This window comes from Maylandia zebra, linkage group LG7, assembly GCF_041146795.1.
Source record: "Maylandia zebra isolate NMK-2024a linkage group LG7, Mzebra_GT3a, whole genome shotgun sequence".
In the NCBI taxonomy this organism is placed as follows: Eukaryota; Metazoa; Chordata; class Actinopteri; order Cichliformes; family Cichlidae; genus Maylandia; species Maylandia zebra.
In genome coordinates, this window is record NC_135173.1 from 58,812,114 (window position 1) to 59,057,659 (window position 245,546).

At 39.3% G+C, this 245,546-nt stretch overlaps 6 protein-coding genes and 1 long non-coding RNA gene across 10 annotated transcripts; 3 read left to right on the forward strand and 4 right to left on the reverse strand.

Annotated features, from left to right (window-relative positions):
* Positions 1-490: 490 nt before the first annotated feature.
* crb2a (crumbs cell polarity complex component 2a) lies at positions 491-48,922 on the reverse strand. Its single transcript, XM_004564645.3, has 13 exons — positions 48,718-48,922; positions 28,377-29,069; positions 26,185-26,380; positions 23,361-23,500; positions 22,888-23,058; positions 22,581-22,694; positions 20,985-21,938; positions 13,724-14,286; positions 8,108-8,273; positions 3,462-4,332; positions 2,595-2,711; positions 2,271-2,397; positions 491-2,017 (listed from the first exon to the last, which is right to left on the reverse strand). The coding sequence occupies exons 1-13, from the start codon at positions 48,782-48,784 to the stop codon at positions 1,796-1,798; spliced, it is 4,401 nt and encodes a 1,466-aa protein (XP_004564702.2). The 5' UTR covers positions 48,785-48,922; the 3' UTR covers positions 491-1,795.
* A 13,249-nt stretch (positions 48,923-62,171) lies between these two features.
* fbxw2 (F-box and WD repeat domain containing 2) lies at positions 62,172-79,673 on the reverse strand. Its single transcript, XM_004564644.6, has 8 exons — positions 79,371-79,673; positions 78,366-78,658; positions 77,095-77,317; positions 74,248-74,442; positions 69,396-69,529; positions 69,163-69,249; positions 68,877-69,046; positions 62,172-64,270 (listed from the first exon to the last, which is right to left on the reverse strand). The coding sequence occupies exons 2-8, from the start codon at positions 78,630-78,632 to the stop codon at positions 63,982-63,984; spliced, it is 1,365 nt and encodes a 454-aa protein (XP_004564701.1). The 5' UTR covers positions 78,633-78,658; positions 79,371-79,673; the 3' UTR covers positions 62,172-63,981.
* Positions 79,674-99,294: 19,621 nt separating this feature from the next.
* Positions 99,295-190,406, reverse strand: LOC101469782 (ras-specific guanine nucleotide-releasing factor RalGPS1). Of its 2 annotated transcripts, XM_024803287.2 has the most exons (20): positions 190,083-190,406; positions 179,357-179,496; positions 171,204-171,308; positions 162,265-162,315; positions 157,640-157,723; positions 153,882-153,971; positions 150,189-150,281; positions 146,235-146,361; positions 124,655-124,792; positions 121,922-122,015; positions 116,081-116,148; positions 110,621-110,747; positions 109,081-109,232; positions 108,939-108,987; positions 108,376-108,456; positions 107,845-107,950; positions 107,026-107,118; positions 104,099-104,204; positions 103,898-103,989; positions 99,295-101,614 (listed from the first exon to the last, which is right to left on the reverse strand). In XM_024803287.2, the coding sequence occupies exons 2-20, from the start codon at positions 179,411-179,413 to the stop codon at positions 101,585-101,587; spliced, it is 1,743 nt and encodes a 580-aa protein (XP_024659055.1). In that variant the 5' UTR covers positions 179,414-179,496; positions 190,083-190,406; the 3' UTR covers positions 99,295-101,584. The 2 variants fall into 2 exon arrangements, with proteins under 2 accessions (XP_024659055.1, XP_076742917.1); XM_076886802.1 differs by lacking the exons at positions 99,295-101,614; positions 103,898-103,989; positions 104,099-104,204; ... (4 more) ...; positions 109,081-109,232; positions 110,621-110,747 and adding an exon at positions 113,880-114,103.
* On the forward strand, positions 128,626-145,819 carry LOC101469328 (angiopoietin-related protein 2). Of its 2 annotated transcripts, none has more exons than XM_004564640.6 (5): positions 128,626-129,147; positions 132,505-133,422; positions 138,229-138,422; positions 141,364-141,634; positions 145,371-145,819. In XM_004564640.6, the coding sequence occupies exons 2-5, from the start codon at positions 132,540-132,542 to the stop codon at positions 145,568-145,570; spliced, it is 1,548 nt and encodes a 515-aa protein (XP_004564697.3). In that variant the 5' UTR covers positions 128,626-129,147; positions 132,505-132,539; the 3' UTR covers positions 145,571-145,819. The 2 variants fall into 2 exon arrangements, with proteins under 2 accessions (XP_004564697.3, XP_004564698.3); XM_004564641.6 differs by having other exon boundaries at positions 128,627-129,030.
* On the forward strand, positions 184,560-187,919 carry LOC143419556 (uncharacterized). The gene is made up of 4 exons (XR_013099560.1): positions 184,560-184,835; positions 185,212-185,364; positions 185,726-185,815; positions 186,390-187,919. It is a non-coding gene; the product is annotated as an uncharacterized LOC143419556 (long non-coding RNA).
* A 3,418-nt stretch (positions 190,407-193,824) lies between the features above and the next one.
* On the forward strand, positions 193,825-206,211 carry LOC101468334 (G protein-coupled receptor kinase 5). The gene is made up of 16 exons (XM_004564636.5): positions 193,825-194,044; positions 194,649-194,729; positions 194,824-194,936; positions 196,046-196,123; positions 196,268-196,365; positions 197,133-197,225; positions 197,374-197,437; positions 197,788-197,928; positions 200,358-200,548; positions 200,626-200,663; positions 201,157-201,246; positions 203,276-203,484; positions 203,767-203,904; positions 204,238-204,375; positions 204,455-204,586; positions 204,669-206,211. Exons 1-16 carry the CDS (start codon positions 193,990-193,992, stop codon positions 204,822-204,824), a joined length of 1,815 nt encoding a protein of 604 aa, XP_004564693.1. The 5' UTR covers positions 193,825-193,989; the 3' UTR covers positions 204,825-206,211.
* Positions 206,212-206,594: 383 nt separating this feature from the next.
* On the reverse strand, positions 206,595-226,506 carry ash2l (ash2 like, histone lysine methyltransferase complex subunit). 2 transcript variants are annotated; one of them, XM_004564637.5, is made up of 17 exons: positions 226,375-226,506; positions 225,345-225,402; positions 225,118-225,263; positions 224,934-225,022; positions 224,734-224,828; positions 223,895-223,990; positions 222,850-222,945; positions 222,683-222,758; positions 220,679-220,696; positions 216,004-216,103; positions 214,104-214,321; positions 213,171-213,338; positions 209,333-209,526; positions 207,640-207,732; positions 207,448-207,546; positions 207,301-207,360; positions 206,595-207,215 (listed from the first exon to the last, which is right to left on the reverse strand). In XM_004564637.5, the coding sequence occupies exons 1-17, from the start codon at positions 226,431-226,433 to the stop codon at positions 207,108-207,110; spliced, it is 1,773 nt and encodes a 590-aa protein (XP_004564694.1). In that variant the 5' UTR covers positions 226,434-226,506; the 3' UTR covers positions 206,595-207,107. The 2 variants fall into 2 exon arrangements, with proteins under 2 accessions (XP_004564694.1, XP_004564696.1); XM_004564639.5 differs by lacking the exon at positions 220,679-220,696.
* Between the last annotated feature and the right edge of the window lie 19,040 nt (positions 226,507-245,546).

Here is a 245,546-nt window from a genome sequence, read left to right on the forward strand (position 1 = left end):
TCAGGCTGGACTACTGTAATTCATTTTTATCAGGATGTCCTAAAAATTCCCAGAAAAGCCTTCAGTTAATCCAAAATGCTGCAGCAAGAGTACTGACAGGGACTAGAAAGAGAGAGCATATTTCTCCTGTTTTGGCTTCCCTTCATTGGCTTCCTGTTAAATCCAGAATTGAATTCAAAATCCTGCTCCTCACATACAAGGTCTTAAATAATCAGGCCCCATCATACCTTAATGACCTTGTAGTACCATATCACCCTATTAGAGCACTTCACTCTCGCTCTGCAGGCCTACTTGTTGATCCTAGAGTATTTAAAATAGAATGGGAGGGAGAGCCTTCAGTTTTCAGGCCCTCCCATATGGAAAAGAAATAGAAAAAACTTATAAAAGACTTGCATAAGATGTGGCCTGCTTCATATAGTGAATCATATAACATCATATACTTTCTCATTACTTTCATATATTGTTTTAGTAAGTATCCAAAACATACAAGTTTCATTTATATAATTTTTTATGGGATCTTATATCTGTTTTTATTCTTGTATGCTTTTTATACAAGTTTCACATAAGACAGATACAAACTTTATAAGATTTATATATATCTTTTCCATATGGGCTTCTTCTATGGAACCAGCTTCTATCTTGGATTCGGAAGACAGACACTATCTTTACTTTTAAGATTAGGCTTAAAACTTTCCCTTTTTGCTAAAGCATACAGTTAGGGCTGGACCAGCTGATCCTGAATCCTGACTTAGTTATGATGCAATAGGTGTAGGCTGCTGGGGGATTCCCATGATGCATTGAGTATTTCTTCTTCACTCACCTTCCTCACTCACTATGAGTTAATAGACCATAGCTTCATGAAATACTTTTTAAGATATACCAAATGATCACATTTTCTCAAATTTGTATGCAAATCAGAGACAGTTTAGCAGAACCCTTGGTTGATTTGAGACCGAATGACCCTAATATCAAAAATGGGATGTTGTTTTTGTTTGTTTGTTTGCTTTTTTGAAAAAAACAAACAAAAAAAAGAAGAAAAAAACCTTGACAGAAAGAAAATCTGAGCACAAGAGACAATGAAAATCTAGACTAGAATTAAAAATAACAGCAAACAATTTAACTTTATCTCTACTGTCTAAATTCTTTATAACAAGCATTCTTCCTGGCCAAGCAGTAAAAACCTCTAATTGGCCTTTATTACATTTATAGATTTAATTAATGTGCATACAAGTGGACACAAATGTAAATAAATGTAATCTTTTACAAGAAAAAGCATTTCTAAAAATTGCTACAAAGTCCCATATTACCAGGAAAACTGAAAAATAAGTCATGTTGCCAAACATGTCTATCAGAAAAGAAAGAACAGTAAAGAGTTTTCTCAGAGCCATACTGTCTCCACTGGAGCAAAGTTTCCGGCAGCAGCACCACTGGTGTGCCATGAACCTGTTGGACATTTTCCAAAGGTGACCATGTAGTGGAGAGCTTATTTGTCCTCTGTTTAGCAGTTTTGAGCATAAAAAACTGGCATGATTTCTGATAAGAGGGGGTCATCAGAGGATAAATTGATGGCTATGAGTTCCTGAAGTTCATAGGGCTTATTTCCTCAGATGATGAAATATGCACAATTTACATTGTCAATATATTTTTGTAGCACAGGTCTATAAGGAGGGGGCTATAACATCAGATGAGCCTGGACATTCAGAGGATCTAACAGTTTGACAGTGACAGCCCTGTGCACCTCCCCACAGCATCGGATCACCTCTAGCTCCCTTTATCGATTTGTGTTCCTGTCAGATCAGATAAGCCTCTCCTCCGGTGGTACTTTGAGCATGCTGTCCATCTCTAGCCGGGCTCCAGCTAGTTCCTGAGCACTGGGGCTATAAGCGCCCTCTGACTGGCGCTTCTTCCTTGCTGTGAGCACTACAAAGGTCAAGCCAATAATCATTAGGAGAATGCACAGGCAGAGCAACGGGATCACAATTAGCAGCCAGGGGATTCCCTGTATACGGGCTTCTTTCTGCAGAGACAAAAAGTGTAGAGGTTTGGTCTTACTGATGGATGTTTCCATTACATAGTTTGATTTTCAGTCATTTCAAAATTAGAAAGATGTGAATCTAAATCAAGTTTATACTGCTGTTGTGAAACTTCATGTAAAATATGAAAAATAATTTAGTTTGGGAAACACATATAATATATCATTCGTTAAATGTTGCAACTAAGTTATTGATCTCGTCTATCTAGCTCTGAAGAAGAAATTGAAGCGAACATACGTTACTGTCACAGACTGGACCACTGTAACCGGGCGGGCATTCACATACAAACATGTTAAAGCGATCCAAACAGGAACCTCCATTTCTACAGGGGTTAGACCCACACTCATTGATCTCCATTTCACATCTGCAAGACAAAAATTACCTGAATTACCAGAAATTACCTGAAGTCAACATTAACTGTTACATTAACAACTCTGAAGCTAAGTCATATTTATGGTTATATATTTATATATATCCCCTCTACCATGATATACATACACACATGTGGTATTACTTAAATTTAGTAACAGTTAGAGTAAAATGACTCAGATGTGAGCTTACCTGGTGCCTGTGAAACCTGGCATGCATGTACAGTTAGCCCCCCACAGTCCATCATTGCAGACACCATCGTTTGCACACATAACATCTTTACCACACTGTATAGGAGGATAGACCCACCTGGAAGAAATAGTGTTTATCTTGGCAAGATGTGCAGGAATTCTTAAGTGCATGTGTAGTGTGTGCTAAATCTACAATGTTATTGTCTTTTCAAACTAATAAACAAAAAATTGTAAACAAAGACAGAAAAACAATAACGCTTCCTTGCATTTTTTTTTCAATTGTTAAGACAAATATGGTTTAAAATAGGGCAGATTAGTTGTGCTCTTAACTCACTCAGCACAAGCTGCTGGCAGCATGCATATCTTACATACACCATAGGAACAAAAGTATTGGGCAAAACATTTGAATCTTTCAATTTGAATGTTTTCAGTATCATGGCCACATGTATAATATCAAGCACCTAGTCATACAATCTGCCTTTACAAATATTCGTGAAAGAATGGGTCATTCTAAAGAGCTCACTGAATTTGAGCATAGTATTGTAATAGGATGCCAGTGCTGCAACAACTCATTTCAGGAAATTTCTTCAAGATCAGTGATCCATAATCACTCATAACTACTAATATTGCAAAGTGGTTTTAATTCAGCCATAAAGTGGATGACCATATAAAACAGAGTAGGATTGGCATTAACATCAGCAAAAAACATCAGTCTGCAGGGAGTTTTATGGAATGAATTTCTATGGCCGAGCAATTCCTCTAGGGGTAATGCACAGGTGGCCCAATACTTTTGTGTAGTTTGGCTTCACTACAGCAGTTCACCTTTAACTACAGGGAATAAACAAATGATCAATTAGTGAGAACTCACTGGCAGTGTGGGCCCCTGTACTCCTTAGGGCATATGCAGGTGTACATGTTGGGTCCATCCTGACAGGTTCCTCCATGTTCACAATTATGATGCTCACACTCATCAATATCTTCATCACAGAGAGTGCCAGCATATCCCAGGTGGCAATTGCACTGAAAACCAGCCAAGTAGTCCTTACAGCTTCCATGAACACAGGGCTGAGATGCACAGTCATCAGTGTCCATCTCACACTGGTCTCCCTCCCAACCAGAGTTGCAGATACATCCAAATTTATTAAAGAGGTCTTCACACGTGCCTCCGTTTAGACATGGATCTGAATCACAAACAGGGGTACCAGTGCAGCCCAAATAAATCTTTGGTTTTCCAATTAAATGAAACTGAGAAGGTTGTGGGGCCTTATAATCATCCACAAAAGGAAGGTAAACTCCTCCGAGCCTCACTGCACCCATGCAACCATTGAAGCTCTCTGCAAGGGCTAGTAACGCCCCCTTCTGATTGAGAAAGCGAATACTACCTGTGCGCTCTGGCACACTGTTAGCATCTGTGATTCCATCCACAGTGATGATCCAGGGGGAGGCTTTGCGGTCCTTTTCAGTCATGGAAATGTTCACGCGGTGCCAGCTCCCGTCTGCAACCTGACGGACGCCTGTAAAGGTCAGAGGCTCAAAGCTGTTGCTTAGCTGGATCTCCACCTGGACTGATGAGTCCAACAGACCCACCATTAGGAGATCAGAGCCCCAGGAGGCCCTCAGGAGCACAGCATTTTCTGACCGGGTCCTCAACTCCATGTATATGTTAGTGACAGGCTCAACCAGGGAGCCTCCAGAACTGTACTGCACAGCGTTGTTCTCAAATGTGGCATTATAAACACCTAGGAGTCAAAATGAACAAAATGAACAATTTTTCCTTATTATTTCAAAATATGGATGTCATGTAGAAGATATTTAATGGGAAACTCCAAATTGCCTGTAGATTTGAAAGTGAGAGTGAATGGTTGTCTGTGTCTATGTGTTTGCCCTGCGACAGACTGGTGACCTGTCCAGGGTGAACCCTCCCTCTCGCCCTAAGACAGCTGGGATAGGCTACGGCCCCCCCACCCCCACCCCAATATATTGAAAAAAAAAACAGTTTAGGAGTGATTTTTTGGATGTGCCACTGCTCTCTGTTGAGTGTGGGAGAAACGTGCTTGCACATAGACACATGGACTGAGATGGACCTTATATGTTTACCTCCCTAACTCACCTCCAGTAACATTACAGGTTGTGTGAACACTGTGCAAACTACCCAGAGAGTGTTCTTCCTGTATCTGAGCTAGTTACCCTGGACACTGATCTTCTTTTGCCCAGGCTTACTGCTGAAGATCTTCTCCCTGTGGCTGAATCAGTTACCCCTGAGTCTGGTGATATACTGACCTCTGCAACACTTGATTCAGAGGGTAAGCTCCTCCTAAACCATTCCTCTTAGCTTTATTTTTTTAGCCAGTACCATTGATCCATATGTGCATTTGCTAATAGTAAATCATCTTTAATTCTTAATCAAAAAATATAATCAAAGTATAAGTCTAATCGATATGTTGAATTACAAATGTAGTTTGAGTAATGACAATGATTCTAATGTCTGAATTTTGTGTGTGTGGACATGATCCAGCTTTCATCGTGGCAGATTAATGCCTTTGTGTGTCTGAGACTGGCTGCAGGAATGTGAAAGATAGGAAATGTGTGTCTGACACATCATTATACATAATTCTGAACATAGAGTCATAATTAAATGTAATATTGCTGATAGTTAATCATACTTAACTACTTAATACTGATCAGAATATAATCAGGTATAAGATTAAGCAGTAAAATGAATACAAAAATATAATCTATGAAATTAATAACAGGCCTCTCACTTAGGTTTTGTGTAGAGTGGCCTTTTTATTCCGTCATAGCCTTCGAGGCTGCATGTGTATGTGTGCACAAGAAGGATTGGGAGACTTTAACATATATGATTTAAAAAATAAATTATGCTGAGCATATTGTAAATCACAAACACAAGTGTTTTCAAGATAAAAAGTGTGATTGAGCTAATGAAAAATCTAGTTGAAGTTAAATAGCATAAACTAAATGAAACATGAGGGAAAGTATATTGACATGTGATGGAATTAATGATAAATCTTGTTAAAATACAACACAGAAAATAAAAAAAAATGTAATGAAGGGATTTCAATTGTGTTTTAAATCATTTTGAAGTAAGAAAGAGAGAAGGAAAAAGGATGATAAGGTGTGGCAATAAATTGGCAACAACAGTGATAGGATGTCACAATGTGTGAAGCAAGAGGTAATCTCAGAAGACATGATATCCAAAAAAGATTTTTTCTTAGATGATTATATTTTCATAGGCAAGTATTAGTTAGCTTTTTATTCGCACTTTGAGAACTATAGTCATATAGGAAAACATATTGCAGTATTTGTGACTTATATGGCTTTTTCATATAAGTACTGAAAGTAATAGACAATTTTTATTGTCTTCTCACTGAAAGTGTTTCATAATCAGAAAACCTTGATTTTTATAACTGGGGAAAAAGTAATTGTGAAGAACTGTTTTTGTTTTACTGTTGTATTTTATCAAATGACTTCAGTTTAACGAGTTATTACACAAAGAAGACCTACAGGCAAGATCATTTTATTAAATCCACTTTGAAGCACTTTGGGCTGTTCCTTAACCGATTCAGTGTTAAGTGTGAAATGTCAAAAAATAATGAAATACAATGTATTGCCAAAAGTATCCACTCGCCGATCTAAATAATTGGAAAGTAAAGTGTCGGACACACACCACTACACAGTGTAGAACCACTCTACTCTGGAGTCTATCTGGCAATCCAATGGGCGAGGCTGGGTATGGTGGTTGCCAAGAGAACAGTACTTGTCTGACTGCACAGGGCTGAGTGTAAAGTTTGGTGGAGAGGGATTATGGTGTGGGGTTGTTTTTCAGGAGTTAGGCTCAGCCCCTTAGTATCAATGAAAAAACTCTTAATGATTCATGATACCAGGATATTTTGGACAATTTCATGCTCCCAACTTTGTGGGAACAGTTTGGGAACAGTCTGTTCCTGTTCCAACATGGCCGCACACCAATGCACAAAGCAAGGTCCATAAAGACATGAAGACCTTGACTGGCCTACACAGAGTACTGACCACAACTCGACAGAACCCCTTGGGATTAATTAGAGCAGAGACTACAAAGCCGGGCCTTCTCGTCCAACATGAGTGTCTGACCTCACAAATGTGCTTCTCAAAGAATGGTCAAAAATTCCTATAAACACACTCCTAGACATTAAGGAAAGCCTTCCCAAAAGAGTTGAAGCTGTTGTAACTGCAACAGGTGGGATAGCATTATATTTAATGTCACTTGAGATGTCACTCAAATTTCATATAGGTAGATAAACAAATACTTTTGGTAATATAGTGTATCTAAGAATCTGGTTTCGGATTTTGTGCTAAAACAGTTACTATTATTACTATTTATTATTTTGCAATAATATTTTATCTTTTTTGTTAATTATCTGTTGGACAAATAAACTAATTATATTTATTCTTTACTTTCAGCCCTTGGTTTTTGTGTGCCTAGGGAAACAAGAGAATCTGCCTGGGTGGTAGGCAGTGTTGGTCAAGTTACTTGAAAAAAGTAATCAGTAACTAATTACTGATTACTTCCCCCCAAAAGTAATCCCGTTACTTTACTGATTACTTATTTTCAAAAGTAATTAATTACTTAGTTACTTAGTTACTTTTTAAAAACACGATTTACAACCTGAATAGGTGATAAAGCGATAGATCTTTCAGCCCAATTCTACTTTTTCTGCATAATCCATCATACAAAATGTAATCAAATGGAAAAGTCTCTTTTTTTTAACTTGTTTTATCAGTTTTAATCTTTTAACTCTATGCATCAAGCAAAAATTTAATTATATGAAACATTCTCTGACTTGAATAAATTAGTTTAACATTTAAACCTATTTTCTACACATTCCAGCACATAAAATAAAATATTTTTTGTGTTTACACTCACTCTTTCAAATAGATGCAAGTAAAATGCAGCAGAAAAAAAATAAAGTCAAAGACTCAGCGGTCTTGTTGCTCTATTTTCACCTGTAAAGCAGGACTAGGGGTAGTCAGTTGTGCATTACGTCGTTGCGCACTCGGTGCTTGCTTGGAAGTTTAGGGGTTTTTTTCGCTGTAAAAAGAAGTTTTCTTCCCACGCACGATGGACGCTAATGTTTTTGTCACTTTTTATGGAATCAAACTCAAAGTAAGGTCAGTACTTCCACGCTTTAAATGCTGCACGCTCATACTCTCTCCCACAATCGATATGTGATCCATTGTTGATCTGCACACAGCTGTTGTCACTGTCGTGAGACATTCTCGCAAAGAAATCACGGTTTTAGTAACGCAGTAACGCAGCGTTCCTACGGGAAGTAACGGTAATCTAATTACCGTTTTTGCAATAGTAATCCCTTACTTTACTCGTTACTTGAAAAAAGTAATCAGATTACAGTAACGCGTTACAAGTAACGCGTTACTGCCCATCTCTGGTGGTAGGCGAACAGAAATATATATTTTTTGCTCCATGGCATAATAGGAGTTGAAGTTTTATAAACTTACATTCATATCCATCAGGTAGATCCACACAATGGCCACCATTGACACATGGGTGGCTGACACACCACACACGTTCTTTGCAGGTCTTCCCAGTGTATTCCTCAGAACAAGAACATGTAAAATCGTTGAATGTGATGGTACACCATCCTCCATTTTGGCAAGGCTTCATCTATAAAAGGAAGCATGCAGATTACATTTTTGTAGAACAATGAACTGATATGGAAATAATCAATTACATTTTATTATTTGATTAAAATAATTTTATTTATATAGTGCAAAATCACACCAACATTTGGTTTGATTAATTACGGCCCTACAATAATACAGAGAAAAGACAGAAAATTTAAACAATAAGATGACCTCCTATAAACAAGGGCCTTGGTGACAGTGGGAAAGAAAAACTCCCTTTTAGCAGGAAAAACCTCTGGCAGAACCAGGCTTAGGGAGGGGCAGTGATCTGCTGTGACTGGTTGGGAGTAAAGGGAAGAAAACAGGACAAAGGCAGTGGAAGAGAGACAGAGATTAATAATAACTAATAATTAAATGCAGAGTTGTGTAAAAACACAAGGGGTGAGAGAAGGAGAAACACTTCAGCCCCAGCTAGGCCTATTGCAATGTAACTAAGGGAGGATTTGGGGTTACCTGATCCAGCCCTAACTATATGTTTTATCAAAAAAAAAAAAAGCCGAATTTTAAAAGCAGAGAGGGTATCTGTCTCCTGAATCCAAACTGGAAGCTGCCTCCACAGAAGAGTGGCCTGAAAGCTGGAGATCTGCCTCCCTCTACTTTTACATACCTCAGGAACCACAAGAAAACCAGCAGTCTAAGAGTGAAGTGGTCTTTTTGGGTGATATGTTACTTGGATGTCTTTAAGATAGGATATTTTATTATTATTATTATCTGATTATTCAAGACCTTGTAAGTGAGCAGAGTGTCACAGGCTGGGTGAGCTGTGGAAAAATTCCACTGGGTTCCTGATTCACCTGTGTCCACATTACTTAAGAACTGCGTTGACGTCTCTTCACCATCAGTTTGTCAACTAATCCATGTTGGTAACAGGCTCTCACACTCTCTCACTGCTATTGTTTCTAGTCCTTGCACTTCCCTTGTTATCTTGTGCTGCAGTTTTCTCACATCTCAGCTCCGTTCTTCAGCTTCGCTCACTCCTCGGATTCCCAGTCATACTCATTGTTACTGGGAAAACTTCCTGCTCAACACCCGCCTGCCCTCCTGCCACCATTGCTCACAGGATTTCTTGGAACCCAGGGTAGTCATTTCTCTCTGTTCAGCTCACCTGGAATTTCACCTCCTCCTCTTAAAGTACCTCTGACTCCACCTGCAGCACAAGCTATTCCCTCTTTTAAGATCCACATTCACCTGGAGAAGTTCTCATTCACTCATTCATTCACTCTAACCTCCTTTTCCCTTTCCGTTCAGTGCAATAACTTGTATTACCTGCCACGACTCAGTCCTCCTCACTAGTCCTCCCAGGCCCAAACCCCTCATCCATCAAAGTTAAATGTTGTGTTCACTTTAAGTTTGCTACTTTTCTATGCCAAGTTATTATTCTGTTTGTTGCAAAGATAATAAAGTCTATTAAAACTACTTCAGCTGACTCCGCACTTGGTTCTGCACTTCGGTCCAGCTTCATGTTGCGGGAATTGCCGTCTTGTGTGTGACTGGGTGCAGTAAGGAGTGTATGTGATGTGTGTGTGAGCATGCGCATGAAGGAAACGCGGGGGAGCGAAAGAGAGAAAAATGGAGAGAGTGTGTCATGGGTAGAGAGGGCGACCGGGAGCAGCGTTCTAACGGGCTACAGGCTATGCAGTGTGTTTTCGAAGTGTGCAGTACTGTTATTAAAGCCTCATCTCTTCAGTACTCTCCGGGCCCTCGGCTGATTTCTGTCTGCCTCACTACTCCACAAAAGTGAAGGGAGTTAACCCCGAAGGAGGACAAACTTCGGCCCTGGAGGAAGCATCTCCCCTCGTGTCTCCCGACCACGGTCAGGGGACTGACGGCGAGGAATGGTTAACATTCAGTACAGGCCTTTGGCCCCCTTTGACACAGAGGGATTTAAAATTTGATTCTGGATTTAACAGGGAGCCAATGATGTGAAGCCAGTATGTGTGAAATATGCTCTTTCTTTCTAGTCCCTGTCAGTACTTTTGCTGCAGCAATTTTGGTTCAAATGGAGGCTTTTCATGGAGTTTTGGGGAAATCCTGAAAATAATGAATTACAGTAGTCCAGAAGTAATAAAGTAATATTACTAGTAGTAATAAATGCATGGAAAAGCTTTTCAACATCACTCGGAGAAATTTTAGGTCAATTTTAAGACTTTCCTGCAGTTTAAACTAATTGGTGTGTGTTATCTGTCTTCATGGTTAGATAAAGTTGGGTGTCATCGACATAGCAATGGAAACGTATGCTATCCCTTCTAATGATACTGCCGAAGGGAAGCATGTATAATGTAAGAACAACTGGTCCTAGCACAGAACCCTGTGGAACTCCATAATTGACCTTAGTGTGTGAAGAAGACTCTCTAAGCCTCTAAAAGGATTTACAAATGAACAAATTTGTCACGGTTCTGGGTCCGTCGGACCCAGTAGTTTGAGTTTTATTATGTTTTGGTTTTAGTTTGCATCAGGGATTGTTTTCTTGTTCTCTTGTAGTGTTGATTATGATGATGTTTATTATTTGAGTTTCATGTTTCTGTGGTGTTTAGGATTTGTTCTTCAGTTGTGTCTGCTTAGTATTTGTCTAGCTCCATGTGCCATTTTCTGTCTGTCTCTCTATGTCGAGTTTGTGTCTTAGTGTGATGGTTGCTTGTTCCTGTTTTATTGTGATGGTCTGCGTCTCATGTGAGTGTGTTCAGTTTTACCTTTGTCTCGTCTTGTTGATTATTCCCAGCTGTGTCCACCACCTGTGTGTAATTCCCCTGTGATTCTCTGTGTATTTAAGTCATGTCTGCCGTCATTGTAGTTGCTGGTCCGTCTGTGTATTCCACCCTGCGTCATCTGTGTGTTTCCCTGCTGTCAACCGCTAAGTGTTTCTGCTCATGTTCAGGTTCGTGTTCTGTAGTTAGTTTGTTCCCAGTCTAGTTAGTCATAGCTCCCTTTGCCGTTTGTATTTACTTTCATGCTCAATAAACCACCTTCACACCTTCACGACTGCCTGCGTTTGGATCCTCCTTCATTGCCTCCACACGGCTCACCTCACTCGCCGTGACAAAATTGGAATCTATTACATAGACATGATTCAAATCACTGCAGTGCAGTGCTTTAATACCTACAGCATGCTCTTATTGCTGTAATAAAATATTTTGGTCAACAGTATGGAACGCTGAGGTCTTGCAGGACAAGCACGGAGAAGGTTAAAAATGATCCTAGAAGGATCATTTTTAACCTTCACTAGCACTATTTCAGGACAGTGATGAGCTCTAAAACATGACTAAAACGCTTTAAATAAAACATTTCTCTGTAGCTGTTTTGTAATTCTTTCATGAATTTTAGAGATAAAAAGAAGTTAGATTGGCTTGCAGATATCCAGTTTATACATGTAAATGGATAGTCCTCTTCACACAGCTACTTTCTTCAGTCACTTTTTTTTCAATCTCTGTGTTTATACACCTCTCTGCATTTAATTATTAGTTATTATTCATTTCTCCCTCTCTTCCACAGTGTCAGTGTCCTGTCTTCCTCCCCTAACCCAGCTAGACGTTGCAAATTGCTGCCCCCCTCTGAGCATGGTTCTGCTCGAGGTTTCTTCCTGTTAAAAAGGAGTTTTTCCTTCCCAATGCAAAGTGCTTGCTCCAAGGGGGTCATATCATTGTTGTAATTTTCTGTTTTCTCTATATTATTGTAGTTTTTTTTTTTTTAAACTAAAGTGTAAAGTACCTTGAAACTTGTGATTTGGCGAAATATAAACAATTTAATTAAATTGAATGCTAAGCTTATTTATGGAGTTCCACAGAATTAGGCGCTATGACATTATACATGCTTCCGTTAGCAGTGTCATTAGAAGGCATAGCATGTATTTTCAATACTATGCGAATGATACCGAAGATTATCTATCCATGAAGCCAGATAACATACCATACAGTTTAACAAGTAGTTAAACTGCAGGAATGTCTTAAAGGTTTAAAGACCTAAATTCAGATAAAAATAACCTCAAATTTTCTGGTTCTAAACTCAGGTTATTGTATTCACCCCTAGAAATCTTAGGAATATGATGTCTAACTAGTTGTCTACTCTGTATGGCATTACCTTGACATCCAGTAACCCTGTGAAGAATCCTGAAGTCATTTTTGGCCAGGATATGTCCAATGCGTATATTAAACAAATATGCAGGACTGCTTTCCTTTTATTTGTGCAATATCTTGAAAATGAGAAACATCAACCAAGGCAGCCCTACAACATCCAGTGCCTTTGGGAACTCAGGGCGAACCTCATGCATCCCAGCCTGAAGGCCTGGCAGAGAGAGCCTTGTTCAGCTTGCAGGTCCTTCTTCTGGGAACCAGCTTCCAGCTTGGATTGGGGAGACAGACACCCTCTCTACTTTTAAGATTAGGCTTAAAACTTTCCTTTTTAATAAAGCAAATATTTAGGGCTGGATTAGATGACCCTGAATTTTCCCTTAGTTACACTGCAATTGGTCAAGGCTGCAGGAAGCTGTTTTCATGCCATATGTCAGAACAAAATCCAGTGTGATTAAAATAATGTGTGGTTTCTTTTACATTTTGAGAGAAGCCAGTTGAGTCTAATAATTGATAATTGACTTAATGCTGTGTTGAGTCTGTCATTTTCAATATCTACACAGATCTTAAAATCAATAATTACATAACATAATAACAATAATTATTTCATATCACATGAGCACTAAATCAGGGGTGTTGATTCATATAAACTAACGTAATCATCTTACTGTAACCAGTTTTCTGTAAGGCAGAATAAATCAAAGAAAGGTTTGTTGGTCGATTAATAATTGATGTACTAAGAGAGACCTAATCTTTAATAATAATGGGGTTTCGGGGGGATAACAGGAAGTGATGAGCTACAGAGAGAATTGCAAGACTGCAACTCTGCTTTCTCGTCCTGATTCTGCATAGACACGTTTTTGAGGGTTTAATAAATTTGGCCAGATTTCTAGAAATGAAAGCTGCTCCATCCAAAGTGGAATAGTGGGATGGATGCTGTCTCTTCTAACAAGACCAGGTTTTCCCCAGACGTTTCCCAATCATCTACCAACATGAAGTGAGAGCCGCCCAGAACTGTTGGCTTCGGACTAGTATCAAAATGGTCTGTGTTTCATTTATAACACTTTCCCCTTTGGGTCATATTTTAACAAAGTGGGTACCATTTTGGCCTAAATATCACCTCATTAGTTTAGAGAATGGTTTAAGGAAAAGTGTAACCTGTCTTTTTATAATAGCAGTTTACTGATGTCCATTAAATACATCATAAGCAGACAGTTAAGTTACTTTTTCAAAAAGACAATAGTTACACACTCACTGAGAACTACACATCCAAACAACATGAAGGTGAACAACATACCTAAAGGTATTTTTCACAAGAACACAAAGACACAAAAGAATATAAAAAGATTTAGGAGGTTTGTCCTACCTTGCAGGTATTGTCACTGACACATCCCTTCTTTACATTCTCAGAATAGGTTAATGAATAAATGTCCACTTTATTCAAGGTGTTCCAACCATCCACATCCAAATGCACGGAGTCTAAACGAAGATCCTGAAGGCAACCTTTGAAACGTCCCCCCCAGGTATCAGAGGGCCATTCCTTTGGAAGTCCTCCCACATAGGCCTGATCTCCACTGTTAACACTAACTTCAGGGATCTCTCCCATTCTGTAGCGAATTCCCGCATGCTCAAAGATGACCTGTCTGTGTTGCACTTCCACCTGCAGAAGCTGCTTCTCACCATTAGTCACAAATATTGGAGCTGTAAGTGGAGCACTACTTGGCAGAGAGCTAACAAAAACCCTCCCCATGCCCAGGTAAACTGAGAAGTAGGCCTCCTCTGTGGGCCTCCTCAGCTGGAAAAGCAACCCATCTGGCTTTAAAGAGCGCAGGATGAAAGACACACTGAAGCTGCTCCCGTGGCTTTTAACAATATCATATCCACTGGAACTCACTGTGTCTTCATGGTTGTAGGTCCACCAAGAAAATTCTGTCAGGGAACAATAATTGAACTACATTAAAAACATCATGTAAACCTCTGCAACAATGCCCCAGGGTGTTCCATTAATAACGTCCAGTTATATTTTATGTTTAGCACACATCTAAGTTAAAATGTTCTGTAAAAAACATGTACACCTGGATGTCTGTAGTAAAAGTAGTAAAGTCTACATTAGGTGATAGCAAGGTAACTGGACATGTATTTGTGTTGTAATTTCTGTTTTTCTGACCACTCAAAGCACTTTTACACTAAAAACCATATTCACTCATTCATACAGATAGTTTATACATAGCTTTCAATTTCACTGTAGTATTATTGGTAAAAAAAAAACCTGGACCCCAAAACACGAACAGACAATCCCCTATGAGCACGCACTTAGCAACAACTGGAAGGAAGAAATCCCTTGCAACATGAAAAGCCCTTCAGCAGAACAAGGCTCAGTGAGTGAAACTGTAAGCTTTACCAAAAAGGAGTCTTAAGCCTAATCTTAAAATTAGGCAGGGAATCTGGTAACTGGTTCCACAGGTGAGGGATCTGATAGCTGAATGTTCAGCCTTCTATTCTGCTTTTTGAAATGGCAAGTAACCCTGCACTCTGAAAGCAAAGTCCTCTATTGGCATAATATGCTACTAAGAGGTCTTTAGGATAGGGTCTGATTGTTTACTTTGTATGTGAAGAGAAGGAATTTAAATTCAATTGTTTATTTAAGAGGAAGCCAATGAATAGCAGCCACTCCAGCGGGTGGTGAAAGAAGCTGGCAGAATTATTGGAACAAGTCTGCCAGAGATCAGTAATATCTTCCCCACTCGCTGTCTGAGGAGGGTGCACAGTATCCTGCGGGACCAACATCACCCTGCGCGCCACCTTTTCCATCTGCTGCCCTCAGGGAGAAGGTACAGGTCTATACAGGCCAGAACATCCAGACTGGCCAACAGCCTGTATCCACAGGCTGTGAGGCTCCTGAACTCTCTGCCCCCCTCTCACGGACAATAACCATATCCAACTTCTTAATAGCAATGAACTGGTCTGCATTGGTGCATCATATCTTTATTCTCTTCCCCCTCCTGCCCCCCCCCCCCTTTCTTAAATAGATAACTATCATATCTGATATCATATCTCACAGTACAATAATATTGAATGGGTTGCATTGTTGTATTTTGTCATGTTTCTCAGGTCTTTTTCTCAGGTCTTTGTCTGAATTTCTACGAACATTATTGCTAAGGATTGTCTTATTGCATTGGAGTCACACTGGGTTAAATATGTACACTTGGGTTTTAAGGGGTATTTATTATTTTCTTATTTTTTTTGGGTTGTATGGAAGCCCCAAACGCAATTTCATTGTTCTTGACAATGACAATAAATAAATAAATACTAAAAAAAAAAAAAAAAAAAAAAAATAGTATAGGAGAAATAGGACATCTTTCTAGTCCTTGTATTCTTATGGTGACATTTCAGGGAGAGTTGAGCTAAACCTAAACCTCCAAGTTGTTTGTTGGACTTCTGTACTAATCACAGTTTGTCCATAACAAACACCATGGGGAGCATGGTGGATAGGTCTGGTGTAACCAAACATAGAGTGAGGGTACATTGAGAGTGTCTGACAGAAGCCCCATGAGATTTTTGAATCACACCACCAACACAACTTTATGATGGAGAATAGAGAGATTGAGCCTGAATGGCTTGTGTTAAATGCCGAGACAGCAGTACAAAGCTGTGGCCTGTCGTGGCAGTAATCCCCTGAACAAATGATGGACACCAGAGGTGGGAGGGACCTATCAAGCGGAAGTAGGAATCAAGTGTGGTGAGTTTGTGGGTCTCCAGAGTTGGAGGCGAGTTCTGCAGATGATCAGATAACATTTACTCTTTCAAAAAATGTTGAGATAAAAGGAAGATTGGAGATTGGCCTATAATTAGCTGAGACAACTGGGTTAAGCAATGGCTTTTTAAGTAATGGTTTAATTACCTCCACTCGAAGGCTATAGTATGTTGCCCATTTATAAACAGATTAATCATGGCAAACATTTAATAGACACATTGATGACTTTGAAGAAGATATTACTGAAGTTAGCTCAGAAAGTTTAAACGGAAAGAAAAAGTCTAAATAAACATCAGTAGTATTGAAAGTAAATGTACGTAATGATACATCTAATTCAATTCAATCCAATTTTATTTATAGGGCACCAAATCACAACAACAGTCGCCTCAAGCCACTTTATATTCTAGAATAAAACATACAGAGAGAAACCTAACAATCATATGACCCCCTATTAGCAACCACTTTGGCGACAGTGGGAAGGAAAAACTCCCTTTTAACAGGAAGAAACCTCTAGCAGAACCAGACTCAGGGAGGGGCGGCCATCTGCTGCGACCGGTTGGGGTGAGAGAAGGAAGAAAAGACAAAATACATGCTGTGGAAGAGTGCCAGAGATTAATAACAAGTATAGTTCAATGCAGAGAGGTCTATTAACACATAGTGAGCGAAAAAGGTGACTGAAGAAGAAATACTCAATGCATCGTGGGAATCCCCGGCAGCCTATGCACATAACTAAGGGACGATTCAGGGTCATCTGATCCAGACCTAAGTATATGCTATAGCAAAAAGAAAAGTTTTAAGCCTAATCGTAAAAGTAGAGATAGTGTCTGTCTCCCGAATCCAAAGTGGAAGCTGGTTCCACAGAAGAGGGGCCTGAAAACTGAAGTCTCTCCCTCCCGTTCTACTTTTAAATATTCTAGGATCAACAAGTAAGCCCGCAGTTTGAGAGTGAAGTGCTCTAATGGGGTGATATAGTACTACAAGGTCATTAAGATAAGATGGGGCCTGATTATTTAAGACCTTGTATGTGAGGAGCAGGATTTTGACTTCAATTCTGGATTTAACAGGAAGCCAATGAAGGGAAGCCAAAACAGGAGAAATATGCTCTCTCTTTCTTAGAGTTCATTTAAAAATTCTCATGTTTGTGTTTAAATGTTTAAATGGTCTTGCCCCAACTTACCTCTCTGAGCTTCTGCATCCTTACTCACCCCCCAGGTCTCTCAGGTCAGCTGACAAGCTGCTCCTGGAGGTACCCAGGTCCAAGAGAAAGCTCAGAGGGGACAGGGCCTTCTCTATTGCTGCTCCTAATCTGTGGAACAATCTTTCCCAGCACATTAGAGAGGCCCCTTCACTGTCCACTTTTAAAACACGTCTTAAAACCCATTTTTACTCTTTGGCTTATGACACAGTCTGACCCTGATTTTATTGTTTTAATCTAATGTGCTGATTTTATTGTTTTAAATGTGTTGTTTTTTATATATATATGTTTTACTTATCTTATATTATTATTACTATTTTTCTCATTTTTTTAACATGCTCAATGTATCATGTTTGGCATGTCAAGTGTACAGCACTTTGTGTTCAGCTGGTGGCTGATCTGAAAGCACTATATAAATAAATTGCTTGCTTGCTTGCTTGCTCTTTCTAGTCCCTATCAGTACTCTTGCTGCAGCATTTTGGATTACTTGAAAGCTTTTCATGGAGTTTTTAGGACATCCTGAATGAAATGAATTACAGTAGTCCAGCCTAGAAGTAATAAATGCATTAACTAGTTTTTTTAGTGTCACTCAGAGACAGGATGTTTCTAATTTTAGAGATATTGTGCAAATGGAAAAAAGCAGTCCTACATATTTGTTTAATTGAAGGACATATCTTGGTCAATAAAATGACTCCAAGGTTCCCCAAAGTGTTACTGGAGGCCAAGCTAATGCCATCCAGAGTAAGCATCTGGTTAGATACCATATTTCTGAGATTTTTAGCGCCGAATACAATAACCTCAGTTTTATTTGAATTAAGAGGCAGGAAATTAAAGCCTGTAGTTTAACTGATTGGTGTGTATTATCTGGCTCCATGGATCGATGTTGGGTATTATCTGCATAGCGGTGAAAATGTATGTTATGCGTAATAAATGGCCCTAGCACAGAACCCTGTGGAATTCCATAATTAACCTTAGTGTGTGAAGAGGACTCAATTTACATGAACAAATTGGAGCCTATTAGAAAGATATGATACAAACCAAAGACCTTATAATTTCTGATGAATTCATCTCGCTGTTTTGGGATTACCCCCTCCTGAGCAGCTCCCCAGCTTGGTCCTCCATCCCTGCTAGTCTTGATTCATTGCCAGGCAGCCTCCACAATTTTTTGGGATTCTAGTGCCCTTTTTTCTTTTGGGTGGTTCATGTTTTGGGGGTTTAATAAATTTGGCCAGATTTCTTGAAACAAGAAGGTGGGATATATGCCATCTTTTCTAACAAGACCAGTTTTTCCCCAGAAGGTTTCCCAATTATCAGTAAAGCCCACATCATATTTTGGACACCACTCCGAGAGCCAGGAATTCGATGAGAATGTCACTACTGGTCCGATTGGGGAGGGGACCAGAAAAGAAGAGTCTGACAATATATTGTATTATTTAATTTAGTTCAGTTAATTACTGTTCTTACTGTCTTGGAGCAACTGTAACCACGTAATTTCCTCAGGGATGAATAAAGTCTGATTCTAAATGTTTTGGCAAAGTTACACAACAAATAAAGATTCATTTTAAATGTCTCTGATTGATTTAACAGGATTTCATTATTATGGGAATTACTGTTTCATGAAATTTCCGTTTATCCTTAGCTAACAGTTTCAGCGTTTTTTCAGTGCCCCCTGCTCTGGCCCCTGGACAACAATTAGCAATGGTTGCTGGTGTCTCTAGTCTCTAGTACTTTCTTAAAACTGAATTGCCAATAACCAAAATTTTTTCCTTGGTGGGTGTGCACGAGTTCTGTTTAGGGCTGCAGCTCCAGAGAAAGAGAAATGCTGTCTATGACCCACAGAACAACATCCACAGTCAAGCACAGAGTTACATTATGCTTCAGGGCTATTTTTCTGGTAAGGGTAAGGATCTGATGAGGATGATTTTACCACAGTGAGAGGACAATAGTTGGGGCCATGTATCATGAAATCTTGCATAAGAAACTCCTTTCCTCAGCCAGAACACGGAATGGATTGTGAATTGGTCTTCCAGCATGATAATGATCACTTACCATTAAGGCAATAATGCAGTGGCTAAATAAGAAGCATATTAACCTCTTAAGCCCCAACGCCCCCTGATACGGGGGCAAAAGGCAGGAGATCAGTTAGGTTTGGGGCTTAAGAGGTTAAGGAATGGAGTGACCTAGAAATTCTTTAAACCTTAAACCTATAGAAAATCTGTGATGGGAGCAAAAGCTTCAAGTTGCCTTCAAGTAGAGTTTCTGTAAAGGGGAGTAGACCAAAAAGGTTTTCTCCACCAAGTACTTGGTCATGCTTTGCTTGTGATTCAAATACGTATTTCACTCAATAATGTCTGCTGAATGTGTTTTTTCTTGATATTTTCTTTCTTGATATTGGTTGATATTTTGACTCTCTCCGTGAAAATAAAAGGCCCATAAAAATTTGAGACTGTTCTTTATAAGTGAGGAAACTTAAAAATTCAGTAGGGAATCAAATAATTATTATTCATTAACATTTTGATGGACGCCAATTGGAATGTTATTATTATTTAAATGTAATATAGAAATAAAGTGCCCAACAATAATTATTTTGTCTATTTTGGTCAAAAGATGATAAGTGTCTATACATGTCGCCACTGGTTACATTTCAGCATTACATTTATAGATCTGTCATTGATTCGACTGGATATCACTTGAATATCACTCCAGTAATTCTTCCCCAGCTGTTTTAAATTGGTTTCAACATCTCCTGCTGGAGCCCATGCAGCTGGAAGAGCTAGAGTGTACTTTAGCTTCGTATTTTTGAGTATGGCGTACATAGATATGCTTAAATTAAGTATTTTAAGGAGAAATGACACAGGGAAAAAGTATTGAACACACAAAGAAAGTTGGGTACAAAAAGGCATGGAAAGTCATGACATCAGCTGAAATCTATTGCTATTAAATCTATTACTAATCTAATTACTATCAGTAAGTAGAACCTCTCACCAACAAAAGCTTTTGTACCAAGTGTTTCAGTAATTTTAAAAATTTCAGTTAGCATGTTTAATATTTTTCCCTGTGTTGTTTCTCTCACATACACTATGTATATATACCTTTTACATTCATATCTCTTTGAAACTGAAATCAAATGTGAATCTCAGGCCAGCAAAATTAGCATTTAACAAATAAAATGGAGACTGATACTTTTCAAAGGAAAACCATATAATCAATATAAAGTGATGTCTGTCTGTGTGTGGTTTACAAAGAGCTGGTCTACTTGTCAGCTGGTCTAATTTCCTTTGAATTCACATTCCTTCTTCAGTAATATGAATTTGAGTTCCTTTAAACTGACTTTTATTTGCTTATTATTTTAGCTGGACTATCTCAGGTTTTAGTTTTAGTTTTAATCATTATTGTCTGTGAAGGTTCTCAGTCATCCAGATCATCGTAGTCTAAGGAAATTTAATCATTATTCTTTACATAATCATTATTATTCTTTATAAAATCAATGAATTTGATTTCTTTTTTTTTTTAGAAGGTAAAGCAAAGTAATAGGTAAGAGGAATGTATAAATCCCTTCAATTACCCCCCCAGTGGTTCCCCATATATATTATTACAGGCTTTAGTTTCTGGGAAATTGGGATTACAACATATAACAAGCTTGACAAGGAAAGATTTGCCTGTGGTAAACATTTTTACCTTCAGAACAGTTTTCACCGTGGAAGGGACGGTAGCAGTCACACTGGTAACTGGTCCACAGGTCCACACACCGTCCATGGCCATTGCAGGGTTCAGTATTACACCATTCAGTCTTAGTACATCCCAGTTCATGGCCTTGGTCCTCTGGAAGTGTTTGTGGTAGAATAGGCTTAGAGTCAATCATCAGGTCTTCCATACACCCAATGAATCCTGCACCACTTTTAGAGTACTCTAAAAGGTCCTCTGGTGCTCCGCCTATATAAATATGAGTAAAGGCTTCAGAGAGCTCGAAAGGTGGTTCACCTGCACCACTATCTATAACTGTGCATCCATCATTGTCACAGTCAGGACCTTTCAGATTTAAGACTAGACCTTCCTGAGCCATAAACACGTGAGCGTCCCTCCATTTTCCATCACTAACCAAGCCAGGAAATATTACATCCAACTCCGATTCCTCAGAAGAGGCTTTTGCATGAAGACTACCATTCACAATCTCTAGAAAGAGGTGGTTGTCCACATCCCCTCTGAAGAAGACCAACATATTAGATATAGTTGTCCGGAAGCGAAGCTGTATCCCGAGACCTTTGTGAACATGGTGGTCAACTTCCCGGCGAATTCTTTCTTCTACAACAACTTGAATGTGAATAAATCCAGGAGTGGAGAAGGAGAAAGTTGTTCTGGTGGAGCATTTCTCATCTAGGAATCCATGAGGGCACAAGCATGTGTGACCATGTTCTCCATCCTCTAGCCATGGATGGCAGGTGGCTCCATTCTGACATTTATGGTCAACGCAACCAAGGAGTTTCAAATTACAGTGACGACCTCCCCAAGGAAGGTCACCTGCAGCTGCCTCAGGACAGTGACAGGTGTAGGTGGCCCTGCCATCTTCACACCAGCCACCGTTCTGGCAGGGCTGGCTCTCACATTCATCAATGTTCACTTCACACAACTCACCTGGAAGGAGAAAATTGGTGGTTAGATATGGTGGAGGTAGATGACCACCTGATACTGTGCTGTATTAGAAAAAACAGAGATGGTAAATGGACTGGTATATAGCGCTTTTCTGTTTTATCTGAAGACCCAAAACGCATTACACAACTTGTACATTCACCCATTCACACCAGCACTTTCTTTCTAAGTGCTTCCTATCTAACATTCACACACATTCATACATGCATTGGAGAGCAGCATGGGTTCAGTATCTTGACCAAGGGTACTTCTGGTAACCCACAAAGTGACCTAGATGAGTAGTTTTGCTGTCCAGACTTATATAAACAGGTTTAAAAAAATGAATAATAAAGATTAATTGTAAAAATAGAAAGTTGTGTAAAGGTCACACACAGGAGTATATTCCTCATCTTCAAGGTGAAAATCCCAGGAGACAAAGACTTTTTTTCATTTGTTTGTTTTTAACAGAATTGAAATCCAATGTTGCTTAATTGTGTGCATGTGTTACTAATTTATTTTTATAAGAGAGAATGGTCACCTTTTGTTTAATTCACTATAAACTAGGAAACACAGACACACTAATACAGAATTTAAATTTTGAGTGTGACAGGGAATTCTGTCTCTGTATTACAAGATTATAAGACCCACCTAAAAATCCAGCAGGACATGTGCAGGTATATCCATTGATCTTGTCTTTACAAATGCCTCCATTTTGACAGGGTTCAGATTCACACTCATCAATGTTGACAGAGCAGTTCTCTCCTGTTATACCAAACAAAATATAACATTATCAGTAGTTTTAATATCTATCTATCTATCTATCTATCTATCTATCTATCTATCTATCTATCTATCTATCTATCTATCTATCTATCTATCTATCTATCTATCTATCTATCTATCTATACGATAGATAGATAATTCTTTGTTCACTGATTCCTTTACTTTTATTGACCTGCAAATCCCGACTGACACTGGCAAATATATCCAGCTGCATCTGCAAAGCTCAGCTCCCAGTCTAGCTCCCAGTGAGATGCATCAGAGCGTTCAAAACACTCCCCATTGTTCTCACAGGGCTGATCAGCACACTCATCTATATCAGCTTCACAGTTTGGTCCTTCATAACCTAGAGAGAAAAAAAGGTGTGCGTCACACACTGAAAATATTTAAAAAACAAACACACACAAAAAAAACATGACTCTGATTTAGTGAAGTGCAACTCTGATTTCTTCTGTAGGCAATTCCAGTATCTCATTGTGGTTTGGTTAAAAAACACACAAAAACAACAACAACAACAACAACAACAACAACAACAACAACAACAGATGGGGGTGTTATTAGAGAGAATCGTGAACATCAGAGGCATTCACAGTTTGTACTCTTGTGTCTGGGACAGAAATGTTTGGATTGGAGCTTGTAGATCAGTACCTTGCCAGCAAAGACAGGTGTATTCTTTGACTCCTTCTTGACAAGTACCACCATGCTGGCAGGGATCAGACATACATTCAGGAATATCTATCTCACAGTGATTGCCCTCATATCCTGTATCAGAGCAGTCACATGCATAGCTGTAAAAGACACAAGGATATCAACATTTAGAGAGCGTGGAACAAAGAAACAAAAAAAAAAGTTGTTATGTATAAACACATATTTGATAGTGAATTATATAGGCAGATTGACGGCATTTTTGTCTTAAGAGAATAACAATATTATTGAGCTTATAGAGCTAAGTGGAAGTTAATGACATAAAAAAGTAATTTGAGGTCATGGAAATTCATTATCTGATCTGAAGCAACTTAAGCAGAAATTATTAAAGTTTTAATTGTGTTACATTTAAGATGCATTACATTTAGTTACATCACATAAGTATTGTAATGTTTATAGCTAACTTGCAATAGATGAATGCTGAATATCTTTGACAGCTATAATGTAACAATTTCTATCGTGAGGTAGCCCAGCATTTAAAATAAATATATAAAATAAGCATATGAGCATGGTGAATGTGGTTAAAAGGGTATTCTATACATTAGTGCAGTAGCTATGATAATAGAAACAATGATAATGACATTACTAACATGACAAAATTAAATGAGCCTTACAAGGACTAAAATGATAAATACTGCACATTGGAAGCCCAGAGTTTTACATCATTTTATAATGTAAGCCCGCAATCTGAGGCAAAGTGCTCTCATGGGGTGATACGGTAGTATAAACTCATAAAGATAAGAGGGGTCTGATTATTGAAGACCTTATATTTGAGGATCAGGATTGTAAGTTTGATTCTGGATTTGACAGGGAGCCAATGAAGAGTAGCCAATATAGGAGGAATATACTCTCTCTTTCTAGTCCCTGATATACACACTGAAGGACATATCCTGGTCAAAAACAACTCCAAGATTCCTCACAGTGTTACTGGAGGCCAAGCAAATATCATCCACAGTAAGCATCTGGTTAGATACCATATTCTAAGATTTTAGCGCTGAATACAATAACCTCAATTTTATTTGAATTAAGAGGCAGGAAATTAGAGCCTGTAGTTTAACTGATTGGTGTGTATTATCTGGCTTCATGGATCGATAAAGTTGGGTATTATCTGCATAGCAGTGAAAATGTATGTTATGCATTTTAAATGATACTGCCTAAGGGAAGCATGTATAAATGGTCCACAGAACCCTGTGGAATTCCATAATTAACCTTAGTGTGTAAAGAGGACTCTCCATTTACATGAACAAATTGGAGTCTATTAGAGAGATATGATTCAAACCACTGCAGCACAGCAGCTTACAAGACCTACTGTATACTCAAATAGCTGCCATAAAATATTACAGCCAACAGTATCGAACTGAGCACTGACGCTTAGCAGGAGAAGCCTGAGATTCAATTCAATTCAATTTTATTTTATTTTATTTTATTTTATTCATATAGCACCAAATTAGAACAACAGCTGTCTCAAGGCGCTTTATATTGTAAGGTAGACCCTACAATAATACATACAGGGAAAACCCCAACAATCATATGACCCCCTATGAGCAAGCACTTTGGTGACAGTGGGAAGGAAAAACTCCCTTTTAACAGGAAGAAACCTCTGGCAGAACCAGGCTCAGGGAGGGGCGGCCATCTGCTGCGACCGGTTAGGGTGAGAGAAGGAAGACAGGATAAAAGACATGCTGTGGAAGAGAGTCACACAGATGAGTCCACTGTCAGAGGCAACTAGTACTGTTTCTGTACTGTGATGAGCTCTGAAACCTGAATGAAACTCTTCAGCTCTTCTTAGATGTGTTCACTATGTTCATTATCCATTTTGGATAATCCATAACACTGGATAGAGATCATACAAAGCCAGGCTGCATCAGGCTATCCACAGACCACCCATTCCCAGTTTACTCCTCATTAGTTTGTGTGGCTTTCACCACACAAACCTGAAGTCTGTTTTACCAAAACAAAAAACAACACAAAAACATCCACATGGGAACATGGAATGGAAAAACACTGGACCAGGTCTACACTGAAGTCTACCCAGCCCCCATCTCAGAGAGTCATGGACTAGGTTTTTTTTTTGATTCCCTCCCCTCTAGCAGGCTCGGGGTCAATAAAGCACACACAGAAAGACTGAAAAAGAGCTTCTTTCCAAGGGCTGTGAAAGCTCTGATTGAAGATTGAGCTGGACTGGCAAATTGCACCTTACACCCAACACGCCAAATTCATTGGACATTCACATGAGCCATAATTTGTCTGATATTTATTATTATTTTTCTTTTCATAATTGCACTATTGAACTCAAACTACTTAGTAATAGTCAATTTAGTACCTCCTATTTCTTGTTTTCTTTTTATATCATTTATTCTATATGCTGCTTTGAAAAAGACTGCCATCAAAGAGTTTTGCTGAACAAAATTGCACAATGGCAATAAAGAGCCTATCTAAAATAAGGTACAAGGATTTTTTTTAAATATGTTAAGTTATTATGATTATTATGTCTATTTTTCATGTTCAAAAAAGCACACATTATAGTATATGATATTACTGCTTTCCACATGTTTAAACTGTATGTTGTGTATTAACAGCCTCCTGCACAAATCAAACTCTTGCACAAATCATTAGTGTTGACTGAGAGAATTAGTGTGACTACTCGACTACTGCCTTTAGTGGGTGTGATCAGCTCCTTAAAACAGTAACCTGGTAGCTTTCTAGTATCTGTCTTTAGTATTTCATGGTCTATGCTATTGTGACAGCTACAGATGGACTGGCCTACCTGTTAATCATATCATGACAGACTGCACTGTTCTGACAGGGCATACTGGCACACTCATCAACATCAACTTCACAGTGGATGCCACCAAATCCAGGTAGACACTCACAAGAGTACATTCCTATGAGGTCATGACAATCGGCTCCGTTGCGACAGGGATTTGACTCACATTCATCTATTTCAGTCTCACAGTTGACTCCTGGAAGAGAAGGGGGGAGTCAAGCAAAGGAGATAAATCAAAGCGATGAAAGAATAATAAGTTGTCATGTCAAGAAAACAAAGCACAATCAACTACCCATTGAGATCAGCGACCATCAACATTAGTGTGCCTATTCTCGTCTTCAGATACCCTTGATGATTAAAAGCTTCTGGTAAAATCCTTAAACAAACTAATTGAATGAGAGATGAATCTAACCTAAATGCTTAAAATACTCTCTGTGCGGCTGTGCCCAGTTTATCAACGACAAACAAAACAATAGAATTAGCAGAAGCAGAAATGCTTCTATGATGTGAGCGAGCACCGGTCTTCCTACTGATGCATTCTTAGTGAAAATGAGTGTGTGATATGAAACAAAAATTTATGTGTGGACTAAGCAAATAATCAAATCAACCAGTTTCTGTTCAGACCAAAATTAGTGGTAACATATACTGTTGAAATACATATTTTGGAAGTTTATTTGTCAGCGCATTAACAATGTGGAGGTTCTTTCATTTTTCCACTTTTTCACAATACATTTTGTAATTAAAAAGGTAATCCCCGTGGTCCATTGATTTAAGGTAGCACCTTGCTGCAGTTATGTACAAAACATAAAGACTCTTTAGCTTCTGCACAACTGAAGAGTTAATATATTTATAAAGACCCTGAAAACTTTCTGTGAAATTGGGAGCAAATATACAATGAACCAGTGCAAAAATCTCAGAAGAAATTTGGAAAGCAGGTTAACTTCCTACTTCTAAATTCAAATAACCCTGAGATTTTTGTACTCAGTCCTAAAAATCTTGGTTAAACATACCGGTAGTATTTAACCAGATACTTACTCTGGATGGCATTACCTTGGCCTCCAGTAACACTCTTGGAGTTGTATTGGACCAGGATATGTCTTTTAATGCACATATTAAACAAATATGTAGGACTGCTTTCTTCCACTTGCACAATATCTCTAAAATTAGAAATGTTATGTCTCAGAGTGATACTGAAAAAGTAGTTCATGCATTTATCACTTCATGTCTGGAATGAAGCCTTGAGTTGCCTTGAGTTGATTAGACTCGATGGAGAGCATATTCCTCCCAAACTGGCTTTGCTTCATTGGATCCCAGTTAAATCCAGAATCAAATTCAAAATCCTCCTCATCACATACAAGGTCTTAAATAATCAGGCCCCATCATCTCAGACTGCTGGCTGTTGGCTTTTTACTTCCACCTGTCACCAACTGCTTGTTCATCTGTTTTTTGTTTGTTTGTTTTTATTTATTTATTTTTTACTGTTGTTGCTTTCTCTGTATTATTACTACTATGGAAGTCTTGCCTATGTGAGACTTTGGTTCACATTGCCTAAAAGTGGTAGGAATACAAAGTAAATGACATCCCTACCTGTAGCTGGAAGCACATAATACATTTCAGTTTGATGAATAATTTCTAAAAATGAACATCTGTTTTATGTGAGAGAGCACTCCTTGGGAACTCCTACCGTAGATGTTGCCTCTGCCTATACTTGGATTAACTTTGGTTAAGGTGGGCTCATGAATTTAAGTCTGTTTGGTGATTATATTTTAACAATTCCATATCTCAGTTTGCTGAGTGCGTTTTCAGATATTCTGGTCATATTCTTTGTTACAAATTGCCTGCTCATTTGAGAGCCATTACAACTCTGTGTACGTTCAAAAACATGCTCAAAACCTTTCATGCATACACTTAATTGCTACTGTTTTGTTTTGTGGTGCTTTGTTGTTTTGCTGTTTTCATTGCATCAAGGCACTGTAAACCTTTGCAGGTTCTTATGTCTTTATTTTCTCTGTTAACCACATTGAGTTTTCATATCATGAAATGAAAATAAATTGCCATTTAAATAAATTGTAATTGGCCTTAGCCACTTTAGTATTAGTATAGTTTTAGGCCTTTTTAGAAATATATGCCTATAACGTAATATGGACACAGTTTTCCTCTTTGATGTGTGTGTATGCAACTTTTGAATGTACCTTTAAAGCCCATCAGGCACTCACACTTATAGTGGTCCTTCTCATTAATGCAAGTGGCGTTGTTCTCACAGGGTCTTGAAGCACACTCATTGATATCAATTTCACAGTTATAGCCCTGAAAACCTGGGACACAGAAGCAGTGAAATTCTCCCACTCCATCTATACAGATGGCACCATTCTGACAGGGCTCTGATGAACACTCATTTATATCTTCCTCACAGGTCTTTCCCTCAAACCCAGGTGCACAATGGCATTCGAACCCTTCAGGTTGTAATAAACACGTTCCATTGTTCTTGCAGGGTTCATCAATGCAGTCGGTTACAGGTGTCCTGCAGTCTCGTCCTCCATACCCAGATGGACACCTGCAGAAGTAGCCATTCAGTTGGTCTACACACAGAGAACGAGGCTCGAAACAAGGATTGCTCTGACACTCATCCACCTCCTCTGTGCAGTTATCTCCTGTCAGTCCATCTGGACAGATGCAGTGGTACTCTGTGGTGCCAGGAACACTACTGCAGTCCTCGCACGGAGCAAAAGAGCAGGCGTCATAGAGTTCATCACAGTTTTTGCCCATGTACCTCACCCCATCTCTGGCACAAATACAGGCATAATCATCCATTGTGTCCACACAGGTAGCACCATTTTGGCAGGGTGCAGACAAGCATCTGTCTGCTGTGGCTGTGCAGAATGTTCCTGTGAGAAAAAAAGGAAATACATTGAGTTAATGTCTCTGTTTAAACATTTAATATGTCTTCTATGTTCTATTGCAGCGGTCCCCAACCTTTTTTGCGCCACGGACCAGTTTATGCCCGACAATATTTTCATGGACCGGCCTTTAAGGTGTCGCGGATAAATACAACAAAATAAAACTAGTACCGGTACCGAAAAAAAGAAAATTTATTCATAACACACGTGAAAAGACCAAGGAAAACCGAGTAAACGATAAAAACGATAACAAAATAACGCTGAAAACTGATAAAAACCCTGAAAACTATACATTTCACACCTGAGCCTCAACTCTCGCAGCCCGGTACCAAACGACTCACGGACCGGTACCGGTCCGAGGCCCGGGGGTTGGGGACCGCTGTTCTATTGGGTATAAAACATGGATTTATGAGATTTGAAAGTCATTGTATTCTCTTTTACATTTTACATAGCTTCCCAACTTCATTGGGATTGGGTTTATTTCCAGGCTGGCTGTGTAGAGCAGATCATTTTCTAGGTTTCTGTGTTAAAGGTTGGTGGGTCGATCCCTCGCTGCTCCAGTCTACATGTGAAAGGACTCTTGAACAAAATACTGAACCCCAAGTTGCTCCGGATGTGTTCATTGGAGCATGAATATTAGTAAAGAAGAAGTGAGTGAAAAAGAAGAGGAAGAATATGCTGTATCTAATTGCTAAAAAGACTCTCAATATCTTTTACTTCATTCCAGGCTAATATATCCGATTTTATTATCCTATTAGAATACTGATGCATTAGTATTTAGTATTTTAGTACTTATTTGTGTTTTTTCATCCATCATAATAGATAGAAACTTGGACAGCCTTTATAAAATCTGTCAGATTGTCTCTTTTCAGTTTAAACCTTTCCGAGCATACATATAGCTCCGTGGTCAAATCACTCCCTTACCTAGTCCCTTTCATTCAGCATATTACTGCCACCTCCTCTGTATTCTCAAAGTCTTGTTACAAAGATGACCTATACAAAGATGAGTAACTGGAGTGTGTGGCAGACATGACAGCTCTCGATCAGAGCGTAGGAGAAAAACTATATGTTTGTCCACTGTACAGATTTCCTGCAATGTACAGTGTTACGTTTTGTTAAGTCTTGGTTTTTTTGATAAACTCCTCATAATTTACAGTTTTTTTTGTTTTTGTTTTTTTGTTTTTTTGTTTAAATTTTATGATGACAAAGTTGTTCTTGAGCTGGTCTTTAAATGTGTAAATCTTGATTAAAATTCCTTTTTGCTTTTAAGTTCAAATACCCCCTACCACTCCACATCAGTCAAGACCTTGTGTTTCTCTGCATGTTTAGTCTCAAAATGGCAATTTTAATTGTAATCTAGACAGACTTGACAATTTTTACAAAGTCACAAGCAAAGGAAGATCAAAAAATGGCCCATGTCTAAACAAGGATGGTTTATTCATCAAAATTATTAAATTAAATAACTTTTTTTGTTTTTTTTGTAAAAAAAAAACATGTTCACAGGAGCAGAACGGTAGCCCAATATCACAAAGAATCGTCACATGATATCAAACAGAAGCTGTCAAATCAGTTCTCTTGAGCAGGCAATCATGATGAAGCAGTTCGTTTTGATTCAGGCTGGTCTTAATATTTCTGGCCACCAGATGCCACCAAAGAGGGCTGTGTTGAAAAGCTTCAAGTAGCACCTCTACTAGTAGATCCTTCTTCAATACAATCTTCAGTAAGTTTCATTTGGCCATTGACCATAACTAATGGGAACTAAAACCTACACTGGAAAAACACTGTAACTGCCAATTTAAGGCAGATATGCAGTATCTAAATATCAGTCCATATTTCACATTTGTGGGTATCTAGGGAAAATGGCTGGGCAAGTACAGTGAATTCTTTCAATACATATTAATGTGTGCCCTCATCAGCCAGTGCTACTAGGTCTCAGTAGAATCAGTTCACATTCCTTTTAAATAGGCCACTCTCAACACACTATCCAAAATACCCCAGTCTACCTCCCGGTCCCCAGTTCTTTGATCAGTGTTATGGCTCCAAATTCTCACTGGAGTGGAAGATATTAAAAGTGACTGAGTTGCAGAGGAGAGGAATGTGGGAGCAGAGTGACAGTGTAAAAGAAAAGAGAGATAAATAATAAAAGAAACATGGTTATGATTACAAATTGTCTGCATTTTTTCTGTTACAAAATTCTGTTACAAAATAGAAAGCAATCAAGCCAAAAGATTATACGTGTTATTCTTTCTTTTTGCTCTTATATGCAGTTTATGTTCCCAGTTTTCATCATAGTGAAAAGTGGCATACACAAGTTGCAATTGCGTATAAATTTATTAGACCACCACCCAATGTAATGTTTATGCCACAGGTACCCTAAGCTAACAATACTGGTAATTAACGAAATCATTTTTGGTTATTCAACATTAATTTGTGATTTATCAAACATTTAAAATTTGTTTTATGTCTAAAACATGGAAGTGTGACAAATGTGCAAAAATATAAGAAATAAGGATCAATGACTGTAAATATACTATGCCACAAATCTTAACTTCCATCATTATAAAATCATAGACCACAAAACCTCAACCTGGGATTACATCACCTACAGTGCTGTTTTGTTTTCTTCTTTACACCAAGTCAAATCATACTGTGAACTTTTTAGAACTAGAGCATTTAGTCTGCACATCTTTATTTTTTAAAAGCCTACTGAGTTCTCTATTCTATATCTGTGTCTGACTTCTTGTCTTCCATAACTGCTCTGTGCAAAGCTTGAGATTTAGAATCTCAAATGCTGTTATCTTCAGTGACAGCAGGTGTAGCAAAGTTAGAAAGTGATGCAGTCAGATCAGGTAAATTTTTAAAGTCCAAGGAACAGATTAAACATGTACAAAGGAGAATTGTAGATTTATACAAGTTGGAGAGGTCTCTTGGAGGCATTCCTGAACAACCACAAATTCCAAGTTCAAACATCACATAAATCAGTTCAAATAGTTTTTCTGGATGTATGACTTTGAGATAGGTCTGGGGAAGGATGAGGAGAAAATGGTTTGGAAATTCAAGAATAACCTAGGAACCACCAAGCTCAAGCCTACCGTGAATTGGAAACCGCCAGAACACCAGTATCACTGACACTGTGCCCAGTGAAGCAAGTTTTACATCACTGTGGACTAACTGAAATCATAGTAGAACAGTGATATCAAATGATTGCTCACAGCCAGAGACACTACCTTTAAATAAGAAGACATCTCAGCTTATGGGACTACCAGAGCAGACTTGAGAAAAGCTAAAAGAAATTAAATAAAAATAAAAATAACTACATGCTAGGATTGGAGAGGACTTTTGTAGTACTGGCAGCAGACAGCAGATGTGGCAGGGCACTCAGTCCATCACAGATCATACCAATAAAATGTAACATGTACAAACCAACAACTTTGTCAGCATCCTAGATTACCTTAACTTACCTTAATTGTACAATTTGATAGCTGCAATAGCCCAATATTTCGGGTCCTCTTTTCTATTGACTCATCAGGAATGATGGTTTCTCCATTGAATCAACAGAAGGAGTAGCTTCTCCTAATGGTGTACATGGATACCCACTACAGTCCTGTGCTGACCAACTGGCAGAGGTACTCACACATCTTTATCTGGAAATCTTGAGAGATGAAGACAAAACTGCCCACCATTCCTCGTCTCGTGTATGTAAAAAAAACAACAACCCCCCCCCCCAAAAAAGTTCTTACCCCAACCTTTTCAAAATGCTTTAAATGACTGATACCCACTCTCATCAAGGAATCCATCCCAGCTGATCTAGATCAAAACCAGATTGTCTACTGAGCAAAAAGATCAACTAAAGAGTCTGTGTGGCTCTTACACACAGCCCTTACTCATAGAGACAAACACAACATTTAAGTCAAACTTAAGACAAACTTCTCAAACTAGTGCCCCCTCAATATGTAACTGTATATTATATTTTCTCATCAACCACCCTCAAAATGTTAAGATAGGGACAAGCACACCATCTTCACTTTGAGCACTGAAGTTCCCCAAAGCTGTGTGCTGAGCCCCTTCCTGTATTGTCTGTATGCACATGACTGTATAACCATCTGTGTATGTTGTTACGTTTCGGTGTTGTCAGTGTTTTGTTTTTTGCGTGACTGTCATGTATTTCCTGCTTTACTTTGAAAGTCTGTGTCATCTTAGTGTGTTCAGTTTACGTTTCCTTGTCTCGTCAGGTCTAATTTGCCCCAGCTGTGTTTCCCTCCTGTGGTCCATTCCCTGATTGCTCCTTCTATGTATTTAAGCCTTGTGTTTCAGTATGTCATGGTCGCGATCTCCCCCCGTGTTGTAAATAAATAGTTTGTTGTAAATAGCTGTAAATGGGTTTTGTCAATACTTTCGTTTTGAGACACTTCCGTTTTGGGAATTTGGTGGAGAGCCTTAGTGGGGTTTTTTTTTGTCGTGTGTTTTTTCCTTATTTTTATTTTCCTGCGTTGCACGCCGGTTGCCTAGGCTGGGGTGTAACAATGTGTGCCAATCTAAAGACAGTTTTAACATGCAATATCCTTATATCTGATCTTATTGTTTATGTATGTATATACAGTGGGGTAAAAAAGTATTTAGTCAGCCACCGATTGTGCAAGTTCCCCCACTTAAAATGATGACAGAGGTCAGTAATTTGCACCAGAGGTACACTTCAACTGTGAGAGACAGAATGTGAAAAAAAATCCATGAATTCACATGGTAGGATTTGTAAAGAATTTATTCGTAAATTAGGGTGGAAAATAAGTATTTGGTCACCTCAAGCAAGGAAAATCTCTGGCTCTCACAGACCTGTAACGTCTTCTGTAAGAAGCTTTTCTGTCCCCCACTCGTTACCTGTATGAATGGCACCTGTTTGAACTCATCATCTGTATAAAAGACACCTGTCCACAGCCTCAAACAGTCAGACTCCAAACTCCGCCATGGCCAAGACCAAAGAGCTTTCGAAGGACACCAGGAAAAGTATTGTAGACCTGCACCAGACTGGGAAGAGTGAATCTACAATAGGCAAGCAGCTTGGTGTGAAAAAATCAACTGTGGGAGCAATCATCAGAAAATGGAAGACATACAAGACCACTGATAATCTCCCTCGATCTGGGGCTCCACGCAAGATCTCATCCCGTGGGGTCAAAATGATCATGAGAACGGTGAGCAAAGATCCCAGAACCACACGGGGGGACCTGGTGAATGACCTGCAGAGAGCTGGGACCAAAGTAACAAAGGTCACCATCAGTAACACACTACAACGGCAGGGAATCAAATCCCGCAGTGCCAGACGTGTTCCGCTGCTGAAGCCAGTGCATGTCCAGGCCCGTCTGAAGTTTGCCAGAGAGCACATGGATGATACAGCAGAGGATTGGGAGAATGTCATGTGGTCAGATGAAACCAAAGTAGAACTTTTTGGTATAAACTCAACTCGTCGTGTTTGGAGGAAGACGAATACTGAGTTGCATCCCAAGAACACCATACCTACTGTGAAGCATGGGGGTGGAAACATCATGCTATGGGGCTGTTTTTCTGCCAAGGGGACAGGACGACTGATCCGTGTTAAGGACAGAATGAATGGGGCCATGTATCGTGAGATTTTGAGCCAAAACCTCCTTCCATCAGTGAGAACTTTGAAGATGAAACGAGGCTGGGTCTTCCAACATGACAATGATCCAAAACACACCGCCCGGGCAATAAAGGAGTGGCTCCGTAAGAAGCATTTGAAAGTACTGGAGTGGCCTAGCCAGTCTCCAGACCTCAACCCTATAGAAAATCTGTGGCGGGAGTTGAAAGTCCGTGTTGCTCGGCGACAGCCCCAAAACATCACTGCTCTCGAGAAGATCTGCATGGAGGAATGGGCCAAAATACCAGCTACTGTGTGTGCAAACCTGGTAAAGACCTATGGTAAACGTTTGACCTCTGTTATTGCCAACAAAGGTTATGTTACAAAGTATTGAGTTGTATTTTTGTTATTGACCAAATACTTATTTTCCACCCTAATTTACGAATAAATTCTTTACAAATCCTACCATGTGGATTCATGGATTTTTTTTTCACATTCTGTCTCTCACAGTTGAAGTGTACCTCTGGTGCAAATTACTGACCTCTGTCATCATTTTAGGTGGGGGAACTTGCGCAATCGGTGGCTGACTAAATACTTTTTTGCCCAACTGTATAGATGGGCCAGATATTAATAATAACTAATGATTAAGATATAATAACTTCCATCATTAGCTGAAGGCTCTGCCTCCCATTCTACGTTTTAAATACTCTATGAGATTGCTTATTTAGCTAACTTCATCTTATTAGCAAATGTTCTCCAGGCTATGTTGATGATACTCTTTAGCTTTAATCTGTATGCTATTGTTGATTTCAGAATTATGTTGTTTATATTTTGTAAGTTCAGTTAATTGATGGCCTAACAGAGATTTAGAAGAGAGACACCTAATGTTTAAAAATCCACATTTCACTGTTTGACTCTTTGGTGCAGTTTTAGATACTACATTGTTCTTTTTTAAAATTGGTTTTGCTGAATTTCGAATGTTTTTTTGGTGGTCTGGGGGCAGACAGTCTCTTACAGGATGGAGTTTTGGGGAGATAAGGGGAGGAAAGGAGCTGCAAAGGGGTGTGTAAGATTAAAACTCTTACACTCAGCCAGCCAGCAATGTATAGAGTCTGACATTGTTTTGGAAAAGTTATACAGCAGTAATTTTAGTGTCCTCCAATTCATGTTACCTGTTGTCAGTACTGTTGACATGAATTACAGTTTTAAGGTATTTACATTAATCCTTAGCCAGCAGTTTCAGGTTTCACTCAATGTTGGACAGTTCACTAGACAAATAATGGACACTATGGTTGCTGTTGTTTTACATGTCTCAAAAAAGTTTATCCAATAACTGCAGCATGTTCCTTGGCAGGTGTGTCGCTGAGTGGGGAAAAACAATTATAGACATGAATGGGTTGGTGGTCCCAAGAAATTTCTAGAAATAGTAGATCAAATGGAAGATTAAAGTAACTAAATATATTAATAATATCTTAATTAAGTATAACACAATTCGTGACACCGTTAAGACAAAAATCAGATGCTTTGGCACTCAAATCGACATTAAAGTGAACATACTACCACAACTGCTCTATCTTTTTCAGTCTATTCACCATACAATCTCTGACACACAATTTAAATTCTGCAATAAAGGTATTTTGAGATTTTTATGTGCAAAAGACAGAGGGTCCATTATATCCAGGCAGAAGGGAGGATTAGGCTTTCCTAATTCAACGTGGTATATTTATGCAATATTAAAATATTGACATAGCCCTTGATCATAATTCAAACCAAGATCTAATGATAGTGGATTCAGATAGTAGTGGGACAAGGGCATTACAGCAGTCTGCACGTTAAGTCATAGAGGATACTTTTAAAGGTTTGCAGAGCTACAGGAATGTGGACTGGAGTACAAGGTTTTCTTCAGATACTTACAAATGAGTAAATACTATGCTAAAAAGATCAAACTACCGATATCCAGGCAGGTTAATGTATTAACTGACATTTTGACTTACAAGAAGAAGGTTATAAAAATAATATTTATCAGAATTTGAGGAAACAAGATGGAGCCATGTTGGAGGTAGTGTGGAAGTTTGGACACCAATCACTCGCACATATTTTCGTCATGCCCCCCCAAAAATCTAATATCAATCTGATACTGTGGAAAAAAACTGCAATACGAGCTCCCCAATACTATTGAGGTCTTTTATTTGTGTCTTGAGAATGGACTTTAGACACATCCATCCATCCATTCAGCCATATCATGGGGATGATGATCTAAGAAGAGAGATCGTAACTCCCAAACCCAGACAGAGCTAAAAAATTCATATTTTTAAATTGATTTTTTAGAATTAAATTATAATTTTAATAATTAAAATGATTTTGAACTCTGACTAATTATTCCTATTATTTAATGCATTATTACCCTTCTTCTACAATTAATTAGTATGTTGTAATTTGTCTTATTTACAGAATAACCATGCAAAAAAAGTAACTCCTCAAGTGTGGCCTCAAGGCTGGCATTATCCACAGTCACTCTGTTAAAGTAGAAGGGTGTTACCATTTCCAGTTCTGGTTAAGGTGCCTTCTGCCCTCAATCCAAACATTAGACACTAACTGCGTTTGATCTTTCCAGATTACAGTGACTCCAGAGGAGTGTTAGCCACCTGTAGGCTGGATGTGCTCCAGAATGCTGTAAGGATTCAAGATTAGCTTCAAGTCTTCTTGATGTAAGATGGAGTATAGGATAAACATAGTAATTAAGTGACATAGACATGTTGCAATAAATCTTATCAAATTACACATCGTAGGGGGACATCGCCCTTTCACTGACTCCCCCAACCCACTTGCACACAAACTCTTGCCCACAAACACTCGGATTGTGTTGGACATTGCTGTTTATATAAGATTGTATTGTGTTGTATATAAGACTTTTATTTTATTTTTATCTTTTTATCTTTATGTTGTTTAGTGTACCCTGCGGGTCGTGGGACCATTGCACTTTCAAATTCCTGTGTATGATCTGTAAATATGGTTTTTAATAATAAAGCTGACTTTGACTTTGACATGAACAGTAAGTATTTTAAAAAATGTATTGCATTATCTTTTCTCTGTACCACTACATCAAGGAGAGGTGAAATAGCCAATAATACTAAATGTCTGTCTTTTTTTAAAATTTGTATCTCATACAGTGCATATGTATTTTGGTATATTTGAATATAATATAGCAACGCTTCTATATCCTTTTGTTTCTTATGCAGAAAAATTGCTGTGATGTAGTCCCTACTAACAAATAAAGAAGCAGTTGGATAAATATAGAAATAAATAAGTAGCTACATTAAAAGCTACTTTTAGCTGCTCCTATCACAGATTGTCACAGCTGGTAGCTCTACTTATTTGATTTGGGAGATTTATTACGCCTGGATATCCATTCTGAAAGAAAGTCCAAAGGATTTGCATCTCTTCCCAGGCTCATGGCTATATTAAGCAGCATAGCTATTTGACGCTTAATATAAGGACTTTGCTAAGTCCTTAGTTAACGGGTAATAAAATTTATAAATATTTACAATATGGTTTATTTTTAAATAAGTGAACAGAGAGTGTTGAATTTTAGAATTAGAAACAGATTTAGAATTCATTTGTAGGATATTCTTGAAGGGAAACTTCTAATTTAACAATATTAATAAGTTCAACTAATTTACTTAGTATTTCATTATTAAACATTTACTTATCCATTGTGTGTTGCTTTATAGGATAACATATAAACACACAAAACATTTAACATATGTTTATTTTTTCAGTTCTTATTAACATATTAATTTTTATTAAGCACCTTATAAAGACTTAAAAGGGCTTTTTAATTTAACACGTATTATAGTGTTATTATATGTTGCGCCTGAAAAGGTTGAACAATTGGAAGGTTGGTCATTTGAATCTTTGGCTATTCCATAACTAAAATAACCTTGGGGAAGACTGAAAACAGAGTAATCAAAGTCTGAATGTGTGTGTGTGACCATTAGATAGAAAGCACTTAGATACGCGAAGCTTGTATGAATTTATGTGTGAATGGGACATGTTGTACAAAGTACTTTGAGTGCTTAAGTACAGTAGAAAAATTACTGTATAAGAAAGCACCCATTTACCTTTCCCTGGCCTTTTCAGTTTATTTTTTATTCGTTTTTATTAGTTGACTCTGTGTTGTTTTATGTTGTTTTTTAATATGGGGCTGTTTTAATTGTCATTTTATGTATTATGTGTTTTATTTTTTGCTGTTTTGTTTTATTCTATTGTTCTTAACTAATTTACTGTACAGCACTCTGATCCTGTGCTGGCTATTTTAAAGTGCTTTATAAATAAAGTTGGATTGGATTACTAACCTTTTCATATTTTACACATTTTCTCACTCATTTGATGTATACCTGAGATTAATTAGACAGCGTTACTGTCCCTCTCTTTCACCAGAAGGCCTCCAGAGCCTTTCCATGTTGTAATCCCTCTGGCCTCTTTGGGTCAATCCCCTTGCTCTTGTAATCTCCAGGTGGCGAAGAGCTTATAGCTTACAGCTTCAACCTCTAGCTTGTTTCCACTCAAGTAACCTACCAAAGTTGAGATTTGCCACCATAGGTTGTGTTACAATTGCAGTAAAACAAAGAAACGATCCATAATGTTTCATACTAATTTAGAAAACCAGTAGCACTTTACAATACAGCTCATTAGTAATATGGTAATAGTTGGAGCGGACCTTTCTACTCTCCCAGAGTACTCAAAGCACTCTATACAACATTCACTTTCCTCTAAACTAAACTGAGTGCTTCCTAGCTACATTCACGCTGAAATGGATGTATTGGAGAGCAACTTGGGGTCAGTATCTTGCCCAAGGATACTTGGCATACTGACTGGAGGAGCCAGGGATCGAACACCAACCTTTTGATCAGTAGGTGACCTGCTCTACCTGCTGAGCTAGTCACCCTTTTGGTCTGACGTGTCACAGATGCATGAGTGCGGGCTTAGTGGTTGCTAGGAGAACGACACGTCTGACTGCATTGTGCCAAGAGAAGTTTTGGTTTTTTTTTTTCTAACCGGTTCTGTTCGGCAGTTTTAGTCAGCAGAATCATGGTCTGAATGCTTTTTTGCCCCAAACAGATTTTCTTTTGCCAAGATGAGCTCTGTAGAGGCTCCTCTTGTCACTCTTTTTATTTTATTTTATTATCTGAGTGGAGCCGCTGCTGAAAAGAGGTGAGGGCCATTTTGATGAAAGAGAAGAGATAATAACATAAAGATAAAAGGACGTGGAACAGAAAAAGAAAATGAGACAGAAAGAGAGAAAAAGGGCGTGGAGAAGTGAAAAGTTGCTGCATCTTTAACAAAACAGAGGTGGTTACACAAACAGACATACATATGTGTATGTGTGTGTGAGTGTGTGTGTGAGTGAGAGAAAAAGAATATGAGTGTCTCTGTATGAGCGCTTGTCATAAAAAGTACTTGATAATGAGAGTGAGAGACTCCAACAATGCCCCCCAGGAGCCAGAGGTGGACAGAGAAATACCAAGGAGACCCAGGCTGTCGCAGCACGGTGGCACGGTGGTTAGCACTGTTGCCACACAGCAAGAAGGTCCTGAGTTCAATTCCAACATCACGCTGGGGTCTTTCTGTGTGGAGTTTGCATGTTCTCCCCGTGTTTGCATGGGTTCTCTCCAGGTACTCTGGCTTCCTCCCACCGTCCAAAGACATGCAACTTGTGGGGATAGGTTAATTGGATAATCCAAATTGTCACTAGGTGTGAATGGTTGTCTGTCCCTATGTGTTGGCTCTGCGACAGACTGGCAACCTGTCCAGGGTGTACCCTGCCTTTCGCCCTATGACAGCTGGGATAGGCTCCAGCGACCCTGAAAAGGATAAGCGAATGGATGGATGGATGGACCCAGGCTGTCCACAATGACCAGTGGCGAGCAGCAGGGAGAAGAACACACCAAAACTAGCAATGACCTTGATACGCAGTGAGCCTAGCACCAAACCACTAGCCAACTGAGGCCCCAGATATAGTACAGGAAATGGGTGCAGGAAGTCTTGCCTCCTCCCCATCTGGCTTGTCAGTAGAGATAGGAATTGCAATTTGGATTCCATTACTGATATTTGATTCCTTATCAATTCTCCCATTGGTTCTTATTGAATTCCCATTGGCTCCGCTTTGAAAGTCACCACCATGGGCAAGCAGCATATCAAGGATATCACATTAATTGCATTAAAGCAAATTAATTGTATAGTGTGTGGTCAAATGTTTATGTATATTGTCATCAATGTTGAGGTTGTTACTCAAACAAAGCATTGTATTACACATATTACACAGAAAACGTTTTCTAAAAGTAATGCAGGGGATTGCACTCCTTGCTGTCACCACTGGTCGCCACTGCCCCTCTCCTCCCTTGGGATTTGACAGGGCATTTTGGCATGGTTGCTGGCCTGCACCCTTAGGGTTTGTATTTTGAAGTGCCTTGGGATTCTTCGTTGTTTGGTGGGGACTCCACGAGGTTCTGGGGTCTGTGGCCATGTCCTCGACTTTTGCTTGGGGAGCTGGCCTCAACTGCATGCTGCCTCTGATCCCAGCTTTTGGAGCTGTGTCCAGTGCCCATTTCTCTGCTTTCTTCTTATCTTTCACGAATCTGGCCTTTAAGTGCTCTAGCATGTTATCCACTAGACATATGAATAATAAAATAATGTAAATAAATAAAACAAAAACATTAGCAAAAGGAACTTAGAGAGAGGTCCTTCTCTTGGCAAAGCAAATATGTCTGTCACTAGAAAGCATTCAGATCCTAATTCTGCTTGTTACAACTGCTGGACACATTTTAAAAAAAGAAAAAGTAATGCAGTGCGTTACTTAATTATTCCCAGGCGAAGGTCATTCGTTACAGTGCTTACTACAAACGTTTCTCTGTAAAATGGACTGTCTCATAATTACCATTTAACTACATAAACCTATAGGCCACAGTCCCACACACCAGCACAATCCCTATTCTAATATGATCACACCTATGATCTTTCTCTTTGATTTATGTATCAACACAAAGCTGATAGCAAAAACCAAAGTCTGTCCTGGACACAGTTTAATCTTTACCATTGTCCTGTGAAGGTTCTCAGTCATCCAGGTCATCGTAGTCTAAGGAGCTTGGAAAGAAAAGCGTCTGGACTTCTTACTTAAAGAAGTCCAGACGCTTTTCTTTCCAAGCTCCTTGGTCTTTACCATTGTTCTCTTGTCCTTTCGTACAATAAAAATAAAAGTAATGTCCATGCTGTGGATGCTACTATTTTTCTCTTTACGGACATGCACTATAATCAACTGACTGTAGCACAAAGCGGAATTAATAAGCAGAATTGGCAGCCAAGCAGGCTAATAATTCCAAGGAATTGAACCAGTTTTCTACTAAATTTCCATCCCTACTTGTCAGACTTAAAGGTGACCCTTTGGGTGCATACAAGACATTTTGGAAAATTTCATATTTCCAGTTTTTTGGGAATAGCTTGACACATCCTATTCAAACAGGACTGTGCACCAGCGTGCAAAGTAAGGTCCATAAGGACATGGATGAGCGAGTTTGGTGTGAAAGCACTTGGCTGGCCTGGACAGAGTCTTGATCTCAACCGATAGAACATGTTTGGGATGAATTCGAGCGGAGGCTTTTATCCAGTATTGGTGTCTGACCTCTTAATTGTGTTTTTGGAATAATGGTTGAAAATTCCAATTAATAAACTCCTAAATTTATGGAAAGCCTTTCCAAAAGAGTTGACGCAATAATAGCTGCAAATGCATTCAGACAGACAAGTGAATACTGACTCTTTAACATGTCCACTTTTTATGATAACCCACAGAACACACACACACACACACACACACACACACACACACACACACACACACACACACACACACACACACACACACACAAGGTTGATGCTTATTGTGCAGATAGCTGGACCTGTCGGACGTGATGCAGAGGAAAAGGTCAAAAATTCAACAAAGCTGAAAATGCCCAGTGTACATTAAAGAAAAGTTGCTGGGTCGCTCCTCCTTTGCATACAGAGCTCTTTAGCTGTCAAACTCCCTATGGCACAAATATAAGCAATCACAAACAATTTTCTCTTCCTGGACACACACACTATTTTGTCTCCATTTTCTGTGAGACAACTCTGATTATTAATTAACTACTAATGACAAAATAAAAATGACAACTTAACCTACAGCAACTTTAGTAACTGCTCATATTTATTTAGACTTCCTCTCTCCTATTGAGTTCTCTGAGCTAGCTTCTATATTTGTTTAGTTAAAAACATCAATATGTCAGTTTTATCCAATCTTGACTAAAGGCATTTGACTACATTTCTGCCTGATGACGCGAGAGCAAACAGGTTAATATATAGGTCCAAATCACAACAACAGTTGCCTTGAGGTACTTTAAATTGTAAGGTAAAGACCCTACAATAATACAAAGAAACAGAGAAAAACCCAACAATCATATGATCCCATATGAGCAACAGTGGGATAGGAAAAATCCTCTGTTCACAAGAAGAAACCTCCAGCATAACCAGGTTTAGGGAGGGGCAACCACCTGCACCAACTGACTGGGGTTAGGGGAGTAACACAGGACAAGACTTGCTGTGCTAGAGGGCCAGAGATGAATAATAATTAATAACTGAATGCATCGTTACTATGGTAGGATTTAAGGTCACCTGATCCAGCCCTAACTTTAAGCTTGATTATAACAGAAAGTTTTAAGCCTAATTTTTTAAAAGTAGAGAGGGTGTTTGTCTGGAAGCTGGTTCCACAGAAGAGGGGTCTGAAGGCTAAAGGCTCTGCCTCCCACTCTTATTTTGTCTGAGAGCAATGTGTTCTTATGGAGTGATATGGGTCTCATGGGTCTCATTATTGAAGACCTTTTATGTGAGAAGCAGGATTTTAAGTGATTTTAAGTGATACTGGATTTGACAGGGAACCAATGAAGGCAAGGCAATATAGGAGAAATATGTTCTCTCTTTTTTAGTTCCTATCAATACTCTTGCTGCAGTATTTTAGGTCAACTGAATGCTTTTCATGGAGTTTTTAGGACAATAACGGAAAATAACGAATTACAGAAGTCCAGGATAGAGGTAATACACACATGAACCAGTTTTTCAGCATCATGCTGACAAAGTGTGTTTCAGTTTGTCACAGTGTTACTGCATGCCAAAGTAATGCCATTCAGAGTCAGCATCTGGTTAGATACCATATTTCTTAGATTTTAAGGAGTACAGTAACCTCAGTTTTATATGAGTCACTTGCCTGTCCTGGTTTCATGGATAGGCAAAGTTGCGTGTCATCTGCATAGCAGTGAAAATGTATGCAATGCCTTCAAATGCTACTGCTTAAGGGAAGCATGTGTGGAAGTATGAGGAACTCAATAATTAATCTGGCAGTAGCTCAGGTGGTACAGCGGGTCACCTACTCACTGGAAGGTTGGTGGTTTGATCCCAGGCTCCTCCAGTCTACACGCCAAATATCCTTGGGCAAGATACTAACCCCATGTTGCCCTCCGATGCATCCATCGGAGTGTGAATGCGAGTGAATGTTAGATAGAAGCACTAAAAACCTTAGATAATGCAGATGAATGCACGAGTTGTATAAGGACTTTGAGTGCTCAGTGAGAGTAGAAAAGCTCTACATAACAACCAGTCCATTTACCATTTAATCTTAGTGTGTGAAAAGGATTCTCCATTTAATTGGAGTATATTAGATAGATATAATTCAAACCACTGGAAGCAGTACCTTTAATACACTAAAAAAAGAGCATGTTGGATTTATTTAATTCAACAGTGGACATTGGTTGCACACAATTGTTTTGCTTTGGCAGAAACTTAAATCTGTAATCAACACAACTTATTCATATGCAATAAACCTTTTTTGTTTTGATAAAACGTGATTGAAACATGTTTAGATGAAGTATGTTGAGCTCTTGGAATATTTTAATCCTTCACATTTTTTTTCATTTTATTCCAATACTATTCTATAACTTTTACCTCAGTACTACTTGGTCACTTAAATACTACTTGTTGTCTTCATATTACATAATGTTCAACAAAGTCTAGAGTCTGGTTAACATAAAAATTGAATGGATTTACAATGACCACCATCCTCCTATCTTTATCCGGGTTGCAGAGGGGCTGGGGCATAACCCCAAAATGATAGGTTAAGAGGCAGGGTTTACCCTGGACAGCTCACCAGTCTATCACATAGAGACAAACAACCATTTGCATTCATGGGTAATTTAGAATCACCAATTAACTTAACTGTAATTGCATGACTTTTAACTGTGGGAGGAAACCAGAATAACCAGAAAGAACCCACTGCAAACTAGCCAAGTTGTGGATTTGAAAACTAGGACCTAGGACCACCTTTCCAGAAAGCAACAGCACTATCCACCATGCCACCAATCTAAATAGCGATAGCGTACATGTAGTGTGTGTGTAGTTGTCTGCCTCTTATGACTCCAGTGATTTTCCTGCAGTTTGAAATCTCATGTGATCTTGTGAATTTCATGAATCCCGCAACTAACCACTCTTACTAGATTGTATCATGTCAAATCAACAAGAACAAATTAAGTTGTTGAATTTCTTACAGATCCTACATGATTTAATTACATTCACCATAGAAACATGAAATTATTTTTTTTTCAAATTACAAGTTAGAATTTTGTAAATGTAACAACCACCTAATGTCCTTTTCTCGGTATACTGAAAAAAGTAAAGGTGGCTTCTCGACTTGACTGAGATTGAAGCCTTCCTCAAACCACGATCCAAAGTGCGCAATGAAATCATGTGCAGTGTAGCAAGATTTAACATTGCTATATTACTGACTTACTTCACTCAAACATGATATGAACAATTTAATATACCCTCTCTGCATATCATGTAGTTTCTGCACTATATAATTACACTTAACTTTAAAGCATGAGGCAATTGTGTTGAATACACGCAAGATGCTTACATAAATCCAAGAGATGACCAATCCCTTTTTTTCAGTGTACATACAGCATGCTTTAATCGCTGTAATAAATTATAATGGGCAATAGTATCAAACTGAGCACTGAAGTCTAGCAGGACAAGCAAAGAAAGGAGTCCACTACCAGAGCTACTGCCATCTTGAAGGCCTGTGGTACATAGCCAATTAATAGACATAGGTTGATCATATTTGAGACCGAAACAAATATGATTAATGGTAGGACTTCTTTGAGCAGTCTTGTAGGAATGGAGTCCAAAAAAAACATTGATGGTTTGGAGGAAGTAATTATTGAAGATCAATTTGAGAAAAAATAGTGATTTGCATGTGCATAATGATATATCTGTGAGGTGGTTCTGAGTAATTTTTCTCTAATGGTTAAATTTTTATTTGCGAAGATGTTCATGAAGCCATTACTAGTTAACGTTAAATATTTGCTTTGCTCTGACTTTTTGTCAGCCTGGCTGCAGTGCTGAAGAGAAACCTAGGGTTGCTTTTAATTCCTTCAATCAGTGATAGTCAGATGTTCTAGCTTTATGGAGGAATTTTTACAGAGTAATAAAACTGCTTTTCCAGGCTAAATGATGAGCTTCTAAATTAGTGAGATACCATTTCCTCTCCAACTTACAAGTTATCTGCTTTAAGGTGCATATTTGAGAGTTATATCAGGGAGTCAGGTACTTCTTATTGGAAGCTTTCTTTTTCCGTACAGTATCCAGAGTCGTACAGAGTAAAAATGTAAAATTATTAACAAAATAATCAACCTCTATGGGAGTACCAATCAGGTATCTGCTCTGCACTGTGTTGGCACAAGACAATGAAGATGACAGTGGATGAATTATATCGTTCAATTCAGTTGCAGCACTTTCAGAAAGACATACTGTGATGAAATGTAATCCATTATTGTAAATTTAAATGTTAGGTTTTTGTTCTTTCTTTTTTTTTTGGGGGGGGGGGGGGGGGGGGGGGGTTGTTCGTTTGTTTGTTTTCTTTTAGCAAATACTGTTAAATGTTCAGTTTCTATGTCAGAACATATCTAGAGTGTGATTAAAGTAGTTTCATTCACATTTTGAAAGAAGCCAACTGAGTCTAGTAACAGATTAAATGCCATGTCGAGGCTGTAATTTTTAGCATATACATGGATGTTAAAATCACCCACTATACTTATTTTTGTCTGAGCTGAGCATTTAAACAGATAAACTGACCAAGACCCAGGTGGATGGTAAATGACAACAAATAAAACTCTTTTTTGAGTTTTCCAGCTGGGGAGGACAAGGCTAAGTGTCAGGCTTTCAAAGTAATAAAAATTATACCTGTGTCTGTGGTTGATTAACAAGTTGGAATCAAAGCTTGTTACCACACCTGCTCCTCAGGTTGTGCTTCGAGGATTGTGACAATTTGTACAACTCAGGTGTGTTGATTCATTTAAACTAACAAAATAATCGGGTTTCTGTGAGGCAGAGTAAATTGATTGGTGATCAATTATTAATTCATGTAATATAAGGGCTTAGAAATGACAGACACCTAATGTCTAAAAATCCACATTTTCTCTTTTGTGCAGTTGTGGATACTACTAATACTGTTTTCTTTGCGATTATTGCAATATAGGGAGAACATGCGGCTGAAGACGTCACTCCTGGTGCGATTGGAGAGGAGACCAGAGAAAACTAGAGAGTCCGACATTGTTTTGGCAACGTTAGATACTAATTTAGTGACCTCTGATTTCATATTTCCCTCAAATTTCCTTCTGGTCCTTGCTGGTGTTTCCAGCTTCACATCTCAAAACAGAATCTTTAATTATCAGAGTTTGTTTCCCAGCAGGTGTTTTGCCGAGTGGGGAAAAACAATTAGACACATGAATGAGTTGATGCAGTGTACTGGGGGGCTTCTGTTTAGGACTACACTCTGGACAATCTGCTAACTGGCTACAGGGGTTTTTCGAGGGTGCAAAGCTGGGACTCTAATTTAGAGATCTGGACCTCCAGAGCTGCAAACAGGCTACGTTTATTACAAGTATCATTACTAAAGAAGGCCAAGGAGGAGCTAAACACCTGATACAATGAGCATGAGCAGTGTGAAGTGGATGGGATACTTTACAACAGCAAAGGCTATATGTGGAAACAATGGCTGGAAGATGTCATGGATGGGTGGAAGAATGCCCTGTTTAAGATTTTATAGCATTGCACTTCTGTGGTTTGCCATTCCTGAATCCCATAGTAATATATCTGTTCAGGATACTCTCTAGAGTTTTCCTATTTTCTGTGAAATTGGTGACGATCGGTAGTGGGACTCTGGCTCTCTTCGGTGTTCAGGAAGTGCCTGCATTTGCTGGGCCTTTGTTTTTGTTAAAAGGGAGATTTTAAAAAGCTGAAAACATGGTTTGTGCTTTAAATCTTTGTGACCAAGATGTGACCTTGTTTTTGCCCTCCTTTCATGCACATATAGGTGTGAATGAGCTTCTCTCCAGTCAACTGGTTGCACTGATTAGGAATGCATGACTAAGGAGCACAATCTCTCATTCAGATCCAATCATGTGTAAAATCTGACAGATAGAGCTTACAAAAACTAGAAGCAAATGAGGAATTCTGTCTCTAACAAATCAACTTCTCTATTGAATGATCTAGCCACATATTAACTACTAATATTTAAAAATCTGCTAAATATATTTGTCTGACAACAGCCTAGTAATTAAAGTAATGGTTATGGACATGTCTATGTTTTCTCAATATTCTCACTTATTGTTTTCAGTCCTGTCACTGTTGAGAACACAATATAGCACCTCCCTGAAACTTCTTTTCACTCATGGCATTTCTAGGACCTGCTCCTCTTATTGGTTTGTAAAAGTGAGAATCCTCAGGACTCCTCAGGACCATCAAATAAATAAACAAATAAATGTTGAGAAAAAGAAATATCTTAAAGAATATTTTAAATATATGTATTTTTAAAATAGTTCTCCATTTTTTTTATATCCCTGTGATTACTCTTGCAATGTAATCTGTTACCTTCTCTAAAACAAAAGTGTTAAGTGTGTTTGTACTCACCCCATTTGAACATCATCATTGTCAGCAGCACCGTCTTTAAATTCACATGAACTTTCCCCAACTCCATAGCACAATCACAGACCGGGGTATGTAAAACCACAAGGAAATATCAATTTGTTTTTCAGTAGAAAAAAAAAAAACAAGTGAAGAAGTCCTACAGTAATGGCATGTTGCTGTGCAATGTAAAGGCTCCTCGCTGTGTTGCGGTTGCCCCAATACTCATGCTTGGATACAGACCGAAAGCCCTCCCTGCTTTAGACTGGAGCATAATCAGCCACGTGAAAGAAAACAGGAAAACATGAACTGGATTAGCACCTGCTAATACTGTTTTTCATTCAGAGGCCCTCAAACCGTTTAACTGTCCCACCTAGAAACAGAAAAAAGTAAGAAAATATTATCATCTGTAAATAATTTTTCCTTCAACAAAAGCAAATGGTAAATGGAATGGTTCTTAGAAGCGCTTTAGGGCAAATCTTTGAATTCTGCAACTTTTTGTGAAAAATGTGTAAAACCTGTTCAATTCACTTCAGATAAAGATAAAGAACTTCAAATACTAAAGTGGAAAAGCCAACCATTCCCATTCAGCAGAACTTGGAAACAGTTTGAAGAAAAATAAGGAAGGCTGGCCATCAGCTTCAACCATTTGAGGTGAGGTGACAGTCCACCCAACTGACAGACAGAAGAAATATATGAGAGAAATCCACCACAGCAAAGATAATTCGGAAAGTTCTTAAACATTTATCTATTTTTCTTAAATTTTGTAGTCCCATTTGACTAATGATTCTAGTTTATGCAGCTTTTATCCTTGGTGACTATTGAAATAAAAGTCAAACTCTTCAAAAATAACAGCACAAATAGGAGTCTACAGTTATTTCAAGATGGCTGCCAAGTGGAAAAGCATTCTTGTGCAAGGTCTATGACAAGTTCAATAACATAACAAATAAGGTAAAATTATTACTCTGAAATCAGCAAAAACTGAATGTAGAAGCTTCAAAAACAGAGTTTCGGTATTGTTTTGTAATAGTACATCTCTCAAAGGTACATCTCTTTGAATGTAGCCCTTTTTCTGCATGAGACACCACAATACCCGGGGTTTTTTCAATACATTTGTATCTACACTCAACTCTAAACTAAAGGCAAAAATGCACCCACAATAAATAAAAAAGAGATATATATATACTTGTTTGGTTTTGACAGTGGGTGCATTATATGGATGGATTTTCTAATTTACATCAGTTCCAACATCTACCAGTTACATTTACACCTTAAAGAAATAAACTAACTGTGTATTATGTAAAACTTGTAAAAATAAATAAATAAATGTGGGGGGTTTTTTTTCAAAAAAACAAAACAAAAGAAATAAACCACTGCCTGAGCCTTGGTTGCAAAAACACATTGACAAATTAGCACTCAATGACTTTCAGGCGAGGTCATGTTGGTCTGTATGTGTAGCCTGAATGATGTAAACCATTCAGCCTGCTGCATTGTGTTAACTTGTACAGTCCAGTGAATCCAGGCCAGGGTTTAGTCCCTGGTCGATTAATGTCGTTATCAGCTTTAGTGGCTCCTTTGTAGTGTGGAGCTTAGCAGTCAGACATCCACCAATTAGCCAGTTAGAGACTTGTCACTTCACTTGTTACAGCCTTAATGCCACACTCCACCTTAAACATTGGCTGCCCCCAATACCTTACCCTCTAATGGACAGATTTGGATCAGTGAACTTTATGTCACTAGCACGTGATCTAGATATTGTGTACTGTAACAATGAGTGCACTGGAGGAATGAATAAGATCAGGATTTAAACAACAGACTTGCCTGAAAACAAAACTTTGTTTAAAAAAAAATAATTAAAAATTCAAGCGTGTGCGTTGTTTACATGCACTGCTGAGAAGATTCGTACAGATTTTTAAAGCAATATTTGTAATACTGTAAATGAAGACTCCTTGGTTTCAAGGATACTCAGCAGACTTCATGTTTTTGTTGTAATACCTATTAGGGCTGTTCGATATAACGATATATATCGGATGACGATATAAAAACGTCTATCGTTTCATTTTACGCTATCGTTTGTTTCGTGCTGTCGCAAAATAAACTGTTTACGGCAATATTTTTTCATCGTTTTGATGGTCACTTTAGTGGCTATATCAATTTCTTAAAGTTCTCTCTTTCTCTTATATTTTATATAACCACACTACAGACGGACAAGCGCCTGTTTTTATGCGTTGTGGTTAGCAACAACGACGGTAACAGCATCGCGTGTCCGCTTGTTTATGTTCCACATAAACCTTTCACAATAAAGCTCAAGATCCTGTTGAGACTTTTCAAAATCAAATATGGTGTGGCAGCATCATGCTCTGGGGGTGCTTCTCTTCAGCAGGGACAGGGAAGCTGGTCAGAGTTGATGGGAAGATGGATGGAGCCAAATACAGGGCAATCTTGGAAGAAAACCTCTTGGAGTCTGCAAAAGACTTGAGACTGGGGTGGAGGTTCACCTTCCAGCAGGACAACGACCCTAAACATAAAGCCAGGGCAACAATGGAATGGTTTAAAACAAAACATATCCATGTGTTAGAATGGCCCAGTCAAAGTCCAGAACTAAATCCAATCGAGAATCTGTGGCAAGATCTGAAAACTGCTGTTCACAAACGCTGTCCATCTAATCTGACTGAGCTGGAGCTGTTTTGCAAAGAAGAATGGGCAAAGATTTCAGTCTCTAGATGTGCAAAGTTGGTAGAGACATACCCTAAAAGACTGGCAGCTGTAATTGCAGCAAAAGGTGGTTCTACAAAGTATTGACTGAGGGGTCTGAATAATTACGGACACCCCACTTTTCAGTTATTTATTTGTAAAAAATGTTTGGAATCATGTATGATTTTCGTTCCACTTCTCACGTGTACACCACTTTGTGTTGGTCTTTCACATGGAATTCCAATTAAAATTGATTCATGTTTGTGGCTGTAATGTGGAAATGTGGAAAAGTTAAAGGGGGCCAAATACTTTTGCAAGCCACTGTATAAAAGCTGAATGGTAATCTTTCTACAATAGAAATCAAATATTCTCCAGAAAGTTCTTCCCATATCTGTTGCAGAAGTTCCTATAAATGTGTGGTACTTGCAGGTTGCTTTGCTTTCACTCTTCTGTCTAGTTCATCCCAAACCAGCTCAATGGGGTTTAGAGACTGTGCTGGCCACTGTTTTCAAGCTTTTTTCCTGAGGTAGTTCTGGTATAGCTTTGACTTGTGTTTTGGGTCATAATCTTGCTGTAGGATGAACCATTGACCAACTAGGGACATGTCAGAGGGTATTGCATGGTGCTGCAGAATGCTGCGGTAGCCGTTCAGGGGACCTCTCAACTCTGTACAAGTCACCGACCCTGGATCCAGCAAAACAGCCCTAGACCATCACAATTCCCCCACCAGTAAGGAATATACTTTTTTCTCACATGTCCATCACTCCTACTCTCGTCTGGATTATTTTTTGGTCAGCAGCTCACTGCTGAATGACATTTCAGACACTGAGATTCACCCTATAGCTGTCAGCGATCATGGTCCTGTATCTTTAACACTAATGCACAAGAATAATACTACGCCAAGAAAAAACTGGAGATTTAATATATCACTACTTAAAGATGAAGACTTTATTAAATATTTTAAAAAAGAGTGGACTTCATATTTGGACTATAATGACACTCCCGAAACATCAGCTTCTGTTCTATGGGAAGCAGGGAAAGCTGTGATGAGAGGTAAAATAATTTCTTTCTCATCACATAAAAAGAAAAAAGAAAACAAAAATATTCAGGAATTAGAAAAAAACATCAAATCACTAGAAGAAGCCTACGCGTCCCACCAAGATCAGGAAACATTGAACAAAATACGCAAAACAAAACTAGAATTAAATGAGATAATTGATAAAAAAAAACAAAATTCTTAGTACAAAGACTACGCCTACAAAATTACGAACATGGTAATAAATCTGGTCAATTTCTAGCAAACCAGCTAAAAATAAATAAAGAAAAAACAACTATATGTGCTGTTCAAGATTCATCTGGGAACACATTATATGAACCGATACAAATAAACAACATTTTCAGGGATTTCTATAAAACGTTGTATTCACCACAAATAAACCCATCTAAAAAAGAAATTGATCAGTTTTTGGACAATATAACTCTTCCAAAATTATTGGACACTCAAGCAATGGCACTGGATTCACCACTGACACCAGGTGAACTCCAGGAAGCCCTGATAAGTATGCACAATAATAAGGCTCCAGGTCCAGATGGCTTTCCTGCAGAATTCTACAAAGAATTCTGGTCGATTCTAGCACCAGTTTTCTACAGAACGTTGTTGGAAATTAAAGAAAAGGGCAGACTTCCATCAAATATGAATTCTGCAAACATTAATCTCCTGCTAAAACCAGGCAAAGACCCTGTATATCCCTCAAGCTATCGTCCAATATCCCTTATAAATGTAGACCTTAAAATAATCTGCAAAGCTCTCTCAAAGAGACTGGAGAAAATAACCCCCCTCTTAATTCATCCTGACCAAACTGGTTTCATAAAAGGTAGGCACTCATCAACAAATACACGTAGATTACTTAATTTGATAGACTACTCATACAGTAAAAACCTAGAAACTACAATATTCTCTTTAGACGCAGAAAAAGCATTTGACAGAGTTAACTGGAAATTTCTATTTGCAACTTTACACAAATTTGGTTTTGGATCCTCTTTCATAAACTGGTTAAAAATATTATATAATTCCCCAACAGCTTGTGTTAGAACAAATGACCAGACATCCTCCAGCTTCTGTCTCTTGAGGGGCACCAGGCAGGGATGCCCACTCTCCCCTTCACTATTTGCAATTTTTATTGAACCACTAGCAGCAGCAATTAGACAGAATTCAGTAATTAAGGGCATAAAATGCAAGAACATGGAACATAAAATCAGCCTTTATGCGGATGATGTGTTACTCTTTCTCCAAAATTCACAAACCAATATCTCTGGGGTGATTGAATTGATAAACTCTTTTGCAAGAATATCAGATTACTCAATTAACTGGTCAAAATCTACAGTTCTACCGATTAATTGCTCCTTCCATAATTCCTCTTCTACACCACTGCAATCGGGAAATATAAAATATTTAGGTATTAATGTTTCTCCCAAGCTTGCAGATCTAACTAAATTAAACCATATCCCACTTTTAAAGAAGGTAGAAGATGATCTGGCTAGATGGAAATGTCTACCCATATCACTCATGGGAAGGGTTGCCGCTATAAAAATGATGGTCTTACCAAAAATAAATTATTTATTCTCAATGATCCCAACTAAACCGCCACAAGATTGGTTCAGATCTCTAGATTCATGTATGTCCAAATTCCTTTGGAAAAATAAACCCCCACGTATAAGCTTAAAAACACTACAAAAGACCAAGGATAAAGGAGGACTAGAACTGCCTAACTTTCAGCACTACTTCTTAGCCAACAGGCTTCAGTTTATCTCAGGATGGCTAAAACACACCCTCTTAGATGAACCTTGGCTAGATGTAGAACAAGCACTCTGCAATAATCTAGAGATCTCAGACCTACCATTTATCAGCTCAAACATCCAACGACATGAATGCTTTAAAAGCATCAACATCAGCTCTTCTCTGACAGCATGGTGGGAGTTTCTAAAATTGACGGTGTCTTCATTAATCCCATGCAAACGTACACCTATCTGGAACAACCCTGACATATTACAAAACAATAATATGATAAACTTTTCAGATTGGAGTGATAAAGGAATCAAATATTTAGAACATATACTAGAAGGAACAGAATTTATTTCATTTGACGGACTAGTTACACAATATGGGATCAACAAGAAAAGATTTTTAGAATATCAACAAATTAAATCCATAGTAAAAAAGAAATTTAAACCGGGTCAAGTTGAACTACAAACACCACCAAGTGTGGTTCAATTTCTTACTCTTAAACCCCCCAAATTACTATCCAAAATAAACAGAATGCTTTCTAAAACAGATGAATCAATATCACTTCCTATTGCAAAATGGGAAGCGGATTTATCAGTTAACTTAGACCTAAACTTCTGGTCTCAGGTTTGCTTAAAAACCTTTCATCTAATTAGAAATCCCAGTCTTCAATTAATTCAATACAAAATATTACATAGAGTGCACTATACAGGTCATCGGATGTTCAAGATGGGCTTTACGTCTACCAACAACTGCTCACACTGCCAAACCAATTCACCGGACAATTATATCCACGCTCTTTGGTTCTGTCCACCAGTTCAGAAGTTTTGGCGCGAGATATGTGAAGACTTATCGAAGTGTCTGAAATGTAACATTCCAACTTCCCCCTTAGTGTGTTTGTTGGGCAGCTTAGATAATGTCACTTCAGAAAAGAATATAGCCCATATGGTTTTCACTGCCCTATGCATAGCCAAGAAAACAGTCCTCATGAACTGGAAAAATAAAAATAATCTTAATTCTAACCAATATAGAAATTATCTATTAGACTACATTAGTCTTGATACAGCCTCTGCCACCACATCAGATCAATTGCTCTGGGCTCCTTTGATCAGCTCCATCACCTAGTGGGGGTGGGGGGTCATAGTTTGGTCCCGCCTTCACTGTTGTGATTGGTGTGGGGGTAGGGACAGGCTTAGGGCGTCGGGGGGTTCCCCGGAGGCATCTTCCTTGGGGGGCTCAACCCGGGGTAGCGGTCATGTCCGGTTAGGGGCTCTGTTGGCTCTCAGGTGACTGTTTCCTCGCGGCTGCGTGCAGCGGGGCTAGGGGAGGGTCTGTGCTGACGGACGTGGGTTACTGACCTGGTAGCCTGGCTGCCCCTGGGTGGGTCCGGGATGGGCGTGAGGTTCTGGGGGCGCTCCGTCTCTGGGCTGGGACCCGGACCGGGCCTCGGGGGCTTGGGTCCTGGTTGGTGTGTTGCCGGGGTTGTGGGCGGGTGGGTGCATGGGGGCCCGGCCCTGGAGCAGGGTGCCGCCGGTGCATCGAGCCACCTGGGGGGCTCTTCAACTGGTGGGGGAGATTGTCACATCTTGCAGGAGCTTTCCTCTCCTCAGGAGCTCCCTCTGCAGGAGGGGGAGATACAGGAGAGGTGGAGGAAGATCTCAGCCTGGGTGTTTATTGTCTTATGTAGTCTGGAAGATGAGTGGATGGTGGGGTGGGTGCAGTTTTCTCTGTGGTGGGGTTGGGTGGACTGTCCCGGGCTCTGTGGGGCCGGGCGGCGCTGCTGCACTGGGCCCCGGTCTGGATGGGCCTGGGCCCCCTTTCCCTGGCGGGTCGCGGAGTGTGGGGCTGCCTACTGGGGTCAGCGGGGGAGCTGGCCCCAGGGAGGGGTCACTTGCCCCTCCCTTCCTTCCCTCCCCATCTCCAGCTGCCTCCCTCTTCCCGCTCCACCACAACCACCCACACATGCAGGGCCTTGGAGTAGGGGTATGTCACCAGGGTGCAGAGGAGGCTACCCCCCCCTCTGTCCCCTTCTGGCTGCCTCTGCCTCAATTTTATCCCACAACTTAGACATTCACATTACTCACACTCTCATTACACATACATATAGGATCTTGGGGGTGGGCACGATACACGGAGTCCAAAGTACCATCAGGGTGTACACCCCACCCCTGGCATCGTTGCCCACCTCTCAATTTTAAATACACATAGACATTGAGGGCTAGCAGGAGGGACCATGCGCTTACCTGCTGCTCTCTGGCAGGTAGCTCCAAGCCCTCCTGGGTTTTAAATGCACCTTAAAACACACATGCATCAACACTACAATGAGCGGGTGGAGGGAGGTTTGGAGTCTTCTCTCACCCCCATTCTCTGCGACCTGCTGGAGCAGGGGGGCTAGGAGGAGGAGTTGGCCGTCCGACTGCGGTCTGGAGTGTGGAGCCTTCCTGCTGCTGTGGAGTCGGGGCGGTCTGCCTCCCCCCACCGCAGGGAAAAGGGAAACACCACCTGGGTCTGGGTGCAGTTCCCCCCTCCAGGGGCGGGGGCACCTAGACCCGGTTTGTAGAGTACGCTTGGGGAGTGTGATCGTGTGTACAACGTCTTTTTATGTCTGTCTCCACGTTGGTTGAGTGTGGAGTAAGTGCATATGAGAGCATGAAGGTGGGAATGGATGTTTGCATCTGTGTGTGCCTGTATGTCTGTGTCTATATGTGAGGTTGGGTGTCAGGCGCCACCTCTCTGGGGACATCTCAGGCCCTCCAAGGTTTGGAGGCCTATCTCCCCCTACCACCACTTCCCCTGCCAGTGGCGGACTCCCTCAGACATCGGTGCGTTGGTGGTTCTTTGTGTCCAGGGGTGGGCGTCCAGGTACACACCGGCTCACTCCTTGGCGGCCGCTTATCGGGGCCTGGAGCCTGGGGCTCGCTCGGGCCACTTCGGAGGTGGGGTGCCCCCGGCCTCTCGGCCTGGGGCTCGGTCACTCAGGTGCAGCTGGCTGCCGGCGGAGCTCACGGGCGCGTCACTGCAACTCCCCCTGGCTTCTGCTCCGCGGCTGCTGAGTGAGCCCTCATCTGGGACTCTCCTCAGCTCTTTCCGGGACAGTGGCGCAGCTGCCCCTCTGTTGGTCTTCCTTGGTCTCTTGTGTTCTGGGGGCCTCTGGATGTCTGGAGTTTTGATCTCCTCCACACCTGCTTCATGCCCTGGAGGACGGGGCTGTGGCCCCCCCACACCCTCTAGCAGATTATTACATGAAGGAACCTTTTAAAAAACAAAAAACAAGCGCGTCCATGCTCACAGGTGTACACACGGGTGATCACACCCACAAACTACACCCTTTTTGGCTCCTACCTCAAAGCACACTGTGTTCTGTTGATCTTATGTGCTGCACAATAATGTTTAACATTTAGTATTTACTGTCATATTCCCATATATCATTGTGATGTTGTTTATTCTATTACTCTTGTTCTCTTCTGCTTGCTTTCTTTTTTCTTTCTCAGCAGGTGACCCAGGTGATTGATATATGCATTTTTTTTCTCTGCCCGTTCTGTTGGTTTTTGTCTTTTGCCCTTCTCCCCCGTCCCTCTTCTCAGCTGTTTCTCTTTCCCTCTTTCTTTCTCCCCTTCTTTCCCCCAGTCAAGTCTGTCCCGTATTCAGTAAGTGAAAATAAAATAAACAATAAAAGGTGAATTAAATGGACCATTACGGCAAGGCTGGGATGGTCAGTTTGGTAAAGTAAATCCGTTGGGCATCTTTCTTTGCCTTTAGACAACAATTCTGAGGGCAAAAGAGCCAAACGGGACAGGCCAAAAAAAAAAAAAAAAAAAAAAAAAAAGACCATCACAATTCCTCCTCCATGTTTGGCAGTTGATGCCACACAGTGTGGAACCATCCTTTCGTCTACTTGACGGCATACAAAGATCCTATGTGATGAACCGAAGATCTGAAATTTTGATTCATCAGTCCATAATACCTTCTTCAAGTCTTCAGTAGTCCAATTGTGGTTTTACATGGCCCAGGCAAGCCTCTTTGTCTTATTCAGACATCTGACTTTCTTGCTGCAACTCGTCCTGTCAAACCTGCAGCTCGAAGTCTTCTCTTCATAGTTGAAACTCAGACTTGCTTACTACAACCACTATTAAGCTGTGCTTGAAGCTGTTGTTCTGTGAGCTGCCTATCACACAAGCTGATAACTTTCAGAAACTTGTCTTCTGATTCAGTTGTGGCTTTGGGTCTTCCAGACCTCTTCCTGAGTTTGCTCCAGTTTCTGAGTGCCTTTTGATGGTGAAGGAAACTGTACTCGCTGACACCTTGACTTTCTTTCCAATTTTTCTGTAGGAAAGACCTACACTTTCAAGTGTTATGATGATCTGTCTCTTCCATTTTTAATTGCCTTTTTCTTGCCATTTTTGTAGCAACAAACTACTTTCTGCAGTACAATACTGTTCAACTGATGCTCATGAGGGTATGGTACTAGCAGTGTGTTCCAGTACTGCTTTTATGCACACAGAGGGGGTTGTAAGTAATCCAGAAAAGTTAGAACACCTGTAGGGATTAGTAGCACCAGCTTTTAGGACTCGACCAACCTCCATTGCTGCAGAATAGCTTTAAATTGTTAACCTATTTTGTGTTGCTGTCATGGTCCTGGGTCTGGTAACCCAGTGCTTATGTTTTGATTAATGATATTCTGTGATTTAGTGGTTTTTCTAGTGGTTTATTCTTTTGTATTTCTAGCTCCCTTAGTTATTCTTTCGTATTTTGTGATTTCTAGTCTTTAGGTTTTGTTACTACCTCCCCTGTGTTCCTTCGTCATTCCTTACTCTATGTTCCTGTAGTTCCTGTTTTACTTTGACAGTCCCGTGTCCTGTGTTAGAGTATTCTGTTTTGCTTCGTCCCTGTCTCATGTGCATGATTAGTCCCAGCTGTTTCCCTCCTGGTCCTCATTCCCTCGTTATCCTTTTGTGTATTTAGTAGGGGTGCAATGATACACAAAATTCATGGTTCGGTTCAATACTTTGGTGTCACGGTTCGATATTTTTTCGATACAAAAAAATGTTCATGCCTTTTTAATTTGTCATTTATTAAAATTATAAATATATATTTTAACTCAGAAGTACAGTTTTTAAATTTAATGTTGCTGAAACAACAAAATAATGGAAAAAAAAATCTGATTGAGAAATCACTCATCTTTGGAGAAGAGAGTTTATTACAGAGAAATGGCTCTTTCCAAAATAAAAGCTATACTATACGCTTCTTCTGGGGTATACTCTCAGCAGCATATTAAACATATCAGGTCCCCATAAGGAGAATCATGTGCTAACGGCTGTCTAAATGACTCGGGTAAAGTTTGTAGCATGCATGCTTGTTGTTTTTGTCTGCTTCCACTTGTCTTTGCACTAGGGTGATGTCGGCGTAAATGTGCAGTCATATTCATTTTGTTCCCACTAGTGCTGTCAGCGTTAATCTCGTTGAAATGACGTTAACGCCACAACACGGCAAATCTCCGTTAACGAATGACTGCGGATCGCTCCGTGCGTGGGGCTGGACGGCGTCAACACGTTAACAAGCTAACTGCGCTAACGCACTAGTTCCCACCAATTGAGCATTACGTGGCACATCCGACCAGTGTTGGGGAGTAACGGAATACATGTACCGCCGTTACGTATTTAAAATACAAAATATGAGTAACTGTATTCCGTTACAGTTACCGTTTAAAAAGGTGGTATTTAGAATACAGTTACTTTGTTGAAATAAATGGATTACAATTTTGTATTGTTCGATACATATGCATACCGAACCGAAAGCACTGTATCGAACGGTTCAATATTGATATGAGTATTGTTGCACCCCAGTATTTAGTCCTCTGTTCTCCACTGTCTATTGTTAGTTTGTCTGCTTTTCTGCCCTGTGTTTCCAGGTATTATGTAATATTTTATGTTTAGCTTCCCTAGTTTAGGTTTTTTTAATTCCCTTGCTGCCTATTGTTTGTAGTTTCTTCAGCCAAAATAAAGGCTAGCTTTACTCTGTCTCTGTCATCTGCATTTGGGTCCATGCTAGCAGACCTAATATTTCCTTGAAAAAGTCCTTTTTGTACAATTCTGAAATGTACATTATTTTTCCGTTTTTGGCTAACCCTACCTTTTTTTCACCTCTGGCAGTTCAGCACTTAACGCAACTGTAGCATTTCAAGCTATTCATTGGGCTTGAATGACTTGAATTGCAGTAAATAACTGAAAAAAATTGGGTCGTACTAAAGCTTTTGACTGGTAGTGTAAGTGAGGATGATGCATCATGTCTATGAGGAGAGCTAAACAGTAGTGAGGTGTGCAGTTGAAGAGACAGATGGGTACAAAGTGGGGCTAGGATTACATCATTGATTGGTGCCAAGCCCGATCATGTTTGACATGGTGATAGATAGTTTGACAGATGAGATCAGGAAGGTGTCCATGTTAACAGACATTGTGATCTGTTATGAGTGTAAGGAGCAAGTGCAAAGACAGAATCGAGAGTCTGTAGAAGCAAGATGGAATACACATTTGTGAATGAGAAAGAGGCAGGTAAAACAGTGAATTTGCAAGGAACAGCAGTAGAGAAGGTAGACAAGTTTAAACAGATGGGGTCAATAATACAAAGCAATGGACAGTGCACAAGAGAGGTGAAGAAGAGAGTACGGACAGGGTCAAGCAGGCAGAGATGAGTTTCAGGAGTGATTTGTGACAGGTGGATAGCAGCAAGAGTGAAAGGAAGACATTAAGACCTGCTATGATGCATAATTTGGAGGTGGGGACATCAGCAAAATGACAGGAGGTGGAGCTGGAGATACCAGAGCTGAGAGCCAGATATTAATAATAACTAATGATTAAATACAGTGGTATATAAATACAATGAGTAAAAAAGGCGAGTGAAGACTCAAAGGAAGTCTCCAACAGCCTAAGCGAGGATTCAGGGTCAACTTATCCAGCCCCAACGATATGTTTTTTTCTTTATTTTTTAGTTTTAAAACTAATATTAAAAGTAGAGAGGGTTTCTGTCACCCAAATTAAAACTGGGAGCTGGTTCCACAGAAGAAATCTGAAGGCTCTGCCTCCCATTCTATGTTTAAATACCCTAGGAACCACAAACCTGCAATCTGAGAGCTTAGTGCTCTATTGGGGTAATACCGTACTATGAGGTCTTTGAGGTAAGATAAGGGCCTGGATATTCAGGACCTCATATTTAATGAGAAGGCTTTAAAATTCAGTTCTGGATTTAACAAGGAGCCAACGAAGAAAAGCCAGTATATGAGAAATATGTTTTTTCTTTCTAGTTCTAGAAAGCAGGTTTAGCAACCATGATGATGATGTTGATTGAACCAACTTGCATCTGCCTTTTTGGGACAGAAAACCTGAAAAAAAAAAAAAACTTCACAATGTTATGTTGATGTCAGTAAAGCTAATTTAACATTTAAACTGGCAAACAGTGAAAAAACAAATTTATCTAAAAGTTGGAACTGAATCTAAATGTTGCAGTTTGCAATCAGTTTTATTTTAATATTTCCAGGGAACCCTTTCGCCCAGTGTTAGGAAGATGTAACCTATAGATTTTATAGATCTCCTGTGCCTTTAAAAAAAAATCCATGTCCACTGAGTGATGTCAGCCTTTCAATTCAATAACTAATTATAAATTACCTCATGGTAAACACATAACGCAACTCTAATATCTAAATAGGACTACAAGTTTACAAAGTTGTAAACTTTGGCAAATTAATTGTAAACCGCCATTTCCTTTGATATCTGTATGAACGCAAAAGTTAAACCCAGAGTCAATTAGTTCAGGTGCAGAAGAAGGGGAGGAGTCAGAGCTTGCTGAAGAAAACTTGCCTGCAAGCAGGTTAGATGTGCAGAATTAGTGAGTCAAATACAGGTTAGGTTAGCGCTCTTTCTGGGTTAACAAACTCAGCTTTCAGGAAAAAAGCCTGGATACACCATTTTTGGCATGATAAAACACAAACAGATGCATCTGCTACATTATTTATTTGAAGGACTGCAGAACTGAAGCAGATTATAGATAGGTGCAAGTAACCAAAGAATGATTACAGATGAGCAAAATAATTTGTGATCTAAGTGCTTAAATGCAATGAAACCAACTCTGAAAGGTACATGAACATAGAAATTTTCTTATTTCACATTTTTCACTTTATTTACAAGTCATGTTACTGGGTTTTAAATGTGTTGTAACGGTCAAGACAACAGTCAGAATACAGTATAGCGGTATTGTTTTAATTGGACTGGAAGTGTTAATCTAAAAGCAGTCTGTAAGTGTGCTGTGTACATTCATCCATGTGAGGATACAAGAAAAAGATCATTAATAATGAATTAAATCTCATAAATCAAGTCTGGTGAATGCACTCTGATCCATGGTCATATAAGGCCTGCCAGTGCCAAAAAAAGACAATGAAAAGTGGGGGATAATAAAAAGGTGACATAGAATGAGGCACGTTTAACAGAATTTACATTATGGAAAAACTGGTCAAAACTCCTTTTGAAATTTAAAATAGTCAGTTTGGCAGAAGTCACTATCTCAGCTGTGTGAAATATTGAGACCTTTCACAAAAATAAAATTGATGTTGAATAGTCAATTTCTCATTTGTTCCCCAAGAAATTTATGCCAGGCAGTAGCAATAAAAATCCAGACATCTGAGACTGAGAGTATATCAAGTACAAAAATATCAAAAGAAAAGAACAATGTAACAACACTGCAATGTGCCAAAGTTACCAGGACTTCTAGTTTTTAACATCAAATGAACTGAAAAGGCACCCCAACTCACTCAAGCTGACACTGAAACCTCTTATCATATAATCTTCAGTGGAATTTAGTGAAAACGCCTAATATTGTACATTGTATACATATACACCAATTCAGCAAAAATGTCACTTAAACACGCAGTTAAGTGGTGTTAATCTTTATATTCCCATCTTATTTCAAAACAGTTGCTGTGTTTACTGCAGTGGCTCTCGTAATTCGAGGTGTGGACAACCAGCGGAAAATATGGTGTCAAACCAAGTTAAATGACAAAATTTATGCAAAGAAAATAAACTAAAGTCTGACACATATATACATATATATACACATATATACATATATATATATATATATATGTGTGTCAGACTTTAGTTTATTTTCTTGCAGGGTGAGACAGACTTGAGTGTCAACTTTCTGCAAATTCTGAAAGGAGGAATACCAGAGGAAGTTCAAAAACCACTGGTTTAAGGCAACCCTGCTTTTCCTGATGGAGACCAATATTTAAGCAGGTCAGTGTGGAGACTGGCTTGACAATGGATGTGCTCTTGGTGCATGCAACATGACCTAATAGTGTTTATAAAAGTTCACCCAGAAATAACACCCAATCACACACTGCAAAACTGCCTAACACATTTCCTCTTTCACAGCTGAGGCCATCACAGGAGAATTTCTATGATGGTATTTATTCTGGGGGCCAACTATTAGCAATTACTGGTCTTCACACTAAGTCTGTTTTTCTTCTTTGTCCAAGATAAGAAAACCAGTGAAAGGTTTTCAGGCTTCTTTAGAAATCAGGAACGATTGTACAAGGTCAGAAAAATGATTTCTTCATCTTCCATTTCCAACTGTGAGTGCTCATGTGGGTTTCTAGAGGATGACTGTATGCTGAAGAAAAAATGGCTAAAAAGAAAATGCTTTGGTCCATGTATGATCTATCTTGGCAGTTAGGGTTGATATATTCCAGAGCATGCATGACGCAGCTCATATTCTAGCAGTCTCAGGTACACTGACCCTGTCTGTGTTTATCCGTTCTCCTTCCACAGTACTAAGTGAATGCTATGGTCTGGCATGCTGGTGGCAAACACCAGTCCAGAGTCATTGCCCCCATCCAAACCGTTAAGCCAAGAGGTCACGCCGGCCAGAAAGCTGGATCCTCGCTTGGATTTTCTATACGCTGGTAGAGGCCAACGGCCTGAGATAGCCTCTGTCCTCAGGTCCATCACATACAAGAAGTGGTTGTCAAAAAGAAGCGCAAACACTTCACCAAAGCTGAGCAGGGACAGGTTGGCTGGATCTTGCATTTTTATCACCCTGGGAAAATAAAGATAAGCTGCATTTAAAGTTGCCAAAATATAATCGGTTACTCATGAGTTTGCTCTGATTGTACATGCAAAGAGTTTAAAAAACAACAACAACAACAACTAAATGGCTAGATGCTCTATAGCATAATGGTCTACACATTTGTTTTAAGTATAATCATAAAATTAGAGAGGCCGTCTGTCACCCAAATCCAAATTGGAACTGAATCCACAGAAAAGGGGCCTGAAAGCTAAAGGCTCTACCTCCCATGCTACTTTTAAATACTCTTGGAACTACAACTAAGTCAGGAATCTAAGATTAAAGGGGTGGTGATATGAGGTGTTTAAGATGGGACCTTATTACTGTACATTTGTGAGTCACACCAGGGAGTCGAGCACTTCTGATTTAAGGCTTTTTCAGAAGAGCCACAGTATCCATCGTCGTACACAGTGAGGATGTAACACTATTGGCAAGATAATCAACCTCTGTGCGAGTACAGTTTAGGTAGCTGTTCTGCATTGTGTTGGCACACAGCATTGAAAATGTTAACAGTGGAGGAATTACATTTGAACTTAGTTACACCACTTTCAGAAACACATCTACTGTAATGAAACATATTCCCCACTGTTGTGCAATCAATTATAGTAAATCGAAATTTTATTAAAAAGGGATTTCTTGAGTATGATTTAAGTGGTGGGTGGTCTCATATGCATTTTGATGGAAGTCACCTGAGTCTAATAACAGATTAAATATAGTGTTGTGTAGTGTGCTCAGCATCTACAACAGGGGTGTCCAACTCCAGGCTTCAAGGGCTGGTGTCCTGCAGGTTTTAGACATCACCCTGGGTCAACACAACTGAATCAAATGATTAGTTCATTACCAGGCCTCTGGAGAACTTCAAGACATGCTGAGGAGGTCATTTAGCCATTTAAATCAGCAGTGTTGGATCAAGGACACATCCAAAACCTGCAGGACACTGGCCCTTGAGGCCTGGAGTTGGACACCCCTGATATACATGAATATTAAAATCACCCATATTAATCACTTTACCTGACCTGAGTACTAAATAAGATAAAAGTCTGAGAATTCAGATGGAAACTGAGTAAAGGCCAGGAGAATGATATACAACAAATAACGTTGTGAGTTTTCCAGTTACAATGTACAAGGCTAAGATTTAGCCTTTCAAGTTAATTACAACTCTGCTTGGGTCTTTGGTTGATTATTTAACTGGAGTCAAAGACTGCTGCCACTCTTCGGCTTATGTTTCGAGGATTCTAACAGTATGACTTGGGGATGCTGATTCATCCTACTCTAATCAGGCTACTTTTCAATCAAACAGGATTTTTTAGAGGTTCAGGAATTTAAGAGGGGTGCCAACAAAACAAATATCAATAACAAATTTTCAATCCTAACTTTTTCACGTCTCCATAATTTTTCTTGTAACTGCCTTGATATTTTGCTCATATTGAGGCTACAGGCTGGTTGGTGGCTGGCTCTAAGCTTTGGATAGCTTTAGCCACTTTGACTTAGCTCCTTTAAATTATACATGTTCTGTTGGTTGAGGGTGATTTAAGTGTATAATTAGGTTTGTTTTTGTGGTGTGAGGTATTTAACTTTGACAAACTATGTGCCTCTACTCAGAGTAAAGAGTTTCCATGCTATCAACTAGAGATGGCACGATACCACTTTTTTATGTCCGATACCGATATCATAAATTTGGATATCTGCCGATACAGATATGAATCCGATATAGTGTTTTTTAATCAACAAAACTGTTTTTTAAATATCTTGCTGCATTTTGTATAAGTTCATACTCAAGTTTAAAACAACAACTACACTAAAGCTATTCTGTTATACCTGTATGCAAAAAAAATGTTTCATAGTTCAGCAATACTGATCAATCTAATAAACTTAAACCTACACCATCCTCCCTATTCTGGTATTTTAAAGAGTACGTAGCATAAATATTAAGCAACCTAACTAATAGGGTTCCAACTCCCAGCAACAACAAAAATAAATAAATAAAAAATAGGGAACCACCCCTCACGCGCCACCTCATGATGCTTAATCGACGTAATCAACCTTAATTTGATGCAGTGTGAAAAAAATGCACAGAAATCAATTATTTTTCAAGAAATATTAAATAGATTCAACATCTTTCTTCAACAAAATTGCAGACTGCACAGATGGTACCTTCCCAAAGGAAAAAGTACTATAGCTTACTAGGGTATATATATTAGACTTAATAGTTAATATATATACAGTAATGGACTTCTATTCATTTTGCATCAAATTAAAACTTTGGGTGTCAGATAATTATTTATTAAAAGCTTGACATTTTAAATGAGAATAAGAAAGAAAAGTATGTCTTTGTGCCCCCTTTTCCCTGTTAATGCCCTATCGGCCCCCCTGGCTAAACTTTGCTAGATCCGCCCCTGCACAGTTACCAGCGTCAGCTACGTAGAAAAAGATCCTCGAGTAGAAAGTAATATTAAATACATTCTAACAACAGCTGATCAAGCTTAAACGTGCTTCTGTTGTTCAGCCGCTGGTTTCCTCTTTCTGGTGCAAAGTGGGCCAAAAGCAAACTAGAGACACGGACTCACGACAGAAAAGCTGATCAGCTGATCGTTAAGCAGTTTCATGATTGAAGTAGCAGCAAGAAGAGGCAGTCGCTCCATATATCGTTTGTTAAGCTTAACGCAGGAATGCTTTACAAACATTCAGAGATGGACTTACACACTTGCTTTACTTCTCTCGGGGATAACTTTGTCGGAGATGAAATGCCGGGTTGCTAGCGAAGCTCCAAATGCTATCCAGAGCACCGACAGGTCCCGCATGCCACAGCCGCTCTATCACGTGATGCATACTGCTCCAACGTGCTAACGTTCTGAGGTGAGTTACGGCGTATTGCAAGTTTTGTGAGGTGGTTTCGTGATATTTAATGGATCGGATTACATTTTTTATTTTTCTCCGATATCCGATCCAGTAATTTAGGTCAGTATCGGACCGATACCGATACGTAATATCGGATCGGTCCATCTCTACTATCAACATGTTAGTGTTTCACTGTGAGAGCGCATGGAACTATTTGCCTGTGCCGCTGTGTGCATGTTTATATGTATGAAATGGATGAGCTCATAATGAGTATGTGAAGCCAGTCAGCTGGTCACCAAGAAATTACCTGACTCCGGTCCATAGCCGGTCAATCGGTGTATCTCTAGTGGAAATCACTCAGACTCGACTTGGATCGACTGGCTTTCCATTACAATCACTACCACCTAATGTGGTAGGTACTATTTTAGTACCTAGTACCAGGTACAATGGCCTAATGGAAAACCCTGAAAACTGTGGTGAGTTGATCCGAGTAGATACTAATGGAAAGGGGGTTTTAGATTTTCGCAGATTTTTTTCAGTGTTTACTGTAACCACGTTGATTAGTATTGGGTTTTTTTTCCCCAGACCAGAAATAAAACGTTTAGAACGCTCATGGGCCTTCATATTTATATCTACAGTCTATATCAAAATGTCTTTTCCAACCTGTTCTTGCAATGATGACAACTTGTAATTTCATTAAGGTTTCATATTATTTATTTAAATCCGAAATGATAGGCAAGTCACCTCTCATTCACTCCATTACATTTCGTAAACCGTCTGTCTCCCCTGCATATTATAGATTAATTATAGAGATTATAGAGCCAGGTGGAACTAGAATTCGGTATGTTATCAAATTTCCCCTTACACGCCATAATTGCTGATAGAGAACTGGCAGTTAAATCTAGAACAAAAGCAAACTGATGGATAAACCACACTAAAATATGTCAGTGGTCAATTTGGGTCGGTTTTACATGTTGCATTTTTTCTGATGTTGTGCTTATGACACAAAGCTTTTCCTAACCAGTCTCTATGTGTTAGCCCTGTGACAAACTAGCGACCTTTCCAGAGTGTACCCTGCCTCTCGCCATAAGACAGCAGGGATGGACTCCAGTCCCCCCGCGACCCTGAAAATGTTAAACTGAAGAGAATGGATGAATGGAATTATAATCTGAATTTGAGGGTTACAGCCTTGTCATCAATACAAATTGAACAGGTGATCAAATAATTATTTCCTCCACTTTAGTACAACCCTCATGATCTTACAACTTTAAAATCCCAAAAAAATGTCATATGGACATCTTGGGAAGGAAATGTGAACAAGGTGATCGACGGACACTTTCCTTGGTTACTTCAGTTTTTAACTAGCTTTTTGTATGCTGTAGTTTTATTTGATTTTCTCTATCCATCCATCCTCTTGTGCTTATCCTTATGAGGGTTGCAGAAGAGCTGGAGCCTATCCCAGCTATCACAGGGCGAGATGCAAGGTACACCCTGGACAGATTGCCAGTTTGTCACAGGGCTAACACAGAGAGATAGACAACCACTCACGGAGGAACTGCAGGAGGAAACCGGATTACCTGGAGAAAACAAAACGCAAACACAGGGAGAACATGCAAACTCCACACAAAAAGGGCCCGGTCTGATGGGGGAGTGAAACTCAACAGTACTAACCACTGCATTTTCTGTTCCTACTTCATACTAGGCACCTGCATGTTTTCTAAAATTATGCAACCTATTTTACCTGAGAATCTCAAAACTGGCAAAATCCCACTGATAGACTCCGAGGTCAGAGCTGCATATGATGTAGCGTCCATCAAACTGCAGGCGAGGTTGGAGGCTGATGCTGCGGTCCTCTGACACCGACAGTGTCTTTAAACACTTGCAGTTGATCTCTCGGCCTAAAGGCCATACCTGTACACAAAACACAGGACTGGCTCCATCTTATGGACTCTTTAGATATAGCAGGTCATGTATGATGAACAAGTCGTTTTCCTTTAAAACACATTAACTATGAAAGGGAACATTACCTTAATCTCATACTTGTCAGCACTGAGGAGAATGTAATCACCAGGACTGTGCACCATTGATTCCACTTCACTCTTCTGTAGTATCACCTGATAACAGAAAATCAACAAAAGTTTCACATCTTTAAAACAACAACAAACAAAAAACATTAAGATTGGTTATTTCCTGCCAGTAATTGAAGTAATGGAAATAAGTTTCACACAAACTCAGACAAAAAAACCCATAAAATTCTGACCTTTGTTACCCACTCAGTGTGTCCAGTCAGCGTGTTGAGACAGGCACCAGCAGATAAAGCCCAGACCTTCACTGAGAAGTCTGCAGAGCCGCTGACAAGTACATCCAGCTCATCATTGTAGTCGACACTGAAAACTGCACACGTGCACATACACATGCGCGCGCACACACACACACAGTTAGGAGCTGTCGCACACATTAAACATGTAGCTATTCTTGTTGGCAGATAATACCAAGCTTTGCCTAGGAGAAGTTCCACTAGTATAACAAAAATGGAACTGTCCCATTCTTGATAACCCTCATCTTTACAAAACCTCTTGAATCCACCAGTGACTGTTTCAGTGTACTCCATCTCTCTACTCTGGCATATGGCATAGAAACTGAACATTTAACAGTGTTTCCTGAAAACCCTCTCCTGTCTGATCATTTCCTGATAACATTTACATTTACAATAATTGATTACACAGCAGTGGAGAGTAGACTTTATCAAAGTAGATGTCTTTCTGAAAGCGCTGTAACTAAGTTTAAGAATATAATCCACCCACTGTTATCATCTTCAATGCCCTGTACCAACACAGAGCAGAGCAGCTATCTGAACGCTACCCCATCAGAGGTCGACTATCTTGTTAATAATTTCACCTCCTCACTACGTACGACTCTGGATACTGTAGCTCCAGTGAAAACTAAGGTCTCTAATAGAGCTGGGCGATATGAGATTTTTTCATATCACGATATGTTTTTTTCATTTCAGTCGATAACGATATCTATCACGATATAAGCCAAATAACTATATTTGTAAGATTTAAATGTGCTGTTGCTCACAAGTAAAATGTGAAATAATCAGCAGCTTGTTTTGATTTAAATATTTATTTCTCATAATAAGTTCAACAGGGTAGATGTACTTAAGGAACATGAGACTTTTTCAGATAAATAAAGGCAAATATTGCAAACTACACAAAAGGCAGCCGCTAAAGCGTTTAAGTTTCAAAATAGAACAAACGAAACAGACTAAATTGTCAATTCCACTTAGAAACAAAATATTAATTCTAAAAATAAATCTTAGTTTGTTTTACAGAAGAACAGACAAAACTGACTAACTTTTGTCAATATCAAATAAACTGAGAACTAAAAGGAAATTCTCAATCTCTCCTTGTTGTATAGCTTAGCTTTTCAAACAGTTTTAACAGTTACTTTAGTCTGACAAAAGCCGAATGACGAATTAGCGCTTCCAGTCAGAGACTGAGGCTACGTCCACACGTACACGGGTATTTTTGAAAACGGAGATTTTCCATTTTCGTTTTAAAAAATAATCCCGTCCACACATAAAGGCAGAAATGAAGGAAAACGCTGCTATGAACATGCCAAAGCAGCAGGTGGCGCTAGATTCCTAACCGTGCAGAAATGTTGGCCAATCAGAAGTCTAGAAGCCTCGGTGGGAAAAAGTAAACAAAGCTGGGGCATAGAAGCAGAACCGAGTCGTATGTGTGGACGGACAGTAACTGTGTGTATATGTAAGCATTTAAACACTGCAGAGAGTAGAATTAACAGTATTGTAGAAATTCATTTCACCGAAACAATAACGTGGCGCACAGTGTGATGCATGCACCAGTTTATTGTATTTCCAGACTTGCTTTCGGCACAATTTGCAGTGCACGCTACTCTGTTTTTTGTCAGACTTGAAATAGCCGAAATACCTTCACACTACGGAACTTCTATGGCTCTTCCGTTCGACAATCTCTCCGGCGTTGGAACCATCATCTGTTTTCTCTTCGGTCACGCTCGGTTGATTTTTCTAGTCGGCACACTCATTTCCTCCATTACGCGCTGGCTCCATTACCCGCTGGCTGCTTCCCAAACAAACACACGTGCAGCTTGGCACTTGTGCTGTAGGTAACAAGTCACGCGACGTGACGCTGCGGCTGTGATTGGTTCGGCTCTGGGCTACTTGATTTGGATTGGCTGACTTTTTTTTTTTTTTTTTAAGAGGACAAGAGCGGCGAGGTCTATCGCGATAGCTTAATTTCTCTATCGAGTAAAAGTTATATCGCGATACATATCGTTATCGTTCTATCGCCCAGCTCTAGTCTCTAATCAGAAGTACCTGACTCCGTGGTATAATTCTCAAACACGTAGCCTAAAGCAGATGACTCATAATCTGGAGAGGAAATGGCATGTCACAAATGTAGAAGATCATCATTTAGCCTGGAGAAATAGTTTTCTGCTTTATAAGAAAGCCCTCCGCAAAGCCAGAACATCTTACTATTCATCACTGATTGAAGAAAATAAGAACAACCCCAGGTTTCTCTTCAGCACTGTAGCCAGGCTGACAAAAAGTCAGAGCTCTGTTGAGCCAACCATCCCTTTAACGGTAACTAGTAATGACTTCATGAACTTCTTCACAAATAAAATTTTTATCATTAGAGAAAAAATTACCAATAATCATCCCACAGATGTAATATTATCTACAGCTACTCTTAGTACCATTGATGTTAAGTTAGACTCTTTTTCTCCAATTGATCTTTCTGAGTTAACTTCAATAATTACTTCCTCCAAACCATCAACGTGTCTTTTAGACCCCATTCCTACAAAACTGCTCAAAGAAGTCCTGCCATTAATTAATTCTTCAATCTTAAATATGATCAACCTATCTCTAATAATCGGCTATGTACCACAGGCCTTCAAACTGGCTGTAGTTAAACCTTTACTCAAAAAACCATCTCTAGACCCAGCAGTCTTAGCTAATTATAGGCCAACCTTCCTTTCATATCAAAAATCCTTGAAAGAGTAGTTGTCAAACAGCTAACAGATCATCTGCAGAGGGATGGCTTATTTGAAGAGTTTCAGTCAGGTTTCAGAGCTCATCACAGCACAGAAACAGCTTTAGTGAAGGTTACAAATGATCTTCTTATGGCCTCTGACAGTGGACTCATCTCTGTGCTTGTCCTGCTAGACCTTAGTGCAGCATTCGATACTGTTGACCATAATATCCTATTAGAGCGATTAGAACATGCTGTAGGTATTACAGGTACTGCGCTGCAGTGGTTTGTATCATATCTATCTAATAGACTCCAATTTGTGCATGTAAATGGAGAGTCCTCTTCACACACTGAGGTTAATTATGGAGTTCCACAGGGTTCAGTGCTAGGACCAATTCTGTTTACATTATACATGCTTCCCTTAGGCAGCATCATTAGAAGACATAGCATACATTTTCACTGCTATGCAGATGACACCCAGCTCTATCTGTCCATGAAGCCAGATAGCACACACCAATTAGTTAGACTGCAGGAATGTCTTAAAGACATAAAAATCTGGATGGCCGCTAACTTTCTGCTTCTTAATTCAGATAAAACTGAGGTTATTGTACTCGGCCCTGAAAATCTTAGAAATATGGTGTCTAACCAGATTCTTACTCTGGATGGCATTACCTTGGCCTCCAGTAACGCTGTGAGGAACCTTGGAGTGATTTTTGACCAGGATATGTCCTTCAACGCACATATTAAACAAATATGTAAGACTGTGTTCTTCCATTTGCGCAACATCTCTAAAATTAGAAATATCCTGTCTCAGAGTGACGCTGAAAAACTAGTTCATGCATTTATTACTTCCAGGCTGGACTACTGTAATTCATTATTATCAGGATGTCCAAAAAACTCGCTGAAAAGCCTTCAGCTAATCCAAAATGCTGCAGCAAGAGTTCTGACAGGGACTAGAAAGAGAGAGCATATTTCTCCTGTTTTGGCTTCCCTTCATTGGCTTCCTGTTAAATCCAGAATTGAATTCAAAATCCCGCTCCTCACATACAAGGTCTTAAATAATCAGGCCCCATCTTATCTTAATGACCTTGTAGTACCATATCACCCTATTAGAGCACTTCACTCTCGCTCTGCAGGCCTACTTGTTGTTTCTAGAGTATTTAAAAGTAGAATGGGAGGGAGAGCCTTCAGTTTTCAGGCCCCTCTTCTGTGGAACCAGCTTCCAGTTTGGATTCGGGAGACAGACACTATCTCTACTTTTAAGATTAGGCTTCAAACTTTCCTTTTTGCTAAAGCATATAGTTAGGGCTGGACCAGGTGACCCTGAATCCTCCCTTAATTATGCTGCAATAGACGTAGGCTGCCGGGGGATCCCCATGATGCATTGAGTTTTTCCTTTCCAGTCACCTTTCTCACTCACTATGTGTTAACAGACCTCTCTGCATTGAATCATATCTGTTATTAACCTCTGTCTCTCTTCCACAGCATGTCTTTTATCCTGTCTTCCTTCTCTCACCCCAACCGGTCGCAGCAGATGGCCGCCCCTCCCTGAGCCTGGTTCTGCCGGAGGTTTCTTCCTGTTAAAAGGGAGTTTTTCCTTCCCACTGTCGCCAAAGTGCTGGCTCATAGGGGGGTCATATGATTGTTGGGTTTTTCTCTGTATCTATGAAGCGCCTTGAGGCGACTGTTGTTGTGATTTGGCGCTATATAAATAAAATTGAATTGAACTGAATTACTCTTTTTAATCCCCAAACTTGGTGGCAGATGACTGCTAAATATTCCACAGTGTACAGAAATGTGCACAGACAGTTGGGTTATATTTTTTGCCATTTCCTTTTAGGTTTGTTTCAAAACTGTCTGTGGACTTGTGTTTCTTGCCTAATCAGACTTTTTTAATGCCTTTGTTTTGACAGATTTTAAAGTTCCCTTGCCATATAAAGCACTGTCACAAAGAGATAACATAAAATACTAAAAATAACGCTTCTTCCATGCAAAGTTGACCGTTTCGCTATTGACCACATGTTATCTGCCTCTCCTCTAGCATTAATATGCTTCCTATTCTAGATAAGGACATAATTGCTCAACACTGAAACCAACCTGCTCCTGTGTGGCCACGGAATTGCTGGATTTTAGCCCCTGTACTCCACTCCCAGCATGCAATAGTGTTGTCAAAGGACCCAGTCACCAGCTTCTGTTCATCAAATTTTACTGTGGCACAGGTGTGTGTCTGAATTCCATAAATGCACTGTCCAGTACGCACATCCCATAATTTGGCAGAGAGATCGTCAGATCCTGAAAAACAAGTAAAAACCATCAGTGTTACTGCTGTAGTGACAGGTTCAACCTACATGAGTGTATATAGAAGGCTCAACATGTACAAGCCCTCACACACTGAGAATGAAACAAACATTACAAACAATGCTTCCACACCTATTCCAGACATGGTCTGCATGAAAGAAGACAAAACTGGGTATACTCAAAACAACCCTTATGAGTGTGCTACTGGTAGAAACTACTGTGCCATAATGTGATACAGATGAAAAAACAACAACAACAGCAACCTATACAGTACCATTAACAAGTATATGTCTTAGTTTTTATTTTTTGCATGTTTGTCATACTTTGGGCCCTGAAGCAAGGGCACTCAAGTTATGCGGCAGGACAATGATCTGAAACGCACGAGCAAGTCCACTACCAATTGTGTGGGGTTTTTTTTTGTTTTTTTTAAATACAACAAGACAAAAAACAGTTATCCCAAATACTTTAGTGCAGTTCTTGCTGGCAACAACGGCACAAACAGTTGTTAGGGTTAAGGTGCAATTTCTGTTTCACACACGGCCAGGTAGGTTTGGATTAGGGCTGCCCTAGTTATCATTTATATATCACTTTAAGCAAGACAAATGTAGATACAAGACAAGAGAGGATAACTCACACGCCTATCTTTTTTCCTAGTAACTCTCTCGTCTCTATTTTATCTATCAAACTTCCAAAGAAGAACCAACAGTAGCTAAAACAGACTCAAAGAAAAAGTGTTTTTATGATAACTATGAACCTGAGTGAAAGTCAGCCTCTTCCTACAAGGGTGCAGAGAATGGAAAAACTGTGTTGGAATATGAAATGTAAAATAAAAAGCATATGAAACCATCAATGCGGTGTGTGTGTGTGTTGTTTGGGGTGTAAGAAGTTGGCAAAGTATTTCAGGTAGCAGCTTCCTAAGTTGTAAAGTTTCCATTAACTACCATTTCCTATTGGAAATGGTAGTTAATGGAAACAGTAGAGGACAAATTAAGGTGTGGTTTTAAGATCTTAAGGCCAGGAACCCGTCAGAGAAACTTGCTGATGATAGAAAAGAGATATCATGTTGTATGCTTAATATTCTTAGTAATGAAATCCCAGAAAGTTAATTCTGTTTATCTGCACTACGAATTTCCAGTAGGTGAAACCTCTGATCACTCATTCAAGTGACTTCTGTTTTCTGTATAAGGTTTCCTCAAGATTATATAGATTGTACAGGTGCATAACAAATATCAACCATGAACTAGCATCATTACCTAACATTGAGCCACAAGTGCAGTTTCATGATCATTAATATGCAAATTGATCAAACTGATCAAAGTCCAATTTGAGTACTATTAAAAATTCTGCAATAAAAGCATAGTCCAGACATCCTCTCATATGCATATATTTAAATTATAGATTTTGAATAAATCTATAATCATTAAAAGCAAACTTTTTTTTCATTTACCCATTATTGGGTATGGTGTATAGAGTTTAAATATAAATCCATTTCGGAACAAGAGAAGTACTGTGAATACTTTCTGGACGCATTGCATGTGAATGACTCCTGGGTGAAAATCAAATTTCAAGACGTACAACAATTTACTGATTACATTAACACATCAGGTTCACCACAGAAGGAAAGACAAAATCACGTGGTAGTGTTCTTGAACTTAAATTACCGTGAACAACAGGGAACATTTGAAAGTTGTAAACTGACACATACCAATCAGTTTTTAAGGTTTTGACTATCATCATCCACTCAAACACAAATTGTGTGACATCAGGACTCTACAACACAAAGTGAACACCATCCCCATAGACAATGGATATCATATCAAAGAGGCCCTGAGTAAATGTGGTTATCGCAACTGTGCATTTGTCAAAGCTCAGAAGACAGCTAAAGAATGTTCCAGGCGAGAGAGAGATCAACTACTTCCTAAACGAAAACCAATGGTAAGATCTTATGTGTCCGGAGTATAAGAAATGTGCTTTGTCTATGCCAAAAGCACTATGCCAAAAGCTGGACCTTATACTACGTAATTTATGAATTCAGCAGGGGATCAAACAATTAATTCCCCTGCTGTACGTGAAAAGTGAACTGTCACCTCTGAACTAAGGAGTGTGCTAAGATTGAAGACATTTCCCAACTCTTGTTAATAGTACTCATGGACGTTAATCCATGGTCATGACAATTTCCAAATCAAATTCCTTTTTAAATAGAAACAAAAAACAAAAAAAAAACCATAGGCCCGGTGACAGATCTATTTTATAAGCACTCTTTAAATGACTATAACTCTTACCATTGCGCTTAAGAGAAAATTGAAATGGTTTTAACCCTTTGAAACACATCATATATCAGTATTTTTAGTGTATTCAGTGAATAGTTTTATATTTACTTTTTGTCTATACAGATGTCAGATGATAGACTTGTTTAAACGCTATTTTCAAACTGCAGTTTTTCATGTGTGTATGGGTACATTTCTCAGGACATGATGTGAAGTTAAACTAAAAGGAGTGTTAGTATTATGAGGTTGACAGAAATATCTCTGGATAAAACTGATGAGCTGTACAGCACTGTGTCATGACTCTATCGTAGACGTTTGAGAGCTACCAATTTGATATTTTGCTACTCTAATAAAGACAGAACACACAGTCATGGGGTACCTGTGCAGAGGAGGCCGTCCTTGTAATAAAGAGCATATACTCGAGCACTGTGACCAATAAGTGATGACGTCTCAAAGGCTTCTTGATCCTTTAACTGCATCATACGCAGCTTAGCCTTCAGGTAGACCCCCTTCCAATGTGATGCATCCTGAATGGTCTCATCAGTCTTCCAGCCTAGCTCCCGACACACACCCTGCCACACCTCAGTGCAAGAGTTTATCACCTACCAAAAAAAAAAAAGAAAAAAAAGAAAGAAAGTAAGAATAGTTGATATGTGAAACAAGTGTTGTCAGGCTCTGTGGATCAATAATAAACATCCTTAAAAACTTGATTATCCATCTGTGTCACAAAAATTAAGCTGTATGACGGATTTAATCAATTAAATTTCCACCTGTAATTCACTTTGCTCATGCTTCATATAATCATTATCTATACATTTCAACAAACATATCAGAAAGTCCATGCAAACAACAATATATATAACGTATATGCCACTTGGTGGAGAGGTTCATATTCATCTAACTATGAGAATGTATACAGTCTTGGTAATCTAAATATGTGTTCACTTTTTATGCAAGGAAACAAAAGTCATCCCAAAACACAGATGTCACAAGCATTTTACATCACTGGCCCCACATACAGCCCACTTTGATGTTAAGTGGGCTGGACCAGTAACACTACATGATAAATGTGTAAAATTAGTGCATAAAACGCAGTCTTGTATGCGTTTGCTCCCACATGTTATACTTTTAATGTGACAGTATTACAGATTCATCAACAGATCAATCCAGAGTGCTGACATGATGTCCATCTCAAGAGTATTCCACAAGAGCACTGAACAAACACTATTCTTTTTCACAGATACAGTAAACCAAGAAAAACAATGTTGAAAATACAACATGAATATATCACAATTGGAACTGTCAGTGAAGCTCATATGTGGGCATACATCAGTGCAACAACATCACTGTCTGTATATGTCTGTCAGTTTAGCTATTGACTGTATCTTTGGGCCTGGACAACCGTCATATCTGCATTTTTGGATTTAGGTTGTTATTGAGGATTAAATGGATACCTATAGACAGCATAATAACAGATAAGTACCTTCTACAAACCAAACAATTCTTTCAGAAGCTAATAGCTGCACTTTTATCAAAAACTGAAAGAAGGCATTAGATTTCACTGTGAATGTTTGTAATCATTATTTTCTTTTACAGTTCATTCCTTGAGGAAAGTCAGATAAACAAGGGGTCTGGAAATTTTAGAATTACCTTGTTCCATTGTTTGCAGACTAGGCAGCAGGTGAGCAAGGTCTGAGGATCCAGCCAGCGCAGCAAGTAGAAGGCCAACTCCAAGGGAAGAAGGCGCAAAAAGTCACGTTTCAGCAGTGTCTCTAGTCCATTCGAGAGATGGCGGAGCTGAGCAGCACCACTTAAAGATATGAGGTGGTCCAAAGACTGGTTGCGCTGCTGGTCATTTAGAGTAAGGAAAGTAGCAGAGACTGACTCCAGCCACCCCTCAAATGCTGCCTTCTCCATGGGCACATGAGAGCGACCTGCAAGAGCTATAAGAATAATGCAGGGTCCGACCTCATCAATTTGGTCAGGAGAAAACTACCAAACTCATCATACACAGAGACAGATTCAACATGCCCTCCAGTCATTGCAATATATATATATATATATATATATATATATTTTTTTTTTTTTTTTTTTTTTTTTTTTTTAAAGAGTACGTTTGAGCCCCTCCAACCCCTTAACATTTAAATCTCTTGAAGAATGAATGACGCCAATTCTGAATCCCTGAAAGGTCATGAACAATAACAGTACAAAATGTATGATTTAAGAAGTGTCCCTGGTTCAGACATTTAACCTGGATCAACCAGCATCATCTCCTCACTCATACAGCGTTTAAGATCCGGCCATAGCAGGGTAGCTAATAACCAAAGCTGCAGAAGGCTTTCCGTCAGGCTTCATAAAGCCTTCCGAGCCTGAAAACGACACATGAATGTAAAATAAAGTACATTCGGGTATATGTTTCACTTATTTAAAATTGAAATTTAAAGGAAGCCACTTTTATGGGCTCCCGTGTCTGCTTGTGCATTCGTTGTAAGTTAGCCTGACTAGCTAGCAACTTTTGTAGCTAACGTTAGCTCTGTAGCAGTGTTATTGTTTAGAGCAAACTAGCTACAAGTGGAAACACTCAAATACTTAGAGAACAGTATATGCTATTAAATGATTTATAACTGTAATTGGAAATTCAAATTGCCCACCAACCAGAGTTGCAGGGAGTTTCCGGATCAACACTTTCCCGGTTTAGGTCACATCGCTAAGTTAGCTGTCGAAAGCTAATCTGGCAACCACCAAGTTAAACGGATTCCAAAGAAAGCTAGTTTTGTAGTTGAGGTTAGCTAACAACCACGATAGTGCTTGTTTTTGTTAATTTTGAATTACACGTAAAACACGTAACGGTAGTCTTCGTTACAGCTCTATGGTGTAGATATTTCATGCAGCAGGGGAAAACGATAGCACCTTCTGACAGCATGAAACTATAATATAATGGAAACGCTACCCCTTCATAAGAGGTCGTTGTCACCCTCAGTATAATCTTACAGGAGGCAAAGTAAGAGTTTTTATCTCAAAACAACGGGCAACATTTAACAATATACAACCGCATATTTAGTAGCTTTGCCAGCATATTCAGTATACTTATACTTTATAACATTTTTGCATTTTTATTTTCAGCGTTCCCTCTTTTGACGCAACTTGCCTGCAAGACAATGCTGCTGGCACGAAAACAAATAGATTAACTAACTTCCGGTTTTCGCGCGAGTAGGTGTGTCCAGAGTCAGAACCCTTTTTTTAAAAGAAAAAAGGAGTATCAGTACGACGGAGTAATAGCGCCACGTTAAGAAAACAAAATATTATTGATCATTTTGAGAATAAAGTCGAAATTTCGAGATTAAAGCTCTATTTCGAGGAAAATAGTACAAATACTATTTTGAGAAGAAAGTCGAATAAAAAAAGTGAAAAAGTTAAATTTTGCTGCAGGCTTTGAATGGTAAAAAGTAGCACCACTTGGTGGACAAATATAAAATTAAAAATTGAACCGAGTAGTCCAAAAGAAAATCTTAGCATAAAGGAATGCATTAGTTATGTATGGAAGCTTCATTCCGTCACTAAAAAAACGCTATCCATAACTCGAAATAAGTAAAAATTTCGAGTTATTATAGATAGCATTTATTTATTTTTAGTGGTGGAAACAAGCTTCCATAGGATAGCAAGGAATGGTATAAGGTCTACCCCAGTACTCATCACCTCTAATGAAGGATATGCTACTAAGGAAAATAATGTGGGATGAATTAGTTACACTTTGATGGGGTAGAGCCCTCCAGTGAGATGTTTCAAGTGTCCGAGTTATGGATATGTGGCAGCTAGGCTGCTAGGATTCAAGGAAATTAATTTGGAAGAAATATGTCAAATTACCTATCCTCAGGACAGTGAAGCACAAAGAACAAAACAAAGTCAGCACTTAGAATGGGATGACACAGACACAGAGGACTTGTTCTAAAGAGGTTATGATCATGGCAACTAGTAGCATTTGCATACTGCTGTTTGTTATGCAGTGGAATGCTAGGAGCCTCATGGCAAATGAATAGGAATTCAAACATTTTCTAAGTGGTCATAATTAAAAGCCTAATATTACTTGCATTGTTAATATTACAAGAAAGTTGGTTTAAACCAAGGCTAGGTTTTGTGATTCCAAGATCCAAATTTGAGAGGAAAAATAAGGAGATAACCTTTTGGTGCTGGAACCTGTAAAACCTTTATTAGAAAAGGACTAGAAATGAATGCAATAATTGAGTGCATAATAACAGAAGTGTGGACAGACAGGGGAAAATTTACTGTTGTAAGTACATATAATTTCTGCATTACATTAGAGGAAGACTATTTCGTAGAAATTACAGATAAAATCGGTGTCCCTCTAATGTGGGTTGAAGACCTAAATGCACATAATGAGCTGTTGGGAAGCAAGAAGAAGGATAGAAATGGTATAGTAGTGGAGGAATTTATAGACAAATACAACTTGGTTGTTTCAAGTGACGGATAACCAACATGGTTTAGGACAAATCAATCAATATCATCATCTATTGACATTACATTTGTATCAGCTGATTGGTATTAGTTAGCAAATGTGGATTGTGGATTGCAAAATGTTTACTGGAGCGAAGTACAATGGGAAGTGGCCATACCCCCAAAATCAGTAGCAAATAATCAGTTGCTTAGTTGGAATGAGGAGTCAACAATACCCTCCCATAAGATTCAGTCTACAGCATTATATAATATTTTATTAGTGTCCTGTTAGACCCATTTATTAAGAAGACGAAACAAACAAATAAAAAACAGTCTCTTTACAGCTCCGAGATAGTCGTCATTTACTTCCGATATTTATGATATGGCATTATTTTTGTCAGTTAATAAAGACATATTTTAATATACCAGTTTAACCTTTGTTTTTGTTTTGTTTTTCTTGCTAACATTAGGGGGTATTGCCCTAAATATGAGTAACTAAAATGTTTTAAACAAATGTTGTGGTTGCAATATATTAAAGGGAAAAGTGTTTAAAATCTCACGAGGGGACATCAGTAGATCGCACTATTTTCTTATCCCTCCCAAGTCAAGTGAATGGTCTTAGCTAAGGGGACTGATGTAGGACAAACAACTTTGGCTGCTGTTTATTTGTTGCTTGCTGATGTTACATGTTCTGAATAAGAAACATTTTATTGTCATTAAATATCAGATGTTAAATTAAATGATAAGTTTTTACATTAACTTACATATTCCACTCTCCGTGTTCCTTTCATGCACCTTTGAAATGCAGCTGGTACATTTGATAATGCAAATGGCATCCTGCCCATCTAATATAGCTCCCAAGGAGTTGTGAAAGCTGTCAGGTACATTGATCCTTCTGCTATGAAACATTGGTGGTAGGCTTTTCCCTGGTCCAGTATGGAAAACCAGCTGGATCCCTCCAGTGAGTCAGTGAGAGCCTGGTTCTGGGTGGCTGTAGCTCAGGTGGCAGAGCAGGTCAGCCACTAATCAGAAGGTCGGTGGTTCGATCCCAGGCTGCCTCCTGGCTGCATGCCAAATATCCTTGGGCAAGATACTAACCCCATGTTTGCCTGGTGGTGGTCAGAGGGCCCGGTGGCGCCAGTGTCCGGCAGCCTTGCCTCTGTCAGTGCGCCCCAGGGCAGCTGTGGCTACAATGTAGCTTGCCATCACCAGTGTGTGAATGACTGAATGTAGTGTAAAGCGCTTTGGGGTCCTTAAGGACTAGAAAAGCGCTATACAAATACAGGCCATTTACCATTTATTACGCATAACATAAATTTTCACTGCTATGCAGATAATACCCAACATCGATCCATGGAGCCAGATAATACACACCAATCAGTTAAACTACAGGCTTTAATTTCCTGCCTCTTAATTCAAATAAAACTGAGGTTATTGTATTCGGCGCTAAAAATCTCAGAGACTGGGGTTGGTCTGGCACTGTTTTGTTATTCAAGAGCTTATAATAAAGCTCTTGGCGTATGGAGCCATCCTTTTTCCTCACACACGACTGGAGCACCATAGGGTGACTAAGATTTAACAAACCATCTTTTTACCAATAACTCTGGAATTTGTTCTTTTACCTCCCTATCGACCGGCACATCATCCTTAAGTCTGATTTCTATTTACAGGGCTGAAACACGGCCTCTTCACAGAACATTTCTTCCACCACTTGTTGCTTTTCGGGGATCAGATGGCTAATGTCAGCTGGTGGAAAAGCAAGAGTTCTGTTTGGGGTTTACTGGAAAAAAGCTAATCTAAAAAGATTAACTGTTCTCTCATGCCAGAGACACAGTTTTCTGTGTCTCTGGCATGTCCAATCTCAGTCACCTTGGTGACCTGCTAAACTGTACCAAAAAATTTTCTCTTTGGTAGCATGATCTCATGTTTTAAGTGCTTAGAGATTAGTACCATGATATAGGGGTGGTGAGGGTTATTGAACTCCAGAAGGCCTTCCCTCAAACTCAGCTGTCCTCAGACATCGTCCTGCTCCACAGGTTCACACAAAAACAGTAGTCTGTACCAAACCTGGAATGACAGCACTCCCACTCTTACTGTAGCTGTGTCACAGTATTTTCTTGGTGGTACCTGGATGAAACTGACCATGGGAATCACTTGTTCACCATTCCAAAGACATCACATCGGAGGCTAACAGCTGTGGGAATGGCATCACCTGAGAGTTCTTGTCTCTTGATAATCGCTTCAAGCACATTAGCTGCTAGTAGGTGCTGTTGCAGTGACAGCTGACTGACCAGGAAGGGGGCTTGAATGGTGAAACTGGAATTGTGATTCCCTCCTAAGATGAAGGTGATCTCTACCCAGCCATCTTAGGGGATGGTTTGGCAATTAACTGCATAAAGATCAAGGCTTAAATACCTGATCAGCGGCTACCCAGTGAAAGTTCAATTCTATTCATCTCATAGGTGAACATCATCAAAAATGGGCTGACACCCACATTCCCAATTATACAGTCAGATCCCTGCAGGAGCTTTTCAGTGAAGGAAAGGCAAGTTTATTTGTATAGCACAATTCAACAACAAGGTGATTCAAAGTGCTTTACAGAGACATTAGAAACAAAAACAAATAAAAAGCATGATTTAAAATTGATTAAAACAAGCAAACAAACAAACCAACTAATTAACAAACAAACAAACAAAACAGTATATAAAATCAAAACAGATTAAATCAGTAGTTAAATGTAAGTTTTGAAATTTAAGCTTAAAAGTGTGGATTTGGTGCTTTATTCAAATGCAGCTGAGAATAGGTGTCTTCAACCTGGATTTAAATAAACTGAGTGTTTCAGCTGATCTGAGGCTTTCTGGGAGTTTGTTCCAGATATAAGGAGCATAAAAGCTGAATGCAGCTTCTCCGTGTCTGGTTCTGACTCTGGGAACTGATAAAAGACCGGATCCAGATGACCTGAGGGATCTGAAAGGTTCATACTGGGTCAGGAGGACTCGAGCAGCAGAGTTCTGAATGAGCTGTAGTTGTCTGACTGATTTTTTAGGTAGACCTGTAAAGATGCTGTTACAGTAGTCAAGCCTACTAAAGATGAATGCATGGACTAGTTTTTCCAGGTCCTGTTGAGACATCAGATCTTTTATCCTTGAAATATTCTTGAGGTGATAGTAAGCCGATTTTGTTATTGTCTTAATGTGTTTTTCTAAGTTTAGGTCTGCATCCATCACTACACCCAAATTTCTCGCCTGGTTTGTGGTTTTTAGGTGTATAGATTGAAGTTCTCTGGTGACCTGTAATCGTTTTTCTTTGGCGCCAAAGACTATTACCTCAGTTTTGTTTTTGTTTAGCTGGAGAAAATTGTGGCACAACCAGTCATTAATTTCCTCGATGCATTTACCAAGAGCTTGTACAGGGCCTTGGTCTCCTGGTGACATTGTGATATATATTTGTGTGTCATCTGCATAGCTATGATAGTTTATTTTGTTGTTTTTTATAATCTGTGCCAGTGGGAGCATGTAAATGTTAAACAGAAGGGGTCCCAAGATGGAACCTTGGGGAACTCCACATGTGATACTTGTGTGCTCAGATGTGAAGTTACCTATTGATACAAAGTATTTCCTGTTTTCTAAGTATGTTTTGAACCAGTTTAGTACAGTTCCTGAAAGACCTGCCCAGTTCTCCAGTCGTTTGAGTAATATGTTGTGGTCAACTGTATCAAATGCTGCACTGAGATCCAGTAAAACGAAGACTGACATTTTTCCACTGTCTGTATTCAGACATATGTCATTGAACACTTTGGTCAAAGCGGTTTCAGTGCTGTGGTTCTGTCTAAAACCTGACTGGAAGGCATCATAGCAGTTATTCTGTTTTAAGAAGTAATTGAGCTGTTGAGAAACTGCTTTTTCAATGATCTTACTTAAAAATGGGAGATTTGAGATCGGCCTGTAGTTGTTCATTTGTGTCTTGTCAAGATTGTCCTTTTTCAGTATAGGTTTTATTACAGCAATTTTTAGTGATTCTGGAAACACACCTGACATTAAAGAAAAGTTGACAATCTGTAACAAGTCTGACTCCAAAGTCTTTGAGACCTTTTTAAAAAAAACGTGGGAACAGCTGTGTGAAGGACCAAAAAGCTCTCCAGAGAGTGATCCGTACAGCAGAACGCTGCTGCAGGATTGCTCTCCCCCCGCTTCAGGACACCTACACCAGGAGATGCCGGACTAGAGCAGCGCAGATACTGAAGGACCCGTCCCATCCTGGCAACAAACTGTTCCAACTTCTGCAATCTGGTAGAAGGTTCCGCATCTTCCGGGCAAGGACAGAGAGACTCAAGAGGAGCTTCTATCCCCAAGCCATCCGTGCCCTAAACACACACACCTGCCCTCTCACATCATCTATAATTGACTGAGACAGGACTCTTCCAGACACTAAACCAAGGCACAATGTACATTTCAATTCCTTTAATTTTAAATATGTTTATATTGTCTATCCTGTAAAATAGTCAGATGTCTATTCATATTAATGTACAGAATTCACCTGCCTGCTGCTACTACTGCACATTCACCCAATGTATATACTACATACACATATATATATATATATATATATATATATATATATATATATATATATATATCATGTTCTTCCTCTACACCCCCCCCCCCCCCCCCAATTTTTGCATATGTCGAGGAGCGTGTCAGGCTACATTTCACTGTGTATTATACTTGTATAACTATGCATGTGACAAATAAAGAACCTTGAACTTGAACTTGAACTTGTTGGCAGGACATCTAAACAGCAGGAAGAGGAGTTCAGTTGACTGAAGACTGTCTTCACTTTTTAGGTAGGGGTACCTTGCATTCATGGTGCTCTGACAAGCGACTTTGTGTGACTGTTGCTTGTTTTTCTGTGCACAGAGGTCCACAGACAGATCAGTATGGTGATAGACATTAAATTAACATAAATATTAACAATACTTTTAGGCAATTTTATTATCACCATGGTAAATCACCAGGGCCTGATGGCTTGAGCTGTTAATTCAATTTTTTAATAAGGGTTCCAGCATCATGTGGTATGATCATTTCATTAGACGCAGAAAAGGCCTTTGATCGTGTCACCTGGCTGTATTATGTTTTGCATACATTTTGTCTGGGAGACATATATATAAAAACTCTTGTACACTACCCTTTCATCATCACTAATGGCCTAAGATCAAGCAGCTTTCAACTTCTCTGCTCAACACGAAGATGTCCTTTTATACATTTCAGAAATTCTAATCACTAGATTTAAGAAATATCAATAACTAAGATGAGTGACATGCTAAGATTGCTATACCCCCTCCAAATAATTCTTTCACTTATATCAAACAAGGCTCAAAAATTACTTAATAGTTTTTTTTAAGTGACTTTATATGGAACAAAAGAAAAGCAAGGTTAAAGATATCAAAACTTCAACTTCGTAGTTCAAATGGAGGTCTGGCAACCATCTCAGTTTTATAACAGAATGGATCAAAAATGACCCTCCTTTTGTATAACTGGGCCTGGAGGAGTCTGAAAACGTCAAAAAGGTCTCAAAAAGCCAGGTCTGGGAAAAAGAAGTTGATTTAAACATCAGTGAAGAGGAATGTAATGTACTTTGGCACCATACAAACAAAAAAAAAAATCTATGTGTGTATCTATGTCTTTCTTAAGATCGTTGCTATTTAAAATCCTGCATCATGTGCAAATCTCCCCAATGAAAGGCACCAGAGGAACCACCAACTTTTACCTTTATGTCTGAAGTTTGAGACTTCAGGAGGAACCTACACACACTCTGTTTGCCAGAAAAGCCAGTCCTATTAGATACACATCTTGCAGAATATAGAAAAAAAAACTTGGCGTGTCTTTGAAAACGGATGCTGTATCTCTGCTTTTGGGACATCTGAGTGTGAAAAATCTTGCTAATGCGAGGTTGAATAGACTTTATGATATCCTTGCACATACTGCAAGAAAAAAAACATTGTTATCTCTTGGATAAATGGCAAACCTCCCACTAAAACAACCTGGCACATAATTCTTGTGGAATGCTTTCCTTTGGAATGTCTGACCTGATTGCTCCATTTGTCAAAGGAAGAGTTTATAGGAATTTGGACTATGTTTCTTTTTTTCACCAACTCTTCAGTCACATCAGTGCTCTCAAATCTCATCACTAACTGATCATGTCGGCTGCTTGTTTACAATAAAGTCACCACTGGCCATATCTGTAACTGCTTGATTGCTTGATCTTTGTTTTGACCTTGCTAAAAGTCTGAGCTATGAACTATCTGCTCTTTATTCACAGCCAAGGTTGCGTTGTGTGTTGTGTTACTGTGCTATCATTCAGACATACATCAGCTGTGTCCAAATTCAGAGGCTGCATCCTCCTAAAACTGCATCTGTAGGCCGATTACGTCACAGCGGCGCGACGAAGGCTATCAAAAAATGGGAAGACTCCTCCAATTGCGGCAGACAAATGCGTCCTCCTTTTCCCCAGATTTAAAGGATGTGTTGGGTGTATCCTTAGTGGCCCAACCTATCCCAGATTTCATAGTGTGGCCCAGCCAATTCCAGTTTCCAACAATGGTGGCAGTTACTTAGTTTTAAGATTACTCTTATTACTCTTTCTGGGTCACAAAATAAACTTTTAAGATATTTTCAGGCGAGAATGTAGCTGTGTAAAATTCAAATATCTGCTCGATTTATCGAGATATCATATATCTGAATATGAAGCTGAAACACATAAATACTTGGGAATAATTCTAACTAAGAATACTTCTAATCTATCACAAGTAAATTATGGTCCCTTGTGACAGGCCATGAAATCTGATTTAGATAGGTGGAATCTGGTGCCTTTCTTAAATTTAAATTCAAGGATAACAGCAGTGAAAATGAACATACTCCCAAGACTCCTCAATTTATTTAGAACTTTGCCTGTTGAAGTAAGTCCAACACAGTTTGGGGAATGGGACAAATGGATTTCACTCTTTATTTGGCAGGGGAAAAAAAACAAGAATTAAATTTAGTATTTTACAGTTAAGCAAGGCAAAAGGTGGGGCAATGCTCCCATGTTTACAATATTACTATTATGCATCTCAGGTCATCCCCCTGCTGCAATGGTGTAACCTTAATTTGAAAGCTAAGTGGAAATTCATAGAATTCAATACAATCCCTAAATTTCAACTACAAGTCTCAATACTAAAATCTGTCTGTTTTAGTATGACTCCGCTAAGCTATGAACCCGCACCGCTTGATGGATTGTCAAGAGCATTACGGCTATCGTAGGCAGGAGCCTGGCGGAGTGATACATGCTGTGCTTCAACATAATATTATCGTATTGTGTGTGTATAACCTCTTTTTAAGTTTTGTGGATATTATACATGGTTATGCTAAGGATCAGAGATGGGCAGTAACGCGTTACTTGTAACGCGTTACTGTAATCTGATTACTTTTTCAAGTAACGAGTAAAGTAAGGGATTACCTTTGCAAAAACGGTAATTAGATTACATTACTTTCCCGTATGAACGCTGCGTTACTGCGTTACTAAAACCGTGATTTTTTTGCAAGAATGTCTCATGACAGTGACGTAAGCAAGTGCCACGTTTGTGACAACAGCTGTGTGCAGATCAACAACGGATAATATATCGAGTGCAGAGAGAGTATGAGCGTGCAGCGTTTAAAGCGTGGAAGTACTGACCTTACTTTAAGTTTGATTCCATAAAAAGTGAAAAAAACATTAGTGTCCGTTGTGCGTGGGAAGAAAACTTCTTTTTACAGCGAGAAAAACCCCCTAAACTTCCAAGCAAGCACGAGTGCGCTACAACGTAATGGGAAATTCACAGAGAAACTCGCAGATTCTTCAACTGACCGCAGCACACCTGCACCAGGGTAAACCTCCGCCTACCACACTCCTGCTTTACAGGTGAAAATAGAGCCGAAGGACCGCTAGTCTTTGATGTTATTTATTTTCTGCTGTGTTTTACTTGCATCTATTTGAAAGAGTGAGTGTAAACACAAAATTTTTTTTTATTTTATGTTCTGGAATGTGCAGAAAATAGGTTTAAATATTAAACAAATTTCTTCCAGTCAGAGAATGTTGCACATAATTACATTTTTGCTTGATGCATAAAGTTAAAAGATTAAAACTAATAAAACAAGTTTTAAAAAGAGACTTTTCCATTTGATTACATTTTGTATGATGGATTATGCAAAAAACAATATATATATATATATATATATATATATATATATATATTAGAGATGGCACGATACCACTTTTTTATGTCCGATACCGATATCATAAATTTGGATATCTGCCGATACCGATATGAATCCGATATAGTGTTTTTTAATCAACAAAACTGTTTTTTAAATATCTTGCTGCATTTTGTATAAGTTCATACTCAAGTTTAAAACAACAACTACACTAAAGCTATTCTGTTATACCTGTATGCAAAAAAAAATATTTCATAGTTCAGCAATACTGATCAATCTAATAAACTTAAACCTACACCATCCTCCCTATTCTGGTATTTTAAAGAGTACTTAGCATAAATATTAAGCAACCTAACTAATAGGGTTCCAACTCCCAGCAACAACAAAAATAAATAAATAAAAAATAGGGAACCACCCCTCACGCTCCACCTCATGATGCTTAATCGACGTAATCAACCTTAATTTGATGCAGTGTGAAAAAAATGCACAGAAATCAATTATTTTTCAAGAAATATTAAATAGATTCAACATCTTTCTTCAACAAAATTGCAGACTGCACAGATGGTACCTTCCCAAAGGAAAAAGTACTATAGCTTACTAGGGTATATACACTCAACAAAAATATAAACGCAACACCTTTGTTACTGCTCCCATTCCCCATGGGATGGACGTAGAGACCTAAAATTCATTCCAGATACACAATATAACCATCCCTCCCAAACAGTGGTCACAAATCAGTCCAAATGTGTGGTAGTGGGCACATCTGCTATATTGAGATAATCCATCCCACCTCACAGGTGTGCCACATCAGGATGCTGATCTGACATCATGAGTAGTGCACAGGTGTACCTCAGACTGTCCACAACAAAAGGCCACCCTGGAATGTGCAGTTTTTTGCGCTATTGGGGGTCTGGGGACCCAGAACCGGTCAGTATCTGGTGTGACCACCATTTGCCTCATGCAGTGCAACACATCGTCGCATGGAGTCTATCAGATTGTCAATTGTGGCCTGTGGAATGTTGGTCCACTCCACTTCAATGGCTGTGCGAGGTTGTTGGATATTCGTGGGAACTGGTACACGCTGTCGTATACGCCGGTCAAGCACATCCCGAACATGCTCAATGGGTGACATGTCCGGTGAGTATGCTGGCCATGCAAGAACTGGGACATTCTCAGCTGCCATCTGCCCTGAACAATGTGAACCATGATTCATCCGTGAAGCGCACACCTCTCCAACGTGCCAGACGCCATCGAATGTGAGCATTTGCTCACACAAGTCTGTTACGGCGACGAGCTGGAGTCAGGTCAAGACCCCGATGAGGACGACGGGCATGCAGTCAAGCGTCCCTGAGACGGTTTCTGACAGTTTGTGCAGAAATTGTTTGGTTGTGCAAACCAATTGTTCCAGCAGCTGTCTGGGTGGCTGGTCTCAGACGATCTTGGAGGTGAACCTGCTGGATGTGGAGGTCCTGGGCTGGTGTGGTTACACGAGGTCTGCGGTTGTGAGGCCGGTTGGATGTTCTGCCATATTCTCTGAAACGCCTGTGGAGACGGCTTATGGTTGAGAAATGAACATTCAATGCACGGGCGACAGATCTGGTTGACATTCCTGCTGTCAGCATGCCAATTGCACGCTCCCTCATTGCTTGTGGCATCTGTGGCATTTTGCTGTGAGACAAAACTGCACATTCCAGGGTGGCCTTTTGTTGTGGGCAGTCTGAGGTACACCTGTGCACTACTCATGATGTCAGATCAGCATCCTGATGTGGCACACCTGTGAGGTGGGATGGATTATCTCAATATAGCAGATGTGCCCACTACCACACATTTGGACTGATTTGTGACTACTGTTTGGGAAGGATGGTTATATTGTGTATCTGGAATGAATTTTAGGTCTCTACGTCCATCCCATGGGGAATGGGAGCAGTAACAAAGGTGTTGCGTTTATATTTTTGTTGAGTGTATATTAGACTTAATAGTTACTATATACAGTAATTGACTTCTATTCATTTTACATCAAATTAAAACTTTGGGTGTCAGATAATTATTTATTAAAAGCTAGACATTTTAAATGAGAATAAGAAAGAAAAGTATGTCTTTGTGCCCCCTTTTCCCTGTTAATGCCCTATCGGCCCCCCTGGCTAAACTTTGCTAGATCCGCCCCTGCACAGTTACCAGCCGTCAGCTACGTAGAAAAAGATCCTCGAGTAGAAAGTAATATTAAATACATTCTAACAATAGCTGATCAAGCTTAAACGTGCTGCTGTTGTTCAGCCGCTGGTTTCCTCTTTCTGGTGCAAAGTGGGCCAAAAGCAAACTAGAGACACGGACTCGCGACAGAAAAGCCGATCAGCTGATCGTTAAGCAGTTTCATGATTGAAGTACCAGCAGGAGAGGCAGTCGCTTGTTAAGCTTAACGCAGGAATGCTTTACAAACATTCAGAGATGGACTTACACACTTGCTTTACTTCTCTCGCGATAACTTTGTCGGAGATGAAATGCCGGGTTGCTAGCGAAGCTCCACATGCTATCCAGACCACCGACAGGTCCCGCATGCCACAGCCGCTCTATCACGTGATGCATACTGCTCCGATGTGCTAACGTTCTGAGGTGAGTTACGGCGTGTTGCAAGTTTTGTGAGGTGCTTTCGTGATATTTAATGGATCGGATTACATTTTTTTATTTTTCTCCGATATCCGATCCAGTAATTTAGGTCAGTATCGGACCGATACGTAATATCGGATCGGTCCATCTCTAATATATACATATATATATATATATATATATATATATATATATATATATATATATATATATATATATATATATATATATATATGTGTGTGTGTATATATGTGTGTATATATATAAAAAAAAAAAAAACACCCAGCACGCCCCTGCGGGCGGTTTATCCTTCAAGCTCGGGTCCTCTACCAGAGGCCTGGGAGCTTGAGGGTCCTGCGCAGTATCTTAGCTGTTCCCAGGACTGCGCTCTTCTGGACAGAGATCTCCAATGTTATTCCCGGGATCTGCTGGAGCCACTCGCCTAGCTTGGGAGTCACCGCACCTAGTGCTCCGATTACCACGGGGACCACCGTTACCTTCACCCTCCACATCCTCTCGAGCTCTTCTCTGAGCCCTTGGTATTTCTCCAGCTTCTCGTGTTCCTTCTTCCTGATATTGCTGTCATTCGGAACCGCTACATCGATCACTACGGCCGTCTTCTTCTGTTTGTCTACCACCACTATGTCCGGTTGGTTAGCCACCACCATTTTGTCCGTCTGTATCTGGAAGTCCCACAGGATCTTAGCTCGGTCATTCTCCACCACCCTTGGGGGCATCTCCCATTTTGACCTCGGGACTTCTAGGTTATACTCGGCACAGATGTTCCTGTACACTATGCCGGCCACTTGGTTATGGCGTTCCATGTATGCCTTGCCTGCTAGCATCTTGCACCCTGCTGTTATGTGCTGGATTGTCTCTGGGGCATCTTTACACAGCCTGCACCTGGGGTCTTGCCTGGTGTGATAGACCCCAGCCTCTATGGATCTTGTACTCAGAGCTTGTTCTTGTGCTGCCATGATTAGTGCCTCTGTGCTGTCTTTCAGTCCAGCTTTGTCCAGCCACTGGTAGGATTTCTGGATATCAGCCACCTCCTCTATCTGCCGGTGGTACATACCGTGCAGGGGCCTGTCCTTCCATGATGGTTCCTCGTCTCCCTCCTCTTTCTTGGGTTTCTGCTGCCTGAGGTATTCACTGAGCACTCGGTCAGTTGGGGCCATCTTCCCAATGTATTCTTGGATGTTCCTTGTCTCATCCTGGACTGTGGTGCTGACACTCACCAGTCCCCGGCCCCCTTCCTTCCGCTTAGCGTACAGCCTCAGGGTGCTGGACTTGGGGTGAAACCCTCCATGCATGGTCAGGAGCTTTCTTGTCTTTATGTCAGTGGCTTCTATCTCCTCCTTTGGCCAGCCTATTACCCCAGCAGGGTACCTGATCACGGGCAGGGCGTATGTGTTGATGGCCCGGATCTTGTTCTTACCATTCAGCTGACTCCTCAGGACTTGCCTGACCCTCTGCAGGTACTTGGTGGTTGCAGCCTTTCTAGCGGCCTCTTCATGGTTCCCATTTGCCTGCGGGATCCCCAGGTACTTGTAACTGTCCTCTATGTCTGCAATGTTGCCTTCTGGTAGTTCAATCCCCTCAGTTCTGACTACCTTCCCTCTCTTTGTTACCATCCGACTACACTTCTCCAGTCCGAACGACATTCCAATGTCATTGCTGTATAGCCTGGTAGTGTGGATCAGTGAATCGATGTCTCGTTCACTCTTGGCATACAGCTTGATGTCATCCATGTACAGGAGGTGGCTGACAACTGCTCCGTTCCGTAGTCGGTATCCGTAGCCAGTCTTGTTAATGATCTCACTGAGGGGGTTCAGGCCTATGCAGAACAGCAGTGGGGACAGAGCATCTCCTTGGTAGATCCCGCACTTGATGGTAACTTGTGCTATGGGCTTGGAGTTGGCCTCTAGTGTTGTACGCCACATCCCCATTGAGTTCCTGATGAAGGCTCTTAGGGTCCCATTGATCTTGTACAATTCTAGGCATTCCAGTATCCAGCTGTGGGGCATTGAGTCATAGGCCTTCTTGTAATCAATCCAGGCAGTGCACAGGTTGGTCAGTCTGGTCTTGCAGTCTCGGCTGATTGTTCTGTCTACCAGTAGCTGGTGTTTTGCACCTCTGGTATTCTTGCCAATTCCTTTCTGTGTCCCGCTCATGTATTGACCCATGTGCCTGTTCATCTTAGCCGATATGATGCCTGACAGGAGCTTCCATGTAGTACTGAGGCAGGTTATTGGTCGGTAGTTGGAGGGGACCGGTCCCTTCTTGGGGTCCTTGGGGATCAGGACCGTCCGACCTTCGGTTAGCCATTCCCGGTGTCTCTCGTTAACTAGCAGCTGGTTCATTTGTGCTGCCAGACACTCATGGAGTGCAGTCAGCTTCTTCAGCCAGTAGGCGTGAACCATGTCGGGCCCTGGTGCTGTCCAACTCTTCATACTGGAGACCCTTTCTTGGATATCTGCCACTGTGATGGTTACTGGACCCTGTTCAGGGAGGTCGCTGTGGTCTGCCCTCAGATCCACTAGCCACTGAGCATTGCCGTTATGGGTTGCATCCTTCTCCCATATGCTCTTCCAGTATTGCTCCGTCTCCAGCCTTGGTGGTGCTGTTCTCTTATTGTTCCCTTGCCACTGAGAGTACACCTTTGCTGGTTCTGTGGAGAACAGCTGGTTTATTCTCCTGCCTTCTATCTCTCTGGTGTACCTCCTCAAGCGGCTGGCCAAGGCTGTGAGTCTTTGCTTGGCAGTTTCCAAGGCCTCAGGTATGGACAGCTTGCTGTATTTCTTAGGCACCTTATTTGTCGCACCTTTCTGCAACTCTGTTAGTTGGCTAACCTCCCTCCGTGCTACTTTGATCTTGCCCTCTAGCCTCCTTCTCCATGGAGGGTACTGCCCCTTGTGGCTGTTCAACTTGTAGCCAAGCATCTCACTGATCACTGCTGCCGTATTGTAGATCAGCTTGTTAGTGTCGGTAATCGTGGTTGTAGGTATTGCCCGTAGTGCTGCATTAACATCATCTAGCAGACCTTCTGAGGGTACTTCACGTAATCTTGGTAACCGGCTACGGGGGATCCAGGTTTCAAGCTTGGCCATGATCCTATTTTTCAGGTCAGTTCCTCTCGCACTCAACGATCCTTCTCCTATCGCACTTGGGGCTATGTACCCAATCTCGGGTGGGGGTGATGATATCTCCCCCCTGACCTGGCGTCCTGACTCCTCCTTGCCGTAGCATTTGTGTTGTACCTCGTCAATCTCTAGCTGTGAGAGCAGTCCCTTCTTTCGAATGTTGGAACACTGAGCTACTAGTTGTTTCGCTGTCATTGTGGATGTTGGGTATCGAAGAATCCATAGGTCCCTCATCCTATTCATGTAGCCCCTTCCGCCGGGGTTACTTGCGTAGTAGCATTCCAACAACGCCCTGTTTTCGTCCCTTGCCCACCGATGCCTTCTTGTTCCAGTAGCCCACTTTTCGTCAGGGTGCTCTGGTTCCTCAACACCTGACGCGGACCTTGTTGATCCGGGCGACGTCCGAGCCGGCATGCCTTCATATTTATCTGTCTCGCTCATGTCTGCGGTAGGCTTGCTTAGCATAGGGGGTCTAGCCTTAGGACCCTTACTGGATACAGACGCCCCAGGCAGGATGATGGGTATCCTTTGTGCATGGAGGAGCAGGATGAGCACTAGCGTAGCGTAGACCTCCACAGGCTATACAATGGCATTCTGACTGCTATCGGGATGAAATCCTTGGACCTATTGTCAGGCGCTACACAGGTGCAGTGAGTCCTGGTTCACAGCACGTCTGGCGAGAATATGCCGGCAGTTCCTGAAGGATGAAGGAACTGATACCACTGACTTGCCCCATGTTTGGCTGACCTAAAGTTAATAGAACACCTCTGGGACCTTATGTTTCAATCCATCCAACGCTGTTAGGTTGCATCTGAGACTGCCCAGGAGCTCAGTGATGCCCTGGTCCAGATCTGGAATGAGATCTTCCAGGACACTTTGTGCTATCTCATGAGGAGCATGACATTATGTTTTCAGGCATGCATAGAAGCAGATAGGCCATGCAAAGTACTGACTGCCATTTTGAGTTGCTGCAATGAAATTTTGGTGAAATAGACTAGCCTGCCGGATCATTTTATTTCATTCCTAACAATTACCCAGTCCATCTCAGTATAGATATCCATCATCATGTTTTTCTCATTACGTTCTGAAGTGCTTTCTTGGTACACCTTTAAATGAGTGTTTCTTTAAAAAAGAAGAAGAAATATATAAATATATAAAGTTTACATAAGTATAGCAAATATCAGGATATAACTAGCAATGGACTGTATATACAAAGATGGACATAACCACCTTGGCATTACCCATTGGTTAAGACATGCTTTGAAGCTCCAGGTGTTTTCACCTTTACCAGTATAGCTTTTGGAAACTGGTATGTCATGCTTGTGGGGGTAGATCTGATTGTGAAACAGGGGTACAGTACAAACTGTAATTTATAATAGTTAGTCAATGAGCATACTCTGGTTTATATTAATTCCTAACACTCACTGGAACACAATTTCAAAATAAACATGCTGAAGCCAAGGGCTGTTTTCCCATGGTCTTCTATACAATTGCAGGGCTTTTTGCAAAATGAGTCACTGCCCACTTCTGACCATTAGAAAAATGCATGTTTAAGGCACGTCTGCACTGACTGCCTTTATCAGATCAAGAAGCTACATCCACCTTACAATAAATGTAACCAGCATATAAGGTCTTTGGTTTTAGTGGAAAGGTTGTATATTGAAATGGGCAGGGAGACTATTCTTCATGTGCCAAAAAATGCTACAATTCATTCTGATGTCTACACAATGTACTGCCTATTCATGGGCCAATCAAAATGGACTAACAAAACTATAGAACTAACATGGATTTTAAGCTTCATAGTGTTTCCAAATTACCGCAAACCATATTAATGACATTTTTGTATTATTTCCTTCTTTTATTTTTTGCATACAGTTACTCGAATACAGAAGTATCTCCAATGAGCTGAAGTTGTGAATATGTCAATGTCAACCGAAACAAATGCCAAATTATTCACTATAAAATTAGGAGTTAAAGATTTGGCAGGTGGGGGATAGCTATGCCCACAAAGGAAGTGGCAATTAGGTGCAACAAAAAATTCAACAACATTCAGCAACTTCAAATGGCTAAAAATGACTCTAATGACTGATGATGATACAAACAGGGTGTGTATAATTCATGGAAAGTATGTTTTGCCTATGTCTATTCACTGTCACTCTCCAGCAACTGATTGTACTAAACTGTATTCGTCTAACATTTCCCTTTGATCCTGCCAATGGCAATGCCAAGGGAAGGACCTTGAAGTCAAGGCAGCTCAAGGTCTCCATATATCTCACTCAGGCTCATAGTGCCCTGGAGAGCACACTGTTGTCTTGCGACAATGGTAAAACAAGGGGGAAGTGGCAGTTATCAGTAAAAAGCTTAGTCTGATTGGCATAGGAAAGGAGTGCATGGGACCATTTAGATGGTTGGGCCATGTTCTCCACACACGCGGGTCGCATCTCCAAGGACAATCTGTACGGTGAATGTACGTTGACACTGAATGTACGGTGCGAAGACTCACACCCTGTCGGCCAATCCAAACTCCGCTTCAAAGGTGTCTGCAAATGTGACATGAAGCTCACAGATATCAACCTACACCTACCTGGGAAAGCTAGCAGATTATCGAGAGGCCTGAAGAGCTATAGTACTATCAAGGCGGGAGTTGAGAGGGTAGAGAACACCAGAAATACCAAGCTGGCTGACAGGAGACCCAAGAGGACAGCAAGCTCATACACTGCTACAGCGCCATCTTTCACCTTCACCTTTGTTTGCAGCCAGTGTACAAGAGACTGTCCCTCCAGAGTGGGACTCCACAGCCACTCTAGGATGTCCACATCCAACTCATAGCACTACACCATCGTCTCACGAGACAAACGGATGCCAATAGGATGATTCCAGCGTTCAGATTTCCTACCATATGGATTTTTTGTTACTAAATTACTTCTGTTCTTATTTATGTATTATTCATTTTTTCTAGAAGAGATGGCTTAAAAAGGTGTTATCCCTTTTTAAAAATATATCATGGCTGACCTCTCTCTCTCTCTCTATGATTACTTTTCACTCTGTTTTGTAGTGTTGTCATTCTAGTCATACCAATAATTTCACCTTCTAATGTAGTTGCACATGCAAATGGTAAATGGACTGATTCTTATATAGCGCTTTTTTTTTACTGTCCTGGAGTACTCAAAGCGCTGTATACAACATGCCACATTCACCCAGTACCACCCATTCTCACAAGCATTCACACACATTCATACTCCCATGGACATGGATGCACTGGAGAGCAACTTGTGGTTAGCATCTAGCCCAAGGATACTTGAAATGCAGACTGGAGGAGGGTTGGTGGATCGAACCACCAACCTTCTTCTGATCAGTAGGTGACCTGCTCTATCATGTGCTCTACCTGCACATGATACAATCTAGTTTAGCCAAATCCTAATGATGCTTTATTGTTAGGATTAGGATGTTGTTGCTTCAATAAGGTCAAAGACATTTCCAAGCAAACTTACTTGGAGTCTTTTACCTGCCATATCACTTTATGGGCTATAATGCTGAACTTATAATCACAGGAGACTTTAATAAACTGATAATGAAGAAGCTTGACATAACTTCATTTGGCTCACTGGTTAAGCAGACTTAAAGAAAGGTAAACTCTTTTAACTCTGTCATTCCCATATTACTAACAGAAGTGAAAGAATTGCACTAAAGAATAATTTTCAGGTATCTGCACTCTACTTGAGTATTTTTCTGACAACTTTTTACTTATACTCTCTACAAATATTTAACACAAATATACTTTGTTACTTTTGAGGTAACGCATTTGAGGTAAGATATTATTTTACATCACTACACACCTTCGCACATCAAGCAATCAATCAATCAACAATTCTATTGGGATATCAACATCGTTGCTTATCACATACAAAGGGAGGAAAGAGGGAAAAAAAAGTATGCCAAATGTATATCTTAAAAAAAACAACAACAGGCAGGTGATTTAAAATGCGATGTTTCTAACGTGTCATATCACGTTAACAATATCACCAACCACACAAACTGTTTGTGTGCAGTTTGTTACACAGTGAGTCTGTGTGCAAATGGCTCAGTAGCTGTATTTAGCAGGGAGAACAAAAACTTCACTCAAAGATGAACACAAATGTAAGACAGACAGGATTTAAACAGGATTTATTTATTTAAAGAAGAGGACTACTCAGTGACATTTGATAAGCTGGGAATTTAAAGCAAACGTATGTCCTCATTTTAATTTAAATTGTACCTGTATATGATATGAAGTTATGTTTTTCATATTGTGAAATGTCCTGCAAAACAAACTAAGTATACTAATTTTGTGTTACTGAAATACTTGGCAGTTTAATGCAGGATAAACAGGTTAGCTTGTTGTACTGTGATGAAACACTGTTTTTCACAGGGGAACACTGGCTGTGGTGTTCATGGTCAGTGTTAGGTTACAGCAAGTGTAGCAGAGATGAATTTGCATTTAAGCTGACAATGCTTAAACTCACTCAGTAAAGACAATATAAACAGTGTACTGTATGTGTAAGGGACGGAAAGCCAAGATAACTCATGAAAACTTGGGTTACATGTTGTTGAATTCAGTTGTGCAAATCCACAAACAGCAATAAACCTCGAAGCAGCTCAACACAGGTTAGCTGATAACAGCATGTACACAAAGAAAATCTACTATAGCTTACAATAGAAATTATTGAGTTGTAATTCTTTTCCCCATGTTGAGTCACTGCAACTGATCTTATCGTTCCCCCACCTGCTAAATTTCAAGTTAACTCCTGACTGTACTAATTTTTCTGTTTAGGTGTGGATGCAAAGTCAAAAAAGTTGGTATTCCCATATACCACTATTATATCACTGTAGAAAGAGGTTCATTTAGCTTTGCACAAAACAGTCGTGCTTGGAAAGGTCCTTCAAAGACCTACTTTTCTTACTTTGGATATATATTTAGGAGCTTGTACTTTTTCACTCGAGTAAAGAAGTTGAATCAGTACTTTAACTTTTACTGGAGTATTTTTTACTAAAAAGTATTTGTACATCTACCTAAGTAAAGTAAATGGTTCTTCTCACTTGAAAACCCATTTAAGCCAGCCAGCTAGCTGGCTAGCTTCGCTGACTCACACAGCTGTACTTTTGCCACCTCTGACCACTGATTCAGTTATTGGTAAAATTTACAAAAAAACAAGTCCCATCCAATAAAACAGAATTAGTATTTAAAATCAACATAATATTTTGATTTTGATGCAGATCATTAATTAATGCCATTGCTAATGGAGTTTTATCCTGATGTCCTTCAGTTGGAGAACAGGAGTCCATCCAAGTTTTACGGTGGGCTTACCAACAGTGTCTCTGAAGAGCAGAATCCCACAGCAGCTGGTGAATCAACAACAATCCATCATATCCTTTTCCCTTCTACAGCCAATTGTCAAAAATAAACTCTTTTTTTACATAAATACAGTATTTACACACATTTGATTAATGAAAAATTGGTATTTCATTGGAATTCACTTTAATTTTACTCAACTAGCTGCCTCAGCATACTGGTGTAGACAACAGCTGGCTGTCTTCTGCTTATTAACTGGAATCACCTCTTTGTTCAGTATTGTTTCCATGGTATCTTACTATTTTTCATTTGTTCTGTAGAAAATATTAATTGTTTGTAAATCTTGTTACATACATTTGCAAGCACATTTTACACAAGGACTACCAACTGAGGTAGCAGGGGTAAACACAGATCCAGGGCTTCATCCCCACAAGAGCATCGCATCTTAATCATAAAACAACCTTTAAGGTTAATTCCTGCGTTTGTATGTACAAATCTTCTATTCTGGATTAGATTCAGTCAAACTGTAAGTCACAGGGCTGAAGGTAATGAAGACTCAGCTTCTGTCATTTTTGCTACAGTACTGATCCTTCATTAAAATAACGAGGCCTTGAGATGATGTCACATTTTTTCTGGTGAATAAAAGTTTATGAGTGGGGATGTGCACTTCCCACCTTCCACTTCCTTATGACGATGACACTCAGACTAAACTAAATCTAACAGTCATCTAACACTGTCATCCACATTTATACACTGATGCATCTTTTCACCCAATTATAAGCCCAACATGGGCCAAAAACCAACGTGTTCATGCACACATTATAGCAGCGTAACAAATAACAGAGAACATGGAAACTTAGGGAACGAATCCAACCCCACAAAAGTCTTCCATTGATTGGATTTTTATAGAGATCATATAAGACTTGTTCTGGTGAAGATCAAAGCAGGTGCACTGGCACGACAGTCACACATCCAGCATCACAGAGCTTCTTCGACAGTGTCATATTCTTCTTGACTCTAATGCTGATGTCAGCATTATCAAATTCCTTATTCAGTCTGTAATTCTCAAACAACAGTTTGGCACGATAATATCCTGCTCAATAAAGGCTGCTCTCATTCAAATGACATAAGGTTTGCAGGTATCTGTTGAGAGAACAGAGCAGATATTTAGCACAAGTAATGGAAAAAATTACAACAAGCAACTAGTAGGTTGAATAAGAGGGAATGTGGTATATGATGAAGAATTTCTAGACTGTGTACCCAGACAGTCCTTTAATGTTTAGTGTCTTCTCCTGTGATTGGTCACTTTCAACTGTCAACAGTAAGGAAGATCCATCTCTACAATGCGGTTCACAAAATAGCCAAAATGTCTCATATGATGCTATTTTCTGAGTCCTTGATAATCCTAATGGCCGACAACTAACTTGTGAAAGTTGCTAGCACTGACGTTAACTAACTTGAATTGAAGCATTGAATTTACATTCTTTTCATAGCAACTCTAAATAACTGTATGCATCACATATACCACTCTGTAATACAAGTTAGTTTAGAGAAACAGCACTGCAAATATGTAGATGCTCCTCAGTTTACCTTGACTCACTAAAATAATTTTTTTTAAATAATTTGGCAAAACTAGGAATGCACAGTAAGTGACAGGCTGGAGACCAGAAGTGCTGAAGGTGACCAGCTAAAGGACTGAATACAAACATTTCTGTGCATCTATATGTGCAAACGTGTGTTTTTTGCTTACACTTTGAAACTAACAAACACCACATTCCTATTTGTATAGCTGTTTCAGTTCCTTTTTTTTGATTCACTAAACACAAAACAACATCATCTGTCTGATGATTCTATAAAAGATTAAGAATGAGGAACGAGGCCATGGTCCTCAGCTGGAAAAGGGCGGAGTGCACAGTACTCATTAGGGACAAGCTGCTTCCCCAAGTGGAGGAGTCTTTGAGATGTTGTTCATGAGTGAGGGAAGCAGAATATTGACACACAGATTGGGACTGTGACTTCAGTGAGGCAGATCCTGTACCAGTCTGTTGTGGCGAAGAGAATGATGACTAGGGATTGATAAGAATTTAGCAATTCCAATTACATTATTGATATCACTCTTGGCTCCACTTTGATTCATGAAAATTAATTACATGCTGCATGGTCAAATGTTTGTGCATGTTGGAGGCATTTCTTCTCTTTGTTGTGATGAGTGTTGGGGTCATTACTCAAAATTAATCATTGCACATATTACACAGAACAATTTTTCTTAAAATTAATACAGTAAGTTACTTAATTAACCCAGAAGACAGACTTTGGTTATACTACTTGTTATGTTACTTTCATTTTACTCTGTAAAATGATCTGAAACACACAGTCTCATAATTACTATTTAACAATATAAACCTACAAGCTACAGCCCCCACACACCAGGACAAATCAGAGATGGAAACCAGCACAAAGAGACTTTAAAGCACAGGTGTTGAACTCCAGACCTCGAGGGCTGCTGTGCTGCTTGTTTTCCAACTAACCTGCCCTTGTAGCTTCTTATTGGCAAAGCACACCTGATCCAGGTAATCAGCAGCAGGTAGGGCAGGGATATCTCAAAAGCAAGCAGGATGCTGGCCATCGAGGACTGGAGTTTGACACTCCTGCTTTAAAGCAACTGCCACAGTGATTCTACTTTAGAAACTTGAACCGGTAGAAACAGAGCCTGCAGCCTGACTGCTCATCAGTTTGTTACCTGTTGAAGTTCAGCAGCAGCTCACTTTATCATGGTGCTGGGCTGGAGTGAGCATTTACTCAGCTTTAATATCACTCTAGATTTTTGGCTAGCTTAATGTTAGCATGCTTCCTTTGCAGGTGCTTGCAAAGTTCCAAAATTGTGTTAACAGTATAATGCAGTTGTTTCTGTCCTTGAAAAGTCTCCACTTTACCATCGCGCTTTCATCCTTTTGTGCAATAAAAATAAAAGTAATGTCCATATCCACGATGGAGACTGCGCCACTATTTTTCTCCTCTGACACACGAACTGAAATCAGCTGATTGATCCCTAGCAAAGCTGTAGTTTTGTTTATTTATTATGTCCCTACCTTCACTTATGGTCATGAGCTTTAGGTAGTGACTGAAAGAATAAGCTAGCAGATGCTAGTGGTTTAAGCAAACCTTCTCTAAAGGTTGACTGGCCTCTCAGAGACAGGATGAGGAGTTCAGTCATTTAAGAGTGGTTCAGAGTAGAGCTGCTACTCCTCAAAAATAAACAGGACCTAGTTGAGCTCAACCAGTGCTGCAAATACAACACAAGAAGGAATACTGCTTTAATAAAATAAAATGAAATTTGTTTAAATCACGTTTTAATGAAAAAGGACCGTTTAATCTGACCAAACCAGACGAGCGAGCCAAACGATATGTTGTGTGTGCTTAGCTTACCTGAGGTCTACTTTTTCTACAAGCCTCCTCTAGGTTTTTGTGCCAGATGATTGCTGAAAACCTGGACCCCGTCTGGAACTTGTAAACATTGCCTGTAAAGTGACATAAATGGTCTTCATGTGAGTATCTAAAATAGTCACATGAATAAAGACAAAAAAGACAAATAAAATAGGCAAGTTTTGCTGATGGTGGGAGGCTGACCTGTTTCTGGGTCACTGAGCTGGAAGATGTTGGGTCGGGCTGGGTCATCTGGCAGTACCACCATCCAGCCAGTCACACAAACTTTTTTACAAGGCCTTGACTTGTACTGTGGCAAACACAGAGCATAAAATGAATTTATCCACTTGCCCTCACTGTACAATTCTGCACTTATCAGGGGAAAACCTTCACCTTAAATACAACTTTATGTGGCTGTGCAATACACACTTAAAGCCAAAATGTGGACATAGTTTCTCTGAAAGTGTCAAGACATTAGCAGCAGATCTTTATGTGTAGTAGTGTAGTGTGTAGTTTCCAAATGCCCCGCCATATCTTGGACAATTGTCCAATTGTCATCACTGTTCACTAAAGCTTGCCACAAGAAATTTTGACCAGTTGTCCAGTACTAACCATTTGGGTTAGATCAAAGTTCCTTACAACTTTACAGCAGAGCACAAGCTTAGTGTGTTCTAGACTAGAAAAAGACAAAAATGTGATGTGGAGAGATGAGTTCTAACTTTGAGAGTTTTGCGACACGGATTCAACACGTTCCTTTCCATCATTTTTCAAATGTGTTGTTCAAAATGAGGAGAGGCTTTAGGAAAAATAAACTTCTCATTTTCAGCATTTGATGCATGACGACCAATTCATTCATTTCTTCTATGAACAGGAAAGAAAACATAATAGAATAAAGAGGCACCACTGTGCAAATTTGTAACGGAAAGCCTTATCTGTTTTCATAGGAATTAAGTAACCTGTGACTACCTCTATAAAAGAATAGGAAAGACATCAGCAATTAATCTAGGAAGTGTAATAAGAACATTTCCAAACAATTTAAAGCCCATAATTCTAAAGCAATAAGGTGGAAAACACCTCAGACATTTGTTAATCTTTCCAGGAATGGACATTGCAGCAAAATTGCCTCAAGGTCCTGCTGTACAATGGAGTATATCTAAGAATATAACCAAGCTGTTATCAAGTTTTTTTTATTAACTCTATATTCTTGTTCAAGCTATCTTCAAGTGGAGCTATGAAGATTTTCAAGGTTTATGGTGGGAGCATTTAAAATTTTTAGCTTTTTACATCACTATATTATCCCATTCTCTCCTGCATGAGCAGATATAAAAAAAATATATAATAATTGGAACACAAATATTTTTCTGCAAACATCACATAAAATAAAATATGTCCTCAGGTACATCTGTGATCATTTTCACATCATATGACTGTAGAAATCTGAAATTATTACATCCAGTAGTCACAAAAATTTCCCTATTCACTGCTGCAGATATTGAAAATTAATAAAAAATTACAATAAACTTGGTTTGCGCAAACTCTTTATAACATTATTTTCTAATTTTAAATATTTGATATGTTTCCTATGCTCTGTTCTGAATAAAAGATGGGTTAATTAGTTAGTTTGGAAAATAATCACATTCTGTTTCTGATGACATTTTACACAGCACCCCGGGGAGTCAGACTTCCTTGTATTTTTTTAAAAGTGGTCTTGAGCAACAGTTCTCCAGGTTTTCTGAAGGCATTTCAAGATTGTTCGTTAGGCATTGGCTGCTTTTTTACTCATTTAAAGACCAGTCCTTACTACCTGACCATTTTCAGTGGAATGATTTTTTTGTTTAATAACCCACTTACACAATCATTCGAACATAAAAACTTTGTTATTTTGTTACTAGATGGCTGTCACAAAAACACATCATTTGATCACATTGTGTTAGCTGAATCTACTAAAGTGCCACAAATAACACAGTTTGACAGGCATAGAAGCATACTTTTTCTTCAACGAGTTGCTTTTCAAAGAGCTGTTACTGAAAACTTGGCATTTGTCAGCTCAATGCAGTGTGTATTTCCAGACATGTGAAGCACAAATGAAGAAGTGACAGTTATAAAAAAATAAATAAAAAAAACCCTACACCACATGAACAGTGTCTGAAAGTCAAGTTCTTAAGAAATAAAAATAGTGCATCTAATTGTGAAGATCATGACAATGATACCAAACACACTGCCAATGCACTGAAAGCATACCCGGAAAGAAAAACACACAATAGAACACTAACAGAGAGCCAAACAAAAGGGCCGCCATCGTCTAGTAGTCACACTAATAATTATAATAACAATAATAATATATTTTCAGTAATAAGATCAAATTTGGAGCCTCTGTTCTAAAGAGTTTCATGTTTGTTTCACTTGCCATGATCTAGTACAACCAAATTAAGGACAAGGTTAATGTCAAATAATTCCTAATGCTTTTATTATTATTTTATCATTGTCACACTACCTGCTTTTGTCCCAAAAGCCAACTAAAATGACAAAATGATATATTGGGGCCCTAAGAAAGCATTCCATAAAAGCAGAGTATAGGCAGTTTTATTTTATGCATTTTTTTTATTTTACTTTGAGCTTTGACTGTACTTGAGATTATTTAGTTAGTTATGCATTTAAGAAAATGTTTTCTTTAAAAACATAAAATTTTATATGGGTTAAATACAATCAAAACATTTTTTGACAGATGTTGTATGCAGTTAAACTTAAAACCTTGCAATTTCTGAAATGCAAACCAATGAGCAGTTCAGACCTGTGTTTTTTCTATTTTGAATATTTATTAGTCTTCATTAATAAGACAAAAGCATTTCTTATCCAATTACTTGATTAATCAACATAATACTCAATAACTAGGAATTGCTAATTGCAGCCCTAATTAGGTGTATTTAGTTTTTCACACACTCCTTCATTTTTCAGTTGTCTCGTTTTGTTTTTCATTTGAGCTTTTATTTAAATAAAGTTTAAACACAGTAAAGAACAGACTTTTTTGTAATTATGTGCTCATACATAAAACCTTACAACTGGAAGAGGGGGTATTTTCTTTTTCACATGACTTTAGGTGTAGACTCATGTTTTCAAGGCATCACACTTACATGCTTCCTCTCAGAGTCCCTCAGTGCTTTCGCTCCATAGAACGTCAGTGTTGATCCAGACAAAATGATCCAAAATCTGGTCCACGAGGACAACTGTTAGAGAGAAATATATAGAGAGGCTGAAAACAGCTCACTGTCAGCTCACAGTTTTTTTTTAAGTTGCTGATATTCAGTACTAGACTGAATGCAAAATAACTCACTTAAACAACAATGAAAGTTCATGTCAATGGAAAATTGTACTTAGTAGTCAGTATAATCTTTTAATGATATAAGTTTGCATATGGTAGAATACTGCATGTAATCATTTGTGTTTAGAAGTATATAGTTGGTGGCATATTGAAAGAATGTCTCATCCTAGGAGGTCTGTAACATTCCAGGGTGTTCTGGCGTTCACCCCCACATCCTAGGAGCATGGGAGAGGTCGTACCTTGTCTTATTCTTTTACGGTAGGATTAACGTAGCTATGTCAGTTTTAGTCTAAGTGTTTTTTTACATATAGATGAACTGTTGGATTTTCCAGACCAGCAGGTTAAGGGAAGTCGTTTATGGGGCCACACTCTGACCCCACACACACACACACACACACACACACACACACACACACACACACACACACACACACACACACACGTATACCTCCACATTCCAATGTAAGGAACAAACGCTCACTGAAGCATATAAATAAAGACCAGGGCAGTCCTCAGTGCGAGTCTCAGTTCTGGAGGCTGCCCTTGCTAGCAAGAAGTTCTGTGTGTTTCTCTTCTCTGAGTCTCTACTGAAGAAGTGTTTTAGAGTATATCTCTTAACAGTTCACCATACCTTGGGCTTTCGTCCCTCCTTCAGCAGTGTTTTCCTTCGCAGTGGTCCTTCAATGGTCACTCTACCAGCTTCACTGCATCCATAGCAGGAGTTGGTAGCAGAGTAGCTAAGGATGTTGGGTAGTAAAGAACATTTAACACTGTAAGCAACTAAAACAGTATTCAGAGCTCAGTGAGTGCAGTTAAAGCTACCTTTAAGAGACTCTTTAAACAAAAGGAACATCCATAATTGTTTCTAAAAATAGCTGCTGGCAAACCATGAACGTCACTGTGTGGTGTTTTCCTACTTAATTTGGTAAACGGACACTTTAGAGACTTAAACAATGACCATATCACAACATACAGTCAGTGTTTCTATAACTAGAAAATCTCTTTTTAATTAAGTGGAAAGCAAAGCAACATAATTCTAACATCCAAGCAGTCAGGAAATGAAGGGAGTTAAAACGTCAAACATGTGTGTCAAATACAAATAATGACTTCATTCTCTTTTAAGACTGTAATACTAATTTCTTACTTTGTTGAGTCACTGTACCTGTAAACATAGCTTCGGCTCCGGGGAGAGTTGCGAAGAGGGACCCTCCAGTTCGGGCCCAGTGTTGCATACATGCGGCCCCTGTTTGTCATAAATTATCATAGTCAGCCTTCGTGGTTGGATAGGTCAGTGCTCAACATCATCGAACCCGAAGTGTAAACCAAAGTCAACACTTTACAGTAATATATGACTAAACATGTCATATTGTCCACTCCCAGCCTCTACACAGAAAATAATCTACCTCATTTGCAAAATTGCATTTCCTCTTTTTGGAATATCTGTTAACTACAGAGAACTGCTGTTCTAATAACTTTAAGCCTCATTGAAAATTTTAAAATGAATTTATCATAGCTTCAGTATAAGGACAGCGGGGTGATAAATTCTAAAGGGACTGACCAAAATACTGTTGATAATAGTCTTTTCATCTCATTGTACTACAACCTATTAGTGGTTCTAAAACAAAGTTCTTTTTCCCCGTTAATGTGAAAATTTGTGGGGGGAAAAAACTGTCATTTAAAAAAAATTCCTATTTCAAAATTGTTACAATTATAATTGTCTCTCACCTCTCCACTGCAGGTGATAGCTCCTCCCAAAAGGAACTTTCACTACTGCCTATCATAGGAAAAAAGAAAAACAAATGTAAAAGTCTAAAGATTTGGTTTTGCTAATAAATTGAGTACTTGGGAATATTTTCATCACACATACCTAATGACAGGCCATTGGACACAGATGTACTGTGCGGATCATTTCTGACTGGGCTCTGAGATTCTAAGAAGCTGTCATCTAGCAGGTGTCGTGTTTTCTCTATAGGAAATGTGGCACTCCTGCTTTCTGACATGCCATACTGACACATCACACTGTGGACAGAGATCAACCATCAGACAATCAATGAAACAGAGATGCTGGTTGTACATTTTATGTGTCATGTCATGGCTCAGGTAAAGAAATCCTGAACACTGATTGTAGGTAACAGAAGCATTTCATGGCCTTGAAGTTCACTTTGAATCTATCATCCTTTTTTCTGCTTGTTCTATTCTTGTTCTATAACTGTGAACAAGCATAAAAGACAATATTATTTTCTGGACAAGAATTCATTCATTTAACACGGGGGTGTCGAACTCCAGGCCTCAATGGCTGGTGTCCTGCAGGTTTTAGATCTCACCCTGGGTCGACACACCTGAATCAAATGATTAGTTCATTACCAGGCCTCTGGAGAACTTCAAGAAATCTTGATGAGGTAATTTAACCATTTAAATCAGCTGTGTTGAATCAAGGACACATCTAAAACCTGCAGGACACCGGTCCTCAAGGCCTGGAGTTCGACAAGTGTGCCTAACATGTTGCATGTGTTTTCTTTCTTTTGTTCCCATCTTTCTACCATTTTATCGCGCTCTGTTGGAAACGGCCAACATTACATTAGTCCTCTATTTTTAAATAATATTTTGAATGCATGTAAAGTCTATGATATTTGTCAAATATAAACCAATATTCCATAACCAACACACCATACTACTAATTACAAATAACATGAATGCATCTCAAATGGTTTAAACAGTTTATAGAAAGACAGTAAGTCTTCATTTAAGGCAGGTTATTTAATGTCCTTAATGGCTTCCTGTTGGGTAACTCTCATTTGTTTGTCACCCCTTCATATGGAAAGAGCAGCATGGGAATTCCAAACACCAGTTAGGCAATGACAACCTTACAGAGTTATTATATTACACAGATTTTTTTTTCCAAGTCAGATTCGTTTATAACTCATTACTCTGCTTTTGTTGAGGACAATACTGATGTGTACAAAACGATCAAACAGCTGGAGAATACAGATACAGAAACAATGGGCAACCATGGATCAGTCATTGTACACTGCAGACCATGAATTGGACTATGGGACTACCTACACCCCCATAACAGTGCACTGTCCATATTACAACCATTCCTTTCCATACCAGTCAATGAAAGCTTTTTGGAAACATTTTGGATTTATACATTATAGGCCAAGAATGACTTGGATTTTACTGCTTTTAAAAAAGCATTAGTTTGTCCTTCTATGAGCACTCATATTATTTGTATTCAGTACACTGTATTTTTCTGTGTTGCTTTCAGTGAAGTCTGTTTAATTCCCTAATAAAGGCTTGTGCTCCAAAATGTTAAACAAGAACATGCCATGAGGATGAATTATTTTAATAATATTGTTTTAATATTATTACTACTATTAAAATTGGTAATAGCTTGTTCTGCTTACTTGTTTCCTAGACTGTGACTCTTCCTGTGGTGAGAGGGAGGGGGGGTGGGAATATGAACCCCCACAGACGCATCAGGGCAAGTAGGTCGTCGGTTATACCTCATAGAGGCTGATACCTCACACAGACCTGAAACATAAAAGGTCATTAATAGTACTTATGTGCAATTTACTTATGTGCAACTCTTTTAAATTGACTTGTAGTAGGCTACTTTGGTTACTTGAAACTCATGTGTCTTATTTAATCCCATTCACATTTATTATTTCACAATGATTTTCTTCTGACAGCGCAAAAAAAGGGTTCATGATAAATTGGTTACTGTATATCTGAATTTCTTTCTTTCACATCTTCAAAGTAGCAAACGAAAGCAGCAGTGGAACAAGTGCGAGTCCTTTATTTGCCTGGTATTGAGACTTTCAGGTTATGTGCCGCTTATTGGTTACTAGTCTGTGTGAGACCTTAAATAATATATTAAGGCACAAAGAACACTTCTGATATTAGAAACTAGATCAATTATTAACAATGCAGAGAATTAAGGCTTATGGAGCATTAAAGCAGGATTTTGTGAAATCACTGGCCAAAAATCAACAAAACCCATAATCATATTGTAATTCAATTAGTGTGTGAAACAAATTCACTAAAATAAAATATAGTTTATGACAGAGGACCTCTGGCCGATCACAAATCTTTTCAGACTTGAATTTAAACAGGGTTTACATTTAATGGGATGCTACAAATGAAACACATACATGCATATGCTTATTCTCATTTCAAAGGGCTTAGAAGTAAGAGTGCATTCCTTATAAATGCACATAAAAAGGTACCAAGGGCTTTCACTGGCCTGCTGGCCACACTCTGAGACCTCAGGGTGTATTAAAAAAACAACTCAACACCACAGCCACTAGAGGGCACTGGTAAGGTGCAAACTGACCACATAAAAGCCTTTGTTAACATAATTAATCAGTGCAGTCATCCCGTGTAAGTGCCTACATAAATTTATCATCAGTCCAGTCACAGTTTCTGGCAGCACTGCTGATGGACTAGTAAATTGATCCACTGTTCCTATGTGCTTTCTGCGCCAGTGGAACCTCTGACTCACTGTGCCTTCCCTCTCACTGGAAACCCACTGGGGGCCAGTCATTTTGACCATTTGGGACCCATAAGGCCAGTCTGTGTTCAGCATGTTCAGCTTTGAACACTTTAGATTTGCATGAAGTTATTTTTTTTTAAAGATTTTTTAGTATAGCAGGATCTTTTGATCTCATATGGAGCATACAGAGCTGAACAAAAGACATACAAGCAGCTGTATATCATTGTGTCTATTGGTGGGGTTGTTGGGAAAGCAGATGCATTCCCAGTCATGATGTAATGTGGAATTTGTTGAAATCAGAATCGTTCTACCAGCAGGAGGAATAGATTTAGAGCTCTATTAGCAATCAGTATTGCAGTGCAGTAAAGGTAAATTGAAGGAATATAACACACATTAAGGCAGTTTCTTTTCCCAAAACTGGGAATAAAGTGATTTTTCTAGGAAAGAACGTTCTTAATATGGCTTAATTATCAGCTGACAAAAGCTCCTGCTGGTTTGGATTATTGTTGCTTGCTCTGGAAACATTCACACTCAGCAGAATAAGTCTAATGAAAGCTCTAATTTTCATTTCTTTAATTGCCAAAAGTATTTTCTTTAATTTACCACATGATTGTAACTATTCTAAGTGAGAGTGGTTTTATTGGCGGTTAGTTTCATCAGCAGTAAAATTCTGCTGTTACCTTACAACAGTTCTTTGAACAGTCATTCCCAGTGATTGTGTGGCAAGCACACATACAGGCTTGTTTAGCTTTTTGATCTGCTGCTCAGACATTACAAAACAGATTGGATGAAATCAACCACAGTGAGGAGTCTCTGCCACGAAGAATTCAGTCACAGGCTTACAAGGACAATTATTAAAATGAGAATGGAAAATTGTAAGGGTGCTAACGTCACACAGAGCAGCAACATTTAGACGGTTTCACCTTGTCAGACACAGTGATGGTGAAACTGATCAGTTCAGTCCACCACATTTTCTCAGTCTTACACAAAGAGAGTGAGCAAACCAAATTCTTCTGTTTGGCATTGTGTGAAGTGCATGAGACTTGTTTATACTGACTGAGCCAACAAGACAGTGGACACAGCCAGAACACCCCTTTTCTGCCATGTTATGTAACTGAAAATCTTCATCAAAGCAACAAGAGGAGAGTACCATTAGCTGCTATCATGCACTTACAGTATGAGACAGCCTGCTGACAGAAAATCAGGTAATCCCTTAGTTAGCCAAAACATTGTGTTCACCCCTATATTAGTTTTCTGTTGTTGTTTTTTTAAACTGAAACCACGCCTCCAAAATCTGGATGTCTACAACATCTTTTCCACTGGTGCCTAATCTAAAACTGCTTTAACAAAAAGGTTGCTGCTATGTTACTCTAGCACTGCACAATTAAATTGCAGGTTCTAGTTGCTCTTATCTACTTAGCCAGCTGGATGAGAGCAGAGCATTGTAATTCAGGAGAATGCCCAGATGCCTCAGTCCCCAGCTCCTCCAGTCTACATGTCAAAGTATCTTTGGGAAAGATACTGAGCCCTGAGATGCCCCATATATTAATTGGAGAGGGAGTGTTTCTGCGAATGTTGTCGTCAGAATGAAGCGTTTACGCTTCAATGAAGTCTCAACTAGAGTAAAAAAAGCACTAAAGAAGTACCAGTGAGTCTTGGATATCACATGAGCTTTACACCATTTCTCTTACATCCAACATGCTTACTTGGAGATTTATTTTCATTATATTCACCTGCCCAGAATTTGCAAATTAAAATGAACTAGTAGTTAAATCTGATACAAAATACGTTTTTGCATATGAGATAAGTGCCACTGTGCATGGTTCCTGATAAATAAAAACTAAATAAAAAGCAAAAGATCTGAGTTTCTCATGCTTCTGACTCCGTCACAATATAATTAGTGCTATTCACTTTATATGAGGTTGATTAGAATGTTTTGCCTCATCAAAGCATTTTTTAAAATTAAAACACATTACTCCAAAGCAGAGAACTTTGCATCTTTAAGTTGGCAGATTGTCTACATTAGATACCCTTTCTGACGCAACTCCAAAACTATATGTGTCTTTGCTAGGGATCAAACAAAGATCTTTTACTTGTTAAGTAGACATGTAAACTACTACACTATGGAGCCGCCTTGAAAGAAAAACACCTATACACACAAATTTGTCCAAAGAGAGATGTCAGGTTTATTGGTGATTCTAAACAGACTGTGGATATACTTAAAGTATATAAAATACCTGTTTCCCATTCAATGAAAACAATAAGGGGGGTCATTTACATTTTGAGAAAAAAACATGCGGTCACACGAGGTCTCCATGCAGGTGAAACAAGCCATCCTTGAGCTGCAAATGTTTTTTGTTGAGGGTTGGGGGTGGGGAGAACATCCAAGAAATTGCTACATTAGGAATAGCAGACAGAAGAAAATAGTGGTGGATGATCACAGAATCATTACCATGGTGAAGAGAAACCCTTCACAACAGCCAATTAAGGGAACAACACTCTCCAGGAGGTAGGCGTATCTGTCCGGCAATTTGACTGATGAGTTTTGTTTTAGTGGTTACCAGGAGTCTTTCCTTTAATCTGATATAACACCTTTGGGATGATATAAATCCAGGCCTTCTCATTCAACAGCATTGTCTGACCTGCACTTCCAGAAGAATCCTAAAAAAAGTCTATAAAGACATTCCTAAACCTTGTGAAAAGCAATCCCACAAGAGTTGAAGCTGTTGTTATTGCTGCAAACAGTGGGACGACACCATATTAAAGGCTATGTATGCTTTAATATGGTGTCGGCCACATACCATATGGGATGCCACTCAAATTCATATGTGTGTTTGGCAATTTAGTTTATGTTTAATAACTGAATTTCATTACATTTGTGTGTGTTTTATTGTTTGTTTGTTTGTTTCTATTTCAATCAAGCTAGCTAGCTAAACAGATTAGACTCTTAGAAAGCACTTGTGCACAATGTGCTTGTGCGAATTGGTGTGAATGGGTGAATGCACAAGTTGTGTAAAACACTTTGAGTGCTCAGAAGAGTAGAAAAGTGCTATATAAGAACCAGTATCATATAGTATTTACAAGGCAACGGGTGGGAAATAACATACAATTTTTTAGGTATCTGTAGTTCAATTGAGTCTGGCTGTATGATGCTGACATTACTTCCTGGTAGAGATGGGTAGAAAATAACCCTGAATGTAGTCTTCATCATGCTACACTAATAAATGAACACCATCACTTAAATGGTAAATGTTTCTATCAGTGCAGTGCACCAAAGCACAGCATGTGACATTATGAAGTAAATGTTGGTTACACCCGCATGTAATGACTATAAACTAATACACCATTAGAGTCTAAACCACCAGGTACACGATACTGTAAAAAATGAAGGTTTAATTTACAACGGAAACAGAAAGAGGATGGCTTCTTTGTTCATGTTGTTAGCTACTGATAGCTTTCACTTGGTTACTGAAATGGTGAAAATATGAACAGTAGGAGTACCTGTGGGAACTACAGTGCTACAGAAAAGCATATGTGTGTGCCTGTGTGTGTGCGTGATCTGTTTCACCACAGGAACAGTTGTGTTTATCTCTGATTATTCTTTTTAACACACCCAATTTTTTTTTCTGTTTTTAGTGTAAAGTAAATGTTCATACTGACGCTAAATGCTAGTGTTCATTTCAATTCAGTTCAATTCAGAATTGAATTATCAGGGCCCAGGTAAATTTACATAGCACCAAAGCAAAACAACTGTCATCAGGGCACTTCACATAGTGTACTTTACATATACTTTTTATGAAAACTCAACGGTCATGAACATGCAGCAGAGTTATTATAGTTTTGTATTTTCTAATTAGGTTTTATTTTTATTTCCTTTTTCCATTTCAGGTTTTTGGATTTTCTTATTTCAGTTTAGTTTTTATTGTTCTAAAATGTTTAGTTTTACTTTAGTTTTCATTCGTTTCACAGTTATATCTTTTAAATTTATTACTGCATGGAGGGCTTGGAAAATTAGCACAGGTATTACAATAAACACACAATAAACGTGTCTATCAATGAGTCATCAGGCAAGTTGCAATTCTTTTTTTAACCAAACTAATAGATACTAAAAACAAAGCAAATTTCCTCCACAAAAATCAGTTCAGTTACTTTAAAAAAAATTTTAAGTCTAGTTTTTATTTTTATTTCAGTTAACTAAAATGTTTTTTCACATTTAGTTGAACTTTTTAGTTCATTTTCAGGTAACTATAATAACCTCGCCTTGCAGACTTGACAGAAAAAGCTAATAATTTTTGTTTTGAGTACAACTTGGTGGAAGTGGTGGATATCTGCAGGGCTTTTTATCAGTGCAGTTCAACCATGTGTGACTTACCTGCCAGGTCTTCTTTAGAAGAAGCAATGCGAGGGGAACTGTTGCCAGGTTCAATCTTTAGAGAAAGCCTGTAACACAAATGTTTCCATTAGATAAAAGAGCTCAGTGCTGTTGTGTTTGTCAGTTAAAAGGTAGTTTCAGATTTTACTAAACACACTAAACATTACGCAACTGAGTAAGGCGATGTCACATCATCTGCTGATGAAGAAAATTCTTTTAATTAGCATTGTGTTACTTCTACATAGAAGCCGTCTCACTCACACTTTCTTTTATATCTCAAGTCTTAGGTCAAGCAGTTACGTCGCCCATAATACTCGCAAAATATCAATCACTTTCTTTGGTCTCTGTTTGCCACATCACCACAAATTTCTTACAGCATATGCAGTTTTACTGGGGCTGAGACAGACAGCATTAAGCAACATTTTTTTAAATGTAAAAATGAGGAAAGATAGATTTACTGCTGCCACTCCTCATTTTTTAACATAGTCTAAACACATACTTAGTCTGGATAGGATTACCTTGGCCAGCAGTAATATTGTTAGGAGTCTTGGACTAGTTTTTGACCTGGATATGTCCTGTGCATATTAAACAAATATGTAGGACTGTCTTTTTTGATAAAGTATATAGTTAAGATTGGATCTGGTGACCCTGAATCCTCCTGAATCCTTATTTATGCTGCTATAGGCCTAGACTGCTGGGGGCGTCCCATGATGCACTGTTTCTTGTTCACTCAGCTTTTTCACTCACTATGTGCTTATAAACAACTCAGTATTTAATCATTAGTTATTATTCATGTCTTTTTAATGAAAAACACAAGCCTTGTAATTAGAGATGGACCGATCCGATATTACGTATCGTATCGGTCCGATACTGACGTAAATTACTGGATCGGATATCGGAGAGAAATAAAAAATGTAATCTGATCCATTAAATATCAAAAAAAGCACCTCACAAAACTTGCAACACGGCGTAACTCAGCTCATAACCGTAGCACTCTGAGCAGTATGCATCACATGATAGAGCGGCTGTGCGTATTTGTAGCCTCGCTACCAAACTGGTGGCATTTCATCTCCGAGGAAGTTATCCCAGAGAGAAGTAAAGCAAGTGTGTAAGTTCATCTCTGAATGTTTGTAAAGCATTCCCACGTTAAGCTTAACAACCGATATATGGAGCAACTGCCTCTCTCTCCCTCCCTCTCCTGCTGGTACTTCAGTCGTGAAACTGATTAATGATCAGCTGATCGGCTTTTCTGTCGAGTCCGTCTCTCTTCTTTGTTTTTGGCCCACTTTGCACCAGAAAGAGGAAACCAGCGGCTGAACAACAGCAGCACGTTTAACCTTGATAAGCTTTTGTTAGAATTTATTTAATATTACTTTCTAGACCAGGATCCTTTTCTACGTAGCTGACGGCTGGTAACTGTGCAGGGGCGGATCTAGCAAAGTTTAGCCAGGGGGGCCGATAGGGCATTAACAGGGAAAAGGGGGCACAAAGACATACTTTTCTTTCTTATTCTCATTTAAAATGTCTAGCTTTTAATAAATAATTATCTGAATCTTACACCCAAAGTTTTAATCTGATGTAAAATGTATAGAAGTCCATGATTGTATATAGTAACTGTTAAGTTTAATATACCCTAGTAAGCTATACTACTTTTTCCTTTGGAAAGATACCATCTGTGCAGTCTGCAGTTCTGTTGAAGAAAGATGTGGAATCTATTTAATTATTCTTGAAAAATAATTTATTTCTGTGCATTTTTTTTCCCCCACACTGCATCAAATTAAAGTTGATTACGTTGATTAAGCATCATGAGGTGGGGGGTGGTTCCCTATTTTTTTTTGCTGGGAGTTTGCAACCCTATTAGTTAGGTTGCTTAATATTTCTGCTAAGTACTCTTTAAAATACCAGAATAGGAAGGATGGAGTAGGTTTAAGATTATTAGATTGATCAGTATTGCTGAACTATGAAATATTTTGGGTGCAGTGTATTTTTTACATACAGGTATAACAGAATAGCTTTAGTGTTGTTGTTTATTTAAACTTGAGTATGAACTTATACAAAATGCAACAAGATATTAAAAAAAACAGTTTTATTAATTGAAAAACACATTATATTGGATTCATATCGGTATCGGCCGATATCCAAATTTATGATATCGGTATCGGACATAAAAAAGTGGTATCGTGCCATCTCTACTTGTAATGCCCCAAAAGGTTGAAGTCTTGTCTTTGTCTGCCAGTAACTGAAAGTTTCTTTTTAGACCAGTCTCATTTTGATCTGCCTTTTGCTGCTGGATTTAATATGCAGTATACAATACTATGCAGTATTGTAATTTCTTTGGAAATACGGATTAAAACTTTAATATTAAATTCATGCCATAAAATGCCTTGATAAGATGTAGGGAAGAGGACACAATCAGCCTTAGATTAGCCTCCTCAGAGATTGGACCTTAGTATTATTGAAACAGTTCCATTCAGCCAACATCCAAAGAAGAGGTTTGGAATGTTCTTTAAAAGCCCGGAAAACTATTCCTGAAGACTACTTAAAGAAATTACAAAAAAGATTGCCTTAAAGAGTTAAAGCTGTTTTGAACAATAAAGATGGCAATACCAAATACTGACTTTAAAGTTCATGAGAAATATACAAACTGTTTTTGCGTTATATGCTGCATTTGCATGCATGTTCACATGTTTCCATTAATCAGTGCGCCTACTGAACACTTTCCTAGCATAACAAAGAAATGACTGGTAGATCACTGTATCTTTCACTGTGTCTCGCTACAACTACTAGCAGCAAACCTTTACAACACAACGATTACCAATTATATTATGGAGGCTTTACATTTATTAACTTTTTTGAGAGCCAAGAAAAGACATGTCACGTGTTCCTGCCCAGTTTGCCACTAAATAACCGTCTATGACCTATGAGTCAACTTTATTGAATAAGATGCATCTTCTGTACATGCAAGCTCATCCTACACAGGGTGGTTTTTGGGTGTCTTAGTACTTGTTCAGGAAATCTCACCCAGGTGAATTTGTTTCCATCATGAACATCTTGAGAGTTTAAAAAGCAAGTTACTGGACTTTAAAAATTTTTTGTACATTTTTCACCTTACATTCAAGAGCCTTCTTCAGGTATTTATTTCTGAGTTGTCTCTTAGGTAGTCACTGACCCACTATTAATCACATGCCTCATCAAATGAGCCAAGCTGGAGAAGGCAAGAGATGGGGTACACACAAGGCTAACACAGAGAGACAGAAAACCATTCACATTCAACACGGACAACTATGGGCAATTTATAATCATCAATTAATATAACCACACAAACTGCATGTATTTGGACTATAGGAGGAAGCCAAGAGAACATGCACACCCCAGACAGAAAGGCTCTGGCCAGATGGTGGATTCAAAACCAGGGCTTTCTTGTTTGATGCGTCAGTGCTAACCACTGCCCCACTGTGCTGCACCAGCCCAATCTTGTTAGAAACAAAATTATTATACAAAACCAAAAACTATCATGGTCAAAATAGACCTCCTGATACTAATAGCGGATTTGTCTATTTTGTTTTGCTGAAGTCATTTGTTATAGTTTTCAAGAAACCTCACGTCTCCCAAGCAATCCCAGCTTGTTCTTCTTTGGTGAATCTGTGGCTCTTGGTCTTCTGTTCACCCTACAGATTTCCAATGGGACTGAAATCAAGTTTTTGTGCACACCAGTCAATAACATTCACTTTGGTGATGGAGTTATTTCTTTAGCAGAAGCGACACATGTTTTGGGTTGTCAACCCAGACCCAGTTTTGCTGCAAATACTTGAGAGTTTCTTTCAGAATTGTCACATAGCCTTCTTTCTTCAAGATTCCTTCCACCTTGACACACTCACCTCTCTATAGTTCTCTCACACATGCACAGTCTGCTAAAACTCAGAACAAAGAGTTGTAGCCATATTCATTAAGAAAAAGATAAACTTCACCATTCAATTTTATTTATATAGCGTTGTTGCTGTCACAACAACAGCCGTCTCAAGGTACTAAGGTACTCATAATAGGGGGAGACTTCACCAGCCATTTAATCCAAAAAAAATTATAGGCTCAGTACAGGACTAGCTCAAAGGAACTGCAGGCTACAGACATTCTTAAACAATGAATTATTCTGGTCTTTGCAATGCTCTGCATTCATATGTCCCTACAGGGACTGTCTATCTTTTCAATAGAACACCACTCACATTCTCACTTAGGCTACTTTTATATTAAAGCAAAAATTTCTGGCACAACTTAACCTACTCCCAAGGTGCGTGAAGAGGATGAAAAAGTCACAATCCAGCAACACTTGAAGGGAAGAGGAGCAACTTTATTGCCTGATGAAGGCCACAAGCCGAAACCCGTCGGTCAGGCAATAAAGTTGTTCCTCTTCCCTACTTTTATATTAAAGACACTCAGATTCATCCTATCACTATCAGTGATCATTCACCAGTGTCTGTCTCTGTGACAAAGAAAAGAGTCACACATATTAAGATGGTCCTTGTTGTCCTAAGACATTTACTGCTTTTTCTCTAATTACACTTAATAGCTTAACTACATTAATAGGCTAGATGCTCCTTAGAGATATTACCTCCATCAGTGCTATCTGGACTCTCACCAGGATTGGTCCATCATTGCTATTATTAACAGCTAACTGAGGCAAGGCTGCATTCAATCTACTTTAAACATACCAAGGTAACATCTTTACTAGAGCAAATCTAATCTTGATGCCAGCTCTATATGGCATTTTTTTGCCTATTTCAAAATTGCCATTTTTCGAATAATTTGCTAACAAAATTGCAGAAGTCAGTTAGCATGTAAAATCTGTCACGTTCCTGTTTCTTTCCTTTAAGGAATATTTCCTAATTGTGACATATAGTCTCCTCAGCTGAACTCAAGCAAATATTCAAAGAATTTGTGACATCACACTTATATTACTGTAATGGCCTGTTTACTGGCTTGAACAAATCATGTCTTTCACATCTCCAAACTATACAAAATGAAATGGCCCGACTATTAACACAAGTTCACATCACTCATTTTATGCTTTTTACATTGGCTCCCCATACATTTTAGGATTAGTTTAAAAATACTAAACGACCAGACTCCTGATTATTTATCAGAGTTTCTAACAAAATAAACAGATACTTGCCATCTTCATTCCCAAGCTCTGAGTTTTTGTTAGTTGTTCCTCATCCACAACTAAAGACTATAAGGGAAAGAGCCTTTCAGTCTGTGGTACCAGTACAGTGGTACAGTCTACCACTACAGCTACATTTAGCTGATTCTGTGGACTCATTTTTAAAATTAGTTAAAATATTTTTTGCTTAAAAAACTTTTTTGTTGATGATTTCATTTTGTACTTACCTGTTTATTTTATTGAATATTTTTATTGCTAATAATTGGCTTCTCATTTTCTTTTTTCTTTTACTGTTTTCTGTTGCACAGTGCTTTGTGACAGTGCTTGAAAAATTTACTGTGTTGGCTCTATCGTCCCAAATGATATCATATTTCATTTCATATTTAAAGCTTATATGACATATCATTTATGTCCAACTTGAAAAATTATGATGACAAAAGTGACCCTAAGAAACCAAGAAACAAGCAGAGCAACCTAGACTCTGTCAGATAAAGCCATCAATGTCTGCTGAATGAAAGGACACACTATTGAAAAAGATCCTTTCCATTTTGCTTCCTGTGTATTGACCGTCCTCAATTTTACACTTACACCCATGCTTCTATGTGCCTGCCATAATCGACTGAAATCAAACAATTGTCAAATAATTAATTTCACAATCCCATGCCATTCACATTGAAAACACTTACTTGAAGTTATCGTCCTCTACAAACTTCTGGAGTTCCTCTATGTAGCGAACTGACAACAGATACTTCTGAACATGCGGCAGGGTCACCAAGTGATCTAATGGAAAAAAGAAAAAGCAAATTACCTTCAACACAACTCTTGGTAGAGAATTAACTTTAAATAAAGTTACTTCTCTTGTCTATGTTCTCCTTCAGTACATCCATGAATTTTCTCAGTGGTCTTTCTCTTTTCCTCTTGACTGGTAGTTCCAGCTTTAGCATCCTTTATCCAATATATCCACTATTCCTCTTCTGCACCACCCAAACAATTTTAAGCCTTAGCTCTCTAACTTTTGGAACGGTCCCGAGTAAGCTGTAGGTCAGAAATTCAGAGTTCCCAGTCAGAAAATGGAAAGCCTCCTTTCCCACTCAGAAACTCAGAGCAGAGTTAACAATCCAACATGGCAGTACTGAACATAAACAGTAGTAAAACTATAAACTATATAACTTTTTCAGTCATACTATTACCTGTATACCTCTCATCCACCCACGTGTAATCTGTCTTTCATTTCTCTTCTCTTATACTTTCACCTCTCTAGGCTCTCTACCATCCATCTGCTCCCTATTCTCACTTTAGATAATAATGTCGTCTGTAAATATCATAGTCAATAGAGACTCCTGCCTGACCTTATCTGCCAACCCGTTCACCACTACTGCAAACAAGAAGGGACTTAGAGTTGATCCTTAATGCAGTCCACCTTGTTTCCATCAATGACTCCTACTGCACACCTTATCACTGTCTGGCAGTCCTCATACATGTACTGCACCAGCCTTTCTCTAGATCCACAAAGACACAGTGCAACTTCTTTTGATCTTCACTATACTTCTCAACAGTATCAAAACAAACATCACAGTATGAATCCATACTGCTGCTCACACCTCACACTTCCACCTTCTCAACATAAGCTACAAGTGTCAGAACATTTACATTTCTATCTTTCATCACACTAATCTGCGCACACTCTTTTGAGCTCAATCTGTCTTTCTAACCAACTGTCTGCATTCCATGTAGGTTATCCTTCCCTAGTGTCTAGCTATGCGTGCAACTAATTATAAGCCTTTTCCTTTGCTTTTGCCACCGCTATCACCTCGACTCCTGGTAGTCCTGTATACTTTCTTCATCACCTTGACAGCAATTTTATCTTGGACTTGCATTTATGCCTGTGTAAATGCACAGCAAAACATAGAAGTAAATTTTTTATCTGGACAACAATATTTTATATAACGCTAGCACTCAATAACGCACAAGGATGACAGCAAAGCAATTACAGAATCAACCCACTGATTTACCATCTATAGAAGACTAGGAACTTATTTTGTCAGTTTAAAATTATCTGAATTATATGTATTAATATAATATTTTTTTAAAATAATTTTTCATCATGTTTATTAAATTTCACCGGTTTAGCACAGTGTGTGAGCAGGTGACCACATGCCACATGGCCAAAGAGCAGGAGTCGGGGTTTGAGTCTGACCCGTGGCCCTTTGCTGCATGTCTTCGCCTCTCACCTCCCTGCTTCCTGTCCTCTTCACTGTTATTATCCAATAAAGGCAAATTTATAAAATTTGAGTCTCTGTTCTTACACTTAAAATTAATTACTCTGCTTAAAATTGCTTACAGTACAATGCCTGTCTTCTTTCCTGTAAAAATACTCATGATTTCAAATCAATTACTTGTAATTACATTTTATTACACAGTAGTTACTTACCCCTAGTAGCTGAGCGTATTATAGTGTTGCCCATTTTTTTGCAGTGACATTTTAAAAATAACATTAAAATGTAGGTACAGCAAGCCAAGCTTATATTTGGGAACAGAAATGATAAAACACAAAAGTGACTTCCCTGAAACAAAAGCTTTACAATGACTCACTCATTTATTCAATGATTCCCCTGCTTAGAGTTACAATTTGAGTAATTCTAACTTTTAGTCACTTGCAGATAGTGAAAGGTAAACATATTTAAACTAATTAAGATCTCCAGATTTTTTTCAATAAAGCATTTAAAAGGCTTCAGAATAGTAATAGAGGATTTATATTTATTGCAGAAATTCACCCCTACTCGCCCCTCCGTCTGGGGCAACATTTCATGCAGGTATCTTGAACATTTTTATTACTCAGCAGCTCCCCACACAAAGCACACTGGAAACACCACATGCTAGCCAAAACAATTAAGGACTTGAATAAACTTAGTTCGACTGGCAGACACTTGAAAATTTTCCTGAACTCGTCAGTGAAAGTAACTTAAGCAAAGCAGAGCAATAAAGGCTCGGGTAACTAAAGCAGAGCCAAGCCATTAGAACTTTATACAAAAACCCAAACTTACATATAAAAGCTAAAAAGACCATATTTCTTTAGCATCCTGCAGTGGTGATCTACTTGGGTTATTATGAACACATACATATTTTGGCTTCATCCATATTAAAGATTTATGACATACAGGGCTGTGAAAAATGTTTAGGTTTTTTCATATTTGTCACATGTTTCAGATCAAACAATTTAAATATTAAACAAAATTAAGCTTTGTAAATACAAAGTGCTGTTTTAAAACTAAATGCTTTTTTTTTTTTTATTAAGGAATTACATTTTCACAGTACTGTACAACCATAACTCTGATGTCAGAAGATCATCAATATATACATGATTAGGAAACAGACACTATACTGTTCCTACTGCAACTACTGATGTAATTGTGTCTTACCATAGTTACATGACATCTGCAGGTCTGAAATAACTCTCAGAAGATTGTTCATCTGATTTGTCCTCTGCTCTGTCTCTATGATGCTGTCTGATGCAGGATAAGCCGAGTCAATGTAGATAATGTCCAACAGGTAGATCCCTGTAGAAGGCACAAAAAAGCTAGTTAAACTCTTCTAACAACAGGAATAATGATGGGTTTGAAAGCATACCCAGTGATTTCAACAGAAGAATTTATTACTTCAATGAAAGCTTTAATGTGTGGAAGCATCAGTGTTTTCTGTATTTGGTTCTTTTTAGTCTGTCTCACAATGTCTCATAATGTCAGCGAGAGATATTGTGAGAGCTAGAGGAGCTGCCAGAAGATTTCCCCTGGAAGTCATTAACACAAATGTGTTATATGGAAACACTGATAAACACTGTTAATCTTGTTCACTACAGATTCTAGTGAAAATGGGCATTAGGCTTTTATTGGTCATTGCAATGTTTTTACTCATTTATAAAGGATGTGGACATATTATTTACAACTGGAATACATGAATTATTTTGTGGATTTTGGTTATGAATAGTGGACTTTGGTAGTTGCAAACCTCAGGAGAATAATATAATTACTAAAATTTAAGAAAAACTGTAGTAAAAGCAATTTAAATAATCACATCAGCTCTGTCACAAGTGATCTGGAAAACAGCTGCTGAGTCACCAACTTTCCAACAATTTATTTTAACTTCTCAAGTGTTACAAAATAGTGGGGTGGAAACATACCCTGAGCATGAACAGAAACTCCCTTATCCTGCAGTGTACTTTAGAAAAATAACTACGCATACAATAATGTAGAACATTTTCTGCACTTTATATTTAACTTTATATCCACATAATATGATCAAAAAGGTGCCTGATCTAAATTCATTCTGCAATGTCTCCAGACATCCAGAGAAAGTCACAAAAAACTATCTTCAATTAAAGAAGAAGAACAATAACTGCTGGTACAACCTTCATCCGAGAAAAACTGTGTACAAGTGTACACAGAAGTACTGGTGTTGTGTTAAAGTGCCTGCAATATTTGTGCAGCTTTGTGTTTGTATAATGTACAATATGTAATCTGCAGACCAGGGACTAATAGATGGAAACTGTATAAAGATATTGTTCTATAAACAGTGAGATGCTTTTGGTCAAGCGATTATGGTGAAAATATCAAACAAACACATTACCTTTTCAAAGAGGTATATGTTCAGTTATTTAGCTAATACTTCCTTCTGTAGCTGATAAAACCTGAGTTCAAAGACTGTATTAAGGTTACATCCATAGAGCATGCTAAACCACCACGGTAAACAGCAAAAAAACCACGTTTTTATTAAGTAAAAGCAACAGCACAGTGGCATAGTGGTTGGAAATTTACCCCATGTAGATACCTTTCTGTTTCCCTCTCAATTATTATTCAGTGTACACAAAAAAATTTATAAATAGCCATGGCCACATTCCATTCCACTGTAGTGTCCTATACTCATGACCCAAGTGTTCCATACACAGTTACATAAATCAGTGTCAGCTGTTAGGCCACAAATATGGTTTTGTTTTTCCAAACATGCAAGCCATGTACTTTAATTCAGTACAGAAGGAAGTGATAATGTGCTAAACTTGTATGCTAACTGCCAACCATACTAAATACAACAGTACTAAAGAAAGTTCACAGTAACATTTTATTATATGATCCTAATAAATGGTAAACTGGTTGTTGAATAAATTTTAGTGAGTATAGAAATCAGAGGCAAAGTCATCGTCTAGCCCGTCAAATATTAGGAAGATTTGGGGGTTTAAATAGCTTCCTTCAAGTCTTGTATAATTAGGCAACAAACTTAGCACTGGTTTAAAAGACATAAACAAAGAAAACCTTCCTCTACTTATTCAGAAAATTGAGAGCGCCTTACAAAGTTGGGCCAATTTAGGGCTCTCTCTGTTGGGTAAAATGACATATAGGATCATTCATAGGAGGTACTGGACTCCCCATAAGATTGCAAAATTAAAACTGAGGGAATCAGATATGTGCTGGGGTGTGACAAGAGTAGAGACACACTAATACACATGCTATACGAATACCAAAAGAAATAGAATCTATGGAAAAATAATTATTGTTTCTCACTGAAATACTCGGAATACAGCCATTACAGATCCCAGTACTCTAGATATTAGGTATAGTAACAGACGACCTGAAGTTACTATTCCTTCCACCCCTGAAGTTATCGTAACTGATAGTCACATAATATCCCATAAAGTGATACAGGATATGATGTGATGCTGCTGAAAGAAAGGGGCGTTGCTGGCATGTGATGCCATGAAATGTTGATGCCTACTTTGTATATGAAAATATATAAATATACATAAATGTACCTTTTTTTTCCTTCTGTTATCAGCTCGTTGTTAGTTGAGTGGTTTGTAGTTTTTTTCCTTTTTTTGTGTGCATCTATGTAAATATTGTTGCTATTACATGTCACCATCTTCTCAACTCCACATTTGCTCAACTAGTCTACATGTGGTTACGGGACTTGGAGAAGGTATTCAGCTGCATCCCTTTGTCCTGTAGGGGTACTTTCAGAGTGTAGGGTAGTGGGCCTGTTGTTGCAGGCTACTAAAATGGATGAGGAAGAACTATTACTAACAATTACACACCAAGTTGACAAGATGTGTGCACATGGAAGAGGATCATGGAATCTACTGGAAATACTGAGTAACACCTCAGGCAGTGTTTTAGCATTTTATCTCCTCATGTAATGACGAAAGAAATTAATAGAATGAAGCCTCAGTACTGGCTCTGAATCCTTTGTAGCTCATATCAGTGTTGGATGGAACAATCAAAAGTAGTAACTTCTTCAAGGACACGAAGAAGACAAATACAAGTCCAAACAAGAATATAATGGGTTAAAAACAATTCTCTGGGTTTCTATTTTTCTTAGTGCTACAGCCTAACCCCACTGAGATGCACTGGCTCTACATGATATCAGCTGTTCTGACAGTTCAACTGTTAATATTACAGCTGCACAAAACAACCAAAACGATTAACAAATATTTGCCTATGATGTCATACTGATAGTAGAGTTTAATGCGTTTCAGCTGTGCTCAGTCTAAAAAAGCTGTGCAGCCTTGTTTCCTGTCTCACAGCAAAGCCTAGTCAAAGCATCCAGCACTCATTGGCGAATTCAAACACATTGAGTCAGTAGTTGGGCAGCTGCCACTCAGGATATAATGCTACTGTTCATAACAGATGAAGCCAATTTAAATTCAGGAAGTTGTTTTTAATGATTACATTATTTTACTACATTTCTTTGTCATGTCCATATTTGTTACCTTTCTTCAAGATAAATGTAGTGTTACAAGCAAAAAAATGTAAAATAATAATAGGAATAATATTGCTGTTGTACCATAATGCCTCTTAGGATCTTTGCTGTCATTCTCAAACAGGACTCCACCTCCACAATGAGAAATGTTACAGCTGAAGATGCAATTCTGATACAAAGCCACTGAGAATGTCCCTGTAAAGATTTGGAAATAAACAAAAAGCACAATCAAAAGCTTCTAGAGTTTCACCAAATTAAATAAAAAACATCTCAATCAGATGTCTCTGAGGGAAAGATAAAAGTATGTCTTACAGCACAAGTTTGTGAGCATGTTGTGCAATTAAAAAAATCACTGAGTCACTGACTATTTGTTGAAAGTTTCTCACATGTTATGCAACCAGTAATTACTATGACAACATAACAAACTGTATCCAGACGCTTCCACCTCTCCTCCAGGCAAATTGTTTGAATGGACAGTCACTGCTTGGTTTTACAGATATCCCCCATTTAAAGACAGAAGGACAGAATACACTATTTTTGAAGGAGCTCTTGAAGGTTTACTATCATCTCACTCTGTGTTCTCCCTGTGCCTGCGAGGGCTTCTGCCCACAGTCCAAAGACATGCATGTTAAGTTGAATTGTTATTTGTGAATGATCTCCCAGTCAGATGGAATTCCACAATCACTGGAGAACAGTGGAAAAAGGGATGACAGCGGAGCTTGCTGAGGATAAGGAATTAAAGGGTTTTTGGAGCCTGTCTCGTGTCCCGATGATGTTTTTGCTGCAAAGGGGAGGGGAAGAAGGAGTCGCTATGCCTCACAGCTTAATTACTCCAAGCAACACTGTCTTCCTTCCATTACATATGAGACACGAAGTAGGAAGAGAAACAGATTTTGTCTGCAGAGCAGGCACGAACTTTGAGTTTGAGACTCATCCCTTCAATGCAACACATGAAATTAGAAAGGAAGGCTTTGTTGCCGCTGTACAGATCATCACATCACCACAAGTGGACCACTGTCTTTGTGAACTTTAAATCTGATTCTGACAGAAGGTAAGAAATGATATGAAGAACTTCTACTGAATAACAGAGGAAACGTGAATGACTTCTGAGGAGCTGGAGTCAAATCTTAAACAAAAGCAAGAGAGAAAGAGACATAAACAAGTGGAAGTAAGTCAGGAAATTCTCTCAATTTTCATTTTATATGCAACACACACTGAATAAGTGGCTCAACCTTATTTTACACTTAACACAGAGTTTACTTTCCCTTCTGCCTTTTTATTAACTATATGTATGTTAAAGTTATTTCCTGCTTTATTTAAAAATAATGCATTACTTCAACTCTAATACATCTCTAAAAAGTAGAGAGGTTACACAGTTCATGACATTACTTTGCATTACTCTATAATGTTTGTTTGAAATGCTTTGTCACATAACTGCTAGTTCACATTCCATATACTCCTGAGAACTGAAGACAAAAATCTTTCAGTTTAACTGTTTTGTGATTTGTGCATCCACTACAGAGGACATAAAAGAATATGCTGGGTCTCAGGCGCATATGATCACATGTGGAAAAATATTTAATAAAGGCTTGCTTTGCAGAAAGTGTGTGCAATCACTTCACATTGTGGTTCAGGGAGCCTGGAAGTCATTCAGCTTTTATACTAAAGAATTATCTTGAACCTCAAGCATTTAACTCAGACTTTCAATCCATGAACTGCCTTTAAAAATGTTTGTGTTAAATATTATAAGAAGCACTCCAAGAGCCAAGACAATTCATTCTCTGTGCAGGTTTTTACTTATAATAGTATTAAATTATTTATTACTATTAAATTATTGTTAATATTTGGTTTATTTGATTTCTTCTTTTTAACACAATTTGAGGCGTTTAAGATGTTGCATTAAATACACGTTCAAAATGCAGACTTTTGCTATTTGTCCTGTTTAAACCGACTTTAATATACTTGACATCATTTTGAGTACTTTTTTTCATTTTTATGTGAACAAAGTACAGGTGCAGAATTCATTTCATTGTTCAGTAAAATTTGCTTAGTGTTAAATTTCAAGTGAAAAAGTTTTTTCCTCATGAGTGCCTTAAACAATACTGATAATATGTGACAAGCTGTGCAAGCTATAGGCTGTAGCTTCACACTGGATGGCTGAATCCCCAAGGTTTTGAATGCCTTTAACTATCCTGATAATGTCTATTTGTGACGTCTATAAGGGTATAATGTTTATGACGATGACTTTAATTACACAAAGATTATGTAGAAGAAGATAATGAATAATAAATATTGACTTGTAAATAACTGGAAACAAATAACTTTAGCTTATTATATATACTACAGTATAATTAATGAATTTATATAAAACTAACTGGGCAGCTCATTTTCTTGCTCCTGACAATACTTGCTTTAAAGATATAACATACTTTGAGGTCAAAAAGAAAGGCACATGTGAAATACAAAGCTCAAACGTAAAGCTTCATTGGAATGCAAACTTTAATGTGATATTTAAGATCCTATTTTAACAAATTTATTTCTAAACACATATAATACAGCCGAATGATTCTGATGTCTAACACACTTAAGTGTGTTTAAACATGTCACCATTTGTGGATTTGCATGACAGACTCGGATAAGTGTCTGCTTCTGTATACATCAGCTTCTCAGTCACAATAAGTTACAATTTAAGAACTAGTTCTTTTATAAGTTGTGTGTTTTGTGCAGACAACATTGATCCAACTCTGGTTAGGTGTTTTCCACGATTAAACGACTCACAGGTCAGTGTTAAGTGGCCTAACAAACACAATAAAACAAAACAAAATAACCCCATCTCTTAAAATGGTCAGGTACAAGTACTGGGTTGAATGACAGAGGAAGCTGCCTCGCAAAACCTAATAACTCCAAAAGAGTTTTTATATTATGCTTGTAGCCAGACAGAGTGCAAAAACTATACAGCAATAAATTTATGACCACTCACATGTTGAACTTACTTGAGGTCAACTTGGCCAAGTAATAGTACTTATGGCCTCTGTTGTATGGGGGAAAAACAGCTCACCAATGTCAGAACTGACCTGGCTGAGGCGACATTTAAAAAAAGAAAAATGAAAAAGATAGATGATGTAGTAACTACCATATCCTAAAGCCCAAGATAACATTGTCTTGTGTAACTGTCAGGGGAGGCTCCACTTTTCATGTTGTGTTATTGAACATTCCAAAGCTGTGACAGTATTTTTCATCACAAAAAGCAAGAGAAACAAGAAAACACAATATTCTATTATATGAGGTTGGAGCCTAGACTGGATACAGGGAACATCTTTCACTAAACTACTAAAGTGTAACTGGTCAAATATTGTTAAAATGAGCAGCAATGTTTTCACTATTTCATAATAAGCCAAAAAGGCAACTTTGAGCCTTAATATTTAGAGATACTTAAGAGATACTTAATATTTAGTGAATATCTTTTGTTCATAATGTAGACCATGAAATATGTACATGCAAAAACAGCAGGCAATGACTGAAGCTGGTTGTTGTTCTGGCGAACTTAACATATAAATACTGACTCTTATACTGATTCATCCTTATAAACCTGCTCTTTCCTCTCTGATTTTACCCTAGCATAGACTGGCTGCAAGACTTGCTGTGTAATTAAGTAGATATTAGTTGATTTGCAAGTTACCAGCCATAATTATTATTTTATTATTTTGAAAATTTTTCAAAGAGTAGTTGTATAACAGCTACCTCATCATCTTCAGAGAAAAGGTTTATTTGAAGATTTTAAGACAGGTTTCAGAACCCATCACAGTACAGAAATGGTGGTAGTGAAGGCTACAAATGATCTTCTTTTGGCCTCTGACAGTGGACTCATCTCTGTGCTTGTCCTGCTAGACTATAATGCTGACTATATATTTTATTACACGGATAAGAGCATGCTGTAGGTATTAAAAGTATTGCGTTGTAATGGGTTGAACTACATGTATCTAACAGACTTCAGTGTGGCTATGTAAATGGGAAGTCTTCTTCACACATAAAGGTTAACTATGGAGTTCCACAGGGTTCTGTGCTAGGGTCAGTTGTGTTTATATTACATACACTTCCCCTAAGCACTACAAATAGAAGGCATAATATACATTTCACTACTATGCAGATGATTACCAGATTTTTCTATCCATGAAGCCAAATAAAATACACCAATTTTGCAGGAATGTCTTAACAGCATAACGACCTGGATGACCTCTAATTTTATGCTTAAAATAACAGATAAAACTCATGTTATTGAACTCAGCCATAAAGATCTTAGAAATATGGTATCTAACTCTGGATGGCATTACCTTGCTACATTATAGGCAGCAACTTTCTGGGACAGAGCTGTGAAAATACATACACTGCCTGTATGTATATACATATGAGCTTCTGAGCACACAGAGGTGGTGATAAAGTAATTGCCTTCAACGACTAACACCAGGTCAATAACTGATGAGAGAAAACAGACCCTTGCTAAGCATCTCTGCTTCATCTCTTTCAGAAATTGTCGTAGTCTGGGAGCAGCTGAACTGTGCTATGATTCTCCCTGTGGTGGTAATGGTGAGTCTCCTGTTGCTCTCTGGACCAGAGTCAGGTCTCCAAGAAGACACTCTAGAAATTGACAACAGCAATGACATCCTAGAGAGAGAATTTATCTACGTACCAAAACGTCAAAAAAGGGCTGTTGCTGACTACAGTGCCTACCAAACAGACAAATGTTCTTATACCTTCATTGTCCCTCAGCAGAAAAACAATGGGGCAATATGTGTGAACTCCAAGGAGCCAGAGACCTTGCTGCAAAACCGTATTAATAAGCAGGAACTGGAGCTGCTCAACAGTGAGTTGCAAAAGCAGCGAAAGCAGATTGAGGCACTGCAACTGCTGATAGAGCTTGATGGGGGTGTGATTAATGAAGTCAAGCTATTGCGTAAAGAGAGCCGCAACATGAACTCCAGAGTTACTCAGCTCTACATGCAGCTGCTGCATGAGATTATTCGCAAACGAGACAATGCTCTGGAGGTGTCACAGCTGGAGACCCGTGTGCTCAACCACACAAATGAGATGGGGAGGCTAGCTGGACGGTACCAAGACCTGGATCATAAGTACCAGCATCTATCAGCCCTCGCAAGCAGCCAGAGTGCTCTCCTGGAGCAGCTTGAAGAGCAGTGTAAGCACGGAGGATACTTTTACAGAAAGGTTCAAGAGCCCAGCCGTCGTCTCCAGCCACAATCTCCTGCAATCTCCCAGCCTCCTTTACAAACACCTGAATTGTCTCCTGGTGGCTACAGACCTTTCCATCCACCCACTTACACTCGTTACACCAACTACCCCATGAATAATGAGATCCAAAATGACCAGAAAGCCAGAGCACTGCCCACAATGCCAGCCGCAACATACAGCTTCACAAATGAGCCCTCTGGTAAGTACTGGTAAGAAATGTTTGTATCTTCCTTTGAAGTCTCTAACTGAACAAACATTTGCAGTCCTGCATTCACTGAGAATATACCAACAGAGACATATTTATTGAATAACTGAATGTTCTTTTAACAAAAATGTCAGATAGTTTAGGTTATATTCATCTTATATTAGCCAATTTGTAGAACATCTTCTGTTCGAATGATATGCATAAAGGTTTTATGGTAGCACATTTCAACATATATAATGGTTGCTATTAAATTTTAGCATCATATAACACAGATATATTTTTTTTTGAAAAATGGTCTGTCAATCCCCACTTTTGAACTTTTTTTTGCAGTCTGGGGGAATGTTTGATAATAAATATCTCAAATTCTATTACAGGTGAAAGTCAGGTCATCAATATGAATTCAATGTAATTCAATACAATTTTATTTATATAATGCCAAACTGCAATAGCAGTTGTCTCAAGATGCTTTATATTGTAAGGCAAAAACCCTACAATATTACAATCTGTAACCCAAATCACAATCTGTAATTTAAGACATCAAAAAATGTTTGGATATTGGCTAGTTAAAATGTGGGGGGGAAAAGCTGAGCATGCCTGCAACTTTCATGCTGGGTTGAGCAAAAATATCATTAGATAGTATATTCCAAATAGAACTACATACTTGAGTTTATTCTTAGTCACAACAAGAAGGAAATGCAATTTTTATTCAAATCTCATGCTGGATTGTGCAAATATCTCAAACTGTACCAACATCATTACTAGCTCAGGTAGATCAGAGCAGATCAGCTACAAACTGGAAGGTTGGTGGTTTGATCCTAGTCTGCTCCAGGCTGCATGCCAAACATCCTTGGGCAAGATACAAGATACTAACCCCATGTTGCTCTCTGATGAGGGATGTGAATATTAGAAACAGCAAAGAGAAAAGTGCTTGTGTGAATGGGTGAACGAGGGAAGTTGTGTAAAAGGCTCTGAGTGCTCAGAGTAGAAAAGCGCTTTATAAGAACCAGTCCATTTTCAAATTTCAAATTCAAATTTTTATTTGTCACGTACACAGTCATACACAGTATGATATGCAGTGAAATGCTTAGACAACTGCTCATGACCTAAAGAAAAAAAAAAGGAAAAGGCTATGAATAAGATAGGAAATAAATATGAAAAATTAAAAAGTGTAAATTTAACTAGGAAGGAATAAAATATAAAAAATTAAGGTTAAAAATGAAATAACTGTACAACACAAATTATAATGAAGGGTAAATTTAACTGGGAAAGAATAAGATAAAATATATAAATTAAAGCTGAAAATAAAATAACTGTACAAAAAAATACACAATACACAGTATTACACAGTATAGAACTATATAAGAATGTATGAAGAAATATAAATAAATAAATGTATACATACACACAATAACAACAGCTGTACAAGTATTAACTGGAATCTTACCATCAAAAATATAATTGCCTATACAGCAATCACTTTATAAACTGTATAAACATACAAATGTATGTATTTGAAGATGGTGGAGCAGAAAACATTCTAAAAAAATTGATGATTTGACATTAGTGTTATAATCATTTCTAGCAAAATTATCAAACTCCAATGTTTTGTTCCATTTGGAAAGGACAACCTTTTATATTTTTGTAGTACAACTACTCATATTTTCTCAATCCAGCATTAAAGCTGAATCAAAATGGCATTTTTGTCATTTTGGGGACCACAAATTTAATGTTAAAAAGCATTCTACATGATTGTTTTACAGTATTGTGCAATTTAATTATTTATCATTCAGAAATCCTAAATAGAAATCTTCCTCACCCCCCCCCCTATATAAAAAAAACATCATTTCATGAACAGTGTGATAGTGACCCTTTGCTTTCTGTAATGTTAGAAGCACTCACATCATCCTAAGATAAAGCACAGAGACTCTGGACTTTTACATAATGATATTATATTGAACTTTCCACAGGACTGAATATTTAAAATATATATTATTCTTTCTGCTTACTCTGGTATGAATGACTGAATATATTTTAGTAAATAACACACTATTAGCAAAACACAGTGTGAAAGAATTCTAGATTAAAATTTTTAGTTCAACATACAAGTGAAGATGTTTGACCTTCATCAGGTTATAGTTAATGCTATCAGAGGAAAATATCATGTTCTCTTCGTGCACCTAACTACATTCAGTGTTAAAAGCAGAAGTTGTGCAGGTCTGAGATCAGCACCACCTTAAACACCAAAATGAATTACTGTTTATGCTCTTATATAGTGACACCAGTTACATAGATCGTGAATCCCTTTGACTTTTTGACTTTAACTTTATCAATAATACAGCTGCAGTTTTCACTGACAGTGTTTCATAAGGTACTTTAGCCTTTGTACTTTTTTCATCAGTTAATTTTGGAGTTACTATAAAGGACGGATATATAGGATGATTTGTCTGTTGTCACTGGGTGGTGCTGAGGTCTGAATCTGAGGGCAGCTCCTGTAATCACAAAGAACAGAATCATCACACACCGTGAAATTTGAAGTTTATCCCTCAAATATTAAATAAAACAAAGCCTTATATCCAGATTATCCAGTATCATTTTTATATTTAAGTTGTTTGTGCTTTTTAAAAGGAGACCTGCAAAGATGAGATGAGCAGGTTTCCAGTCCTGGTCACCTGCAAGAAAATAGAGAAACATATAGAGGTATGCAGTTTTTAAGCTGCTGCCTGAGCACTGGACAACATATATTAACGCTCTCTATATTATTTCTCTCAAAGGATGCAAGATGTACATTCAGGATTAATTCAGATAATTTTTTAACCTCAATATTTGAAACAAACTCTGTAAAAAAAAAAATCTATAAATAAATATATAGAGTTGTGCTGAAAAATTAGCTTTTTTAAAAATGTGGTATTCCTGTTCTGTTTCTCATATAAACTGTTTCAGTGCCTCATCTTCAGCTACTGGTCTGAACATCCTTCAATTAAGTGTGACCTTCAGGTTCAGAGGGTAAATTTATTCGTGTGCACAGATTTAGCTACTAAACATGGCTTTCCCCAACAGCTGATTGCTCATCTTAGCTGGCTAGCTAAGGACATTGATTACAGATTAGCTTACAAACACATTTAACTTACTGAAAAAGTGTGCCAGGGCCTTGGGTCCTTCTCTTAGTTAGTCCAGGTTATTCCAGAACACCTCACGACGTCAGTTTAAAATATTCAATTGTGGTTATGGAAAATCAACACTGAATCTCCTCACAGCATTCCCGTCTATCTGCCATTCCCAAACAGAGATACGCAAGTTTCTCCAAGAAAGCAGCTACCATCAAAGCTATCATGATGATGTTACACCCCAAATTCACATCATGTAGTTGGTAATTAGAATAGAACTTATGAGAAAAAAATGCTTCAATACAAATCGGTGATGAAGACTACTAATAATGGCAGAACGCATCTTTGGGAAAAACTTTTTTTTTTTTTTTTTTTTTTAAGAATAGTCCCATCCACTAATATGGAGGCCAAGGGGATAACAGACAAATTTTGGCTTCATTGTTGGGGAGATGTTAGGTTGATCACATTTTCTATGGTCAATGGTTTATATACAAGTTACGATGCTGTGTAAAATGTAAAGAAAAAAAATGTAATGTGTGTAATATGACTTCTTCTTTTAATACTCTCTAAAGTGTATGGGAACTAAAGAAACCAGTTGCTGTAATTTTAAAGAAGAATGTTTCCCATTCTCACTTAATGTAGGACTTCATTTCATAATATGCTAAATGTTTTAGTGGGTGACAGATCTAAACTGCATTTGACTGAGCAAATCTTACCTCATTGATTTTCAGATACAGCCACCCTACTCTACTCAGTGTTTATTCCCAACTGACAATTTTCTGCAGTTATTTTCCCCTCTCTTCTTTTGCCCCCAATGGATGACAGGAGTTGCCCTACCTAAAGTGAGTTCTGTTGGAGGGTGAATCCCGTGTAAAAGTAAGGGTTTTCCTCTGGCCATTACCAGTAGGCGGTAGGTCAAGTGTCTTGCCCAAGGACACAACAACCAAGACAGACAGAGCTGGCAACCTTCCAGTTACAAGATGAGCTTCCCAATCCCATGAACCACGGTTGCCACGGGTTCTCCAGCTTCAGCCCACAGTCCAAAGACATGTAGTTAGTGGGGTTAGGTTAATTGATAATTGTAAATTGACCATAGTTGTAAATGTAAATACTTGTCTATGTGTTAGCTCTGCAACAGACTGGCGATCTGTTCAGGGTGTATCCTGCTTCTCGCCCTAAGACAGCTCAGATAGGTCCCAGCCACCCTGTGACCCTGAATTGGATAAGCAGAAGAGAATGGATGGATGGTTGACAAGTGGTTGCTCATAGATCACTGGCTCTTTTAGGTTCTGTCTTTAATAGAATAAAGAGAATTCCACTAATTTTGTGTAATACCTTCTATCATTCCACAGAGGGAAAAAAGTGAGATATAATTTAAGAATAGCTGTGTTCCCATGTGTGCGCTGTGACTACAAAGAAGGTTTTGCCCACAGTACTGTTTATTCTTGCCAGCAGCAAACAGACTGGAAAGTATTTGTCATATTTCGTAGAGACAACACGTGATCAGGAGTGACTCACTTTTCCAGGAACCCTCCATCTGTATATTTTTCTATTGCACTTCATGTCTCCATGTGTGTTGTGTGCACAGGTTGTTAAAACTATAATAATGATGAAGCCAGCATGTCACTAAAAATGAGCCTATGATGATCACACACCAGATGCAATTGTATTACCCTTCATTCTCTGCCTTCTACAGGACATTTCAGAGATTGTCTGGAGGCTCTGGAGAGTGGATATACCACCAGTGGAATGTACCTCTTAAAACCAGACAAAAGCAATCAACTTATGCAGGTCTGGTGTGACCAGAGACAAGACCCTGGTGGCTGGATCGTTATTCAGAGACGTCAGGATGGCTCTGTCAACTTTTTTAGGAACTGGGACACTTACAAGGTAATAAGTTATAGTAGCACCCAAGATTGTACTTATGAGGTTGTATGTGCTGTCTAGATACACTGAAGATACTACGAATCAAAACTGTTAGCCGCAAATGCATTAAATATCGATGGAGCATTGCATTTTAGTAATTGAAACCTCAGTCTTTCTTAAAATGGGAAATAAATGCAGAACTATAGTAGTGCTGTTGCTAATGTAAAGAATGTCTGCCCAACACCATATACAGGGAGTGCAGAATTATTAGGCAAGTTGTATTTTTGAGGAATAATTTTATTATTGAACAACAACCATGTTCTCAATGAACCCAAAAAACTCATTAATATCAAAGCTGAATGTTTTTGGAAGTAGTTTTTAGTTTTAGCTATTTTAGGGGGATATCTGTGTGTGTAGGTGACTATTACTGTGCATAATTATTAGGCAACTTAACAAAAAACAAATATATACCCATTTCAATTATTTATTTTTACCAGTGAAACCAATATAACATCTCCACATTCACAAATATACATTTATGACGTTCAAAAACAAAACAAAAACAAATCAGCGACCAATATAGCCACCTTTCTTTGCAAGGACACTCAAAAGCCTGCCATCCATGGATTCTGTCAGTGTTTTGATCTGTTCACCATCAACATTGCGTGCAGCAGCAACCACAGCCTCCCAGACACTGTTCAGAGAGGTGTACTGTTTTCCCTCCTTGTAAATCTCACATTTGATGATGGACCACAGGTTCTCAATGGGGTTCAGATCAGGTGAACAAGGTGGCCATGTCATTAGTTTTTCTTCTTTTATACCCTTTCTTGCCAGCCACGCTGTGGAGTACTTGGACACGTGTGATGGAGCATTGTCCTGCATGAAAATCATGTTTTTCTTGAAGGATGCAGACTTCTTCCTGTACCACTGCTTGAAGAAGGTGTCTTCCAGAAACTGGCAGTAGGACTGGGAGTTGAACTTGACTCCATCCTCAACCCGAAAAGGCTCCACAAGCTCATCTTTGATGATACCAGCCCAAACCAGTACTCCACCTCCACCTTGCTGGCGTCTGAGTCGGACTGGAGCTCTCTGCCCTTTACAAATCCAGCCACGGGCCCATCCATCTGGCCCATCAAGACTCACTCTCATTTCATCAGTCCATAAAACCTTAGAAAAATCAGTCTTGAGATATTTCTTGGCCCAGTCTTGACGTTTCAGCTTGTGTGTCTTGTTCAGTGGTGGTCGTCTTTCAGCCTTTCTTACCTTGGCCATGTCTCTGAGTATTGCACACCTTGTGCTTTTGGGCACTCCAGTGATGTTGCAGCTCTGAAATATGGCCAAACTGGTGGCAAGTGGCATCTTGGCAGCTGCACGCTTGACTTTTCTCAGTTCATGGGCAGTTATTTGGCGCCTTGGTTTTTCCACACGCTTCTTGCGACCCTGTTGACTATTTTGAATGAAACGCTTGATTGTTCGATGATCACGCTTCAGAAGCTTTGCAATTTTGAGACTGCTGCATCCCTCTGCAAGATATCTCACTATTTTTGACTTTTCTGAGCCTGTCAAGTCCTTCTTTTGACCCATTTTGCCAAAGGAAAGGACGTTGCCTAACAATTATGCACACCTGATATAGGGTGTTGATGTCATTAGACCACACCCCTTCTCATTACAGAGATGCACATCACCTAATATGCTTAATTGGTAGTAGGCTTTCGAGCCTATACAGCTTGGAGTAAGACAACATGCATGAAGAGGATGATGTGGACAAAATACTCATTTGCCTAATAATTCTGCACTCCCTGTATGAGTCTGGGTATTCTTAGTGTATAATTAAAAATAAACATGTAGAGAAAAAAGTAGCTCTCAGCTGAACTCCACTTTATAAATCACTGTGTTCTGAGATTAAGGATAATCTGACTCTAACTGTTCATATAGTCAGCAGTCAGATACAAAACATTTTTCAGAGGAATCTCATTTTTGGCAGTGTAGCATGCAGCAACTAGCTTGAGAGGGAAGGGCAGGGGGTTTATAGCTTTTTGTAATAAATAAAAATTTTCAGTAATGTTATGCAACGCTTGCATTGTGTGACATTTGAGAGAACTCATAACATATTATTAAACTGAGATTCAAGGGTCACACCTAAAATTGGACTTTAAGAAAACAAGCTGTTAGGCAAACCCATCTCATTGTGTAACATGACTAATTGTAAGAAAAACTCAGTAAAATGAAATACAGTATATGAGATCACAACAGCAGAGAAGAAATCAGTTCCAGTGGTCTCAAAATTCTCAGTGTTGCTGCCAACACAGTGATCCAAAAATGTTATAAGCATGCTGTGTTTCCATGTAGTCATGAATGGTGCTCGATAATAGACAAATATAAATGCATAAGGTAGAAGCCCTTATTGCCAAACATCTTGTGACCTAAAGTCATCTTGTGACCTAAAGTCAGCCGAGTTCTCTTCTCAGTCTCAAGATAAAGGGCGATCGTGGCTCAAGAGTTGGGAGTTCGCCTTGTAATCGGAAGGTTGCCGGTTCGAGCCCCGGCTTGGACAGTCTCGGTCGTTGTGTCCTTGGGCAAGACACTTCACCCCCTGGTGGTGGTCAGAGGGCCCGGTGGCGCCAGTGTCCGGCAGCCTTGCCTCTGTCAGTGTGCCCCAGGGTGGCTGTGGCTACAATGTAGCTTGCCATCACCAGTGTGTGAATGTGTGTGTGAATGGGTGGATGACTGGATGTGTAAAGAGCTTTGGGGTCCTTAGGGACTAGAAAAGCGCTATACAAATACAGGCCATTTACCATTTACTATTTCCAAGCCAACAATTCCTCTAATGCAACATTGATGAGTCAACAAAGCACTTTTTTTAGATGCTCACAGTTGGAGAGAAGAGGCCTCTCTTCTGACTTAATCCATGTTCTCGTTCATGTACTTTATACCTGATCAATTCAGTGTCTCTCTCCTTCCACAGCAAGGTTTTGGAAACATTGATGGTGAATACTGGTTGGGCCTAGACAACATCTTTTGGCTGACAAACCAGGGCATCTACAAGCTTTTAGTGACGCTGGAAGACTGGACTGGACGGAAGACCTTTGCAGAATATGCTAGCTTTCGTGTAGAGTCAGAAGCTGATTTCTACAGGCTACGACTGGGCCGATACCACGGCAATGCTGGAGACTCTCTAACCTGGCACAATGGAAAGCACTTTACCACACTGGATAGGGACCATGATGTCTACACAGGTAAGTGGGTTCCCGTAAAAGACAAGGTGATCACACCTTCTGGTAGATTTCTCTTTCACACACTCTACAGTTGTTATTAGTAGTTACTAACATCTCTTAATAGTTTCTACACTCTTGTAGATTGGTTTGCAGGGACATTCACTTATCCAAAAATACTGGATACAACAATTGCTTTTTGCTTATTGCTTTGTTATACACTTCAATTAGGATCTGATCTCTCTTTCCCCAAACCACAGGCTTGTCTTGTGTACACAATTTTTCTATGGTGGTATTTCTAGAACAGGAATTTCAGACCTGTACCTCTTTTTCCCATCTCCAGAGCCTCTCTGTGAGAAAAAAAGGAATATGAAAATTAATGAATATGAAAGATGTCATTTTATGGACTTCCAGTGTCATGTACAAAATTTTAAATGGGAAGCCCAACATGGCAGTCTTAAAGAAAGCGACACTCTACTTACAATTCAAGGAAAGTTGAAGGAAGCTGTGACTGTGTGGAAAGACCCTGTTGAATTCCTCATTAAGTTATGTGAAGATGTAAAAAAAAAGGAGGAACTCACAGCAGAGTTTAACCGGAAAGTACAAGAAAATGCGCATCATATGGAAGTAACTGAAAAACAAATTGGAGAAATAGAGGGGGACGTGGACGGAGCGGTGGAATGTTCTCTCACGGCTTCTCAGAAGCCAAATATAAAGATGAGCAAAATGTCTGACCTCGAAGATGGTTCCTGATGTAATATGATCACGATATTCCAGAGGTTGCAGATTGCACTGCCACTGTAACTTTTGTTGAAAATCTAATTAAGTCAGAGCTGGCTGAAAACAGCATGCTAAACTGAGAGTGAGACCTAGGAATAGAACGAGTACAAGGGGTCCTCGCACAGGGCCTCCAAGCACACCTCCTTGCTCTGTAGTGGTCCAGTTTATTCGATATTGTCAGGGTTCCTGGGTCGTTGACCCAGTGCTTTCAGTTTTGACACGTTCAGTTTATTCTTCACACTCATGGTTTTCACTTCCTGTTTTCTGTGCCAGCATGTTGCCTTTGTATTGTGTTCCACTGATTTCCATGTATCATTAGTAGGGCTGCCACAAACGATTATTTTGATAGTCGACTAGTCACCGATTATTTTTGCGATTAGTCGACTAATCAGATCATGCATCCATTGGACGTAAAACGTACAGCTTATTGCACCAGCATGCATCTGCTCTTATATAACTATCATTTAACAAGTGTTTAAGGTATGTGCTAACTAAAAATAAAGACAAGATGATAGTTTATTAAATTTTAATGAAATTTGCAGATTGTTTCGGTGAAGTTTAATAAACTCCTTGCTATCTAAAATATAACAGGACACTGGAGTATATTCTCGAGTATCTCACACTTCTGATAATCAGTTGTCTGCTTGACGTTTATTCAGCTGTGTAAAAACTATAACTTTAATCTCTACCAAACTGATTTACTCAGGAACAAATAAAATACTAAAAAAAGCCAAACAATAAAATTTTTAAGTTATCTAAGTGACTTATGTATGTTTAACCCGAGTAGCGAAAGACTGCGGTGGGTTTGAAAATGATTTGCCGGGAGTCTGGTGTTCTCACGGGCTCTAGTGAGCCTTGCCCCCAGCTAACTATCGAGCTAGTGGGTAACAGACGTCTCCGAAAACGTCGGAGCGCTTTTGAAAATATGTGGTGTCTTGATAAACTGAGCAGATATTTGAGGTTTACACAGCCACATTCTCACCTGAAAATATGTTAAACGTTTATTTTGTGACCCAGAAAGAATAATAAGAGTAATATTAAAACTAACTAGCTGCCGCCATTGTTGGAAACTGCGCTGGGCTGCGCTATGAATTCTGGGACAGAGCTGCTACTTCTTCTTCTTCGGGGTTTTAACAGCAGCTGGCATCCTTGTACATGCAGTGCTGCCATCTTCTGTTTCAGTCCGTTATTACACTCTTAAATCCTGCTACTTATTCCTGCGTCTTTTGTGATCTTACAAAGCTTCAAACGACGCGTTGACTATTAAATCAGTCGTCGACGATTTTGATAGTCGACGTAATCGTGACTAGTCGACTAATCGTGGCAGCCCTAATCATTAGTCAGACTAAGTTCAGCTATGTACTCACCAGTTTCTAATCACTCATCATCCAGCGTGTATTTAAGTCCTCAGTTTCCACCAGTTCATTGTTGTGTCATTGTAGATGTTATGTTGTCGTTCCCGCCTGTGTTCAGTTGTTCAGCCAGCCATTCAGTCTTTCAGTCAGTCAGTCCTTTTGTTCCTGCGCTGTTCGTTCATTCGCTCCAATAAAATATCATCATCCTGCATCGTGAGTCCTGCGTTTGGGTCATCTCTTCTTCGCCTCCACACACAACCTCTGACAGATATGTAGTCAAAGAATAGAATCCTCCATGCAGCTCAGACTAAGAAGATAATGGTCCAAAAGTGGTTGTATCTTGATCATGATACACACAAAAAGCCACCTACAACTTGGATGGTATCCAAAGAAGGTATCCTGCTCCCTTTGGACTTTGGCAGCCGAATTATATGACTTAAAATTAATATTCTCCCCAAATTATTCTTTTCTTTTCTCAGTATTACCCATAAACAGAAATAAACCTAAACACCAATGTAGAGCCTGGAATAAAAATATCTCACAATTCATTTGGAATAATAAGAAACCCAAAGTGAAATTCTCTACCCTGTTTCTGAGGAGATGGGGGTAAGGCTCTGCCTTTATTACTTACTTTCTCAGTTACTGTCACTTTATGTTTGTGTAATCCATATTATGTAGCCAATTAATGTAGCCAACCATTACAGTCAATGTCTGTTTGTGTTGATAAAGAAATTAAGGCATCCAAGCAATGGATAAATATGGGAAGAAAAACCTGTTAACTTTAGGATGAGGCAAAATTGTTTAGGCGGCCAACATATAAATCTGACTTTGCACCAGCAGTACAAGACAGCAGGTTCTACCAGTGGTTTTCTTTAGAGATTACCTCCATATATGTAAGCTCCTTAAACACTGGGAACTGCGATTTTAAAACCTTATTTCAAACATACCGCTTGAAAATAACTGGAATTTTATAGATATTCAAAGAACGATGGGAAAAGGAACTGGATATTGGTAATCTGTCTGGAAAGTACAGCCATCATCTAGAAATTCCTGGACTTACAAAGACTTTTGTTGGAAAAACATAAATTGCTTCTTTATAATCTAATTTTATAATCTAAAAAAAACATCTAAACATATTCTGGTCTTGTATCTATTCAAACTTTTTTGAATGAAGTATCAGTAATCCAATGTCTTGGATTTTAACTTTTTGTGCAATAATCATTATTAAATTTTAATCTGTCGATAATTGTCCCATGATCACTTGTTTCTTCTTTTCCTGTGTATGTGTTCCTGTTTTTCTGTTCACAATTTGAAAAAAAGAAATATTTTAATTTTTACTTTAATTGTGGTGGAAGGAATTGAAATATACACACAAATGGCTCATCTTTAGATCTTCAAGCTATGGATTCCAAATGGAGGAAAACCAAGAACTTAATAGTGCAGGGAATCATCAGTTTTCTTTCAACGCTAATGCTGCAGTCTTTCTCGTATATCAGGTCTACTGATGGACAAAATTGAAACTGTCTTAATTGTCTTTATCATATTTAAAGCCGTTAGGCTACTAGCTGTTTTATTTAGTGTACATACCAATTGGTCTTATTTGCTTGTGTTATTTGTGTTTCCAGGGAATTGTGCCCACTATCAGAAGGGAGGATGGTGGTATAATGCCTGTGCTCATTCCAATCTGAACGGTGTGTGGTACAAAGGTGGGCATTACCGCAGCCGCTATCAGGATGGGGTCTACTGGGCTGAGTTCAGAGGAGGAGCTTATTCTCTGAAAAAAGTGACCATGATGATAAGACCCAATGGAAATACCTTCCAATAATTGCTCAGTATGTTGAAACTTATATTTAACAAGATGTTTCCACCAAAGGGATTCTGTATCACAAGACCAGGCACCATTGGTTGATTTTCAAAGCTTCTTTTGGTTGTTATACATTCACAATGCCAAGACGTGGCAGAACTTGTTCATTTCATTTGTCCTACATGTAATGCTTTTATTCATGTTCTTGTGCTCATAAAGTTATACTGCACACAAATAAAAAGATTACAACCTTGCATGTAATGAATGTAAGATGATGCCTGCATTCCTTTCTCAATGCAGGCTGTTAACGATGTAGTGTTTAAAGGCTTTTTTCCCCATCAGAACAAAATCCACAGTTACATATCAGTGAAAAAGAACCAAGAAATTGACATCCAGAAATGTTAATTTCTTGATTGCTGGCAAAAAAAACTTGTACTTCTCAATATTCATGGAATTTGTAATACTCGTTAAGTATAAAAAAATATGTGCTCTTTGACATAATGTTTTCTTTGATTCTTCCGATGTGCCTAGCGGAATTTGAACTGTTTTGAACAAAAAGAAAAAGTATACATATAAGTCTGGAATGGAGGCCGGGCTTGGAAATCTAAAACTTACTTAAAAGAAAATAAAAGAATCTAAAGCAGATTGTGTTAAACTAATGCTGAGACACAGATAGCAGACTCACCAAGGTAAGGAATACAGGGCACCATCTTCAGGGAGCGAATATATTCCCTCATGCGGGTGTAATTCTCTTCCTTGGATGTCAGATAGTTTAGCTTCTCAAACGTGGCCTTGTCTTTCCGACTGATCAGCTACAACAGACAGGAAACAATAACACATACATAATTTTCTATTTTCATGTAGAACCTTTTACTTAAGTGGGAACAGAAGCATTGACAGACTGGAGTGCTTTCTAAAGACCAACAGGTTTATTGATATTATGAACTCAGTTGTTTCTATTGGTCATCCTGACTGATCCAGACACATATGACAAAATCTGGCTTTTTTAATGTCAAAATGAGACCCAAACATTTTCCCAAGCACAAAGTCAATTTTTTGGCAGTAATACTCGATATCAACATTACAAAAAAAATTTTGGTGAAGAGAAAAATGACTAATTCTTTTGTAAGGCAATTGTCCAGCTGTTCTAATCAAGGTATGCAGAAGAGCTCTGAGCTCAGATGTAGTTCTTCTCCCTAAGCTAAGAAAATGAACCTGAGGCTGCAATAAAGGGACAGATGGGCATAGGCTCACCAAAAACTATACAATTAAAAAAGGTTCTCTGGTTCGACAAGTTTCCTGGTCTGTTATCACAATCAAATAGATAGATCATAAACATGTATTGCTCATTCATAAAGAAGAAAGCTTTGGAACTATCCCGACTAGTGAAGAGAGTGTAGTTTCAACAACACTGATTTCCTCCCGAGATCTTCAGAGCCATTGAAAGGAATGAATTAAAGGCTCTGGAGGTCCCTGTATATGCACATAAACCTGTGTCAAAAAGTTCAATGAACTCAGATACACACGGAATGTTTTCCTTCATTGTGTGGTTTAACTTAATGCAGCTCTAGGCTTCGTTTCTATTGGTCACAGATTAATAATGAGATTAACCCATGGATTAATAATGGGATGTCACTCAAGTTCATATGTGTGTGAAGGCAGACAAGCAAATACTTTTGGCAAAAGAGTCACACATAGTTAGACATTCCCTGCTAAAGTTAAACAATCATGTGACTGACTGGTCAGCAGGTTGAGTAATTTCTTGGAGTAATTTATGCCTCTCTAATTGTATGCGATCAACCCTTCCACCCATTAAACCAGGTCCCCAGTCATCAGATCTGTCTACTGTTCCAAAAGACTATCATGATTTAGGACAGAGGTCAGCAACCTGTGGCTCATGAGCCATGGGCTAGAATTAGGGTTAACTGTAACCCTATGTATTAATAGGGCAGGTAGAAGAATTACCAAGGACTTCGGAAAAAGAGAAGAACCATGTGGAATTGGAATGACCTTACACTTGTCTCACCTTAATAAATGACCACCGTATTGAAACTGCAATGTGCAGAAGACAGACTACAAAATGCTCAAATCTTAATCTTAATTCATCTCAAAAGTGTTCTAACACCGTTGTTGTATGGAGGTCATTTAAATGAGAACAGCCTATGAAAAATATTACTTCATTATAAAGCTTGGAATTTTAAAGGAGGAGAAGGAACATTTAGGACCAGATTTACAAACATTAGCAGCAGCACAACCGCTGAATTTACAAAAGAAGCAGTGTCAATTCTATGACAAAGTTGTGAACAGGAGTATTTTTTGGCTGACCTTATGGCATATGTATTTATAAGTTTTATTTTCATGAGGAGAATATTTAAACAAATTATGCAAACGTGAATTACAAAGTCTGTGGAACACAATTTAATGCTATCCTACGCTAAAGAAAGCAATAAAGGAAGCACAGAAGCTCCTTTCCTTAGTGTTTGGAGAGCTGGAACAGCTCTTATTAAGGCTGCCATACAGCTACTTTCAGGTCACATCTCTCAGTTAGGAACCTTCCTAAGTAAAATGGACTATTAGAATGCAACGTGAACTTGACACAAGGACAAGAGCTAAACATGGAAACATGACTGACTGGGGAGACAAGACTACTCAGACAGGGCACAGACGGGGCAGACAGACAAAGACACAAGACTATAGAAACAGTCAGGGATCCTAAAAGTGAACTACAACCTATAATCAAGAGAAACATCCATCCATCTTCTTTCGCTTATCTGGGGCCAGGTCACGGGGGCAGCAGCCTAAGCAGGGAAGCCCAGACAGTCCTCCCTTTCCCCGGTCACCATCTCCAGCTTGTCCAAGGGGACACTAAAGCGTTCCCAGGTCAGCCGAGAGATACAATCTCTCCAGCGTGTCCTGGGTCTGCCCCAGGGCCTCCTCCCGGTGGGACATGCCTGAAACACCTCAACTGGCTCCTTTTAATATGGACGAGCAGCCGCTCTACTCTGAGCTCCTCCCGGATGGCCGTACTTCTCACCCTATCTCAGAGAGGTTAGCCACCCTTTGGAGTAGGCTCATTTCCCTCGCTTGTATCCGCAATCTCATTCTTTCTTTCACTGCCCACAGCTAATGACCATAGGTAGGAACATAGATCAACCGGTAAATTGAGAACTTCGCTTTTACATTCAGCTCATCACTGCAGCTGCAGCACCAATCAATCTAAAGGGCAGCCCTGGCGGAGTCCATCACCCACCATAAATGAGTCTGACTTATTGCTGGCTATGGGACAAAGCTCTTGCAACGGTTGTATAAGGATCGAATGGCCTGTAGCACTGGGCCAGATGCTCCATATTCCTGAAGCACCTCCCACAGGACACTCCAAGGGACACGGTCGAATGCCTTCTCCAGGTCCACAAAACACATGTAGACTGGTTGGGCAAACTTCCATGTACCCTCAAGTATCCTCAAGAGGGTAAAGAGGTAGTCTAGTGGTCCACGACCAGGACAAAAACGACATTGTTCCTCCTGTATCCAAGGTTTGACTAACTGTCCAGCATCCTGCCCGGCCACCTGATCCAACTCACCACCAGGTGGTGCAGTTACTCTGAACCATCATTTGGCACATAAGTGCAGACAACAGTCAGGACCGTTTCCTCGCACCAAAGGCGCAGAGAACAAACCCCCTTGTCCACCGGGAGAAACCCCAACATACAAGCAGCAAGTTGAGGGGATACTAGGATACCCACCCCAGCCCGCAGCCTCTCAACCAAGGGCAACTCCAGACTGGGACAGAGTCCAGCCCCTCTCCAGGAGACTAGTTCCAGAGCCCAAGCCATGCGATGAGGTGAGCCCGACTATATCTAGCCGGTACCTTTCCACCTCACACACTAACTCAGGCTCCTTTCCCACCAGAGAGGTGACATTCCATATCCCAATTGCTAATCTTGGTAGCTGAGGCCCACCAGGGCCTCCCCTCCTGGCTAGCGCCAAACACACATTGCACACGACCCCTACGGCACCTCCTGCAGGCAGTGGGCCTACAGAAGGAAGGGCTCATGTCCCTTTTTTGGGTTGTGCCTGGCCTGGCCCAATGGACTAAGGCCCGGCCACCAGACGCTCACCCTAGGGCACTCTCCCCAGGCCTGGCTCCAGGGCGCAGCTCTGCTAACCCTATCCCAGGTATGGTGAACTGTTCCCTTGATTGTATACTCTTAGGGGTTGATTTGCTCTGGGTCTGTTCCCTCACCCAGGACCAATTTGCCATGGGTGACCCTATCAGGGGGCAAAAGCCCCCCAACAACATGGCCCCTGGGATCCCTAGGATACACAAACCCCTCCACCACAATAAAGCAGTGATTCATGGACGGGCAACAAATAACAAAATACAAGTCAAAACACTGGGTCAAAGTGTCGTATAAATACATTAACTGGTAATACCATATGTTAGTTAAGTTTAATACAAGTTCAAAAGAGAACGGCAATTGACCTACGATAAATAGATACCCATGACAGGTAAATGTCATCACTGGCACACAGTAGCATCTAATTTAAAGAACAAACAAAAAACAACATATTCATGACTTGTCAAAACTATGAATTACAGAAGTAAGACTTTAAGGCATGCACAAAGCTGAAATCTTACCGCCCAGGTTTTGCTGAGTCTGAAGATCGGCGCACTCTGCAGAGCAGAAACCACGGACACCAGAGAATGGAGATTGTTCAACTCCAACAGTTTCTGTAAACAAGAGCGATTATAAAAGACATGTTAGGAACAGGATAGGAATGCGTAAAGTAACTTAGTTTTCCTTTAATTTTAATTGGTTATTAGGCTTTATTAGGCATTATTAGTGATTACCAATTATGGTACTAATTACTAATGAAGAAAAAAAAATACCACACCACAACAAAACAAATTCCAATTATTACTTGGATAAAGTACCAAGATGCGGAGTAAAAATACAATTTAAAAAAAAAAGTCTTATTTACAAATTACAAATTATTTAAAGGTTATATTCAACTAAGAATAGCAAAAAAGACAACTTCACTAAAATATGAACACTGAGAAATTTGCTTCTTGCAACATTTGCGCTCATTTTAAATTTAACAGCCACTGTGTTATATCACCTTGTCCTTTAAAAAAAACTGTACATGTTTAAAGGTCTGAGGGACTGAAGTCCCTCCAAGCTATCTCTGAGTGACAAACAGACAACTACACACTCTCACATAACTATAGCATTGTCCCCTCATCTTTCACTAGAAACATGAGGGGACAATGCTAATCACTGCACCACCGAGACACCCTGCTATATAAATCTTTTTCTCTCCCAAATAAATTTGTATTTTTTGGGAAATAAGATGTGCATACTGACTCACACACAAACTGAGGGACCTTGAAAGTAGCCCTGACCCCCTTAATATACCCTTTGCATATCTTCCACATCTCAACCTCAATGACCCAGACGGGTAGAGAGGGCCTGGGCGGAGGGCAATTTAAACCGGGCAGCAACAGGGTTAATCATAAAGTCTATCTCAATCTGGACAATTTCTTTGACTCCGTACGGAGAGGAATGCCTTTTGCCAATAGCCAAACCATCTGGCTGTCCTGGCAGGATGGAGTCAAGGTTCGATGGCCAAAAGGTTGTTTTCCTCCTCGGTCCTTAGCAGTGTGGAGCAAGTAGCTCTCCAAAGGTAGCAGCATCTGCAGATGGGAACGGAGGTCTCACCTTTGATGGCTGGGCAGACAGACAGCTGATAACTGAGCAATGCTTGAAAGGGTAATAGGCCTGTAGCAGCAGAGGTCATGGAGTTGTGGACGTACTTTACCCATTTTTAGATGGGACTTCCATGTGAACTGGGGGCCCCAGTCAGAAATGATGTCATAAGGAATGCAGATAAGTCTAAAAATGTGGTGGGTGAGTTTTTCTGCAATTTCCAGAGCTGATAGGAGTTTAGGAAGAGCAGCAAAATGGACAGCTTTGGAGAACCAGTCTATGCTGAATCTAGGGCTAGGTGAGACCACGGATGACCAGGTGTGGGTAGGGGTTTCAGGAGTCTTACAGGTAGGGAAGTGGAAATTTTGTTTTGAGCACATCTGGGTTGGAACATATTCCTAGACATCCTTGGACAAGGATGGCCAGGATGGCAGGTGAATCTTGAAGTCTGGGCCCAATGAATTACTTTTAAACTGAACTCTTGTGGGAACATAGAGACTATTTGGGGGTCCTGTAGTGGGGTATGGCTCCCTCTTCTGGGCACTGACGATCTCAGACTTAATCTCCCAGGTTACGGAACCAGCATGAGGACAGAATCGTCTCATCCTCAGGTGAGCTGTTGGAAGTGGCAAATTGTCTAGACAAGGCGTCTGACAGTGGGCCAGTAGGTTATAGAAATATTAAAGCGGGTAGAGAGCTGACCCACCTGCCTTGATGGGAGTTTAATCTTTTTGCAGTTTACACATAGGCAATATTCTTGTGATCTGTCTAAACAATAAATATATGCTCTGAGCCCACAAGCCAATGCTTCCATTCCCCCAATGCCAACTTCATGGCCAGTAGGGGTGGGGGAAAAAAATCGATACTGTGTAGTATCGTGATATTTTGTTTGCTAATAATGTATCGATACAGGGACAGCAGAAATCGATATTTTGTTACAAAAAAAGTTTTTGTGGAGTGGAACATGCTCTGACTTCAGAGCATGTTGATCAACTCCTTTTTCTGAGCAAGAATCCTGACATTCCTTCACTGTCCAAATGTGTTTAACTTTTTTTTTGGCAGCAATAAACACGACAGTTTACTTATTTTAATTTAAGACATGTTTTATTTTAATTAAGTTTAAAACTTTTTTATTTAATGTAAAATTATATTTTGTTTTAATTTACTTTCAAATTCTTCAGTTGCTGAATGGGCTGCATAGTTTTCATAAATTGCATAGTTCAGAATAGCTATAATTGTACCAGATGGTTGCATTCAGTTAAGTTGGACTAGACTGTAATACAAACCGTTCAGTTTGTCAACAATAAAACTGACATGAGAGAAAGACTGAGTGTGAGACTTTGATATTAGATAAAATGAATATTGATAAAGTTTACCTTTATGTACAGAATCGGAATATCGCAAAATATTTTAAAAAATTGCAATAATATCGTATCGTGCGTTAAGTATTGTGATAATATCGTATCGTGGGATGTATGGTGATTCCCACCTCTAATGGCCAGCAACTCCCGATCATAGTTTTTCCTTTGCTGGAGTCAGACGATGGGAGAAAAAGGCACACGCATGCATCTTACAAGAATGTTGCTGTGAGAGAACAGCACCCACTGCAGAATCGCGCTGCGTTGTCTGGAAGTCTGGACTCCCATGTGACCTTACAAAGTCCAGGCTATCGAAAACGCGAATACGGACTCCCGTACTTGAGTATTTAGAAATGGTCTAAAAGTCTGCAGTCTATTAACTGACCTCAGCTAACAATGTTAGCTCAGTGTCAGGAATCCTTTATTAATAGTAATTAAAAAAATAAATAAATAAAAAAATCATACAGTAATAGTACATCAAAGATACTGAAGTTTTGCCCATCCCATTCTTCTTATGAAGCAGTGTTGGAATTTCCAAGTAAGAAATGCATTCCTGCCCGTGCAGTGCTGGCTCTGTTGTGCTGGCTCTGGGTCCATTGTGTAACTGACGCCACCAAAATTAACAGGACACTTACATTAGAGCCTCTTATTGTGTGTTTTGTTTGGGTTTCCAGCAGTCAGAATGAGAGAAACTGTATTAATCCCAGATGGAAATTGAGTAAAAAAAAAAAAAGTTAAAAAAAAAAAAAGAGCAGCGGGTCATACTCGAACTCAGGCTGGCCGCTCTCAGCCATGCGCCCAAGTGCGTTTAGCCTTTAGCCTAAATCGGAAAAGACTGCCGTGTATTCTATTTATTTCAATAAAGTAACTGTATTCTGATTACTGCCTATTTAAACGGTAACTGTAATGGAATACAGTTACTCATTTTGTACTTTAAATACATAACGCCAGTATATATATTCCTCCCCAACACTGTGTGGTAAGTCTATACAAGTACTAGTGGGAAATGGTGGTAATGATGAATATGGTAAATCAATAGTGTGTTGAGCAGGGGTAGGGATTAATAAGTGTGTATAAACTTCTTTCAACTCCATTTCAGACTTAATGATTGAGAGGTTATTACATGTCATTGACATATAGTGTATGTTGTTTGAGCACATATCTGTGTGAATGTGTATACATATGTGTGTGCACATGTGTATATGCAGCTGTGTATATGTTAAATAAAAGGTTGTCGTCATCATCTTCATCATCATCTGAACTCACCTTTGCTATCTTGACAAAGTGACTCAGTATCTCTGCTCGGATTTTCAGTGTCTGGGCAGTTAAGATTTCTCTCACCAGCCAAAAGCTCACCTAAAACACACAAATATAATTTGAAACACAGGCACATGCTCACACACACATACACACAAAACTTCTGAGGATTAAGTCTGTTTATTTAGGATTTTCATGATCCCACAGATTTTGAATGACTCATTAACACACACACACACACACACTCCAAATTGAAGACAGAAGACAACTAGTGATGTATAGTGTAGTACTGTAAAATACAATGAAACAACATGAAATTTCTAATATCAAAATGAAGATAATTTTATTTTTAGTCAGTTCTCATGTTGGAGTGTATATTTTTTAGATGATACTCTAATAAAAACTAAGAAAATAATTTTGTTAAATATAGGCATACTTTTCATTTTCAAGACCTATTTGCCCTGTCTTCCTACAATTTTGAGGCCTACTCCCCTGGAAGAATTTGAAAATTAAGAGCCAAAATATGCATATATATAACAAACGTACTTAACTAGTTATAACCAGAATAGTTACAATAATGTTTGAAAAAAAGTGCAGTGAAAGTTAGCTGGCTGACATTTTTAAATATAATACATCTTGATTTTAAAGAACCTTTAAAAAAAACCTTTTAAAAAACAAAAAATAAGAGCTCCAAGGGGAAAGAAAGACTCTAGCTTGTGAAAAGTCCATTTCAATAGTAATTACACCAGATCTACCAAGATTAGCAAATGGGGAATATAGAAGGTAAAGTGCTTACTTGACTGTGAAATGTAGTTATAGGTTTTAAATAAGAGAAAAAACAGCATTTATCTTCACCAGTAATGCATCATAGATTGAATCCATCAGTATTTTTCATACAAAAACAATGATGAAGATGAAATTTGTCATAATTGATAGAGTGCATCTTCCTGGTTTTAACCCTTTAAGACCTACCATAGAACTAAGTCCGCCAGAGCTTACTTTATATTTTTACATGTTGTAGTGCCATTTTTGGGAGCATTTCAAGTTGCTATACAGTGGGGCAAAAAAGTATTTAGTCAGCCACCGATTGTGCAAGTTCCCCCACTTAAAATGATGACAGAGGTCAGTAATTTGCACCAGAAGTACACTTCAACTGTGAGAGACAGAATGTGAAAAAAAAATCCATGAATTCACATGATAGGATTTGTAAAGAATTTATTCGTAAATCAGGGTGGAAAATAAGTATTTGGTCACCTCAAACAAGGAAAATCTCTGGCTCTCACAGACCTGTAACGTCTTCTGTAAGAAGCTTTTCTGTCCCCCACTCGTTACCTGTATGAATGGCACCTGTTTGAACTCATCATCTGTATAAAAGACACCTGTCCACAGCCTCAAACAGTCAGACTCCAAACTCCGCCATGGCCAAGACCAAAGAGCTTTCGAAGGACACCAGGAAAAGTATTGTAGACCTGCACCAGACTGGGAAGAGTGAATCTACAATAGGCAAGCAGCTTGGTGTGAAAAAATCAACTGTGGGAGCAATCATCAGAAAATGGAAGACATACAAGACCACTGATAATCTCCCTCGATCTGGGGCTCCACGCAAGATCTCATCCCGTGGGGTCAAAATGATCATGAGAACGGTGAGCAAAGATCCCAGAACCACATGGGGGGACCTGGTGAATGACCTGCAGAGAGCTGGGACCAAAGTAACAAAGGTCACCATCAGTAACACACTACAACGGCAGGGAATCAAATCCCGCAGTGCCAGACGTGTTCCGCTGCTGAAGCCAGTGCATGTCCAGGCCCGTCTGAAGTTTGCCAGAGAGCACATGGATGATACAGCAGAGGATTGGGAGAATGTCATGTGGTCAGATGAAACCAAAGTAGAACTTTTTGGTATAAACTCAACTCGTCGTGTTTGGAGGAAGAAGAATACTGAGTTGCATCCCAAGAACACCATACCTACTGTGAAGCATGGGGGTGGAAACATCATGCTATGGGGCTGTTTTTCTGCCAAGGGGACAGGACGACTGATCCGTGTTAAGGACAGAATGAATGGGGCCATGTATCGTGAGATTTTGAGCCAAAACCTCCTTCCATCAGTGAGAACTTTGAAGATGAAACGAGGCTGGGTCTTCCAACATGACAATGATCCAAAACACACCGCCCGGGCAACAAAGGAGTGGCTCCGTAAGAAGCATTTGAAAGTCCTGGAGTGGCCTAGCCAGTCTCCAGACCTCAACCCCATAGAAAATCTGTGGCGGGAGTTGAAAGTCCGTGTTGCTCGGCGACAGCCCCAAAACATCACTGCTCTCGAGAAGATCTGCATGGAGGAATGGGCCAAAATACCAGCTACTGTGTGTGCAAACCTGGTAAAGACCTATAGTAAACGTTTGACCTCTGTTATTGCCAACAAAGGTTATGTTACAAAGTATTGAGTTGTATTTTTGTTATTGACCAAATACTTATTTTCCACCCTGATTTACGAATAAATTCTTTACAAATCCTACCATGTGGATTCATGGATTTTTTTTTCACATTCTGTCTCTCACAGTTGAAGTGTACCTCTGGTGCAAATTACTGACCTCTGTCATCATTTTAAGTGGGGGAACTTGCACAATCGGTGGCTGACTAAATACTTTTTTGCCCCATCAATACAACTGTTATAGCCCAAATTTTAATAATATTTATGCATTAAATCCATAGTAACCACATAAATTGCAAAAAACTGCAATAAACTACAGAAAAATTTAAAATCATTTTTGTTTTGTTTTTTACATATATTTCTAATTAGAGAAATTTAAGAAGTTTATCCCTCAAAACTTTAAATACAAAAAAGTTGCAAAAAATAGTTTACAACCACAGGAAATTTATTTTGAGTGTCTTCATAGTTTTATTTTTGAGATACACCAATTTTTATATACTGCAGAAAAAACGAAAAACAATCCTATAATGCAAATTTGCAAAGAAAATGTGCATCAAAATAAACTATTTAAAGCAGTGCAATTTGAGTTCTAAGCATCCCAGAAACTATTCAGAAAAGTCTAAAGTCAAACATGACTTTTAAAAACACCAGTATAGGCTTTTAAGGCCTACAAGTAAAAAACTACATTTTCTGCGAAAATGACATCACTTCCGGTTTCGGGCAGGAAATGGCGGACATGCGATCATTTGCGTTGACGTCTATTTCAATGTAGGAAGTGTTACAAACAGCTGATTGGCTCGGCAAAGCGTGTTTCTGGAATATTATGTTTTTGTTCCTGCAAGCGCTTTTTATGCAATTTTTGCAAAGCTATATGTGGAAGGAAACTGTGACCTAGCACAAGCTGATGGCATGAGATGTAAGTACAACTCCTCCGGTTTCATATGCAAAAAAAATTATTGCGCTAGCTTACGTGGTTCCGGTTCTACAGGGATTTAAAAATAGATCAAAATGGAGCATGCCCGCTCCGACTGGCTTTAAAGGGTTAACTAATGACCTTTGAGCAGCATCAAGTTTTTTTATTAACATCAAAGCCAAGAATGTTCACTATGAGCTTTATAGTTGAAAGAACTATAGTTTAAACTCCCTAGTTTCATTTTCATTTTTTAACTCCATATATTGAACTTAAAAATGCTCAAAAATATTGCGTTCAATGTAAAGCTAAAATAAAAGTGGGCCGTCAAGTCTGACACCTTAGTATTAATAGATTTGAACCTTGAATGTCCCTACCTGACCAGAAGACTAAAACAAATATGTGCTTTAGAAATCGTATGGGACAAACCTGGTTGAACCGACGTGTGAATGCAACCACATTGGGGGCTAAACTGTGTTTCTCCTTCCCACTCCATCCACAACTAGCCAGCTCCTGCAGAGTAGGAAAGAAGAAAAATTATTTCAGGAATCACCAATAGCACCTGGAGTGTGGTTGCTGACACTATATATATTTATGCATTTTACTAAACTGACAAGGAATGATCACACCACATTATTCGTGGTCAGCAACACTTGTGAAACTAGGAATATATGGGATTCCCCTGCTGCAAAATAACAAACTGCCATTTAGGGTGTTTTCACACAGGTTTAACTGAATTTTTCCCCATCAAACTTTGTTCAGGTGGTTATTGCTTTTTTATTGCTAGTCAGCCTCATACATCCGGTCCAGTTGGAGGCTTTGCTGCTGTGTTTGAAAACAGATCCTCATGTCATTCTATGAAAGTTAGACATTTTTCATTGTCTCAAATACAGTTGATTGAAGCAGGGAATAAGAATAATCTTCCCATTTTGTGCATTTGTATCATCTGCTTTTTCAAGGAGTTCAAGTGACACTCTAATCTTCCACTATGAAGCTGTCCAGATTAGTTATAGTTGATGCGATGACTCTGACCTCTTTACCAGGACCTTTATCAGTATCATGGATTGTTTTCATTTTACCCAATATGTGTCTGGCCCCACACATAGTAAAGGACAGATACTGGACCTTGTTTTTACTTTGGGTTTCAGAGTGGCATTTGTTCTCAGGAAGTTTTTACTTCATCCTTTCTTTTTAAGTTCTCTCTCCTTGTGTCTTCGTCTCCCGTTTGCCATGTAGTTAGCTCTCACATCCTAAATCTCTTTTCTGCAGTTAAATTATTCTGATTCTTTTAATTTATTTTTATATCCTTTTAATGATGTTGATCTCTCAACAAATTCATTATCATTATGTTTGCAATGACCCATGATGTTAACAGGCTTGTTGTAGAAGTTTTTTTTCCTTTTCTTTTTTTGTTACTCTGCAAGTCAACCATCTCTTTTTCTTGCTTACATTCCGAAAGAGGTCATTTCTGCTGGACCTTTCCACAAAGCTCCTCACCTCACCCTGTATTCCAATTCCACTCCACCCTTTATACACCCAATCAGTGAAGTGTCAAAGAACTTCTGCAGGTGGCATGTTTTACTCCTATACTGGAAATCTGCAATCCACATCAGTAAACAGGAATGGAGATACGACTGTCCTCTATGGTGCGCCAACATTACTAACCACCACGTCAGACAGGGTGCCCCTAGCTGCACCAACTGAGGCCTATCTGACTTATATATACAGCAATCCAAGAAAAAATTAGAAGTGGTGAAATCCATTCTGAGCTTCTTCTCACTCATCTTCTCACTATTCAGGTGAGAATGAGTATTCTGTAATAGGTAAATAACAGCATCATTCACCCCCACAAGAGGATGATAAGCAAACTGAAGAGATTCAAGATCATGTAAGCTAAGCCAGCCAAGAACCAGTCTCTCCAACACCTGCATGACATGTGACATCGTGATAAAGATTTATAAAGAAGGAATCGCTTTCTTTGGTACCGGCACAAAACAGGATGTCTAGCACTGGTACCTTTTTCTGTAAAAGACTCAAGTTGAAGAGTTGCTGCAGGATGCCAGGCAGCTGGGTAGCACATAAATTTAGGAGCTTTGGAATGATGCGATCATTCCTGAGCCTTGGCTTGGTCTAACCTTTCCAGCTGTCTTCTTACCTGGCCAACTGCCACAGTCGTGTTGAGAACTGTATAATGGGCTGAGGGCGTGTTAAGGCTGTATTTAGTGTTTAGGGTAAACAGGGATTCAAAAACTAAACCTGTTGAAAAACAGATTCATTTCACTGACTCTGTACGGGATGCCCCCCTGCTGCTATTAATCTTTTGGGTTTAGGCCAGTAACATTCCAAGTCAGCAGTAGGACAACTTCAACACTTGGACATGGATTGATCTACCCAATAGGCAGCTCAAACCCAATAGGCAGATCAAACCATTCCAGGTGTTTGCATAGAAGGTCATATTTAAATAAACTTTAATAGATTTCTAGTAAGTCTAAAATTAACTCACTGAAAGTACAAAGGATAAGTTATAGTATACACTATCAGTGAAAAATGTAGCAATTTTATTGAAAAGGTTAAAAGACAAAGTGAAAGTTACAATATTTCCATGTGATTGTTTTTTGATATATATATTCTTATTCTCATCATTCTCTTCATTTTTGTACAATAGGAGGAGACAAATCATCCATCTTTTATACAGCCATAGAATAGAATAGAATAGAATAGAATAGAATGTCTTTATTGTCACTATACAGTTGTACAATGAGATACATTGTACAGGGCAGTTTGTTATGCTTTGCAACTAAGGAAGCTGCTGCAACGGGCTCCCACTCTCAACGTGCCACTCACCAAGTATTCAGATTCATGTTTAATTAGATCTGGATATGTGGACAGATGTAGAGATTAACTGCTGGAAAGTCCTAAATGCTTTGCTCAAAGTATTTAAAACACAGATGAATCAACAGTTGCAACCTGAAATTTTTGCTTCGCTTCTCTCATGGCAGAGGCATGTGTGGAGAGTTCTCTAAGTCTTGGATTTCATTAACCCCAGGCTTGTTTTTCAGGCTGTGTACTGCTCCGCTTGCACTGTGCCTCAATAGTTGTGCAGCCCATATACAAACAGTCAGCAATGGAGCCCAGTGATTTTAACATTCCAGCATTCCAAGGGAGCTTTTACTTTGACTTAACACTTTCTGTCACACATACACTCACTATGATGGATGCACTAGGGGCAATTTGGGGTCAGAGAATGTTTCTCCAAGCAAACTTTAGCATGTGAACTTGAGGAGCTCAGGACTAAACTAACATTTGATTGGTAGACTACCCACTGTACTACCTCAGCCACATGCAACTGAATAATTGAAAAATGAACAACGAATGACAACTACTTTGTTAAGAACCCCACCATATTCAGCTCAAGACCCAAATGCGTTATGGAAAAAGAAGGTGACCCAAGAGAAGCCTTTGTTGTCCAAAAATTACATCCATCCAAAACTACAGTTTACCAGAAAGCATAAAGACTGACCAGACTTTCTGTCAAAGATGGAATTGTCTGACCAATATAGTAGAGATAACTGGCACAAACCAAAGACAGATTTCAATGAAGAAGCAGATACATGGTGGAGGAAGTGTTCTGCTTTTGCTGTGTTACAGATTGGGCAGTTTGTGGTTTCTAATTTCCATTTGAATTCTGTAACACTTCAAAAGCAGTGGTGCAAGATAATGTCGTCATCTGTCTGAAACTTGAAGTTGGAAGAGAAATAGATCCTAACCTAGCACTAGAAAATTTCTCCAAGGAATATATCAAAAAGAAGAATTTGAGGGTTATATAATAGCCTAATTAAAGCCCAGATTTGAAACAACAGATCTGAACCTGGAGGACTACAGTTCAACTAGTCAATACCAGAGACTGGTGATTAATTATGCAAAGAGCCTTCAAGAATGTATTTTTCCAAAGGGAGCAATACATTATGCAGCAATGACAAACTTATATATATTCAGTCCTTAATAACTTACTGCCATGTCAAAATCTATCAACAAATATCTTACAAATGCATAATATCTACAACAAAAAGCATATGCTTTGCTCCACACACTCATGGTAATCCTTTTGCATTTCAATCCGTCAACACAATATTAAAAAGCCAAGATAATGCAAATGTTATAAATTATTAAATTGAGGTAAATAAAACACAACAAAAACAACAGAAGTACATATGTGCTTTTGTTTGGTTAAAAAAGGAATGAATTGTTTGAACCTGATTCAAGTGACATTTGGGGGAAGCCTGAACACATGTTGGATGGGCTTTATTGTACACCTACCACTGACAGATGTGAAACCCATGGCTACAAAGTCATAACTTTCTGACTGACATTTAGAGATAAAACTACTTGGGATGCCATTTTAGAAGAACAGATTTGTGTACAATTACGTAATTAGGGGATTTCATCCCGACCCAATTCCAAATCTCAATTTCTTTCCATTTCTCTCCCCGGTAATCCTCCTGGCACATAGCATCTGAAGACACTGATGCTTCGAGATTTTTCAGCCAGGAACAGTGAAAGGAAGTTTACTGACTAATGCAGGCTAAGCAGCATTTCCAAACATGGAGGACAATCCAGGTTCAGCTGACTGGAGCAGCTGTGAAGACCATCTTGAGCAGAAATACTTGTAATCAGTGAATGAGGAGGAGTAGCTCTCTGAGGGGAATCCTGCATTTTGGTTTTTCACCTTTTTTTTTTAATGGTAGAGAAAGATGGCTTTCAATGAAGCGCAGTAAAGGTTTGTCTGGCCAAGAGTCACACCACTGAGTGCACTGTTATTGCCACTGTATAGGTGATACCATTTAGCAATCATAATCATATTGCCTAAGAACAGTGTTCATATTCCATGGGACTGTTATACATCTAAGCTCATAGAAATTAATCAGAAACTGCTTGAAGAATTCAGTAATAATCAACTATTAGGCTTATGACACTCCACAGTTGGCATTGAGAATGAAACTGTGAAATGATTTTAGAAGACTACCCACCACTTTAACATCACAAGCATTTCTTACCTCTGGTTGTATGGCTTTAAACACTGGTGCATCCATCAGGGTGATTTGACTCTGAAAGAAAAAAAAAAAGTTACATAGACATATACACACACACACCAAGTCCGATTAAAATTATATAATGGACATGGACATAATGTTTAGACTCTTGGCTTTCATTTGAGGGTATCCACATTCAACTGGATAAAGGGTTTAGGAGTTTCACCTCCTTAACATGTGCCACCCTCTTTTTAAAGAGACCAAAAGTAATTGCAAATAATTGAACATTAAAGGCTATTTTATGGGCAGGTATGGGCAATTCCTTTATTATGTCATTGCCAATTAAGCAGATAAAAGCCCTGTAATTGTTTTGAGGTGTGGTGCTTGCAGTTGATAGATTTGGAAGATTGTGCTGTGAATGGACAACGCGCTGTCAAAGGAGTTCTCCCTGCAGGTAAAACAAGCCATCCTTAAGCAGCGAAAACAGAAAAGAAAAAAAAAACATCAGAGAAACTGCCACATCATTAGGAGTGGAAAAATCTACAGTTCTCAGTACATCCTGAGAAAGAAGGAAAGCACTGTTGAACTCAGCAATGCAAAAAGACGTCCTGGACGTCCACGGAAGACAGCAGCGGTGGATGATCGGAGAATCATTTCCATAATGAAGAGAGACCCCTTCAAAACAGCCAAGGAGGTAGACGAATCAATATACAAGTCTACCATAAAGAGAAGACTGCAGCTCATGATCCAAAGCATACCACATCAGAGGTAGTGTGACGGTTTGGACGTGCGTGGCTGCCAGTGGCACTGGGACACTACCATTTATTGATGATGTGACACAAAACAGAAGCAGCCGAACTAATTCTTAGTTTTTCAGGGAAATACTGTCTGCAGCAAAATGCAGTCAAATTGATTGGGTGGCATTTCCTGATACAGATGGATACTGACGCAAAACATACAGCCAAAGCAACCCAGGAGTTTATTAAAGCAAAGAAGTGGAATATTCTTAAATGGTCAAGTTAGTCACCTGATCTTAACACAACTGAGCATGCATTTTGAAGACTAAACTTTGGACAAAAAGGTCTACAAACAGGCGGAGCTTTAAAAAGGAGGAAACCCACCATCTGGTGATGTCCATGAGTTCAATACTTCATGCTGTCACTGGCAACAAATGGGTTTTCAACCAAGTATTAGAAATGAACATTTTATTTTCAGTTATCTAATTTGTCCAATTATTTTTGAGCACCTGAAATGAAGGAATTGTGTTAGAAAATGCTCTAGGTCATCACATTTTTATGCAGTCTTTTTGTTCAACCCACTGAATTAAAGCCGAAGGTCGGCAGTTTAACTGGAGTCGAAGATGTTTCATTTAAAATTCATTGTGGTAATTTAGAGAACCAAAATGAGGAAAAAAGTTGTCTCTGTCCAAATATTTATGGACCTAACTGTATAGCTAGTGCTACAGAAGAAGAATAGGCATAAAGAGAGTAACATTTCTACATGACAGTTTCTACAACATCTCTATCAGCTCAACAAATATCAGCAAAAACATGGACTGTTCGTGCGCAGTTTGTCACACAGTGTTTTGCTAACTAAAGGTCCAGCTGCTAAAGGTCCAGAGAGAGAAAAAAAAATGAGTTAACTTCAGTGAGAGATGGAGAAACATAAGAAAAGACAGGAGAGAAGGGGAAGAAGAGAGGGTACATTTAAAGGTAAGGACTCCTCAGTGACACTTAACACATAAACTGCAGATTGAAAGATTACATGTAATGTTGCATTAAAATTCTGGGTACTTTTTTGCAGGATTAGCTTAGCTTTAATGTAGTGAATTCACATTGAAAAACTGTGTTGGACTGATACACAGTGGCTGTGATGGTCAGTGTTAGGTAGCAGAGATTAATTTACATTTAAACTGATGACGCTTAGATTCTTTCACTGAATTCACTCATTATGTTGTTATGTATGTTGTTGTATGCTGTTGGTGTAGGAAATGGAACTCAGCAGAGATAGCTGTCACACAGCTTCTTAGATCTTGTTGAATTCAGTTGTGAAAATTCACAAACAGCAACAGGTCAGCTGATAACAGCTTCTCTACTAAGAAAACCTATTGGAGCTCACAATATAAATTATTGTAAGCTGTTCGTATTTTCTCCAAGCTGTGCCACTACAAAAGATCTTAGTCTTGCCCCACCTGCTAAATCTCACTGTAACCGTTCACTGTTTCTATTTCGTAGTGGAGGCAACAGAAGACATTTTTTTTGTTTTTATTCTTTTTTTTTTATTCTGCTTTGAATAACAGATTCAAACTGAGTACATTCATTAGAATTAGAATTTAGATTCAAAAAACATTTGAATTCTCATGTACTAATATCATACTTATATATATAAGTATATTAATAAAGCAGAATGTCCAGTTGTCTGTGCATAAAAACAGATTATACTTTTAACTTTCTTACTTTGAGTAGATTACAGAGACTGTACTTGTTCACTTTTACTTGAGGAAAGAGGTTAAATCAATGCTTCAACTTTAACTGGAGTATTTTTTTTAACACAGGTATTTCAGCTGCAGATGAGGGGTGATGCAGTGGGTTCAGGGCAGTGCTAGTTGGGGCTGATTGGTGCTGCTAGTAATAACTGTCTAGTCTTGCTTCTTTTATTTAATAGAATGCTGAGATAAGGCAAGCAAAGCTGCAGAGTGGAAGCAGTATCCTAGTCAAATGCCCAAACCAGCTCAAGTGGCACTTTTCGATGTGGAGGAGTAGTATCTCTACTTTGATCCTCTCTCTGATGGCTGAACCCCTCATCTCTAAAGGAGAAATAGGGTGAGGAGAAAGCTTACCGTTTCTATCCACAGCCCTGTTCGTTAGGTTACTACCAAAGCCTGTGACCACTGGTGAGAGTGTGAACATAGGTTGACCAATAACACGACAACTTCGCTTTTACGCTCCTGTCTCTCTTCTCCGTGGCGGACTAGGACTGGTGTAGCATGTGCATAACTGCAGCCTCAGCCCCAGTCCATCTCTCCCCTCACACATGAACAAGACTCCAAGCTACTTAAACTCCTCTACTTGGAACAGCAATGTCTCTGACCCAGAGTGGGCACTCCACTCCACCCTTTTCTGGCTGAAGACCATGGCCTCAGACTTTGAGTTTCTAATTCTCACACCAGCCACTTCACACTCTGCTGAGAACTGCTCCAGTGTAAGATAGAGACCACGACCTGATGAAACGAATAGGACTACATCATCTGCAAAAACAGAGATGAGATTCTGAGGTCACCAAGGCAGATGCTACACACCTAGATATTCTGTTTATAAAAATTATAAACAGAATTGATGAAAAAGGGCAACTCTGGTGGAGTTCAATACCCACTAGAAATGAGTTAGACTTATTGCCAGCAATGTGGACAAAGCTCTCACTGCAGCTGTACAGGGACCGAATGGCTCATAACAATCGGCCAAACACCGTATACTCCAGCACCACCCCCCACGGGATACCCTGAGGGATATGGTCGAATTCCTTTTACAAGTCTATAAAACACATGTAGGAACACACCATTCTTAAAGATTGGAACCACCACCTTAGTCTGCCAATCCTGAGACAATGGCCCAGATTGCCACAAGCGCTGCAGAGGTGTGTCCAGCAATACAGCCCTATAACATCCAGAGAATTCAGGAATTTAGGGTGAATTTCATTCACCACGGCCACCAAGGTGTTGTTTAACTACCAAGGTTATTATCGTTAACGAAAACTAACGAAATAACGAAAACTAGAAGTGAAAAAACATTTTCATTAACGGAAATAAAAATAAAAACAAAAAAAGGAAAACTAACTAAAATTAACTGAATTTATAGCAAAAATGTGTTTAGTTTTCATTGATGTGTGCGTGTCATACAATAGTCAAGGGTGAAAATGAAGTTTAGTTTCCAGATTTTTTTTCTTGCTGTCTAATTATGCCAGCAGGTGGCCAGTACGTTAGTAGAGTCGTCTGTGTTGCTGCTCCGTCCACGCGCAGAATCATGTCAGGAAAAGTCGGGAGAAAGCGCCAGAGTCCAATTTGGGATTACTTTGAATATGACTGTGTTTTGGATAAAGCAAGTGTCTTGTAGTGGAAAGAGACAAATTATGAGGGACATTTCTAAAGGGAAAAAAAATCCCACAAACCTTAAAGTGCACTTGAAAAGCTCACACAAGAAGGCTAACCTAGCTTACCTTGAGAATGTAAGGGAGCACACTCAACCCTCATCCCCAGAAACAGACGCTAACCCTAGGCAAGGCAGCGTGATGCATCCCGAGACAACAGGACTGGGATATCTACATAACCGTGTGAGTCAATTGCCTTCAAAAAGTTTATCAATTCACTTGAACCAAAATTATGAACACCCGGTGCTGCAAGAGTCAATAGTCTCATTGGGGCCAAGATATACAGTGGGGCAAAAAAGTATTTAGTCAGCCACAGATTGTGCAAGTTCCCCCACTTAAAATGATGACAGAGGTCAGTAATTTGCACCAGAGGTACACTTCAACTGTGAGAGACAGAATGTGAAAAAAAAAATCCATGAATCCACATGGTAGGATTTGTAAAGAATTTATTCGTAAATCAGGGTGGAAAATAAGTATTTGGTCACCTCAAACAAGGAAAATCTCTGGCTCTCACAGACCTGTAACGTCTTCTGTAAGAAGCTTTTCTGTCCCCCACTCGTTACCTGTATGAATGGCACCTGTTTGAACTCATCATCTGTATAAAAGACACCTGTCCACAGCCTCAAACAGTCAGACTCCAAACTCCGCCATGGCCAAGACCAAAGAGCTTTCGAAGGACACCAGGAAAAGTATTGTAGACCTGCACCAGACTGGGAAGAGTGAATCTACAATAGGCAAGCAGCTTGGTGTGAAAAAATCAACTGTGGGAGCAATCATCAGAAAATGGAAGACATACAAGACCACTGATAATCTCCCTCGATCTGGGGCTCCACGCAAGATCTCATCCCGTGGGGTCAAAATGATCATGAGAACGGTGAGCAAAGATCCCAGAACCACACGGGGGGACCTGGTGAATGACCTGCAGAGAGCTGGGACCAAAGTAACAAAGGTCACCATCAGTAACACACTACAACGGCAGGGAATCAAATCCCGCAGTGCCAGACGTGTTCCGCTGCTGAAGCCAGTGCATGTCCAGGCCCGTCTGAAGTTTGCCAGAGAGCACATGGATGATACAGCAGAGGATTGGGAGAATGTCATGTGGTCAGATGAAACCAAAGTAGAACTTTTTGGTATAAACTCAACTCGTCGTGTTTGGAGGAAGAAGAATACTGAGTTGCATCCCAAGAACACCATACCTACTGTGAAGCATGGGGGTGGAAACATCATGCTATGGGGCTGTTTTTCTGCCAAGGGGACAGGACGACTGATCCGTGTTAAGGACAGAATGAATGGGGCCATGTATCGTGAGATTTTGAGCCAAAACCTCCTTCCATCAGTGAGAACTTTGAAGATGAAACGAGGCTGGGTCTTCCAACATGACAATGATCCAAAACACACCGCCCGGGCAACAAAGGAGTGGCTCCGTAAGAAGCATTTGAAAGTCCTGGAGTGGCCTAGCCAGTCTCCAGACCTCAACCCCATAGAAAATCTGTGGCGGGAGTTGAAAGTCCGTGTTGCTCGGCGACAGCCCTAAAACATCACTGCTCTCGAGAAGATCTGCATGGAGGAATGGGCCAAAATACCAGCTACTGTGTGTGCAAACCTGGTAAAGACCTATAGTAAACATTTGACCTCTGTTATTGCCAACAAAGGTTATGTTACAAAGTATTGAGTTGTATTTTTGTTATTGACCAAATACTTATTTTCCACCCTGATTTACGAATAAATTCTTTACAAATCCTACCATGTGGATTCATGGATTTTTTTTTCACATTCTGTCTCTCACAGTTGAAGTGTACCTCTGGTGCAAATTACTGACATCTGTCATCATTTTAGGTGGGGGAACTTGCACAATCGGTGGCTGACTAAATACTTTTTGCCCCACTGTACATTTTATAGTTGCCTGGTATCAATGGTTGTTCATCTGCCTTTATTTATTTATTTAAAGAACCCATAGGTGGGAATGTGAGTTGTCTGTCTCTGCGTGTTAGCCCTGCGACAGACAGGCGACCTGTCCAGGGTGCAGGGTATGGTAGCTGGAATAGCAACATACCCAAAGATAAGCAGAAGAGAATGACTGATATGATGAAACTGGGATTTTGTTACACTTAATTATTGCAAACACAACTAAAACTATAACTGAAACTAATCAAAACTAAACTGAAACTAAGGATTTTCAAAAAAATAAAAACTAAACTAAACTAGCAAACAATTGGTAAAAACTAATTAAAACTGATATAAAATTGAAAATCTGAAGTCAAAACTAAATAAAAATAAAAAAACTAATGAAAATTGCAAAACTATTAAAACCCTGTTAACTACCTGAGTGACTTTGCCATTCAGACTCAATGTCCTCAGCCTCCCTCAGAACACTATTAAAGTTCTGCCAGAGGTGAGAGTTGAACATCTTGTGGTCAGGGGCTTCTGCCAGGTGTTCCCAATGCACCTTCGCTATATGTTTTGGTGTGCCATGTCTGTCCAGCATCCTCCCTTGCCACCTGATCCAACTCACCACATGTGGTGATCAGCTGACGGTTCAGCAGCTCCTTCATCTAAGTGTCCAGAGATCTAGTGCCACGTACACTTATTGACATCTTTATGTTCAAATATTGTGTTCATTATTGACAAAGTCCAATAAGAGAAAACCACTGAGGTTCAAATCAGGAAGTCCATTCCTCCCAAATGGAATACAGTCAATAACCCCACCCAGCAACGCCAAGAAGGCTGAATACTCTGAACCATCATTCTGCACATAAGCACAAATGACAGTCAGGACTCATTCCTTGGCCTGAAGATACAGGGAAACAGCCTTCTCGGCCCACTGGAGAAAAACACCAAAAGTAGCGGCATCAAGGCGACGGGATACAAGGATACCCACCCCAGCTTGCCACCTCTTACGAAGGGGAAGTCCAGGCTGGAACAGAGTCCATCCAGTCTCCTGAAGACTTCCAGAGCCCTCACCATGCATTGAGGCAAGCCTGATTATATCAAGCTGGTATTGACCTCAGGCACTAGCTAAGGCTCCTTACCCACCAGAGAGGCGACGTTCCATGTCCCAATTACCAGCCTCAATAGCTGGGGGGATCAGTCTCCCAGGGCTTCCAACCTTGACCGCCGCCCAGCAGGTGGGTGGTGGGTGTACAGGAGGTATTCCTTATTCACAAATGGAAAAATCTTGGAACAGTTGTTGGCCTACTAAAATTATTCTAAGACCACATTAGTGATTCAAGAGGTTACCAAAGCACCTAGAATAACATTTAAAGAACCGCAGGCTTCAAATGCCTCAGTTAAGGTCAGTCTTCATGAATCAAACAGTAACAAAGAGACCAAGCAAAGATGTCATCCATGTCATCCAAAGTGAAAAACCACAAGTGACCACAAACACAAAAGTTTGTCTCACATTTTCTAAAAAACATCTTGACAAAACCCAAGACTTTTGGGAAAATATTCTCTAGACTAACAAGACAAAAGCTTAACTTTCTGGAAGGTTTGTGACCCATTACATTTGGCATGAAACTAAGAGCATGTCATGAAAAGATCATCATACCAACTGATGAAACCATGAATTCTGCTCTCTACCAGAACATCCTGAAAGACAATGTCCAGCTATCAGTTTATACCCTGAAGCATCATTTTCATCCAGAAAATGATTCGGAGCATATCACTAAATCTACCTCTGAATGGCCCCAAAAAAATGAATTACTTAATTTAAAAAAATAAAATAGAGGTTTATGAGTGACCTAGCCAAAGTCCTGAGTTTAATCCAGTTGAGATGCTTAGGCATGACCATAAACGGGCTGATAATGCTTGAAAACCTTCTAAAGTGGCTAAAGTATAACAATTCTGCTAAGATGAGTGAGCTAAAATTCCTTCACAGCAATGTGTAAGACTCCTTACCAGTTATTGTAAATACCTGACTGCAGTTGTTGCTCCAAAGGGTGCCACAAGGAGATTAGGGAGGGAATTACTTTTTTCAACACAGTGCCAGATAGGTTTGGATAGCTTTTTACCTGTAATTGTACAGTACCTACATGATGTTTTTATTCATTTATTTATTTGTATTATTTTTGAAACCCTTAATTAATAATGAAAACGTTAACGGAAAAGCATGTTTTGTCCTATTTTAAATTTATTTATGTTAACATGGCACAGCTATTCTACTTTGTTTCCAGCATATCACTTAGTCCATAGCAGGATGCTTTAAAAATCCAGTGTACCAAAGAAGTTTGGAAAATAAAATATATCACAATCATGTTTGATTTAGGGCTTGGATTTTAATTTCAACGACTTTTGCTTCCAGCAATTATGAAAATTAATTAACCAGGATAAAAGGGTTAGTCTTTACTGTTCATTCTGTATTCCTTTCCTTCAGATCCACCCACTTTTGACCAGGTCAAGACAAGATGACCAAAAGAGATGACTCTTTCTATTATATATAATTTTTTTCAATTAAATTACACTCAAAGTTGTAGAAGCTCTGCTGTAGTAAAAGAAAAAAAAAATCTGAAGTCCAACTTGAATTCCAAGTAACAGTAAATTATTTTTATTGTTAAGCTAAGCTAATTTTATTGTTGAGCTAATTACTCATGTTTAACCAAGCATCATCCAAAATTATCATTATGTTTGGTATAATCAATTTAGCTTAGGCTGCCACCTAAAAATCTGAAAATAATGTTAAATGGCAAGGTTTTTAAAGAAAATGTACTTAAATTAAATTTATATGCCATTTACTATCATCTATTCCATAATATCTATTCTATGATATTCTCTTATAGAAGTTATTCATTAACCTCATAAACTAATTTAATCAACATACTTACAGCAAACTCCTCAGGCGTCACCTTAAGCACATCAAAGACGACCGCATCGTAGCTCTTGGCGTAGTTCACATAAGGTCCTTGCAGAGAGTCAGAGCTGCTGCTGGCCTGACAGAAACAAATTTCACCATCAATTTATCACAGAATAACTCAAGATACAATAGTGTCACAATTCATGCAAGACAATCCTCTGATTTGTAACTAAAATATTTTACGTTTTACTGTGCCAGATTAGGCAATTGTGATTTGCTGCCAGCCATACTTGTGTGGTAAGTTGTTTCTTCACTGTTTCACAGTAACAATGAAAAAAGTAGTGACTTTGGTTAGGAATGTCAAAAATTAATACATAATAATTGATACCAAAATTACCATCAGATTAAATACTCCTTTACAACAATACCAATAGTTCTCTTTACATTCTTCAGTAGACACAGATTGCAGTGGAAATGCCCCCCAAATTATCCTCAATTATCCACTATAAATATATACAGGTATAGGGATCAATAAAGTATTCTGATTCTGATACAGTACATGTGCAGTACATTTTTGCATATCAATATTATTAATTTTAATATTTTTTAAAGAAGTATTTACAAATGTATTATCAACACAAATCATATGATGAGTAAAACTTGATGCTCTGTCGAAGAAAGTACTTCTGATGCTTAAACAAATAAAATAATAAACTTTTCTCTGTGATTTATATAATTATTGAGCCACCCAAGAGCAGCATTGAAATTTTGAATCTGGCCATGTCCTCTGAGTTTAGAACTTTCTTCAAATGTAGAAAATAATTTGTTAATGAGCCCAGAAACACAAACCCACATTGTGACAAGAATAACAGTCTAGATTCACAGGGGGTATTAAAATATCAATGAAAAATTAAGGTGGAGTTTGGCACTTAAGCTTAGGCTTATTGCGTTTGGTCATTCTCAACCAGTGAGTAAAATAAGTACTGAAAATGCCACAAATTTCTTAACTAAATATTTTTTAGAGGTGCCACTTGAAATTGGCGTGTGTGTAGATTTAAATTTTTTATTGCAGTAGTTGTCATGAATTCTCAACAGCATGCATCACTCATAATGTACCGCACAATGAGGCACACTTTAAACACTGGATTTTTACTCTACTATAAAGAATCCAGCTGACAGGTATCAAAATGCATACTTCGTATACTGGAGAAAACGACTAGAGGACTATATTGAACACTACTACGGCAACTACGGAATTGTTTCAAACACAACCCAACAAGACACCACAAAGCTATTTCCATCTAATTAAATTTTATTTATACTGACAAGATAAAGATCCTACAAATATTGGGAGAAACAACCTCCTATGAGCAAGCATTTGGTAGTGGTGGGAAGAAAAATCTCCCTTGAAACAGTAAGAAATTTCCAGCAGAACCAGGCTGAACGTGGGGCAGATACACTGTAACAGAAGGACCCGATGCCCAAAGCTTTGCAAGTTAAGCAGAAGTTAATTTATGGTGTTTTCTTCCCAACAGTCTGCTTGTACAGCCTTCTGCCTGTGCACCTCCTTCAGCTCCTCACACCATACAACTCTAACCTCCAGGCCCCGGCAGTTACTGAATTAGAGACATTGTGGTTGATTCTTGACTGGATCTTGGCTGGTCCTTGACGATAATGATATACACATATACATTGTTTTTTGCCACACAAAGGGAGAAAGTTAGATCACATAATTAAATAAAAACAAACAAAAACATACTTAAACTAGATTAGATAGGACTTTATTAATCCCTCGGGTGGATTCCTCCAGGAAATTCAGTAAAGTATTATACTTGTGTATCTAGATGCATATTAGGAAGTGAGAAAACCTTTACAATGCCAATTTGACATAATTTTTGGGTCTCACGATACAGAAGACAAAAGAGGCACAAAATTCTTTAAATTTCTCTAAATGAGAAATTAGAAAAAAGTGACATGAATACAGAAATTGTCTGGGAATTAAGGTATCTTTACAGTTCTCAGTTACGAGATTATTTGGTTCCTCCTGTTGGCCTTATCAGCAATATTACACAGTATTGGTCAGTCTATGGGTACATCTTTACACTATTAAACATTTACAACAACATTTGTATGATACATCACCAAACTCAACAGATAAAGGCTTTAAAAACTAAACTAAAAGACACTGGTCATTAGAAGTGACATTGTTTTTAAAAAAAAAAACAAAAAAAAAACTTTGACTATCACCAGTGGTTTATCATTATTGTTATATTTGTTATTAATTATATTGTATTATTTGCCTTAATACAAGTGAGCAAATAATGTGTCCAAGAGTGATTCTTCTTTTAGTTTAATCACATGATATTAACCAACAGAGTGTTTCTGATCCAAGCGCCCGAGGACTTGAAATATGCCATGAAAGAATATGGTAACACATTAAATTATAATACAGATATATCTATATGTTTAGTGTTTGTTTTAGTTATTTGTATTCATAAACAACACAAACATATGTTAAATCCATCTATCCATTTTCTTCCGCTTATCCAGGGCCGGGTCGCGGGGGCAGCAGCCCAAGCAGAGAAGCCCAGACCTCCCTCTCCCCAGCCACCTCCTCCAGCTTGTCCGGGGGAACGCCAGACACCCCATACTCCCGAGGTACCCCCCACAGGACCCCCTGAGGGACACAGTCGAATGCCTTCTCCAAGTCCACATGTATGTTAAATACTTAATTCAGTTTTATTTATAAAGTGTTCAAACAGCTGAGAGTACAGGGAGTGGGGTGGGAAAGCAGGTAGGTGCTTGGTCATAAAGCATGATAAATGTCTCACTGGTCAGTAGATGGCTGAGCAAGATGGGTGGAGAATCTGAGAAACAAAGAACCATAGTTAGTACAGTGCAGATGACATGGAACCAACAAGACCACAAGTTGGTCTCAAAGTGTCTAAAATAATGTGTTTTTCTACTTCCACAGAGCCAGTGATGGTTGAAGATGGCTGAATAGATAGTTTGATTTCTAGTGATCCAGAAAGGAACTTGGAAACATGCATACATTTGTTTAAGCTGTGGAAAATCTATCTATCTAGAAATAAAGGTGTAGAAGTGTGTACCATGTATAGTGTAGTAACAAAATTCAGTGCTTGATGTAACTGAGTCACATGAGACATAAGCCATCAATAAGCTATCAATAAGAATAGGTCAAATAATAGAAAATAGACAATAAGCCATAAAGCATAAAAGCAGTGTTTCTCGAATCTGTTGTGGAAGACTCTGGTTTGAAGGAAACTTACCAGAGGGCAGCAAGGAAGAACACCTCTTGGTCTTCTGCTTCCTGACTGGCTGGCTGGCCTTCATGCCTGTTCCTACCACCCCCCAACCCTCCTTCACCCTCCTTTAGTTAGTTATAGTTCTGCGACATGTTTCCGGAGAGAAGCGTTGCAAAAGCAAGTAAGCGGTTTGAGCAATTGAGCACTTGTATTCACTGATTCAAAAGGTTGTAATCACATTAGAATTGCAGATTTCCAGCTGTCAGTATATTTGTATATAATATCATTGGGGGGGGGTGTCATATGATTGTTTAGGTTTTCTCTGTATTGTTGTGGGTCTTTACCTTACAATAAACAGCGCCTCCAGGCAACTGTTGTTGTGATTTGGCGCTATATATTAAACGAACAGAATTTGATCAAAAACCAAAGAATTTGCATGAAAACAACAGAATTAGAATGTATAGAACAGAGTTTGAATTAAAGCCACAGAATTCTAAAACAAACAATAGAATTTGAATAACAAGAGTAGAATTAGAATGACAACAACGGAAGTTGAATGAAAACAACGGAATAAGAATGAACAGACCAGAATTTGAATGAAAACAACGGAATTTGAATGAAAACAACGGAAGTTGAATGAAAACAACAGAATAAGAATGAACAGGGGTCCGTTCTTCGTACCTCGCTGACTACATCCAAGATCAAATGACACATCCAAGATCAAATCATTGCGCTAACTTTGAGCTCGCTATTCCGGTTCTCCGAACACACCTGTTGTTGACGATTAGTATAGCTGGATGAAGTAATGTGAGATCACTGGGTGGCTTAACAGGGGCTACGCATCGATAGTAGAAACATTGATCGGCAACCCTTTGATTGGTCGGCGAAAATGTCGAAGGAGCGCGCTCAGTATTTTTCGGCAGCAGAGCAAGAACTCTTGATTGAGGGATTTCAGGAGTTTCAGAGTTTAATTAAAACGCAAGGGAACACTGCAAAGGCTGCAAAAGCAAGGAGAGAGGGCTGGCAGAAAGTTGCTGACAAATTAAACTCGTAAGTAATTTAATAATAATAATAATAATGGATTGGATATATATAGCGCTTTTCAAGGCACCCAAAGCGCTTTACAATGCCACTATTCAGTCACTCTCACATTCACACACTGGTGGAAGCAGCTACGGTTGTAGCCACAGCTGCCCTGGGGCAGACTGACAGAAGCCAGACTGCCATATCGCGCCATCGGCCCCTCTGGCCAACACCAGTAGGCGGTAGGGTAAATTTATTATATTATATTACATTATATCATATCCTCTTTCACATTAGAGCCACAACAGGACCCACTAGAACATGGGAACAAGTAAAAGTGAAATATAAGAATATTCTACAGAATGGTAATATTTATCACTTATATTGCTTTTAGTCTCTTGAAAAGAGACCCTGAAATAATCTGTTTGTTTATAACAGCAACCAAGAAAAGGACAGAGCAAAAAAAAGACAGGTGGTGGTCCTGCACCCCCTCGTCAACAAGTTGGTTGAGTAAATAATACCCTCTCGGGAATATCGATATCTCTCAATGAGCACACTGTCGCGCTGAGCTAAAGGATCCTGTCTATCCCGCAATATACGCTGAGTTCTGAAAACTCTCCTTATCAATCTCGCACCTTCCGCAATGGGTGGCTCGCGTATACGGACAGGACATGGCTGCGACAGGCTTCCCAAATCCACCTTTGCTTTTATAGCCGTGGTCTCTCATCTTGATTACACGAAGTAATTTACTATTACAACTCTAAAATATGAATTACATCTGAAATAATCAAATACATGAAATAGAATGTTAATAGTACATTTCCCTTTTTTTAGGAAATGACCTGTATGTATCTGTATGAAATCAATGAAAGGATCAAGTACTGCATTATCTTTAGTTACATTGATAATATTTATTTATGGAAAAACAGTGGTAAAATATCGCTGTTGCTTTCGTATACATGAAGCGGACATACCTGAGTGGCCGCGATCTAATCCTGTTTACATAAAGTAAGCCTGCTCCCAAGCAGGTTTACGCTCACGGCTCTGTTGCTATGGCAGCAAGTCCCGGATGAGCTTCGGAGAACCGAACGATCCAAGATCACGCGAAATCGTCAACAATCAAATCCAGCTAACTTACTTAGCGAGGTACGAAGAACGGACCCCAGACCAGAATTTGAATGAAAACAACAGAAGTTCCATCCATCCATTCGCTTCCGCTTATCCTTTTCAGGGTCGCGGGGGAGGGGGGGGGGGGGGCTGGAGCCTATCCCAGCTGTCATAGGGCGAAAGGCGGGGTACACCCTGGACAGGTCGCCAGTCTGTCGCAGGGCCAACACACAGGGACAGACAACCATTCACACTCACATTCACACCTAGTGGCAATTTGGATTATTCAATTAACCTATCCCCACAAGCTGGATGTCTTTGGACGGTGGGAGGAAGCCGGAGTACCCGGAGAGAACCCACGCAAACACGGGGAGAACATGCAAACTCCACACAGAAAGACCCCGGCCTGATGTTGGAATTGAACTCAGGACCTTCTTGCTGTGCCAAACAACGGAAGTTGAGAACAAAAAATGCAATTTGAATGAAAACAACGGAAGTTTAAAACAAACAACAGAATTAAAATGAAAACAACGGAATTAAAATGAAAACAACAGAATTTGAATGAAAACAACAGAATTTGAATGAAAACAACAGAATTTGATTGAAAACAACAGAATTTGATTGAAAACAACAGAATTTGATTGAAAACAACAGAATTTGAATTAAAAAAGGAAAAAAAAGAAAGAAAATTGAACTGAACTGAATTAGAGATTCAATAATACCTACTGCCTTTTAATATGCTGTGCAATGCATTATAATGCAATAGTAGTGACACGGCGTTATATCCAGTCACACCAAGCCAAATGCAGGCACGAAAATGTTTTCCAGGCAGTTTTCCCTGGAAAGCTTTTTAAATAAAAATCTCAAATAACTGCTTAACACTTTAACAATAACCAAGCAACTTTGCAGGAACTGCACAATAATGTCACATAATAAAACTGAAAAATATTTTCAACCTGGAACGTTCTTGGGTCGAGCTTTTTAACCAGCTGCTTAATGCCCCGTTTTTCTACCAGGTAACAATATCGGTAACTTCCATCCACTATTTATTCTTCCTGTCATACGGAGTACAACTGGCAAGTAGTTCAGTAATTTATTTAAAATATAAGTTGTTCATCACCAGCTGCTAACATCTCGTCCGTCATAGCCTGGTTGTACTTAACAGCCTCAAGTAGTGAAAAACATTTGTTTTCCACATTTATTTTTTTTTTCTCCAATGACTGTAGAAAACTGTTTTCTGACTGTTTTCTACAGTCATTGGTTTTCCCACATTCCACATTTAGCAGAAAGTTTTGTTTTGTTTTTTGTTTGTTATATTTTGCAAAATATTCTGCTTCTTTGGAGTTTTCTGAAGTAGATCCATTTTTAGGTATTCAAAAGTCATTGGCAGGGGGATGTGCACCTCTGACGACCTCTGACTCTCAGACATGCCCGGGCTTATTTTGTTGTTATTCATACACAGCAGCAAATGTATGGCATTGTTATAACAACAATTTCATAATATAACATTTTGATATAAATATCAAATAAAAAATACATACAAAATATAAACTGAATACTCACATTAAACACAAACAAACAAATAAACCCACCAGCTTTGTACTACAAAGTACAATGTTGGATACATTTTATATTTCAGAGACAGCACGCATAAGATAATGTTTAGGGCATCATGTTTTCTCCCATCCCGTGTATTAACCCCCGTATGAAAGTTTTTCTACACAAAACCAGGGATTTTCAACATATCAATTCTAAACATACTATTTTTCTTTAGAAAGCACCAATTATTTCTATTTGCACCTGTAGTAGAAATATTTCAGAAATCCAACTAAAATTACCAGTGTCATTATTATTAAGCCCTCTGAAAAACTGACCTTTTTTTTTAAAAGAAATTGAGCCATTACACAAACCATTGCTGAGCAATGAGGTGCTTTAACTTGATGCTCAAAGCTTGTAAAAATGAAGTTAAATCTGAGTTATTTCTTCCATATTTATGGCCTGGTAAATGGTAAATGGCCTGCATTTGTATAGCGCTTTTCTAGTCCATAGGACCCCAAAGCGCTTTACACTACATTCAGTCATCCACCCATTCACACACACATTCACACACTGGCGATAGCAAGCTACATTGTAGCCACAGCTGCCCTGGGGCAGCTACAAGGCAGCTACAAGCTTTTGCAAGTTTGTATACTATATATACACAAACTTATATAGTGTGTGTGTGTGTGTGTGTGTATTAAATATATATATATATAAAGTTTTGCAAGGGTTTGAACTGTTACTTGAGAAGGTATCACAAAGCCTTGTGTTGCATGCAGAGAGGACAGAGTCAAATCCCTTGTTTGTGTGCACAAATAAAGATAATTCTGATTTAGCCCTGGACAAAGTCCTCACATAAATCCTACTAAAAATCTGTTGGGTGAATTAGAAGCCAAGGTCCATGCCAGAAGACCATCAAATCTAGAGGAGCTTAAGAGATTCCTCAAAGAAGAATGGGCTGGGATTTTCTTTTAGGAGACTGCAGGCTGTTATCTAGCAAAAAGGATACACAACTGGCTATTAGCATCATGGGACACTAATAATTTTGACCCTTGTAGCTTTTGGGGTTATTTTTAAATAATTTTGTTTCTGTGTGCTAAGCAAAATAATGGAAGCATCCGTTATAAAACTAGCATGTTTGGATTTGTTTAAAAAAAATGTTGCTCTCTTTAACAGTACTTGGGGATTATTAAAAAACAAAACAAAAATAAACAAATAAACAATAATCTCTGTAGAACCATGTCCTTACCTCTGAGGTGACTGAATTGATGCTAGTACCATCCGACAGCCCGTTCCTGCGATACATGCTCACAGAGGGATTGAATGGATGCACAGGTAATGGCAACTGAGGCCTTTAGCTGGGGGGCACACATAACCTGTCATCCATGCCTGCAAACAGAAGACATAAAGCAACTTTGAGTTTTTGTTTCCATCTTAACAGTATTCAAATGCCTGTATATCAGGTCGGCCAGGTCCACCACTGGCCTGCTCTACTACCCACACAAGACACAAGCAACAGTGGCTCACAGACCAGTGGTGGCACATACTTTGTACACTGCCTCAATCTGACAATAGAGTTCACTGCAGGCAAACGGGCAGGCCCTTGAGTAGAGCGAAAAGTGAACACACTCTCTGCTTGACCATAAAACCAATAAGACCCTGTGTCAGCATGACCGCTTTGCCAGTGGATAAGTGATGGTCTGGGAAGGCATAACCATGGAGGGACACAGACCACTACATATTAGACAAAAGCACACTGGCTGCCATTAGGAGCATGAAATACTCAGACTGACCACAAACACTTTGACTTTTGAACTTTAACTCTCATGGCATCTTTGAATTCACCCCTCTGTAGGTCGATCAAACAATGTGGCATCCTTTCATTCCTTACATGACCCGATCCATAGGAGTATAGATATCGAGCATAATTTCTTCCCCATTGAGATCTGGTGTTCTTTCAAAAGTTTTCCCCCACACCATGGCTTATTACTATGCATTTGTTTGGCGTTTAACAACATTTCTTTACCTCTACACCATAGCAACAGCTCAGAAGTCATTTGTGTTCTTTTTAGAAAATAAAATATTTGCCCCGCAAGAATTCTAAGAACCACACACACACACATATACAATAAATGGACAACCCATTCTTCTACTCTGCTGACTGATGCATCCTACTCAGGTAACACCGCTCCGTGAAGAGGGCTAATCTATCTCTGTAGCTGCATGGTAATCAAAGTTTAAATCAAGGCTAGACTGAAACATTTGGACATTTAGACGTACAAGTTGTATGAAAGGGAACCTTTCCCTATTTCTGATACAATACTTTATGATGGTCCTAAAACCAAACTTCATTTTAGTTCATGAAGACATTTCACCGCTTACGGTATGAGTCTGTCCCTTGTGATGAGCCAGTTTTTGTCAAAGGGTGTTGATGAGTCTGAAGTGCACTGGGATGTTACGTTTGGAGAATATTATTCTGACAATGTTCTGTCATTCTGTTTCTCCTTGGCCAGCATCTGAAATTTTTGCCATAGATTTTTGCTGGATTAATGAAGGTCCAGTTAAGATAATCACGTTTTAAATGATTTCGCCATGTTTGCATATTCCTTTTCTTTCCCTTCTACATTAGAGGAAATATTCTCTGCCCCGTATGGTGCTGAGCTACCTGAAGGACATCACAGACCCAAGTCTGGATCTCCCGTAGTTTGCGTAATGGGCAAATAGTAAAGTAAAATGTTATTTATATAGCACCTTTCAAGATAAAAATCAAAGTGCTTCACAGAAGCCAAAACATAAAAATCAAAATCAACCAAAAGAAAGTTTAAAAAGATGAGTTTTTAGCTGTTTTTTTTTTTTGTTTTTTGTTTTTTGTTTTTAAAAAGCGACCACTGAGTCCACAGATCTCATGTTCAAAGGGAGAGAGTTCCACAGTCTGAGGGCCACAGTTAAAAAAGCTATGTCGCCTTTTGTTTTCAGCCTTGTGTGCTGGACAACCAGCAAACCCTGATCACATGACCTCAGGGACTTGCTGGGAATGTATGGATGTTAAATTTCACTGATATATGTTGGTGCTTGTCCATGCAGAGCCCTGAAAGTCAAGGTCAAAACCTTAAAGTGGATTCTGAATTTAATAGGGAGCCAGTGCAGCTGAATCAGGAGGGGTGTGACATGGGAGTACTTGGAAGACTTGGTCAGAAGCTTTGCAGCAGCATTCTGAACAACTTGCAGATGCTTCAAAGAGGCTTTACATAAACAAGTAAACAAAGAATTACAATAACCCAGACGAGATGAAACAAATGCACGAATGACAATTTCTAATTCGGAGCGCAATACAATGGGACTCAGCTTAACAATGTTTCTCAAGTGATAAAAACAGGAGCAGACCAGAGATTTAACATGAGCGTCCAAAGTCAGAGCTGAGTCAATAGTACCATCAAGGTTCCTGATAGAAGGTTTGGCAAATGTAGCAAGTGGACCCAAGTTTTCCATAATACTAGGTGCAATTTTTTTAGGAGGACAAACAAGGGCAGATTCTTAATCATTAAATTATCTATACTTGATAAAAAAGCTATGTATTGTACGTATATATGGTCCAAATGTTGATGATCCCTCATTCTTTCACGGTTTTTTCAGTGCACTCTCTGAACACTTAGATGGCACACTTGTTCTTGGAGGCAACCTCAACCTTGGACTAAATGGAGAAATGGGTAGGCTCAATACAGCAGGAACTCGGCGTAATTGGCAGTCCACAAATATAATCAAACTGTATATGAGCAACTTTGGTCTTTGCGATGCATGGCGCTCCCTTCACCCCACCAGTAAGGAATATACTTTTTTCTCACATGTCCATCACTCCTACTCTCATCTGGATAATTTTTTGGTCAGCAGCTCACTGCTGAGTGACATTTCAGATACTGAGATTCACCCTATAGCTGTCAGCGATCATGCTCCTGTATCTTCAACACTAATGCACAAGAATAATACTACGCCAAGTAAAAACTGGAGATTTAATACATCACTGCTTAAAGATGAAGACTTTATTAAATATTTTAAAAAAGAATATTTAGACTATAATGATGCTCCCGGAACTTCAGCATCTGTTCTATGGGAAGCAGGGAAAGCTGTGATGAGAGGTAAAATAATTTCTTTCTCATCACATAAAAAGAAAGAAGAAAACAAAAACATTCAGGAATTAGAAAAAAAACATCAAATCCCTGTATGTCTGTGTCTATATGTCAGGTTGGGTATCAGACGCCACCTCTCTGGGGACATCTCAGGCCCTCTAAGGTATGGAGGCCGATCTCTCCCCACCACTTCACCTGCCAGTGGCAGACGCCCTCAGACATCGGTGCGTTGGTGGTTCTTTGTGTCCGGGGATGGGCGCCCAGGTACACACCGGCTCACTCCTTGGTGGCTGCTTATCGGGGCCTGGAGCCTGGGGCTCGCTCGGGCCACTTCAGGGGTGGGGTACTCTCAGCCTCTCGGCCTGGGGCTCGGTCACTCAGGCACAGCTGGCTGCCGGCGGAGCTCACGGGCATGTCACTGCAACCCCCCCTGGCTTCTGCTCCGCGGCTGCGGAGTGACCCCTCATCTGGGGCTCTCTTCAGCTCTTTCTGGGACAGTGGCGCGGCTGCCCCTCTGTTGGTCTTCCTTGGTCTCTTGTGTTCTGGGGGCCTCTGGATGTCTGGAGTTTTGATCTCCTCCATACCTGCTTCATGCCTTGGAGGACTGGGTTATGGCCCCCCCCCCCACACCCTCTAGCAGATCATTACATGAAGAAACGTTTTAAATACAAGCGCGTTCATGCTCACAGGTGTACACACAGGTGCTCACACACACAAACTACACCCTTTTTGGCTCCTACCTCAAAGCACACTGTGCACTGTCGATCTTACGTGCTGCACAATAATGTTTAATATTTAGTATTTACTGTTATATTCCCATAGATCATCGTGATGTTGTTTATTATATTGCTCTCTTTTTCTTCTGCTTGTTTTCTCTTTTTTCCTTTCTCAACAGGTGATCCAGGTGATTGATTGGTATTTTTTGTCTGCTTATGTTGTTGGTTTTTGTTTTTTTGCCCTTTATCCCCATCCCTCTTGTCCGCTGTTTTTCTTTCCCTCTTTCTTTCTCCCCTTTCTTTTCCCAGTCAAGTCTGTCCCGTATTTAGCAAGTGAAAATAAAATAAAATAAACAATAAAAGGTGAATCAAATAGACCATTATGGCAAGGCTGGGATGGTCCATTTGGTAAAGTAAATCCATTGGGCATCTTTCTTCGCCTTTAGACAATAATTCTGATGGCAAGAGAGCCAAACGGGACAGGCAAGAAAAAAAGAAAAAAAAAAGGAGCACAAACAAGGACTTCAGTCTTCTCCTCATTTAGTTGAAAAAAGTTTCCAGCCATCCAACCTCTAATGGAGTCTATGCACCTATGAAAAATCTGTAGCTTGGAAACATCTTGGGGCTCAAAGGAGATATATAACTGAATATCATCTGCATAGCAGTGATACGAAATGCCCTTAAAAGTGCTCAATATGTGCTGAAGAGGAAGGAAATACAACAAAAACAATAAAAGCCCCAAAACAGAACCTTGAGTTACACCATAGGCAAGAAAAATAGAAGATGAACTGTACTTAGAGGTAGCCACAGAAAAGGATCGTTCATGCAAATAAGATTCAAACCAGTCCAAAGCAGCCCCTGATATACCCACCCAGTGTCTCAGCCTATCTAGAAGAATATGATGTTCCACAGTATCAAAGGCGGAGGTCAGGTCCAACATCAACAAAACGGAGCATTCTCCTGCATCACATCTCATCAAAATGTCGTTGGAGACTCTAAGAAGTGCAGTTTCAGTAGAGTGAGCTCTACGAAAGCCAGATTGGAATTTATCCAGAATGCTGTATTCATCTAAAACAGCTATAAGGTGCTTATCCACAACCTTTTCTAAAATCTTAGCAATGAACGATAATTTTGAATTTGGTCTGTAGCTACAGAGAATAGAAGCGTCAAGCTTAGGTTTTTTTTTTAAACAGTCGGTGAATAACAGCATTCTTATATTAACAGGGACCTGACCAGAAATCAGTGAGGTATTGATAATTGTAAGCACACAGTGACCGATAGACTGAAAGACATTTTTAAACAAAGATCCAGGTAAAATATCAAGAGAGCAGGAGGATGCTCTCATCGAATCAACTAACTTGACCAGCTCTGGTAAGGACACAGGTAAAAATCTTTCTAAAATTACAGGCCTAGCTTGAGTTGGAGCTGACAACAGAGACACAGAAGGAGAGATTCCTCACATTACTGACTTTTTCAACGAAGAAAGAAAGAAGTTTTTCAAAATCTTCATTTAATGAAATTGGGACAGCAGATGGAGCAGGAGCAACAATATCACTAATAGTGTCTAATAGTACCTTGGGGTTACCTCTGCTCTTAAACCTAATTGCGAGGCACTCATAACATAATTTGGTTTTCTGTGTGAATAGATTTGTCAACTGACTCTTCAGTTACATTGTGTATTTACTGCACCGTGGTGTTAGTGAGATTTTGGACATTGAACAGCTTTAGCTAATATCATCAGCGGTATTATGCTAGCTTACATCCCTACCCCTCCTGCCCTCACCTGCTGTCCTTTTGTTTTTGTTTTTGTTGATGCACATTGAGAGATGACCTCTATTCTGCATTTCACCAGGAGTCAGCTGATGGATTGTGGGTTCAAGGTGTTATGGTAAGAAAGTATATTCTATTTTCGCTTAAGGTTTCTGTAACTTAATTATAATAGGTTTTTTATAATTATTAGGTGCATGCATACTCAAATAGACCACCCTATTAATACAACTGAGAAATCCAAAATCTGCCATAGGTTTAACTTATACCTGTATGTATTGTCAGAAAGGTGATTACTGGACTCACATTAATGCACACTTGAACTAAAATGAGGTTGTAACTTGTGGGTTCTTGGGTTGCAAATCAGAAATAAACATCTTTGGATTTTTTTAATCCCATAAGATCTGGAAGCACAGTTTTTATTCAACAAAACATTACTGATTATTAACCAAGCACAGTGCCTGCTGTTATTTCAAAATAATTTTATGTCATTTCAGATGAAATGCAGCATTCCAGTGCATCCCAACCATGCCTTTACAGTCAAGGTTTCTGACGGAGCTGAGTTTCTCTCTGACAGTCTGCTGAAAGTGTTTGCAAAGTGATCGGGGGAACAGGGCACAAAGCTAAAGGATGTAGCTGCCATAATGACAGTAAGAACTTTAAAATTCTTTAACTACAAAGTGTATATGTATTGCATTAGGTCAGTAAAAGATTTTTATGCTGCATCCATTGAAACAGTCAACTATTACCTGTGAGTACTGATTCCACCAAAAGGATGCCATAATTTTCGTCATGCATTTACTGGCCCACTGAGAAAAATTGATCTTTTTAAAAAAATAAATGTTCTGGAAACTATATATCCATAAAGTTGATGTCAAACAGGAACTTTTGATATTGCTTTGTAGATGCTGGTGTTGCATGTTGACTGGTTTAAGTTTTTGTCTGGGATCATTTTCTTCTGTGCTACTGAAAAGTTCACAAATCTCTGTTTTCTTTGTTATAATACTTTAGGATGACATTAATGCTCGAAGGGAGTCCCTCATCAAAGTGCTCCGCATCTGTGTGAAAGACAATTGCAACATCTTGGTGCAGGAGTTCATGGTGAGTGTTTTATGAGTAGATTGTGGCTTTGCAACATTTAAAAATGCATTTAGTTAACCACTTGATTCTCATTGGACTGGTTAGGACCAGTAGTCCTCTTTAATAATTTGAAGTTCACATGAGGCCTGGTAGTGAACTCGGCCGCCGGCCCTTGAGGCCCCACCCCTGTATTAGGGGTCACATCAGTGTGAAAAAACTTTAAATTTGTCATTCTAGTGAACAAAGGAAAATCCCACCAATATTTACATTAGCTTTTGTTTGAAAAAAAAAAAAAGACCAACAGCTAACCAAATTGTGGGGCTGAAAGTCTAAATTCTAACATCTTCTGAGTGACAAAACCTGGATTTCTGATGGGCCGGTGTCTTTCTAACAAAAACGAATGTAAAATTATGTTTTTCACCCTCTCTTAGAAACTCTGTTAGACCATGAATGGCAGCATGGCAGGCCACTCTTTGGCTATAGCTATTTACTATGTTGCTTGCATTGGTTTAAATTACTCTAACATTAGAACTGGTAGATTCAAAAGAGATGAGTTTAAAAGGGAATCTTAAAGCAGTGTTTTGTGTTTAACCAGGACTTGACTGAGGCCACTGCACAGATTGAGAAAACCACAATGAACATCTGTCTCCAGAGGATGCACCAGGCAATGACTTTTCTGATGTTGGCATCATCATCGAGGGTATAGTAGTTCTTCAAGATCTGGATAACGTGACCTTTGCAGTAGCCATGCTGTTTGGACCTTTTTTATTCCTTCAATATGAGTTACCCATCACAGCTCTGCTACACTTTTGAGGTGATTCAAAGGGTGGTAATGGAGTTGGAAGCAACTCAGCTCTCAAGAAAAGTTCACAACTAAGACAAAACTGCTCCTGCAATGAAAGCTCACTGTTATGCATGCAAGCTGATCAGCTCTAGGTGAGAAGACATTTAAATCTCACACTTGTTCTGCTGCATTTTTGAAGCTCAATTCCAGGAACAGATCGCAGGGTTCATTTTTATATACACTGCAACTGCCATGAGGACGAGCCGTTTTTTTGTTGTTGTTGTTGTTGTTTGTTTTTCCTTTTACTCTGTACAAGTTCTCTGTTTGGCAGCATTTTTAAATTTCTCTTTGTATTTTTTCTTTCTTTTACTAGTGAAGAGATGTAGCATGAACAGTTATGCAGTCTAAATATCCCATATGGGCCGTGTGAAATGGTATTTTCAGTTTCATTCAGTTGAAGTAAGGAACGTTGAATATTTCTAAGTGTGCTGTTTTGAACCAAGATGTCACAGTATGATCAGTGCTGTAATTTTTGACAGTCACTGTATCAATGTTATTTTTGCATCTCTTGAATAAAGGTTTTGACCTGCAAGTGCTAATTTCTTTAGTTATTGGGGTAAAATGGGTAATGTTGATAGGAAGGTGTTTGCCAATTCAGTAACCCAATTTAATGTTAATGGAAACTAACATTACCTCAAATTGTTTAGTTATAATTGTTGTTTAACTGAATCTTGACGTCAGAGGCCTTAAATAGAATGTTTTGATTTGTTCTTTCCCAACATTTTTCAAAAGAAACAGTCTAATTTCTTTGCTGTGATTGATTCCAGAGAACACGGAAGAACTGACATTATTTAACTGTTGGTTTATATAGATTCAGTAGTGGAGTAATGTCAGTTTAATTCTTTACCTACTGTCAATGCAGTGAAATTAGACATTTTGTTTTGAAAGGTTACTGGTGGATGCCAGCAACCATCTTGGAAGAGGACAATATAATCTGTTATAAGGCCTCCATTTGAAAATTGTGTATTTGATACTAGAATATAATAGCAAAATGTAATTTGAAGATAACATGCAGTATTTAAGTGACCAAGTAGTATTGGGTAAAAGTTATTGAATGGTGTTGGGATAAAGTGAGAAAATTGTGAAGGATTAAAATATTTCAAGAGCTCAAATTACTTCATCAAAACATGTTTAAGTCACATTTTATCAACACAAATTGCACAGGTTTATTGAACATGAATAAATTGTGTTAATTTAACTCAATTGTTTAAGTTGCTGCCAAAGCAAAACATCTGTGTGCAACAAATGTCCACCATTGAATTAAGTAAATCCAACAACATATTTTTTTCAGTGAGGAGAGAGGGACAGATGAAAAGACAGGTTAAAAAGAATACAACAATGGTCCGAAATAAAAATGTCATCAGTACAAATAAACTCAATGTTTAAACCTAAAGTAAAAACAAGGTTCAGTGTGTGTCCTTTGGTGTGTGTGGGACCAGAGACATGCTGTGTAAAATGAATAGAATGCATGACGCTAAGGAAACCTCTGGCAAAGAGCTCAGGAGAACCATCTGTTAAACTCCTGAAGTTCACAGATAACGCCATCATCATCAGACCAATGTCTGATCCAGAACAATGACAAATCAGCGTATAGATGGGAGGTGGATCAGCTGGTCCACTGGTGCCGTCAGAACCATCTGGGGCTGAACCCGCTCAAGACAGTAGAAATGATGGCGGACTCTGAGAACCCCCTACCTACAGTGCTGTTTACCAAACCTAGCCGCTGCAGAGACAGTTTGTTCCTCTACTCTGATAAACACTGTGAAATAACCCACTATAATATCTTTCAAGGTCAGATCAGATATCCTGTCTTCCTTCTTATCCTGTCTTCCTTCTTATCCTGTCTTCCTTCTCTCACCCTAACCGGTCGCAGCAGATGGCCGCCCCTCCCTGAGCCTGGTTCTGCCGGAGGTTTCTTCCTGTTAAAAGCGAGTTTTTCCTTCCCACTGTCGCCAAAGTGCTTGCTCATAGGGGGTCATATGATTGTTGGGTTTTTCTCTGTATCTATGAAGCGCCTTGAGGCGACTTTTGTTGTGATTTGGCGCTATATAAATAAAATTCAATTCAATTGAATTGAAATAGATCAGACCAGGCCCCCTTCTTGCACTGCTCCATGGTTGAGGTCTGATGCCCGTTGTTACCACTTTAGGTAGTGGACAGGGGTCAGCATGGGTCTGTGCCTATGCAACCCCAGACACAATAAACTGCAATACACCATGTATTCTCACATTTTTCTGTCAGAACCAGTATAAACCTTTTCAGCAGTTTGATCTCCATGACTGTGTTCTTGGATCACCACTGTTCCTTTCTTGTACCACTTTTGATAACCACAGATACAGACTACTGCAGACTGGAAACACACACAGTGAGCTGCAGTTTTAGAGATGCTCTAACCCATTCCTCTAGCCATCATAATTTAGCCCTTGGCAAACTCCTTCAAAACCTTATGGTTGCCCATTTTTCCTGCTTCTGATACACCAATGTTGACGGCAAAACATTCACTTGTTTCCTAATATACCCCACCCACTAACAAGTGCCATAATGAATAGATTATTACACTGATAATGTTATTCAAGTATTTATTTATATAGATAGAATTCATGTGTTTATACTATGGGAAGACAGCAGATTATTTCACTAAATAGTCTGAAAACAGTTTTTTTTTGAGAATGTGCCAAAATAAGACTTAAACAGCATACAGTGGACCTCATTACTACTATGCAGTCTCAAAACATGCACAGGGTGTGAGCATGTCAGTATTATGGGACAGTTTAAGGTCACTGCAATAGAAGTGTTTGTTTCCACTAATTAAACCAAAATGGCATTCAATTGGTCACCTCACTCACCTCAGCTGGACTCCAACAGAAAGTCAGAGTAAAGAAGGAACGTCATTTAATATCAAAGCAAGTATCAGATTTTTTGTATTGCACTATACTACTGTAATAATAGCGCAGTTAGCCTGTGTGTGTGTGTGTGTGTGTGTGTGTGTGTGTGTGTGTGTGTGTGTGTGTGTGTGTGTGTGTGTGTGTGTCGACAATGTTGTCTCTATTGTATATGCTGCCACGTCCCTACATATGACCCTGCAGAGGCAGGGGTGGGGGTAGTGACGAGTTAGTTTCTTAGAGGGGGGGGGGGGGCATTTTGTGCTTTAGGCCAGTTCAACACTGAAGCGAGCACTTTACCACACAGACATCTTTTGGCAGCTGAAATACATGTAAAAAGCCTCAAAGAGACACACATCCACGCGCCTGTACAGAAAAGATGCGCATCGCAAGCATGTTTGCGGGTGTCCGCAGGCTGCGTCTTGTGACAGCGACGTCGTACGCCGCGGCTGTTCTAGTAGCCTTATTTATTAAGCGCGCACTGCCAGGCCTGCTGCCAAGTCTGTATCAACCTCTTCCCAACGATAAGAAAAAAGCATACAAACACATTTGTTGTGCCTACCTTTCCATGGCACAGTCCCTCCCTCCTCCTGCTGCTGTAAAAACAAAGACGACAATATGAGCCCACATTAAAACAACCCCCGAAGCTGCAGCTCATTAAAATCCAAACGGTGTTTTCCAAGCGGTGTCCAGGAGGGTTACTCCTCCTTTAAGCCGAACATGAAGCCAAGGTCGCAACGTGTGGTCCGCGCGATCCACAAGATGCAAGGGATACATTAGACGAAATCATCCAAATATGGCAGTGACGTGCCAAATTATCCCCAGAATTTAAAAAAAAAGTGAAAATGAATAAATACCGACAGCAGGAAGTGACAGGTAGGCGCATTCATCTTGATAGCCAGGTGTATTGCCTAATAGTGTGCTTGGCTTCACAGACAGCTCCCGCCTCTAAGAGCAACGGACCAATCAGGGAACGGATCAAAGACAGCGTCCTTAAGACGCAGGTGCATCTATGTTGCCTTCAACAGCAGTATATAAGCTCGTACATTATACTCCTTTTATACCCGATTCAGGGGTTTATAAGAAATACAATCATGGGAGTAATTTGTAGTGTTTTTGGTGGTGATTTTGTGCAAGACATAGCGAACCAGTCTGCACCATACTGAGAGTCATGGAGCCAGCGAGGAAGAGAAGACACTCTAATGTCTAATTATCTTCTCTATTATCTCTCTGGTTGTGTAACCCAAAGAAAGTTTGATAAAGCAGAATGAGAGCAGCTAGGCTCTTTTAAGCCTATAGAATAGAATAGAATAGAATTCAACTTTATTGTCATTGCACATGTCACAGGTACAAGGCAACGAAATGCAGTTTGCATCCATCCAGAAGTGCTTTAGCCATAATATAGATATATTACAAAATATATATTAGCAATAATATAGATTTGTAGATATATTACACAAATGGGTCTGTTATAGGTATAAGGGTACAAAATATGGGTCTATTATGTGTATGTTACAATGTACACGGTATGAAGGTATGTTATGAATATGCTATAACTATAAGTATGTACATGCTGTAGTGGGTGTACAAGCTATGTGCAGGCTATGAACATGATATAAATATGAAAACTATACAGAAATATAAAATATGAAACTATACAGAAATCTGAACTGTGCAATTTATAAATTCAATTCAATTCAATTTTATTTATATAGCGCCAAATCACAACAAAAGTCGCCTCAAGACGCTTCATAGATACAGAGAAAACCCCAACAATCATATGACCCCCTATGAGCAAGCACTTTGGCGACAAAAACTCGCTTTTAACAGGAAGAAACCTCCGGCAGAACCAGGCTCAGGGAGGGGCGGCCATCTGCTGCGACCGGTTGGGGTGAGAGAAGGAAGACAGGATAAAGACATGCTGTGGAAGAGAGACAGAGGTTAATAACAGATATGATTCAATGCAGAGAGGTCTATTAACACGTAGTGAGTGAGAAAGGTGACTGGAAAGGAAAAACTCAATGCATCATGGGGATCCCCCGGCAGCCTATGTCTATTGCAGCATAACTAAGGGAGGATTCAGGGTCACCTGGTCCAGCCCTAACTATATGCTTTAGCAAAAAGGAAAGTTTGAAGCCTAATCTTAAAAGTAGAGATAGTGTCTGTCTCCCGAATCCAAACTGGAAGCTGGTTCCACAGAAGAGGGGCCTGAAAACTGAAGGCTCTCCCTCCCATTCTACTTTTAAATACTCTAGGAACAACAAGTAGGCCTGCAGAGCGAGAGCGAAGTGCTCTAATAGGGTGATATGGTACTACAAGGTCATTAAGATATGATGGGGCCTGATTATTTAAGACCTTGTATGTGAGGAGCAGGATTTTGAATTCAATTCTGGATTTAACAGGAAGCCAATGAAGGGAAGCCAAAACAGGAGAAATATGCTCTCTCTTTCTAGTCCCTGTCAGCACTCTTGCTGCAGCATTTTGGATTAGCTGAAGGCTTTTCAGTGAGTTTTTTGGACATCCTGATAATAATGAATTACAGTAGTCCAGCCTGGAAGTAATAAATGCATGAACTAGTTTTTCAGCGTCACTCTGAGACAGGATATTTCTAATTTTAGAGATGTTGCGCAAATGGAAGAAAGCAGTCTTACATATTTGTTTAATATGTGCGTTGAAGGACATGTCCTTGACTGGAGGCCAAGGTAATGCCATCCAGAGTAAGAATCTGGTTAGATACCATATTTCTAAGCTTTACAGGGTCGAGTACAATAACCTCAGTTTTATCTGAATTAAGAAGCAGAAAGTTAGCGGCCATCCAGATTTTTATGTCTTTAAGACATTCCTGCAGTTTAACTAATTGGTGTGTGTTATCTGGCTTCATGGACAGATAGAGCTGGGTGTCATCTGCATAGCAGTGAAAATGTATGCTATGTCTTCTAATGATGCTGCCTAAAGGAAGCATGTATAATGTAAACAGAATTGGTCCTAGCACTGAACCCTGTGGAACTCCATAATTAACCTCAGTGTGTGAAGAGGACTCTCCATTTACATGCACAAATTGGAGTCTATTAGATAGATATGATACAAACCACTGCAGTATAAACAGTTGTAAACAGTTGTAGAATTATAATTATCGTATTGTACAGAATGATTGTCTATACAGCATATACAGTAGTGCAGTTAAGATAAGTGAAATATGTGGATAATTTCTACAGAGGCTATGTAAAGTGCTAGTGGTTGTGAGTGGTGGTTCAGTCCATGTTATTATTGTGTGTATGAGGGTACAGTTGTCCATTTGTTTGTTTTTGTTTTTGTCCATTGTGGTGTATGTGGTATGTGCTGTCCTTCTAAAAATGATAAATGTAAACTACATAGTAGATGCACTGGTCCTTATATAGCACTTCTTCTATTTAACATGACAATTCAAAAGATTTAATACAATACGCTTCATTCATCCAATGGATGCAAGTTGGGGTTAGTATCTTGTCCGAGACAATTTGGCATGCAGACTGAAGCAGCCAGGGATCAAACCACCAAACTTTCAATTAGTAGAGGACCTGCTGTACATGCTGAGGTACAGCCACCCCTGTGCCTCAGGAGGCCAGTATTAAGCCACTGGGTGTCACCTCTGTCATTGCGCCCCAGGGTGGCTGTGGCTACATGTAGCTTGCCATCACCAGTGTGTGAATGTGTGCATGAATGGGTGGATGACTGAATGTGTAAAGCGCTTTGGGGTCCTTAGGGACTAGTAAAGCGCTATACAAATACAGGCCATTTACCATTTACCACTTTGTGTATATGACCTGTTAGTTATATTCTAGTTAGTTATATACAAATGGAGATTGGGATGTCTTCAAGTGACTGAACATTAGCTTCATAGATGTGTGTTAAGTGAATCTTTCAGTTTCTAGTTTTACGATGTTATTGCATCATGCTCATACAGTTTATGTATGCGATTTGTTAACCAAGCTTGCAAGTGTTAGCTGATAAGTTCAACTTTGGTCAAAATAGGGTTTTGGACATGAAATGGGAGTAACTTCAGAACTGAAAAGTAGTCCAAAACCAATTAAATTCTGATTACCTGTTGATCAAGAATGGTCAATATTTAGAAACTCTTTTCTAATAACTCTTTCTTTCTGTCTGCTTTGCTTTTGTTGCAAATCCATCACCTCTCTACAGTTTTTGATTTATTTGTATGCTCTTTACACCTGTGTTTTGTCCCTCCTCTCTTACTTAGGGCGTGTCCTGTGCTTGGAGTGCACTGTCATATATTAAGTATCCCACATTCTTTAGTGACTCACAGGTACTGCAGGTTAGACAACACGACTAGCTATTTCAGCAGCCGGTAATATAATAGTTGCCATTTACTGGGCCTGCTGAGAAGTTGTATTTTTACTTTTGTGCATGAAGGCTGGATACTGTGCGGTACTTAACTAAAGGTAACTTGTAGTGCAAAGGCACAGTGCTACATGGAAACTATAGAAAGCATTGCGGCAAATACTGCTCTTGTTAGAGCCAGAGAAGGTAAGAACTTTCTATATCCAGAAAGTTTATGTGAGAAGATGACATGCTAAAATGCTGACAATTTTTGACTTATTTCTCAATTTGGGACATGACCTCCATCAGAAGTAGTGCTTATATGGGTTATCTCAGGACAATGATTTTTCAGTCACAGTGTGGAAGAGTGATGTATGATAAACCTGATCAATGATGAGTTTTAAGTCTGGTTTTTTTTACTCACCAGTTCAGTTTAGGATAAATCAGTTTATCAATTTTAGCATTTCTGAATAAAGTGAAATTCTCTCTGAAGGCAACATAAATTTATTTGCTGTTACTTGAGACATGAAATAAATTTGGAGTGTGGAAATTGAGACGCAAACTATGAGTGATAGTGTGTAAAGTACGTTGCAGAGTAATGTGGTTCCACAGGCTTTGTTTAATTTGTTCCTGGAGCTATTTATAGTTCACTCACTGTAGTCGAACAAGCTATTGTCTGAAACCTGAAGGACTAGGCATGCTGATTGACATCTCAGTCTGAGTTATTCAATATGTCAGCACTTTGGTTATAGGCATGTATGCATATTCACAACACTAAAGAACTCCTTTTCTGTGTCCCCACTGTCTGTAGGTGGAGGAAGGAGCTGGAAATGGAAAGAAATGCTTCGCTTTCCCCACATTAGCCAGTGCAAAGACCTGGCCATGAACATAGGTGTGTATCTGCAAGTGTGTTTCAATAGTGTGAACAAGTTCTGGTTCTTTGTGAGATTTCACACCATATATTTTATTTTATATTTCTCCATTAGAACGAGACTACTATAGTCTATGTGTGAAGCAGCCTATTGGCAAGAAACTGTTTCAGCTCTTCTGTCGGAGTCGGCCTGATCTGCAGAACTACATTTCCCTCCAAGATGCTTTGGTACAAACTGTGAAAAATTCTTTTACTGGAATTTGAGTCCTTAAAAATATTGAAAATAATGGCACTTAAATATCAGTAATTATTTCAGAAGCTAGAGTTGCATTGCTCTTGTGTGTTTTAAGTAATGACATTGCAGTGCAGTGCGCTTTTTAAAAATATTAAACGAGAGATAAGAGATTAAGAGCAAAACAAATGTGAAACTAACATGAAGAACATTAGAAAACTGAGAACTGAAAATATACTTGAAGAATTACACCATAACACATATAATATAACATCAAAATAATCTATAGCATGTTGGAATTTCCATCTGTTATTTTTTTCTTTCTTTCTTGATTACTGATGGATAATGATGCATGAGACACCGCGGCATTATTAAATGATAAGAAAAAAAACATCAGCCAAATTTAACTCTGGTATATTCATATTGAGTAAAAAAGAAATTTTGGACTTCAGTGCACAAGAGGGTGACTCTTGTAGATACAACAGCTCATATAACCTTGTATCCTGTGCAGAAACAAAGTGTTACTGGACAGGTAGTATCTAATGAGCCTGACCCTCAAAACACTCAAAGCACCAGCGTTAAGCGGCAGCTGATTGCCTTATCAAGTGGCTAACCACTGCAACACTGGCAAATGTTTCAAAACAAACAAACAAACAAAAAACCCTAATATTTTTACCGTTACTTCAACTGGCAAGTAATCACATCCAGGGTACAGTAGGTAGTCTCAAAGGCAATATTAAACCTGAGAAATTAGATGAGAAGTGTGCTTCTCTAAAACATTTTAACCGCCCGAGTTTACACAGCATTTTGTAAACAATAAATTATTCATTGACACAAGATCTTTTTAAGTTTATTGCACGACTTACAGATTGTGAATGAACTAAATCATTTAATTTACTGGTGATTTGCTTCATGTGTGAGCATCTGTATGTCTGACCACTTAAACATTTTGCAGTAAATAGCTCAAATTACTTCAGAAAAACTGACATCAGACCTTCTGTCTGATACTAGATTTTACTGTCTAAACCCTTTGAAGAACTAACCTGTACATATAGACTCTGCATCCACATATGCAAACAATCTTAATACCTATTTTCTTCTTTAGGACAACTTTGACATTCAGTCAGATGACAAAAGGAAAGAGTCTGGGAACAGGATCATCCAGAGATTCCTCATGAAGCAGGTGTGACAACATTTGTAGAAAACATGGTTGATAGTTTACAACCGTGGATATTTTTCTTTCATTATTTTCTCCTCTGAAGTTTGAAACAAGAATTCTTATATCATGCTACACATCACTTTATCCAAGTGTATCATGTTCCCTCAGTCCAGTGAGTGTGTGTCCATCCTACTGAGGCATGAAAGAAGCTGCAATCAGAGTCTGGAGCTCAATCCCTGTGGTGATGTCTTTCATGGCTGCAGGGAGTAAGTTATATCTCTCTGGTCTGCTTATAGATGGTCATGTTAAAACAAGTTTGTAGGGGACTCAATGCAGTCTAGAATACTTTGGTATACACAGGAATTCATAGTCGACTCAATGACTGCAAAGTGCCCAGGTCCTGTGGTTGCATTGGTGAAAAAGGTTATTTTCACCAATCTGGCATTATACATTGTGGCCAAATGTATCCAGTTTGGTTTTGTCTGTCCAAAGGACATTGTTCCAGAAGGTTTAGGGGTTTCAGATTTATCTTCAGCTATGCCATATTTTACTTAGAGAGAAGCAAGTTTCTCCTGGGAAGCAACACTTATTAGATCTTTTTCTAATTGTACTGTTGTAAATCTTTAACATTTAGCATGCTAACAGAGGCCTATAGAGTCTGAGATGTATTTTTTGTGTGTTTTGTAATTTCTTTGAGTATTGCACAGTCAGATTTTGGTGTGAATTTTCTGGGACATCCATGCCCAAATCTTCCTCAAATCAAACACATCTGAATGCATCTAACCATAACACTGCACTATACTGACTGTATATAATTTTAACTACTGGCTTAACTGGAGTTTTGCTGGCCTGATGTGATGACTATTTTTCTAATTTTGCTAAATTACTGGGATATACACAGTAATATATACAGTATGTCCAGTAGCCAATAGAAGAACTGCTTTTCAGAATCAGTTCTCTAAAGTGTGGCACATGCTGTTGAAAACTGTTGACCAATGGAGCAGATGGAGTTCATCTTTCTTTTGTGGATTAGAGACCTACATAAATACCTCAGCAACGAGCCCTTCACCCAGTACCAGGACAGCATGTTCTTTGCCCGCTTTCTACAATGGAAACAGTTGGAGAGGTCAGTAAATGTGTATGCCCAACAAAGGTATGAGACGAATTGTTTCATGGATCAGTGGTTAGCCAAGTAGCTGCTGTTTACAGTTCTTCTTAAAAAATGTATTTACAAAAATATTTCAAATGAAAACAACATGTCTGTCTCTTTCAAGGCAGCCTATCATGAAGCAAACATTTCGACAGTACAGACTACTGGGGAAAGGAGGGTTTGGAGCGGTATGTATGTTTTGGGATTTACTCTAAGACACAGTGTTAGCATATCAGACACTTTATGGTATATGTTTTTGAGGTATGTCTTTACCCACGGTGTATCAAAATGAAGGTAGTTTTTTTATTTTTTATTTTACATACATATTCCCTTGGGGGAATTCATGGACTTAGACCTTCACAACACAGTTCTACATCTCTGTTACTCTTTAGTTCCCTTACATATATTAGTATACTTTCACTTTGCAGCAACCTATTCTTTTTTGACATATTGAACAGCTCTGATACTGGCAACAGCATTAGATACAAATTTATCACAAGGGTGTTATTGTCTTACAATCCTGTTATTCTGTCTTGAGGTGTGGGCCTGTCAGGTGAGAGCCACAGGCAAGATGTATGCCTGCAAAAAGCTGGAAAAAACCCATGTAAAGAAGAGGAAAAGAGAGGACATGGCTCTCAATGAGAAAGAGATACTACAGGAACTGGATAGTCGCTTTGTGGTGAGACTGCTGTGCTCTTCAAATATTTGCATCATTTTTTAATTTGTCAATTTTTTTTACATTTTCAAACTAGTTTTTGTTCATTGTGATGGTTTTCACATTGCCTTGTTCATTTTTTTTTTTAAAATCAGTATGTTTGTTAACCAGTGTTATCTGTGTAAGCAAAGTTGGGTTATTCTTAAAAAGCAAATCCATGACCTGCACTGTTACAATGGTTGATATTTCTTTCTTCGTTAAAATAAACATATACACTGTTATTGAGTTACACTGTGACTACAATTCAGTTGAATTCAATTCAATTCAATTCAATTCAATTCAATTTTATTTATACAGCACCAAATCACAACAGCAGTTGCCTCAAGGCACTTTAATATTGTAAGGTAGACCCTACAATGATAGATACACAGAAAAAACCAACAATCATATGGCCCCCTATGAGCAAGCACTTTGGCGACACTGGGAAGGAAAAACTCCATTTTAACAGCAAGAAACCTCCAGCAGGCACAGGGAGGGGTGGCCGTCTGCCGCGACTGGTTGGGGAGAGAGAGAGAAGACGGTAAATGGTAAATGGCCTGTATTTGTATAGCACTTTACTAGTCCCTAAGGACCCCAAAGCGCTTTACACATCCAGTCACCCACCCATTCACACAGACATTCACACACTGTTGATTTGCCATCAACAGTGTGTTGATGGCACCCACCCTGGGGTGCCATCAACCCTACACCCACCCTGGGGTGCACTGATAGAGGCGAGGCTGCCGGGCCACCGGGCCCTCTGGCGCCACCGGGCCCTCTGACCACCACCAGTAGGTGGGCAAAGGGTCAAGTGTCTTGCCCAAGGACACAACGATCGAGACTGTCGGAGCTGGGGCTCAAACCGGCAACCTTCCGATTACAAGGCGAACTCCCAACTCTTGAGCCACGATCGCCCCAGCGGGATAAAAGACATGCTGTGGAAGAGAGACAGAGATTAATAAAGCTTAAGCTCACACCGAACGAGACATTAATAAGCAATTCAAAATAGTCTTTATAATTCCATCATAACTGACACTTGTTAAAAACTCCAGCTGCCAAATGTTTGAACAAATCATTTAACAAAAATGATCTTTACTGAATGTTTATACAAGGTATTTTTACAGTGAAGAGAAGTTTATCCTGTGACACCGATAGGAAACCTGTATAGGGTATACCCCATCTTTCACCTTATCACAGTTGGGATAGGGATAATGGACATGAACTCTTCTCTATGTTTTATAAAAGACATAGAAGAGGTGGCTGTGACTCAGGAGGTAGAGCAGGTCAATTATTAACTGGAAGGTTGGTCGCTCCCGTCTGCATACTCACCTATCCTTGAGTGCTCAAGTTAGGCAGAAAAGTACTTAATAAGAACCAGTCGATCTACTATTTATATATGCTTAATTAGAGACTCATCACATCATTCAACAGGTTTTATACATGTTCTGACACACATCCATCCATCAATTTTCTTCCATCCATCCATCCATCCATCCTCTTCTGCTTTTATCCACTACATCGAGGCTGTAGCCTATCGCATCCATCACAGGATGAGAGGCTGGACTAACAGGGCTAACACTGAAGCAGACAACTATTCAGACTCATCATCATCTTTGAGCTGTGGAAGGAAGTCTGAGAACTCTAAGAGAACTCATGCAGATGAAGAGAGAACATGCAAACTATACACAGAAAGGCCTCGGACTGGATTCAAACCAAGGACTTTCTTGGTGCCACTATACCTCGTCTCAGCAATATAGCTGAGTATAAAATAATCAGGGAGAGAACAAGTTCAAAAGCAACCTCGGTCAGACAGAATTCTGTTTATACTGATCTACTGATTCAGATGAATTTCGTGATCAAATAGTCTTATTTTTCTTAAGAATGATGTCCAGTTTTTATAATCAGTGAGCACAACTCAATTTTTCTAAAATGTGTATTTGCAGTTTCTTTTAACCTCCTAAGACCGGAACTCTTCCATGACATGCATTTTCAATTTCTCTTTGATATTTGGGCTGATTGGGACCCAATTAATGTAAAAATAAAGAATTACCAGATTTTTTTTTTTTTACCTGATTTTTGTTTCTAAGAAAAATGAGAGCCACATATGAGGATATTCATTTAACATTTTGATAGCACAGTAGCAGTATAATGTCCTCGTAAGTGGATATAGAGCAAAATTGAGTATTTTGGTCTAAATAACCCAAAATGTGATGTCCACATATGTGGATGCCAGGTCCTAGGAGGTTAAGGATAATGTTTAATCCTTATGATTGGCTTTCTTTCATAGCGAGTGGTGTTCTGCACTGAATTATACTGAATTGTTTCAAGTATTTTGTAAAAGCTGAATTTATAGTATTGCTGATGCCTTAGTGAGTTTTGTTTTCTTATTTTTGTTTTATTTTTTTATTGTTCAGGTGAATCTGGCATATGCTTATGAGACCAAGCACAATCTCTGTATGGTTTTGACCATGATGAACGGCGGTGACCTAGGGTTTCACATACATCGCATGGGGTCACCTGGTCTGACCAAAGACAGGGTACGTTTCTACGCTGCAGAAGTCTGCTGTGGTTTAATTCACCTCCACCAAAAGTCAATATTATACAGGTAAGTGTATTTCTACATGCATTAAATCACATCTCTACTAGTCGGGAAGAAGTTTTTAAATGCTGTGTTTCTTCTAGAGATTTGAAGCCAGAGAACATTCTCTTGGATGACAATGGTATGCGCAACTACAAAACAGTGTTTTTTTTAATCATTCATGTACAATAAATAGCCTCAACTGTACTACAGTAACATCCAAGCAGATAGCATTCCAACATCCACACATAGCAAAAGCTGGCAGTTACTTTCTTGCTATTTTTAACTCTGAAAATAATCTGACTGTTTGAAATGCCACACATTTGGCCATGCAGCCTATCAGAAGCATCCACCTGCTCTCAAGAAAAATCTGTGTTGATTGTATTTTGACAGGGGTAAAAAAAAAAAGAAAAAGAAAAGTAGTTTGAGGAAGTAAAAAAACCTGTTATCTATTTATAGAAACTTCCACACCTGTTCCTTCATTCTTGGAATAAAAGCAACAGTTGTAGTTTCCCATTGTGTCAGCTGGAGAAAAGTGAAGCCTAACTTGACAGGGCAAAAGTGAAAGTATGTGAGAAAAATAATCTCAACAATCATGCCATTTCAGTTAATCTTACTTTTTTTGTTCCATTAAGGACACATCCGCATCTCTGACCTGGGTTTGGCTGTGAAGATGTCTGAGGGGAGTCTAGTACGAGGCAGGGTGGGCACACTGGGCTATATGGGTATGTATGGAACTTCTACAGACCCACATAAATCACTAGATTATATGAGTGTGTTGGAAAACAAAGCAATTTATTTTTATGATTGTATGACTTTTATCCATACCTCTCAGTGGTGCTTACTGGCCTGCACACAGATGGATGGACTGCTTAAGTACTTACATAGAGTTTATCTATGTAAGTTTATCCATCACAAAGTCACTAATTGAAATTTAAGTTTATGATGCAGTTTGCATTGTGCTGGGAGTTGGTGATTTGTAGACCTGATTGTTTGTTTTAACACATCAGAAAAACAACAGAAACAAAAAATCAAACAACTGTCAATAAAATCAAAGCAAAGCAAATGGTGATTTTGCTATTTTCTAAGGAACTTTGAAAGAAAGGAATTGGAATTCTTTAAGTTTCTTGAAGATGTTTCACCTCTCATCCAGAAAACGTCTTCAGTTCTAAAACCAAATGAGTCCCAGGTATCTAAATCCTTGTGGGGCTTGTCACTAAAAGGGTTGTTGACCCACTATTAATTGTGTCACATGAGCCAAGGTGAGAAAAAGGCATGGATCATGACCAGCAGAGGTTTTGAGAGAAACTAATGTGATACCTTGGCTCACCCTATTAACCTGAGGTTAACAGAAACCTGAGGCACCTGGGAATAGATCTTAAAATTGCATTGTATGTGACTGACAGTTGGTGTCACAAGCCACCCCCTCTATTCAGTGATGGTCATTCACAGTGAAAATAGATGGCATCTTTTACTCCTCTTTCAAACAATCTGTCTTCTCAGTTCAGAATATGAAAATTGGCATCCTCAAAAGATTGACCTTTAACCTTTAGGCGCAGATCTTTAGCTGGTCTTGTCCTGCTATGTTGTGCCATGCATTGATAGGATGGCTGTTTGGTGTCTCCAATGTAGAATCTCTGAATTCTTGTATTGTAATAGTTTAAAACTTTCAAATTACCTGATGTTGTCAACTGGATGGGAAGAAAGAACCTATTATGACTTTATGTCTACAGTGCTTTCAGAAAATGTTCACAGTGGTTCACTTGTTCCACATTTGTTATGTTACAGCCTATTTCCAAAACTGATTAAATTCATTTGTTTCACCTCTACACACAATACCACATATTGACAAAGTGAAAAAATTAGCTTGAATTTTTTTTTTTTTAGCAATTTTATTAAAAAAAACAAAACAAAACTGTAACTTAACTACCCACAGACTTTGCCATAAGACTCCAAAGTGAGTTGAATCCTGGTGCACTGGTCAGATGTTTCTATGACTTGATTGGACTCCACCTGTGGTAAAGTTACTGGGACATGAAGACATAATGTCCAAGGAATTGTCTGTAGACCTCAGAGACAGGATTTTATTGAGGCACACATCTGGTGAAAGGTACAGAAAGATTTCAGCAGTATTTAAGTTCCCAATGAGCACAACAGTCTCCATCATACGTAAAAGGAAGAAGTGTGGAAGCACTCCAGCCAATCTGATCTAAATCGGGGTAGAAGGGTCTTAGTCAGTGAACTGACCAAGAAGCCAATGTTCACTCTGGCAGAGCTCCAGCATTGCACTGTGGAAAGAGGAGAACCTCCCAAAAGGATAATCATTTCTGCAGAACTCTACCAGTCAGGCCTGTATGGTAGAGTGGCCAGTTGGAAGCCAATTGTCATTAAAAGGCACATGACAGCCTTCCTGGAGTTTTGCAAAAAGGAACATGAAGTACTTTCAGACAATGAGAAATAAAACTCTGGTCTGATGAAACAAAGATTGAAATCCTTAAAGTGTCATGTTTGGAGGAAACTAGGCAGCAATGATCCCCTGATGAATGCAATTGCTACAGGGAAGCATGGTGGTGGCAGCATCATTCTCTGGGGTTGTTTTTCAGGAGCAGGAACTACGAGACTAGTCAGGGTTTGGTTTTTAGTAATTTTCACGACATGGAAATATAGACTTATAGAGTACACAAGAATATTGCCTTGGCAATAAGTAACAGCAGCAAAGCATAAAAAGATTATTCGTTTGCATTCCCATTTCAGCTCCTGAGGTGATCGGCTATGAGCGTTATGGAATGAGTGTGGACTGGTGGGGCCTCGGGTGTCTGATTTATGAAATGACTGCAGGTCGGCCCCCTTTCAGGGCCAAAGGAGAACAGCCTAAATCCTCAGAAATGGAGAGAAGGATTCAGAATGAACATGAAGAATATGGCAACCAGTTCAGCAAGGAGACAAAAGACATCTGCTCCTCAGTGAGTTCTTCAAAATGAAACTATTTTTATTTCAGCATGCACAGAAGATGTTCTTTCATCCACATCATACCTTTATCCCCTGATGTATGTCAGATTGTTAAGACAGTACAACAATTTCCAAAAGCCAAGTCATATTCTAATAGGATAGGTTCAGGGTTGCTTACACCTTAGAGATTTACTACGCATACATGTGCTTTTCAGCCTAAATCCTAACCCCAATTTCGGAAGAGGCTGTATTACATCCTTCAAGCAATGAGAACACCTTTTTTTCCACTATTGTAGCTGCTGACCAAGGACCCCACAAAGAGGCTGGGCTCCCAGAAGTCTGGGGGAAAAGATGTAAAATTTCATCCTTTCTTCCAAGAGATCAACTTTCGGATGCTGGAGGCAGGACGCGTTGACCCTCCATTTAAACCTGATGTAAGTACCCAAATGAGATATCTATATCTATAGATTGATAGAGACAGATATCTAGATATGTATGTATATGTGTGTGTATGAATTTGAATTTTGAATATGTATACATACATACATACATACATACATACAGGATTACATTTATGTATTTAAATTGGATTCCATTTAGCTGGATGTAGTGTTTTCGATGTAAGAAATATCTTGTCAAGTGACTTTGGTTTTTAAAGAGTATGTAAAGTACTTAAATAAAAACTGATCAAATGTAGAAGAAGAAGATTTTAACAATCTTAAAGCCATTTAAATTTGTACTCACTGCATGTGGTCTTTTATTTTTAGCCCAGTCAGGTGTACTGCACTGATGTACAGGACATAGAAGAATTTTCCACAGTGAAAGGAGTCCATTTTGACCAGACTGACAGCTTCTTCTACTCCCAGTTCAACACAGGAAGCAATTCCATAATTTGGCAAAATGAGGCAAGTTCTAGGTTACATTACCAGGGTTAATCCAGACAAGAGCTTCAAACCTCACCGTCCTTCTCTGTCTTCCATGTAGCTAATAGAAACGGGATGTTTTGAAGAACTGAATGTTTTTGGCCCTAAGGGATCTGCATCTCCAGATCTCGACTGGTCCCAGGCCCCAGAGAGCCCCAAACGCAGCCTGCTGCGCCGAATCTTTCGCAAAAACGTAAGGACATAAAATACATTCTGTCAAAATGTGTGCCCTTTGTGGAAAGCTGAAGATATCTTTCCTCTTTTCACTCAAACAGCATCATTCAGATTCTGACGGAAGCAGAGAGAACCTGTTGTCCAGTGAGGGCTACAGCTCATCAGGAATACATAACTCTGCCCTGAATCCCAGGAAAGTCTACAACAAAGACACCAAAAAACAACAAGTCATTGTAGCAAAGGGTTCTTCCCTTTAAATCGCAGCACAGCAGGCATTTATTTTGTGTTTTCATTGTCTTCCTTACACCTAATCTGTATTAGCATTTTCTGCTTCTCTCAGGTAAAACAAATGAATAATTTTACACCATCCCAACTTTTTAAAAAGTACTTGAATTTTTAAACAAGTGTACTAGTATATATAGTATATAGTACTAGTATTTTTTTTTAACAATTCCAATATAATAAATGTCATCTGAATAATAAATTATGTGGAATTATCTGGATTAAATGGGTCACCTGGACGTCCAGACGTGTTCAGACCTTTTGGGATTTCTTTACCTGGATGGAGCATGCATCAAGACATTAACTTGTAATAATTTTTCAATTAAAAAAGCAAGCTTGAACCAGATATTTGACATAAACATAAAAACTCAAAGCCAAGTCAGCAGTTAAGCAAGGTTCCTGGTAGAAGTAAAGAGGCAAGGGAGACCTAGTGTTATCTCAGGTATCTTTCAGGGACACAAATGAAGATTTAGGTTGGGGAAAATTGTCAGCCATCCAACTTTTAATAGAGTCTAAGCATCTATTTGGATGCCTTTAGAAAAATCTTGGAGCTTAAAAGAGATATTTAATTAGATGTCATGTTCAGCACAATTTGAGCACCTTTAAGGGCATGCCTTATCTCTGCTAAGAAGAGGGGAAGATATAACAGAAACAATAAAGGCTCCAAAATAGAAAGGCCAACTAACTAGGTAGCACCAGAAACGCTTGCTTGCTAACCAGGCCTCGCTTCCACAACAGGCTGAGCTTCACATGGACGCCTACTCTATTCTGTTCTACTCTACAGTGGGAGTGGGACGAACTGCAGCCGTCTGCATCAAAGCCAAATACTAGGGCTATCATTGTGGAAGTTTACTAGCTGCCACTTTGCTCTCTCTTGATGTTTTTTTCCTCCAAATCGCACAATTAGCTACAGGCAGCACTAAGTGTTTGGTTAGCTTAGACAACTATGCTCAGCTTAAACTAGTTTGGCAACGGATTATGGACACACAACCAGGCGAGTTACTGGTTGCATGAAGCAGCAGGGGAACTGTAGCTAAACTGAGCAGCACCCAGAGCTTGGAGAACCAATCTGAGCAAAGAATGAATGACATCTGTGGGAGCGCAGCAAAATCAAATGGGTTTTAGGCCTGAAGAGTAGAGGTGGTGAAAGCTGCACACTGAAACAGAGCAGTGTGGCCAGTGAATGAGAAAGAGGCTGCAGGCGACTGTGGACAACTTTAACTTTTTTTGCTTTTACAATAATTTTTAAAATGTTTATTTTGATGTGGCCAGTTTTAAAATGCAGGCAGTGACTTTTGATAAAGTACATTTGTAACTTTTCCACAAAGCTCTTCTTTTACAATAAATAAATTGTTCAGATGATAGGTATTATACTGGCTTTTTGTACCCTGTGTGTTAATAGGTTCTAAAATATATTTCACCTTCACTCTCTGTAATGCAATATTTTTTTTTTGTAAAACTTTATAAAAGCTATAAATTAAATCTTAAATCTGACTTCTAATTTGGGAAAAATACCTTTTTCAAGATCTTCCCAGTGGTATTGAACATTTTCCTTGGTAGTGGGTGAATGATGGTGTTCATTACAGCTCATTCAGACACAGTATAGGAGAGAAACTGTGTATAAATTAGTCTTTCTACATCATAGATACAAATAATTTCAAAGTTCACCAGTAAAGCAGCTCCTTAGAAAAAGGCTAGGTGAACCAAAAAGACCATTCAACAAAAAACAGATTTAATTAATCAGATCAACTTGGATGTGGGATTTTTTAATTAAATTTAACCCAGTGTAAAAAAAAACACAAACAAATAAAATTCACCCAAAAGAGACAATAACAAAGACTTTCATTTAGACAATAAGTGAAATGGTGAATTGGCTCTGTTTGGCTGCAACAACACACACAACTTCATGGTGCCAAAAATGTGTTGAACTAAAACCTTTCTAAAACATAACAACTTTAAATTATACACATTTGAAACCGGAGCACCATAAGTAAACTAATTCAGAAAAGCCTGATATGGAACTTCGCCCTATGGTAACAATGATATGCAGCCCACAGTTCGGTGTCATTTTAAATGTTTTATGTCTAGGAAGAATTCATTCAGCCCATACTGCTGACGATATTTTAATATTGCAAGAGCTGAAATGCTGCTTATTTGACCTACAGTTTACTGCAGGCATGAAGTGTTTTCATTTTGGCTATCTAAAGGTTGAACAACGTTTTTGACTCAGGGGTGTGTGTATAGTCAGTTCAATGTTTTCATCCCTCCCATGGAGGACTACGTCGTCCATCCACATCAGTCTCCACATGGTACAGCATGTCAGCCAGAGTGTGTTCGATCACAGCTCCCCAGCCCATGTCACTCATCTGAAAGTAATCAAACAATGACTCAGAGGAAGTTTCAAGATCATTTGGAGAAAGTTGGGAATCTTAAAAGGTATGAAGCTCTCACCGGCTGGTACTTAACATCCTTTGGAGGGTATTTGAAGTGCGGTCCAAAATTGACAGAAACCTGAAGAGGTAAGGGTATACTTAAAAAAAACAAACCCCTTTCCAACCTTAAAATCAAATAAATCATCAAATGTGCATGTGTACTCACTGTGCAGCTCTTGTATAGTGAGATGGCAGGGAAGTAGATGCCCTCAAACAGGTTTTCAAAGGCAACACCTTGGTTCACTCCATTTTTGTAGAAAATCATCTGAAAAACAAGAGCCGGGCCAATAAGAGGTAGGTAGTGGAAAATGACAGTAGGTTTTCTCCACTGGAATTAATTTTGAAAAAATGTTCTAACCCTGCTGGGACTCATTGGCTTGAGGCTTTTCTCTGCTTTGTCCACATAGTCCTTCTCCTCAAAGTACAGGTAACTCTTAAACTTAATTAGTGCCTGAAAAGAGAAACTGGTTTTAGATCCAACTAGTCCAAGAAAGACATGAAAACACCACACCCACACCAACCCCTGAGTCCCCGTGTTTTAACACGGCGGGCGTGATTGCGGATGCCGTGCAGGTGCGTCCGCACGGCACCGCAAACCACGCCCCACCACATACCCCCATCGCCCGATTGAGGCCGGGGAGCAATCTGGCCGAACCTACTCCCCCCCCCCCGCGAACTGGGGCGAGACTCGGCCCAAAACATCGGCGCCCCAGCCCAAGCGACGGGGAAGCGTCCATTCTGGTGGCCGCCCGCGCATCCAGCGGCAACGGCGAAGTTGGCCCGGAGGTCGGCCGCGTAGCAAGCGGACACGGCCCCACAGGCATGGCCGTGAGCTCCTGTACCCAGGCAGCTGGGCAGACGTCAGGCGCGCAGAATCGACTGGTGGCAGCGAGGCTGGACTAGCCAGCCCGCCGACCCCCGGCTTAGCGGGGCTGTCCCGCTCCTCTGCCTCCAACTCTGGCTGCGCAGGCTGCCCTGGAGCAGGGACCTCCGTCTCCTCGCACAGCTGCTCCGCCACCGCCTCCGCCACTCCCGTTTGGAGCGGCTCCCCGCACTGCGCCTCCGCCTCCAGCAGGCACAGCCCCTCGTCCACCTCTGGGTGGAGCGACTCCTCTTCCTCCGGCAGGTGTAGACCCTCGCCCGCCTCGTCCTCCGCCTCCGATTGGAGCGGCTCCTCCACCGCTCCCGGCAGGAGTAGCCCTTCACCCGGCTGCTCCTCCTCCTCCGGCAGGCTCGGACCCCCGCGTGACTCGTCCACCACCTCCGGCTGCCGAGGTGCCCCACACGGCTCCTCCACCGCTTCACTGTCCTCGGGACACACTTGTAGGGGTGGCGCCCAGGCCCAGAGCAGCGCCACCAGCTCCCCAATCCTTTCCAGGTGGCGCTCGGACCGGTCCTGCAGCTCTTCCTGCTGGCGACGCACCTCCGCCGCCTGCTCCCGCTGGGCGGCCGCCATTTCGGCCACCCTCCGGGCCAGCTCCTCCATTCCCTGGCTCCAATACGGACCCGCCGTGCCGCCTCCTGGGTTTCGGCACCAATGTGGCGTGAATAAGGCACGGCGGGACCCCGGAGCAACGTTCAGAGCCAACTTTATTTAATTCACGTCACACCACACCCACACCAACCCCTGAGTCCCCGTGTTTTAACACGGCGGGCGTGATTGCGGATGCCGTGCAGGTGCGTCCGCACGGCACCGCAAACCACGCCCCACCACAAATATATATTTATATTATTTTATTTATTTATTTATTTTTATTTACTCCAGCCTAGTAATAATACTGTTAATTTGTGTTATTTCTACAACACAAATTCTGGCTCAGAGGAACACATCTATCATTCCAACAGTTGCTGTTCCTTTAAAAAATACTGGCAGTGGTATCCAGTGGTATAAATCTGATTGGCATTTATCTCTCTTGTATAAGTAACATGGGAGGTGGACAAATGAAACACAGCCAAGCTCTTGGGACCATTTTGATACAACTGCATGTGACAGAAATGCAATGCTGAACACAAGAAGAAATCAGAAGTGCAGCTGATGTAGCTGCGGTTACCTTGTCCTTGTATGTATCAGGCAGAGCCTTCGCTGTCTCTGTGTCTTCAGGCAGCTCTATGAAGAAGCCCAGTGTGTCTCCCTGACTGTAGCCTGAGGAATAATGTTTTCCTATTGACTGGTGAAACCGCGTCCCTTTCTTACTGCGCCAAGAGTAGCTGAACTTGTCATAACCCAGAGGCGCCTGCAGGTTACCTAAGTTATAAATAAGATCCAACATGTTAGATATTGTGGTATTAACATTTTGTCAAAGCAGCTGAGTATCTAACTCTATATTAGGGCTGCCAGATTATGCCAAAGAATGATATCCACTATCCACTCTGGTAAAGAGTGACAACACAATTTATTATTTAAATTGAAGGGAATACATATTAACTGAAAAATGAGTAAGGACAAACAAACCTTAAAGCTGAAAGGAAAAAGAGGACCTGTTCTGATGTATATATCAATACATAATAATGGCAGATACTCATTAAAGAAAAATTTTGAGGTTTGTGAATTTCTTAGCCTCCCATCTAGTTAGGAGCCACAGAGGTGGCTGAAGGCTGTCCCCGAAGTCACTACATAAGACGCAGTATACACTAGGGCTGGGTCATATCATACAGTTCATGGTAATACTGGTATAATGTTGGGCAACGATAAGAAAATGAAATATCGTGATAGAATATGGGTAAAACTTGCATGTGCAGTGCCTTTGTTTTCATAGGCACATGGCAGAAAAAGCATGGCGGACGAAAGCGGATCGTTGAATGAAACGGATGAACCAGAATTGGTTTGTAAAAATGTTGCAACTTCAGTGTGGAACTGGTTTAGCTTTCGTCCGTCAGATACACAACAAAGTACTATTTTTGGTAGAGCATGCTAGCGGGCCGTCGTTATTACCGTGTTTTTTGGAAAATACGGCACACTTAAAATTAATCCTTTGATTTTTCTGAAAATCGACAGTGCCCCTTATAATCCCGTGTGCTTTATGTATGAATTCTGGGTGTGTTTACTGACCTGGAAACGATTTTATGTACACATTTTTATATAACTTTAATGCACATAAAAACAAAAACAGGTGCTAATGATCAACTGACCACTTTTTTTCTATGCTTAAGTGCTTTCTATCCAACAGTCACACGCCGATGGAAACAATGGAGAGCAATTTGGGGTTAGTATCTTAATATCCCTGCCAGTCTTGTGACCTACTCTGCCTCCTGAGCCAAAGCCAACATTAAATGTACATGTTGTGCATTTTGAACATGTTAATGTATATACAACTAATCTTTATTGTCCAAAAACTGAAAATAGCTCTGTAGTAAAAGCGCTATACAAATACAGGCCATTTACCATTAGATCGGCAGTAACAGCAGGTAGCCCCAATATAATTACTATCTCAGGAGCACAGCTTTGAGAGCCCAAAGGCAAACTGAATTCTGATGTGCCAAACACATTTGCTTTGTCAAGGGTAGCTCTACAAATCTCTCCTGCTACTCAATTTCTTTTCCTTAAACATAAATAAATAAAAAAAAATAATAAATACTATTCACATTAATATATTTATTACATAACAATCATGATAAGAGTGAGAAGCCAGAGATCCAGGAGATCTGAGCCCTGCATGGGTCCTCAAGAGTACAGAAGACCCAGACATCACCATGCACAGAGGACAAGACCCCAGGGCCTTAAACACCATAAAATCTTCCTGGCACCCTGCAAACCATCATTAGACGTCACCCTAGCCTCACTTTAAACAGCCTGAGCCTGATTTGGCAGTTCAGCTATAAGTCTAATGAACGGAGTGTCCCACTTGCTTTTCAGCCGAGCACACACCTGACCGACCCAAACCTGAATCTGTGGTCCTTTTGAGCAAGATTACTACTGTGACAAAATGTCATCACTAAGGGAAATCTAAAGGTCTAATATAAGCCATTATTTTTTCTTTCCATCATTTCATTTTTTTCTGTATTAAAATTTGATTTTCAATTTGTTAGTTTTTGTAACAAACAATTGTTTCTATAGTTTTAGTTTTTAAATCAGAATGAAGGCTCTGGTTATCACAATACACTTAAATGATATTGACCCACAGTGATGACATTCCTGCCTCAATGCACAAAATATACATTTCTTTTAGTTAATTTTTCAGATACACTATATAATTTTCTTTAAATTTGTTTTTATTCTTTTACAAGTTAAGAAAAATATCTTTCCACACCCAAGTTTGTATTTTTAGTTTAGCTTTACTGAACTATGATAACCTTGTAAACTCTTATTAATCTAATCTACAGTCAATTGATGAGACTTTATAATTATATATTATTTTAATGCCATTGTATATGTCTTTCTACTCTGTAGTAGAGCAGGGCGATATGGCCAAAAATATTTATCACGATATATATTTGAAAATTTGCGATAACGATATAACTGACGATATAATTGATGCGAGACAAAATACAACTCCACAACCTTACTAGCGCAAAAAGACAACCTTCCATTTATTTTCACTTAAACAAGAAACTGGTTTTTATGTACATTAAAGCTTTATAAAAATTTAACAGTGCAAATGCAAATTCCTTGCTGAAAGTTTAACCAAAAGGCATTTCCAGTAGAAATGTGCTGACATATCCTGAGCATAACCATGTATAATATCCACTGAAGTTAAAAAGAGGTGCTTTCCAACATTAAACTGCAGCGTGCAGTACGTATTTTTCGGACCATAAGGTGCACGGGATTATAAGGCACATTAAGCGAAACAAAGCAGTCAGATAAATCAAACTTTATTAAACTCATTCTTCTTGCTTCCTCCACTTCTGTGCCATTGATTCATTAATGTTGAATTCTCTGGCAGCTGAGCTATTCCCATGTTGTTGCAGTATATTAATGACTAACCTCGTATTGTGGATGGATTATCTCAGTTGTTCTCCTGACTGAAGTTTGGTCCGTTTACAGCATCCTGCCATGCGATTGCATTTGTCTCTAACCATGAGGAACCTTCACGTTAACTTTTATAAGTGGAAAAGTGTTAAGTGTTCGTCCTCCAGCTTCACTGTTTATGTTATGCTAACATAGCTGTGTCGCTAGCGAGCACGTAGCATATAATTATATACCAGCTAGCCCAACTTCAGTAACCCTACAAACGTCACTGCTGTTTAGTTTCCTGTCTTCATTTATGTTGGAAGTGATAGCAGAGCTGTACGTTTGATTTTTTTCAGAAAACTCTCAGTCAGAACATGCAATATCATGCTTAGGTAACTAGCGAAACTAGCGCGCTAACTTCCGCTAACTTCCTGCTAACTTCTAACTCCGTTAAATGTAATACATTTTGTTTTCATGGATGCCTGGAAGTTAAACTTCATAGTTACACCTGGTAAAGCAGCAATGCTGATCGTTTTATTAAAGATGAAAGAATTTAGACAGTTAACTCTTGGTGATGCTGCAGTGTTCGTTTGACCTGAAGTATACGGAGTTTAGGACCCAGATTACTCCCAGCATCTTAGTCCGACAAATACGACAATAACGACAGCCCGCTTGCATGTTCTGCAAAAAAATGTGCTTTGTCGTGTATCTGACGGACAAACACCAAACCAGTTCCACATCACTGAAGTTGCACCATTTTTACAAGCCAATTCTGGTTCATCTGTTTCACTCAACAATCGGCCATGTGCGTATGAAAACAAAGGCACTGCGCATGCGCGTTTTACTCCCATTCTATCGCGATATTTCATTTTCCTATCGTTGCCTAACATTATACCGGTATTACCGTGAACGGTATAATATGGCCCAGCCCTACTCTGTACACAAACTATATTGTAGATGTAAATGTAATCATATTTGTATGAGTACAAAGCACTACTGACCAAGTGGTTGAGACCAGCCAAGTCTGGCTGCGGTCTCTGGAGGCATGTCATCAACAGACACCTCAAAGTACCAGGCGCCTTTCCGAACGCCATGGGAAGCTCGGACCATTGAATAACCCTTCTCCCCAGTCACTGTCAGGCGGTCATCAGAGATCTTCAACTGAGGCGCTGCAACATAAACATACTTATTCATACACAGCATAAAGTAAAGTGCCATGAAAAGTCTTGAGTCACCTATAACCTCACTCCATTTTGTGTTCAAGGAACCGGACTTTTTTGTAATTTGTTTTTTAAAAGTGGTTTTGAGCAACAGTTGTACTTTCTGAACATCAAGATATTAACTACTTTTGGATTCAGTTTCAGTCTTTGTACTAGAAAATTTTCAGAGGAAAATTTGTTAAGCAACTCACCTATGAATGATTCAAACATTCATTAGTTTCTAAGTTGAGGGATGATTCAGTGTTGTGCCCAAGCATAACAGAAAACTTAGCAAAGGACCAATTTTCAGTTATATCTTTAGGCACTTTTTGCCCCTAAAGATATTGTGATCCTTATTCCTTTAGCACAAACATCACATTGTCTTTCCAATATGATGTTTGTGGTTTCAACAGCATGTTTGGTTGGAAGGGGTCCAATTTCACTGTAGGTAACAATTTTGCATCAGATGCCTGATAAACTACTCCCGAGGACTGCGAAAATGAATAACAAAAAAAGCTGCCAAAGAGAGTTCAGGCTGTTTTGAAGGAAAAAGATATATATCGACTTTCAAACTTCTTGACATTCTACACTCTGCCTCATATAATGAATTTACATTTTCGTTGTCCGCGTTTCAATAAACTGCCTCAAACAAAATACAATGAACTCAAGGGTGGCTCAAGCCTTGTGCGCAGTATTGTTCATACGAAGAAAACAGAACGTCCTTGAAACCCATACCTCTGTCATGTAAGGCCAGCAGCACTCTCTCATACAGACAGGCTCTGTACAGATCACCAGGTATGGGTTTGCCTGCCCAACAGTCCAACTCGAGCTTCTCTGGGTCTGGAGCATGCGGGTCTGGTTCTGCTAGGACATAACGGTAGCCATCTTTATTAAATGGGTGCTCCAGTGGGTAACCATGAGGAGGCAGCCGCTGAGCAGAGAACAGAGGGTCGCTGCAAAGAGATAGAATGACCAGTTGTAATTTAATGGTAGCATGCACGTGTTAAAGTTGCATGAGGAACAAAATAGATTTGCATTAGAAAAATGCATAGGGATAACTATGACATCTATATAACTATATATTTGTTATATATCCATAACTAAAATGCCCACAAGCTATGTTTTTTTTTTTTAATAAATTCCCCAAAATCCAACAAGGACAGGGGGGTCCAGGCCCATCCAGCCCCTCCACCTCTGGCAGATCCTCCTGCCTGCAGAGTGGTCTCCTCAAAAGTAGTGGGCATCTTCAAAAAGATGATAAGACCTCCTGCCAGCTAATCTGAGAAGTTTATCATATTGAGAATCAACCAAATGAATGAAATGAAAAGGATTTATTGGTTTCCTCCAATTCTTGAATACTTGTTTTCTCTTTTCTTCTTTCTCTTTCGTCTTTAAGCAATGATTTATTAAATCTCCAGTTTTTACTTGGCAGAATGACCTTCTTAATTACTAGTATTAAAGACACAGGAGCATGATCGCTGACAGCTATTGGGTGTATCTAAGTGTCTGAAACAGTGTCTCAACAGTGAGCTGCTGACTAGGTAATAATCCAGACAAGAGTAAGAGTGATGAACATGTGAGAAGAAAGTATATTCCCTGCAGTCAGGGTGATGATATCGCCATCCATCACAAAGTCCGTAATCACTCATGTACTGTTTTCAGCCCAAGTGTTGCTTTTTATTATTATTATTTTTAAATGACTGTCACTTACACTTTGGAAAGCAGTTTCTTCCGGCTGTCTACGTGGACCTGCAAAACTACCATTCAATTTTCTGGGACAGATTTTTTTGCTTATATTTTGCCTTAGAGGTACAGGCTTCTCTTACAACAACATCACTCAAAAGTATGTACTTATATTGTGAAATGGAGGCAGGGCAACATGCAAATTGTATGGAGAGTGCACAAGACTGTTGGTTCTGAATGATTCTGATTTACTATGATATGCATGTGGTGAGAACAAAATAGATGTATGATTAACTGCACCAAGTATGTGCAGTTAATCATTTCAACAGTAATTTTGTGTGGAATCCACTTTTTTGCACACGGTAAGAACATTTCCTCGGAAATTTTAATAAATGAGGCCCAGTGTCTGAATAGACTTACCTAAACCTTAAAACTTAAATAGACTCCGAAATCAAACTCCCTTGGTTGCCTTTAACTGCAAACATAAACTAAGCTGGTTGATCAATGCTCACCTATTGCCTGTGTATCAGGGGGGAAAAGAAGAAAAAAAGCCTATGTTGACTTTGTCCCAAAGTATTTCCCCTGGACATTATGCCTGTCACTTTGAGGAATTCTTCAACCAGAATGGAAATGCTAAGTGCCAGTTTGCCAAATTACCTCACCAACTAAATGGATTTTAGCCATCACCAAATCATATAATGTAAGCAAAGATGCATATTTTATATTTGTTTTAAACAGTAATGGCCATCATGCAGGCATATAGCCAGAAAGCTATAACTTAGCTATGCAATATGTATTTGACATTAGTTGATTCATCACATTTAAATAAACTTTGCTGATGTTATAGTGATAACTGAGTATATAATAAACACAAGCCTCCCAGTTGTTATACATGATACATAACAGACAGAACATACAACAGTGCAATATCATAATACAGGACCGTTAGTACCTCCTAGTTCTCTTAGCTGCTCCTGCAGCCGTCCCCTCTTGTTGCTGCTGTTGTTTACGTTTGGCACCTCTTCCTTTTCCTGGGCCAGGGGCCAAAGCACCTTCAAGAACATAAGATAGATTATTCAAATGAACCCACACAGGCACACAAACAGCCAGACAGTAGCAAAGGCAATATACACTTAGATGCCAATTTCTCACACAGTCCTGCAAGAAATTTTCCTTATGTCAGCTTTTCTCCCCTCTCATCAATCTCAACCAATATTCATGAAAGGAGAATTTATTGCAGGGCCAGCGTCTTAAATTAGCTTTCCATTAGCTTAGCTCTACCTAGGTGTGGTGGACATATAAAGACTTGCAGTACTGCAGGCACTAGTCTTCAGGTCTGATTACACCAACTGGTATTTACTGAACCTGACCTTAACTACTAGGTTGGTCTTTTCTTTCACTAGTTTGGTGCAGAAATCTGCAGAAATGACAGTGCCCTCCTGCAGTCCTGAGGGAACAGTCGACTCTGGGCTGACATGTTGACTGACAGTGATGACAAGGAGTTGTGGAAGTTTAACCACAAATGGACCTTGCCACTGTGGCACCACTGAATGAGGTACTGGAGATTATGAGGATCACTATGAGAACACCTCACAGCTCCTCATATCCAACTAGGAGGATGACGCATAAAATTTTCATTCCCCCTTGAGGTAAAGAGGACAGCGCACCAAACTCCCCCACTGCTAGGACAGATATGCAGAACGTCTGCAAATGTGCTACATTACAGGTTGAATATTACTTGGCTTGCTGTGGTAACAGAGAATACCAGCAAACCAGTTATTCCCAGCTGCTGGAAGAGGTATCAGTGTCACAGAAGGCATGTGTGGGAAAAGATCAAGGTGATTATAAAAATTTGGTGAACATAGGGCAGCATTTGCCCTGTTCTGCAGGGTCTGAACAGTTTACTCACAACATACAAATTTGGGATGGTCACTCATGTATCTCTGAGATGTCTAACGCACCAGGGAAACTGGTTTACATCTGTAGGACACATAATTTTACCCTGACAGCAGGTATCTGAGGCGCCTGTTACAAGTACACAGTGCTACACAGTGACCTACCTGAGCATTTCTATAAACACAGAAAAAGTTGTCAACAACATAACTTTTCTGGGTTATCCGTGAACTCAATTAAATTATATTCCATTTATATATGACCAAATCATAACAACAACTGCCTCACTTTATATTGTAAGGTAAAGACCCTACAACAATAAAGAGAAAATCCCAAGAATCGAATGAACCCCTTTGAGCAAGCACTTGGTGTCAGTGAGAAGGAGAAACTTCTTTTTAAGAGGAAAAACCCTTCGGAGGAACCAGGCTCAGGGAGGGGCAGCCATCTTTGGCAACAGGTTTGGGGTAATGGGAAGTAGACAGTTTAAAAGACACTCAATTTCCTTTACTAAAGTGAAGGCATTCAGAGCGTGCCTCATTCTTTACCACCTGCACAAATGGGTACCTTCAGATTATGCATTTGTTACTGGGGCTTATAGCATCAGGTACCCTAGTAGTCTGATTCAGCTGGGTATAGAGGAGGGAGTTTTAAGTGCTGGGTGTCATATCTCAGACCTAGCCCAGTGCACAGCAGAAAAGAGTAATTGTAACAGTAGAATGCACAATAGCATTATGCCATTGGTGACATCCAGCTTTTCTGACGCAAGGAGTCCCAGTGGGCACCGTGAAGTCTCAGAGAGCAGTCACTGTGGAATCAAGCTTGTCCAGCTGGGGCAGTTTACAGGAAGGGTAATCAGTAAATGTTCAAATGTTAGGGGGAACTGCATTCACACTGGTTGCACAAGCTGAAAAGTGCAAGAGCCGATGGCCTTCCACAGGGTTTAACACCATTTAAAATGCTTTGGGATCCACCAGATCTCTTTAAAATTGTAAACAGAGAATGAGGATTGGTGTCACATTCCCTTTCCATGTCTGGTTTGAGTAGTTTTTTGTCATTCTTTTAAGACCTGATTGACAAGCACATTTAAAGTTTACTGGGCTGCTATTACTATTTGTCATGTAGGGTTTGGGGATAAAACAGCTGGCCAACCATCCTGCATGTCCTTTTCTGGGGGCCCCTTTAAAATGAAAACATTTTAAAGGGGCCCCCAGATGGCCTCTGGAGACTTAGCAGTGATTTGGGCCTCTGCAAGGGGAGAGCATTCATTTCCTAACGTGATTGGTTCATATGTGCCTTTTATCTCTCCATGTCTCCTTTGGTTTTGTCTAAAGAATAATATGTGCCCTGTTTGCATTTCGAATGCTTTTTTTGTGCAGGAAAAAGAGTTTTCGGCAAAGTTCTTCAGCTTTTCATTTACTGGGTTGGCTTATCAGTGTTTATACAAGTCAGGGGCTGCAGGTGCCAGTGGGTCTGCAAGCTCACTTTACTTGTTGTCTAGCAGCATCCTGAGCCCTGTTTAAAGGGCATCTGTGCCACAACATGCTGGTCCTCCCTCCTCACGTTTGTCCAGACTGTGCAATAGAGCAAGCTATTTAAGGGTGAGTGGTTCAGCCCAACAGTTGTTGTGATCATCAGCAGATCAGGACTGGTATCATGCTTCTGAAGAATACCCAGCAATGTGCATCTCCAAGTGAAACATCTAACATGTGCTGCTTTGAGAACCGGGGCTACACAAGAAGTTACAGTAAGTTATGACTGACTTAGCTCAAGTGCTGTTGGTGTAACTGAACCCAAAGGCCAGAGTACAGATAAAGCAGCAGTGAATTTGTGGACAGACAACCATTGAAAACAAGTTGCAATAAATATGTGTAAATGACTTTAAAGACAAATGTTTGCTGCTCAATATTACTATTTGATATACAACTATTGTTTCTTTCTTTCTTTCTTTTTTTTTTATAATAATATTGCCAAAACCACCACTAAGCATACACACACAAATGGAGAAAGCAGCTTATTCAGCATCTGGAGTACACAGGAAGGACAGCAGACACAAAAAGGCAGGAATTAGTCCATGAGTTATGTGGCATTTTCCAAATACTATGAGCCTCTAATGCCTCTTTGATGTGCCCTTGCCACATCTGTCTGGCAAAATGTAAATTAAATGGAACAAGACCTACTCATTTGATTCAACTCATTCCTCCAAACACAAATAGAAAGTCAGAATTAAGTGCTCTAAGGTAAACAAGAACTAACCAAACATGCCCACTTATCAATAAGTTTAGTGATCCAAGTGATGGCTTCTCAGTAGCTGCACATAACTCAGTTCTTATTTTTCTAATTTTTAAGTCAAATTTTTGTCTCCAATTCTAACGTGCTACTCAGTTGTTCAATATACATCTGGACATCTTTTACTTTACCTGACTTTACTTTTAACTAAATTATAGGTCTTTTCCACTAGTACCTAATCACATATCTGCAGTTTTGGTCATTTTCATTACAACTGAATACCACCAAATGTACATGGGGTCATTATAGCAACATAGTCGAAGGTCCCGTGACTCATTTGCATGCAACACAAACCCCACAACAAAGGAGGACGCTGAGTCAACGGTATACCTGCTGCTCAGTGTATGGCTTTTTGTCAGATTCTGGGACCACAGTGTTCTTATTTTTTTGCCCCCTCATTGCTGGGTTTCAAAATTGGTGTTGATTTTCACGAAGGAGAGACACTTTCATCATTGGCACGAAGTATGTTGACGTCAGATTTTTGCCTCAGATTGCTTGGAACCCCAGCAGAGGTGATACTAAAGAAAATACCTGGTACCATTTATATTGGAAACCCTACAAACCGAGTTGAGCCATGTCAAGCCAACCCAAGTAGGTACTAATGGAAAAAGGCTATTTGTGAACTACAGGTTTAACCACTGAATGTAGGTGTGAGCTGAAGTAATAAATGCATATTATAAACATCCCATTGCAAGTACAGCTTAATGCCAACAACAACTAATTTTTAAAATTCATTGTGATGTTAAAATATTTGATCATCACAAACTACAAACATTAAAGATTCTAATCTAGACATTATTTTCACAATTTCCATTTTATTTATTGAACACAATTGTTCGGTAAATAAAATGCCAGAAAATAATAAATTTTTCACACTACTGTAGGATATTTTTGTATAGATTGTTTCTAGAAATGTCTAAAACCTGTCATTTTGAGTTTTTTTTTTCCCTTTGCCGTCGAGCTTATCTTTTTAAAGTAATTTTATGGCTCCAGACCTGTGACACAAAACTTGAGATGGAGGCAATTGAAGAGGATGAGGCTAATAAGCATTGGGTAAAAGCCAATAGCAAATCAAAAATGAAAATCTATTCTTGCAGCCATTGCACTTTGGAAGGGCAGAGTGCCATTACAGTCGGGAGATTTTGAAGGATTTCAGAGCTCATTAGCAGCAAGCCAGAGACAAGAAAGATTCACAAATGAGGGTAAAAGCTTTTTAGAAGGTGGGTGGGAGACCAAACAGATACAGAGAGCAAACAGGGAGGTTACAACTGGATATGGATGAAGTTGCCCTCAAGATGCTTTTTGGGGATCAGTTTGGGTTGGTTTGTGCTACACAGGAAAGTCTGATAGGAACATTTGGGCCAACTTCTATCCAGAGAAGTTATGACACACACACACACACAAACCCCACACTAATTACTCCAGATGCCAACACACCACATATTCACCTGAGAAAGAAGATCCACCTGGAACATAATGCACAGAATCACTATGGGAATCACATATCACACCATTTGATTGAGTTTGGGGAGTTTACAGCTCATTATTCATGTAAGGCTGATTTCACACCCAACCCATTTGGTTCAGTTTAGTCACACTCTTACGCCTTGATTATACTCTGTTGTGGACATGGAAAGGTAGAGACACAATGGCCAAGTAGTCATTCCTGTTACACTCAGATTGATGTTCACTTCTCTGTGGACAAGTCAGGTAGCAAAAGGGGGGAGAAGACAAACAAAAATCAATAGGCAGGCACATCAAGGTCTGCCCTGCCCTCACACTCACCATCTGATGGCAAAATTTATATCACTTGGACCCTAGCAAACCCTGGAGGACATGGAAATTGTAATCAAGGGTTTACTATGATAGATGCCAGCAGTTTGTGAAAGCTGTCAAACTCTGGTGCAAATGAAACCTAACCAACTCTGCCTGAAAAGGAGGGCCTTGGCATGTATCCAAGGAAATTTTATCCAGTTCTATGGTGAAAAAAAGCCCAATCAAAATAAAAACCATTTATGTTAGAGTGACTGCAGCAGAGAAAGTTTTAATCAACACAAGCTTGCTCTAACGCACTGTACATCACTCTCCTTCACTGAGACCTCAGTGCTTGTATGACCAAGGAGAGAGCACGGGAAAGCAAGAAGTCATTTCAAAAGCTAGGCTTTTTTGTCACTGATGTGACCAAGAGGGATGACAGTCAATCAAGATAAGGTGGTTAACTTGCTCAAAAAAAAAAAAAAAAATCTCTAGCCCCAAACCTGAAAACATTACACCTAACCAATAAATGAATCCACAAACAGTGGAATAACTGAGCAAAAGCTTCAATTTTTTAGCAAAAGAAAAGTTGCTATTATATGCTTCTGCACATTTTGCCCAGTTAGTATAACAGTGACCTCTTAACAATTTAATGAATATATCTTCTCTTTCAGCTGCTCCCTTGAGAGGTTGCCATAGCAAATCACCTGCCTCCATCTCACCCCATTCCTAACATCCTCCTCTGACACTTCAATGTTCAGCATGACCTCCTTCACAACATTAATGGACCACCTGTGATCATATCTTTTCCTTCTGATTCGTGAGTACTCCTGATTATGTTCTTTTCTCTTGAGTGTGACTTATATATGGATATAAATATACATCCAACCCTGTTGGACATACGCACTAAAAACACTGAACCTCTTCAGCCATAATGATCCACTTGGAAAAGGAAATCTGTTGGGCATTTCTCATGGCCTTCAGACAATAATTCTGATTGCTACAGAGTTATAAACATTATATGCTGGCTGAGCCAGAGCCAGATTATGGGGCGATCGTGGCTCAAGAGTTGGGAGTTCGCCTTGTAATCGGAAGGTTGCCGGTTCGAGCCCCGGCTTGGACAGTCTTGGTCGTTGTGTCCTTGGGCAAGACACTTCACCCGTTGCCTACTGGTTGTGGTCAGAAGGCCCGGTGGCGCCAGTGTCCGGCAGCCTCGCCTCTGTCAGTGCGCCCCAGAGTGGCTGTGGCTACATTGTAGCTTGCCATCACCAGTGTGTGAATGGGTGGATGACAGGTTGTGTAAAGCGCTTTGGGGTCCTTAGGGACTAGAAAAGCGCTATACAAATACAGGCCATTTACAGGCCATTATAATGCCTGCAATAAGTTTCTTGTTAATGATGATAAACATGTCAATGTCGATAAAGTGCACCATCATCTGCTGTGACATCTCCGAAATGTTATCTTTACATGTGCAACTGTGAGAGTTGTTGCTGCATGCAGGATGACAGCTGTTAAATCTATCCAAAATGTCTGTTTATTTTATAATAATGTCAAGTGAACCAAAAACGAATCAAACTGTGGGTGTGAAACCACCTGCAAATATTTTAGCCTCTTTTTCTTTAACACACAATGTTATATAACAGGACTAATCTGTGCTTATCGTTATTACAGTTTGGAATATTGTTTTGCACCCTTACCATTGAGCCCACCAGCCATGGGAGTACCAGTAGTCTGTTTCTGTGTGTCATATGAGGGTCCAATGTTTCCCAGGTCCTACACAAGAAATACATATTTTACATACTGTATTTTTTAAAAAATGCAACAAATGCCCCTCCAGTGTGCAACAAATAACAGAATAAAATACCTGGTCCAAAAGGCCAAATTTAGGGTACTCCTCTTCAGGGTCTTTACTGCCTGGATCAGGGTGTTCCTTCACCAGGAAAACATCGCGCTCTTTGCACTGGAAAATAAAAGTTCTACTCAATACTAATACTACAACATTTCAATAATCATTACATATTTATTTATATGAGGATACCTGGTCATGATATAGCAGTGCAGCAGGGTGGATAGTTACAAGAATGGTTAAACAACATTTCTATAAATACCTCAGAGTACACATAGATAATAAACTGGACTGGGTTAAAAACATCACTTCACTCTACACTATTTTCTGAGGCGGCTGAGGTCTTTCAACATCTGGTGGACAATGCTCAGGACTTTTTCGAGTCTGTTGTGACCAGTGCCATCCTCTATGACGTTGCATGCTGGGGCAGCAGGTTGAGGGTCGCAGATGCCAACAGACTCAATAAGGTCATCCACAAGGCCATTAATGTTGTGGGGATGGAGCTGGACTTCCTTAGGTTGGTGCCAGAGAGGCTGGCCAGTCACAGGAGCATGTTCAGTAAGACAGTGAGATTATCAAAATGCACCACTGAATGACACAGAAAATCATTCCTTCCATGTGGCTCTCTCTCTGTACAACTCCTCCATCTAATGTACAGTGCACACTGCAACAGTTACACCCTTTTGCACATGCTCTACAGTAAAATAACAAATGACAAAGTTTAACAGGTTAAAGGTAAATGTCAATCATATATATTTCACCTCTGTAATATTCTTAATATTTAAATTGAGCTATTTGTATATTTAAGTGATATTTCTTACATTTTTAAACTTTGTAATATATTGTACTATTTAATTAATTTAGTCTGTTACTGTTATTGTCTTGAAGCAACTGTAACCCACATCACTCCCTTACGGATTATTAAAGTATTCTGATTCTTTTCCTAACTGTGCTGTCTTCACATGGACATGTTTGTCTTTTGTTTTGTTTTTTAATAAAAAAAGAGAATTTAAAGCATAACTGCCTATATTTTCTGTGTAATGGACTGTAGCAGTCACTGTACCATCGTCTTCACTATATTGTTTGGCCAGGTGAGCTTCCCGGGTCTTTGTCGAGTTGTCATGCACTCCCAGTACTTGTCAATAAATGGGATGATATCCTGTAACAAAAGAAAATAAAAAGGAAAATTGAAAATTAATTAATCCTACAATTTAGGAGGGCTTCAACAAGTTAAAAAAAGGTAAACAATAATTCTTTCACATAAATGTCCATAAGCTTGAATTCTTCCCCCTGCTCCCTTTTAACAGGTTGTCACCACAGCGGATCATCTGCCTCCCACTTAATTTAGTCACTTAATTTATTTGTAAAGGATTTTACATTCAGCTCCCCTTCTGATGTAACTGGCCACATGTTTCCCAGCTTAAAACTGGTACAAAAGGTACACTACCGTCTGACCTCCCATGGCTCCTCTGAGATGACCATCCACCAGTGTGTGTTTATACATGTTTGTACTCATTTCCCATTATGATTTAGGAAATTAACTGGACTGGAATTTGTATAACACAAACCTCATTCACCCATTCACACCCACTTTAATACAGTTCTATAGTCTATCCTTTAACCCTTAGGAATATTGAAGGAGCTGGAGATGGCTCTTTTAGGTGGTAGATGACCTGCTTTACTGCCTGACCCTCAGTTTTCATATACTCAGTGCGCGTCAGGAAACGAACTCAACAACAGTAATTTAAGTAAAGATTAGCATTACTCAGAATTTAAAACTGTTCCATGAACATCTACTATGTCTGGGATAGGAAGGCAACAGTTTGATACACCTACTTATAAGACTAATGGCTATCCTATAAGTGTAATATCATTGGAAAAGCCAAAAACAGTTACACGCACCTTGTCTTTAGAGAACATGGTCTTTGGATGCTCGTCTTGTGTTCTGGATCTCCATGTCAGGTTAGCAAGAGCTGTGAGACACATCTCTTTCAGGTCTGAGAAACCAAAAGCGCTTTGTCAGTCATTCAAAACACAGAGTAAGTTATGATCTTAAAGCTTCAGAAAGGTTATTAGCTGGTTAAAGCACATGGCACACATACTTGCTTGTTTCCTGAGAAAATATGTGTTACCACTGTGATGGCACACGTTGCAGTGAAACACATAATTGGTCATAAAGGGCAGACAGGTCCTGTAGAGGAGGAGAAAGACTGGAGCATGAAAGCTGTCAGGACCGTTACACAGCTGCTGATATTGTACTGACCAGCTACCGAATAATAGCTTTACTCTGTGCCGATGCCAAATGTGTCAGCGGTGAACCACTTCATGCACAAAGCACATTGCAGCTCCACCTCTCCCAGCTGCCTGCCACTTTCCTCATCTCCTGATCCAGTGAGAGCGTCAGCAGCCTCTGAGCCTTCACCAGCTGCCTCCTGAAATAATCAAACTCAGATAATTAAAAGCAAGAATTTACAAAACAAAGCCTTAGCAGTTATATAACTCAGTACCATTACCTCTTTGCCATTAGATGACTCAGTCTCCATGGTCGGTAGCACTCCAAATGCAGTTTCCCTGAACATCAATGGACAAATCAGATGATCCAACAATTATTATACATGCAAAAGCAGCCATAAGAGAACTGCAATAACAACATTTCTATTAACTTTATAATATAAATGTCTATTTTTTTTTTTAAAGGAAAACCAAAGTTTACCCATCCATGAAGGGATCTTATTTCAGCTAGTACATGCTCACTTGTTTACCCTTTGTTAGTTTTTATTTTAATCAAAAGCATACTGCTAAAGAAAATTGCTATTTTCCACATAAAGGTCTTCAGTTATAATTTCCAGATTTTACGCGTTTGTCAGCAGACCACGCAGTGTAGGGTCTGTTGGTGTAAAGCTGCTTTCTCTTTCAAACTGGCTTTATGTGTCCGTCTGCGTACGCTTTTCGGTAGGTCAGGAATTTAAGCAGAATTTATGGCCGCTGAGTATTGAGCTATGCTGTCAGATGGAGGCGGTGTGCAATGTCTTACAACCGGTCTATGAGACACTCTCGCATGTGTTGTTGTTGGTCCGTTAGCTAGCGACGGAGAAAAGCGAAGTTAAACCTGAATAGAAATCGAATGCATAAAACAATAAAAAAAAAAGTGTCACTGCAACCACACTCTGTGCTACTCGTACTATAATTTTTGATATTTGGGTTTTGGCACGGTTTAATGGTCCCCGGTAAGCTCTATTCCGGTGTTGTACACGCTTGTACTACAGTGGAAATTATGGACCTGTAGATGCAGATGTTGGGAAACGTGTACGCGGATGGACACATTTGCGGGACCATAAATCCAGCTTAAACTCTAACATTAGCGTTTAAGCTGTAAGTTTAAGAAAAGCTAACGCTAGTTAGCAAGTTTAGCCAGTTTGCTAACATTGTTTCTGATAAAAACAGAACGTTAATGCTAATTAATGCGGGTTATATGTACACATATAATCCGCAATATGACCTAAAAATTCTATACAATAAAACTGTTGCATCAGGCGCACATACCCTTCTCCGGACTCAGGTTCGGCTGCAGTAGCAATGCCCGCCTCTACCTCGGACGCCATGTTTCGAATCAATAACAACAAAAAACATCGCGAGAAGATGACAGCTTCCGGTTAGTGAATCAGCGCCACAGGAATTCAAATTTGTGAAGTTGTGAACAGAAAATCTATTTTTATTCAAGATTGGTTATCAAAAGGTGTTTGGGCAATTGCCCATTTTGTAGATGAGGAAGGACATGTTCTAGGACATCAAGATTTTTGCCAAAAGTTTAATATCCAATGTTCTAAAAGTAAATTTAATCGGGTTATAAAATCCATTCCATTGTCACTTAAAAACATAGTTGTAAATGATATAATATATTCTGACATCTCCCCCAAGTTAAGGCAATTATATATAGATGGTATTCGATTTTGTGATGTTAAATGCAACAATAAGTTTCTTAGATCTTCATTAAGGAGGCTTTATTCTCCAAATTTACTTAGACGTAATTACATATTAAAAGATTTCCAAAGGGAAGAAATTGAAAAAATAAGAACTGATTATATCACCTTCCCTATCCCTCCTAAAGGGAAAGAAGTCCAATTTAAAATCTTGAATAAAATTTACCCGACAAATAGACTCCTTAGTGATAGATTCAAAATAGAAACGGGTAATTGTGTATTTTGTGAAACAGAAGAGGAGGATTTGGACCATCTATTCTTTTTGTGCAATTTTATACAAATATTTTGGTTGGATTTTCATACCTGGCTTTATTCCAGTGGGATTCAAATTACCCCATTTACCTTAAATATGATAATGTTTGGAGTGTTTTTGAAAGAAAAGAAAGCTAATTATGGTGTTAATGTGTTATTAATCTTGTGTAAGTATTTTATACATAAATGTCGCTTTTTTAAGATTAAACCAACACTGGCTCACTGGAAAAACGACCTAAACCTGTTGGTTAAATCTTTGACTTTAGTTAAAAAGAAAAAGGCTGCTTTTTTTGTTTCCTTTGTAGAAGATTTTGATTTAGTGAGTTAATAATCTGTTAATTTATGTGACCCCATCTTTATATTTTATTTTCACTATATATGAAAGTTGCTAATATGTAAGAAATGTTTATTCTCTGAATCTGTAATATATGGTGCATTTTGTTTGTATGTTTATATTACTAATAAAAGAAAAAAACAAACAAAAAAAAAATTGTGAAGTTGTACTCAACTTGTATACACAAAATTACCAAAAAACAAACAAACAAAGGCAAACCATTCTCAATCAAAAGCACAAATTACATCCAGCTGTACATTTAAAGGGCAGCATAAACAATCATGTTAGGTTAAAGTTGGTTTTTTTTGTTTTTGTTTGTTTTGTTGTTCTCTATTCATTAGAAACAGTCGAATCGTGATTATATTCTCTCTATTTATTTTTATTTTTTTTACTTTCACTATAACAGTACAACTATTTGAATCAACTTCAAGTCTCAGCCTAATAAAATCATTAATTGGAAAATTTTCATTTAAAATTTTAAAATGTAAATTGTAAAATCCATGTTAGGAGGAGTTGAAATATTTTAGTTTTCTAATTGTGGGTATCTGATCTAATTCAACAAGTTTAAAAATAGTCTTTACGTCTTAAATGAAATTTACTACCAGTCAAAAGTTTGGACACACCTCATTGTTTTTCTTTACTTTCATGAGTATTTACATTGCAGATTCTCACTGAAGGCATCAACACTATGAATGAATGCATATGGAATTATATAGTAAAGAAAAACGTTTGAAATAACTCAAAGCATGTTTTATATTTTAGATTCTTCAAAATAGATTGCTTGATTACTGCCCACACCTGGCATTCTCTCAATGAGCTGCATGAGGTAGATACTTGAAGGAGTTCCCAGAGATGCTCAGTCCTTGTTGGCCCTTTTGCCTTTACTCTGTGGTCCATCTCATCCCAAACCATCTTAATTGGGTTTAGATCAGTTGATTGTGGAGGCCAGGCCATCTAGCACAGCATTACTCTCCTTCTTGGTCAAACTGGTTCAACTAAACGCAAACTGGATGGGATGGCATGTCAATGCAGGATGCTGTGGTAGCTATACTGGTTCAGTGTCCCTTCACAATGTCACCAGCAAAGCATCCACACATATGTTTCTTTGGATTTTGAGTGTTCCTTGTGCTCACAGACTTGTTTTTCTCAGCAAAATTAACCAAAAATTCGGAATTGGCTTATTCCCAATCGACTGGCAACAAAGATGACATTACCTAGGGTGACCATATTTAGACTTCCAAAAAAGAGGCCACTCGGCCCAGTCTTGAAGAACTTTAATAATACTGTTTGTTTAAAGAAAATTTTAACATACTTAAACGATGTTCTCTGTGCGGTTAACTCATTCACTGCCATTGACGTCTATAGCCGTCAATTGCAGTGAATGAGTCAATGGGTTTAACTCATTCACTGCCAATGGCTGGCAGTGAATGAGTTAATGAATGGTGAAATAAAAAATATCATATAAGCTTTTACAAGTCAACAAGTGCAAAAAAAGAGGATGGTTGGTCACCCTACATTACCCTGTGGAAGAACGAATGGAGGAAGCAAAAGTGACGAGATAGGGAATGAGGTCAACAGGTGAGGTGGAGCCCAGCTGATGGTTGGGGATGAGGCCCGCAATGGCATTGAAGGAGGAAACTATCTGGAGCCTGCCACTGGAACTGAAGGTGGAGACCCTCTGGTGGCCTGGCTGGGGACCAGTGACAGTGACTAGAACCCACCAGTGGTTTAACAGGAGAGCGGGGCTGACTGAGAAGACTCACAGGATATTCTGGGAAGGCAAAAAAAAAAAAAAAAAAAACATAACCCCAAACCCACACAACACAGGGTGGTCTGGAGATGCCAGAGGCTGGGGCTGCTTGTAGAGCATACAGCCAACCCTTCTGGAGGCAAGGACTGCAGCTGTTCTGGCTCAGGATTCACCGGTCTTGGTCTCGAGACCACTTTTACGTGGTCTTGGTCTTGTCTTGGTCTCGACGGACTTTGATCTCGGTCTTGTCTTGGAATTGCTGTCTCAGATCGACATAGTGGTCGGGAGATTTGGAGTAAACAGTATCCATGACACACAACGTAACGTTCGATAATGTGTCATGCACAAAAGCATCAGCTCTAAGAGCCGTGCTTAGAGAGTGCTTTGTAGTGAATCCGAAGAGTCGACTCCCACTGAGCGAGAGCCAGCTCCTCACTTAATTTCCTTTTGCTGCTCAACTCTCACACAGTGGCTCAGCTATGCTCCAATCACTCCATATTTTGGCCAATCACATGCAAGGATATTGGATAATATCATTATGTGAAAAACGGAGAGGATGAGAGATGCGACAGTCAAGTGGAGCGTGCGTCTGTCTCCTCGGTAAGTGAGTGAAACAGTAGACAGCGGTGAGGAGGGCTGTGAGAGTGCATCGCAAAAACACATAAATATGCCTGACACCCGTAAACGAAGCAGCATCTGGCTGTAGTTTAAAGACTTTTTTATCTCAGTCTCGTCTCGACTTTGTCTTGGTCTTGACTCGGTCTGTCTTGCTCTTGGTCTTGATACCCTCTGGTCTTGGTATTGTCTTGGGCTTGGTTTAGGCGGTCTTGACTACAAGTCTAATATACACAGGAGGGTGGTAGGGCAAGTAAAGACCGCTGGGGAGAACAAGACACAGCAGGAACAAATTAGGCATAATGAGACATTGGAAGAAAAACTGAACATAATATATGCAAGAAAAGGAACCATCAAAATAAAACAGGAAGCATAAACACTTAAACAGATACTGACACCTAGACAAAAAGTAAATAAACAAGGATGAAACACAGAGAGAGAACAGGAGTGGAACAAATGTAAGGTAATTTATGACTAAACTAGAAACAAAATAATACAATGGGGAATTAATAGGGAGCAGAGTAGAGCAAATGTATAAGAAATTTATAAGCACAACTGACAAACACAAGGAACCCAAAGCATAATTAATGCTGAGCTCAAAACCATTGCTGTTAGGGCTCTGTGTGCGGAGGGATGGAGAGGAGGATCCAAATGTAGGACTCGAACACTGAATTGAAACTCAAAAACCTCAGCTTTATTGCTGGTGAGAAAGCAAAACACGAACTGACACTGAATCACTGGAAACTGAAACACACAAGCAAGTCTGAGGGTACAACGCAACACTGAGCAAAGGCAAACACAGGGCTTATATACACAGGGGAGTAATCAGAGAATGGAAAACAGGAGGGAGACACAACTGGGAGAGATTAGGGCTAACAAGACAGGGGGAGTGAAGTTAGACATACTGACATAAGATGTAAACCTTCAAAATAAAACAGGAAACAATACACAAAGATGCAGACTAAGAAACACGGACTTTACATGGGCAGAACTAAACCTAAACCAGAATAAGCTGGAACATACTAAACATCATCGTCATCATCATCATCATCATCATCCTCATAGCCTGACAATAGATCAAGAAAATAAACAAAAATACAAAATCAAACCAAAACATGAAAACCCAAAATGCTGGGTCAGAACTGACCCAGAACCGTGACAATTGCATGCCAGGAGCTTGAACATAGCTCAGAACTAAAGGCATGAAAAAACACCAAAAGAAACCGGTTCAGGTATAATGAAATAAAGACCCATAAACCCAAAGAAATGGCACCACAAACATGCTATTTGCAAATTCCAACTGTTTTTCTAATTTTATATTTTATTGTTAATGCATTTACAACAAGTGTCACAGAGGAGTACACAATTAATCACTGGTTATAGAATGTTTTTGTATTTAATTTCAGAGATGCATTTTCAAGACAAATCTCAAAGGATCAAAAGGGGGGGGGGGGGGGATTTTCCAACAAGAGGTAGAGGTCAGCATTTCCCTGATAACAAAAAATGTGTTAATAATAATGGATTGGATTTATATAGCGCTTTTCAAGGCACCCAAAGCGCTTTACAATGCCACTATTCATTCACTCTCACATTCACACACTGGTGGAGGCAAGCTACGGTGGTAGCCACAGCTGCCCTGGGGCAGACTGACAGAAGCGAGGCTGCCATATCGCGCCATTGGCCCCTCTGGCCAACACCAGTAGGAAGTAGGGTAAAGTGTCTTGCCCAAGGACACAACGACCAGGACAGAGAGCCCGGGGATCGAACCGGTGACAGATGCGCTTCCCAACCCCCTGAGCCACGGTCGCCCCCAACTGTTAATGAACTGTCGTCTGTGGAGACAATGAGGTTCCATTGAGACAAAAACTGATATTCTCTGGGGAATGTCAATTAACGTACATGCTGTGGGCACAGCTCCCTCTAAGACATTTGGGCCCTCATGCAGACCTTGTGGAGAAATCATGCACATGAATAGCCAGCTGGAGGTCATTTTTGTGGCAGTGTATGTTCTGTACCTCTAGACACAAAAGAACAGATACTAGTGCTGCAGCTTAGCTGATACCATTTACAGCTCTGTTGAGCTCTCCTTGTTAGCCTGTCACTAGCAAATTCTTGAGACTGTGCTGAGAGACACAGCAAGCCTTCTTCCTATGGCATTGCATGAATGCGTCATCCTGGACTACCTGTGCAACCTAAAATGGGCTGTATGTACTGTAATCAAAACTAGAGAAAAATCAGAAGGAATAAAGAGAGAGAAATGGTCTTTGGCCACTTTTCTTTTGGTGTAGGCAACTGTTTCCTTCTATTTCGCTGTGAATCTGAGCACTACCTGTTGTCAACTATATCTGGACTGAAACACAGTTTTTCTGTCTACAACTGGCCAACCTTCTTGAGGTGTCTGCAACAAAAAGTGGACCTGCCTTTCAGTGTGAGTTAAGGTTAAGGTACCAATTGGTTTAATTCATTCTGTTTTGTTTATAAAGATTCTTGGCACAGAACACTTTGATTTGTAAAACAAATTATTCAAAATTGCACATAATTTTTGTCATCAACATTTTTACAACAACTTTGTCACCAAGAATGTTGAAATAGGGGCAATTGTTCTCTTTTGTGGTCTAAATGTATTTTAATTGTTGAAAGTGGACATGAAACACCACATGTAAGGCTAATTTACAACACGAACACCTCCTCTAAAAAACTGCCATAGATTTAACACCATCCGTGAAGCTGGATTTAAGACATAACTGTTTACAGATTAAGTTTTTAGAACATGTTTGGCACCATTTTCTGTTTGTACAGAATGTGATATCACTGGGTTGGTTGGTTGGTTGCTGTAATCAACTTACATTAGTTAGTATTAGCTATAGTGACATATAACTTAGTGGGGGAAAAAGGAAAACTAGACTGTTTTCAACAGAATGTTAATATATACAGTAAGGAAAACAAATTGTGGGTAATCCTCAGAATAACAGAGGGCTTGTGCTGGTTGCCCATGAGAATTAACCATTCTACTTTGTTGCTGTTTGTCATAAATGTAAATGCTGAAAAAAGGGGCTGTTGCTGCAAAACTGACCTGACCCCATCCATTCATCTAAAGAACCCGAGGAGACATTACAGAGGTCACATATGTTGCTTCTTTTTATATTTCCAGCAGAAAACATACTTTTCATTTCATTGTAACACACCATTTGTGGGTTCATGAGAGGATGAATGCGTGAGTTGAGGGCTGCTAGTGATCAAAATTTCATAGAAAGGAAATATTTTTGTATATAAAAATGTAGCAAAGAATATAAAAAAACAAACAAATCAATTTAATTAATACTCGCTGATGTCTTGTTAGCTGCAGTTTTTTTAAAGTAGCTTTTCTATCAGCAGATGGACTGTTTCATTCAAAAAGCACACACATGTTGATAACAATTTCTCTCTACTTTTGTTTTTCTCTTCTTCATTTTTTGTTTATAAAGACAACACTAGAGGTTCACACAATGTTTCCTCTTGAATAGGGATGCAACGATACCAATTTTTTCAAACCGATACGATACCGATACTTGGATCTGAGTACTTGCCGATACAGAGTACAGAAAAACGATACTTCTACCACACACACACACACTCACGCACATAAATACAATTAACTGGAAGACAGGTTTTATTATATTCCCTGCCGATAAAAAAATAAAATCTTAATAAAAATGACCACAAAAAAATTTCAAGTGAAAAATAAGCACTTCTGTTAAATGATTGCAGAGTCTCCACATTGTAATTTTACAAAATATCACTGAACTATTGGCACTGTCTTGAGCTTTCAGAATAATAAATAAACACTTTTGTTTGGAATAAAATAAATACAAATTAGGTTTGAGAATAGAATAAACTTTTAAATTATTGCAGTGTCCATATTGTAAACAAACAAACAAAATAACAAAAGTATTTGGCATTGACGAACAAACTCCTCATCAGTCTACTGTGCCGTTAAACCAAAGACTGACACACTGCTTGTCTTTACCTCTTCAGAAAGTTTTGGCACCATTATCTCCCTGATGTATGGGCAGTTGGGAATTTCATATCGCAGCTCGAGTATGCTGAGAAGACAATGCAATTCTATATTTTCCACAACCGGCATTGGCTGGTCATCCAGAGCGATAAAACCTGAGTTAAATTTGGCTGTTCCGGTCCACACTGCTGACATTTTGTTTAGTCTAGCTACAGCAGACTCCAGTTTCTCTTTTTTATCTGGAGTCGCCAGTCTCACTCGCCTAACCCTGTGCCTGTTTAGCGCGGAATGTCCCCCTAGTGGCCAATCTAAAAAACTACAACAGAAATGACAAGCCACCCTCTGATTAATGAAATAAGTTGGTATCGGTTCATGGTATCGGTTAACTTTTACGAGTATGAGTACACACACATTTTACAGTATCGGCCCCGATACCCGATACCAGTATCGGTATCGGTGCATCCCTACTCTTGAACACTGGGACAGAGTAGCAGCTCATGCTTGACATGGATAGCAAAACCTTTGCACGTCGCTTGTGAGTCACCAAGCCACAGTTTGAATACCTCCTTACAAAGCTGCAGGAGAAGAGCTTACAAAAAGAACCCAGTTAAGAGCTGTCGCAAGAGTTCCTGTGACAAAGAAGGTGTTGATGTTCCTGTGGTACATGGCCAACCAAAATAGCTTCTGGGAGATCTTAGACAAGTTTGATATGTCATAGTCATCAACACGCAGTAGCATATTAAAAGTACTGAGCACCATGTGTACACAGGGCCAGTACCTTTATCTCCTGGCCAAACAGCTGTGAGAAAGTCATATCCGCTGCTGCTGCTGTCCATCTCTTGGTGTCTCAGCTGTGTGACAGATGCAGTTGATGATTGCCAATAAGGGTGCAGAGGCCACACATATGTAGAAGAGACTACATAAACAGAAAGTCCATCTACTCCACTGTATATGAAAGAGGGTGGTTCATTGATTTCTTGTTTGGTCTTCCGCCAAGGAGACTCCTTGATGTATCCTTCAGTCGTGAGGTCCTCCAACTTCTATGCTATGTGACCAATCACACTCTCCTCTCTCCTTGTAGAAAATAAAAGCTTTGAAATGATAAATGCTGTCTGCCTTGGGTGTGCATATGAGTCTTAATCATGTATTGGCCTTAATGGCATGACATATCAGAAATAGTGTGAGTAACATTTGTTGGTTTTTTTAAGGTAATTGTTTGCATTTGTTTGCATAAACAAGATTTCTGTTCAAGTAAACATAATTTAAGAAATTATATGTTGCAGGAACTTTCATTAGATGTTTAAAATAGTAAGTGATTAGTCTTTATTAAGTCAAGAGTACATCAAAGTTAATATTTTAAGTCTGATGGTACAGTTAAACATGAGTGCCTTGAGTATCTTAAACAACACCAAAAAAGTGCACTGGTAGTACAATATAAATTTTTTAAGGTGATCAATTACTGACATTTGCGTTTAAGGTTAACTTCTTTCTATTTGTACATACAATATATCTAGTTAATTTGAATAACTAAGTGTAGAAATATAGTTAGGAAAGGCACAAGAGCGTTTTGATAATGAAGATAAGCCATTTTTTACACTCAGCATCATGTGCATATATTGATATTTAGGGTTACCTGTTTAGTGAAGTCATCAACAGTTTAGTCAGTTCAGTTTAAAAAATGCTGAATTCTTTCTGTTTTGTGAGTAACTCACAAGATAGATAGATACCGTAGATAGATAGATAGATAGATAGATAGATAGATAGATAGATAGATAGATAGATAGATAGATAGATAGATAGATAGATAGATAGATAGATAGATAGATAGATAGATATAACATTAGATTTTTTTAAGATTTAATAAGCATTTTAACACCAAATACCGGTACATAAAATAATTAACAGAAAGAGTGATGGAAAACTTATCTATCTTCACATCTTAACAGTCTTTCTAACGAGAAGGGCTGCACACGATCAGTCTGCGATGATCCGATGGCTGTCATAAAGTTGTCTGTGCCTTCTAATTAAACCCACAAGCTAATAAAACATAAGCTCTAAAAGACAAATGGCACCCTGAAAAGTGGAATACAAGGAAGGAAAAGGCTGAAACTTTCCCTGTGATGACTCAATAAATTAGCATAACAACCACCATGTACGTGTCCTAACAGCGGAAAATCCCCTATTTGCAAACAATAACTTGCCAAGCAACGATAAGGAACACGAGCTGAAAGAAAGAAGGCACATTTTAACCGGATCCGGAGCAATAAATAACTGCCCCACCACACCACACCACACCCCCCCCCCCCCCAACCCTGGGGCCTCACATTTACATTTTGAAGTACCCGAGGGTCCCACAGATCGTCCTCACATGGAGGGCGCTGGGTGCAATTGTTTCTGGAAGACGCATTGCTTCATTTGGGTATCTTTTTGAATGACATGTAAATTTCAAAGCGCCCCGGTGGTGTTCGAAGAGGTAGTACATATAAGCACAGACACCAACACTGATTACTTGTGCCCTTAGCGGACCACTGCAAGCTGAAATGCAGCCAGCTGAAGCCAAATTGCCGCTCATCCACAAAACATCGTTTTCCGTGGAAGATATTTTGGACCCAACGAAGTTTACAGGGGAAAAAATACGTAATGGGGACACAGGAGCTCCGGGTGAGAATAAAACTCTCTGAGGCCTGAGAATTTAACTTTAAATGTAATAATGTATTCACAAGTGAAATAATAATTTATCATTCTCTTTCAGGAAGTCATACTTCCAGAAATAAATCCAGAAAGCTACACAATCGCACCTCAAGTGAAAACAACAGCCCTATGGCCAGAGCGCTGTGTGCTACGCAGCTTCAGAGCTCGGAAGAAAAAAGCTGTCGGGTCCGTACCGCATTCACCCTGGAGCAACTGCAGGTTCTGGAGCAAAGCTTTCAGAAGTGCCACTACCTGTCGGTGCTGGAGCGACACACCATCGCCTCAGCCATGCGCTTGTCCGAGACTCAGGTAAAGATCTGGTTTCAAAACAGGCGCACAAAGTGGAAGAAAGAGCGTCTGCAGGCGAAGGAGGGCGAAGATGAAAAATACGGTCTGTCCTCCCATCCTGCGCTCTGCTCTTCTCTGTACTACAGTTCTCTTTTCCGCCAGCAGCACCCTCCGCTCCAGCTGTTTGCATCACTGCCCCTGGTGCACATCTGTCATTATTACACATAAGGCGTAAAATACGCACGGAGTGACTGAATATTGGACCAGAATGTCGCCCACCGGCATCTTCAGAAAAAAATTACATTGCAAAAATATTGCAGTGTTATCAAATTGTTGTAAAAGTTATACAAATGGAATGTATTTAGAAATGAAAATGGGTTAAATGTTTAAAGTTCTCTAATGTAATTATAATTTATTCCGATAGACAAATTTGTAAAAGCTTATTTTTTTCAAATTACTTTTCATTTGTTACCCAGATAGTTTCGTTTTCTTCATTACACAGTGCTAGTAAAGGCGGTAGGTTTATATTTAGATTTGAATCAAAACAAACTATCAAAAAAATTAATCCTGAATTGTTGAATTTTGTTTGAATTCAGACTGTTGGATTCAAAACTGGTTAGCAGTTGCTTTTTAAAACAATTCTGTGCTACAATTTGGATGCATTGGGGGATTTTGAAGTTCTAAGATTTATCATGTTCAGGGTGCAACTGTGCAGGGACATTTATGGAACGTTGAAAATCAGTTGGCACAAGACCCAGTAAGAACTATACTGTAACTTTAACAAGTGACAGCACTCTTCTCAGAAGAAAGAGATGGGCCCATGTTTTCCAGCCATGTTATAGGTATGTTAACATGTTTTCTGGCTGGCTATCCAGCATTAAGCCACTGATTAATACAAGTAAAAGAGACCTATTAGTTTACCCCTGAGCCTTCACTCTGAACTGCTGGACGGTCACTTGCTTCTATCTAATTTCACTTTCACTCTGTGCCAGCTATATAAGGTATACAAATAAATAAGCACTATTTTTACTGTGCTCTACTGTTTATTGTGTCTTTTTTGCATTCTTATTTGTTCTTTGGTATTGATGTCTCATGTTACTCAATTATTTCAAACTAACAGTAAATTTACTATGCTACACATGGCAGATACTTCCAAAACATTTTTATTTCTCATGGACAGTTTAAAGAAACACTTTTTTACAGCTTAAACCACATTTCATAGAAAAACTTTATTTGCAAGTGTTTGCTATAGACTTACTAAGCGCTAATGTGCATGTAGATTTATTGTTTTTCGTCTTATCACACTCACTTCAAAATGACCTCAAATAGCTAAAACTTAAGAATACAATAAATCTCTGACTTTATTGTCCTCATGATTTGTATATTCCAACTTTTTGTTGCTCCTTGTCTACATTGTAAAACCACTTACAAAAACATACACCTGTGTCTCCTCTGTCTCAGAAGCATTTTAGGAAATGAGAAATGTCCATGAAATTAAATGTCCAATAAGATGGAAGATATTTTTGGGGTCTCAAGAAAGAGAAAGGAGGCACAAAACTGAAAAATGAGAGAAGCCCAGCCTCTGACATTAGATAAATGGACAAACAACTTGTCTTGGAATCAATATGCTTTTACAGTAGTTTTCTATTTCCTGAGATTATGGGAGATCTGATATCTCTTATTACAATTGTAATAAGAACAATCACACCATATTGGCCAGTCTGTAGGCAAACTATTACGTTATTAAAGATTCATACCAACACTGTATAACAAATCCCTGAACTCCATAGATAAAGAATAAAAACTAGCAGACATTAATTAGTCATTATAAGTCAACATACTTTTATTTTTAAAATGTAAACCTTGAATGCTATATTGTATTATTTGTCTTAATGAAAGTAGACAAGTGATGTATGTCTAACAGTGATTTTATTTTGTTCAGTTACAGGACATTAGTGCAGAAACCAACATGGTGTCATCGGAGTCTGAGAACTTGAAAAAAGAATGTGGAGGGAGTGGAAACTGTAAATCTCTCATACAGTATATCCATTTATATTAGGGCAACAAGTGGACCCAAATAAAGCAAAAGTGATGCAGAAAATCTAGTTCATGCATTTATTACTATTTATTACTACTTGATGTTCGTGAGTGGGAGGGACAGAGGGACAAGTTCAAAGATGAACCAATGGACCTCCTTTACTACCAACAATGGGGAAAAAACTGAGTGAGAAGACATTAGGGTTGCCAACTATCCTGTTTTAGCCGGGGTATCTCGTATAATGAGCAAAATTGGTTCGTCCCTTATTCTACATTAAACCTCCCGTATATTGATGTTACCGCCAATGCCACTTTCTGACCAACAGATGACACTCTTCGAAATACCAAATCTGATTTGACAGGAATTGTATCAGATTAGTTTTTGTGTACAGGCACACAGATATGAAGAGTAATGCGTAATTCATCAAAATAAGGTGCCATTTGATCTGCGTAGCATATTAAACTGGGTAACTGAAGCCTGTATTTACAATATTTCATGTTTAAAAAAACAATATCTTTTGTTTTTTGGTTATTTTTCAAAGGAAAACCCCATGTAATTTATGTTATATTTATCTTTCTTTATTGTTTTAGATGAGGTATTGACATTTTTGTTATAAGAATATGAACTTACAGTGCATACACTATGCTCAGTTGACTGTGCATTGTGCTTCTGGCCCTTCAGAGTGTCCCTTAATTTATAGTTAAAAAGTTGGCAACCCTAGAAGACACTGCTGGAACCTGAACTGTCTGTCAAATATCTGAGCTAAAGCTAATGTCACAGCAGCACGCTAATCAATGTATTTATGCTGGATAGCTAGTTAGCTAACACCATTACTGATAGCCATAATGCTCATTCATTCTTTTTTATTTTTGCTGCTGCACAGGGGTGTAATTTCCAGGGGGGTTAGGGGGGTTATTACCCCCCAAATAATCAGACCCAACCAAAATAACCCCCCCAACAAAATTATGAATTATCTTGCATAAATAGGCTGTTGATTTTCTTTACTCATTTCAAGTATTACCAGCAAAATAGTTGCATGTTTAATCATCTGGGAATTTACCCAGATTTATTTATTTATTTAGACAGAGATCTTGACCTCCCCAGTGTTCAGCACAAAGTTACGCCGGTGCTGCTGCACCTACTGAGGAAGGAGCGATTTGTGGTGTCTTTCTGATCAAGTTATCAATCAAGGTGATCAAGTTAAACCCAGTTCCTAACTATGAACATATCCAACCAGGCCCAAATATGAATGAGAAGAATCCATCTGCTTTAATCTTTTTTCATTTTGCTTACACACACACACACACACACACACACACACACACACACACACACACACACACACACACACACACACACACACACACACACTTCAACACATCTGTATGCAATTTAACACATGCTCTTATACTCAATCGTCACGGACTCCTGAATTTGCCAATAAGTTAAACCATTATGGGAAAAGAAACCGTATTTAGTTTAAATAAATCGTATGGTTGACTTAGAAAAACTAAAATACATAAAGGGAGTAACTCAGTGAGAAAAAACGAATTTTGTTTGAAGCTACATATGCAACTTATACATAATTCTGACAGTTTTTAACAATATAACAACAGATTTTCCAATTTCAGAATATTAAATCAATACCTCTTAGTGCAACTTTTCAGGGAAAGACATTTGGAATCCAATTCATCAATGAGGCACTGGAATAATGGAAGCAAATAAAAGAGACAAAAGGAGAAAGAGGAAACATTTGTTCCACATGCATGCATGCACATGGTTCTGATTAGGGCAACGATTATGCAGTTTGTAGAAATCTAATCCATGTGGTGTGCATGATATAACACAACTTGACTGTCTGAAAGGTTTTGAAATAATAAAATGTAACCATAAGAATTGTCTCATTTTGCCTTCACACTAAAGGTATGTTTTGTAAATTAATGCATTTAAAAACTGTTTCTAGCCTTTCAAAATTAACTAACGCTATCAAAATAATATAACGAAACAACCGCTTTGACTTTAGTCAAAAACATCAGTTTGGTGTTAAAGAGATATCAAACAAAGTTGAACTAGGGCTGTACTTTAGTGTAATATACCAATTCATACCACAAAATGGTGTCGTGATGGTGTAATGTAATGGTGTAAATTTGTTTCAACCACACAGTGCATTTAGAATAAATTCTTATTTAGACATGTGTGCTGCCAAGAGCCAAAGCTTGTTTAGGAAATTAAAATAAGGCTAAAAAGAAGTTGAAAAGGTTAAAAATAGCAGTAGTCTTCACTGCTCTATAAATGTTTTTGATTTCCTTGAGAGCTGGAGGTGTGCAGGAGATTCTCCGCAACTCTGGGATGGAGCTGAAGCGTTTCGATTTCCTGATCGAACCACCTGTTATTCAGCAACCTAATCAGCCACAGTACAAAGGGACTAGCCATCCAGACCTTGCCAGATTATCAGCATACTCAGTGTCTTAAACAGACTAGCTTTTATACTCTTCTCTTGCAAACTTGTCCTGTGCATACTAACGAAATATTGCCTTGTCTTCAGTTTGTGCCCTGTCAGTCTCCAGAGCCGTTTCTTCACATGAACTCACCAATATACAAAGGAACATTTATGGTCTGGAAATTCTAAAGTACACAATTAGTTTTCTGTCAAAAGTGGTGCACGAGAAAAAACATAATTTGAGCAAATCATTTAATTTCAGAGGCGTGCACTGGTGCAGCAGGAATTACCTCCATGCACAGATAGTTACCCATGAGAGTATGAAACTGCAGAAAAATCAGGAGCACAAGAATCCAAATCAAAGCACACGAGTCCAACACCTGCCACTCCACCTGTTTAGGGGGCCTGTTAGACAACAAGGCATGACTTAGGGGCTTAGGCAGCAGGGACAACGCTGATCTGGAGGTTGGCAGTAAAGCAAAGACAGAGCAGTTTGGAGGTCAACCGGGAGGCTGACGATGAAGACTGAGCAGTTCTGGAGGTCAACCAGGAGGTCAACAGTGAAAAGCAGATCTGAAGGCCGGCGACGGAGATCCTCAGGTGGCGTGGCAGGTGGCCAACGTCAGTGGCAACTGAGAGGGAGACCTTCATTAGGCTTGGAAGGAGGCAGGAGAAGGAGGCTCTCTGGCTCAAGCAGAGTAGGACCAGATAGAGGAGCGCAGATCTCTGGCTCAGGTGGTACAGGAAGAGACGGTAGAGCAGAGACCTCTAGCTCTGCCTAGCAGGACTAGGTTCAAGACCAGGGGGTGCATATGATGGTTGGACACCAACTATCTGAGGAACTGGTATGGATGCATGGACCGGAGGTGCCCTAGATGCTCCAGGAACTGTTGCAAGCTGTTGCATGAAATGACTTTAAATGTTTTAAAAAGAACAGTCATGGTTAATGAACACCACAAAGCATGCTTTGTGCATCTGTGTATCTGCCTTGAAAACTGTGATTTTTTTGTATTATTTATCTATTTATTTTTGGCTACATAAACACATATTTATCTGCAAATTGCTCTACTTGTTAGATTTGGATCTCTGAATTTTCTTCTAGTGAATAAAGTTCAAATTGAAGCACTGGAGGACATTCTGTGCATTTTACACACATGTACAAATACTGCAAATAGAGAACAGGACTTCCCAGCCTGTTCTCATCCCCAGAGTGTCAGTAAGTTCCATTTTGTCGAAACTGCTGCTGGCTTCAAGCATCACTCTGTGGTTTTTCCCAGTCATTCATGTCTCCATGATGCTTATCTTTTTGTCGGTATCAGGTTAGTGTGTCTTAGTCGCGACCTCAATATTAGTTATGTTTCCTGTTCTATTGTTATAGTCTCTTGTCTCATGTGCATTAGGTTCAATTTTACTTTCCTTGTCTCATTATTCCTGAGAAATAATTCAAATTCAAGGGGGCCGAATACTTTTGCAAGTCACTGTATGTTCAGTTTTTGAGAGGCTTATGTTTCTAGTTCTTGGTTCATTTTTTGCTTTCATGTCTGTTCCCTTTCTCATGTCCAGTTTGCTTTGTCCTTTTATCTCCCCAGTTCCCTGTGTCTGTCACGGACCCGGGTCCAGGGACTCGGGGTCCGTGAGCAGTGTGGACTATTATTATTATTATTTGAGGGTTGTGTCTTCTGCACTGCTGCTGTCCTGTGTTCCTTGTTTGTGTACTGGCAGGTGTGTATGGGTGTGTGCGTGTGTGTGAGAGTGCGGTCATGACAGACACTTTCAGGCCTGGTGGGTGTGGCCCTGCCAGCTGACCGGTCACACCCAAGAATCTCCACACACACCTGGTGCCGATCAAGCCTCGGCCACAAAACAGTGTGGCTGAGAGCTCCTCGACGCTGGATTGTTGAGTGACTTCCTGTCAGTCTCAGTAATATGTGCAAGGTTAGTGCCAGTTTGCCGGTATGCTAAGTACTCACGGCTGCCTTTGTATGCGTGTTTTCCCAGGAGGAATTGTGGGAAAGGAAGCAGCACACGTGTTATTCTGATAGGCTCCCATCTTGTGTGTATTATTTCAGTTTTGCTTCCCTTTCCTCATTAGTCAGGTTCTGTTCACCTGTGTTCTCCAGGTGTGTCCACTTTGCCCATATCTCCTCTCGTGTGTATATTGTCTTTTTTCCTCCTGTTCTTTGTTATGTTGTCCCCTCTTGCTGTGTGTTCCCGTGTCTCCCATGTTTCCCTTCTAGCTTCCAAATTTTCTAGTTCCCTATTTTTCAGTACCTAATTTCTAGTTCCTAGTTTTTCCCTTGTGTAAGTTTTGGTGTTTTGTATATCTTTGAGAGTATCTAAGTAACAGCAATAAAGCTGCCTCTCTTAGTTATTCTGAGTCCTACCATTGGGTCCTACACTGCCTATCACAGCCGTACACTACCCTTACACTACTCAGATTCCTTTTCTTCTTCTTTTTTAAACACGAGTAATAGACTTAGTAATAAAATTAGCTGCAAGCTTTAAAAGATAGAGGTTTAGATTATCAGGCCCAGCTGAGTTCTTTGGATCAATGACTTTCCAAGTTTTGCTGTAATAGAACTAGGCATGGTGATAAATGGGCTAGTTAAAGGAGCTGTACAAGATGTAAAACAAGATGTTTCCAAAATTCTGGAAAAGAATTGTTGTGGTTTTCTGAAATAGCTCTTAAGTACTATTATCACAGCCGCAGAGGCTGATCTGGGAAAGTGTGCCCAAAGCAGATGCAAGTGAGGAGACAACAGGTAGATTTTTAATGAAGCTTTATTTACTAAGCCAGCAGGTAGCAGTGTGAATTTGGGAAACAAGTTATGAATTGAAATGTGATGTGGGGAAAGCCGTGGCTCGCAAAATGAGAGTGGAGGTCACTGAAACAGAGGGAGAGAGACGTCAGAGGAATACTGTGAGAGGTGCCAGGGAACTAATACATTTTAACTTTCCAGGCTTACTTGCTCGCAGGTGGAGTGTGATGTGAGGGAGAGGCAGAGAGGTCCGGGTGAGTTTCCAGAAGGGCAGTGCCGAGTTACACAAGTCCACCCTGATTGATCCAGTGGTTCTAGGTAGTTGTGGCAGGAGGACAAAGAGATGGAGCAAAACAAATGTTTAAGCAGTGTGAACAGCATCCAGCCAGGTGAGTGAGTTTACTAATGACACAAGGAGATATGTGATAAGCATAAGCAAGAATTGGCTTTGAAATGCAACAACTTGGTGAAGCACTAATGTGGTTAGCAGACAATTTGGCAAAGACCGATTGTGAGTGCTGGGCTTAAATAGTGTCGGTGGATCATCATCAGATGTGAACTGCAGGTGCACTTGATAAGAACTCCACCTGGAGGTGGAGTCGTTGACACTGGAAAAACTGCACAACCACTTACCCAGACCATGGCAACAATTGTAATTTGTTTTTTTTTTGTAAGTTAACATTGTATATTTATTTCTTAGAAGACTTTCTATAAGAAGTCTAATCAGCAGGGGAATTTGCAGACTGTAGAGAACATTATTTTGCCTGTAATATCAGTCAGCTTGAACAGGTAGGTGGTGGGCCAGTGATGGTCTGGGGAGGTACATCCATGGAGGGATGCACAGATATCTACAGACTAGCCAATAACATCCTGACTCCCATTAGGTATCAGAAGAAAATCCTTGGACCCATGATAATGCTTGGCCTCATGTGAGTATGCAGGCAGGTCCTGGTTGACAAAGGAATCATACCACTGGCTGGCTCCCATGCTCACCTGACCTAAATCCTGTAGAACATCTCTGGGACATTATGTTCTAGTCCAGCGGTCACCAACCTTTTTTGCGCCACAGACCAGTTTATGCCTGACAATATTTTCACGGACCGGCCTTTAAGGTGTCGCGGATAAATACAACAAAATAAAACTAGTACCGGTACCAAAAAAAAAGAAGATTTATTCATAACACACGTAAAGACCCAGTTAACGATAAAAACGATAACAAAATAACGCTGAAAATCGATAAAAACCCTGAAAACCATTTCACACCTGAGCCTCAACTCTCGCGGCCCGACACCAAGCGACTCACGGACCAGTACCGGTCCGAAGCCCGGGGGTTGGGGACCGCTGTTCTAGTCCATTTGACACTACTAGGTTGCATCATACACTGGCCAAAAGCTCAGTGATGATCTGGGGGGGAGATCTCCCAGGACAGTGTAAGGAGGCTGGAAAGAAAGCGACTGGACTCCTTTCAAAGCTCCTTAGACTACCGTGACCAGGATGACTAAAAACCTACAGACATTTCAGAGGACACCATGCGTTGTCTCATTTTTGACCTTGGGGTCGAGCAATTCTTTCAG

Excerpts from the sequence above, each read along its gene's own strand:
- crb2a (XM_004564645.3), bottom strand. The coding sequence starts at position 48,784 with ATGGAGTTGGGGAAAGTTCATGTGAATTTAAAGACGGTGCTGCTGACA. Across the intron at positions 2,712-3,461 it reads TACAGGGGCCCACACTGCCA|GTGGGTCTATCCTCCTATAC; the intron begins GTGAGTTCTCAC and ends TATTTCTTCCAG. Across the intron at positions 2,398-2,594 it reads CCAGGTTTCACAGGCACCAG|ATGTGAAATGGAGATCAATG; the intron begins GTAAGCTCACAT and ends TTTGTCTTGCAG.
- fbxw2 (XM_004564644.6), bottom strand. The coding sequence starts at position 78,632 with ATGGAGAAGGCAGCATTTGAGGGGTGGCTGGAGTCAGTCTCTGCTACT. Across the intron at positions 69,047-69,162 it reads CTGACAAGTATGAGATTAAG|GTATGGCCTTTAGGCCGAGA; the intron begins GTAATGTTCCCT and ends TTTTGTGTACAG. Across the intron at positions 64,271-68,876 it reads GCCAGTTTTGAGATTCTCAG|GGTGATAAAAATGCAAGATC; the intron begins GTAAAATAGGTT and ends TTATTTTCCCAG.
- LOC101469328 (XM_004564640.6), top strand. The coding sequence starts at position 132,540 with ATGATTCTCCCTGTGGTGGTAATGGTGAGTCTCCTGTTGCTCTCTGGA. Across the intron at positions 133,423-138,228 it reads CTTCACAAATGAGCCCTCTG|GACATTTCAGAGATTGTCTG; the intron begins GTAAGTACTGGT and ends TGCCTTCTACAG. Across the intron at positions 138,423-141,363 it reads GGAACTGGGACACTTACAAG|CAAGGTTTTGGAAACATTGA; the intron begins GTAATAAGTTAT and ends CTCCTTCCACAG.
- LOC101469782 (XM_024803287.2), bottom strand. The coding sequence starts at position 179,413 with ATGTATCGCAGGAACGGGCTGTCGGATGGTACTAGCATCAATTCAGTC. Across the intron at positions 171,309-179,356 it reads TCAATTCAGTCACCTCAGAG|GCCAGCAGCAGCTCTGACTC; the intron begins GTAAGGACATGG and ends TGTTTCTGTCAG. Across the intron at positions 124,793-146,234 it reads GCCCTGTATTCCTTACCTTG|GGATCTACCTGTTGGACATT; the intron begins GTGAGTCTGCTA and ends TGCCTTCTACAG.
- LOC101468334 (XM_004564636.5), top strand. The coding sequence starts at position 193,990 with ATGGAAACTATAGAAAGCATTGCGGCAAATACTGCTCTTGTTAGAGCC. Across the intron at positions 194,045-194,648 it reads TCTTGTTAGAGCCAGAGAAG|GTGGAGGAAGGAGCTGGAAA; the intron begins GTAAGAACTTTC and ends CACTGTCTGTAG. Across the intron at positions 204,376-204,454 it reads CCATAATTTGGCAAAATGAG|CTAATAGAAACGGGATGTTT; the intron begins GCAAGTTCTAGG and ends TCTTCCATGTAG.
- ash2l (XM_004564637.5), bottom strand. The coding sequence starts at position 226,433 with ATGGCGTCCGAGGTAGAGGCGGGCATTGCTACTGCAGCCGAACCTGAG. Across the intron at positions 222,759-222,849 it reads AATTTGGCCTTTTGGACCAG|GACCTGGGAAACATTGGACC; the intron begins GTATTTTATTCT and ends TTTCTTGTGTAG. Across the intron at positions 213,339-214,103 it reads GCTGGCCTTACATGACAGAG|CGCCTCAGTTGAAGATCTCT; the intron begins GTATGGGTTTCA and ends TTTATGTTGCAG.